Genomic DNA, 288,358 nt, shown 5'->3' on the forward strand with positions numbered 1-288,358 from the left:
AGTTTTTCCCCATTGATAATGATATTCGCTGTGGGGTTTTCATAGACGGCTTTATGATATTGAGGTATGTCCCCTCTATCCCCATACTTTGAAGAATTTTAATCAGGAAACGATGCTGTATTTTGTCAAATGCCTTTTCTGCATCAATGGAGAGGATCAGCTGGTTCTTGTCTTTTCTTTTATTAATATGATTTATCATGTTGATTGATTTCTGAATGTTGTACCACTCTTGCGTCCCTGGAATAAATCCCACCTGGTGGTGGTGGATAATTCTTCTAATGTACTATTGGATCCTATTGGCTAGGATCTTGTTGAGTATTTTGGTATCCATATTCATCAGGGATGTTAGTCTATAATTCTTATTGGTGGGGTCTTTCCTGGTTTTGGGATCAGGCTAATGCTTGTCTCATAAAACACATTTGGAAGTTTTCCTCCTATTTCTAGTTTTTTTAAAAATTTTTTTATTATGTTATGTTAGTCACCATACAGTACATCATTTGTTATTGATGTAGTCTTCCATGATTCATTGTTTATGTATAACACCCAGTGCTCCATGCAATACGTGCCCTCCTGAATACCCATCACTGGCCTATCACAATCCCCCACTTCCCTCCCCTCTGAAGCCCTCAGTTTGTTTCCCAGATTCCACAGTCTCTCATGGTTCATTCCCCCTTCTGTTTACCCTCCCTTCATTCTTCCCTTCCTTCTCCTACTGATCTCCCTGATACTCCTTATGTTCCATAAATGAGTGAAACCGTATGATAATTGTCTTTCTCTGTTTGACTTATTTCACTTAGCATTATCTCCTCCAGTACCATCCATGTGCTGCAAATGTTGGATAATTGTTCTTTCTGATGGCTGAGTAATATTCCATTGTATATATGGACCACATCTTCTTTATGCATTCATCTGTAGAAGGGCATCTCAGCTCCTTGCACAATTTAGCTATTGTGGACAATCCTGCTATGAACATTGGGGTGCATATGGCCTTTCTCTTCACTACATCTGTATCTTTGGGGTAATTACCCAGTAGTGCAATTGCTGGGTCATAGGGTAGCTCTATCTTTAACTTTTTGAGGGACCTCCACACTGTTTTCCAAAGTGGCTGTACCAACTTGCATTTCCAACAACAGTGTAAGAGGGTTCCCCTTTCTCCACATCCTCTCCAACATTCGTTGTTTCTTGCCTTATCAATTTTTGCCATTCTAACTGGCGTAAGGTGGTATCTCAATGTGGTTTTGATTTGAATTTCCCTGGTGGCTAATGATTTTGAACATTTTTTCATGTGTCCATTAGCCATTTGTATGTCTTCATTGGAAAAGTGTCTGTTCATATCTTCTGCCCATTTTTTGATTTGATTATTTGTTTCTTGTGTATTGAATTTGAGAAGTTCTTTATAGATTTTGGATACCAGCCTTTTATCTGTAGTGTCATTTGCAAATATCTTCTCCCATTTTGTGTGTTGCTCTTTGTTTTTATGACTGTGTCCTTTGCTGTGCAGAAACTTTTTATCTTGATGAAGTCCCACAAGTTCATTTTTTCTTTTGTTTCTCTTGCCTCTGGAGATGTGCATGAAAGAAGCTGCTGTGGCTGATGTCAAAGAGGTTACAGCCTATATTCTCCTCTATGATTTTCATGGATTCCTGTCTCACATCGAGATCTTTCATCCATTTGGAGTTTATCTTTGTGGATGGTGTGAGAGAGTGGTCAAGTTTCATTCTTTTGCAAATAGCTGTCCAATTTTCCCAGCACCATTTATTGAAGAGACTGTCTTTTTCCACTAGATGTTTTTTCCTGCTTTGTCAAAGATTAGTTGACCATAGAGCCAAGGGTCCATTTCTGGAGTCTATTCTATGTGTCTGTTTTTGTGCAAGTACCATGCTGTCTTGGTGATCACAGCTTTGTAGTATAGCTTGAAATCAGGCAACATGATTCCCTCCAGGTTTGTTTTTCCTTTTCAACATTTCCTTGGCGATTCGGGGTCTTTTCGGGTTCCACACAAATTTTAGGTTTGTTTGTTCCAGTTCTTTCAAAAATGTCACTGGTACTTTGATCGGGATGGCATTGAAAGTGTAGATTGCTCTGGGTAGCATAGACATTTTAACTATGTTTATTCTTCAGATCCATGAGCATGGAATGTTTTCCCATCTTTTTGTGTCTTCTTCAATGTCTTTCATCAGTGTTCTGTAGTTTCAAGAATATAGATCCTTTACCTCTCCAGTTAAATTAAATCTGAGATATCGTATGATTTTTGGTGCTATTGTAAATGGAATCAATTTCCTAATTTCTCTTTCTTCAGTCTCATTGTTCATGTATAGAAATGTAACTTATTTCTAAGTATTGATTTTGTATCCTACCACATTACTGTATTGTTCTATGAGTTCTACTAATTTGGGGGTGGAGTCTTTTGGGTTTTCCATATAAAGCATCATGTCATCTGCGAGGGGAGACTGACTTCTTCTTTGCCGATTTGAATACCTTTTATTCCTTTCTGTTGTCTGATTGCTGTTGCAAGGACTTCTAGTACTATGTTGAACGATAATGGCAAGATTGGGAGTCCTTGTCGTGTTCCTGATCTTAAGGGAAAGGCTTTCAGCTTTTCCCCATTGAAAATGATATTCACTGTAGGCTTTTCATAGATGGTTTTTATGAAATTGAGGAATGTACTGTCTATCCCTACACTCTGAAGGGTTTTAATCAGGAAAGGATGCTGCATTTTTTCAAATGCTTTTTCTGCACCAATTGAGAGAATCATATGGTTTTTGTCTCTTCTCTTATTAATGTGATCTATTACACTGATTGATTTGCAAATGTTGAACCACCCTTGCATCCCAGGGATGAATCCCACTTGGTTGTGATGGATAATCCTTTTAATATACTGTTGGATCCTATTAGCTAGGATCTTGTGGATAATTCAGGCATCCATATTCATCAGGGCTATCAGTCTATAATTCTCCTTTTTGATGGGGTCTTTGCCTCGTTTGGGGATCAAAGTAATACTGGCCTCATAGAATGAGTTTGGTAGTTTTCCTTCTGTTTCTATTTTTTGAAACAGCTTCAGGAGAATAGGTATTATTTCTTCTTTGAATGTTTGGTAGAATTCCCCGGGGAATCCATCAGGCCCTGGACTCTTGTTTTGGGGAAGGTTTTTAATCACTGCTTCAATCTCTTCATAGTTAATCGGTCTGTTTAAATAATCCATTTCTTCCTATTTCAGATTTGGTAGTTTATAGGTTTCCAGGAAGGCATCCATTTCTTCTAGGTTGTTTAGTTTATTGGCATATAATTGTTGATAATAGTTTCTAATGATTGTTTCTATTTCCTTGGTGTTAGTTGTGATCTCTCCCTTTCATTCATAATTTTATTATTTGGGTCCTTTCTCTATTCTTTTGAATAAGTCTGGCCAGTGGCTTATCAATCTTATTTATTCTTTCAAAGAACCAGCTTCTAGTTTCTTTGATCTGCTCTACTGTGCTCCTGGTTTCTAATTCATTGATCTCTGCTCTAATCTTGATCAGTTGCTTTCTCGTGCATGGGTTAGGCCTATTCTTCTGTTCCAGCTCCAGCTTCTTGAGGTGAGAATATAAAAACTGCATTTTAGATTTTTCTATTCTCTTGAGTGAGGCTTGGATGGCTATGTATTTTCCCCTTAGGACTGCCTTTGCAGTGTCCCATAGGTTTTGGACCGATGTGTTTTCATTTTCATTGGTCTCCAAAAATTGTTTAAACTGATCTTTAATTTCCTGGTTTACCCAATTATTGAGCAGGATGGTTCTTAGTTTCCAAGTGTTTGAGTTTCTTCCAAATTTTTCCTTGTGATTGAGTTCCAGTTTCAAAGCACTGTGGTCTGAGAATATGCAGGGAATAATCTCAGTCTTTTGGTATTGGTTGAGACCTGTTTTGTGACCCAGAATATGGTCTATTCTGGAGAAAGTTCCATGTGCATTCAAAAAGAATGAGTATTCTGTTGTTCTGGGGTGTAGTGTTCTATATATATCTATGAGGTCCATCTGGTCCAGTATGTCATTCAAAGCTCTTGTTTCTTTGTTGATTTTCTGCTTAGGTGATCCATCTATTGCTGAGAGTGGAGTGTTGAGGTCCCCTACTCATAAGGTATTATTATCTATATGTCTCTTTATTCTGGTTAAGAGTTGGCTTGTGTATCTAGCTGCTCCCCTGTTGGGGGCATAGATATTTATAATTGTCATATCCACTTGTTGGATACATCCTTTAAGAATAATATAGTGTCCTTCTGTATCTCTAACTATAGTCTTTAGCTTAAAATCTAATCTGTCTGATATGAGAATTGCTACCCGGCTTTCTTTGAGGTCCATTGGCTTGAAAAATGGTTCTGCATCCCTTCACTTTCAGTCTGGATGTATCTTTAGGTTCAAAATGAGTCTCTTGTAGACAGCACATGGGTGGGTCATGTCTTTTTATCCAACCTGATACCCTGTGGCATTTTATGGGAGCATTTAGGCCATTCACATTGAGAGTGATTATTGAGAGATATGATTTTAATGATGTCATGTTGCCTGTGAAGTCCTTGTTTCTATAGATTGTAACTTTCTGTTTTGTATCACTCTTGGGGCCTTTTTACTTTTATAGAACCCCCCCTTAATGTTTCTTGTAGGGCTGGCTTGGTGGTCACATATTCTTTCAGTTTCTGCCACTCTTGGAAGGTCCTTGTCTCTTCATCAATACTGAATGACAGCCTTGCTGGATAAAGGATCCTTGGCTGCATGTTCTTCTCACTCAGTGCTCTGAATATGCCTCGCCAGCTTTTTCTGGCTTGCCAGGTCTCTGACTTTATTCTGGGTTCCTCTCTCTGTAGGTTAGGATTTTCTTCTCCCTGGCCAATTTCAAGATTTTATCCTTGGATCTAAGATTTGAGAATTGTATTATGATATGATGTGGTGTTGGTCTGTTCTCATTGATCTTGGGAGGGGTCCTCTCTGCTTCTTGGACACGAATGCTTGTTTCCTTCACCAGATTAGGGAAGTTCTCAGCTACAATTTGTTCAAATATCTCTTCTAGACCTCTCTCTTTCTCCACCCCCTCGGGGATGCCAATGATTCTGACATTGTAATGTTTCATTGAGTCAGTAATCTCCATATTCTACATTCTTGATGATGAGGGAACAGAAGGCTGGCTGAAGACAAAGCAGAAGCTGACACCCTGCAACCCCCCCCCCCCAATGTATGCAACATTCCTAGGCACTCCTGGCTGCCCTAAAATTAAGGAAAGGAAAAAACAAATGGTTAACTGACAGTGATCACAGCCTTGGGTTGACGGTGGCAGGGCCTCCAATATCCTGCAAGTCTTCTTTGACATATGAAAGGGCTATCTCAGCCTCCCTTTTTCCTCACTTCCCCAACCCCATGGTATATAATCAGCCACCTCTCACAACCCCGGGGCAGCAGCTCTTTCTGCCCATGGGTCCTGTCCCTGTGCTTTAATAAACCACCAATTTTGCACCAAAGACACCTCAAGAATTCTTTCTTGGTTGTCAGCTCTAGACTCCACCCCACTGAACCTCACCTATATTCTGCAACCTCATCATTGAGATTGGATTTTTTTAAGCCAAGTTCCCATTTTTTCCTTCTTTCTATCATCCCATCTGCCAACTCACTAATTTGTTCTTCTGCCTCACTTACCCTGGCTGTCAGAGCATCTGATTTAGACTGCATTTGATTCATAGTATTGTTAATTTCTGCCAGATTCACTCTCATTTCCACCCTTAGAGATTCTATATTCTCATTAATATTTTTGTTAATATTTTTTCAAGCCTACACATCGTCTTGACCATTATTACTCTGAACTCCATTTCTGACAATTTGGTTATATCCGTATCCATCAGTTCTGTGGCAGAGGCCACAGACTCTGTTTCTTTCCTTTGTTGGGGGCTCCTCCTCTTTGTCATTCTGATGAGGAGTGGTTGCGGGGATGTACAGAGTCCAAATTATTGACCAGGACACAGGCAGTGTGCCCTTGTTTTATACGGACCTTAGGGATGTGGGCTTCTTGATTTTTCAGCCTGTCTTCTGGGGGAGGAGCTTGCCACACTGATACTCAGGCAACCCTGTTTGGGTAGAGTCCCCTGTTGGGGGGGGGGTATGGGCACAATGTGAACTGTTTTTTCCAGGCTTTTGTTCTCTGGCAGCTTTCCCTGGTGGTTTTCTGTGACTCTTCTGAGAGTCAGTGCAGCAGTGGCCAAATCCTAGCCTCTGTCTCAGAACAGAGAGATTGCAGTCTGCTCTCCACTAAGCTCTCCTGGCCACTTTAACTCTGTTTCTGTCGGTGCTGCTAAAAACCCTGCAGTGACCCAGGTTGTGCGCCCCACAGCCGCTCTCTCAGCCCTCACTCCCAGGCTCGGCACGTCTCTGTCCTTTGTACTTCTAACACCACCAGCCGCCGCCCCCTTCCCACGTGTGCTCCCGAGCTCCCTGTTTCAGTGTTGTGCATGTGCACTCCAGAGCGTTGGTTTTCAGTTTGGACGCGCATGCCCCCATTGGTTTTAGTCTGGTTCCAGTGAGCACTCCGGAGCTCCAGTTTTTAGTCTGGTTGTGCATGCGTTCTGGGCTCCTGGTGTCAGTCTTGTTTCTCAGCAGCTACCAGTTCATGAGTCCAGCCCGCTCCCCAGTGCAGGTGGGTACTGCTTCCTGGCACCTGAGCACGTTGGCTCCCTCCTCCTTCCATTTATCTTCTGATATCTGTGCGCAGATTCACAACTCCCCACTTCGTACCTCAATACTCAGTGCTGGAGATGTTCATTTGTAGAGATCCAGATGTATCTTCCTGCATCTCAGGCTGATTCCGTGGGTGTTCAGGATTATCTGGTAGATATCCAGCTCGATTCAGGGGACCAGCTGAAAAAAGGTCCCCTACTCCTCCGCCATCTTTTTCCAACCCTATTTCTAGTTTTTTGAAACAGCTTCAGTAGAATAGGTATGATTTCTTCTTGAAATGTTTGGTAGAATTCCCCTGGGAAGCCATTTGGCCCTGGATTCTTTTTTTTTGGCGGGGGGGAGGTTTCTGATTACTGATTCAATTTCCTTACTGGTTATTGGTCTATTCAGATTATTTCTTCCTGTTTCAGTCTTTGTAGTTTATAAGTTTTCAGAAATGCATCCATTTCTTCCAGAATGCCTAAGTTGTTGTCATATAGCTGCTGGTAATAATTTCTAATAATTGTGTCTATTTTCTTGGTGTTAGTTGTGATCTCTCCCCTTTCATTCATGATTTTATTGATTTGGGTCCTTTCCCTTTTCTTTTGGATAAGTCTGGCCAGAGGTTTATCGATCTTATTATTTCAAAGAACCAGCTACTAGTTTTGTTGATGTGTTCTACTGTTTCTGGTTTCTATTTCATTGATTTCTGCTCTAATCTTTATTATTTCTCTTCTCCTGCTTGGTTTAGTCTTTATTTCCTATTGTTTGTCCAGGTCCTTTAGGTGTAAGGTTAGCGTGTGCATTTGGGATTTTTCTAATTTTTGTAACTTTCCTAATATATAGCTTGGATGGCTATATATTTCTCTTTTAGGACTGCCTTTGTAGTATCCCATAGGCTTTAGACCGATGTGTTTTCATTCTCTTTAGTTTCAATGAATTGTTTAAGTTCTTCTTTAATTTCTTGGTTGATCCAGTCATTCTTTAGCAGGATGCTTTTTAACATCCAAGTGGTTGAGTTCCTTCCAAATTTCTTCTTGTGGTTGAGTTCCAGTTCCAAAGCATTGTTGTCTGAGAATATGCAGGGGATAATTTCAATCTTTTGGTATTGGTTGAGACCTGATATGTGATTCAGGATGTGGTCTATTCTGGAGAAAATTCTATATGCACTTGAGAGGAATGAGTATTCTTTTGTTTCAGGGTGGAATGTTCTGTATATATCTACAAAGTCTATCTGGTCCAATGTCTCATTCAAAGCTCTTGTTTCTTTTTTGATCTTCTGCTTAGATGTTCTGTCCATTGCTGTGAGTGGAGTGTTGAGGTCTCCTACTATTAATGTATTTTTATCAATATGTTTCTTTATTTTGGTTATTAATTGGTTTATATAATTGGCTGCTCCTGTGTTGGGGTCATAGATATTTACAATTGTTAGATCTTGTTGGATAGACCCTTTAAGTATGATATAGTGTCCCTCTTCATCCCTTATGACAGTCTTTGGTTTAATATCTAATTTTTCTGATCTGAGGATTGCTACCCCAGCTTTCTTTGGAGGTCCATTAGCATGGTAGATTGTTCTCCATCCCCTCACTCTCCATCTAGAGGTGTCTTTAGGCTCAAAATGAGTTTCTTGTAGATGGCATATGGATGGGTCTTGTTTTTTTTATCCAGTCTGAAACCCTGTGTCTTTTCATGGACGCATTCAGCACATTTACATTGAGTAACTATTAAAAGATATGAATTTAGTGCCATTGTATTGCCTGTAAAGTCCTTGTTTCTATAGATATTCTCTGTTTCTTTCTGGTCTATGTGACTGTTGGGGGTCTCTCTTTGCTTACAGAATCCCCCTTAATATTTCTTGCAGGGCTGGTTTGGTGGTCACATATTCTTTCAGTTTCTGCCTGTACTGAAAGCTCTTTATGTCTCCATTCATTCTGAATGACAGCCTTGCTGGGTAAAGTATTCTTGGCTGCATGTTCTTCTCATTTAGTACCATGAATATGTCTTGCCAGCCCTTTCTGGCTTGCCCGGTCTCTGTGGATAGGTCTGATGTTAATCCAATGTTCTTCTCTCCATATGTAAGGAACCTCCTCTCCCAAGCTATTCTCAGGATAGTTTATTTGGCTGTAAAATGTGCAAGCTTCACATTATATGTTGGGGTGTTGATCTATTTTTATTGATTTTAGGAGGGGTCCTCTCTGCCTCTTGGACATGAATGCTTGTTTCCTTCCCCAGATTAGGAAAGTTCTCAACTATGATCTACTCAAATATACATTCTAGCCCCCCACCTTGGGAATCTCAATAATTCTGATATTTGAACATTTCATAGTATCATTAATCTCTCCTATCCTTTTCTTATATGCTACTAGCAGCCTATTTCTGTTTTCCTCAACTTCCTTTCCATCCACTTATCTTCTAAATCCCTAGTTCACTCTTCTGCCTCATTTATCCTGGCTGTTAGAGTACCCAGTTTAGATTGCATCTCATTCATAGCATTTTTTAGTTCATCCTGATTAGATCTCATTTCTGCTCTTAGAGTTTCTATATTGTCACTAATGATTTTTTAAAGCCTTGTTATTGACTTTATGATTGCTATCCTGAATTCTATCTCTGACATCTTGCTTATATCCATATCCATTAGTTCTGTGGCAGAGGACATTTTGTCTGTTTCTTTTCTTTGTTGAGAGTTCCTCCTCCTAGTCATTCTACCAAGGGGTGGTTGAGCGAAGGAGCAGATTCCAAAATAACCATGATTCAAGCAAGATGCACCCTAGCAAAATCTGGAGTGGTCAGAAGCCACCACAGAAAAAACAAAGCCAAATCTCTCAGTGTGGACAAAGCAGGGTGTTTCAGTTGTTCCTGGGTGTATTTTGGTCTGTCTGTTAGATGATGCTACTTCCCAAAATTACAAGGAAAGTAAAACTTGCATTTAAATGCAAGTTTTACTTTCCTTGTAATTTTATATTTATATATATATATATATGCAAGTTTTACTTTCCTTGTAATTTTATATTTATATATATATATATATGCAAGTTTTACTTTCCTTGTAATTTTATATTTTTATATATATATATATGCAAGTTTTACTTTCCTTGTAATTTTATATATATATATATTATATATATAATAATATATATATATTATATATATATTATATATATAATATATATATATAATTAAACAGAGTGAAAACAGCACTACAATATAGCATATATCTATAAAAATATAGGTGTGAAAAAATACGAGTTAAAAAGTTACTATGAAATATAAGTTGATATAATAAACATCTAGTTGAAATGAGAAGGTAAAAAAAACAGGGTAAAAGCATAAGAAAAAGAAAAAAAAAGAGAAAAGGAGAATTTTATCTGAAAAAAAAAAAAAAACAACAGGTCATGAGGCCACACCTGGAGCTCAATATATAATTTTTCCCTGGTTTTGGGATTTTACAATCTTATGGGATCCATAGGATTGTCATCCACCTGTTTTTCCACCCTGTCTCTGGGGATGGGGTCTGCCTTGCTGTTTCTCAGGTAACCCTGCCTGGGCGGAGTTGCCCCACTGTGTCAGGGGGATGGGCTTGGTAGAAACTGGTCTTCGGTGTGGCTTTTGTTCTCTGGGGTGCTTTCCACACTTCTTCAGAGGATCAGAACAAAAATGACTGTAGCCAAACCTCTGACCCAGAGAAGAAAATTCAGTTTGCCTTTGATAAACTCTTCAGGACAAACAGTCTCCACTTCTGTATGTGCCAATGGAAACCGCAGCCTCCCATGTCACGTGCCCACAGCAACTCTCTTAGAGGTAGTCCCAGGGGCCTGGGAGAATCTCTTTGTGATTCTAAAACCCTGAGCAACTGTAGGCTTGCATGTGCACCTGAAGTTCCTGGATCATGTCTGGGCACCGCTCTAAAGCCTTTTCAGGGCTGCTACGTCTCCAAGAGCTTTTGCCCAGTCACAGGTCCTGGTTCCAGATTTTTTCCAGTTCCCCAAGAGAAGAGTGATTATTGACCTGCTTGGCTCATGGTTTATGGTGATCTGAGCTGAGAGTCCCTTCCTGGGATCCCTGACCATACCCTGCTCCCTGGCTCCACTGCTTGGGCACTGTACTGGTTCAAGAACCCCCCTTTTGCCCTGTTGTTCCTCATATCCTGAGACCACAATGCCCTACCTAAAATTCTATCTTTTCATTTCCAGAGCCCTTTTCAAAGAGGGATGTCTCTCCCTGGAGCAGATTTCTAAGGGTTCTGATTTTGCACTCTGGTGTTCTATCACTTTACAGGAGCCAACTTATGGAGGCTCCCTCCCTCTTCTGTTTATCTTCTGATACCTCCCCACAGATTCATGATGTGGCTTGTCCTACCTTGCAAAAAGCAGTCACTTTTTTGCTTTTAGAGATCCAGATACATATTCTTATGTCTCAGGCTGATTTCATGGGTGTTCAAAATGGTTTGGTAGATAACCAGCTAAATTCAGGGGACCAGATGAAATGGGGTCCCCTACTCCTCCACCATCTTGCCAGCTCCCTCATTTGTTTATTTTAGACTGTGTGTGTGTGTGTGTGTGTGTGTGTGTGCATGCACGTACAGGTGAGTGGGGAAAGGGACAGAAAGAGAGAGGAGAAAGACAATCTTAAGCAGGCTAGATACCCAGCACAGAGCCTGATGCAGGGCTCCATGTTGGGACCCTGATATCATGACCTGATCCAAAATCAAGAGTCAGACACTTAACCAACTAAGCCACCCAGGTGCCCCAAGAACTAACATTTTAATGTGAATTTCAAAGCTCTCTATGATCAGACCACAACCTAAAATTCCAACCTAATCTCCAGTACTCACACATTCTACAACCACTCTTTATTAGTACTAAATATTTCCTTCCCTTCCTCCTTCATTAATTTGTGAAATAAACATTTATTGAGTTCCTATTTTGTTTCTAATAATTTGGTAGGTGTTATAAATAAAAAATGTACACTTTCCGAAATATTCCAAATTTTCTCTGAACATGTGTCACTTTAATAATCATGAGAAAATAGTTAAAAACCTACACATAATAGTGAAAACAGGAAAGAAAACAGATGATTAGGATAAAGTATAGGTGTTAGGATACCTAAAAGTTAGGTGTTAGGACAGATTAAAGCATGGCACACTAGAGATGATTATAGGTAGGGAGCCAAATGCAGATTGATAATCAGGCAAATGGTGATAGGTCAATATAGACTTCCAGAAAGAAATGGTACCTGATCATACTCAAATGCAAATGGAAGGAATCATTATAGAGAGAAATGAAAAATGATGGAGAAAGAGCCCTAAGAATGGAAGAAGAGAGGGCTCAGCACATAGAGCAGGAGGAAGACTCTTCTTACACTGTAGGAAGCAGGAGGAAAGGATAAACATCATATCAGTTAGGAAAGCTCTCAGCTCAATTAAGATAAGCTTAACTAACAAGGTTTAAGCACTAATGACATTTAATTGTCTCATATATTGAAAGTTCTAAGGGTATGTTGTTCAGAGTTTGGGAAAAGAAATCTAACACACCTGTTTCTATACCGCCATCCTTATTGTGTGGGCTTCTCATCTTTAGCCTCATTGTTTGTGTATTCATCTTTTTAAGTTTATGCTACAGTTACCACCAATGTCCAAATTTTAGTGGCTTAAGACAATGAAGGTTTATTTCTTACTCACATTATGTTGTCTTCGTGTTTTCATTCCAGGTTATAAGTTTGAGGAACAGCCTTCATGTAGAACATACTATTCTCATGAGAGAATTAAAAAGAGTCAGAACTGAATCATAGAACTAGCTCTTTTTTAAAAAAAATTATTTATTTATTTTTGAGAGAGAGAGAGCAAAAGCGGGAGTAGGGGCAGAGGGAGAAGCAGACTCCCCACTGAGCAAGGAGCTGGATGTGGGACTTGATTCCAGGACCCTTGGATCATGACCTGAGCTGAAGGCAGACGCTTAACTGACTGAGCCATCCAGGTGCCCCAGAAATGACTCTTAAATCTTGCATTGGATATGGCATGTGACATGTTCCATTATCCAAAACAAGTCATGTGGCCATATCTGAGCATTAGGTGTGGATACATGTTCTTCTCTCACAGGGGCCACTGAAAGTTCCATGGCAATCAGCAGGAATATGTTGCCCTCTAATTGGAAAACACAAATAATTGGGTACATTAGTATGACCTATTATACCTTTTAGGACTGCAGAATTTCTGCATAATATTATCTTTCATGAGAAGGATGGGAATTGGAATAAGGGGCAAAATTTCTCCCTCTGCTTCTTCATGTCAAGGAGCAATACATTTTGTAATATAGGGATGAATAGTGTCATAGTTTGATGCTATTTCTCATTAGTATATCAGATTCTTACATACAGAGACAAACTGGTAGTTGCCAGAGGGGAGGTGGGAGAGGAGATGGGTGAAATAGATAAAGGGAGTTAAGAGGTACAAACTTCCAATTATAAAATAAGTTAGTCAAGGAGATAAAAAGTACAGCATAGGAAATATAGTCAATAATATTGTAATAATTTTGTATGGTGACAAATGGTGACTATACTTATGGTGAACATTCAGTAATGTATAGAATTATTGAATCAGTATGCTGTACAGCTGAAACTAATGTAACATTGTATATTATACTTCAATAAAAAACAAACAAACACAAACCAAATGTTTCTCAAAAAAGGTGTCAGGGAATACAATATGATTTCAATACAACAAATTTCTAAGAAAATACAAAAAACAAAGAAATAGTTATTATTTATTGCCTAAATTCCTTTAGAGTTTATTTATACCAGTTCCCAAAGCACAGCAATAATTGCATTCTTTCAGGGCTTGCTCAATTTCTAGGGTGACTTTTCCCTCTACAGTCAGTCATTGTTGAGTTTTCTGGAAAAATACAATTCATTATAGTGAATTCAGGCATTAAATGGCTCTCTTTAAAATCTTAGGCATTGACCAACTTTCAAATTTGTCATGTCAGTACATGTTAGGGAATATAAATGTCTAACATTCATCTCCATTGAGTATAATTCTTAAACATTAATCTTTAATAGTAAAATCTACTGAACAGGTTTAGTGTAAATTGGTAAAGGCTCTCTTTTGGTAGCCAAGAAATTCATCAATACCTCTGTGGCTTTAAAGTTTTAGAGTAAAGACAGGCCTAATTTGTAAATCTTTTCCTATTACAATCTGAAGATATCAGATTGTATTGTGTTGTGTCCCCCAAATATTCTGGAACTTCTTCAGTCAAATCATACTATCAACTTCCTGATGCTCTAAATAAGCCCAAATTCTCTTAATATGGGGGAAGCGTCCATTAGAGAAAACTTCATGAAGACTTTACACCATTCCACACAGGGATGTTTTGTTTGGAGTGATCTCATTGTTATTTTGGAAAACAGTCATCATGTTATTTTGATAATGACGTAGGCAGAATAGCTTAAAATTGTTCATATGAATGTTAAATATAAAACCATCTAGGAGTCTGTCATGGATTTTGAATCTGAAACTATGTGAAGGTGTATAATATGTATACTGGGGTATTGGACACGGCCTGCAAAGTACCCTTCATTCATGTTGACCTTTGAGAAAAGAAACACTTGTTTTACTCTATGGTTGGCACAAGAGCCTATGTTTGATCAGATGTTGATAAACAATATATGGGGCTAGGGTCAAGAGTCAAGCTCACTAATAGAGAAGGGTTTGAGATACCTACATGATGTGATGCATAAATCATGCACAAAACATCTGATTTTTAGAGGAGGAATTTCAAAACACCTATTAATGTGATCTGAAATAAACTACACTGAAACAACAGTTTGTATTGAAATCTTTCCCTTCTCTGAGAGTGTAGCAACTTAGACAAAATCTAGCATTGGAATGTAGAGAATTAAGATATTTCAGTTCATGCTTCTTCAGTTTCTTTAGGCTACATACTAAGAGTACTCTGCTACTTCTTAGTATATGAGCCAGAATAGTTTTTTTTTTCCTCCAGGAAATAATGCCAAGAGTTTCAAGCAAAACATATTAGTAATATTTTTAAAAAGATTGTTGTGAAGTGGTTCCAAATGGGAAAGATTTCAATTCTTATGACTAAATGCAGGTGTACATTTATACAACCAATTTATTTTATTACAATGAAGGGAAATAAGAACCACTGAAACTCATAGTTGTCCATAAAATCCCTAATTTTAGTTTTTATATAATTATCTTACTTTCCAGTATTTTGCAAGAACTATTAATTATCAATGAACCAGAATTTGATGGATTTTATATTTTTTCTTTGATCTTGTATACCTTCTATTTACACCCATGATGAAATGACCAAATTCAGGGGTCTGAAGGAGGAGGCTCCTTGATAATTCAGAAGCTCTACATTACTAAAATTTCTATCTATTGGTCTATCTATCAATCTATTCTTTACCTTTTTATCTCTCTTTATTTAGGGAGGCACTGAACTTCAGAGTAGACCTCAAAATTCCAACACAATCTGTCTTCGGCTTTAGCTCAAGTCTCAGCTTTTAGAAGACTAAATAGAAAATGCCCATTTAGTGTCATTTCTGACATTCCTGACTTGTGTGCTCAATGATATTGATACTGGTCATCATACTTAATGGGCTTGATAATGTTTATGTCACAAATGAGGCACTCATGTTTATTGTTAATATCTGAGTGTTTACTTTCTGATAAAGTGATATTCAAAGTTGTAAGTTGGAGTAAAACAATATCCTTATGTGCTTTATAAGTTGAGATTATAGTGGTCAGCTAAAGTATAAATGTATAGTTATAACTGTGCAAGTAAAATGCTTTAATCATTAATGATTATTGTACAGAGGCCATTGGCCCTCTGATGTAAGCAATATTCTTTGGTCCAGTTTTTATCAGTATGAAAATAGTCATTTTATGCTTTCATCTCTCTTTCGGTTGTTTCTGAACCTGCAGATGTGTTAAAATTTTTGATTGAGTAAAAACGTACAGAGCAGATGAGAGGTACTTGTTGAGCCCCTCAACCCCTAAACTCCATGAATTGTTTGAAGCTGAGATTTCTGGGAGTTTCTTGATCTGTTACTTCACTTTTTTCCACCTTATACCATGGGATTTGTATTCATGAAATAAACTGTTATTTACCTGAGCTCATTTAAGTAGGTTTCTGTTGCTTGCACTAAACTTGCACTGAACACTAGGCTAAGTACATTTTATTTCACAAAGCAACTATAGTTTTTTCAAGAACTCTATAAATATGTTTGACTCATTGGTGATGAGGACTGTGATTTCCAGTGAATTGAAAAGAACACTAAAAGCTGAAACAGTGAAGTAACTCTTCTAGGGTCACATAAAGGAGCTGAAAAGGGACTCTGAAAAGGAGGTGTATTTTGGCATCCATCACTGACTTTGTGTATGAGTTCACAGATGAATATTTTCCTCTTCCTTATGGGTGGAATCCAGTGTACTATGACTGCACTTGGACCAACTGCAGGGTGCTGTGTCCATGTACCTACCTTGAAACTGGTGGCCCTCAGTGTTTAAGGATTATAGGACAGGTTTTAGCAGGAGATTTCTAGGCATAATGACTTAATTTTTCACTTAGCTTAAAGATTTTTTTTATGTAGTTGTTTACAGTTTTATTATCTACTACCACATAACAAATTGCCCCAAAACTTTGTGGTTGAAAAGAATGTATGTGTATTGCCTCACACAGTTTCTGAGGGTCAAAAATTTAGGAGTGGCTTAGCTGGATGGTTCTGTCTTGGAATTTCTCATAAGGCTGCACTCAAGTTGTTGACTGATGCTGCAGTTCTCTGAATGCTTCAGTGGGACTACAGGATTCACTCCCAAGGTGGTTCATTCATATGCCTTGCAAGTTAGTGCTAGTTGTGGGAGGTGTCCTTAGTCCTTCCCCACATGGACCTCTCTCCACAGGGCTATTTGAGTGTCTTCATGACATGGGGGCAGGCTTCCTCCAGAGTGAGTGATCCAAGAGAGGGCAAGTTGGAAACTGCATGTTGTGACCTAACCTTGCATAAAAATCTTGATCTATTTTGTGTAATAACAATACTTGTAGGAATTTAAAAACTTAAATAGGGGCTTTAATGTTAACTTTGTCACTCCAGATGTCTTTACTTCAAATGGTGAAGAACTAGCAAGATCTAAAATTGACTTTTATTTATTTATATTGGACCAGTCTAGGATTTCTACTTCAAAGTATCATAAGATAATGTAGTTATTACTGTGCCATTCAGTCTTATAAAGGCAAATACTGGGAGTCAGGTAGTGACTGTTTTTCTTGATTTGGTTATAACTATTAACATTTTGGGGAGGGCCAGAAATAGAACCTCCCCCCCCCCCCTTCTGTGTTTGGAATCAAGAGAGAGATAAGGCACAGGAAACATTTGGGTGGAAATTAGAGTGCCAGATATGTTGCTGAAGGAGCAGACTGGAGACAGGGCTTTAGATCTGTGGCAAATGGGCTTGACTGTAAATGTGCCTACTCACTTCCAGGCACAGCTGGGCAGATGCAGGTCCCTTCAATTTACCACATGGCCAAGACTCCCCTCTTGCGCAAGCAGAGAAATCTGAAAGACATAAGGGAGAGCTGACCTGAGCTGGCTCAATTCTTTCTCCCAAGTTCACTAATATGATAATTCAGCTTCTGTCTCAAGGGCAGGAATGAGTGAGGGCTAGGGCAAAGAGCATCTATGTTGATCAGGTCCTACTTCTGGGGGAAAGCAAATGTATTTCAAAGAACCTATGCTAATGATAGTAGGTCATCAATAATCCTGCAATTAGTTAGTGAGTCATGATTGTAGGGTTAGCACAGACTAAATACTACAGATAACAAAGGTAACAGAAAGCATTCTAGTCCTGAAACAGTAGCTGGTGAGACAGATAATACACACACAAAAATTTAAATATCTCGGTCTGATCTTACTGTTGGAAAAGGATCAGGAATTAACAAGCTGTAAATTCTGCAGTGTAGAAATGATCACTGGATACCTCAGGAGGTCTTTTCATGCAAACATTTTTTCCTGCCTGATTAAGTGTGAAAGCCAGCTGTGAAAAGAGGTCTCTACTTCATAAGTGATGGTCAACAATGCTCTGTATTGTCTGTCTTTTTATTCAGATGATTTGATGCCTGGGGTCTCACTGGCCCCAGAGGGACTGCCCCTCCTAGGGTTAGCTAATGCTTAGGGGTAGTAAACAACTTTTCTGGGGATTGTGTCTTTCAAAAGAAAAACAACCAACCCAGAGCCTATCCTCTGCCCGCTGTGTCCTACAACTCACTGAAATCATTCACCCTAGCGAATTCCAAGCCTATGTACCCTGCCTCATACATTCCTTCCCTGTGGAAACCCAATAGAGTCTCTTGCCCATGTTTCCCCTTTGTGCCTTCTGTCTGCTGACGGATCCTGGTGCTTACCTGTGTGGCCCTGCGTGGCACCCTTAGGAACTGTGAGTAACAGTGGCCATCATCTCTTGAACTTTGGCCTCGCTATACCTGAATGATAATAGAACCTACATTTAAAAACACATCCTTCCCCCTCTGCCTTAGAACACAGTTTGTATGCATCAGGATTAGTGTTTAAACATATTTTTGTTACTAACAAGATTTCTGATGTATTGAAAGTGAAGGTTGGGATATCCTAAAGTATTTTAGATTGACTTGATATTTATACAGCACTTACCTTTCTTTCGTAGACTTTCTTCTTTAACATCTTCCTAAATATCCAGTGTGTTTTTTTCAGTTACTTTTTTATTTTGAGACAACTGTAAATTCACATGGAGTTGTAAGATACAATGCAGATGGATTCTATGCACTCATCACCCATTTTCCCCGGTGATAATATTTTGAATGTTATCACAACCAGGAAATTGACACTGGTATAGTCCACAGATCTTACTCAGATTTCACTGTTTTACCTGTACTCTTTTTGTGTGTGTGCGTTTTAGTTCCATCATGCATGTAGATTTCTGTGACCAGTACCACAATCAGGGTACAGAGCAGAGAACAGTTCTATCATAAGGATCCTTTGTGTTACTATTTTGGAGCCCCAGCCAACTAATACCCCACTCCCTTCCCTAACACTTGGCAACCACTAACCCATTCTTCATCTCTATAATTCTGCTATTTCAAGATATTGTACAAATGGAATCGTACAGTATTTGACCTTTTGAGTTCCTTTATTCAACATATTTCTCTTGAGATCCATCCAAACTGTTGTGTATATAAATATTTTGTTGCTTTTTATTGCTTAGTAGTATTTCATAGTGTGGATGTGCCAAAGTTTGGTTAATCATATAACCACTGAAGGACATCTGGGTTGTTTCCAGCTTTTAAAAAAAGACATTTGTCATCTATATTAGTCACCAGGACTCCACAATATTTCCTCAAACTTGTCACTATTACAGTTTTATTCTTATTCTTCCATGTCTCCTGTGACATTCCTCTGTTCCTACAAGTGTCTTTTGTCACTTTTTCTAAAATCAGAGTACAAATTCTTCTTTAACCTCAAAATAATTACTCATTTTCTCTTTGCTTCATTTCCCCTTCCCTATATGAAGCTATTAAGTGTCTCTATTTCTACTGTTGAAAAGGTTAATGTGATCACTTCTGTTTACACAGCCTGATAAGAAGGTTATATAAATTATTTAGACATATAGGTGTGAGTCAGCTCTGCCCCCAACTAGAGCTGAAGTTATAGAGAATCAAATATAGCTGCCTCAGCGGCCTGCTACATTTTCATGGCCAGGCCCTTTTCCTGGTGATATTTAATTCCCAGAATCCTGTCTTTCCAGGGGTCTGGTGCTGAGACTGTTCAGGCACAAACCACTTAGAGCTGGCAGACATACTAGATTATTCATTATCAAGTCCTCAAGAAAGTATTAGCTGGACTTGCATAGAATTGGACTTGTAACTCAATTAAGATATTAATTAGACTTGATGAAGTTCAGGCAGAAACCACACACATCCTCTCTTCAGGCTAAAAGTTTGCCTTTATTGTACACCAAGTGCTTAATATGTCTTATTTATATTCAGCCAAGTACCAAAAAAGAATGCTTATTGCATTCAAAGCTATCATGCTAGAAGTTTTTGAAATTCAGACTCATTGGAATTCCAACCAGGCCTACTTCTGAATGAGGACAGATTGCCCTAGGCTGAAATATCACCACCTGAACACCCTGGTTCCATTTAGCCATAGGTTGGAAGGAAATCGAAGGCCTTCTTCTGGGTTTGCAGTCTCTCTTGTGCAGCACGATCACTCTGGAGGTGTGCATTGTACCAGGAATCTGATTTATAAAATTTCCCCAGTGATTTGGATGATCAGACAGGTTTGGAGAACCTGTACTAGGTGACATTACCTCTTGAGGAAAGCCTCTTCCAAGTCTGTATCCTTCTTGGCACATATAGGGTCAGGAAACAACACAGAGACTTGAATATAATTGACTTGAGGAGCCTGGTGATGAAGCTGGAGATCTTGAAATTTCTGAAGTTGGATGTCACAGAAGGAAGTGGTGGTGACACTGCTGATGGACCCAGTGCTAGATCTCCTGGCTCTGAGGCAGAACAAGCACGAACTTGGTAACTGCTTAGCGTCCCTCGGCCTCTCTGGGGGAGGTTAGGATGGATGCTTTCTTAGGTTTCCTCTAGAGCTGTAGTCTGTTTGGGACCAAGCTTCCTTGTACAAATCAATAGAACCCAAAGTAAGGACAGAGTCTGACTCTGGGACCCTGGGGGACTGAGTAGACAGAAGCACAGGCTGATGTGAGAATAATTGAATACATGATAGATGGTTCATAAATGTGAGTGAAAGAAGGTATGGCTGAATTAATGAATAGATAGGAGGGGAGTTCTCCTTCCCTCAGAAGTCTGCAGTACTGTGATCACGAGTAGATTCCCTTTCCAAGTCTGTCTCTCGAAGATCCTAAGCTGGCTCTACCTAGGGCTGAAGTCCAGGGAGAGGCATAGGAAGTTTGCTTAAAGAGTTCTTTCTGTTATTTCTATGCTGTTGGAAGAGGCTTCCTTACAGATAAATACATCAGTAAATGAGTTTGTTTCCAAAACTGCAACACTACATACTGGCCTGCTGGTAGGGTTCATGAAAAGAAAAAACAACCTCTATATGCCTCTACAATGTCATCTAGCACACCGACTAAGATCATAAGGTTTCTGTTCCTTAAGCACTGATAATACTGTCAGAGGGGATGTATATCCTTTCTCAAATTCTCACTAAAGATATGCTCTGAAACTCTGAGGCACAGGGCATTTTTTAAAAAAGCAGCAAGTCATATACTGATTAAGAAAAAAGAGAGTTGTCACCTCTCTATCTTCATAATCCTCAACTACAACCGTATGACTCTCATCAGAGAAAGTGTGGCAACAGTTCTCCCGTGCTCTCTATAAAGATAATATGCTTGTAGAAGGGAGATATATTTAACTAAGGAAGAGAAAATCTTGCAAACTGGTTTTCTGAAGAGCTAATATTATGTTCTATACTAGGCTGGTACATAGCATCAAATATGAAAGAATGTACTGAAGCTTAGAGTAGTATTATGCGTTAAATAAAACAAAAATTCTGAGTAACTAGCTTGTTTGCCTTTTGGGTACCTAGTGTAAGGGAGACACCTTGCTGAAAATCAGGATAAGCTTTTACAATAATTGCCATAGAACATTATCACAGATTTGAATGACATTTGTAGAGCTCCGATTTCTAGAAAATTAAAAACAGGCAAAATATTATAAAAAAGGAAAAGTTGTATGAACATTGAGATAGAAGCAATGGTAATTTGTAAGACTTTGTATTTTCAAAATCAATTTATTACTTGCCATATATACCACACATCTTGGCTTGTTTCTCAAAATTCAAGACAGATAAATTTAAAAGTAAAATTGTTTTAGGTCATTATCAATCCGCTAATTTGATATGCTTTTGAAGTTTCCTTGCTTTTAACTAAATAAAGGTACAAGCCTTTGCATTTTCTGCAACATCTGAAAATCAGCCTTCCATCAGTATAAAGTCATAATGGGTGGCTTATTTTGTAATGCAGTCAAGCCTTGTGTGAGTATCACTTGCGTTTCCAGTTTTGAACTTCTTATTTATTTCCGAGTAGATATATAAATGAATAGGGTTGGCTGCCAGCAATAAACTGGTAATGTTTTGTATTTGTCTTGTTTTAGAGAGAATAGCAGTACCTAGTAAGAATAGAGATTACATTATGCATACAATGGCAGAAAGAAGTACTTAATAGCTCCAAGTATCTGACCATATTCTCTGGACAAGTGCAAGCTAATGTATGTTTGATCAGTGAAAGTACCAATATTTTCTAATCGTTCTTGACTCATTGTTTTGGGCTTTACTTTTCAAATTCCATAGCAATGATACATGGTAACTGTGATACAGTATCATAGTTGTCTTTGAAGTAAAGTTCTCCGGCATGCAGGAAATACAATGTTTTGTTTTTCTCAATTTTCATCATTCTTTTAATTCTTTTACCAGAACTCTTTTCCTCCATTCCTAGAATATTTCCTGGTGGGAAGCTGGACCCTTAGGATGATGCAGCAGAGCTATGTCCTGTGGGACATTAATAGCTGCTCCTCCTAACAAGTCATGTCCTCCCCAATAATGCCAGTTGACAGTTTTTCTTTCTTTCTTTCTTTCTTTCTTTCTTTCTTTCTTTCTTTCTTTCTTTCTTTCTTCTTTTCTCTCTTTTATCTCTCTCTCTTACTGTTGCTCCATCTCTATCTATCTATATTAGGAAAACAGTACACATTTACAGAATTATTGCTTACAAATAAGCCAGAAAGAATGCATGCTCTGCTTTCTTGCACTGCTGATAAGTAGCACTAATCAACTGGCTGTGGAAGTACTTCTGTGTTCCCTCTAAGAGTCCCTGGAATGCTAGAGGTATTTTATCTTTAATTTTGTAACTCAGATATCTTCTGAGGCTTGTAAGGTTTTAGCAACAATGCCCTGTGAATATAGCTTTTCCCTTGTACAAGTTTCTTCAGAAATTCACTCACACCAAGCATGAATGAGTTCTGGTATGACTGATAAAGGTCTAGATAGTCAGGAAAAAACCCATCTATCATGTCTTCTAGGAGTCCTTTCTCTTCTGCTTCCTCCTGTGTCTCCCTACAATACACTTAAACCCAAATTGCTAACCAACCTTCCTCTAAATTTCAGATCCTTATTTGTTCCTCTGACATGCTCAGCACTCCCTCCTTCCTGTGGAAACTCGTTGAGCAGCCAACCACAAGATCTAGCTTCTCAAAGCAGTCCTTATAAAACACACACACAAAAACAAAACAAACAAAACAAAATTCTCCCTGAGAGAGATTTTGATTATTTTTTTCCACTTTGATAAACCTCCAGGCAGAAAGAGGAAGGACCCAAATAAATAAAATCACAAATGAGAGAGGAGAAATAACATCCAACACCACAGAAATACAATTATAAGAGAATATTACAAAAAAAATGCCAACAAATTGCAAAACATGGAAGAAATGAATAAATTCCTAGAAACATAGAAACTACCAAAACTAAAACAAAAGAAATAGAAACGTTGAGCAGACTGATAACCAACAAAGAAATTAAGTCAGGAATAAAAATCCTCCAAACAAAAGTCCATGGCCAGATGATTCCACAAGAAAATTCTACCAAACATTTAAAGAAGAATTAATACCCATTCTTTTAAAACTATTCCAAAAAATAGAAAAGGAAGAAAAGCTTCCTAATTCATTCTATGAGGCCAATATTACTGATACCAAAACCAGATAAAGACTTCACTAAAAAAGAGAACTACAGGCCAATATTCCTGATGAACAGGGATGCAAAAATTCTCAGTACAATACTAACAAACTGAATCCAACAATACATTAAAAGACCCATTCCCCATGATCAAGTGGGATTTATTCCTGGTTTGCAGGGGTGGTTCAATATTCATAAATCAATCAACATGATACACTGCATTAATAAAAGAAAGGATAAGAACCATATGATCATTTCAATAGATGCAAAAAAATTTGAAAGTACAACATCCATTTATGATAAAAACTCTCAACAAAGTAGGTTTAGAGAGAATATACCTCAACATAATATAGGCCATATATGGAACACCCACAGGTACTATTTTCCTCAATTGGGAAAAACTGAGAGTTTTTCCTCTATGGTCATGAACAAGACAGGGATGTACACTTTGATTACTGTTATTTGACATAGTACTGGAAGTCCTAGCCATAGCAATCAGACAACAAAAAGAAATAAAATGCATCCAAATCAGCAATGAAGAAGTAAAGCTTTTACTATTTGCAGATGACATGATACTGTATATAGAAAACCCAAAAGACACCACCAAAAAACTGTTAAACTGATAAATGAATTCAGTAAATTTGCAATATACAAGATCAATGTACCGAAATCAATTGCATTTCTTTTCTTTTTTTTTTTTTTAAAGATTTTATTTATTATTTGAGAGAGAGCAGGGGAGAGAAAGAGAGAGAGAGAGAGAACAAGCAGAGGGGATGGGCAGAGGGAGAGGGAGAAGCAGACTCCCCGCTGAGTAGGGAGCCCAATGTGGGACTTGATTCCAGGACCCTGGGATCATGACCTAAGTAGAAGGCAGATGCTTAACAGGCTGAGCCACCCAGGCACTTTATTGCATTTCTATACGCTTCAAGCATCAGGAAGAGAAATTAAGGAATCATTCCCATTTACAGTTGTATCCAAACAATAAGATATGTAGGGATAAACCTAACCAAGGAGGTGAAAGACTAGTACTCTGAAAACTATAAAATATTTATGAAAGAAATTGAAGATGACACAAAGAAATGAAAAGACATTTTATTCTCATTGATTAGAAAAACATATATTGTTAAAATGTTTACGCTACCCAAAACAATCTACACATTTAATGCAATTCCTAACAAAATACCACCAGCATTTTTCACAGAGCTAGAACAAGCAATCCTAAAATTTGTATAGAACCACAGAAGACTCCAAATAGTCAAAGCAACCTTGAAAAAGAAAGTAAAGCTGGAAGCATTACAATTCCAGACTTCAAATTATATTACAAAGCTGTAGTGATCAAATCAGTAGGGTACTGGCACAAAAACAGACACATAGATCAATGGAACAGAGTAGAAAACCCAGAAATAAACACACACTATATGGTCAAGTAATCTTCAACAAAACAGGAAAGAATATCCAATGAAAAAGACAGTCTCTTCAAGAAACAGTGTTGGGAAAACTGGACAGCAACATGCAAAAAGAATGAAACTAGAGAACCTTCCTACACCAAACACAAAAATAAATTCAAAATGGATAAAAGACCTAAATATGAGACATGAAACCATAAAAATGCTGGTGGAGAACACAAGCATTAACCTCTTTGACATCAGCAGTAGCAACTTATTTCTAGATATGTGTCTTGAGGCAAGGGAAACAAAAGCAAAAATAAACTATTGGAACTTACCAAAATAAAAAGCTTCTGCACAGTGAAAAGAAACAATCAACAAAATTAAATGGCAACCTACAGAATGGGAGAAGATATTTGCAAATGCCATATCTGATAATGTTTTTTCCCCCCAAATATATAAAGAACTTCTCAAACTCAACACCCAAAGAGCAAATAATCCAATTAAAAATAGGAGACATGAATAGACATTTTTTCCAAAGTAGACATACAGATGGCTGACAGACACATGAAAAAATGCTCAATATCACCGATCATCAGGGAAATACAAATAAAAAATACAATGGGACATCATCTCACACCTGTCAGAATGGGTAAAAATCAACAACACAAGAAACCACAGGTATTGGTGGGAATGTGGAGAAAGGGGAACCATCTTGCAATGTTGGTAGGAATGTAAACTGGTGCAACCACTATGGAAAATAGTATGGTGATTCCTCAAAAGACATAGGAATGTCTACCCTATGAACCAGAATTGCACTGCTAGGTATTTACCAAAGAGTACAAAAACACTAATTTGAAGGATTACATACACCCCAATACTTATAGCAACATTATCTACAATAGCCAAAGTGTGGAAACAGTCACATGAATGGAGCTAGAGAGTACTATGATAAGTGAAATAAGTCAGAGGAAGACACATACCATATGATTTCACTCATATGTAGAACTTAAGAAGCAGAACAAATGAGCAAAGGGAGGGAAAGGGGAAAGAGATAAACAAGAAAGAGCCTCTTAACTACAGAGAATAAACTCATGGTTACCAGAGGGGAAGTGGGTTTGAGGATGGGATAAATAGGTGATGAGGATTAAGGCGTGCACTTGTCGTGATGAACACCAGGTGTTGTATGGAAGTGTTGATTCACTATATTGTACACCTGAAACTAATATTACACTGTATGTTAACTAACTGGAAATTAAATTAAAAATTTTAAAAAAGAAACCATCCTTGAGGAATCAGAGGCATTGAATTTACTAAACAGAGTATGTATATATGTATGTATGTATGTATATATGTATGTATGTATGTATTTATAATTGATGTATAACCTGATATTAGTTTCAGGTATACAACATAATGATTTGATATTTATATATATTGTGTAATGATTGCCACAATAAGTCTAGTTAACATCTATCACCACATATTGTTTCTTTTGTTTGTGTTTCTTACAATGAGAATTTTTAAGATCTACTCTTCCAGCAACTTTCAAATACACAGTACAGTATTATTAACTACAATCACCAGGCTGTACATTATATCCCATGACTTATTTATTTTATAACTGGAATTTAATATGTTTTGGCTACTTTAATCCATTTTGCTCCAAACACCAATCTGTTCTCTGTATCTATGAGTTCGGGTGTCTCTTTCTTTCTTTCTTTCTTTCTTTCTTTCTTTCTTTCTTTCTTTCTTGGGGGTTTCTAAGAAGACAGCCTTGGTCTTTCTTTTTTTTTTTCATTTAAATTTAATTAATTAACATAATGTATATTAGTTTCAGAGTGATTCATCAGTTGTATATAACTGCCAGTGCTCCTTACATCATGTGCCCTCCTTAATGCCAGTCATGGAGTAACCCATCCCTTCACCCTCTTCCCCTCCAGCAATCCTCAGATTGTTTCCTATGATTAAGAGTCTCATATGGTTTGTCTCCTTCTCTGACTTCATCTTGTTTTATTTTTCCCTCCCTTCCCCTATGATCCTCTGTTTTCTTTCTTAAATTCCACATATGAATGAGTTCCATCCACGTTGTTCCAAATGGTAAGATTTCATTTTTTAATGGCTGAGTAATACTCCATTGTATGTATAAATACCTCATCTTTATCCATTCATCTGTTGATGGACATCTGGACTCTTTCCATAGTTTGCCTATTTTGGACGTTGCTGCTATGAACTTTGGGGTGCTGTTGCTCCTTCAGATCACTACATTTGTATTTTTGGGGTAAATACTTAATAGTGTAATTGCTAGGTTGTAGGGTAGCTCTATTTTTAACATTTTGAGGAACCTCCATACTGTTTTCCAGAGTGGCTGCACCAGCTTACATTCCCACCAACAGTGTAAGAGGGGTCCCTTTTCTCTGCATCCTTGCCAACATTTCTTGTTTCCTGACTTGTTAATTTTTGCCATTCTAACTGGGGTAAGGTGGTATCTCATTGTGGTTTTGATTTGTATTTCCCTGATGCTGAGTGATGTAGGGGGATTTTTTCATGTGTCTGTTAGCCATTTGCGTGTCTTCTTTTGAGAAATGTCTGTTCATGTCTTCTGCCCACTTCCTGACTGGATTATTTGTTCTTTGTGCTAAGTTTGATAAATTCTTTATAGATTTCGGTTACTAGCCCTTTATGTGGTAAGACATTTGCAGATATCTTCACCCATTCTGTCGGCTGTCTATGGTTTTATTGACTATTTCCTTTGCTGTGCAAAAGCTTTTTATCCTGATGCAGTTCCAATAGTTAATTTTTGCCTTTGTTTCCCTTGCCTTTGGAAATGTGTCTAGCTAAAAGTTGCCATGACCAAGGTCAATGAGGTTCTTGCCTGTGTTCTTCTCTATGATTTTGATGGATTCCTGTTTCACATTTAGGTCTTTCATTCATTTTGAGTCTATTTTTGTGTATTGTGTAAGAAAGTGGTCCAGTTTCATTCTTCTGCATGTGGCTGTCCAATTTTCCCAACACCATTTGTTGAAGAGACTTTTTTTCCATTGGATATTCTTTCCTGCTTTGTTGATGATTAGTTGACCATAGAGTTGAGGGTCCATTTCTGGGTTCTCTACTGTGTTCCATTGACCTGTGTATCTGTTTTTGTGTCAGTACCATGTTGTCTTGGTGATCACAGCTTTGTAATAGAGCTTGAAGTCCAGAATTGTAATGCCACCAGCTTTGGTTTTCCTTTTCAACATTCTTTTGGCTATTCAGCATCTTTTCTGGTTCCATACAAATTTAGGATTATTTGTTCCAGGTCTGTGAAAAATGTTGATGGTATTTTGATAGGGATTGTGTTGAATGTATAGATTGCTCTAGGTAGCACAGACATTTTAACATTATTTGTTCTTCCAATCCATGAGCGTGGAGTATTTTTTCATTTCTTTATGTATCTTAAGGTTTTTGTTGCAATCATAAATAGTATCAATTCCTTAATTTCTCTTTCTTCTGTCTCACTGTTAGTGTGTGGAAATGCAACTGATTTCTGTGCATTGATTTCATATCCTGCCACTTTGCTGGATTCCTGTATGAGTTCTAGCAATTTGGGGGTGGAGTCTCTTGGGTTTTCCACATAAAGTATCATGTCATCTGCAAAGAGTGAGGATTTGACTTCTTCTTTGCTGATTCCGATGCCTTTTATTTCTTTTTGTCGTCTGATTGCTGAGTCTAGGACTTCTAGTACTATGTTGAACAATAATGGTGAGAGTGGACATTCCTGTCATATTCTTTTTTATGATATTGAGGCATGTTCCCTCTATTCCTGCACTGTGGAGATTTTTTATCAAGAAAGGATTCTGTATTTTGTCAAATGTGTTTTCCACATCAATTGAGAGGATCATCTGGTTCTTGTCCTTTCTTTTATTAATGTAGTGTATCACACTAATCGATTTGTGGATGTTGAACCACCCTTGCAGCCCAGGAATAAATCCCACTTGGTCATGGTGAATAATCCTTTTTATGTGCTATTGGATTCTATTGGCTAGTATCCTGGTGAGAATTTTTGCATCCATGTTCATCAGGGATATTGGTCTGTAATTCTCCTTTTTGGTAGGGTCTTTGCTGAGTTTTGGGATCAAGGTAATGCTGGCCTCATAGAAAGAGTTTGGAAGTTTTCCTTCTATTTCTATTTTTTGAAACAGCTTCAGAAGAATAGGTACTAATTCTTCTTTAAGTGTTTGGTAGAATTCCCCTGGTAAGCCATCCAGCCCTGGACTCTTGTTTGTTGGGAGATTTTGGATTACTGCTTCAATTTCCTTGCTGGTCATGGGTCTGTTCAGGTTTTCTATTTCTTCCTGGTTCAGTTTTGTTAGTTTATATGTTTCTAGGAATGCATCCATTTTTTCCAGATTGCCTAATTTGTTGGCAAATAGTTGCTCAAAATATGTTCTTATAATTGTTTGTATTTCTTCATTGTTGGTTGTGATCTCTCCTCTTTCATTCATGATTTTATTTATTTGGGTCTTTTTTCTTTTTGATAAGTCTGGCTAGGGGTTTACCAATCTTATTAATTCTTTCAGAGAACAAGTTCCTAGTTTCTTTGATCTGTTGTGTTCTTTTGGTTTCTATTTCACTGATTTCTGCTCTCATCTTTATTAATTTTCTTCTCCTGATGGGTTTAGGCTTTATTTTCTGTTCTTTCTCCAGCTTCTTTAGGTATAAGGTTAGGTTGTATATTTGAGACCTTTCCTGTTTCTTGAGAAAGACTTGTGTTGCTATATACTTCCCTCTTAGGACCACCTTTGTTGCATCACAAAGGTTTTGAACAATTGCATTTTCTTTTTCATTTGTTTCCATGAGTTTTTAAAATTCTTCTCTAATTTCCTTGTTGACCCATTCATTCTTTAGTAGGATGCTCTTTAACCTCCATGTGTTTGTGTTCCTTCCAAATTTCCTCTTGTGATTGAGTTCAAGTTTCAAAGCATTGTAGTCTGAAAATATGCAGGGAATAATCCCAATCTTTTGGTGCTGGTTGAGACCTGATTTGAGACCCAGTATGTGGTCTATTCTGGAGAATGCTCCATGTGCACTTGAGAAGAATGTGTATTCTGTTGTTTTAAGGTAGAATGCTCTGCATATATCTGTGAAGTCCATCTGGTCTATTGTGTCCTTCAAAGCCTTTGTTTCCTTGTTGCTCTTCTGCTTAGATGATCTGTCCATTGCAATGAGTGTGATGTTAACGTCCTCTGCTAATATTTTATTATTATCAATGTGTTTCTTTAATTTTGTTATTAATTGGTTTATATATTTGGCTATCCTCATGTTAAGGGCATAAATATTTATAATTGTTAGTTCTTCTTGTTGGATAGACCCGTTAATTACAATATAGTGTCCTTCTTCATCTCTTACTACAGTCTTTGGTTTAAATATAATTTATCTGATATAAGGATAGTTACCCCAGCTTTCTTTGATGTCCATTAGCATGATAAATGGTTCTCCACTCCCTCACTTTCAATCTGGTGGTGTCTTTGGGTCTAAAATGAATTCTTGTTGACAGAATATCAATGGGTCTTCTTTTTTTTATCCAATATGATACCCTATGTCTTTTAATTGGAGCATTTAGCCCATTTACATTCAGAATAACTATTGAAAGATATGAATTTAGTGCCATTGTATTGCCTGTAAAGTCATTGTTTCTGTATATTGTCTCTGTTCCTTTCTGGTCTATGTTACTTTTGGGTTCTCTCTTCATTTAAAGGATCCTCTTTAATATTTCTTGCAGGACTGGTTTAGTGAATACAAATTCTTTTAGTTTCTGTTTGTCCTGGAAGCTCTTTATCTCTCCTTCTACTCTGAATGACAGTCTTGGATAAAGTCTTGGGTGCATATTTTTCATGTTTAGCACCTTGAATATATCATGCCAATCCTTGCTGGTCTGCCAGGTCTCTGTTGATAGGTCTGCTGCCAGCCTTATATTTCTACCCATGTTGGTTAAGGGCCTCTTCTCCTGAGCTGCTTCAGGATTTTCTCTTTGTATCTAATGTTTGCAAGCTTCACTCTTATATGTCTAGGTGTTGACTTATTTTTATTGATTTTGAGGAGTGTTCTCTGTGCCTCCTGGACATGAATGCCTGTTTTCTTCCCCATGTTGGGAGGTTCTCAGGCATAATTTGCTCAAATATATCCTCTGCCACCCCCTCTTTCCTCTTTCTCTGGAACCCCAATGATGCTAATATTGTTTCACTTTATGGTATCAATTGTCTCTTGAATTCCTCCCTCATGATCCAGTAATTGTTTACCTCACTTTTTTTTGGGGGGGGGGTTCTTTATTCTCCATCATTTTGTCTTCATATCACTAATTCTCTCTTCTGCTTCATTTATCCTAGAAGTTACAACCTCCATTGTTATTGCATCTCGTTCAATCTGATTACATTTTAGTTCTTTTATTTCTTCGGAAAGGGATTCTCTGGGGATTTCTATGTTTTTTTCAAACCCAGCTAGTGTCTTTATAGTCATTATTCTGTGTAACACCCTCAAGGTCCATCCATGTTGCTGCAATGACAAGATTTCCTTCTTTGTATGGCTGGAAAATATTCTCTTATATACATACAAATAGCACATTTTCTTTATTCATTTATCAATGGACACTTTGATTGTTTTCATGTCTTAACTATTATAAATAATGTTGTGATAAACAGAAATGCATCTTTTTGCATTAGTGTTTTTGTTTCTTTCAGATAAATAGAAGTAGAATTGGTGGATCATATGATACCTTTATTTTTAATTTTTGAGCAATTTCCATACTGTTTTCCATAGTGGCTGCATCATTTATATTCCCAACAGTGCAGCAGAGTTCCCTTTTGTCCACATCCCCTCTAACATTGTTATCGCTTGTCTTTTTAATGATAGCCACTGTAACATATGTGAAGTGATATCTCATTGTGATTTTAATTGCCATTTCTTTAATGATTAATGATGTTGAGCACCTTTAGACAAAGATTTAAGACACCTTTAAGCTTACTGTCTTAAATATGCTCAAGGAGCTAAAGAAAACCATGGGCAAAGAACAAAGGAAACCAGGAGAACAGTGTCTCAAGTAGAGAATATAAACAAATAGAACTTATAAAAGGAATTAAATAGAAATCATAGGACTGAAAAGTACAGTCCCTTTGAAATGAAAAATTGACTAGAGGGGTTCAAAAGCAGAGTTGTGCAGGCAAAAGAATCAGTGAATTTGAAGATAGGTCAAATGAAATTAGTCTGAAAAGCAAAAAAGAAAAATAATGGAGAAAAATAAACAGAGACTAAGAAGTCTATAGGGCACATAAAAATACCAACATATGCATAATGGGAGTTCCAGAAATTGATAGAGAGATACAGAAGCAGAGAAAGTATTTGAAGAACTAATGGTTGAAAACTTCCCAATTTCATAAAATACATGGAGTTCCCAAGAAGCTTGAGAGCACCAAACTGATTAGACATCTGCACTGAGTACCATTGTAATCAGTCAAAAGCCAAGGATAAAGAGAAAATTTTATAAGCAAAAAGAGAATTGACTCATTATGTACAAGAGATCTTCAATTAGATTAACAGCTCAGTAGAAACCATGAAGATCAGAATGTAGTGAGACAACATATTTAATGTGCTAGAAGGGGCGGATAAAAAGAGTTCAGTCAGGAATTCTATATTCAGGGATGCCCAGGTGGGAGATTTCTAATATACTTGTTGTACAAGAAATGCTAAAGGAAATACTTCAGGTGGAAATGAAAGGACGCCAGGCAGTAGCTTGAAGCCATAGGAATAAACAAAAACAGTGGTAAAAATAGTTGCGTAGGTAAATATACGAGCCAGTATTATTGCATTTTTGGTTTTTAACTCTTTTTTTCTATAGGATCTATAGGACTTAAAAGAAAAATACATGAAATGATAATTATATATCTATTTAAATGGGCATACAATGTATAAAGATGTAATCTGTGATAATAGCAACGTAAAAGAAGAGGGGCTTCTGTATAGAAATAGAATTTTATATACTTTTGAGACAAGGTTGATATTAATTCAAACTAGGTTGTTACAAGTTTAAGATATTAATTGCAATTCCCAAGGTAACCACTAAAAAAGGAGATGTGGTTCATATGTACAATGGAATATTACTCAGCCATCAGAAGGGATGAATCCCTACCATTTGCACCGACATGGATGGAACTGGAGGGGATTATGGTAAGTGAAATAAGTCAAACAGAGAAAGACAATTATCACATGGTTTCACTCATATGTAGAATATAAGGAATAGCCCAGAGGAATATAGGGGTCCAAAGGGAAAACAGAATGGGAAGAAATCAGAGAGGGAGACAAACCATGAGAAACTCTAGACTCCAGGAAACAAATTGAGGGTTGCAGAAGGGAGGAGGGTCAGGGGCTAGGATAACTGGGTGATGGGCATTAAGGAGCACACGTGATCTGATGAGCACTGGGTGTTATATGCAACTAATGCATCATTAAACACTACATCAAAAACTAATAAGATGTTGGCTAATTGAACTTAATAAAAAAAGAAAATGATAAAAAATGTACTTTTTGCAAATAAAATTTTATGAGTAATACAAAATTAAAACACTATTGAAGAAAATGGAGCTGTCCTTTTTTAAGTGTGGAGAGAGTCATCCTACTCCCATAGCTCCTAATTTGGAATGCAGGTTAGAGATTATTTAAATGAAATTGCATATGAAACATATGTAAAAGCATTTTTACTAATTGTAAAGCATTATGAAGTATTTGTTAAAGTATTGTTAAAAGAAATCTATTTCTGGACAAAAAATTTTTGGTAAAATTGAATAATACTCATAAAAATGTATTAAAAAGGAAATAAGAAAGGAATCAAAATAATGCACTACAAAATTAATTAAGCATAAAAACGTAGTAATGGAATAACTGAATAACAAAAAAAACATGACATACAGAAAACAAATAGCAAAATGTAGACATGAAAGACGGGTCACTAAACCTTGTTCTGCTTATCATGAAGAAAGGTACAATGCTGAATGGGTATCTGAATTTTATAGGCAATATATATTACATTTGAGCATTCTGCTCTGTAAATCTGCTGAGTGGAGCTCATCATAAGAAAAAAATGTGTATGACTTTAGCTTCTATACAAGCTGTCCTGATTCTTAAGTCTTATAAACCAGCAAATACAAGTTACTCTGTGACAGATAGGGATGCTGAATGAAGGCCTGGAAAACAACAATAAGGAGAATCACAGAGTAGATGCCTAAGGTCCTAGGCATTGTCCTCTTCTGGCTAAAGTTATTTTCTATTTGAAAAGCAGCAATTGACTTGCTACTGGTTTTTGTGGACACCAAACACCTAACCATGAGAAACAGAGTGATAATGTGATAGACTCAAGATGCCCATTGTGAAGTGGGTATTATATTATTAATTGAATCATAAAGTTGGCTGCACAGTATTTCATTCAATTATTAAATAAATTGGTATGTATGAGACTGGATCTGAGCAGGTCCAAAAGGCATTGGTAACAGGTACAAATGGATAGGTGTACAGATACCTATGATACTTTTTCCTACTGCCTCACTATCTCTCCTGCAGGCTGAACCCATGGCCTCATTGGGAGTTTCCCATATGAAATTAATGAAGTAGGAAAAAGCAGAGACCTCTTTGAAATAGACACTCTCTGTAAGTAGTATGTGTTTACAAGTGGGTAAACAGAGTTAAGGAAAATAAGGACTAGTTAGTACCCCAGGACTAACAACAAGGGGAAGCTGATAACATTCCAGGCCTGAAAGGAAAAGAGAAGGGATGACTATGTGAATCTGAAGAGATCTGAAGTTGACAGAGAAGGCTGCATCCCAAAAAATCTGTGGATTTGGGTGTAATCCTGGAGAGAGAAGATTCAGAGAATAAAGGCCTGTCCTCTCTCATCTTCCAAACTCAAATTCCCTTCTGATATCTCTATAAGGAGCTCAAGGGATTTAGGGCGTATCTAGGGAGAAGATTTGATCATGAGAGGCTGTAACAAGCTTTATTGGGTGGCTTATGGACAGGGTCGTATGAAAGGGAAAGTCCCTTACAGCAGGAGTCTGTTCCAGAAACTCATTGAGAAGGGGTCACCATCCAGAAGTAGAGGAGGGCAAGGAAACTCCTGGGGAGAAGAAGCTCACATGTCTAGGAGATATTGCTCAGCAGTAGGATGGGGAGTCTGTTTTGAGAGCTCTGACAGGCCCTAGCAGCGTGGTGGTCTTATCTTATCAATGGTAAGCAGATGTGGGGTGAGGTTTCCTTACTGACTCAAAGCAGGCAGACTCCAAATAGATAAAGATGTGCTTGTTTAGGTTATTTTTTAAATAACTGGATTTGCAAAAATTGTAATTTGGCACCTGTGGTTTTTTGAGCTAATGGGTCTCAGTCTGCAGTGAAGAAATAAACAACCTAGGAGCAAATAGACAGAGACCATTTTTGACTATTTAGGTAATAGCCCTGAGTTGGCCAAATTTAATTGGAAGCCAGAGAGCCAGGGGGTCTATTCAATGCATTTTATGGAGGTCTGGCCCCTTGAACATGGAGCAAAGTGGACAGCAGATCTGAGAGATAAAGAAGAATGGATAGCAGGAGCCTTCAGGACCAGCACAGCACCAGCCAGAAGTAGTAACAGCAACTGTATCATAATCCTACTCAAGTGGTCCTGAAAATATGTTGTGAATTTAACTGGGTCAAATTTTTAATGATACATCTGATTTTCTATTTACTCAAAGATCAAATTTTTGTGTAGTGGATAATAAGTTGGCTGCTTGGTGAGAGATGTGAAAAGAACAAAGTGGTAAGATTAGGATAAGTAGGTCTGGGGAAGAGGCATGGGACACTCTTCTCAGATATTAGTGTCTTAAAGTGCTTTTATCTTGTGACTTCATTATTGTAGTATAAGACTTCCTCCCCAACTACTGAAGCAGAAGAAGAGATTCATGGGGGATTTTACACTAACAATTCAATGCGTACATCACTTCCACTCACAACTCATTGAACGGTACTAGTCACATGTACCTGCCTGTGAATAGGAACGTATAATTCAGGGGAACTGAATATAGGTGGACCCAATAATGTTCACATGCACCATTTTACTTCAGCACTGTGATGATAATTTCTCAAAAACGGTTGTGAAGTATTTAAGAATATGGGTTCTAGAATCATATTTATATGAGTTTAACTTGTTTCTTACTTGCTAGTTTGATGCCTTGGCTAAGTTACTTAACATCTTTTAGTTTCAGTTATTGCATTCATAAGTTGGGATAATAATAGAACTTGCCTCATAAAGTTGTTGTGAGGATTATGTTCATGAATGTATTCAGAGTAATCAGCACACCACCAACCACTTAGTAAATTTTCAGTAATTTGTATTATTATTTATTTAAACATTTTATTGATTTATTTGAGAGAGAGAGCATGAGCAGGGGGAGGGGCAGAGGGAGGTAGAGAAGCAGACTCCCCTGCTGAGCAGGGAGCTTGACCCAGGCCGATCCCAGAACCTGAGAGCAGATGCCAACTGACTGAGCCACCCAGGTGCCCCATCATATTATTTTTTGAACTGATTTTTCTGAATAGACACATATTGGAAGATAAATGGAGAGTTGGGATAGAATTTGAAAATTTATTGTCATTTGAATATGGGCTGTCTTCTTTATATACATACTTACTGAAAAATGATATAAGTGGTATCATTCCAATATATTTAATCATGCGGGATTTATGCCTGTGTTTTAGTTTGATGCATTCACCACAATTACAGTCATACCTCAACCATATTGCTGGTTTGGTTCCAAACCATCATAATGAAGAGTGAATATCACAATAAAGCAGGTCAAATTTGTTTGTTTCCCAGTGCATGCAAAAGTTATGTTTACACTGTACTGCAGTCTATTGTGATATAGCATTATGTCTAAAAAACAATGTACATACCTTATGAAAAAATACTTCATTGCTCAAAACTGCTAACCATCATCTGAGCTTTCAATGAGTCATAATCTTTTTGCTGGTCTAAGGTCTTGTCTCCATGTTGATGGCTGCTGACTGATCAGGGAGGTGGTTGCTGAAGGCTGGGGTGGCTGTGGTAATTTATTAAAATAAGACAACAGTGAAGTTTCCCACATCAAATGACTTCCTTTCATTAACGATTTCTCTGTAACATGCAATGTCATCTGATAACATTTTACCCACAGTAGAACTTCTTCCAAAATTAGTCAATCCTCTCAAATCCTGCCACTGCTATATCAACTAAGTTTATGTAGTATTCCAAATCCTTTGCTTTCATTTCATCCATCTTCATAGCATCTTCACCAAGAATAGGTGCCATCTCAAAAAAAAATCTTTGCTCATCCATAAGCAGCAATTCCTCATCCATTTTTTATCAGGAGATTACAGTAATTCCATCACATCTTCAGACTTAGTTTTAATTTTAGTTTTCTCACTCTTTACATCACATCTGCAGTTACTTTCCCTACCAAAGTCTTGAACCTCTCAGAGTCATCCATGAGAGTTGGAATCAACTTGTTCTAAACTCTTGCTAATGTTGACATTTTGACCTCTTCACATGAGTCATGAATGTTCTTCATGGCATCTGATGGCGAATCCTTTCCAGAAGGTTTTCAGTTTACTTTGCCCAGATCCATCCAAGCAATCACTATCTTTGGCAGCTACAGACTCACAGAATGTATTTCTTAAATAAGAAGACTTGAAAGTTGAAAGGACTCCTTGATCCATGGGCTGCAGAAGAGATGTTGTGTTAGCAGGCATGAAAACAATGTTACTCTCATTGTACATCTCCATCAGAGCTCTTGGGTGACCAGGTGCCTTGTCAATGAGCAATAACATTTTGAAAGAAGTCTTTTTTTTTTTTTTTCTGAGTAGTAGGTCTCAACAGTGAGTTTAAAATATTCAGTAAACCATGTTATAAATAGACATCCTGTCATCCAGGCTTTGTTGTTCCTTTTATAGAGCACAGGCTTAGTAGATTTAGCATAATCCTTAAGGGCCCTAGGATTTTAGGAATGACAAAGGAGCATTGGTTTCAACCTCAAGTCACCAGCTGCATTAGCTCCTAAGGAGAGAGCCAGCCAGTCCTCTGAAGCTTTGAAGCCAGGTATTGACTTCTCCTCTCTAGCTATGAAAGTCCTAGATGGCATCTTTTTCGAATGAAGGTTGTTTCATCTACAGTGAAAATCTGTTGTTCAGCATGAACAATGGAATTTCATGAATTATCGTAGCCAGATCTTCTGGATAGTTTTCTAAACCTTCTACATCAGTACTTGCTGCTTCACCTTGCGCTTAGATGTTACGGAGATGGCTTCTTGCCATATATCTTGAACAAATCTCATGAACAAAATCTGCTAAGTTCCACCTTTTCTTCTGCAGCTTCTTCACCTCTCGCAGCCTTCATAAATTGAAGAGGGTTAAGGCTTTGCTCTTTGCTCTGGCTTAAGGGAATGTGAGTGTTTTGATTTTCTATCAAAGGCACTAAAACTTTCTCTACAGTAGCAATAAAGCTGTTTCACATTCTTCCCATTCATGTGATTACTGGAGTAGTACTTTAAGTTTCCTTCAAGAGCATTTTATTTGTATTCATAACTTGGCTGTTTGGTGGAAGAGGCCCATCTTTCAGTTGATTCAGTTTTTGACATGTCTTCCTCACTAAACTTAATCATTTCTAGCTTTTGATTTAGAGTGAAAGACATGTGACTCTTCCTTTCACTTGAATACTTAGAAGCCATTGTATTGGCCTGATTTGAATACTGTTGTGTCTCAGGTAATAGGGAGGAATAAGGAGAAGGAGAGAGACAGGGCAACTCCTATTCAGTGGAGCAGTCAGAACACATACAACATTTAGCTATTAAGCTTGTTGTCATACAGGTATGATTCATGGTGTCCCCAAAGAATTACAATATTAACTTCCAAGATCACCATGCACAGATTACCATTACAAATATAACAATAATGAAAAAAATTGAAATATTGTGAAAATTATCAAAATGTGACACAGAGACACAAAGGGAGCAAATGCTGTTGGAAAAATCTTGCAGATAGATTTGCTAGACTCAGGGTTGCCATAAACTTTCAATTGGTAAAAAAATGCATATCCGCAAAGTACAATAAAGTGAAACAAATAAAATGAGATTTGCCAGTACTTCTCCACTAGACCTGGAAGCAATTTTTCTAGATGTTCATATTCCCTCAAAACAGGATAGGATTTTAATAGTCTGAGAAGACCATCTATATTCAGGAAATTTTAAATTCAAATTGGCCTCCTAATAAACTCTCTTTCTCCTTCCTTCCTTCCATTCTTTCTTTCTTTCTTTCTTTCTTTCTTTCTTTCTTTCTTTCTTTCTTTCTTTCTTTCTTTCTTTCTTTCTTTCTTTCTTTCCAGGGAAGACTGCAAGTGAGGCCTTAAGCAAAGTAACAACTATGATGCCCCTGTTCTGATATTTCTCAGAAGAAGCAGTGACACTGGACAGATTTGAGGGCCTTTGGCTCTCATGGAATTCCAGGAAGACTGGTCTCCATACTTCCCATTAATTTAGAATGAATTAGTTTAATGTTCATTTATTTGTCTTCAAAACAATGTTTTAATTGGGATTTACATGGAATTCATTCTATAGTTACACATCCCCCATCCCTCAGAAGACTGTATTATTGAAAGACATTTGGGTTCTGGGTGTCTGAATAAATAAGACACCTATCAAAAGGGTTAAACTTTATCCCTTATCACCACATAAAGGAGAAATAATCTCCATTTATTAATTGCTTTAAGATCTTTAGGTATAAGGTTTCATTTGAAGGATTTTACAGGGATATTATACACATAATGAATGTTCCAGTGGCTCTTCTTGCCTAATTCTAGGGTTTTGTAGCTGCTTTTGGTTACTCATGTTACTATATTTACAAAATCTTTTATCCATTGCAAAATCCCAGGATGATTCTCACCCAGAGGAAATCTTTAGACCAGTAAACATTTGAATGTGACTACTGCTAAATCAAGACTTCAAAAGAAAATAATTTGTTATACTAGACTTTTTTTTGGGGGGGGGGTCTAAATCCAACTGAGGACATCTATGTGTAGCTTGTGGGTTGGTTCTGTGTGCACATAGCCTGGATGTTTGAGGACTGCACCATCCCCTAAAGCTGTATTTATTCCAAATTTAAGAAAATTTGCACCATTACAGAAAATTGCAAGGGCAAAGAATTTGCATTAAATAACATTGTAAATATAAATAAAATCCACAAAAAGATGTGGATAGTGCAGATAGAAAGGTAAAAATAGAGCAAAGTAGGTAACTGACCAATATTTGCATCAAATTAAGACTCATAGTAATATTTAGAAAATTTACTAGACAGAAAAAGCAAGTCCAATTTTCACGGGAAGATTCTGGAGAAATGATGTGAAGGTAAAACAAATTATTATAGAAAAGAGGAGAGACACACATGAAGGAGATACCAAGGGAAGCCATGGTCATCACTCAGAAATTGTTAGACATAAGCAGAAGCAACGCAAGAGCTCTAATCTCTGAGCTTCTGTTGACTACATTTAGAAATCTGAGGTCAGTTATTATTTGAGCAGCTTATAAATCTGAAAATAGCAGTATTTTTATTTTCCTTTAAACATCAGACTTGACTACTTGACTACTGTAGCTTCATTTCAAAGATCCCTTGCAGTTGGGTGATACAAAACAAAATAAAACCAAAGCATAGATTTTTTAGCTGATTTAATGAACTAATCTTTCATACTCAGATGTTGGTTTTGCTTTAATTTTCCTAGTGTGGTAATGAAGACAAACAGGTTTGAGAGATTCTGACTTGTATCCTAGCACAGGCTGACCTGAACCACACTGACCAAAGACCCATTTGTTTTTGCTTTTCAAACATTAAGTTAGGTTGTGAAATCCATCTATGCCTAATGCCACTACCAGCTCTTTGTATACACCTTCATAATTTGGTTGTTAAAATATATGACCTGAATACTTGATGCTTTTTATGACATGGAAGAATTCTACAACTTTGATATATGTTTCTAGCTATACCTCCTCATGGACGAAGTGGTAGACAGTACCCATTTTGAAGGTAAACCAATTATAGAAAAGAGGAGAGACACCCATGCAGGAGATACCAAGAAGAGCCCATGGGCATTATGGACATTTCATGAAGAGGGAAGTATTTTTATTCTGGCAATGTGAGTTGACCAAAAATGGGTTGGTTGGGCTTGGTGGGGAAAGGCTAGGTTTTTATGTGGAGACATATCCCATCTTAACGTATTCATGAGGAAGTTTTGTGAACTTTTCCTGGACTGTCATGGTTGTTAATAATATTGCTAATTCATATTAACTTATCCAACATTTGCTTTCTTCCCTTCCCTTTGTTCTGTCCCTTCTTCCCTCCCTGCCTTCACATATTGGCTGTTTATTTGTGCCAGGTGGTCTCTGATAGGCTCTGGGAAGAAACAAAGAGGAAAAACTGTTCCTCACTTAGAGAGCGGTGGAAATAGAGAAATATGCGTCATAACCCACCACAAGCTATGGTGGAGCCTGCATAGGATGCGTTCCCCCTCCTTCCAGGGAGGGAAGAAGGGACAGAACAAAGGGAGGGGAAGAAAGCAAATGTTGGATAAGTTAATATGAATTAGCAATATTATTAACAACCATGACAGTCCAGGAAAAGTTCACAAAACTTCCTCATGAATACGTTAAAATGGGATATGTCTCCACATAAAAACCTAGCCTTTCCCCACCAAGCCCAACCAACCCATTTTTGGTCAACTCAAGGAGAGGAGGAGCAACTATAGTGGACTGCAAAACATTTAGGAAAATTTCATGTGTCTGTTGTCCGTTTGTGTGTATTCTTTGTGAAAAATGTCTATTCACATCTTCTGCCCATTTTTTAATGGGATTATTCATTTTGGGGTGTTGGGTTCTATAAGCTCTTTATATATTTTGGATACTAACCCTTTATCAGATATGTCATTTGCTAATATCTTCTCCCATTCCATAGGTTGCTTTTTACTTTTGTTGATTATTTCCTTCACTGTGCAGAAGCTTTGTATTTTGATGAAGTCCCAATAGCTTATTTTTGCTTTTTTCCCCTTGTCTCAGGATCAACACAAGAAACAACAGGTGTTGGCAAGGATGTGGAGAAAGGGGAACCCTTTTGCACTGTTGGTGGGAATGCAAACTTGGGCAGCCACTCTGAAAAGCAGCCTGGAGGTTCATCAAAAAGTTAAAAATAGAACTACCCTACAGTCCAGCAATTGCACTACTAGGTATTTACCCAGAGAATACGAAAACACTAATTCAAAGGGACACATGCACCTGATGCTTACAGTAGCATCATCTACAATAGCCAAATTATAGAAACAGCCCATGCTTATCGACTGATGAATGGATAAAGAAGATGTAGCATATACATATACAACAGAATATTATTCAGCCATTAAAAGAATGAAATCTTACAATATTAAGTCAGTTAGAGAAAGACAAATACCATACAATTTCACTCATATGTAGAATTTAAGAAACAAAACAAATGAGCAAAAGAAAAAAGAGAGAGAGAGAAGCAAACCAAGACACAGACTCTTAACTATAAAGAATAAACTGATAGTTACCAGAGGGGAGGTGGGTGGGGGAATGGGTTAAATGGCTGAGGGGGATTAAGGAGTGCACTTGTGATGAGCACCAGGTGTTGCATGGAAGTGTTGACTCACTATATTGTAAACTAATACTACACTGTATGTTAACTAACTGGAATTTGAATAGAAATTTAAAAAAAGAGGTTCAGGAAAATTTAATGGAGGAGGTGACATGTGAATTGCATTTTAAAGATCACAGTGGTTTGTCAAAATGAGGGTAAGAAACAGCATCTCTGGCCAAGGGAAGAGCCTGGAGTGTGAAACAGGAGGCTGAAGATGACAAGAAATTACAGGTAATCAAGAGCTGCCTGGGCTCTGTGGCAACTTGACTGAATGGGCATTCACCTACTGTTACTTGGGATTTGGGGTTCAATTGTTATGTGGTGATACATGCCACTTAGATAACAGAAAGTATTTCCAGAGTCTTTTTTCTGCCTTGTACCATCACTTTCTTATGTCCATAAGAATTTCTGGGGCAGAAATAACAGTATCTTCCTGCTGCAGGAATTTTCTACCCAGGCTCCTTGACTGTTGCATAGGGATTAGATCTGCTGGTTTTACTGCAATAGTTAAGTAAATATGAACGTTGGGAAATTAAAGCAATGTTATTTGTAACAACAAATTGGAATGACATTGACCTTTTCCTTATATAGACTTGGAATCTGATCTGTGAGATTCTATACATTTTTGTGTGCCCTTTTTGGTCAGTATTCACTCTTTGATAGGCTCATGATATATATAATATAATATAATATAATATAATATAATATAATATAATATAATATATAAACATATAATATATTTTATATGATTATAATTATATTTACATATATAGAAGCTATTTTGCTATTCTTTAGCATAGTTTCCCAAACTACTACCATAAGAATCAGTCAGGGTGCTTGTTTATTAAACAGATTATAAGGGCTCTTCCCTGGAAATTCTAATTCATTGAGTCTGTCTGAAGGAGGGCCATGAGTACTTTTTAAAAAATAAGTGCTCCAGGCATTTCTTCTGGTCAGGCTAATTTGGGAAACACAGAGTACTTAGCATACTACGGGATATGAGGCAGTAAACAAATACTTCCGTCTGTACCATGCAAGATAAGCATGATGATGAAGAAGAAGATGATGATGTACATTTTACAGATTAGTTAAAGCTCACATGGAATCACTTGCATAAGAGTACATCATTAACAATGGAATGACTTGGCCTTGAACCCAAAGTTTCTGTGTTCCATTACATTATAGATTGAAAGACAGATATTAAAATGATATAAGACCTGATTGTGATTTATGTTAGGACTTGGGAATTAACTTTTTTTTTTGAATTAGCTTTTCTTTATTGGACTTCATTTTTTGTAGGCTGCACTACTTCAGAGGTCCCTAGTTTTAAGGTAGTGACTGAAAAGCGTTGAGAGCAAATCAAGCCAAACTGAGTCTGTTGGAATCTGACTTTATGAATTCAGAGACAGCTGACTCAGTTAAAATAGTGTTCTTTCCAGAGAAGGCTATATGGTATTTAAAAAGATAAAAGATATGTTACATAAATGTGTTTGTCTTTTTTCAAAGTAAAGCAAACCAAACATAAATCAGTGAAATAAATCAATACACAAAGGTATACTAGAGAATTATTTGTGTCAATCAAACTAGTTCCTGTCATGAATGATTTCTTACAAACCAGCTTTTTTTTTTTAAAAGATTTTATTTATTTATTTGACAGAGATAGAGACAGCCAGCGAGAGAGGGAACACAAGCAGGGGGAGTGGGAGAGGAAGAAGCAGGCTCCTAGCGGAGGAGCCTGATGTGGGGCTCGATCCCATAACGCTGGGATCACGCCCTGAGCCGAAGGCAGATGCTTAACCACTGGGCCACCCAGGCGCCCCACAAACCAGCTCTTTCTAATATGTGCTAAGTAATACTAAACAATTTAGCTCACCTTAATTTGTGACAATTTTATCAGAACCAGATTGAAATTTGCCTCTGAATTACTTGAAAACTATTTGCTTAGCAGATTGGTAACATAAAGAGCTTTAATGAAAAAATACATTCCCCCCCAAGATCTTCTATAAAATTGAATTAATTACAAATCACTCATCATAGACTGTGCAGAACGTGTACATAGTAACTGATGCTATATACCCAAATTTATTAAAATGTTTCTTAAAAAGAAATTTTTTTTTTACATTTTACATTACATTCTATGATATATTCACTTTAATTCACTATTTCTCTCGGATAAATTCAACATAGAAGAGTTTTACTAAACTCTGATGAAAGACATCGCTTTAAATATTTCAGTCATATATGAGTCAGCATTGGATTTTCTGGATTAATTAAGAAATAATTATAATATTAATAGTGGAACTATATTTTTGTATTTAAACTGGTTCCTTGCTAGGTCATTGGAATACAAAGATGAACAAATCACTGATCTTGCCTTTCAGGAGTTCAGCCTATTACAGGGGAGGCAGACAAGATGCCCAACAGTCATTATATAGTATGGCAAACCTCCATTATGAATATGCCCAGGATGCTCCCAGATTAGAGAGGGAAATAACTACCTCAGCTTGGAAGAGCTGGGAAAGGCTATCCAGAGAAAGATGTTTTAAAGACATGCAATATGACCCTTCTGGAAAGTTTGAACCTAGGGGAGAGGGGAGAGGCTGGAATGGTGGGAAAGACTAAAGTCCAAGACTCGGAATGACAGCCTCTCCCCCTACCACATGACATGTTTTACTCTCCTTTCTTTTTATATTCATTATTATTGCTGTATAACCTAAACTTTCATTTTTCCTTGTGGTAACTGTTTACCTTATGGTAGCATGTTGGTTTCATAATACTTGAAAATTCCTAGGGTTATTTAAACATCACTCTCCTTGATTCTAATATTGATAAAATACAATGATATATTCTAATTAATTACTCTTAGGAGTTACCACTACTAACTGGCACTTTTCATTTACTGGACATCTCTCAAAGCTAGAACTCCAAGTTTGTTCTCCCAATGTTTTATACGCTTTAAATTAGGATACCTTCGGTAATTTTGGACTATTTTCTGTGGCAGTTTATTGTAGTACTATGGGAAATGAATTTTGGACCACTGATAATATTCCCTAACAAAGTAGTCATAAGAACAAGATTCTAGTTAAATAGTTCTGCTGCAAAACAGTTCAATTTTGAAAAATATGACCTAGTTGCATTGATTTGCAATAAGACTGAAACAAGGTATTCCATGTAGAGTGGTAGTTTGTTGGGCATCTCCCTTTACAAATGGAATTGAATGACAACTCCCCTCCCTTGCATCCTCCTTGCAATCTTTAGATGCAAAGGTGGGCTTCACATTCATGAACATATGTTGAATCATAGATTAAGCCCCTCAGCTAACTTTTTTTCACTGCCCCTGACCTCCAAACCATGCAGGAAATCCCTTTGTAAGCAAATTCCCATTTGCAGTCCCCTGGCTGTTTAGTCTATACCGGGTTAAGCATGGGCTTACTTATTCCTTTGATTGGCAAGCCTAGTACTAGTAAAAACAAATGTATGGAGCAACTCTCACCAAAAGTTCCCTGCCCTCCATCCTCCCAATCTGCAAACTCTTGCAGCTTTATTTGGACTGAAACTTGACGAGAGCTTCACTAAACAGGAAACATAGCCCTTCTCCTGCAAATGCCACTGACAGGAGGACATAGTTTCTCACAGATGTAGCTTCCATGCTGTCCCAGGGACCTGAGCTACTCCACAACTTGGGAGTTTTGACTACTGTCAAAGAAAGAAATGCCTTAAACTATTTAATTTCACTGAAGGTGAAGCTAATTGTTTGATTAAAAACTACAGTTCCAACAGCACATGGACTTGGTGAGTAAGATGGGCAGAAACAAGCAACTCACGACACCCATGATGTACAAGGTAGAAAAGAAGAAAAAGATCTGAAGATGAGGAAAATTAAGAAAAAAAATTAATTTCACTTTAAATAAAGCACAAGTGACAAAAGAAAAAAACAGATAAACTTCATCAAATTAAAAATGTGTGCTTGCAAAGGACACCATCAAGAAAGTGAACAGACAACACACAAAATGGGACAAAATATTTGAGAATCGTATATGTGAGTATCTAAAATATATAAAGTATCTAAAATATATAAAGACATCCTACAGGTCAATGTTCACAAGATAACCCAATTAAATCAGGAAAAGTATCTGAATATACAGTTCTTCAAGAATGATATAAAAACGACCAACAAGCCCATGAAAAGATAATGATGTTCAACATATCAGCCATTAGGAAATACAAATCAAAGCCACAACAAGATATTATGTCCCACCCACTGGGATGGTCATAATAACAAAGGTGAACAATAGAGCAGTTCCACTCTTACTTAGGTAGATAGATACATGAGATTTGAAAACATAGGCCCACACAAACACGTATACATGAATGATCATAGCACATTATTCATAATAGCTAAAAAGTGAAAATAACCTAAATGTCCATCAACTGATGAATAGATAAATAAAATGTGATATATCCATACAATAAAATATTATTCAGCCATAAGAAAGGGATAAAGTACTAATATACACTACAACATGGGTCTACCGTAAATACATATGCTACGCGAAAGAACTCAGTCACGAAAGGTCACATATGGTGTGATTCCACCTATAAGAACTGTCCAGAAAACAAATCCATAAAGTTCAAATGTAGGTGAGTAATTGTTAGAGGATTAGGGGAGAGAGAAATGAGGAGTGACTGCTAAGGCATATGGGGTTTGTTTTGGAGTGATGAAAATATGCTGGAATTAGTAGTGATGGTTGCATAACTTTGTGAATATTCTAAAGACCATTGAAATTGTGTATTTTAAAGGGTGACTTTTATGCTGTGTGCATTATATTTCAGTTAAAAAAACCTATGTGAAGGGAATAAAAAATTGTAAAATTACCCCCCCTTAAGCCCCAGATTCAGAGAAAATAGTTGCAAAAGACATCTGATGAAAGATTTTTTTTTTACAAAGAATTCTTAAAACTCAACAACAAAAACCCAAACAACTAGATTTTTAAAATGAGCAAGGGATTGGAATACACACCTCACCAAAGAAGATATACAGATGGCTAATAAACAAGTGAAAAGATGTTTAACATCATATGTCATTAAGGAGTTGCAAATTCAAACAACAATAAAATGCCACTATATATGTATTAAAATGGCAAAAATCCAAAACACTGACAATACCGGATGCTGGTGAAGATGTAGAACAGTGGAAACTTTCATTCACTGCTGGTAGGAATGAAAAATTGTACAGTAAAATAAGTAAATGGTATTCCACATGTATTACTTGTCTGCTGCCGTAACCAAATAGCACAGCTTAGATGGCTTAAACAACGGAGGTTTATTTTCTCAGTTCTGGAGCTTACAAGTCTGTGATTAAGGTGCCAGCGGGTTTTTCTTGTGAGATCTCTCTCTTTGGTTCACAGGCTTCTCAGCGTGTCCTCCTATGGTCTTTATTTCTGTGCACTACTTGTAGACAGAGGGAGAGCTCTGGTAGTCTCCTCCTCTTCTTAGAAGGACACCTGGACTATCGGATTAGGGCCTCACCCTTATGATCTCATTAAACCTTACTTAATTCGCTAAAGGCCATATAGCCAAGTACAGTTATATTGGGTGTTAGAGTTTCAAGATATGAATTTTAGGAACACAATTCAGTCCATAGCACTCTACGTTCTTTGGTATTTACCCCAATAAGATACAAACAGGTTTATAGCAGCATTATTCATAATTGCCCAAACTTGAAAGCAACCAAGATACCCTTCAACAGTTGGACAATAAAGATGGTAATTTGCTGAAGAACATAATGGTTTGATTATTTTTGTTCTTAAATGTCTAATTAAACAATCTGATATGTGATATCTCTCTTCATTAGCATTCTGCTGACTAAGAAATAAGAAGATTTAAATTCCTGGTGCAAATACATATAAATATAAATATAATATGGGACAGAGTTCAAAGTTCAGATGACTTTTATCTTCTGCCTCAGGCTCCATTCCGTCAAGCTTCAAGTCTCCGCACAATCTTGTCTGCGCTAGGAGTTACATCCATGGAGAATTGTGAAGTCCTGACAGATCACTCCATGCATAGCTCGGGTCCACAGTTCCTGTGAAAAGCACTTGTGGCGGTGCTTTAGCAACTCAGGATATCTTTTCAGGTCTTTCTTTCCTCAGACTCTCTATTTTAAGCTCCCTTTCCCCGGCCCTAGTCTGGACCCAAGTTGTTTCCTTTTGTCTTACATTTCTGGAGGGATGAAGCTACAAAACCATTGCAAATAGTGAAAATCTCATGAGCTCTAAGAATTGTTTCTAGGCTATAAATATAATTTTCCGGGGCACCTGGGTGGCTCAGTCGTTACGCGTCTGCCTTTGGCTCAGGGCGTGATCCCAAGGTCCTGGGATCGAGCCCCACATCAGGCTCATCCACTGGGAGCCTGCTTCTTCCTCTCCTGCTCCCCCTGCTTGTGTTCCCTCTCTCACTGGCTGTCTCTCTCTCTGTCAAATAAATAAATAAAATCTTTAAAAATATATATATAATTTTCCATTTGGATATATTAGTATTTTCCACTTGGGTAAACACACTGGTGTGATGAATAAAACATAAACAGCTTTAATACTGCTATATTTCTTAGTCATCAGTTAGTAACAGGACACTGTCATGTTGAACCCATAAAATTGCTCCAGGTTAAAAATGTTTAGAAAGATGTAGAATAATGTATTTCATGTAAGACAGCAGTATATGTATCATTAACATTTTAGGTGATGTATCAATTACGTTTATTTCAATATCAAGTTATAGAAAAACTCGATCAAAAACAGATTTTGTAGGGGCACCTGGGTGGCACAGTGGTTGGGCGTCTGCCTTCGGCTCAGGGCATGATCCCGGCATTATGGGATCAAGCCCCACATCAGGCTCTTCCGCTATGAGCCTGCTTCTTCCTCTCCCACTCCCCCTGCTTGTGTTCCCTCTCTCGCTGGCTGTCTCTATCTCTGTCGAATAAATAAATAAAATCTTTAAAAAAAAAACAGATTTTGTAGAGAGACAAGAGACAGAGACAGGGAGATAGAGAAATAGAGGGGAAGGCAGGAAAGAGGAAGGGGGAGAGAGAGAGACTTCACAGGCATAGGAACTAAAATGGGCAGAGTGTTGGCTCTAAGTTAGGTTTAATCTAGAAACTGTCATCATGTTTGCTCTTTGTTCTGTCTTCCTCCTCACACTATGGTTTTCAGCAGCCTTTAGCCTCAATGTCTTGCTTTCTGGGTCCAGAAGAAGGGAAAGGATTTTCATAAAAGGTCCCAAACAAGTCCTCTCTCTCACTAGCCTAAATTTACTTCAGTAAGTGAATCAAGTGCATGTCCCATTGTAGCAAGGGGGTGGTTAGGCTCAGGAGAAATGTCTGAGATGGGAAAAGAACAGCCTTGGCATGAGGAAAGGAAATGAAGTGAGGAGACACCATCAGATATCCACTACATGTGACCATATCATACTGGCTTATTAAGCATTCTGAATTTACACTATGGTTTTATATGTGATTTGGCAAAGCAACCAATGCACAAAGCATTCATGTTGTGTGGTATATCCATCTAAATTGTGCTTAAGCGATTGTGCTGCTCAGAAGATCAAAATGACCTGTTTGGACAGATAAGACATGAAACAATTTATTAATGATAACATTAAGTGAGGAGATGATATGGTGATAAATTGCCTGAAACAATTAGAAGACTGACATTAATTGTATTAGTAATCTTTTGCTGCGTAACAAATCATTGCTGTTTAATTTTTTATTTTTACTTTTCCTCCATTTTATTTATTTTATTGTTTTCCAGTTTTATTAAGATAAATTGACATAAAACATCGCATAAATTTAAGGTATAGAACATAATGATTTGATATATGTATATATCAGTTTCCACAATGAGTTTAGTTAACATCCATCAACTCATATAGTCACACAGTTTTTTCTTGTGATTAGAACTTTTTTAAGTATATATCTTTTATTTTTTTAAATAATTTTTTATTATGTTATGTTAGTCACCATACAGTATATCCTTAGTTTTTGATGTGATTAGAACTTTCAAGATTTACCCTCTGAGCAACTTTCAAATATGCAACACGGTATTACTAATTATAGCCATTATGCTGTATATTATATTCCCAGAATGTATTTATCTTATAACTGGGAGTTCTTAATTTTTGACCACCTTTACCCAACTCTCTGCTCCCCATCTCTGGCAGCCACAAATCTGTTCTGTTTCTGTGAGTTTGGGTTTTTTAAATTCCACATATAAGTGAGATCATGCAGTATTTGTCTTTCTCTGTCTGACTTATTTCACTTAGCGTGGTGCCCTCAAGGTAGGTCCGCATTGCCACAAATGGCAGAATTCCTTCTTTTTTATGGCTGAATTATATTCCATTGTATTTATATACCATACCTTCTATTTTTCTTTTAAAAATTTTTATTATATTTAAATTCAATTAATTAACATACAGCGTATCACTAGTTTCAGAGGTAGAGTTCAGCTATTCATCTGTTGCGTATAACACCCAGCGTTCATCACATTGCATGCCCTCCTAAATGCCGATCACCCAGTTACACCATGACCCTGCCCTCCTTCCCTCCAATAACCCTCAGTTTGTTTCCTATAGTTAAGAGTCTTATGGTTTTTCTCCCTCTCTGATTTTGTCTTATTTTATTTTTCCTTCCCTTCCCCTACAATCCTCTGTTTCATTTCTTAATTTCCACATATGAGTGAAATCATATGATAACTGTCTTTCTTTGATTGACTCACTTCGTTTAGCGTAATACCCTCTGGTTCCATCCACATTGTTGTAAATGGTAAGATTTCATGTTTTTTGATGGTCGGGTAATATTCCATTGTGCATATATAGCACATCTCTATCCATTCATCTGTTGATGGACACTTAGGTTGTTTCCATGTCTTGGCTGTTGTAAATAATGCTGCAATGAATATGGAGGTATAAATACTTCTTTGAGATAGTGATTTTGTTTCCATTGGATATACACACAGAAGTGGAGTTGCTGGATCATATTGCAGTTCTATTTTTAATTTTTTGAGAAATCTTCATACTATTTTCCATGGTGACTTCACCAATTTCATTCCCACCAACAGTGCACCAAAGTTCCCCTTTCTCCACATCCTTGACACATTTGTTATCTCTTGTCTTTTTAATAATAACCATTTTAACAGGTGTGAAGTGTCTCCCTGTGTTTTTGATTTGCATTTCCCTAATAATTAGTGATGTTGAACACCTTTTCATGTACCTGTTGGCCATTTGGATATCTTCTTTGGAAAAATATCTATTCAGGTACTTTGCCTACTTTTTAATTGGGTGATGATGATGATGATAATGATGATGATTTTACTATTGAGTTGTAGGAGTTCCTTATATATTTTGGATATTAATCACCCTGTTGTGTGGTTTGCAATTTTTCTCCCATTCCATGGGTTGCGTTTTCATTTTGTTGATCATTTGCTGTGCAGAACCTTTTTAATCTGATGTAGTACCACTTATTTTTTATTTTGTTGCTTGTGTTTTAGGTGTCACATCCAAAAAATCACTGCCAAGACCCTATTAAGAAGTTTTCCCTATATTTTCTTCTAGGCATTTTATGGTTTCAGTCTCACATTTAAGTTTTTAATTCATTTTGAGTAAATTTTATTAGTTGTATAAGATAGGAATCTAGTTTCATATTTTTGTGCTTGAACATCCAGTTTTCCTAGCAATATATATTTTTACTAGCAATATTTTCAGATATTATTTTTTCTCATTAGATATCCTTGGCTCTCTTGCCACATATTAGTTCATCAGCTTTATTTCTTGACTCTTGATTCTGTCCCATTGGTCTATGTATCTGTTTTATTGCCAGTGCTATACTGTTTTGATTACTATAATTTTGTGATATATTTTGAAATCAAAAGTGTGATGTCTCCTGCTTTGTTCTTCTTTCTCAGGATTACTTTGGCTATTCAGGGTCTATTGTGGTTCCATACGAATTTTAGGATTCTTTTTTCTTTTTAAACATCTTTATTTATTTAAATTCATTAATTAACATATAATACATTATTAGTTTCAGATGTAGAGTTCAGTGATTCATCAGTTTTATATAATACCCAGTGCTAATTAGCACTGCCCTCCTAATGTCCATTACCCAGTTACCCCATCCCCCCACCCCCTTGCTCTCCAACAACCCTAAGTTCGTTTCCTACAATTAAGAGTCTCTTGTGATTTGTCTCCCTCTCTGATTTCATCTTGTTTTATTTTTCCCTCTTTTCCCCCATGATCCTCTGTTTTGTTTCTTAAATTCCACATATGAGTGAGATCATATGATAATTGTCTTTCTCTGATTCACTTAATTCACTTAACATAATACCCTCTAGTTCCATCCATATCATTGCAAATGGCAAGATTTCATTTTTTTTATTATTATGAAATGTTAGTCACCATACTGTACATCATTAGTTTTTTGATGTAGTGTTCCATGATCCATTGTTTACATATTACACCCAGTGCTCCAAGCAATAGGTGCCCTCCTTAATACCCTTCACTGGGCTAGCCCATCCCCCCACATCCCTCCCCTCTAAAACCGTCAGTTGTTTCCCAGAGTCCATAGTCTCTCATGGTTCATCTCCCCCTCTACTATACCCCCCTTCATTTTTTTCCCTTCCTTCTCCTAATGATCTCCCTGCTATTCCTTATGTTCCACAAATAAGTGAAACCATATGATTGTCTTTCTCTGCTTGACTTATTTCACTTAGCATCATTTCCTCCAGTTCCATCCATGTTGATGCAAATGTTGTGTAATCATCCTTTATGATGGCTGAGTAATATTCCATTGTATATATGGACCACATCTTTATTCATCCATCTGTTGAAGGGCATCTCGGCTCCTTCCACAGTTTGGCTATTGTGGACACTGCTGCTATGAACATTGGGGTGGATGTGGCCCTTCTTTTCACCACATCTGTATCTTTGGGGTAAATACCCAGTAGTGTAATTGCTGGGTCATAGGGTAGCTCTATTTTTAACTTTTTGAGGAAACTCCACACTATTTTCCAGAGTGGCTGTACCAACTTGCATTCCTACCAGCAGTGTAAGAGGGTTCCCCTTTCTCCACATTCTCTCCAATATTTGTTGTTTCTTGCCTTGTCAATTTTTGCCATTCTAACTGATGTAAGGTGGTATCTCAATGTGGTTTTGATTTGAGTTTCCCTGATGGCTAATGATATTGAACATTTTTTCATGTGTCTCTTCAATAAATGGTGCTGGGAAAATTGGACAGCTATACATAGAAGAATGAAACTCGACCATTCTCTCACACCATACACAAAGATTAAATAGAAGAAAGACCTTGATGTGAGACAGGAACCCATCAAAATCATAGAGGAGGACATAAGCAGTAACCTCTTTGACATCAGCCATAGCAACCTCTTTCGTGACATGTTTCCAAAGGCATGGGAAACAAAAGCAAAAACAAACTTTTGGGACTTCATCAAGATAAAAAGCTTCTGCACAGCAAAGGAAACAGTCAACAAAACAAAGAGGCAATCCACAGAATGGGAGAAGATATTTGCAAATGACACTTCAGATAAAGGGCTGATATCCAAGATCTATAAAGAACTTCTCAAACTCAGCACCCAGAAAACAAATAATCAAATCAAAAAATGGGCAGAACATATGAACAGGATTGTTTTTTCTATTTCTGTAAAAAAAAAATGCTATTAGGATATTTATAGGTATTGCATTGAATCTATAGATGGCTTTGGATAGTATGGACATTTTTACAATATTAGTTTATCCAATCCATGAACATGGTATATTTTTCCATTTATTTGTGTCTTTTAAAATTTCTTTCATCAATATACTATAGTTTTAAGTGTAGTGATCTTTCATCTCCTTCATTGAATTTATCCCTCGGCATTTTATTGATTTTGATGATATTGCATATGGGATTTTTTTCTTTATTTCTTTTTCAGATAATTCACTGTCAGTGCTACTGATATCTGTATGTTGATTTTGTATCCTGCAACTTTACTGAATTTGATTATATCAAAGTTTTTTGGTGGAGTCTTTATGATTTTTTTCTATATAAAATCAGGTGACCTGCAAAAAGAGACAGTTTTGCTTGTTCCTTCCCAATTCTGATTCTTTTCATTTCTTTTTCTTGCCTGATTATTTTATCTAGGACTTCTAGTGCTATGTTGAATGGAAGTAGTGACTGAGAAGCCTTTTCTTGCTCCTGACTTCACATGAAAAACTTGCAGCCTTTTACCATTGAGGATGATGTTAGCTGTGTACTTGTCATATTTGGCCTTTATTATGTTGAGGAAAGTATTTTTAAAATAACAATATAAAACAACAAATATTTGTTATCTCCCATTTCTATGGGCCAGGAATTTGGGAGCATTTTAGTTGGATTGTTCTGGTTCAAGTCTCTCAGGAGGTCACAGTCATACTGTCAGCCAGGACTGCAGTCTTCTCTGAAGCCTGGGCTTCTGAGTTCAATTATGTGCTTGCTGACAGGCCTTTATTTCTTGATGGCTGTTGGATGGAGACTTAATTCCTCATCATGCAGGCCTCTCCATAGGCTTCTAGGAGTGTCTTCTCAACATGAGAGCTGGATTCCCCCAGATTGAGGGATGAGAGAGAGAGAGAGAGAAAAGAGACGAAGAATCTGATGACACAGAAACCACAGTCTACTTCTTATAATCTCAGAAGTAACATAGCATCACTTGAGCTATATATACAGATCAACCTAGTATAGCTTAGAGGGAAACCACACCAGGAGGCAAGGATCATGGGAGGCATCTTAGAGACTGCCTGCTATACTAGTGTTTGAGATCTTTAACACAAGAGACAAACCTTTAACATCTATTATTTTTACTATCTTAATCCATCTTCTCATCTAATAACTTGTGGCAACATACCATTCTTACGTAAAAGCTTGGACGAAGTGACCCCTATGGTTCCTCCCAACTCAGACTATGGTTCTATAGCACTTTTATGCATACCTTAAAATGACTGGGGGCTTTCCTGATATAGGAAGGAGAGGTCTGAAGAGCTGGAACCCTAAGCGGTGCTCATATTTATTCAAGAATCAAAGAGAGATAAACATGAAGCTAGGAGGGCAGCTGAGGTGAGATATTGAGAGACTTGATACTGTATTCAGTGGAATGTTGAAATGAAAATCTGCAGAGGTGACAGGCAACATACCTGCTAGCAAGGGGGGGGGGCAGGGAGAAGGGATCCAGGACTGCACTGTAGTGTGGGTGAGGCTGGGGGTCTTAAGAATAACCCCATGAGGCCAGGCATGTGAGGCATGTCTCACTGCATCTGGAAATGTGATTAAATATGTGTCCATTCTACTGCTGAAGGCCTTACATATTCCTAACTATGTAGGTAAGCTATTGCATATTGACATAGGACACATCATACTCCATACAAAATTTCTTTCCCTTTTTGTATGTGTGGTTGCTACTACTTCCTATCTGGTCAGACCTTTGCTGAGGAAGTCTTCTAGGGGAAGTGATTCTCCAAAGGCCTTAATATTCCGTATATATGGATATATGTTTTCAGTTGCCCATCTCAGATGTTCTCATTACTGGACAAATTAAACATTTATAATTTTAGAAAATAGAGTAAGGGATTAAAGAATATTAGTCATTATGCAGTTCCATTACATGAGGTCAAGAAAGAGTAAATAAATGCAAGCACCTTTTAGCATCGTGTCCTCCATTCAAAAATAGATAAAAATGGTTACCACAGGAACTTTTTCCCCGGGTCTAATTCCAGCCTTGTTCTGGTTTTGGGAAGTCATGTACAAAGCTGGGCAAGAACCTGGCTCACCAGTTGAAGTGACTGTGCCCCACCGAATCTAAATAATCAAACTTCCGTGCTTCCGTGTGTGGCGCTGTTCTGCAGCACGGTTTCACTTTGTGGCTTGATCATCAGTGCGAGTATGTGGCTTCCACTATAACTGCTTTTCCTAGAACACACAATAGTTTTGCTTCTCAATCTCTTCCTGTTGTGAGAACTGCCTCAAGTCTGTGCTGCCCACAGCACGGTGTCTCTGAGCATCAGCATTCCTTGGAGACCACGCTGCAGAGGCAGTGAGACCAGGCACATTTCAGAATGCCTTGCTGAGTGCCCCCTTCCTCCCAATCCACAAAAGGAAATCATGTTATAATAAGCCAATAAGATGTGTAGAAACCTTATGTCTGGGTTTGGATGCTGATGAAATACTCTCCATAGCCATTCCATTAGTATAAGTTTAGCAAAAGGTATTAATTTATAGGTCACATTAACCTCAAGTACTTTGAAATCCATTTTCATGCAAATATGGGAATCCTACTGAAAGTGGAAGATGAAATATCATATTCTTATGAAATGATGAAACTAACATCTGGCTCTTAATAATGGACAAAGAGTGACTGACACTGAGAACCGTTTTAGATTTATATTTAGTCCTTTTTCATAGCTTAAATGTGCATATAAAATTCATAAATAAGGAAACATCTTTAAAAAGTTAAGCATGAATGGAATTCAGCCATTAGAAGTATGCTCTATATATTTCTGAATTTTCTCAGCACTCAAGTTCGGAATGGATCTGTATTATATTCCAGGTTCCTGAGCTTTACTGATTATAAACAGATTCCCTCTGTTGTCATCCTGTTTAACTGGCTGGTGCCACTGTGCTTCCCTGAAAGACAAAGAGGAAAAGAAAAAAAACTCTTCAATGCATTTGCACATCTCTGGGCCTTTATTGAGTCATAGGTTGTAATTTAAACATAATTCTGCCAAGAGAAAAGAAGTATTCGTTTTACTCTAACATTTATTATTATATGACATACAGACTATACTTTTCTCCGTTGTTGGCACTCAGGTCCATAAGAGCAAGGCACTGACTTAAGACACTTCGCGGATTTCTCAGAGCGCTGTCCAAGCAGAGGTGAGAGACAGCTACGTACATAAGTCAGCAGCAGCTCCCCTACGCTGATCAAATGAGGTTGGCTTTGCTATAAAAATGGAAAAGCAGATTTTGGACAAACCTGGGCTCTCTTGTGCTCTTATTATATTTTGCTTTGGCAACTCACAGGCCTAGTTCTTAAAGAAGCAGATGGCTTTTTTAAGACTTAAAGGGAAAAAAGTATATCAGATTCCTTGCCTGTGCTTGTCACAAATGTGCTTGCCAAGAAGCGGTGCTCTGTACTGAACACCCAGAGGGGGTAAAGGTCACACTCAGAGGTGCTAAGAGGCACTTGCAGAATAACTTTTGAATAAAAAATGAATTAATTCTCAGAGCTGGTCAAAATTTCCTCACTCTTTGTTCATTTTGATCTTTAGCAATAAGGATGCAATTTTGTCATAAAAGAAGCCATTCCTGTGGTTTTCTACCTAGGAAGCCCTATGTACTAAGGACCCCATGACTTCTCAGCTATGCTGTATGTGCTTTGAGGGGTGGGAAGGTTTATCTCTCCACTGCTTGGATTCCCACATCGTTCTGTCACTGGCCTCAAGCACAGTGGACCCTTAAATGCCTGAGCTCCTCTGATTCCTCAAGGGGATGCCAGATCTAAAGCATTCCGATTCCCCAGTGTCCTTTGATTTAAACTCTGCTTTGGTGAGTGCTATTTTTTAGGGGAAGAGGTAGACTATATTAGCACAAAAAGGGTGAATTCAAATGGGTGCACATTGCAGCAGATGACAGACTAAAAGGTTGCAAAGGACTTAGGATGCAGGAAACCGGCAAACTGAAATTTCCTAAGCTGCAGGTGATAAAGGCAGGGCTAGAGTGGCTTCTGTCCTTTCGGTGTGAGATTTCATTTTCATCTCCCACCACCAATGTAACTATCTTTGATGGCTTGTTATTGCAGCAGTGGTATGGGATTAATTGTGTTCTAAAATTGATATAGTGAAGTCATAACCCTCGGTACCTCCAATGTGGTTGTATTTGGAAATAGGACCTTTAAAGAGGTGATTAGTTTTAAATGAGGCCATTAGGGTGGGCCCTGATCCAACCTGACTAGTGTCCTTTTAAGAAGAAATGATGAGGACATACAAAGAGACACCAGGGAAGTGTGTGCCCCGGGGAAAGATCATGTGAATACACAGGGAGAAGAGAGCCACCTACAAACCAAGGAAAGAGGCCTCAGAATTAATCACCTTTCCCAGCACCTTGATCTTGGACTGGTAGCCTTCCAAACTATAAAAAAATAAATTTCTGCTGTTTAAGTCACCCAGTCTGTGTTATCTTGTTATGACAGCCTGAACAGACTAATACAGATGGCTTTTTCCACTCTTGCGGTAATTGCAAAAATGGTCAGAAATTCTTTCCCTCCCTGCAGTTATACTCTTGTATTACAACTTTGCAGCTTGGGAGGTGAAGATTGTTGCCTATGGTTTGACTTTGTTGACTTGCTCTAGCCGATAAAATGTGCCAGAAATGACTTTGTGTCAGCCAAGGCTGGACTTAAAAGGTTCTGCATGCTTCCTCGGAGCCCACCTAGGGCCCGGTGGACGAGGGCAGACTACCTTGCCCGAGGCTATGCTTAATCACTCAAGCCTACACCTGCAGGTCCGGAAGACACAGAAGAATGAAAACAGAGTTGAAAAGTGAATTACTGAAGTTCTGTCTGCTTAATATTGAATTATTTTTCTAATCATTTGACCAACATGCATAAAAGAGGTTTTGATCTCTGCTTCCCTCCCCCCACCCCTGCTGTTCCTCAAAAAACAAGCACATCCAATGACATTCTGGAAACATTCTGTATTGGAGGCTGGGAACCACCATCCATCCCTGTCTTTGCGGGGCTGCACTGAAGATCCTATAGGAGGATCGCAGTCATTCTCTTTTTCTTAAGTTAACTTCATAATTTGTCCTTGTGACCTTCCTACTTTCAGAATGCTACAGTGGCTACTATCCAATGAGAAAGAGAGGGTTCCATTTTATTTTTTTAAAAGATTTTATTTATTTGACGGGGGAGTGGGTGAGAGAGTATACACAGGGAGAATGGTGGAGGGAGAGGGAGAAGCAGGCTCCCACTGAGCAGGGAGCCCGATGGAGGGCTTGATCCCAGGACCCTGGGATCATGACCTGAGCCGAAGGCAGACGCTTAACTGACTGAGCCACCCATGAGCACTTGAGAGTCCCATTTTAAATAGAAGATGGACTGTTTGACACATCTCGGTTCTCACCTTCTGATTGAGAGCGCTCTCTGATTTTGAGGCCAAATGGTACGCCTGTCTGGAAAGGAGATTTATAAAATGGGACAGTTAGGAAAGCCCAGCAGGTTCTGTATCTATCAGGAGAGCACGCGAAAGCTCGTTCTGAGAGGGAAGTTTGGACTTAAGGCTTGCTTTGGCTCTGCCGCTGTCAGCTGAGCTCCCTCCTAGAATGTGGAGCTCCACATGGCTTTGCTGTCCTCCATTGTCTGGGCGGGCATTTTCGTGTGTGTGCTCTTTGAAGGATAAGAAAGGTGAGCCACACGTAGATCATTTGTGGCAAATGTGGCCTACGGGCTCCTTGCCAGGTGCAATCACCGGCTTTAACTGCTGTAGATCTATCATCTGTAAGGCATCTTGTGCATTTTCTGAGACAGAGCAGTAAAGGAATCTGCCCCAGATCATTAAAGTCCTGTGTGTGGGAGGTCTGTGGGGGGGAGGGGCCGCAGCATGTTTCACATGACCGTTCCAGACCCCAAGCCCCTTGGAAAAAGCCTGTGGCACTAGATTGCGGGAGTTTTCCAAGTCTAAACAGTTCCTGATGATCTATATATTTTTTTAAACTAAAACTAAACTGTATCTACAAAAGAACACATTAGTGTACACACACACACACACACACACACACACACACACACACCATCGAACCACTCCGCTAACCCCCTGTCCAAATAAAAACATTTCAAACGTTTTGGATCTGATTTCTTATTTCCTGTGAGCAGTTGTTGGCATTATTTTATGTGGAGAGGTTTGGTTGTAAGATGAGCAAATGCCCGTGAGCTCTATCCGTTGTTGTAAATTAGGCCAACAGGCAGCGATACTCTTTAGGCTGATGCCAATTTTCTTTCTAAGAGCATAATCCTGTAATGCAGAACAGAAAGTTTTTGCTCCTTTGAATTAAAGCCTTAATACTTTGCTTGATTTTTGAGTATTTTTTTCCTTGAGTAGAGACAATTTAATCTCAAGATGTCGAGTAAACTCAAACTTTCCTACTCTATTTTAAAATATATTTCATTTTTAAATCATCCAGGAGAAAAGTGGGAAAGGTTATGTCCTTGGGCAGGTTAATGTCCTCCTTACGATGATAGAGACTCCTGGGCACAAAAGACTAAAAACTTGCATCTGTCAAGCTGTTTTCACATCAAAGAGTGAAGGTACTTGCATGACATTTTATCATTTGCATCTCACTGCCGCTTAAATTATCTCCCAATAGTCCCGTAAGATGTGTGTGTTGATCCACCAGCCACGTGCAGCGGGTATGACCACTACTCTCTGAATGAAATGGCCCACTCCATTTTCTTAAAACCAGTCCCTCTTCCATCATGTTTGTCTTTGTTCTGTTTTATTTCATACATTGTGGTGATTTGGTGATTTATCAACCAGAGTCACCACGTTTTACATTAGATCCTCAGACCTCAATCATCTTACACCTAAATGTTGGCACCTTTTTACCAAACGATTTCTATTTCTTCCAACCCATCAGCCTCCAGCAACCACTTTTCTGCTCTGTTTCTACGAATTTGACTTTATTTAAAAAACTTTTCTTCGATTCCACATAGGAATGGTACTGTGCAATATTTGTCTTTCTCTGTTTGTCTTCTTTCGCTTAGCATAATGCCCTCAAGTTCTGCCTATGCTGTCACACGTGCAGGATCACCTTCCTTCCCATAGCTGAATCGTATTTCACTGCGTGCATACCATTTCTTTATCCATTCATCTGTTGATGGGCACTTATGTTGTTTCCATATCTTGTCCATTGTGAATAATGATGCAATGAACATGGGAGTGCAGAGATCTCTTCAATATCCTCTTTTCATTTCCTTTGAATGCATACCCAGAAGTGAGATTGCTGAATCATAGTCTTATTTTTAATTTTTTGAGGCAACTCCCTGCTGTTTTCCATAGTGGTTGCACTAATTTACATTCTTACCAACAGTGTACAAGGGTTCCTTACTCCACATCCTTGCCAAAACTTGTTATTGCTTGTCTTTTTGATGACAGTCATTCTAACAGATGTGAAATGTTATCTCATTGTGGTTTTAATTTACATTTCCTTAATGATTAGTGATATTGACCACCTTTTCATGTATCTGTTGATCATTTATTTATATGTCATCTTTGGAATAATGTCTTTTTAGTTCCTCCATTCATTTATAAAATCTGATTGTTTTATGCTATTGGTTGTATGAGTTCTTTATATATTTGGATATTTGCAAATATTTTCTCCCATTCTGTAGTTGCCTTTTCATATTGTTGATGGTTTCCTTCGCTGTGCAGAAGCTTTTTAGTTTGATGTAGTCCCACTTGTTTATTTTTGCTTTTTTACCCTTAATCCAAAAAAATCGTCATCGAGATTGATGTCAAGGAGTTTACCACCTATGTTTTCTTCTAGTTTTATGATTTCAGGTCTTACATTTAAGTCTTAAATACCTTTTGGGTTTTATTTTTGTATGTAGTATGATAGTGGTCCACTTTCATTCTTTTGCATGTGGCTGTCCAGGTTTTCCAGCACCATTTGTTACAAAGACTGTCCTTTCCCTACTGTATATTCTTGGCTCCTTTGTTGTAAAACAATTGATCATATAGGCATGGGTTCATTGCTGGGCTCTCTGTTCTGTCACTGATCTATGTGTCTGTTTTTATGCCAGTGCCTTTGTGTTTCGATAACTACGGCATTTACAAAATGGTCCACACCATCATTTTCTTTAAGTCAGTTCCTTTTCCACCATATTCGATTTTACCCTATTTCCTATTCTATAGTGTGCGTGAACATTCTTTCTCAGTTATTACTTAATTATTCCTTCCCAGATGCAGGAGAAAGTCCTGAGATTCCCAGGGGACTCATATGGACCAAGTCTTTGGGGGAATTTTCTCTAGCCTTTGGCCTCCATAGTTGCTGCTGAAATGCTCACTGCCCCCATCTGCCTGGTCCCTTGCAAGCCCATGGTTCTTTTGCCTCTTTGTTATGTGTGAGCTCAGGAATTCTTGCTCAGTGTTCCTAATGTTGGGGGTTCTGCCTCCCTAAGTGCACCATCTGGCATGTTCCTTTTAGGTCTGGCCACCTCCCAGAGTGCACTGTTGCAGGACCTGCAGGTTCCTTGTCTTTCCCCATTGTCTGCCCATTGTGGACTCTATTTCTGCCTCTTTCCAACTCCATAACGTAATCTCCTCTAGAAGATTAGAACTTTGGGAGGTAAAGCACCAGGAAGGGAAGAGTTTATAGCTACAAAGAGTCTTTGCACACAAAACTTGCATCACATTAGCAAGCCACTTAACCTCTTTTTGGACGAAGAAAGTAAGGTGCAGAGCAGTTAACTGACACACAGAAAACCATGCAGCAAATTAATCACAGGTTTGGGTGTAAATGGAGCCTTTCGAATGCAGATCATTGCTCTTTACAAAGAAGAAAAATGAACCAGGGGCTTTTCAGTTTCTGAATCCAAAGAATTTTACAGGATGGAATTCAAGTTAAAGTCTACTCTGTGGGACAGAAACAGGAATTATTTCCTTTCCATGGTAGCTTGATTCATCTGTCAAGCATTTTCGTAATCTAGTCCCAAGGCCATAGCAGTCTGATTGCTGGTGTCAGCAGCCAGTGAGAGAACATCCCTATCTCGGTACTTACTCCTCACTGACACCAGCCAACCAGGCATCTAGGGTGTCTGTCAACAGCATGTGGCAGTCTTCAACCATAGCTTTGGCCTTTGAGTAGCAGATGCTTGTTTTTCTAATCTCTTTGGAAAACAGAAAATGTTGTAGTAAATATCAGTGCTCAAAGACTAAAAAACTGAAGATGTAGGTGGTCACTTTATTCGAAATTCCAAAAATCTTTCGGTTGCAGGAAAGCATGGGGTTGAAAACTGGAAGCTTGCTAGCCTTTTGGAAAAAGCAAATAAAGTTCTAGCTTTTTTTTTTTTTTAATTAAAAAAAAAAAGAGGGAGAGAGAGATTGCATAGTTCTACAAGTGAAAATGCCAACAGGAGTCTTATAGAAAAAATGATAATACTGCAAAAAAAATGATAATACTGCAAAAAAAAAATGCATAGATCCTGTTTAAGGCATTCTAGCCTTCTTAGATCAGTCACCTTAAAATGTGGCTGGAGATTTAGGCTTATTGCACCATTGCTGCAATTTTTCTTTAGGTTGGTCTCCTCAGATAAGAGAAATTAAAATATATGGTAATTTTGCTAGCAAAGCATTATATTGTAGCTACATTGCATTCCCAGTTAATTGCAATACAAATACTCTTTGGCCTAGAATAGATCTGCATTCTGGAAAAATTGTCAAAATATCAAGAGTGAAGGAAAAACATTCTTTGTGTGGCTTTGGTGGAAAAGTCTGGCTTGCAAACCCTGTATGTTGCTGAGGAGTAGGGTCAGTAAAATGCCCTTGGCAGGGCAGTTTTCAAGGGGTAACCACTCAGAGACTTGCTAGAGATGAACAAGACAGCTGAGTGCAGAAGATCCCTGTGCTGGAGAAGGCCTTGGGGCTTTAGTCCTAAATCTGTCGTCATTTCCCTCCTAAGGCTAAAATTTTTAATTTTTAAAGAGAGAGGATGGGGCTTCTCGGGCATCTCAACTGACATTTGCTGCTTGATTGCTTTATAGTTTGGTGATGATAACTCATCACCAAATGTGAAGAAGTTTGGGCCTTCTGTGGGCTCCAGTCCTTCAGAATAAAAGGCAAGCTGCAGGGTACAGTGTGGGAAGCCTCGTAACTTGGCCATGTCTTTCTCTCCCAGCTTCTTGTCCTCTCCATCTCTGTATGGTTCAAGCACAAAGCTTCTTGCTATTCCCTGTGTGCCTGTGATTTTTCACTCTCCTGTGCCTTGGCCCTTTGCTCATGTTGCATGTTTCCCCAGCTTACCTCCATATTTCTTTGTTTGGCTGACTCTTTTTTCATCCTTGCAAAGTGGTTTAGGCCTTCTGTGCTCCAAGGCTTTGCCCCGTGCATTTCTTTCCCTGTGTTCCCAGAGCTGGGTCTTTATGACTCTGTCATTATCTTTATTGCATTATATAGAAATAGCTGGTTTTGAGCAGACCATGAGCTTCTTGTGGGTAGGGGCTGTGTCATAGTCAGCGCTGTGGCTCCAGCACCTAGCGTAGGGTATATGATTAAAGACTATCAGTTGAATGGAGTTTAAGAGGACAAGAAAGGGAGACAGTTGCTCAGCTGCTCTTAGAGAGACACCCTAAAGTCTAATTGGTAAAACAGGATGGATGACTACTCTCTTCTGTAAAAGCTTGGATAAGATATGGAGGGCTGGCCTGGAAGTTTCCTAATCACTAGGGTCTTAGGCATCTATCTAACTATGTGTCCTTAACACACACAGTTTCCATGTGGGAATATAAAATGGTGCTATAGCTCCTGCCAGTACATCTCATAGGGCGGGAGAAAAGGAGAAGGGGAAATACCTCCCTTGTCTATGAGAGTATAGCTTGGCCCTTGAGTCACTTCCTCTCATATCCCACTGACCAGAATACATCATGTGGCTATATCTAGCAATACGGATGGGTTTGGATGAATAATCTTTTATGTCGGTGGCTGTGTGCCCAACCCAAAATTCTGTTACTTTGTAAGGAGGGGAGAGTGGATACAGAAGTAAAACCAGAAAGTCCTACTAAGTGCCATTGTGTACATGGTACCTCCTGGAGCCCTGGCAGAGGCCACTTCCAGATGCTGCTGCGATGGAGAAAATGTAATTAACCTTATGCCTCTTAGGGAGAGCTTTGTACTTGTTTGGAGGAAATATTTCAGCAAGTTGAGGGTAAGATTCTTAAGGGCATGCTCAAGGACAAAGGATAGTCTCTAAATAGTCCTCTAAGGGTAGGGATAAGTGATGAGAGGGAATCTTGATTTCTTGAGCAGTAGAAACTCGGCAGAGATGAACTGCTGTACATAAAGTGGAAAAGAGGTGCCTGGAGAGGTCAGTTCTGGGGCAGGAAGAGGGGGAGAGGAAGCACCTTGATGTTAGCATACGGAATTTGTAGGTCTTGGATTTTCAGTGGAGCACACAAACCTTCTTTCTCTGGCTTCTCTATGAAATCTTAGGCAAGTAGGCAAGTTATACATCACTCATTAACATTTCTGAGTAAGTGGGTCCTTTGGAAAGCCTCAAGGCCCCCTGGCTTATGTCCAGATCGGTTTGGGGGTGACAGCAGAGCTAGTTTATGGGGATGCAAGCGCTGGAGGATGGTTTTGGGGATGCAGCACAAATGTTATTCAGTTTGGGACATGGCATGGCAGGGCTTCTCTGATTTCCTGGAGTCTCTCTACTGGCCTGTCTTCACCCATTTTACTTGGTTTAAGACCTATACCATGCGATTGTTTTATGGTTTAGACAATAGATGAGGGACATTATTGTCACATCAGCAATCTCTAGAGTGTGTTTCATGAAACACAAATGGTCTAAGAGTAGGTATTCCACCGAAAAAAGGTTCTATGGGAAAACAAATTGGGGGAACATGGGATTGAATTAAATGAGGAAGCTCATTGCTGTGGGATTAGCGGAAGCCTTTAATAAGATTCTATAATAATGTGCCTGGTGACTCTCAGAATATGTGACATTTTACAAATATTTTAACCACAGAGTCTTGGATCTGTGTGTGTATGTGTGTGCACGTGTGAAAGAAAAATAGAGAGGAAGAAGAGAATCACATATTTATTTATTTATTTATTTATTTATTTATTTATTTATTTATTTATTTATAAAGATTTTATTTGTTTATTTGACAGAGAGAGAGAGACAGCCAGTGAGAGAGGGACCACAAGCAGGGGGAGTGGGAGAGGAAGAAGCAGGCTCCCAGTGGAGCACGGAGCCCGATGCAGGGCTTGATCTCAGGACTCTGGGATCACGCCCTGGGCCGAAGGCAGACGCTTAACGAATGAGCCACCCAGGCGCCCCAAGAGAATCACATATTTACATTTAAGGCTGGTGCTCTATGGCACACACTTAGAGGACACTGGGCAGTAGGACCAAAAAGACTCCAGGGAACACTAAGCTCGTTCTGCCACCCAGGGCCAAGCACGTTCTTTTCTTTCTCCCTCCCTTCCTCCCTCGCTCCCTCCCTTCCTTCCTTCCTTCCTTCCTTCCATTTATTTATTTATTTATTTATTTATTTATTTATTTATTTATATCTTAGCCAAGCACATTCTAATGCAGCCTTTGGGATCCCAGTGTCCAAAAGTTCTTGAGAAGGACATCATGAGGTTTGGAAAACATAGTAAAAGCAACTGAGAGTGTCTCTGGCTGGGGCACCCACAACAGAACCCCTGACACTCCCTTCCCTCGTAGGCCTCCCAGATTTGCACACCTTCCTTCAGCTACTTTCCACTGTCCTTGTGGGACACCTCTGTTCTGCCTGTTCTTGGCCGAAGTTTGGTCTGCATTTCTGTTGTTGCTCCTGTGTGAGTCTGGTCGCACTGCTCACCATGCAGACTGGTCCCACATCAGCCTCCTAATCCTCCCCCATTATGCTCGCCCCTCTTAGAATTGTCACAGTCTCTTTAGGTCCTCTGGCTTATAATCTAATGACGACCTCAGTGAGCAGCCACTTTCTGGGTGGTTGGGGCAGGCCTTGTTCTCCAAGGGACTGGATGGAAGGCAGACCGCTCAGGGCTGAAGAGAAGGAAGATAAAGGAACAGAGAAAGTCTTCAAGGGGAGCAGGAAGAGAACCCACATGTGGAACACATTGCTTCCTGTGTCATATTATTTCTGTATCTGGAGACAGAACTTTTGACAACGCAGTGTGTAGTTGGAGAGCAGTCACTTTATTAAAAGGGGGTGTTAACCGCAGGGAGACTAACATGCATGCTTCTTGGATGAAGGACAGCTGGCAACGGCTGTCAATTAACTGAGTCTGGTTGCAGGTTAAATCTCATTAGACTGAATAGCTCAGTATCACACTCTTCTATTATCACGAGTCTTTGCTTCTGGCACTTGTCTACTTATTCAAAGTAATATTTAAATGAATTGAAGTATTCTAGTACCATGAAATAATTTGGATGGTCCCTTGGATATGTTAAAATAGGATTTTGGCAGTAAGATCAGAACACAATGGTTGTGAAATCATATTAAAAACTGCAAATCCCTTTCAAAAGTGTCTTTTACAGGTAGTTTGTATAAAAGAGAGCACAGGAGAAAGGTCTCTTTTTACCTTGGACGGTTAATGCAGTCATCTCCAGGAAGAGAAATTATCGTCCAAAACTAGTCTTTCCCTCCTACTTTAGTACAGTTCCTGCATATCATTTCTATACCTAGTGGTAACTGAGTTATGTTATTATTTTGGAAGTATATCTTATCGTACACCTGAAATTAATATAACACTGTATGTTAACTAACTGGAATTAAAATAAAAACTTAAACAAAATCCAAGATCCAATTAAAGTTCTCTTATTAAAAACAAAATAAATAAATTAAATAAAATCTCAGATACAAAGAATATTAAATGCTAATTCGTTTTATTTAAATAATATAAAATGACATTTCATCTTACTATTTAAAAAATGATCCATGCGTATATTTTAGGACATACATAGATATTTCTAGCCAGAGAGAAGTGTGATCAAGTGGCAAGAGTAAATTAAATTGAGGGGTTATTTAAAAACTAATCAAAATTAGTAAAAGTGCATTTTTCCAGTGAAGCATTCATTATTTCCAGGTAAAATGTAGTGAGGCATTTACTTTTATGCCCAAAATTGGGTATCCTCTACAGCTGCATCTTTCCTTTCCCTACCCTCTCTTATGAATCTGTAGGATCCACTTGTTTAATTCCAGAAATAGAAATCGTATCTATAAAAACATTCACTGTACACGAGTTCACTAAAATGTTACTAGAGAGAGCATGTAAGTAAAGTTCAGAATCCTGTCAGAGTATTACAAGTAACCTGGAACCTTGCTGAGAGTTAGCATTTATAGTTCTAAGATATCGTTTATTTAACTACTATGTTTTCCTAAACTTTTTTTCAGGAAAAAAAATATCCTCCAGATAAGGTCTTGTCAAGAACATATGAGGCTGTCTGAGCTTTCAGTAACAGTTTCCATCTTGCATAGCACAACCTAGCTTCTATTTTATTTTCAAAGTCATTCCAGAGCCTAGAAACATTTATTTTTTGCTCTTTAAGGGAAAACACCTCTAATGGGAAAATAGCAGGGAAAGTGCTTGTGTATTTACTGAGTTTCTTTGTGGGAAAGCGTAAGTGAAATTTCTTATTTGCACACTACTTGTTGCTGTTTACAAGAATGCGTGTAGTAGCCAGATGCCAATGGAACATGTTTGGGGCCAGTTCTATATTTTCTCTGGGATTTTACTGCTAGTCGTTCCAACCTTGTTAAGTGGTCTTGTTCTAAAACCACATGTTTAGAAAGGAGTGTTAGCTACTTGCCTTGGTACATTAGTGTTTTGCTTCTCATTTACCAGGTTTTGATGAGAGCACTGCAGACAGTGAAGTGAGTGGGAACGTGTGCCTCCGTTTATTTAATCTTTACCGAGCATCTTCTGTATGCTGAGCACTCTGTATGACTCTAGATCTAGTCTGGCCCACAAAGAGAAAACCAGTCATGCCCTCCCTTTTCTCTAGAATTGAAATCTGCTGTCTGGGCAAAGACTGACATCCTGAGAAAGGGTTGGGACAGAAGGTATGAAAACAAAAGCTTGAGATAATTTCATCTTCAAACTTTGAGAAAGACTATCTATTTTTCCTCCTCTCCTCTGTTTCATTTCATCTTTCACAGAACCCGGGCTGTGAGACAGTGCTCGGGGGTTTGTGACTGCAGCAGGCTCCCCTCCACTCTGTGCTGACGTGGGGGCTTCACTTCTTCACTTCACTTCACACTTCTCTCTTTTGAAAAATCCTACTGTGGGATCAATAGAACTTGAACCAATAGGGTGTTTTTTTTTTCCTCGATATTTTTGGTTACTTCTACCCTTCCATTTTTAGGCACCTTGCTCACTCTGCCTTTACTCTCCCAGTAAAGGGAATACACAACAGAACACACATAATAAGCAAGTTAATTTTGGCTCTTGAATTTCAAATACCTGGACTCTGGCATAAGACTCATTGATAGGCCTCAGGCTGGACTTCTTGAGCTTGGGGAGATGGATGACCAGAGGAGAAGTGGATCCTTTCTCAGGGACTATATATTCTGCTCCTTACTCCCTGGGCAGCTGGTGGTGGAGTTAGTCAGGGTGGTTGTGGAGGGTTACAAAGAAAGCTGATAAAGGATCTCAGAATTCTCAGAGTGGAGTGGGAACAGAAGAGATGTCTGTTTGTTGTGTCCAGGAAGACCTGATGGAGATCCCTATAGATGTGTCTGTCCTTGAGTGAGGGAATATTTCCTGGGCACTTGAGGTTGATATGACTTAGAGGGCAGATGTGAGGGGGTCATAATCAAGGCAGAGTGAGGAGACAGTTATGACTTACCTGGATCAGTTATCAGAAAGGTGAGGAGAGTGTCTCAGAAGAACCCAGCATGGGAGTGCCTGGGTAGCTGCATCAGTTAAATATCTGCCTCCGTCTGCCTTTGGCTCAGGTCATGATCCCAGGGTCCCTCTCCCTCTGAAGCTCTCCCTGCTTGTGCTCTCTTGCATGCTCTCTCTCTCTGTCAAATAAATAAATAAAATCTTAAAAAAAAAAAAAAAAAAAGAAGGACCCAGCACGGATGGACCATGATGCCAAGCATCCCTTGGCAATCTCTCATCTCTCCTGAGATTATGGGGAGAACTTGAGTTGGTGCAGTGCTTTCCCATCTCTCTAGAATGTGGGCTTCCAATTGATGTCAGCTTACTTACAGAACATTGAAGTGGTTCCTTACATACTTGAGTTTATAAGTTGAGAATAATGCTCACTATGTATTTAGTGATAAATAACCTCTTGTTTTGAGTTAAAATGTCCATTATGGGTAGGAGCAAGGTGAAAAATATCACCATGCAACTAAACAACATGCAGTAAGCCCATTTTTCAAATGGCCATGTCCTATATTTCAGCATAAATGCTAACATAATGAAGAATTGAGAAAAAATACATAAGCTTTCATTTGTCCATTCATTCATTCAACAGATATTTATGGAACATTTATTATGCCAGGAAATACAGTGATTAATAAAATAGACAAGTTTGCTCACCAACAATTGCATTGAAATTTCATCTTTCCAACATATCACCACACCCTCAGGAGGAAAGTCCATGTAGATCTCATGGCCAGTGATGCCAAGGAGAATAGTCCTAAATGTTTCTCTTTGTATTTACCATTAACCTTTCCCTTTGGGTGTGCCCACATCCATCACTCTTAAGGAATGGGGTGGATCCCAAATCATACTTGATAGTCTAAGAGTTTTTCTTGTATGGTTCCTGCCATAGATTTTCTGAAGGTGTGTCATATTTCTAGTCGAATTAAAAAAAACATTAACAATCATGAGTAAGACTAAATTAATATCACCAACATATTTTTTTTAACTGTGGGAGTAGGCATAGTGGACCCCAGGAAACAAACTGAGGGTTTCAGAGGGGAGCTGGGTGGGGGGATAGGGTAACAAGATGATGGGTATTAAGGAGGGTACATGTTGTGATGAGCACTGGGTGTTATACCTGATGAATGAATCATGAATAGCACCCATACAAGATGGTAAATTTAATACCCTGGGTGTTCTGACTGCTTCAGTGAATGGCTGTTCTCCCATCTCTCTTCCTCTCCATTGGCCTCCTCATTCCCTGAGACAGAACAACATTGAAATTGGGCCAATGAATAACCCTACAATGACCTGTAAATATTCAAGTGTAAGGTAGAGTCAGGTCTCTCACTTTAAATTTAAAGCTAGAAATGACTAAGCTTAGTGACAAAGACATGGCAAAAGCTGAAGTAAGCTGAAAGGTCTCTTTCACCAAACAGTTAGCCAGGTTGGGATGCAAAGAAAAAAATCACGAAGGAAATTTAAAGTGCTACTCTAGTGAACACACAAATGATGAGAATGTGGCTTCAACAGCTTTATAGCTGATACGGAGAAAGTATTAGTGGTCTGGATAGAAGGTCAAATAAGCCACAACATTCTTTTAAGCCAAAGCCTATTCCAGACCAAGGCCCTAACTCGCTTCAACTCTATGAAGACTGACGGAGGTGACGAAGCTGCACAAGAAAAGCCTAAAGCTAGCAGAGTTTGGTTCGTGAGGTTTAAGGCAAGAAGCCATCTCCATAACATCAAAGTGCCAGGTGAAGCAGCAAGTGCTGATGTAGAAACTTCAGTAAGCTATCCAGAAAATCTGGCTAAGATAACTCAAAGCAGTGACTACACTGTAGATGAAACAACCTTCTGTTGGAAAAAGATGCCATCTAGGACTTTCATAGCTAGAGAGGAGAAGTCAATACCTGGCTTCAAAGCTTCAGAGGACTGGCTGGCTCTCTCCTTAGGAGCTAATGCAGCTGGTGACTTGAGGTTGAAACCAATGCTCCTTTGTCATTCCTAAAATCCTAGGGCCCTTAAGGATTATGCTAAATCTACTAAGCCTGTGCTCTATAAAAGGAACAACAAAGCCTGGATGACAGGATGTCTATTTATAACATGGTTTACTGAATATTTTAAGCTCACTGTTGAGACCTACTACCAGAAAGAAAAAAAAAAAAAGACTTCTTTCAAAATGTTATTGCTCATTGACAAGGCACCTGGTCACCCAAGAGCTCTGATGGAGATGTACAATGAGAGTAACATTGTTTTCATGCCTGCTAACACAACATCTCTTCTGCAGCCCATGGATCAAGGAGTCCTTTCAACTTTCAAGTCTTCTTATTTAAGAAATACATTCTGTGAGTCTGTAGCTGCCAAAGATAGTGATTGCTTGGATGGATCTGGGCAAAGTAAACTGAAAACCTTCTGGAAAGGATTCGCCATCAGATGCCATGAAGAACATTCATGACTCAGTGAAGAGGTCAAAATGTCAACATTAGCAAGAGTTTAGAACAAGTTGATTCCAACTCTCATGGATGACTCTGAGAGGTTCAAGACTTTGGCGGGGAAAGTAACTGCAGATGTTATGTAAAGAGCGAGAAAACTAGAATTAAAAGTAAGTCTGAAGATGTGATGGAATTACTGTAATCTCATGATAAAAAATGGATGAGGAATTGCTGCTTATGGTTGAGCAAAGATTTTTTTTTTTTTTTTTGAGATGGCACCTATTCCTGGTGAAGATACTATGAAGATGGATGAAATGAAAGCAAAGGATTTGGAATACTACATAAACTTGGTTGATAAAGCAGTGGCAGGATTTGAGAGGACTGGCTCTAATTTTGGCAGATGTTCTACTGTGGGTAAATGCTGTCAGAGGACATCTTGTGCTACAGAGAAATCATTCATGAACTGAGTCATCCTATGTGGCCAACTTCACTGTTGTCTTCCTTTAAGAAATTGCCACTGTCACCCCAACCTTCAGCAACAACGACTCTTATCAGTCAACAGCCCACAACATGGAGGCAAGATTACAATTTGCTGAAAACCGAAATGATGGTTAGCATTTTTAGCAATGAAGTATCTTAATTAAGGTACATACAATGTTTTTTTAAGGCATAATTTCATTGCACTTAATAGGCTATTGTATAATATAAACATAACTTTTCTATGCACTGGGAAACCAAAAAATTAATTTGACTGGCTTTATTATGTTATTTGCTTTATTGTGGTAGTCTGGAACAGAGCCCATAGTATCTGTAAGACATGCCTGTGTAGAGTTGTAAGTGTTTTTCATATATTCTAGATACAAGTCCTACAAGTCCCCTTGATTTGTAAATATATTCTTCCATTTTGTAGGTATCTTTTGAGACACAGAAGTATTAAATTTCCATCAAGTCTAATTTACATGTTTTTTCTTTCATGCCTTCAAGGCATAGCTTCTTTATCTTAAACCTTTGGAAGGCCAGTTATCTCTAGAGAGATGATAGTAAGATTTTTGAAATGTGGTATTGAATATGAAAGCACTTTTTAATTTTTTAGCTTAGCGGTAAATTGTTATGGTTATTTTGGAAATAGGATGTTTTACTACATTATAGACACAAAATGATAGCTCTCTTTCCACTAAATATTAGACCCAGCTTCATTGAAGGAATCTTTTATAAAAAATTTTTATGACAACATATGAACATTCATGTTAGAATATTTCTGCCAAATTACCATGCAGGAAAATAGTGGCTCTGGTATACGTTATTGGGCAGAGTTCCAGTCTATCTGTTAATTTTACCTGATCCTTGGGAAGTGGCACCAGGGCCCTGTGAATGGGGAAGAATGCTTTCTTGGGTTATTGGGAGACTATTTGTGAGAAGCATTCAGGAGAGCATTCAGAAGTCAGCTTTCCTTTTCTGAATTGACTGATGAGAGTAAGGTAAAACAAACTTTGAAAACCTTTGGAGGAAAAGAAAACCATAAAATCTTGTCAGCTCTGGACAACCAAGAACTCTCCTGGCAGAGAAATAGGCCTGCTCTTCGGCAGGGGAGGTGTGCCTGGGACCCTTTCTGGGGTGTGGTTTCTTTTCCCCTTCTGCAAAACCAAAGTTACCAACATTTGATAATTGCGGCCATAAATCAAACTGTTGAACAAATTAGGCCCCCCCCAAATTTTCTAGATCCACTAGTATCAGAAATCATTTCTTAGACTTGGTTACTGAAATTGAAAAGTGAAAAGAAGGAATGGGTTCAAATTCTGGAGTAAAGGTTCTGTCCTATCCATCTGTTATGGGCTGAGTTGTGACCCTCCAAAGTCACATGTGGAAGTCCTAATCTCCAGCACCTCAAAAAGTGACTATATTTAGAGATAGGGTCTTAAAGAGGTAAATAAAGTGAGAATGAAGTCATTGGGGTGGGTCCTAATCTAATATGACTTATTTTGTTCTTTTTTTTAAAGATTTTATTTATTTGACAGAGAGAGGGAACACAAGCAGAGGGGGAGGGAGAAGCAGGCTTCCTGCTGAGCAGGGAGCCCAACTCGGTGCTCGAACCCAGGACCCTGGAATCATGACGTGAGCCGAAGGCAGACGCTTAATGACTGAGCCACCCATGTGCCCCCAATATGATGTATGTTCTTACAAGAAAGGGACATTAGGACACAGACACACACAGAGGGAAGACCACATGAGGACACAGGGAGAAGGTCATCTGCAAGTCAATGAGAAAGGCTTCTTTTTTTTTTTTTTTAAAGATTTTATTTATTTATTCGACAGGATAGAGACAGCCAGCAAGAGAGGGAACACAAGCAGGGGGAGTGGGAGAGGAAGAAGCAGGCTCATAGCGGAGGAGCCTGATGTGGGGCTCGATCCCATCACGCCGGGATCACGCCCTGAGCCGAAGGCAGACGCTTAACCGCTGTGCCACCCAGGCGCCCCAATGAGAAAGGCTTCTGAAGAAGAAACCCTGCCAACACCACGATCTTAGACTTCCAGCCTCCAGAGCCATTAGAAAATAAATTTCTATGTTTAAGTCACCCAGTCATTGGTACTTGCTTTGGCAGTGGTAGAAAACTAATGCACCATTTATTTTCACCAACTTCTGTGAAAAGGATATTTTTTTCCTCTTAGAAATGAGGAAAATACACAGTATAGAGAATGAAAATTAGCTTGTATGGAGGGACAACTACTTACTGCTTCAAGCAAAGCTATTTATCTTTCTAGCTAACATTGGTGTAACATTTATAAAGTGCTTTTATTTTATCTTCACAGTTGATCATTAAAAGCAAGGGAGATAGCTATTATTATTAGCTATAATTTGCACAAGAGGAAGCTGAGCAACTTCCCTAAGAAATTCAGTCATTAGGTAGTAGAGAAAGGGCTTACAACCAGTTCTTTGGACTTGAACCCCCTTTTCCCTCAGGTCAAAACCGTATTCCTGGAAGTTATGGCTGGTTATGTTTCTGGGAAAGGCACTACAAGTTGAAATGATGTAAGTCTAATCTAATTTATATTATATGTATATATATTTTAATATTTATTTATATTATAATGGATGTTATAATATAGACCAAGTGCTTGATTTTCAAATTATTACAAAAAGAATAAAAATACCATACGTGATCAAGTCTAAGTTATGTGCCTAGACAGTATACAGTGAAAATAGGAGTATAATATCTCCTCTTATAAAATTTAATTTCATTTTTAATATAATCCCAGGGGAAGGCCTGTGCAGAATGGGATGAAGGGCTAGAGGTTTTGTGGATACAGCTGGAGATTCCTGGTTTCCAGAGGTTTTGCTGAGGCTGAGAGCTGCAATGACCCATGGGAGAGATGCTATAAGGGGTAGGTAAGGTCGCCTGAGTATGGCACTAGGACATTGTGTCTTCTCATCAGGGCTCTTCAGAGGGCAGGTATGATGGCTGGGATGTCTGTGTGGGCTGTTGTAACATCGTGGGCAGAATTCCATGTGGGAATTTATGGTTGAACTCTTGTTTGTAGAGGGAACCCTTATCTGTCCTTTGCTCTCAGAGTTAGCCAAAGGATCAGAAGCAGACCCAGGCTGCTTTGCTGTAGAAAGCTGTTTCTCCCTTTTAGAAAACTAGTGCTCTGCTAATTAGCAGCAAAATAAATGGCAGGGCTCAGGAAGGAGCTTGTGTATGCAGTAAGAACCCTCTGAATGAGGATGAAACATCCAACCTCAAACCAAAGCTTCCCTAAAAAACCTGTTCCTGCTCTTCAGAGAGGACAGGTAAAGAGACATAATCGGTGAACTGTTTTCCTGTACCCCAGAGTCCCACCCAAAGTTCCCATGGCTGCCTAGTTTCCTAATTATCTAATAACAGTGGGTAGTAGCTTGTTTTCCCTCTTTCAAGATGACTTGGATATGAAATTCAAGCATCTGTGTAGGGAGTCTTTGGCCATCTGTGTCTAGTGCTCAAAAAGCAGGAAGTATTGTTTTGTTTGGTTTGGTTTGGTTTTTGAGAAAGTCCCTGTCCTGAGCCTGCAGCTGGAAGGAAGGATGGATGTTATTTTTAGAGGGTCGATGAGTGTGTAGGTGTATATGTAGACCGTTACCCAAGTCTGGATCTGCAAATGGCCTCCCATTGTGGTGAGCAATTTTTCCATGGAGTTCCAGCATTCCTTTGGGCCCTGTAATGAGGAATATAAGCTTGATGCCCATTCAGAAAATGCAATCAGATGGAAAGGTGATTTGTCATGTCTTTCTCTGTCTTGCTGAGAAATCTTACAACAGTCAAGCTAGAAGAGACACATGGGGCTTGGTGACAAGGAGCTCATTCAGTCATAGTCTTCACTATTTTTTTTTTTTTTACTCCATCTTAAATAATAAATGAAACCAAAAAACAAAACAAAAAACTCTAAAAAGTGGTACAGACTACTTTAAAGCTACCTGGTAATTTTTCTAAGTTTTCCCCTCCTCTCCTCTTTTACATGTTCAATCTATCTCCCATCCTTCTCCTTTCCTTCCTCCCTCCCTCCTTCCTTCTTTCCTTCCTTCCTTTCTCTTTCTTTCTTACTCTTTCTTTCTTTCTTTCTTTCTTTCTTTCATCTATCTAATCTATCATCTATTTTTCCATCTGCTTAAATTTCAAAGGACACCAGAGAGACATGGATGTCCCACACCCCCACATTTTCAGTGGGAAAACTTGTCTCTTGCTTGCTGTGAAAATCTCACTGCATTGACCTTTTGACAGATCTTTGGGCTTGAGACAAGTAGCCCAGTTGGATCTTATTTTCTGTAGCCCTGATGGAAAAAGGAGGTGGATCCTAAAAATGAGGAAAGAATATGAGATTGTTCTGTGAGAGATGTCCTATGAGATTGTTCAATTCAACTCCAGCTTCTGTATGGAAAATGAGGTGAGTTCCCATTGTCTTATCCTCCAAATTTCCCAAACAAGGTGATCTTCTCCAGCGGTGTTGCGGCTTTTCCTTTTCTGAGGTTCAGATTTAGTATGTTTTGTCTGTTTGCTTTTTAATGCTGACAAGCCAGGAAGAGGTGTCATACTGAATTGAGCTTCTAATGTTAACAAACCAGATTGTCATTCCCATTTTACACTCTTTCTCTGGTCTAGATATGATGTTTCAGGAAATGAATATTTAGTTGGCATGAGAGTATAATTAAAGACGAATGTTTGGTCTTTCTGATTTACTAATTTGATTGTCAGTGCAATTGTCTTTTCCCTGCATCTTATTCTCAGTGGATAGCCTGGTACACTTGACTGTCAGAAACATTAATAAGCCCACAGTCTGAGACTGGATTCTCATGAGAAAAAGAGCAGGAGAGACAGGAAATGGGACCTTGGGAGTCTGTTCTCATGACATGGAATCAGTGGAAACAATGGGATGGGTCCACTCTTTTTCAAATTTTCAGTTAACTTTCTTCTTTGATGATCTTTCTTTCTCCTGACCCTTCTATTCACCCTGATTCTCTCCTATGGGTGGGAAGCAGGATATTTTCACAAAGCCTTTGTTCCTGTGAGGAGCCCATGATCTTTCTCTAGCCAAACCTTCACTTCCTAATCTATCTACTCAGGTGCCCTATGGACTTCCTGCAGGAGTCTCTCTGGATAGCTGAGGCTTACCATATTTTATTCAAAAGGGATGATGAAGGATCCTATAAAGTTCTAAATTGCTGTTAAAAATATCACAACATATTATTATTATATGCAATATAATTAATATTATAATGACATAATAATATTAATTATAATATAATAATACATAAAATAATATTATAATAACATAATAGCCAAATTAACATTTGAAATACCAATTAAATCAAATTATCAATATCAACTAATATGTCAGTGAGGACCTCGCCCAAACTGTTAGAGGAAGGTAACACTCTGGGGGCAGAAGCTATAGCGTGGGCTGACTGTGATCTGGTGGGCTTGGAGGAGATGCTCAGCAAACAGGGGATTCATGGTGTGAATGGGAGATGCACCCACCACAGAGAACTGGCTGATCAGGGAACTCAAGGATGTGACCATTGTTAACTTGCATGTTGAGAAGCATCTGTAGCTGATAGGGCAGCTTTGTATTGCTTTTCAATCTCCCAACATCACCTGGTTCCTGCAGAGTGAAGAGGGCTCTTCATTTGTGGTGGCTAACTAGTTAAGATGGACTCAAAGGGGATATCTTTCTTCATTCAGTGTCCAAACTTATAGGCAGTTGTTCTCAGATCCTAAGCTTTAATTCTTGACCTTCCAAGCACATTTTCTCAATGGTTAACACTTTTTAGCTTAAACAATTCCCTATTAAAGAAACCCCACTTTCCTCCACTTCCTTCATTGGGAGGCCTTCTTTGTAACATTGTTTCAACACCACCCTTGAAGAAACACATGACTCCTCAGCTTCCATTGCTGTCTGCAGGGATAGCCATATTTCTCTTTCTCTGGCATAGGCCATAGATTACAGTGGGTTTGAAAGACCACATGCAGGTGCTATCAGCATGCTTTGCTAAACTGATATTGCTCTGTAACAATGCTCTAAATAAAAAGCTTCTTTCAGCTTAATCTTAATTGGTTCATACACAGTAGTTCAGGAGGAAATCAATCTCCCTCAGTCTTAGATTTAGAATGCAATTTCTGATGCTTGAAATAAAGATGTTTGCCTTTCCCTACCCTGAGAATACCCTTCTTCTCCAAGTAAGTGTCTTTGTAATCAGTATCTGATAAGCAGCAGGAATGTTAGAATGTTCAGAATACAGTTGAAAATTTAAGAACCTGGAAAGATAAGTTTGCAAACAACATTTAACTTGGACTCAGACAAGATGAAGAGAATTATCTATATTGTTTATCTTCTCTCTCCTACCTGCTCCTTCCCTATAATTTAATTTCACAAACCAGTTTTAGAGGTGAGGCTGCAGGTTAGCCAGAGGCCCCACACTTGGACATTGTGGGCTTTGTATATTTATGGTCTTAACAAGACACACGAGAACATGAAACTTGAGAAATTTAGGCAGCTCAGTAGCACATTTTCAGTTTCCTAACTCTTTTGAGGAGGAAGTTATTATCACTCCGGTTGATGGAAAAACTAAAGCAAATAGAGGTAAACTTCCCTGCAGCCAAACAAGATGATTCTTCTGCTCAAATGCTGCATGCACACTGTAAAATTGGAAAAGAGCCATAGGAAAACCAGTGCACATCTTAGCACCGCCTGCTAATTGCAACTCAGATCTAATCACACTGTAAGAATGTGCTTGCTGATATTCATAGTACTTGTTGAACTGTATGTTCAAGGTAAAGTTTGCTCAACTAGATAAACTGGTTGGCCATAGAACAGGATACCTACTCTTGCTAATTGGTTTTAGGTTTATAACTGAATTTATAACTCCCAGATTATTGCTGTGGGAATATCACTAATGGTTATGAGTGGCTTTATTGCTTGTAAAACCATATCAATGGAACTACAGGTGCAGAGCAAAAAAACCTGAGTGCCATTGTCACAGGCAAGAGATAAGCTTCGAAGAAACACTTGCTGAAAGAATGTTCTCTGAAGCAAATTCCATTTCTCCTCTTCTGCTTTTCTTTTTGCCTTTTTCTACCCCAAGCTTAGAAAGAGAGAGAAAAGAAAGGAAATATCCCCAAATATACCAACTCTGCAATTCTACAAAAGCGAATATATTTTACGTTCCACTAGGGAAAAAATACAAATTAAGAAGCTCTCAGGATAATAGAAATTTCATATAGACATTGATTTAAATTTTTTCCCCTAAACTGCAGAGAATCTAAAGAAAAGATTTCTCACTTTCCCCAGTGGATCTACTCTACTCGCCAAGGCAGTTGCTGACCCAAAACTATTCTAGAAGGAATGATGTCATGATGGCAGGAATGGCAAAACTGACAATGGGAGTGTGTCATGTTGCAGAAATGTCTAGGAGAGTCCTGAAGTGTCCTTCAGATGCTTACTTCAGCCCTTGGCAAGTGTGGAAGAAGTTGTCAAAGCTGGGTCTGTTTTGATGACCTAATGAAGTAGGGTTGGAAAAAGTACTGTACTCAAAGGTTCACTCTAGGTGATCATGGGATCTGAAACATAGAGCCAAATTCAAGTCATGAATTCTTAAAACATTTTGTCCTAAGGAAGTCATCTAGACGTAGGACGACCCAACTGTCCCAGTTTGCCCTGGCCTGAGGGATTTCCAAGGGATGAGGGACTTCCAGTGCTAAAACAGAAATAGTTCCAGGCAAATTGGGGTGAGTTGGTTATTCTAAAAGGTCATTCACACTGCTTACAATAAACTTTTCAGATTATAAAAGGGAGCAGTGAGTTAAAAATTCTCACGGAGGGCTCACAGAAGATAAGAATATATTTGTGAGAAACACTAAGCGAGAACTTGATCATGTCTACATATTTTCAGCAAGCACACTTACTTTTTCTGTCCCTAACTCACTCACTCATTCATCCACTCATTCACTCACTCCAGCACTGTCTATTTAGGTCCCACTGTAGGGCAGGTGTTTTGCTCAATTCTGGAGTTACAGTGGTACACAGAGGAGTTAGGGCCTTGCCGTCACTGAGCTCTGGATAGCTGCTGAGCCTCTTGTGGAAAGGGTCATCTTTCTGAGCCTTGTTTTTATTTATTTTCACACATACAATTTTCTTAAACAACTGGACTTAGCGAAATTATTTACTCATTTTTATTTCCTTTTTTTTTTGGACTGTCTTCATATAGAGGAGAAAGTGATTTATTTTGCCAAAGAAAATGAAGAAAAGCATTATCTATCCTGGACAGACAAGGGATTAATGGCTGGAAGATGTGGATTTTAGCTCCTTCTGTGGATGTCATATCTCTGACTCATTGTCCTATCATTAATATGAGAGAAATAATACACGGTCGTTTTCTCTTAACAATATAGCAGATTTTTAAAAAAGAAGCATTCATGAAAGTGTATATTATGCTATATAAGTACTGCACATGTGCAACCATTAAGATTTCATGGACGTATTTCATGAAGTACTGGGTGTTATATGCAAACAATGAATCATGGAACACTACATCAAAAACTAATGATGTACTGTATGGGGGCTAATGTAACATAATAAAATTTAAAAAAAAGATTTCATGGAGAGGATAGTATATAAACTAGATGTTAAAGAATAAGATTTTGATAAAGATTATTTCTTCTTAGAATAAGAATTTTGGAATGCTTACTTCAGGTATTACAGCAATATAAAAATGAAATAGTCTTGCCACCAAACACAACTGGTGTGAGTGCACTTGTCACTGGTCTTGCTGTTACTCAGACAGAAAGCCTTGGCCAGGATTTGTGGTTATCAGCTCCACAGTGGAGCTGGTAGCCATCCCAGAGTGGATACACTTGGGTTGTGACTTCTGCCCTCTGCTACCCTAAGATGCTTTGCCTCCATTATGCCCTGATGGTCATCCAGTTAACTAATCTGGAGCCTCTAATTCTGGGCTGCCAAGGACAGGACAGAGAGATCCAAGACAAGATGGAACATTCAAACCAACTCATGGGGTCACTGAGTGAAGTGTATGGCAGCATCTGGGCTTGGGCAAGAGCTGCCTCCCCCCCAGCCTCTGTAAGATGAATGGGAACAGTGGGCATCAAGCAAGGGTTAAAGAGTGCCTCCAACTCAGAAGGCTCTGCTCCAGCACCATTAATCTTTTCCTTTATGAACATTTGTGGATGTAAGTTGCAAATTAAAAAAACTCATAATGAGGTAGTCATGTTTTTTTTTAATGTTTTTTTTTATTATATTATGTTAGTCACCATACAGTACATCCCTGGTTTCTGATGTAAAGTTCGATGATTCATTAGTTGCGTATAACACCCAGTGCACCATGCAATACGTGCCCTCCTTACTACCCATCACCAGTCTATCCCATTCCCCCACCCCCTCCCCTCTGAAGCCCTCAGTTTGTTTCTCAAACTTGACCACTCTCTCACACCATACACAAAGATAAACTCCAAATGGATGAAAGACCTCAATGTGAGACAGGAATCCATCAAAATCCTAGAGGAGAACATAGGCAGCAACCTCTACGACATCGGCCAAAGCAAACTTTTTCATGACACATCTCCAAAGGCAAGAGAAACAAAAGATAAAATGAACTTTTTATCTTCATCAAGATAAAAAGCTTCTGCACAGCCAAGGAAACAGTCCAAAAAACTAAGAGGTAGCCCACGGAATGGGACAATATATTTGCAAATGACACTACAGATAAAGGACTGGTATCCAAGATCTACAAAGAACTTCTCAAACTCAATATGCGAGAAACAAACAAATCATAAAATGGGCAGAAGGTAGTCATCTTTTATTATGGTCTAAACAACTGGTACCCCAAGTTCCAACAGAAGAAGGGCTTCCTTCCATTTCACCAGAGAGTGATTCAGTAATAAAAGGTGGGGATTTGATTAAAGTAATTGCTAATAAGAGAACCAGAAACAAACAACTACAAAGTTCTGAAGCTAAGAATGTCGTGTGCTACCTCAAAGAGGCCCAGCAGAGGTGGGCTCACCAATCACTGCCCACCCTTGGAAGATAGTAATGTTTACCCCCACTCACCATGGCTTGTGGGGGAGAGAGGAACTCTGAGGTGAAAAAGTCTAAGTTAGACAGTAAGAGAGCAATCAAGTATTGGGTTTCCTTTTTCCTTCCACAGTCCATATTCATAATTATTTCCATTGAATGCCCTGAATCTCTGAGATTCTGCAAGGACTTTAAAGTCCATAAATCGTTAAGTCACACACCACAGTGAATAAAACATGAGGATGTAGGTATATATTCATGCATTACTATATGCAACACTTTTTAGAGATGAGATTCTTCATCAGGTAGAAAATGTAACTTATTTTTCATGACTTTTATGTCTTTGTTTAAAAAAAAGTAAAATGTGGGGCTCCTGAGTGGCACAGTGGTTAAGCGTCTGCCTTCGGCTCAGGGCGTGATCTCAGCGTTATGGGATCGAGCCCCACATCAGGCTCCTCCGCTGGGAGCCTGCTTCTTCCTCTCCCACTCCCCCTGCTTGTGTTCCCTCTCTCGCTGGCTGTATCTCTCTCTGTCAAATAAATAAATAAAATCTTTAAAAAATAAAAAAAAAGTAAGATGTACAGCTGAGTTTCAAGAACGAAACGAAGATACCCGTGCGCCCTCTACTCTATGCACCGTTCACATTTTGTTCTGTATATTCTGTAGTTTGCTTTCTCTCGCAATATAATTATATGTTACTTTTCTTTTTCTGAATAATTTGTGACTTAGTTGAAGACATCATGTCCTTTCATTCTTCTTTTTTTAACTTTTGACTTATTGCAGTTTTCTTTTTATTGATTTTTTTGATTTAAATTCAATTAATTAACGTGTAATGTATTATTTTGGGGGTACAGGTCTGTGATTCCTCAGTCTTACATAACACCCAGCGCTCAGCACAACACATACCCTCCCCAATGGCTGTCACACAGCCTCTCCATCCCCTCACCCTCTCCCCTCTAATCACACGTTCTACCTTAGCAAAGGGAACCTTTTATCTAAATCTTTTTTTCTTTTGTACTTTAATTTCTACATTGAGACTGTTCTTTCATCTAAAGCTTGCTTATGGTTTTGGCTTTCTCAACTTAAAAAACTCTGCCTTTGTTTTCCGTGTAAATTGCTGTATAGTTTTCAAGCATTTTGTTTTAGTTTTACGATGATCTGAGAAATGAATACAAATTATGATGAATCCTATTTTTGAGGAAGCAGTTTCAGAGATATTGGAAGGTTTGCCAAAGTTTGAATCTCAAAGCTAGAAAGTGGTGGAGTGGGTTTGGAGCATAGTTCTTATTCCAAATTCTGTCGTTATCTTCTCACTTGTGCTAAATACAACCCACTCAGCATCTCTTTTCCTCCTTTCAATTATAACATTATTCTTGAGGTTCTTCAAAACACCAATACAGATCATCCCAGTTTTGTGGTTATTTAAAGATGAACAACTGACTTGGGCATTTTCCTCAATATCCCCAGTTGTCACTGAGTGAACAACACATATTATGCATGGAGCACTTGCCATTTGCAGGGTATATGGCTAAGCCCTTTGTTTATGTGATCTCACATCACTGCACAAGAGCCCTGTGATATAGGTGACTACTCTACAGAAGATGAAAACGAGATTAGAGGGGTTAAGTAGCCGGAATTTGAACCTACTTGTGTCTGACTCAGAGCCACTGATAGGTAGCCTTTCAGGGACCATCAGATCATCAGGATTAGACCCAGGCCTCATTTCTAGTCCAATGCTTGTTCGATGAGGCTGTAACCAGGATTTTAGCCCTTTCTGGCAAGTCTAAGATTACAGTCCAGAAGATCTTTCCCACTTGGCTGCTCTAGAGCTTCCTTATCCTGTATGCAGGCTTTCTAGTCTCCTCCTATAGTACGGGGTTGCTACAAAAAAAGCACTTGTGGTGCTTGGGATGAAATGACATTAATGCATGCCTTCACACTTCACTGTGTCACTTGTGGCTTTGCCTTATATCTTTGCCTAATGGCTGTCACTCCTCTCTGGGGTCATTATTTATTTCTGGAAGGTAGGAAGCCAACTGGAAGCTTTTATGCTGCATGTAACTTGGGAGGAGCTTTGCCTCTGAGCAGTGGCCCACTAGCAACGTCAGCAGGCTGTGCTGCTGTAAGGTGAGGCCGAGCTTCTGTAGTCCAGTTTGATAAAAATGTGCAGAGGTGTTAAAGGGACTTGAGATTGGAATGTTTGTGGAGGCCTGGTCAGGCTCCATCAGTCATTCAGACCTTATCTTGTAGGAGAGAGGGGTATTGAAGCTTCCAACCAGCAGAGAAACATAATTAAAGCTACTCCTGATTATGGTCACCCTGGAGCAGCTTGGAGGGTAATTACATGGGGAAACTGGAGGCAGTTCAACTGAGTCGGTAATTCTGGTATTCAGAGAATTAGGGAGACACAGCCCAAACTCAGAGAGCAGCAATAGGAATGGAAATACCAGACAGAATAAAACTCAAACACCACCACCGTGATGAGCCATAGTAGATGGGAAAGATGGACATTTCTATCCTGGATAACTTAAAAGAAGGAGACACCATAAACAGAAAGGGCCAGGACCACATATGGTGACAGGCTTTGGCCACCTAAGTTTGCAGCACAAGCAAGGAACCCGATGAAGATGTTCAAAAGAATTTTGAAACTGGCGAGCTGGTGAAAGAAGGGCTTGAGGTTCAGGTTGGGTAGAAATCTGCGCAGGGATAGTAGCTAAATTTCTAGTGGTGAATATAATTCTTTGAGGATGGGATATAGGAGAAAATAATTCTAGATTCCTTTAAAAACCCTAGCAGTTTCTTTGAGGTATGGCTCTTCTTTCATGGTGAGGTTTATTTCAGTGCAATGACTTTGTTACAAATAAGTTAGAAATCATCACTGTCTTTATACTAGCATTTGGGGCACACTTAATATGCACATGGCTCCTGATTAAAGCACATTCTGTGTCTGTGAAAGGATAAGAACCCTGCAACACGGTTTCCTTCCTACTTAGTTTTCATTAAGGAAGGTTTAGCCTTGGGGCGCCTGGGTGGTGCAGTCCTTAAGCGGCTGCCTTCGGCTCAGGGCATGATCCTGGCATTCTGGGACGAGCCCTACATCAGGCTCCTCCACTAGGAGCCTGCTTCTTCCTCTCCCACTCCCCCTGCTTGTGTTCCCTCTCTCGCTGGCTGTCTCTGTCAAATAAATAAATAAAACCTTTAAAAAAAAAAAAGGTTTAGCCTTTAACAGTAAAGCAAATAACTATCCCATGCTTTTGAATGTCTGCATGGTCATTTGTACCTCCCCATATTGTTGATCGTAAACCTCACAGAATGGCTTCCCCAAATAAGCAAAAAACACCCAGCTGCTTAACCCTAAATCAAAGCCAAATTCATCTGAAAATGAGAGAAAAAAACTAACCTAGAAACGAAGTTGACAGCCCCTCCCTTCTCGAGATCAAACAAGGTAATGTGACTTTTAGTATTGTTGAACTCCGCGCCTTAATCGCCCTGAGAATAGAGGCAGCTGATGTTAGTCATGTCTAATTAAAATTGTTCTGTGTCATTTAGTTTCCAATGACTGACATTGCAGCATTTCCCACATAGTGGTTGGTCAATTTGCCTCAATCTATCATCAAGCTTTCTCGATTAGTAGTAGTAATTATAACTCCAAAGTCAATAGCAGTATCAAAGCAAGGTTAAGTAAACACCATAAAGTTATTAGGGAAGAAAAGAGCTACAAGAACTACAAGCCTAGCAATATCCATAGACATACAGTAGAATCTGGTTGGAACATAAACCTTTTAAAAGGGTAGGAATTAAAAATTTGGGGGAAATGGAGACAGGTGTGACAAGGAGGCTTTGCATAAGACCATGAAGCTGCGCTGCCGACAGGCTCCCTGCCTTTTGTCTCAAGGACATAGGTTCAAAGCTAGCCCCAAGGGATGGAGGTGGAATATTTTCAGAAGGTTCTAAGTGATGGACCAAGGGAATGACTCTCAGCATCATTTTCACTGAGCTCTCCTGAAAGCAAGACTGGCTAGAGAACAGAAACAGAAAGAAATAGAAGTCCAGATTGTGAGCAAAAACTCTAATCAATGTTTTCGTTAATGAGTTTATGTAAGGAGAGGAAATGAGATCGTGTTGACTTAACCAACTCCTGCCATTTACTTGTGGGTGTTTCTTAACCAACTCAAACTTTAGCCCATGCCCTAGAAGGGCAAAGAAAAGGTATAATTTCAGGCCACTCCTTGTTCTATTCTTTCCTGAACTGAGAGAATTTCCTGCTTTGAAGTTCTAAATCTCTTACTCATGAGAATGTTTAAAATTACTTAAATAAAGTTTAGTATCAATAAAAAGGCCTTGGACATGAGCTCCTTCACTCTTTCCATCCCTGCACATGCGCATAGACTGATTCAGTGCCATTTTGTGACATGTATATGAGTGTTTGTGCTTGTGTGTACACATACACACATATATGATGACTATATCTGTCACACACACACACACACACACACACACACACACCCACCATGGACTGACTGAGCAAATTCACCGAGTGTTGTAGACTAACATCACATAGTTATCTGAACCTTATTCAGTTTTCTATTGCATTAGTTCCTTGGGAAATATTTCTAGGCAGTGAAAATTAACAATTAGCTTTATGAGTTTAAACAGGCTTGGCATGGACTATTCTTGAAAATGAAACAATAACCCCCTCTTCCACAAAAATAGTCTCTTTCTCTTTTTTCTTCTCTGAACTCCTTGAAAATGTTTTAATGAATGTATTTCTCATGTCCCCAGCGATGCGGGAGAGACGGCATATTTCACTCCCCGTCTGAAAACTCTATTACCCAGAGGACTGGTGCTAAAGAAACACGAGGACTATTTACTGAATGAAAAATTGGACACTTCTCTATACACCAGGTGCATTATTTTTCAGGAGTATAGAGAAGGGTCAATCCATCACCTGTTCATTATATATAAAATATATACAATACATATATATACATAGACTTATAAAACCCACACATGTATGATACACATAACAAAAAATTAACTATTTTGACCATTTTTAAGCATGCAGATCAATAGCATTAATTGATTCCCAATGCTGTGCAACCATCACTACCATCCACTTCCAGAATTTTTTTAAAATTTGTATTTAAATTCAATTTAGTTAACATATAGTGTATTATTCATTCTAGGGGTACAATTTAGTGATTCATCAGTTGCGTACAACACCCATTGCTCATTACATCAAGTACCCTCTTTAATGTCCATATCCCCATTACCCCATCCCTCTACCCACTTTCTCTCCAGCAACCCTCAGTTTGTTTCCTAAAGTTAAGAGTCCTTTATGGTTTGTCTCCCTCTACATTTTTATCTTATTTTATTTTTCCTTCCCTTCCCCAATGTTCACCTGTTTTGTTTCTTAAATTCCATATATGAGTGAAATCATATGTTATTTGTCTTTCTCTGACTGGCTTATTTTGCTTAGCATAATACCCTCCAATTCCATCCATGTTGTTGCAAATGGTAAGATTTCATTCTTTTTGATGGCTGAGTAATATTCCATGGTGTATATATACCACATCGTTCTTTATCCGTTCATCTGTCAATGGACATCTGGACTCTTTCCATAGTTTGGCTATTGTGGACTTTGCTGCTATAAACATTGGGGTGCATGTGTCCCTTTGAATGGCTATGTTTGTATCCTTTCAATAAATACCTAGTAGTACAATTCCTGGGTTGTAGGGTAGCTCTATTTTTAACTTTTTGAGGAACCTCCATACTGTTTTCCAGAGTGGCTGCACCAGTTTTCATTCCCACCAATAGCATAAGAGGGTTCCCCTTTCTCCACATCCTCACCAACATCTGTTGTTTCCTGAGCTGTTAATTTTAGCCATACTGACTGGTGTGAGGTGGTATCTCATTGTAGTTTTGATTTGTATTTCCCTGATGCTGAGTGATGTTGAGCATTTTTTCATGTGTCTGTTGGTCATCTGTATGTCTTCTTTGGAGAAATATTTGTTAGTGTCTTCTGCCCATTTCTTAACTGGATTATTTGTTTTCTGGGTGTTGACTTTGATAAGTTCTTCATAGATTTTGGATACTAGCCCTTTACCCGATAAGACATTTGCGAATATCCCATTCTGTAGGTTGTCTTTTAGTTTTAGTTTAGTCTTTAGTTTTGTTGATTATTTCCATTGCTGTGCAAAAGCTTTTTATCCTGATGCAGTCCCAAAAGATCATTTTTGCTTTTGTTTCCCTTGCCTTTGGAGACGTGTCTGGCAAGAACTTGCTGTGACCAAGATCAGAGCTGTTGTTGCCTGTGTTCTCCTCTAGGATTTTGATGTTTTCCTGTCTCACATTTAGGTCTTTCATCCATTTTAAGTTTATTTTTGTGTATGGTGTAAGAAAGTGGTCCAGTTTCACCCCTCTGCATGTGACTGTCCAATTTTCCCAACACCATTTGTTGAAGAGAATATATTTTTTTCCACCGGATATTCTTTCCTGCTTTGTTGAAGACTAGTTGACCATAGAGTTGAGGATCCAGACTCTTTTTATGTTGCAAAACTGAAACTGTACCCATTAAATAATAACTCCCTGTTCCTCTCCCTGCATCCCCTGGCAACCCCCATTCTACTTTCTGTGTCTGAATTTGACTACTCTAGGGACCTCATATAAATGGAATTATATAGTATCTGTCCTTTGTGCATGGCTTATTTCACTCAGAATAATGTCTTCAAGGGTCATTCATGTTGTAGCATGTGTCAGAATTTCCTTCATTTTTAAGGCTGAGTAATATTCCATTGTATGTGTATGCCACATTTTGTTTATACATTCATCTGTCCACTGCCTGTTTTTGTAAATAAAGTTCTCTGGGCAAACAGCCATGCCCATTGGTTTATACATTGTCTGTAACGATAGCCATTACTCTGGCTAGGCAGAGTTGAGTAAATGTGACAGAACTTTATGAACCACAAAGCCAAAACTATTTATTCTCTTGTTTTTTATAGGTAAAAAAATGAAGATCTCTGTTATAGAGAACTCTAGAATAAGAAATTGTTTGGGCTGACATAGAGAAAGAACATTTTAAAGACCTCACACAGCCAAAATCTATCCCCTTCAGCACTGCTTTCTGCATCCACAAGCTCGGCCCAGTGGCTTTTCTTTTCTTTTCTTTTCTTTTCTTTTCTTTTCTTTTCTTTTCTTTTCTTTTCTCTGCTTTTCTTTTCTTTTCTCTGCTTTTCTTTTCTTTTTTCTTTTCTTTCTTTTCTTCTTCTCTCTCTTCTCTTCCTTTTCTCTTCTTTTCTTTTTTCTTCTTCTCTTTTTTATTTTCTTTCTTTCTTCTGAGAGAGAGAGAGCGAGCGAGCATGTGCATGCATGGTGAGGAGGGGCAGAGGGAGAGAGAGAGAGAGAGAATCTTAAGCAGGCTCCATGCTCAGTGCAAGCCCATCACGGGGCTTGATCTCACAACCCACCCTGAGGTCATGACCTGAGCTGAAATCAAGATTCAAAGGCTTAACTGACTGAGCCACCTAGGTGCCCCTGCCATTCTTTACATTTGACCTGGAGTCCGTCCCTCTCACAGTGGAATCCAGAGTGACTTCCGAGTTGGGGTACGGGCAGCAGCTGCCTGTTTGTAGTAGCTTGAGGCGTTCTTTGCAGGTTCTCTCTGACCCCGATTTGTCTCCTCTTACTTTTTTTTCTTAGTTACACGAGAGTGTCTGTGTGGCTTGCTGTACAACCATGCAGGAAACACAGTAACTGGAGTAGAAGGAGCCGAAGTGGGTGGAGTCTGCTTTGCTTCCCCTCCAGCTATCTTTGCTCTATGCCTGCCACACTGATGTCCCTGCCACAATGCTCTGAGGCCCTGGATGCAGAACCAAGGGCAGCTGTAAGGTGCATGGGAGATGAACGCCCTTCGTCCTCACTGTGCACAGAACTTCCTGTGTGACAAGGTTGGCCCTCCTTGGCTGGGAGTGCGCAGGGAGTCTGTTGACTCTGGGAGGCAGTGACTTGAAAACCAGCTTGCGCTCACATAATTTTAGAGGGTGTCTGCCTGAGAAATGGGATCAGTAGTTCTAGGCCATTTGCGACAGATATTCCTAAGCCCATTTATGCTGCTGAATGAACCCTGAAAAAGAAATTTCAGTGCAGACCGACTTAAGGAAAATTTACAAAAAAAGTGCATTTTTGAGATACAGTTCATGGGTCAGGAAGTTTGGTGGAATTTCTTTCCAATTCAGCCTATAGGACATTTCCTAAATTAGAGAAAAACTTGAACTAAAATTTGAAGGCAAGGTGAACGTTCTTGCATGGTCCTTCTTAATGTAATAGTAATCTTTGCTTGAGGAGAAAATGCCCTTATGCTGGGATTGGTTGTTGGAAACATGCGAAATTTCCTGTGAATGGCTTTGCTTTTATCATTAATCATTTCTGTGAATAGCTGTTTCCTTAATGACAAATGAGTAATCTATAAAATGGCATCAGTTTTATGTCCCTGAGTAAGAAAACACACTTATATACATTGACCGCTCCACTCCCCAACCTCAGTCACTGAACATTTGAGGACCTGAAATAGAAGATCCTTCATTTATAGTCTGCATTTAGTTTTAAAATGTTTGTTCTCGGGGTACCTGGGTGGCTGGGTTGGTTAAGCATCTGTCTTCGGCTCAGGTCGTGATCCCAGGGTCCTGGGAGGGAGCCCCGCGTCTGGCTCCCTGCTCAGTGGGGAGCCTGCCTCTCCCTCTCTCCCCTGCTCATGCTCTCTCTCTGTCAAATAAATAAAATATTTTAAAAATAAAATAAAACATGTGTTCTCATTGTAGTTCTGCTATGTATGAACTCTGTATAAAGCATATGAAAGCCAAAGCACCAGGCCCCCTGACTCAGGCATCATGCTTCACTGGGGCTCCTGATAAGCTATGAGGGGTCATCCAAGGTAAGCTCAACAGGCAGCCACAGCTTGTTGCAGTAGCTACGAACGGGCAGTAGCTGAGCAAAAGGGACAGTCAACTCTCATAAGAAGAGCCCTCCTTCTTCTCTTTTCCAACTTCAAAAACAAACACTTCCCGTTTCCAGCCAGCCAGCTTCCACAACTGGCCTCGCCTGCGTGCGGGGCACATGCCTTTTAAACTACTCTCCCTGGAAGTCCGGGGTGATGTGTGAGTCGTGCATGCTCTCTGGGCTCCAGGTGCCATGCCCAGTGGTGTGATTGGAAAGAAAACGTAGGACTTTGTTATACGTCTTCATACCCGTGACTACAGCCAGTGTCTCAGAAACTCCAGCGTTTTATCAAATGCATGAGTTAGACTAGGGTTGGCAAACTGCATCTCAGGCCAAATCCATTTGCTGCTTGTTTTGTAAATAAAGTTATATTGGAACACGGCCAAGCTCACGTGTTTACATATAGCCTATGGCTGCTTTGACTGCCGCTTTCCCTCTACATGGCTCGCTTAGGTAGCTGCCACAGACACCTTATGACTTGCAACGCCCAGGACATTTACTATTGGGCCTTTTACAGAAAAAGTTTGTCAGTCCTTGACCTAGGCTAATGCTGAAGCGTAACTCAAGTTCATCAGGTGCTATCGTGAAAGGTCAGAGATCCCATGTACAGATATCTCCGGTTCATACTCAGCAGTTACTCCTACCAGAGCACGACTGGATAAGAAAATTATCTGATGAAATGAACATAATACGTTTTCTTGTATTATGTACAATGTTTTCTAATCCTTATCTGTTTTACTTCTGCAAATGCAATTATCAGTATTCCTTCCAACTGGGTATGACATCTGTTACAATGATCCTCAGGTTGTTTTAAGGACTCAGGGACTTTTCCAATTCAACCAAACCTTTCTTCTCTTCTCTTTGGGTCCTTTGCCTTTGTTGAAGCTTGTTTCATCACTTCCCTTTAATTTTTTCCCCCACCATTCTATGCTCCCACCTTCATTGCTTCCCAGGCCCCACTAGCTTATTCCAGTGCTCACATAAGAGACTTTAGCACTCGGGAAGAGGAGAGAATGTTCACAGAAATGGGTGCCTGATTTACAGGAGACCTAGATGCAGGTTTCACCACCGTCACTAACTAGCAGTGGGACCCAGTCTGGTCTCATTAGGAAGAGTTGTAATGATTTTCAAACCAATTATTCTAGGTTCCGAAGCATGAGACAAAGTGAAACCTAGTGCATTTGTGTCGTTCTGGTTTGAAAAAAAAAGAGTAAATTCCTGAATTGTGAATTATGTATGTACGTATGTATGTATTTATGTGTGATTCTATTTCTATAAATATTGATTTTAAAAATTTTAAATTCCAGTGTAGTTAACGTACACACATTAATTATATTATATACCTATTTTCATTTCAGGTGTACAATATTATGATTCAACAATTCCATACATCACCTGGTGCTCAACACGACAAGCTTCCTCCTTAACCCCCATCACCTATTTCACCCTTCCCCCTCCTACCTCTCCTCTGATAACCAGCAGTTTGTTCTCTAAAGTTAAGAGGCTCTTACAGGACGCCTGGGTGACTCAGTTGGTTAAGCTTCTGCCTTCAGCTCAGTTCATGATCCCGGGGTGCTGGAATCTGGAGTTCCTTGTGGAGCCATGTGTTGAGCCACGTATTGGGCTCCCTGCTCAGAGAGGGGTCTGCTTCTGCTTTTCCCTCTCCCTCTGCCCCGCCCCTTCTCCTATTTTCTCTCTCTCTCTCCCTCTCTCAAATAAATAAATAAATAAATAATCTTCAAAAAAAGAGGCTTTTTCTTGGTTTGCCTATTTCTTTTCCTTTGCTCCATTATTTTGTTTCTTAAATTCCACATATGAGTGAAATCATATGGTATTTGTCTTTCTCTGCCTGACTTATTTTGCTTAGCATTGTACTCTCTAGATCCACCCATGTTGTTGCAAATGGCAAGATTTCATTTTTTTTCTTGATGGCTGAGCAATGCTCTATTATATTTTATATATATATATCATATATTTTATATATATATCTCATATATTCATTTTTTTGATGGCTGAGCAATGTTCTATTATATATCTATTATATATCTATTATATATAATATATATTATATATCTATTATATATAATATATATATTATATATCTATTATATATAATAGATATATCTATTTTATATATATATATATTATATATATATATATAATAGATATATCTCACATCTTCTTTATCCATTCATCTGTCAATGGACATTTGGGTTGTTTCCATAATTTGGATATTATAAACAATGCTGCAATAAACATAGGGGTGCATGTATCCCTTTGAATTAGTGTTTTTGTATTTTTTGGGTAAATACCCATTAGCATGATTACTGGATTGTAGGGTAGTTCCATTTTTTGGGGGGCGGGGAATAGTTCCATTTTCTAATTTTTTGAGGAATCTCCATACCGTTCTCCACAGTGGCTATACCAGTTTGCATTCCCACCAACAGTGCACAAGGGTTCCTTTTTCTCCACATCCTCACCAACACTTGTTGTTTCCTGTGTTTTTTATTTTAGCCAACCTGACAGGTGTGAGGTGATATCTCATTGTGGTTTTGATCTGCATTTCTCTGATGATCAGTGATGTTGAGCGTCTTTTCATGTGTCTGTTGGTCATCCGCAGGTCTTCTTTGGAGACATGTCTGTTCATATCTTCTGCTCATTTCTTACTTAGAGTATTTGTTTCATGGGTGTTGAGTTTGACAAGTTCTTTATATATTTTGTACATAAACTCTTTCTCAGATATGTCATTCACAAATATTTTCTCCCATTCGGTAGGTTATCTTTTAGTTTTCTTGATTGTTTCTTTCACTGTGCAGAAGCTTTTTATTTTGATGTAGTCCCAGTAGTTTATTTTTGCTTTTGTTTCCCTTGCCTTGGGAGACATATCTAGAAAAGTGTTAGGGCCCATGTCAGAGACATTACTGCTTATGCTCTCTTCTAGGATTTTTACGGTTTCAGTTCTCACATTTAAGTCTTTTAATCCATTTCTTTTTTTTTATAATAATTTTTTATTATGTTATGTTAGTCAGTTCTCACATTTAGGTCTTTTAATCCATTTCGAGTTTATTTTTGTGTGTAGTTGAGAAAGTAATCTAGTTCCATTCTTTTGCATGTAGTTGATCAGTCTTCCCAACACTATCTGTTGAAGAGATTGTCTTTTTCCCATTGCATATTCTTTCCAGCTTTGTTGAAGATTAATTGACCATATAGTTGTGCGTTTATTTCTGGGTTTTCTATTTTGTTCCATTGATCTATGTGTCTATTTTTGTACCAGTACCACACTGTTTTGATAACAGCTTTGTAGTATAACTTGAAATCTGGAATTCTGATATCTCTGACTTTGTTTCTTTTTTTCAAGATTGGTTTGGCTATTTGGTTTTTTGGTTTTGTTTTGTTTTGTTTTGTTTTTTTGGTTTTTTGTGGTTCCATACAAATTTTAGGATTGTTTGTTCTAGGTGTGTGAAAAGTGCTGTTGGTATTTTGATAGGGATTGCATTAAATATGTAGATTGCTTTGGGTATTATTTTAACACTATTTGTTCTCCCATGAGTATGGAATGTCTCCATTTCTTTGTGTCATCTTCAATTTCTTTCAACAGTGCTTTATTGTTTTCAGAATACAAGTCTTTCACCTCCTTGGTTAGGTTTATTCCTAGGTATCTTGTTGGTTTTGGTGCAATTATGAATTGGATTAATTCTTTAATTTCTCTTTCTGCTGCTTCATTATTTGTGTATAGATATGCAATAGATTTCTGTACTTCGATTTTGTATCTTGTGACTTTACTGAAATCGTGTATCAGTTCTAGCAATTTTTTGTTGGAGTCTTTCGGGTGTTCTATATATAGTATCGTGTCATCTACAACTAGTGTAAGTCTTATTTCTTTCTTACTGATTTGGATACCTTTTATTTCTTTTTGTTGTTTGATTGCTGTGGCTAAGACTTCTAGTACTATGTTGAATAAAAGTGGTGAGAGTGGACATCCTTGTCTTGTTCCTGACCTTAGGGGAAAAGATCTCAAGTGTTCCCCCATCAAGGGTGATGCTAGCTGTGGATTTTTCATGTATGGACTTTATTATGTTGAGGTATGTTCCCTCTAAATCTACTCTTTTGAGGGCTTTTATCATGAATGGATGTGGTACTTGGTCAAATGCTTTTTCTGTGTCTATTGAAATGATCATGTGGCTCTTATCCTTTCTCTTATTGATGTGATGTATCACGTCAATTGATTTCTGAATATTGAACCACTCTTGCATCCTAGGGATAAAACCCACTTGATCATGGGGTATGATTTTTGTAACGTATTGTTGGATTTGATTTGCTAGTATTTTTTTTATTTTATCTTATTTTATTATTTTATTTTTTATAATAATTTTTTATTATGTTATGTTAGTCACCATACAGTATATCCTTAGTTTTTGATGTAGTGTTCCATGATTCATTATTTGTGTATAACACCCAGTGCACCATGCAATACGTGCCCTCCTTAATACCCATCACCGGCCTATCCCAGTCCCCCACCTCCCTCCCCTCTGAAGCTCTTGGTTTGTTTCCCAGAGTCCATAGTCTCTCATGGTTCATTCCCCTTTTCTTTTACCCCCCTTCGTTCTTCCCTTCCTTCTCCTACCGATCTTCCTGCTATTTCTTATGTTCCACAAATGAGTGAAACCATATGATAATTGTCTTTCTCTGCTTGACTTATTTCACTTAGCATAATCTCCTCCAGTCCCGTCCATGTTGCTGCAAATGTTGGGTAATCGTTCTTTCTGATGGCTGAGTAATAGTCCATTCTATATATGGACCACATCTTGATTTGCTCGTATTTTTGTTGAGGATTTTTGTATTGATGTTCATCAGAGATATAGGCCTGTAGTTCTGGTTGTTTTTGTTTTTGTTTTTGTGGTGCATTTATCTGATTTTGTATCAGTGTAACGCTAGCCTCATAGAATGAATTTAAAAGTTTTTCCTCCTCTCCTATTTTTTGAAATAGTTTGAGAAGAATTAACTCTTTAAATGTTTGGTAAAATTCCCCTGGGAAGCCATCAGGTCCTGAACTTTTGTTCATTGGGTGTTTTTTTGATTCCTGATTCAATTTCCTTGCTGCTTGTCAGTCTGTTCAAGTTTTCTATTTCTTCCTGTTTCAGGTTTGGTAGTTTATATGTTTCTAGGAATTTATCCATTTGTTCTGGGTTGTCTAATTTTTTGGCATATAATTTTTCATAATATTTCTTATTTCTGCAGCATTGATTGCTATTTCTCCTCTTTCATTTGTGATCTTATTTGAGTCCTTTATCTCTCTCTCTCTCTCTCTCTCTCTGGTGAATCTGCCTAGAGGTTTATCAATTTTGTTGATTTTTCAAAGAATCAGCTCCTGGTTTCATTGATCTGTTCTATTGTTTTTTTTAGTTTTTATATCACTCGTTTCTTCTCTAATCTTTATTATTTCATTCTTTCTGCTGGTTTTGGGTTTTCTTTGTTCTTCTCTTTCTAGCTGCCCTAGGTGTAAGGTTAGATTGTTTATTTGAGATTTTTCTTGCTTCTTGAAGTAGGCCTGTATTCCTATCAATGTTCCTCTTAGGACAGCTTTTGCTGCATCCCAAAGGTTTTCAGATTCTTGTGTGTTTGTTTTCATTTGTTTCCGTCTTCTGTTTTATTTCTTCTTTGATTTCTTGGTTGACCCATTAGTTGTTTTGTAGCATGTTATTTAATATCCACATATTGGTGGTCATTCCAGACTTTTTCTTGTGGCCAATTTCTAGTTTCATAGCTTTATGATCAGAAAAGATGCATAGAATGATTTCTAATCTTATTGAATTTGTTGAGACTTGTTTTACTGGTGAATATGTGATCTATTCTGGAGGATGTTCCATGTGCACTTGAAAAGAATGTGTATTCTGTTTTTTGGGGGGTGGAATGTTCTGAATATATCAGTTAAACCCATCTGGTCCAGTATGTCATTCAAAATCATTGTTTCCTTGTTGATTTTCTTTTTAATCTGTCCATTGATGTAAGTGGGGTGCTAAAGGTCCCTACTATTATTGTATTACCATAAATTAGTTCCTTTATGTTTGTTATTAACTGTTTCATGTATTTGGGTGCTCCTATGTTTGGTGCATAAATATTTACAATTGTTACATCTTCTTATTGGATTATCCCCTTTATAAGTATATGTGCCCTTTGTCTCTTTTAACAGGCTTGTTTTAAAGTCTAGTTTGCCAGATATAAGTATTGCTCCTTTGACTTTCTTTTGACATCCATTCACATGATAAATGTTTCTCTGTCCCTCACTTTCAATCTGCAGGTGTCTTTAGGTCTGAAACGAGTCTCTTGTAGGTAGCATATACATGGGCCTTATTTTTTTTTATTCACTCTGTTACCCTATCTCTTTTGATTAGAACATTTAGTTCATTCACATTCAAAGTAATTATTGATAGATATGTATTTATTGCCATTTTGTTACTTGTTTTGTGGTTGTTTTTCTAGTTTTTCTCTGATCCTTTCTTTTCTTGCCTTCTTTCATGGTTTGCTGGTTTTCTTTAGTGATACACTTGAATTCATTTCTCGTTATTCTTTGCATTATCTATTAGTGGCTTTTGATTTGTGGTTACTGTTAGGTTTGTATATGACATCTTCTGTGATAGCCGTCTATATTAAGTTGATGATCATTTAAGTTCAAACTCATTCTTTATTCCTCTTCCTCCCCGTGTTTTAGATGCATGGTGTCATATATTACGTGCTTTTATTTTGTGAATCTTTATACTGATTTTTTACAGAAATACTTATTTTTATTGCTTTGGTATTTCCTATTTTTTATACTCTCACTTATAGTCTTTCCACTCAAAAAGTCTCCTTTAATATTTCTTGTAGGGCTGGTTATTGGTCATGGAATCCTTTAGTTTTTGTTTGTTTGAGAAGCTCTTTATTTCTCCTTCTATTCCAAATGATAGCCTTTGTGGATAGAATATCCTTGTCTGCAGATTTTTCCTATTCAGCATGTCTAATATATCATGCCATTCCCTTCTGGCCTGCAAAGTTTTTGCTGAAAAATCTGCTTATAGCTTTATGGGGTTTCCCTTGTATGTAACTGTCTTTTTTCTTTTGCTCCTGCTAAATTTCTCTCTTTATCATGAATTTTTGTCATTTTGAAGACTATGTGTCTTCATGTGGACCTCCTTTAGTTGATTATGTTGGGGAATTTCTGTGCCTCCTTGATCTAGATATCTGTTTCCTTCTCCAGCTTAGGGAAGATTTCAGCTGTCATTTCTTCAGATAAATGCTCTGCCCCCTTTTTCTCTCTTGTCTCCTTCTGGGACCCCTATAATGTGAATGGTATTACACTTTATGGAGTCACTGAGTTTCTTAAGTCTATTCTCACTTTGCATACTTCCTTTTTCTCTTATTATTCATCTTGATTACTTTCCATTATTCTGTCTTCTAATTCATTAATTCATTTTTCTATTTCTTCCAGCCTATTTATTCCATCACATGTAATTTTAATTTCATGTATTATATTCATCATCTGTTATCTTTCTTAAGGCTCTCATTGATGTCCTCCACTTTTTTCTCAGGTCCAGTGAATATTTTTATGATCATTACTTTAAATTCTTTATCAGAAGTGTTATATATATCCTTTTCACTTAGGTCTCTTGCTATGGTTTTTTTTCCCGTTCTTTCATTTGTGACATATTCCTCTGTCTCCTCATTTTACCTAACTGTCTGTGTCTGTTTCTGTGTGTTAGGAAAGTCAGCTATGTCTCTTGCTGTTGAAAGTAGTAGGCAGGATGTACACTTTTAATGAGGTGGCACTGGTCCCCCTCCCCCCTGGGTCATCACCGAGGAGAATGGGGTCTTTTGGGAAGCTCTGTAAAGCTTGAGCAAAAGGGATGTGTAGTTTTAACAAGGTGCACATGTCCTCTGTGGTGGGTCAGAGACGCAGTGTTGGCAAGGTTTGTGTGGGTCTTCTAAGAGGAGGGATCCATAGCACTGGGACTGAGGCAGATCTGTCTGGGGGGGGGGGGCATGGTATAAGCAAATTAGATAGTGAGTGCCAGTGCCATGCTAGTTCCCACAGGTGGCTGCATATTTATGATGAGGGGTAGGGAAAGGAAATGCCAGCTCCTTTGTTCCTGGAGTAGTCCCTTAGCAAACCCTGAGAATAGTAACTAACTCTCCCTCCTATAAGCCCTAGGTACCTTTCAAACTGCTGCTTCCAAGCTGTATCTCCAGGGGCTGTTTGCTGTGCTATCTCTTTTAAAGACAAGGGCTCATCTTCCTATTGTCATTTGGGCTCTCTTGGAATTGAGCCCACTGATTTTTAAAGTTCCAGGCTTTAAATCTTGGTGGTTGTAAGCACTCAAGAACTTCAGCCCCTCTGATTTTCAAAACCAAATGCTATGGGTTGTGGAATTTGTTAGACCAGTCTTTGGGTCCTCTTCTGGGTTATTTGCTCTGATGGGAATGTTATCTAGTTGTATCTATGGGATGAGGTGAGTTTAGGATCCTCCCATCCACCATCTACTCTTGAAGTCTTCTGTGAATATTTATGAGTAAAAGTACACCTGCACTTCACAATTAAAAATTCCATATTATTTAGTGAGCATCTATTAAATACCCAATGTATTACTTGGTTTGGACTATGCTGCATAAATAAATCCCAATGTTTCTGCACCTGCTGGTACTTGGTGGGGAAGAGGAAGGTGTGGCTTCCTCATTTGGCCCCTCCTACCTTGTGACATCACCACCATCACCTGTGAAAGAAGAAGAGAATTGCACATGGGAGATTTTATGGCCAAGTCCAGAAACGGTGTACATCATATCCTTCTATAGATGCTCTCGACTCATGTCACATATCCCCAAACAAAGTACAGAGGGCTGGGCATAAAAGCTTAGCTGTGAGCCCACAATAAGAGGAGAAAGTTGGGCAGGATCTGCCATACCTGTTATGTGCCCAACTGATACCAGATGTTGAAGGGTTTATGGACATGAACCAGATGGGATTCTTATGAAGATTCATCTAGAATCAGGAGCCTCCAGCTGAAAACAGGAGTCAAGTTCTGTTTCTTGCCATAATTTGTTTCTGACTCTGAAGCAAATTTTCTGTAAATAATTTTGAAGTTCATTTTTGGGAAGTTTGCAACCCATGTTGCAATGAATTGATAATGATTCTCTTATTTCTCCGCAAATCTTAATTGGTATTTCATCTTAAGCCATTGTGCCCCTTACTAAGCTCATGTCTTTCAACCTCAAATCTACTTTTCTTCCCTGCTCTGTTAGTGCTAGGGCTAGTACTACATTTCCCATTTGCCTTGTGGCTTCTTGTTAGGTCCTAACAACAAGGGGACTTAAAAGAAACTGCAAGATTAGAGGAGGCCAATGGGACTTTTTCTTTTCTGTGGTTAATTGTTCTTTTTGTTACCATCCCCACCTGCCCTAATGGTGGTGGCCAGTTGCATCCTTTGGCTTTTCTGTTGCATTCCCAGACCAGCTTCGTTGTGTCTCTCAGATGTACCAGCCCCATCCAGGTAGTACTCCCTCCTTGGTCTGAGTCCCAACTCAGCAGAGCTCCTTCCTTTCAGCCTCTAAAGTACTGAGAACTCCAATCTCTTTTCTCTGTGTTCACAGAGCTGTTCCCTACAGTTACTACTTCTGAGTTACCAAAGTGCTCCATTTTTGCCTCTTGAGCCCCAATACCTATGGAACAACGTTCCTGTATTAAATTCCCTCTGTCAAATTCACTAGCATGATTTCAGTTTTCCTGACTGGACCCGGGCTAATACAACCGTATTACAACTAAAAGTATGCATTAAATGATGACTCTTGCATTTTATTAGCTTTTTCAAGACCATTTGAGTAATCCAGGTTGTTACTCATCCTGCAAAATGCTGATCACCTCTGAAACTGTTTCTAAGCAAATGCATTTCCCCTTAATTTAGCATATGAAACTGATTTATTAGAATAAGAAAATCAGCAACTGATTAGGAAGAATTCACTGGAATGCATATACTCGTAAACTTAAGGTTAACTCCTTATTGCAGAAAATATCTTCTGCATCGTTTAGAAATATCAAATATAAATTTGCCTATTCTCTCTCCCCTTTTTTGGTTTGAAAACTAAAATTAGACTCAGTGCAAGTAATCTTATATTAATGGCCTTTGTAAACTAATAAGATCTTAATGTAGGCATGGAACTTTTATTCTAAAATATAACAGATCACAATTAATGCATTTTGCATGTAATTTTTTTACTTTGCATATGGTATCAACATTTGATGTAGAAACACCTCCCCTCCCCTATCTATTCATATATCTGTAGTTTGTCCCACTTGCGTGTTTCCTTTCCCTCAGTTCCTGTTGGCAGCTGCTGTGCCTTTTATCTGCACATCCTCCTCTCCTCTTCCTGGGCCAATTGCCCCTCTCATTCCCATCAGCATGCCACCCACACACCTGTTAGGATCCTTACCAGGTTGCACTGGGATAACCCGTTAAGAAATGTTTATCCTAATAGACCATGAACTTCTTTGGGTCTGGATTAGCCTCAGTAATCCTTGTAAATTGTAGCACATGGCCTGGCCCCTCAGAGGCTCAGAGAAGGTTTGTTGAGTGGAGCACTGCAGGGTTTTCAGTCCAGGTTCCTCACTTAGAGAGGAGTAAGGCCTCCCACGTAGTGCTCACAAGCCAGGTGGTGGCATGTGCACCTCCCACAATAGAGATCTGACAGGTTCTAAGTCACCATCACCTTCCATGCCCAAACCTGCACCACAGCAGCCAGGCAGGAGGCTGAGGCAGAGATAAAAGCATGTCCAGCACCTAGTGTGTGAACACAAACACACCGGGACCTTCCTGTGCCCTTGTGTTGGGATTGAACGTGGGTGAATGCCAATGTGTGGTGTTTGTACAGCCAGAATGTGTGGGATAAGCCCTCTTTTTCCATCAAATTGTAAAGATCCAGAGGGCTACTTTATCTGCCTCCACCAATTGTAGGACTCCCCTATCTGCTTCCCTGAGAGCCCACCAGGAGTCTGTGTGATAGACAGAAACTGGGGAAAAGGATGTTTTTCTCTTTCTTTCCATGTAAATGACCTGTGATGGAAAGTCCAGTCCTGCCCAGCCTCTGTTTTTGAGCCTAAGACATTTGCCCCTTCTCTGAGTCCCTCAAACAACTCGTTTTATTGCCTGAAGTTTCATTAGTAATAGAAACTGTTTTGCAGATAGCTGCTTTGAGGGTTGCACATACTGTTTTAAGGTTGGTTGAGATTTAGACTGGCATGACTGATACTTTTACTAATGTTGGAATTTAATTGAAATACTTAGTTTATTGGCACTAGTTAATCCAAGTTATTTTTTCCTAGTTAAGGAACATGCCAAAAGCTGTAATTTGATCATTTTTATATGAACCAAAATAGATTTTGGCTTCAGGATGGGAGCAGGGACAAAGATTTTATTCCCTTTCAAAATTGGCCTGACAGTTTAACTAGCGAAGTTAACAGAAATGAGAAGAAAGAAATTTCACAGGAGAAAGAAAAGAAAAGAAAAAAGCTATGAAAATCCAGAGATGTTTTCATAGAAACCTGCCTGAGGAAGCAGTTTGAGGCAGTTTGAAGCAATCTGCAGCTCCCTGCATGGGATGCTCTCAAGCATGTCTCTCCCTGACTGCACAACCGCCCAGCCCTTGAGTTGGGTTACAGCAGACGTGGGAAAGCTCAGTGGTAACTGAACCAACCTGAAGAGACAGTGACAGAGCCCCTTCTCATTGTGTCCCACAGGGAGCGTACCAAGACTAGTTAGACCTGGCAATATCCCTTGCTCCCAGCATGTTCCAGACAGGGCAAGTGTTCCATGCCAGGGCTACCAGCTTATTAGCCCAGCTCTGCCTTCTCCCGTGTGCCCTCTGGGAACTGCAACCAGAATCTGTTCTCAGTCACGGGAGTGGACTGTGCTCCTCTAACCAATAGGCTTCCATTAGGCCTGTCTTTCGTGACCACATGCAAGGCCAGTTACCGACTGGGGCAAGAAATGGTTAATGGTGAGAAAAATAGACACAATCCCTGTCCTCAAAATATTTATTGCTTAGTTGGACATAGAGTACATGCACACATTAAAATTTAGATTATGATAGAAGTTAAATAGCAATCCAAGACTTCCAGACAAAAGATATCACTAGGTGATAGCTGATTAGCTGCCAGAAATATGTCTCAGTTACACACATGACTTTAAGGAGGGAAAGGCAAGGGACTGCCAGGGTTACTACAAAGATCCATCATGTATCGATCTCTTCTTTATACCATTCCCTCAAGTCCTGGAAGCCAATGAAAGTGCCTCAATACCAAACAGTTCTGCAGGGCTAACTTGAGATTGTTTCAGGGCTAGGTGACATCAGCCCGTCGTTACCATCAGCACCATCTCCATCATCATCATCACCCTGAACATAATCATTGTCACCACCATCACCTCCTCTATTAATCAACATTTATGCTTGCTGCCCCTATGCAGGCCTGTGCAAGGTGTGAGCAGATTCCTTTGATGCTGAGGGCATCCAACAAGCCCAGGGGTCCCCAGCTTTCTGCTCTTGCTTTCACATGCTGGCATAAGTTTTGCTGACACTGTTTTAAGAAAAGACTTGAACATATGAAGTATTGTTGCCTGGGTTCAAATTCTGGCTCATTCTCCAATTCATCACATGTGCTTCTTGTACTTTTGCAGTGACAAAAATATTTTCTCCTTCCCTACTTACAGGGATATGGCAGATATTCATTATTAATAAAACAAAGTTTCTGAAGGGCTTGGAAAGCACTTTATAAACACAAAGCATCATTATCCTTCTGGATCCTGGGACTTCATAATTTTTTACATAAGATTCAACAAATGCTTTATTTTTTAAAAAATTTTTTAATAATTTTTATTTTGTTATATTAGTCACCATACAGTACATCCCCAGTTTTTGATGCAATGTTCCATGATTCATTATTTGCATATAACACCCAGTGCACCATCAACAAATGCTTTAATCAAAATGCCTTCTTCTTCTTCTAATGAAAATCACTCAAAAGTGTTCAGTTTACCCAACCAAAAAAATGCTATATTTTCCAATGAACATGCCTTCCTTAGTGACGGGGGTGGGGCAGTTCTGAGCAGGTAGTCTACATGCTGGTCAAGGGACTGGAGTCAGCTCTGGCTCTCTATCTGACTAGTTTTAGGTGGGAAGTTTGGAGGATACAGATAAACTGCTTTGTGACAGCCAGGACGGTCTTCCACTTTATGAATAGTCTGTGAAGCATCAGCTTCCTGCTTGGCGTTTAGGGACGTGGCAGGTAGCTCTGCGCTCATAGGTCTGGGGCCAATGGTAGTCTCTGCAGGGCCATGAGAATCTTGAGTGTTCTCATTTTACTCCTCATATAGTTGCTTGATGGGTAAGAAGTCGAGCAGCAAGTGTTTCTTGAAGGCAGATTTTAAAATTTTCTGCAAAGATATTTAGAGGTGTTTATACTGAATTGTCTGAAGAAAGTATTTGAGAATCTGGCACTGCTTAAGTCCGGTCTTATTTTGCTCTAATGTAGGTCCTGGCAAAGAACATGCTGATGTGATCTGGCCTCAGTCTACCTTATTTTGTCTCTAAACCAATGATTTTTTTCTTTCAAATTTCTTTCTTTCTTTCTTTCTTTTTTTAATTTGAGTTTAGTTGACACACAATGTTACATTAGTTTCAGGTATACATCTTTGTGATTTGACCAGTTTATACACTATGCTATGTTCACCACAAGTGTAGCTACCATCTGTCCGGTGACATCACTGCCACAACATCATTGACTCTATTCCTTATCCTGTGCCTTTTATTCCCGTGGCTTCTTCATTCCATAACTGGTGATTTTTAGCTTTCACCTCATCCCCCTTCCTAGACATCCTGAGTTCCAGTTGTTCTAGAGTACTTAGGTCCCAAGAATGGATACCACTTTTCCTGCCTCTAGGTTTGCTCCAGATTCTTCCCTCATTCCTTCCCCCTTCCACTGTGTACAGGGAAATGCCTGTCGTGTCCTCTGGCTTCTAGGTAGGAAGCCACTGACTGGAGACTAGTGGGTCTCCCACTCACTGCATAGGGGAGAAGGCAGCATATTTTTCTCCCCCACCCCCTGCTTGGGGAATCTGTACCTGTGTCTTTGTCATGGCTCCAGCTCCTCTCCTGCCTTGGACAGCCTTACTCTGGCTGTAGTTCTGATTGGTCTCCGTTTCCGGTTTTCTGGAAATGTCACTTCCTGCCACCTCTTGCAGTTGTTCGTCTAGCCCTACAGCTGTTAGCAACTTCCTGTTTTTGCTAATGTTTTGATTGCTCTCTCCTCTCCAGTGTGGCTTCCCAGCATTTTCATTACTCCTGTATCCAGTTTCCTACTCTACTATAAGGTAAGGTTCAAGCGGGCCAGGGTTTGTATCCATTTTCTTTGCTGCAGTATCTCCTGCACTTAGCAATTCACTCCACGGGAGAGCTGTAACATCTTCTTCCTGCTTGGCGTTTAGGGAAACATACCTAGGCTGTTAGGTAGCTCCATGCCCACATGTCTGGGGCCAGTTGCCATGTCTTGTAGGTCATGAAGAATATTGATGTGTACACTCAGTAAGTATCAAAAGGCTGAAAACACCTGTGATTGCATCTGTGCCCCAGTTCTTGGACCTTCTCCCACACCATTCCCCAAGAACTGGATAGATGTTAAGCCCCAGGGGGAGAAAAATACAGAGAGGAAAATACGGCAGATTAGGCCAATCATCAAAATGTGCAGTTGTGAGACTTTCACATTTCCTTTATCCACTTTGAGCTGCACAAGGCTGGGCTCTGTCCATTAGCTGCTGCTCGGAGCTGGGCACAGGACTAGTGGGCACAAGGTGGCTAGTGGGCATCTGGATAATGAGGAGAGCCCAAGGAGAATTGGTAAGGTCTTTATTGTACTGAAGATGCAGTTTCTCCTCCGTTTCTCTCTCTCTCTCCTTCTCCATTTTAATCTCTCTGTAATTGAACTTATTTTTTAATTAATGTATACAACGTAGTATTTTTTTTCTAAAAAGCTATCATTAGATCAATGATGCGTTCCTCACTTGTTGTTATTTAGAATCAAGGAAATCTTTTCTCCTGTCATCTTCAGAGCAGACAGCCAATGCCTCGGGAAGATAACAGTAGTCTCACCTGGGGTCCCTCTGATGTTGTCCTCTCCCATGAGGATGAATGCCGAGTAGCCAGAGTCAGCACATTTTATTGTGTTAGGCTATGGAATATCTGGAAAAACAGTCTTGCTGTGTTCACAGGAAGCAAAGTCACATACCTCTAGAAGGTGCCATAGAGTCCCTCGGGCAGGATCCTTTAGGTCTGCTCCAGGACAAGGTGTATTAGGGGTAATCCTAGCTGGGGTTTGAATGTTTGGGTCTTGAGAATCTGATCACAGCCATGCATGTAAGCAAATACACAGGACCTGTGTGAGTGTGATTTCATGGATGTCACCAACATTAACCTTTCTTTTTTTCTGCTAGGGATTCTGGAAAGACAGTGTTACTCACTTTAAAGATATTAGACTACAGCTACAGAAATGGAGGAATGACCGATGATTGAAACTCCTTTGTATTATGCAGGAAACCAGATGGATGAATTGATTCAATATTAGTGTGGAATGGAAAGTAGAAAGCGGGTATGTACAGGCATTTATGAAGCAGGGATAATAGTTCTTTCCAGGTTCTGTCAGTAAGTGTCATCGCCTTAGTTCAACGTATCTGAATTCCAGGGTCATTAATGATCCTCAAAGTCCTTTTGGTAATTGGAATTCAGAAAATATTTACTGTGTAACTTCTTTTTTTTTTTTTTTTTAAAGATTTTATTTATTTATTCGACAGAGATAGAGACAGCCAGCGAGAGGGGGAACACAAGCAGGGAGAGTGGGAGAGGAAGAAGCAGGCTCATAGCAGAGGAGCCTGATGTGGGGCTCGATCCCATAACGCTGGGATCACGCCCTGAGCTGAAGGCAGACGCTTAACCGCTGTGCCACCCAGGCGCCCCTACTGTGTAACTTCTATCACCAGGCCCTCTCCCAGGTGCTGGGGTACATCTGGAAAAAAAGATGAGACCCCTGCCTTCATGGGTTTACCTTTTAGGACTGGGGGAGTGGGGAGAGAGAGAGAATAAACTATGTCTGTAACATATAAGTTAATTATATATTAATATTAGATCAAGGATCTAATATTATCTAAACTCCTCCTATAAAAGGCCAACGAGTAAATATTTCAGGCTTTACGGGCCTTGCGGTCTGTGCACCTCTGCCTTGTGGCCAAAGCAGCTGTAGATGATACGTAAACGAATGGGATGGCTGTGCTGCCTGCCCCCTGGCTGTAGCTTGCCAAGCTCCACCTTTGACGAAGGACGTGTGCTTAGAGCTCTACCTGTGGTGACGGACTTATATATTTTTTTCCTCCTCAAATCTTTGCAGACCAATACTTTTGTAAAATATAATAAAGTGAGTTACTAGAAAATAGGATGAAAGGAAGACACGCAAAATACAAGCCCACTGCTTTATCATTGGTTTCAACAGGCAGGAACTGCTCTGTCAAATTACTATACAAAAGCAGGTCCTTGCTCCCTCCTCCCGACTCCTGTGTTCTCTCCCACATTTGTCTTTTTCTTTCTCCTTCACTCTTCCCTTTGTTCTTCCTTTTCCTTTCTCTTAACCTTTAGTATATAGATATATATTTAATGTTATAGTTAGTATGTGTATGCATGATAACATGGATACATGTAGATTTAAAACATATGTATGTATGAGTATATATATTTCCTAACTCTATCTATGCTGGAAGGGCCTGGAAACAGTGGTACTCCGGAAACGATAAGCGCATCTCATGTCCAGAGCTTGAATTCTAAATTCTACACTCTACTTTTTGGAGAAATGTCTGACTCCAGGTTTGGGTAGAGAAAATACAAGATAAGCCTGGAGCTTTTATTTTGTGCCATAAAGTGGAGAAGCGATAGACAAATGGTGTGGACGTGTGGAGCCAACATAGGAACCAGTTCAAAGGCACTTCCACTGGCCAAATGGAACATTTAAGCATCAAAATGAATAATGATAGTTTGTAACCCTTTGGGCAAAGTAAGAATTCATGAATGTATAGTGATATAAATAAATAAATAAATGGGAGAGAAAGGAAAGTTCTAACCTTCTAGTAGGAGGCTCAAAATTTCTCCCCACAAAATACCCATTAATTACATATCAATTAATGAGTATAAGAAACTTACTAACTTTACAGTGAAGAAATCCGGCAGATAGCATCCTAACTAGTGATAAAATTAACATCACTAGAAATAGGACAAACCAAAGTTGGGTGCCCCCAGACATGGTACACAGAGAACACAGCAAGATTCCATGGGATCTTGTCCCAAATGCACAAAAATGAGGAAACATCAGACACACCCAAATCAAGGAACATTTTATCAAGATCTGTACTTTTCAAAAAAGTTAAGATCATAAAAAACGACAGAAGGCTGAGGACAGGCCTAGAGATGTGAAACTAGATACAGGGAATGATCTGGACTGGGTCCTCGTCCTGTAAAGAACATTGTTGGTGCAATCAGGGAAATGTCAAAGGGATTGGAGACTTGATGGTACTGTGAGATCAGTGTGACTTTCTTGATGGTTGGACTGTGGTTTTACAGAAAAATGTCATTGTGGGAAGCACACATTGAAGTAGTAAGTAATGAAGCATCTTGTCTGGGACTCATATCAGGTGATTCAGGATCACACACACACACACTGAATGTTAAGGCAATGTGACAAAATGTGACAGTTGGGAAGTCTGGGTGAAGAGTGTCTGGAAGCTTTTTGTATTCTTTTTGCAGCTTTTCTGTAAATTTGCAATTATTTCAAAATAAAAGTTAAGAATTGCCCAGGAAAGTTTCGAAAGGTTTGCTCTGAGTTTCTGTTCTGGTTTTGCTAGGGTGGGCAGCTTATGGTTTGTGAAGAGGAATTTTGAACAACACTGATCCAACACAATCGATGAATTGAACCGACCTGTTTCTAACACACTGGCTCATATCTAGCAAGGATTACCATATGGTAAGGCTACGTACGCCGGATGTATCAATGCTTGGTACTTCAGTGAAAGTAGGAACTGCCTTTCTCTATAATTCAAATGCTGTAGCTGGAGAAATTCCCATAAAATACTTTTATCAAGACAAATGGCATTAAAGTCATCTCTGCATGAGGAGTTGCTTTATCTAGCTCTTAACTAATTCTGCATCATCCCCTAAACACCAACTGGAGAGGTTTTCTTCGGGGAGGACCTGAAGCCAGGCCTCAGGTACTCCCGGTGTAAAAATCTTTTGGCAAACAAGTAACGTCTTCTTTGAGTTGCCTGCCTCTCCTTTTGTTTCATTACCTGAAATCAATTTAAAATATTTTATGGTGGTAAATGCGTGATCCTTATTACATTCTTTAGAAGGCAGCTTTGCTTTTTGCAGGGACACCTGTCTATATGAAAGTCTGTAAATGCTTTTTAACAGGTCTTCAAGCAACTCGGCACACAGCTGGCCAAAGAGCCCCCGGTGGAAAGGGACAGCTGTTTGGCTGACAGAATTGGAACCAGTGCAGGACATGTGCAGAGACTGTAAACAGGAATGAATTTTCCTTAACCTTTATGAGTCAAATATTTATTTTTGGAATATTAACAAAATCAAAAGAATTATGGTGTTCTTTTAATTTGAAGTCAAACACACTGACGTGCAGCTTTTAAGAAATTTTATTTAATGGATAATCTTAAATTGAAGCAGAAACAAATTCAGAATTACTGGAATTTCTTGCCCAGTATATACAGCAGCATTTAAAAAATCTTTAATGCTCTATAAAAGAGGTAACAAAATCCCTCTTTCCATAAACTGTCCATCAGATATTGAGGATCACGTTAAAAACTCCTAAGCATGTTGTGCCTAGAAAGCTCTTGGTGTGGTGTGTGTGTGTGTGTGTGTGTGTGTGTGTGTGTGGCTCTGTGTGTAAGCTCCCTAGCTCACCTGTCCTCCCCTCTCCCTTTCCCTCTCATAAGCACATGCACTTGGGTAGGAGGGTAGGAGGACGCAGGAATTCCTGTTCTAAAGGAGCTAGGAGCAGACGCATGGGCAAAGAACTCTTTCTCTGGGGTGGAGATGAGTAGAAAAGCAAAACGTCCTTTCCCAAACTGCAAAAAACTACTTCTGCATCTGGATTGCAATTAAACAAAGGGTAAAAAGAAAAAAAAAAAAAAGAAAGAAGAACAGACATATTTCTCACATTGTCTTAGAACTATTTACCTATCTTTTGGTTTTGTTGTGATTTTGTATTGTGCAGAATTTTGTAGCTGAATTCACACACAAAATGCCCAGAACCAGCTACATAATTTGCAGGCCCAGGGCAAAATGAAAATTCAGGGTCCTTGTTAAAAAGGATCAAAAATTTCAAACAGGGATAGCACCATTAACACAAGCCTGGGGCACCTGCCGCTGCCCAGGTCTTAGACCCATGAAGCTGTACTCTAAACACCTAATTATTCTAACTGTAAGCCTCAAACTCAGAGAGTAAGTTAAAAAGCTGAATGTTTCCAGAGTAAATAATAGTCAATGACTGAGTCACCACTGTACAAATTTTAATTTCAGCCTGTAGCCAAGTTCAAGTAAAAGTTAATATTATTTTTAAACCAGTAGTTAGAAGTAAGACTTCACAGTTTGAACCAAAGGATTATGTGGTAAGAGGTTTTCAGAATCTTAATAAGTTTCACAGCTTGTCAAATATAAACTTCTCTCCTCCTTTATAAAGTAGAATTACGGTCTTTCAAAATTTCAGAGCTGGTAGGGTCCTTAGAAGCCATCTGAGGTCTGACATCCTCTTGTGCAGGTTAAGATCATCAGACCCATGAAGAGAAAGTGACCAGGAATTTGAATCTGCCACTTGTGACCACTCTTGCCACTTGGCTCTTTCTACTGTATTAAATTTGTATCCATATTTTTCTGTCATTAGATGGGTACAAGCTTCATAGGAAAAAATAAATCTGTTGAATGGTTGACAAATTAAGTTGACAGGTGGCCTGACTGGGTGTATAAATCAAATTAGTCTGGAAGCATTATGAGGTTGAGTCCCTAGCTTTTCCAGGCTATATTTCCCCATGGTACGTTGTATATGGCAAAGGGAAATAAGTATTGGTGAGCATGTGGAACAATAGAAAGTCTTACACATTGCTGGTGAGAAGATAAATAATTTTCCAGAGACTAGTTACAACTCAGCAATTTAGCAATTCCATTTGTAAATATTTACCCCAGTAAAATTGTGTATATGCACTCCAGGAGACATTTTTAAAATGGTCATAGTAATATTCCTTGTAAAAATCCCAAACTGGAAATAACAGTGCAAATAGGTATAGAGAATGGATAAATGTATTTGGTAAATTCACACCCTCGAACGCCACATGGCAGTAGAAAGAATGAATTATAGCTATCTCCACTGATGTGGATGAGTTTCAGGAACATGTTGGGTAAACAAGAAGTTACCAAAAAATGCAAACAGCATGATATCATCTGTATAAAATATCTGCAAAACTAAACAGTATTGCTGTGGATATGTATGTATAAAGAATACCATGGAAATGAAAAACATAAAGCCCATGATAGTGGCTATTTGAGGAAGAGAGCATGAGAGGTGGTAGAGGGGGTGGTAAGGTTCTTTGTCTTAATTCTGCATCTACTATATGTTGGCTAATTGAACTTACAAAAAATAAAAAATAAAGTTGCATCCTAATAAAAAGATTCTGGTACTATGATAATTCATTATTAAGCCACTGGTTGGATTATTCTTCATTCTTTATGATTTATCAGCCATCTCTCCATCCATCATCTATTTAATCATATAATTTTTTCTCTGTGATATGCATTTCATGAAAGTGTAAAAAAAGGTAAATGTGAAGGACATTGGCTCAGGATGGCATCTACAATTTTATTTTGAGCCACATCTCCCAACAGTTTATGTATGTGCTTTTCAGGATATATTTAATAATCATGAATAAGAAAGGTACTGTAAGAACACAATATTAATATCCTTATTGTCTTAGTGGTTTATTCCTTATCTTATGTAACTGTATTGTTTAGAAATTTTGTTTGGTTGTATTTAACTGAAAATTCTACAAGTGGTTTATACAGGTAGATGTTTATGTTTATCTCATCTAACAAGAAGGTAGCGATTGATTACACTGGGGACCCAAGCTCATTCTAAATGTCCATTCTGTCACCCACAGGATGTGAGATTTTTGTCATGCTCACAAGATGGTTGCTGACAAGACATTACATCCACGTTCCTGACTCAAAGAGCAACAGAGACGAGCTAGCCAAATCTGTTCACTTTCAAAGAGTTTTTCTGGAAGTTTCACACAGGGACTTTTGCTTACACCTCATTGTCCAGAACTATGCCCTGTGGCCACTATGAGCTGCAAAGAAGGCTGGGAAATGAGGCTGCGTAGACAGTTGCCTACTTACTTACAAGACCTCAGTTAGTAAGAAAAAGAACAATGGATAATGGGTAGGCAATTAGCTGTCTCTGCCAGGCTAATTTATTGTTTCTGAATAAGAAAGCTGAAATACAGTTATAATTCTAAAATTGTAAAAGAAAATATTTAGGCTCTTACTGATAAATACAGGTTCATTATGCTGGTAGTCGTTGAGTCTGCTCAACAAATACGGTGGAAAAATAATTCTTTTTGCTTTAAGTCTCTGAGATTTGTTTTTATTTTAATTTCTCTGTTATCAGAGCATTAATTTGACTCATTTAATTTGACTTATTTTTGGATATATTTGAATGTATTTGAGTTATATTAATTTGATTATATTTGTTGGCATATATTACTGATACATTAAACACCTATTTATGCAGAATCAAAAGGATCAGAAAGGTTAAATGCTCATTCAACGTATATGATATTATTACCATTTCTCATTTCTCCACTTGGTATGTATATTTTGCTGAAGTCTGTTTTTAAAATCTCATTAACTTATATATAGTTAGTGCATAGTTTTAGCAAATAGCGTAATTCTTCAACTTGAATAAATTATAACATCATTTTTAGCACAGTGCTCATCTTTTTATGTAATATTTTTGATATGAGAAATACCATTTATTTCTTTCAATTGTTGAAGACACTAAAGCTCATCCTCTCTCAGATATATTTGAAAATATGAAAGAAAACATTCAGAGAGCAAATTACTTTTCTGTTTTGTGAATAAAAACCTGACTCTTTGTATCAGGAAGAAAAAAAAGAAATTTCTTTAATCCTCAGGATTATTTTACAAAATTTGTTGATATGTAAAGTTCTATGAACATGGCTAAGAATTCAACTGCAAGATAAACAAAGATCTAACACATACCCCCCACTGCTGAAAATGAATTCCTTGAGACAGGAGTAGACCAATGCCCGTCACAATGACATCAGCTTATTGTAACCTCTCCACAGTGTAGACAAAATAACTGATCGGTCTCTCAGATCTGCCCAAGCCAAAGCCATGAGTCACCCCTCCCTGTGCCCCCGTGACTTCCTTTGAGACACCACACAAGGGGACCGCCTTTGAATAGCATCTTTCAAACAGACTGCCATCGCCCCAAATGCAGGTTAATAGTGAATGCAAGCCCTGATATGCAAAAAACAGGTGGATACAAAAACACCTGCAGAGAGTTTCCCATCGTGTCCATGCCAAGCACCTCATACTGCTTCACAACGCTACCCGGACACCGGCCTGAGGGAGGATGCGAGGGCCCAAGGCATCCCACAGGGCTCCCCAGCAGCCCACATCAATGGTGACAATAGTTGTGACCATGACCGTGTTTATGGCATCCTTCTCTTATTAAATCCATTTAATCATTTCTTCAGGTTTGCTATTCATTACATACTTTCAAAGAGTTCTGAAAACGAAGGATCAAGTTATGGTTTCCTTGCATCTTAAATATCTCTTAAAGAAGCCAGAAACAAACAAACAAACAAAAAACAAAATAAATATCTTCCCGCCCACCAACATACACACATATATTGTTGTTTGGGGCAGCCAAAAGTATTTCCCTGAGTTTACCAATTTATTCGAAACAACGAACAATAAAATCCTTATTATTTACATGATGCTTTCTACCATAACAATCTGTTTCACACAGCTCTTGCACCTTGGAGAGACAAGCAGTGCAGTGGTTTTGACTGCTTCCCCTATGCACTCATTACCTCCATGGACTTGGACGGATAACTCTGCAAATGGGAAATAATATCTGCACCACTTCTTTACCTTACCATGTTGCGGGGATCAATATTGAAGTAAGAAAAAAAGAAGAGTCTCTAATATGTTTTTATATTAGCACCATAGGTAACACGAACACTCACAGCATGTAAGCTTTCTCCCTTTTGTGGGTGATTTTGAGGACAGATTTAAGGATGATGTGACTTCCACATCATTACTTAGATAGGGCTGGAGCTCACGCGATTTATCTGACCTCTAGTCCCCGTAGCGGCCAATAAGAGCTGCATCCTTGGTTGCTCAGGATCCTGGTGTTGCAGCTTTAAGAACGCCTCTGTTAAGCTAAGCACAAATTTAATCAGAGTGTGACTCCACAAGCCCAAATCCCGGGAAGGTGTTGTGTCTTCCCAAGAGACAGAGTCCACTTTGGATCAGCGAGTGGCAGGTTGTGAGGTAAGGCCTCCCTTTGGCTATTCATTCATAGTCTTTTTAATAAAACTTAGATGATCTTCAGGAATAGGGCAACCTAAGTCAAGGATGATTGATTGAAGCCACTTTTGTCTAACTATAAATCGCTCCTGGGAGCCAATTGAGCTACGGAGACAGTAGTTGTCTGCAGGTCTGTTTTCCACGCCTGGATCGATGATCTCACAGTGGTCAAGAGACCAGTGCAACTGAAGGAAGATGAATATTCTTGTACCTTGAGAAAGTCTTTGGTGGGGATACAACCACAAATACCTCTCCTGCAAATAATCTGCATTTAAATAGTAAATTATAAAGAGAAAGGATAGAAGTGGGCATTTTCCAGATGACTTTTTGTAAATGTTGATCGATTACAAGGAAGTAGACTGTTGTGATAGCTAAGTGATAGGCGGAACACACACTTTTCATGTACAGGTGCTCCTCCCAGGCTGAACTCAACATGTCACCGTGACGTAGTCCACCTCTCCGCAAAGCCCCAGTATATGCCTACGCAGGTAGTGGACCGCTTTCTCCATTATGACACAAGAAAAGATTAGGTTGTGTGAATTCTTTTTCTTCCCTCTTGCAAAGACAATTTTTGATGTGTTCACAAATTCAAGTATTTCTTTCTTTATCCAAGCTGGTACATTGAGTGTGTGGAAGAAGTCGTGCCTATTGGACGTCACTGATCTTTTACGGAAACTTATTGAACTCTACTCTGCACATTTTAGTGGACGGTCTGACTTTATACTCAGATGCCACTTCTTTTTTTGTGTGTGTGTGAATATAAGGATGGTATTCTCCTTTCCTCTCTGTTGGCCATAAAGAAGACCCCAAAGGCACCTATTTCATGGACAAAAATGCAATGTATACAACTATGGCTGTTTACCAAGTAGTTACTATGCACCAGCACTGTTCTGGACACTTTATGAAAGTTAACTTAAGTATTATGACCATCCTGAGGTTTATATTATATTTACATTATTATACTCATTTTATGATACAGGCTCACACAGCTAAATGATACAATTTGGACCAGGGTCAGTTTGGCTTTTCCTTTAGAGGAGATAAACTGCTTCCTCTGATTGAGGACAAGTGCTCACGGAAGGCAGTTCATATATTCTGTCCAACAATGTCACTGGTTATCCCCATTTTGCATACACATCTTTTCCCTGGGACCCTGGCCAAACACTTCCTGGGATCATTGTCCTCTATGTTGAACGGTTATTAAATGAATGCCCAGAGTAGCCCTGAAGGAGAAAATAAGTAATCCAACATGAAGAGCCCTGGAAAAGCCAACAGTCTTTGGTCTCTGCACGCTGAGCACTTCTATCGGTTCTGTCCTCATCATGTTAGCAGCCCTCTGGGCAGTGACCTTCCTCCTGGGTCTCAGGGTCACCTGTGCCACAGCCACATGGTCCCAGTAGAGCTACGGTGGGCAAGCCCGGTGCTAAATGTTTTAGAAAACTCACAGCACATTCTAGGTGCTCTATATCTAGCAGGTATTATTTTGCTAATCAGAAAATTAAAGCAAAGAATACATTTTGAAAGAACAGAAGGTTCCAGAACCGAGCTTCTCCTTCCTTCATCAGGGTTGATCCACATAACACAGCCAGGAGAATAGATGACTGCCCACCTGCCACCCTTCATCCCCCAGGAAGAGATGAGCCAGTGCTTATAGGGACCTTCTGAGCTGCAACTGCTCTCCTTCACTTCCGGGGAAACTGAGGCTCCCGCACAGTGTCCAGCAGTGTCTGAGGGCTTCTTCCCTCTGGCTTAAGACGACTTCTTCCTTCTTTCCTCCAAACTGGAGAACCTTTGAGACTTACCTAAGAAGGCTTCCACATAAAAGTCATTTACCCCTGGTATGTGCTGGAATTTCAATCTGCCCCAGAGAGAAATGAGCTCGTGGCATCTCTGTGGAGAACTGCCAACAGTGGACTCAAGTAGTAACTAAAAAAGAACTACACTGTGATTCTTACACAAGAGCTCAGATAGGCAGAGAGAGAGAGAGAGAGAGAGAGAGAGAGAGATCTGATATTCACAATGCAAGCTCCAAAAGGATAGGGGTGTATCTGTCTGTCTAGCCCTTCAGTCACTTGGAAAGTGAGTGGCACATGGTAGGTAGCAGGTGCTCAAAACATATTTGTTAATTAAAGAATTAATGACAACAGTGTGTTTTGATGCACCCCAAAATAAGGGAGACTCAGTTAACAAAAATTGTGATTTCTGATGAACTAGCATAATCTGCTTACTGTTCTGAGTTCTGGAATTTTAGAAGAGGGCAAAATTGAGATCTAAGATGCTCAGCTCCTTGCTCCTATCCAGTGGTGCTAGGGGACAAGACACACTGTGTTGCCACCAGCCTGGGTGTTCGCACATCATACCAGTGCTATTTACTCCAAGTGTCCGTGTGTCAGTCAAAGAACATTGCTTTATGGGGACCCCTGGTCTGGGTAAATTCTACTCCAAAATGCAGTTGTCTTTCTTTATCCATACAGCCATTTTCTTCTCACAACCCAGTCTCAGTAACACTTAACCCTAGGCCATGCATTAAGCAAAGATTTCCTCCTTATTACCAGTTCCTTGGAAAAATAAGCTCGATTTCTGTTGTAGGTTTTCGAGAATTAGCAGGGTGGACCTGGAAACTTTCGTCTCTGCCTAAGCTGATTTGAAAAGCAAAAGCAGATCACCTGCCAGGCCACAAGAGGACAGCAGTGGTTTGAGATCCAGGTTGCTGCTTCCTTCGCTGGACCCTCATTACTGTGCTACCTGCGTGAGTTAGAGACTGGTTTTGTCATTCTGTTCCAGCTTTCTGATATGAAGAGATGCTTCTTGGTTAAAATGGGCAGGAAAAATCTCAGAATGATTTCAGTGTTGCCAAGCTAAAATTATGCTGTGTTTTCTGTTCTTCTAGAATATTACCGTTAATCTCTAATATCACAGAGTCTCACTGAGAAAATATGTGAAGTGATGTACTTAATTAAAAGGCAAACGGAAGCCATTCCTGTGGTGTCTTCTGGTCTACCTGATCTGAAGAGGGGTGACACCTTTAGTGGCATGTGCTCAATGTCACAGAATTATTTCCTGATCTCATATTGCAGTGTTTCCTTTGCAGTAATCCAACAAAATTTTAGGACTCTTACAAATTTTTTTCGCTAAATAAATATTTCACTCAAAGAGCATTTACTGAATACTTACTGTGCATATATATATATATATATATATATATATATATATATGGCAGGGATACAAACATGTACGCACCACAGTTCTGGGTTGGAGCTGTTCTTGGGGCGGTGCAGGCAAGGGACAGACATTTAAACTAAAATTAAATGCTGACATGAGGAGTGTCATGCAAAAGTCTGGGGGTGGGATGGGGGGCCCTAGTGCAGAAGACTCTGCAGGGACTAAGAGGGTTAACAGATGAATGGGTCCTTTGGGGAAAAGTATTTAACGCCTTGTCCTCACCTCAAAAACCTGCTCTCCATGAATAACAACTAATGCTTAGTGAGATTTTATCATGGGCCAGGTACTGTGCTACCTGCTTTTAATGGATGGTGTTTATTAACATCGTAAATTTGGGAGGGAGGTATTAGGACATACTGTTTCTCAGATGGAAGAGCAAAGGTTTGGAAAAGCAAAGTAAACGGCCCAAAGTCTCACAACTAGTGAGCAGTATGCTGAGGCCTGGAGAGTTGAGTGCCTGGAGCTAACCATTATTCCGTACCATCTTCCAGTTCTGCCTGCTGGGTTCCTGCTCTGGATTCCCTGCTCCCTGTAATCACCTCTGGCCCTCTTCCAGGCCCAGTGGTCACTCCATATGGGTTTTTCCCAGGCCAAGCAACAGGACCTTCCTGCTGATTCACTGAGCTAAACAGACAGTCCCTTCTGCAGTGATGAATGCTGGCACCCTGGTTTCGGGGGCTTGAACTAGGTGGCCATTCCACTGGCTCAACCATGGCTGGTGACTGCTTTGGTCTTACCTGCCACAACAGTTTTGTCACAGCAGTTCTAAACTGAGGCAAAGGTGATATGTCATCCATTGTAACATTTCTTGCACCGGGCATAGGGCCTGACGCGTTCACTAATAATTCATCCGTTCAAAACACATGAATGACTATAAAACATAAATTCTGCACATTTAAGAGCAAAAATTTCTGGTCCTACTTATAACCTCCTAAATATCTCTCTGTAGGTAACTCGTTGCAGGTGAGCAATCTGTAATCTCTTCATTGCCATTCCACCAGACTGAACATTTTAGGTTTACATAATTTAAAGCTTCTTGGTTACCCATCTTTTATACATCCATGACAATGTTGCGTATTTCTCGGTCAGCATTTGTTCTTTATTTTTTATGCTTTGTTATCTCCCTGAACAAGATTTTAATGAAATTCCACACAATCAAGTGTATAGGACATGGTAACTGTTTTATGGAAAGCTCTTTGGAACTGATCTTCTTCATGTTCACTCTTGAAATGAAAAAAAAACAAAAAAAAAAAAACCAAAAAAACCCCAAACAACAGTTCTATGTTCAAATGTCCAGTATTTAAAAATGTCCAGTAGTCTCTGAATACAAGTGAATAGAAAGAGACCACATCTGGACACCTCTGGGCCAGCACCACCTCACACTCATGCAATACACCTGAGACATCTGTGTATTTAACGCCGTTTTTAAAATTTACCTTCTGTCCCTGCGATACACTAAAATGTACTGCAGTTATACACACATCTCTGGCTCCGAGACATCTGGACGAGGTTTTGATGATGCCGAAGCTCTGACTGTTGCATTATGTCAATTTCCCTTGACAGAAAAGTAATTCTGTGAAGCCAGAAGGTTGAGGAGTGGCTCGGATAGTCTGGGCACGCAATGCTCTGGTAGGACCGAATAACTTGACCTCACAGGATCTTTCTCTGTGAGCTCCCCCTCCAGGAGATAACAACACAGCCAGGTGAAGGAGGGACAGTTAAGTTAGGAGCAACCTCTGATTTAATGTAACTTGCCCTCCCCATTCCCTGACCCTATCCAGCCACGTCCCCTCTGTGTCCTCTGTTTTACTACCTGAGCCCCCGGACTTTGATCAGGTGTGAGTACCTCAGACCCAGCCGCCACTTTTCTAGCTTAAGGTTGCGGTTGGGATAATATCATGAATAATTTGTGAAACAAAGACGTTCTTAAAACACCTAATGAAGTTTCTGTTCGGCCTTGCTTTTTCTGTGGTATAAAGATGGACATTTCCAGTAGGAAACATATCAGGTTACCACGCGTTAACGAGTAAAAATTTACCACTTCTGGTATATTTTTTTTTCTCCTTTCCCTTCAAATTACCTAGGAAAAAAAGTTGCCTCTAGGGTATTTCGGAAAAAGACCCGGGTCACAGTTAAGAACCTGTTTCCTTATCTACCTCTAAGCTGTGCGTATCCTATAACCTCCTGTCACAGAGATTAGAATTTAAGGAAGAACCTAGTAGAAGGGGGCGCCTGAATGGCTCAGTCGTTAAGCGTCTGCCTTCGGCTCAGGGAGTGATCCCGGCGTTATGGGATCGAGCCCCACGTCAGGCTCCTCCGCTGGGAGCCTGCTTCTTCCTCTCCCACTCCCCCTGCTTGTGTTCCCTCTCTCGCTGGCTGTCTCTATCTCTGTCGAATAAATAAAATCTTAAAAAAAAAAAAAAAAGAATCCAGTAGAAGTTTAGGGTAAAATATTTTGGAATATGGTAAATTATGATCAACGATATACTTTGGTAAGTTTTTTAGATGGGCTTGTGAGAAAGCCAGGAGACAGACTCAGGAAAGTGAGGTGGCAGAAAGACACGCAATCAGATTTACCAGACTCAGAGTAAGACTGCAGGGCTGTCCGCTCCCAGGGCTCTATAGGTCTGTGGGTATATACGAAGAGTAATCACAGGCCTGATGCTGTAAGTTAAAAATAAGTATGTTATGTAGTTTTAAAAGTTTCTTAGTCATGAAATTTTACACTGTCTTTTAAACCTTAAGGCTAAACAAAATTAACTGCCTGTCCAATTTCTAATTAAATACTTCACTTGTTATTCACGTTACTCAGGCTATATTTTACATTGTTTCTAGATGGTGTTGCTGTGAGATTCATTATTGTGGTTAAGGCAGGTGTGAGAGGAAATATCTTTTGTGGCTATATATGTACCAATTTTTATTGTATGCATGTTATTTTTATTATATGGTTAAGATATTATTAAATTGTGCACCTGGAATGGGTAGAATTTGCAACTCTTTCTTTCTCTGTCTGTCTCTCTCTCTCCCGTGTGTGCGTGTGTGTGTGTGTGTGTGTGTGTGTGGCTTACCTTAATAAGTCATCCAAGACAGAGTCGATCACCCCAGGAAGAGCTACATCGCTCATCAGGGATTCTCACAAAAGGAAAGTAGGCACATTGAAAGTTTGTTCATTTTTCCTTTTTTTTTTTGCTTTATTTTTTTTATTGTTATGATATATTACTCACCATACAGTACAGCTGTAGCTTTTGATGTGGTGTTCCATGATTCATTGTTTGCATATAACACCCAGTGCTCCATGCAAAATGTGCCCTCCTTAATACCCTACACTGGGCTAGCCCAACCCCCCCCAGCCCCGTCCCCTCTAAAACCTTCAGTTTGTGTCCCGGAGTCTATAGTCTCTCATGATTCGTCTCCCCCTCTGAATTCCCCCTTCATTTTTCCCTTCCTTCTCCTAACGTCCTCCGCGCTATTCCTTATGTTCCACATATAAGTGAAACCACATCATAATTGTCTTTTTCTGCTTGACTTATTTCACTCAGCATAATCTCCTCCAGTTCCATCCATGTTGATGCAAATGTATAATCATCCTTTCTGATGGCTGAGTAATATTCCATTGTATAAATGGATAAAGAAGATGTGGTCCACATATACAATATTTGTTTTTCCATAAGAGAAATTGGAACGAGTGTGAAGTTGAATTCCTATCTCAGACACAGCAAAAGGTCCTGTTTTTGGAAAATCAGAATATTTCCTTGAATAAAGTAAGAAATGCAGGTAAACCAGTTCCCTGGTGCCTGGGAAACGAGACAGTACTCCAAATGCTGGGAGAAAGGAAATTGAGCAAGGGGGGAGGGGGCATTCAAGTTGATATTTTAAGCATAACAAGAATAAAAGTGTGGAGTGTGTGGAGTTCTAAGACCCTTTTTCTGAAAGAATTATTGATTTACTTAAAATCGGAAAATGTGAACACTTTTTGTGTTTTTTTCTTCCATTTTTTAAATTACATTTCACTTATGAAATGCCAGACTAATTCAGACTAAAGGAAAATATTTAGTTCCATGAGTGGACTTAGGGTCCAGGTGGAGGTAGGGTCTTGCAGTAAGCTGAAAAATCAGCAGAGAAAGTTGGGTTTGCTGATTAATCACCAGTTCTACTGGTGGGTTTCTTTCAAGAGCTTTCTTTTCTTACATGGAAAGACATTTGTTCCTCTATAATGGGTTTGCAACACAAAATGGTGGGTTTCTTTTCTTAAGAGCATTTTCTTACATGGAAAGACATTTGTTCCTCTATAATGGGTTTGCAACACAAAATGAAACAAACTTCTCTATGTTGCGGTACTTCTTGCAGGGCATTTGGGTGGCATTTATTACCCTGAAATGGTTCATTTACATAATGAGATCCAGAAGACCAAAAACTTCGGCAGATAAGCAGCTTTCCTACTTCTGGGAACCGCTCCCAGGGCTCTGTAGGGAAAGGAAGTCATAGGACCAGAGTCCTTCAGAGATCGCAGTGTGCTTTTCTGCTACTTTTTATGCCTAATGAAATAGTGGAAACCGTTGACAAGATAGAAAATGGGTTTCTGTTCGCCCAGGGCTTTCACCAACCCGCCACATGCCTTGTACAGATCTCCTCTGTTTTCAAGGGGATGATCATGTTGGGTTATTTTGCAAGGACGAGAACAGAAATTATCATGAGTAGGTCACAAGTAGGAACAATCTTTAAGTTTTTGTTAAACGGAAGAATGCTAGAAATAGTTTGCAATGATAATAAAAGAACAAAAAAGGGATTAAAATACTGAACATACAGGGGCGCCTGGGGGGCGCAGGCGTTAGGCGTCTGCCTTCGGCTCAGGGCGTGATCCCAGGGTCCTGGGATCGAGCCCCGCATCAGGCTTCTCCGCTGGGAGCCTGCTTCTTCCTCTCCCACTCCCCCTGCTTGTGTTCCCTCTCTCGCTGGCTGTCTCTCTCTGTCAAATAAATAAATTAAATCTTTTTTAAAAAAATACTGAACATATAAACTAATTTGTAGATAAAAATAAACATGGAGCAACTTCTCTTGAACATTTTCCGTAACCCATTTTTGTAACTTAATGGGCAGAGGACCATTATGGGTTATAGAATTACTTTCAGGGCCTCTGGCTGGACTTTTTAAAATGCATGATCATGAAGCAAAATTTCACTATGATGAAGCTATTTAAATGTGATCAGTTGCTTTAAGGGTACAAAGCCCAATGGAAATTTTCCAGGTATTTAATAATTGTTTCTAGTTCTAATTTCCCTCATAGAAGGGTCAAGGAGAAGCAGATATTTTAAGCTATTTAGAGAGTCCATTAAAGATGATGATTAGTTGGAAAAAAACAGCAAATAGAGGGTTATTTTCAAGATGGAATTACAAAAATTTCAAATATTTGCCAGCGATATTCTAGTAACATTCTATGACCCAGTATGATGTGGCAGCTCTTATTAATTTTCACCTTTGCTTCTTTTTCTTATATCCAACAGCAACTGCCTGGAATTGGCATCAGGTTAAATTCCGAGTTGGAAATAGTCACTGACGGATGTCATCTCGAACTTGGAGAGTAAGAAAGGACAGCTTCGTAAATTCTCACTCAGTAGCCATCAGACAGAGGGAGTACCGTCTTTGACAGCAGTTCACTATGAGACACATGTCAATGACAGCCTATCTCCTCCTCCTTTATAGAATGGAGTTGCCCCACTGTATTCTTATTCATTAGCATAAAAGGTATTTACTGAATGTGCATAGCACTATGCTAGTCATGAGAAAGTCATAAAGAATTAGTACATTCTCAACTTTTAAGACGTTTCTCCTTTTGTTGGTGGGAGGAGAGCCCAGGGCAAGACGCATTTAAAAAGTCAAATAAAACCAAGAAATTCTACCTCAGGCAGGTGATCAAGGTCAACATTAACAGGGTAAGTCATGTTAATAGTATGTAATTTTGATATAAGAATGACACTTTACCTCTGGAGTTCCTTCCCCAAACCCCACTACCCCAGCCTGATCATGAGGAAAACATCCGACAAACTCAGCTGAAGGACATTCCCCACAATATCTGACCAGTACTCCTCAAACTGAGAAGGTCATCGAAAGCCAGGAAAGTCTGAGAAACAGTCACAGCCAAGAGGAGCCTAAGGAGACATGACTAAACGCAATGCAACATCTTGGATAGGATCCTGGAACAGAAAAAGGACATTCAGCAAGAACTACGGAGGAAATCTGACTAAAGTATGGACTTAATAATAGAGTATTGATATTGGCTAATTATAACAAAGGAACTACACTAATGTAAGAGCTCTGCAGAGAATTCCCTGTACGATTTTAAGTTTCTTGGTAAGTCTAAAACAATTCTAAAATATATATTTTTTTAAAAAAACAAAAACAGGTATTTGGACAAGAGTGTAAGACAGCTAACATTAATTAACAGGGTTCTCTGTACCTGACACTGTGCTAAGTATTTTACAAAAATTAATCTGCTTAATATGCACAATAATCTTGTGAGTTCAATGTTATGATTATCCTCATTTCAGAACCCAAGAAACGGAGACACAAAACAATGCAAAAATCAACCAGGACCTCAAAGGCATTCCAGGCAGGCTTAGAACCCAGGCACACGCGCTCACCACGCTACTCTGTTTCTCAGCATGTGATCAAGAGCTAGCAGAGTTCCTGGACAAGAATGGTTGGGGTGAGAGGATGAGCAGTGCTGCAGCCTTGGATAATGAGTGAACAATGTGTAAAAAAAAAAAATGGATTACTGAATCAGTAGAGTTTGGGACTGGCTTCCCACAAAGAAATAAAGTAATAAAATCAGATTCTGATCTCATATCATCCATAAAAACACGTGTCACATATACTCAGAACCTGAATTTGAAAAGCAAAAGGTAAAACTCTCAGAACTTTGCAACTTATTTGTTGATACCGTGTTAGGAAAGGTTTATTAAATAAGATACAAATGACATAAACCATAAAGGAAATATTGGTAAATTGGTTATTAAAAATAACACCTCTACACAAGAGACTCTATAAGCAAAGTGAGAACACAAGCCACAAGTGGCCAAAGTTATTTGTAATAAACAAAACTGACAAATACCCAGAATATAAAAAAATTCTCCAAAAGATAAGAAAAGGCAAAATAAACATAGAAAAATGAACAAAAGATATAAAAAGAGAATTCACGAAGAACAAGGTTCAAATAGGCACTGAATGTATGAGAAGACGTGTAAGCAAATACAGAGTAAAACGAGGCCCCGTTCCAGCAAGACGGCTAGACAGTGTCGATGGGAGGCGGAGAGCAGATGTTGGCGGGGGGAGCGAGAGGCGCACGTGGGGAAACAGGTGCTCTTCCCCATTTTCTAGCCATAGTGTACAGTGTGCCAACTTTGACATCACTTAGGCAATTCTGGAAGCTTGGGGTCCCACGTCATCCACAACTTGGAAATTCGACTTCCAGGTATGTGCCTTGGAGAGACCCTTGCCCCGTGTTCCAGGAGATGAGTACGAGAATGTGCATGACCTTCACGTTTGAATGGAGTGAGCGCATGAACTGTAGTTTTGAAATAACATAGCAGCTAAAATGAATGGGTTGCATCTACATGTATCAGCATAGATAAATTTGAAGTGTTAAACTTTTATTTTTTTTTTTTTAAAGATTTTATTTATTTATTCGACAGGATAGAGACAGCCAGCGAGAGAGGGAACACAAGCAGGGGGAGTGGGAGAGGAAGAAGCAGGCTCATAGAGGAAGAGCCTGATGTGGGGCTCGATCCCAGATCGCCGGGATCACGCCCTGAGCCGAAGGCAGATGCTCAACCACTGTGCCACCCAGACGCCCCTGAAGTGTTAAACTTTTAAAAGCTAGTTATAAAATGTTATAGGCCATGTAATCCAATTTATGTGATAATTAAATATACAGAAGAAGAGAACGTGTCGTTTTTAAACACATTCATATATAAAACATATGTGGAATAATACATACCAACTTAAAAATTTATCTCAGGGATAAGAGAAGGTGGAGATAGAGTGGTTGTTTGTATTTACCTGCATTTGTAATGCTTTATTTTAAAAAAATTGTCTACAATAATATAGTAAAATGGTAGCTTCTGCTTGGACTCCAGGGAAGGCAAGGGTTGCCTGTTACATTATTCTGCTTTTCTGTGTTTGAAATGTTTCACAGTTGAAAATAAAGAAAAATGTAAAGCACGTACTTTTATTATTATTATTATTAATTAGGGAAGTGAAATATCCTCAAAAGCAAAAGCTTAGGGACTGTTATTTATTCACTGACAACACATTTCTGTGCAGTCCAAGTGGTACTTGGGCATTGAGATGATAAAATCAGGGTGGCATCATCCCTATCCTTGGGGTCCGGCCAGAACACAAATGGGACCCACAGGGTGGCAGCCATCAGGGGGTGCGGGCCAGACATCAGAGCACTTCGTCCAGGGTGTGCGGGGAAGGTGTCATCAAGGAAGCTGGTGAGGAACCAAATCCTCCAGGATGAGTACATGCTGACCCAACAGACTAGTAGGAATGGGGAAGAGTGGGTGCACGGAGCCCTGTTCAGGCTCCCGGACATCTGAGCTATTCAATTAGCATCGATGGAGCGCTTTCTAGGTGTTAAGGGTTGGGCTCAGTGGGTGGGGAACTCCGAGCGCCTACAGTTTACCCTCCACATTAAGCATTCAGCGTTGTCTATGACTTATCAGGCTGTCTAGAGAAAAAGCGCCAGAAATACAGGCCTCAGCTCTGTGCCCCGAATTTGTCCATTAGGGGACTGGTAGTGGAAAGTTTGTGACCTATGACAGGGACCCCCTAGAGGAGATGGGAAGAGAAACAGGAGAGAGGGTTGAGGCAGGGAGCTAGAGCGAGCGGGCCTATTAGCCTACAAGGGAGGTCTGAGCAAATTAGAAAAACACAAGTTAGAGAAGTGCTCCCTTTGCCAGAGCGCATAGTTCGGCGAGTGGAGTGTAGACAGACTTCAACCTGGCCCTGTTATTTAATGTGCAAAGTGTGTAAACTACGTGACAACCTCAAGCACGCGCTCCTTAAACCACGTTCAGGCAAGACAGTGAATGTGGCCTACATCTTTGTTGTCTCGCTGTGTGCCCATGTCCCCCTGGGATCTGGAAGGGACTGCTCCCCTGACTCCTGATCTGGAGATAGCCTGGATGCCCTTGAATCTTGTCCTCATGGGGGCTCCAGCCCACTCCTCTCAGGAAATCTGACAGGGGTTCTGTTTCACCTTCCTGGGCTGGGTGTCTGCTTCCTTCTGACTTAGCTCTGGCTGCTATGACAAAAATACCAGACACTGAGTGACTTAAACAAGACGTTTATTTCTCATAGTTCTAGAAGCTGGAAGCCTGGATCCAGGTGCTGCCCATTTGGCTCCTGGTGAGGACTCTCTTCCAACTTGTAGACTGCCACCTACTCACTGTCTCCTGACAGGACTGTGAGCAAGAGAACTCCGGTCTCTCCATCTTTCTGTAAGGGTGTTAGTTCCATCATGGAGGTGCTGCCCTCGTGACCTCATCTAACCCTGATCGCCCCCTCTAAAACCATCCCATTGGGGTTGGTGCATCCACATATGGATTTGTGGGGACGCATTCAGTTCATATCATCTTCTTCTTGCCACCTCCGACAAAGCTCCACAAATCTGACAATGAGGAGTGCGGGTTTGCTGTGGCGTCAAAAAAGTCGTGCAGTGAGGAGGGGCATGAGGAGAAATGACCAAGGGGATGGGCCAATCAGCTTGGGACAGAATTCCCTTGGAGCCAGAGAAGGGCCTGGGGAGAAAGGGCAACAGATGTGAGTGTAGCTAGACCTCAGGGGCTCTCCGGTTCAGACCTCAGAGGAGCAGCACGCTTGGGGAGGCTACAGTGACAGGAAGCAGTGGCCAGGCAGTTTTGGAGAGCACGTGAGTAACGGGATCGGAGGAGACGGCCATGTCTAGGAGAAGGGCTCAGTCGTTCACTCCCTTGCAGGAAATGTTTACCCATTGAATACTTGCTGAGTTTCAGACTTCACTCCCCCAAATCCTGAGATGGGAACTGCCCTGAAACACACCAGAGTGGAAACCGCTGAAAGCCTTTGAGCCGCTGGGAGCTCAAGGCAACGTGTCATGCCAACGTCTCGGCTGGGAGCCGGTGGAGACCAGAATGGGGCTCTCCTTTCAGAATGTGACTCCAGTGCTGTGTCGCCCTTGCTGAGAGCCACAGCTGTGGTCTTTCAACCAAAAATGACCCAGTGGCAGGGGGGACTCATTGCCCAGGTCTTTGGAGCTTGCGTGGGTGGCTGGGCCCAGCAGTGTGTTCATTGCAGACCCCACAACTCCTGTAAGCAGGTCCCACCTTGTCCCATGTGGTGTGGCAAATCACTGCCTGCAGTTCAGCTGTGCGGCCTTGGAACATACTGTTCTATTTAACCTACACTAGGCTACTGATACTTCTAGCCCCAGTTTTGGGTCTTGGGAGAGAAAGAATAGAAAGGATGTTTTCCTCTGGGTCTGACAGCCAGTTCGCAGCAATGCCCATCTGCTGGCACCGTCCTGCTGCCCTGTCTCCTGTCAGGGGTCTGATGCCACCTGCTCTCCCCGAGCCATCCGAAACTCCCCAAGAGCTACACATTCTCAAGTTGCTAATCATCTCCTTAGCACCAAGAGAAACTCTTCATATCTGTTAGTCTTGGTGAATTCAAATTAAGATATGGATTATCCAGTAGTAGAAGAGGTCTTTATTAGGAAATTAAAATTTTAAAATACTATTACCAGTTAAATGATTTTTAATTGATTTTTTTTTTTAAGAGCAGTTTTAGATTCACAGCAAAATCGAGGAGAGAGTACCGACTTCTCATACAGCCGCTGTCCCTACCCACGCATGGTCTTCCCCACTATTAACATGTCTTGCCAGAGTGGTGCATTTGTTACAATTGATGAATCCGCACAGACACATCACTATCAGCCGAAGCCCATGGTTTACCTTAGGTCTCTCTCTTGGTATCGTGTCTCCTATGACAAACGTATGATGACACGTATCTATCATTGGAGTATCGTGCAGAGCAGTGTCACTGACCTAAAAATCCTCTGTGCTCTGCTTATTCATCTCTCCCTTCCCCCAACCTCTGGCAGCCACCGATTTTTTTTTTTTTACTGTCTTCATAGTTTTGCCTTTTCTATTTTAATGGTAAAATAATAATTAAACAATTCAAGAAACAAGATATACAGTTTTTCTGGGTCTGAAGACAAGAGAATGGAATTGGCATATGGGCAGATAGGTCCCCAACCCTTCTCTCCTGCTTTTTCTAGCTTCTTGTTTCTGGATTCACATGTTCTCTATGAGGTTTCAAGATGTTTTCATTCTGCCTCCTGGCACTGGACGTGCAGGGAGGTTGCGTGGCGTGGTCTTGCGTAGGCCAGTTGGGCATGTGATGTTTTAAAGCCCAGAGTCACTTGCTCCAGAAACTCTTTTGAAGAGCTTTTAAAGTCCACCAGGATTCTGAAGTAGAGAACCCCAATTCATAGTTCTCCGGTGGATATAGTCCAGCCCCTTCCTAGTTAGCACAAGTCTATTCAAAATTCTCTTTATTTTGAAACTACTTTGGAAAAGGTGCCACGTGGAGACTTGTGGATGAGGAGTTCAAATACCTGTCTCATCCTGAGCTTACTCACCGCCTGTGCAGGAGACGTAGACCCGCTGGTCAACCTCCGCACCTATGCAGCGAGCTAGTGTCCGGCCAGAGTATTTACTGAATGTAAATTAGAAGGAAAAAGCCACAACTCTTTTTCTGCACACCAAATGTCAGGAGTCTTCAATGACTAGATTAGCGATAAAAATCTGAAAACCAACCAACCAACCAACCATCGTGACCCTGAAGCAGAAGGAAGACGAGATTGCTGCTCGGGATGGCTGGAAAGCTGCTGAGGCTGGAGCCCCTTTCTGGTGGAGAAAAGGCCCTTTCAAGGCATATCATCCTTGGATATTTTTTTAAAAACCTTCTCCTTAACTTGATCCTGTGCTCAGATCCTATCATATTAATAAGTAACCATGACATGTTTGCCCATATGTATACAACATGATGCATTTATACTAGGAAAGATCACATTAAAGGACTAATATTTAAATGTGAAAGACTTTGAACTCTCATTTGAAGAAACAAAATTTTATAAAAGCAGCAGGCAATAAGCCTCCAGTTAGAATCAGCTCTATTTAGATGCTGGTACATTTTGTTTCCCAAGTACGCAAGGAGATTTGAAACGACTTTTGTGTGTTTCTAAATACCATTTGCACAAGAAATACTCTGCATTTGTGCAAACAGAAGACTCAAAGTGTAGTGTGAGACTGTCTTTTAAGACCCTCATTTTACAGATGAAACAGATCGAAAGAGCTAACTCTTTCCTGAGGTTGTAGGTCTAACATTACTACAGCCTTGATGCTGGAGCCAGGTCTCCTCGGTCCAGGCTCGTGCTCTACTACAACGTTTCCCTGTTTTTTAAGGAGAAATTGTTAATGATTGTTAATGTTCGTTCTCAAAGCAGCCATGACCAGTGTGTTTGTGGTCCACAGCACAGGCTTCCAGCTTGCTGGCTTCCTTTATCTTTAGCAAAGGAAATGGAAAGTGGGTGGAATAGCAAACATTATATGAACTGCCCTTCTAGAGAAGATATATGCAGCATGTTAAGCATGTTCTGGCTATTCCCATGCACAGTGCATCCATGTAACATGGAACTGGACAAGTGGACCCTTCCGGAGTGAACATTCTGGGATCTGTGATGCCTTCCCGCACATACAAGACGCCAGGTACCCATAGGAAATGTGCCTCACCCAGGCTTTGCCTTTTCCTGAAGAAGCTGTCTACTTTCAACAGACTACAACTTCATGATTTCCCCCCAAGCAGCATTTACCTCGACCATGGACACCCCATTCTAATGCCAAAGTGTATTAACTATATCTTTCATCATCTGTTATTTGATGCTTTGCTATCTGGGGCCTTGTTGACCCTGGAGGTCCCTGTCCCTCTCAGAGCTAGTCAAGTCCTAGAGATAGTAAACCCACCAATGGACTGTGCAAAGCGAACAATCCAGAGCCCACACTCTCAATCACCCCCTTTGTCAGGCTCTCAGACTCTAGGTCACTCTATGCTTGCTCTACTAACTCCAGGACCAGGAAGTGGACAACCAGGGCTGTCCCCTGTCTCACAGCCTGCGGAGATGACTCAAACCAGCTAGTCATAAATCTGCTTACCCTGCCTTACCTGTTCCTTCCCTCAGAAGCTACAATAAAACATGTTTCCTCCTTGCTTCCTGTACCTCCTGACCAAGCCTGGTGCCTCCCCGTGTGGCCCTGCATGAAGGGGCGTGCCCCTGCTCTTGGGATCTGTGAGTAACAAACTATCTTTTCAATGGCAATCATGTCTTTATCTGTTGGCTTTACTATACCAAATTTTCTGTTAATACACTATATTTAAGAACACAGAGATGCCAGCACCCAGATTGGCAAATATTTTGCCCCCACACTTATGCAGTTTATGTGCCAGACCCGGCTCCACCTGGGGCATTTTGTGGCTTCCAGGCAGGCTTCTCCTCTGGCACATTCAATGGGGACCTGATCAGCCACACTTCGGATCATCCACCCAGAGCTGCTTTCTCTGAAGGAGGGCATTTACACGTCAGCCACATTCTGGTGCAAGGGTAAAAAAAAAATCACTTCAAAATCTACTCTAGCCGGCTTTTTCCACCTTTAATCTCCTGGGCTCTTAATTTAAATTCCTTTCTATTAATGTGAGCTGGGTGGGGGCTGAAATCCTGAACCTGAGTCATCCAGTCTCCACCCTGGACTCAGGCGCCTGACATGAATAACATCTTCCCTCTCCATTACCTTGAAAAGGTTGCTGCCGAGCTATGAGCCCGGGCAGGCTGTACTATAGAACTGACCTGGGTTCAAATGAAAGTGAAGTTGCTGCTTGTTCTTTGCAAGGGAACAAAGGAGGGGATACAGAGAAGGCATGGGTTACATGGAGTGAGCAAGTTCATGGGGACCACCAGCAATGGGCCAGACAAGCCTGGCCTCAAATACTCACTCTTGCTCTTAGCTGTAATCTCAGGCAAATTACTTAACCTCTCTGAGCCTCCGCTTCTGTGTAAGATGAGAAGGAAAAAAAGAAGAAGTAACATTTACTGAGCAATTTCAATGTACCATTGTTTTCAATGTTCTCTATTATTCACCAATTTAATGGTAGTTAAATGTGATGTAGGACCTATTGTATGGCTGAAGAAACTAAGTGAAGAGGTTAGAATATATCCAGGCACCCTGCTGTGTTCCGGGGGTCCAGGCGTACCTCATGACCATGACAGCATGTATGTAGAATAATGCTAGACCATGCCCAACACCCATTGCTATGGTGGACTGGTAGGGAGTGGGAGCTTGCTATTCTTATTCATAAGCAACGGCTGCTAGTGCTTTTTGGGAGCAAAGCTGCTCTCATTGAGTGGTAACACTCAATGTGCCAATTCCTCCTCCTCAGTTTCTTTCCAGTCTTCCTCCCCAGCAGGAGGAGGGGAAGGAGACTGGTTCAGGTCACTGCTTCTACTGTGAGCTCCCAGAGGGAGAGACGTGCAGGCCTGGCTGGGAGTGGGACTGGGGTCCTCATACCCTGACCCCAGGAGAGGTCTGGAAATCCACAAGTGTTACTATTGGCCATCACCTGTCCCAAAGCTGCTCAAGGGTCCCACAGCCATGGTCTCAACACAGAAATTGTCTCAATGGTTCTCAAACTCTTCCTTGCCGTCATTCAACCTTGAGTCCATCCTGGCCCACTCAGTCAGGTCTCCTTTGAGAAGCTATTCTCATGAGGAGGGATGGGGCGAGGATAGTCTAATCTCCGAAGAGGGAGGTAGAGGAGAGTGATGTGTGATCAGCCCCATCCCCAGCCCAGGGGGAGTGGTGGGGGTACTCAAGGCTCCTAAGTTCCTCGGCCCCAGCAGGCACTCAGCAGTGTTGTCACAACAGAGGCTAGGCTGGTGCTGACCAGAAAGATGGGGCTACGTGGAAGATGTGGGGAGATCACCCCATATGAGCACAGCAGAAATGGAATGGAAAACAAAAGTCCTGTTACTTGTAGCATGAACTCATTCTTTCAAAGTGGTGGATAGTGTGGGGATGTGGTGACAACACATAAAATTAAGATTCTCTACAGGCTGGATTGGGTTGAGGTGGTGGGGGAGGTTCAGTGCAAAGGAGGCGGAGCTTAGATTTGACTTCAGCCCCACCACTTCATCTGCACTTGGTGGGATTCCCCCAAATGGTCCCCTTGGGGCTTGTGGCTGTGACTAGGCTAAATTCATGATAGAAGGTGAGCTGAATGCTCAAGGGCACTGGACCTTCACCCGTTGCTTCAGAAGGAGGTGGTTAGATTGCAGTGCCTGGGCACAAACACCAATGCCTGTGTTTTTCTAGCTGCATGCTGGCCTGCCACTATGCCCACAGAGCCTGTTTCTCACCTTGAAAATCAAGAGACACAATTGCCACTGGTAGGTATGGATTCCTCATCAGAGGAGTTAGGAGAATTAGGAGATAACCCTGGAGAGGTACGTGAGGAAATCAGATTTTTGGAAGTTGAATCATATTTCAAATGCATTGGATAAGGTGGCCTTCTAGAAAATTCTCCAGTAAGGCAAGGAGTCATTTCACAGCACAAGTAGGAGTTCACTCCTAAAGACAAAACGTACTGCCATCAGCTAGATTTCCCCAAATCTTTAAGAGTTTCCAGATGTGACAGTATATAAGCTTCTCAAAAACCATTCATGGAGTAAAAAAATAAAAATAAATAAAATTTAAAAATTGCAAAACATGGAAAAATTTCTTGTTGCTCCTTTTCTTATTAACAGGATGAATCATAAACTTACTTCGCTTGAATGAGTGAGAGATGGTGCCCTGATACCTCTGAAATTCTCCTGGGTGGAACGGCAGGCTGTGTTAAGGGAAAATACGACATCTCTTTGTAAATGATGACGCCGTGGCGGACAAAATGTTTGGAGTCAGCAAAGATGACTTTATTGAGTTTGGCTCCCAACTCTACCCCACATAGCAAGCCTGTACTGGACAAGTTTTGTGACCTAGTCGGCCTCCGTTTGTTCATCTGTAAAATGAAACTAGAATTTCTCTTACAGGCTTACTTTGAAGACTTTGATCGATAACCAACAAGAAGTGCTCAATTAATATTAGTTTTCTCCTCCTCCTTACTGAACACATTTTAGATGAAACACCAGGAAGGGGCACCAGGGTCATCTAAACACACCTCATCTTCTTTCTGGTGAGGAAGGGCATAGGCAGTCAGTACGGGATGCTCTCTCTGGCACCTCTAGCATATTTTTATTCTCTTCTCCCCTATATCTTGCAGACCAGATTAAGTGAATATCCTACCTAGTAAATGCTTCTAAAGTACACGAAATAGAGTGAAAGAAAAACCCCAGCTAGAAAAGGATCAAAAGTTCCTGGTGTTTCTTTTTTCTTTGTGAGGTGAGCCCTGGGCTTTTTTATTCCCTGGACCTCTGCATCCCCTCAGGTGCCTTTCAGTTGGAGCTTTCTATTGTCTCTTCTCACTTGCTCTCCTGCCTAGGCGCCTTTCTAAGTCCTTTAGCTCTTTAACTCGTTTATCCCGCTAACAACCCACCAGGTAGTCACCATTGTTCTCCCTTTCACAGGTCAGGAAGCTGAGGTGGAGTAATGTGCTCAAGATAACAGAGGGAGCAAGTTGCAGAGTGAGATCCAGGCCATGCAATCCAGATCCAGGGTTTACGCTCATGCCGCTGTGTGCCTCTCCACATTAACCACTTAACCAAACTTAAAATGCGAAAACTGAAGTCAGAAAGGACTGGCTTCGTGATCTTGCCCTAAGCAGGGTATTTTAACCACAGTTTCTCTTGGAGAACACATGTGGCCATGGGCTCCTTTAGAAATCACTCCTTTCCTTGTTTTTCTTCCTCCAGAGGTGGATTTGGAGCGGAAATTCTATCCCTCATCCCTTGGTCTCGGGGCTGTGCCTGTGGCTTGAGACCTTGCAACACAAATCTTGTGGGAGCAGAACAAAGTTGGGAAGGGCCTACATCCACACCTTGTGGCTTTGTATGGGCAGAGCCCAGGGACAACACAGGTGGGTTCTCTGAGCCACAGTGCACAAAGGGATTAGTCAGGCGAGGCCACAACTCAAAGTGGTCAGATGGAGGGGAACATGGCTGCTCGGGGCCCTAGGAAGCAGTCTGCCCCAGGAGGTCTGTATTCTGACCGGCAGCTGGCTACCATGAGTGAAACCACTGCAGGAGGGTCTTGTTCTTTACTCCACTGTCAATGCAGCACAATACCTGAAACGTACTGAGCACCAACAAACCGGAGGGCTGGCAGGACTTAACCGGGCTCCTAGCTACTCTTTGGGACTCCAGACTAGACCCAAGGTTTAAAGAATAAAGGATAGAGGGAGGTAGTGAGGCAGGATTCTGTGGACATTTGCAACAAATGGCTATTTGGGCACAGAGGACATGGGAGGGATGAGACTGGGCCTCTTAATCTGGGGTCTAAGGTTGGTGATTCAGTCTCCAATTCTACAGAATGGTGGGGCTAAAGTTTCTTCATTTTCTTCTTCAGAATTGGCCCAAGGATCTGCAGCAAGCAAGTACAAGGGACTAAAAGAGGTAACTGCAGAGGACAGACGAGAGTGAACAATGCAGGGCCTGACACTGCCAAGCGTTCTTAATTGGGCAATAGGTTGGTAGGAAGTTGATGGAATATTCACAGTAATAATTCTTACCTTCCAGCAGTAACCATAACAGATTCCAGGGAAACCAATATTTGAAAGACTATTTTTGTATTATACCAATCCTAAATAAGCCAATTTACTGATTGTTAGCAACTGGGTAACTTCTATAATTTAAAAATAAGTTTGAAATCAATTTAATGGTCTTGACTTATATTTATAAAAAATGAAACAAAGTACACTAGGAAATATCTATGCATGGTGCATAGCAAGATTAACTATTTTTTTTCACAAAACTTTTGTTCCAATTTATATAGAGTCATCTCTACGTGTCTACTGTGTTGTACTCCAAATGTATTTGTGACTGGCTTTCAGTCAAAAAAGTTGATAGTCACTTCTCCAAGCATTTGCTGAGAACCTATGATGAGTCAGGTCTGTGCAAAGATCTAGGGCTTTACATGCCCAGCTCTGCTCTAGGGCCAGCTTGGCGGGCAGAAGGAACCGATGTGTCCAGTGTCCTCTCAGGGGAAAGAGGAAAGCATCACGGAGGCACAAGGAACAGAATATGGGCCCTTTAGGATGGATAAGAGTGCAGGGGCAGCCTTAGCAAAATGTCGACACTGTATATTGAACACGTAATTTAAATGTTTACTACCTTCCAAACATGCTGATTACATTTGAACTTTCTTTAGGGCATCAGATCTTGTTCCATTCTCTTTGAGTGGACTTCTAATATGATCCCATGAATGCCCAAGAGCTGGAACTGTCTGGGAACTAAATTGATGACTATGATATCGCAAAGACATATTTTGGGGCTGCATTAAATTTTTCTTACAAAAGAACATCAGATATCTGCATGTGCTTGAAGAAATTTAAACAAATGTAATAACGCAGTGTTCTCTTTTGCCATTTTAAGTTTTGCAATGGTGTTGAGAGTCTTTCTCTGAGTCAGGTAATATAGGAATGTCATATCTTTGTTCCCAAATAAATACGCTACCAAAAAATGACTTCTGTTTCACAACTAATGTTACTCAATTTCTCAACCTGCCATACACAGTGTCGGTAGTCTTTCATACTGTATAAGTCTTGCTTTTCATGTCATCCTAATAACCCTCCCAAAGAAGCCCTCGGGACATTTAAGACTAGCTCATCAGTTATGTTTTCCGGAAGTAGGTGTGATTGTGAAAATTGGAGCTGTCAATCAAACTGAGAAAGATTACCATGATGGGAATGTAGGCCACAGGTGTGTTTCAAAAGATGTACATGTGATACCAAAGGCATGGACTAAGGGTCACCATCCACAGAAGGTGAAAACAACCCATCTATTCTCCAAGGGACAGATAACCATTTCTAAATGGTAAAATGTTATCTTGGGTTTAGAATATTCCTTAATGGCTTGCTCCTTCAAAGCAAAGAAAGCAGCTTAAGGACTTTAAGGGAGTTTTTATTAGAGAGTTATTAGAGATAAATTTATTAGAGATAAATTTCTTTGTAAGCTTTCATAAATGTATACATTATTTTATAATAGTCATTTATAGTCTGACTCTCTGAACTGTGACTTTTTTTACAGACTCTCTTCCAAGTGGTTGTTGCTGTGGTATAATTTTGTCATTTGGTTTTAGTCAAAAGATTTTTTTCAAGGGGGGAGTCATAAACTCTTCATCAACTTTTTATTATAAAAATTCTAACTTACTAGAATGGCTGTTGAAAGAATTGTATAATAAAAACCAATTTAATTTCTGTCTAGATTCAACAATTGTTACTATTTTGCTATTTTTGTATACATACAGAAATGTATATACATATAACTAGAGGCAAATATGTAAATATAAATAGAATATATACAAATATAATACTTATGATTTAAACAAATATATCATTTAATATAATATAAATAAAATATTTAAATAAGATATATATTACAATAAAATATTGAATTATAAATATATATATCACTAAATATTTGAAAATCAATTAGCTACCCAAATACTTTAAGATGTTTGTCCTAAAAGTAAAAAAAAAATCTCCTGTATAACTATAATACCAGTATCACAACTAAAAATTCAACAATTTTATATCCAGTAACCAGTCCATATTCAAATTTCTCCAGTTGTTTAAAAAATGTTTTTATAGTTGTTTGTTATTTTTTAAACAAGAATCCAATCTAGGATCATCACAGTTTGTTGTTATGTCTCTTTAATCTTTTAAAATCTAAACCAGCACTGTCTCCATACGTGATTTTAAGTTTCTAGTAGCTGCGTTAAAAAGTAAAAAGAAATAGTTGAAATTAATTTTAATCACGTATTTATTTAATCTATTCTAATCATGATGATGTCAACATGTAATAGATATCAACATATTAATAAATTTTACCTTTTTTATGCTAAGTCTTCAAACCTTGGTGTGTATTTAACATTTGCTGTAGATCTCAATTACTATCGGCTGTATGTTGCAAAAAGCAGCTGATATGGGCAGTGTAAGTCTTCCCACCATAATAGGTCCGTGGATTTTTAAATAGTGTTGATTTTATGCATTTTACCTTTGAAAGCAAAGTCAACATCCCCTTTAGTCAGAAAACTGAAAATCATACTTGAATTTTAAGATTTGAGAAAGCTTCTGCTGGATCTAGGCTATTAATAATAGAACATTCCTGTGTGCGGGGTTTTCTATTTTAGTACCACCAGACTCTTCACTACACATTTACTGTCTTAGATTGCTGTAAGACATCGAGGCAAACAAATGGAAAATGGTCCTGCTGCTTTTCAAAATCTGAGCCCTAAATAGGCACAGTAAACAAATAGCCATTTTATTAAGTAACTGACAGTTTTTAAAGAAATACAAATTAGGAAACTAGAGATATCTTTAAAAATTTACTAAGTGAACAGTTTTTTTAAAAATGGGAGCACTCTGACTTGGTAATGTTATAATGAAACTGGCACATTTATACATTGCTCTTAGCATCCATTCATTCATTCATTCAACATATATTTATTGAGAACACACTATAATAGAAAATATTCAAGGCACTGGAGAGAAATCAGTGAACACACAAAAATCCCTGTTCTCATTTAGCTTACATGGCAGTGGAGTCAGGTAAGGGATAGAATATAAACTAAATACAAATCTGTGTGATAAGGAATACGGCCAAAATTAAAGCAGGAAGGGAGGGTAGGGAGTGCCAAGATGTGGGATGGAGTGGGGTTATAATTCTAAATAGGGCATTCAGGAAGAACTCATTGGGAGGTGGCACTTGAAAGACATAAACTTGTTTTTAAAGCCATGAGATTATATGAGAGCACCAAAAGAGTGAGTATAGATGAAGAAGTGAAGAAGTCCAAAGACGGAGCCCCTCAGATCTCCAGTATCAGGGAAATGGGAAGATAAAGACCCAGTAAAAGAGACTAAGAAAGAATGTCCAGGGGTAGGAAGACCCCAGGAAGCTGTGGTGTTCCAGAATCCACATAAAGAAAGTGTTTCAGAAAAAAAAGAACGGTTAACTAGTTTAAGCACTATTAATAGGCGAGTAACACTAAGATGTGAATTGACCATCCGACTGGCATGGTGAGACTTTTAGACCCGCTTTTATTGAAGGCAAAAGCCTGATGGATGAGAGTTAAAGTTCATGGGAGGAGAGGAATTTGAGACTGAGTATAGGAAAGTATGGAGAAGTTGTGCTGCGAAGGAGAAAAGTAGGGAGATGGTAATGAGAGGGAATTGAGGTTTTCAACAAAAATTAATGGAAGAAATACTTGCACACTTGTGTATGGAGGGGAATCTTTAATAGAGATATCTTTAGTAGAGTTAGGGAAACCATTGGTGTAGGTAGAAAAGGGGAGACCTACTGAAACAATATCCTTGAGTATGTAAGAAAGTCTGGGATTGGGCATATTATGGACAGTTGGCCCTGGACAGGAGAATAGACAGTCCATCCATTCTATAGCACTGCAAGGGAAGGCAGAATATACCACAGGCACCGACGCTGGTCAGGGTGTAGATGAGGGAGTGGGTGCTTTAAAAAGTCTCTTCTGAGGTCTTCTATTTTCTCAGTGAAATTACTAAGTCATAATTTCAGCCCCAGGAAGGGATAGGGCGGCACAAATTACAAAGCAGATGGTGAATTGTATTTAAATGAATTGTGGTTTTTCTAAGGAAGATGAAGAGAATTCCTATAACGTGAGAAACAGGGCATTTATACTGGGCAAAAAAAGAGGATGGAAGGCAGGGATGATAAGGAGTAGAGAAAGAAGGAAGGCTCTTTTTGTTTCTGTGAGGTTGAAAATCACTGGAATCATGGGTTCTGGAGGGAGTCAGGGAGATAGTCCAGTTTGAAGAGCGGGATGCTTGAACTTGAAATTATGGATGGATAATAACTATTGATATGACAAGATCTAGAGCGTAATTAGGAGATAAAGTTGAGGACATAATCATTAGGTGAGAAAATTGAGAGAGCAAGGCCTTAGAGGGATCTTCTATGTGGATGTAGGCATCACAAAGAGTAAGGACAGAAGCAGTGTTGAAGAAAGTGATGATGACTTCTTTTTGCTTGTTGGTTTGCTTTGTTTTGTTTTTAGGAAAGAGGGAGAAAGGACTAGAATGGAGTGAGAAGCAAAGAGGACATATATCTGCAGTCCCAGTGGTGTTAGAGGTAATGGAAGGAAAAAAAACCCCACCTCTGAGAGGGTCATGAAGGGACATTGTGGAAGGGATAACCTTCCATGGGAAAAAGGTGAAAAGAGTGTTCAGCATAGCTTTGGAAATCACTTTTGGAAAACAATATAGTTTTTTGTTTTCTTTTACAATTCAATGGTTTTAGTATAGTCACAGAATTGTACAATCATCTCCCCAACAAGAAACCCTATACTCATCAGTAGCCTTTTCTCCCCCAGCCTCCAGCCCCAGGCAATCTACTTCTATAACTATGGATTTGCCCACTGTGGACATTTCACAGAAATGGAGTCATACAATATATTGTCTTTGTGACTGGTTTCTTTCTCTTAAGCAATATGTTTTGAACACATTTAAGATCATCTATTAAATTTAAATATTTTCATACCTTTTAATACGGCATCTGCGAATTCCCCTCAAACACTCACATAAGTAATACGTGTGGACACACACATTTATTATAACGTTTCTAGCGGCAAAGAATTACTAACAGTTAACCATAAAGGGGGGGAATGGATAAATAAATTATGACAGAGACATCCTATGCCTCTGTTAAGGAAAATAAAGGATTGATTAGGATCAAAATTTCATATAAATTAATAATATATATTAGTATATGTATAGAGAAGAAAAAGTAGTTTGGAAGACAAGTACAAGTTTTTGGTAGTGATTACTTTTGGGAGACAAGGTAATAAAGAATATGTTTTTCTCCCTTGTATAGTGCTAGAAAGTTTATTTCAATAAAGTACATGTAACTATTTCATGAAGAGAAAAAAAATTAAAAAGCAACATGGAAATCAAGAATTACAGGTTTTTGGGGTGCCTGGGTGGCTCAGTCATTGAGCCTTTGGCTCAGGGTGTGATCCTGGCGTTCTGGGATCGAGCCCCACATGGGGCTCCTCAGCTGGGAGCCTGCTTCTTCCTCTCCCATTCCCCCTGCTTGTGTTCCCTCTCTCACTGGCTGTCTCTATCTCTGTCAAACAATTAAAAAATCTTTAAAAAAAAAAAGAATTACAGGTTGTTTATATCATTTGATTTGATATGCAGGCAACTGATTATAAATGTTGATTCAATAGAAAAATTGATATATGTATGAATTTTTGTTTAATGTTGTATTATCCTTTATGATGGAGAAAAACTAGACATAGACCAGGTAAGTGAAATATTATTTATGAGATGCAACAACTTGATGGAATATCATGCAGCTATTAATTTTTTTTTGTGAAGGCTACAGACTTATGGGGAATTGCTTGAGAGAGCATAAAGGAAAAGATTCAGAAGACTAAATTCTACACAATATTCCATGCAATAATTATTGCAACCATAAACACATAAATAGATATAATCAAGGAGTAAAGTGAAATATGAAAAAATATATGTATTTTTTGCATGGTGAAGTTATCATCTCTGAAAATAAAGTGTCTATCCATTTTACATTCTCAGCCCTGCTGGATCTAATTGAATATTTATGTTCTCATCTCAACTCATTATAACTCGGACCCAGTTAACTTACGCCATACATGCTCCTCTGGGGATTTATAACATCTTTTAAAACTGAAAAGAATTAGTGATCCCTTCCTCCCCACCTATCATATGCAATTCAAAACAATTTAAATACTAAAGCATAAAGTAAGCATAAGAAAGTCTAAGTTCTAACATTTCCCAGCCTAGCACCTTGGATATTTTCTTCTAAACTGTCAAGTTATTTTGTAAAATACGGTTGCTTTCACTTTGCTGGTCCCCTTGACTCATGATTAGGCTGTGATAGCCTCTATGCAACGTCTTCACTCAGTAAATCATAATTGTTCTAGGAAACCACACTTGAAACTTGGAAGCATTTTCTCTATTGTCTTTTCTTTATTCCATATATCCAAATAAATAAATCAGCTCATTCTTCTCCTAAAACATCTCCTGGTGTTTGCCTTTTCTTTATTCACATGGACACCACCCTCGCCTGTGCTTCCCTCATCTCTGCCTTAGGTGGGGGAGGTAAGCCTTCTCACTCTCTTCTCTATCTTCCACCTCTTTTTGGCTCCAATTCAACCTGCCTTCTCCAAATGATGCCTTTAGAGTCTTATTTGTTGTTCAAGAGCTTCCAGTGGCTTTCCAATAGCCTATTTCCCAACTCCAAAGTCCTAGCCTCCCAGTTTAGGTTACCGTTAAAGAAGAACCAGTTCATTTATTCAAGTTCACCTTTCCTGCTCTTCATCATAAGTCCCTGTCCCAGGGAGTCTCCTTATGACCTGCCTCTGAGCTTTGCTCAACACTGCTTCATTACCTAGCATGACTTCTTGCTTTTGCATGTCCTGCCCTTGCCCTCCATTACTCCTTTAGCCTCTATTTCTACCTCTCTTCTCTAACTTAGTACACAGAATACCTATTTTCAGGTCACATATTATGGTAGTACATTCATTCATTTCTTCAGCAAATGTTTATAAAGCATGTCTTCTGTAGAAGAAAGATTTTTCTAAGGACTTGGATAGTTTTGTTTTATGTGGTCCTCCAATTGTTTAGTATCTACATCTCGCTCTTTAACTGGTCTATATATTCTTATAATACATGCAAATTAGTATTACTTGTTGAATAAGAAGAAGAGAATAAAATCCAAGAGGAAAGCCATTGCATATGAAAGATCAAAAAAGAGATACAAATCAAAAGTATTCTTGGGCATAAGACTGTCAACAAAAATAAATCACTTTCTTCAGTGTATTTTCTCAGTTGCTTCTAACGTAGCCTGGCGCCACTGATAATAAAAGTAATCAGATTTTTTTTTAAGGTGGGGAGGGGAAAACTTTATCCAAATCTTAATGTTAAATTTCCACAGATCATTTCATTTTATGATATTTCGGCACTGGGATATTCTCAATTGACTAAGCAAATAGTGAATGGGAACTTGCCAATATATAGTCAGCAAATATTCAGCAAATATTCTGCAATCAATGCTGATTAACTACCATGAAAGGATATCACATTTAGTCAGGAATCTGAGGGTGGTGGCTTTAATTGTCTTGGCTTTACCCTCTTTCTTTCCCCCCCTTTTTTAAATTTCAAAATGCCAACTGTAATTATATAATATAAAATAATTACCTCAGGTGTTGTAGGGAGAATCGACACGTTCTTTTCCTGTGGTAAGCCACGTTGGAACAGCTGTCTTTATGCAACAACAAAATGTGCATTTTTTTTAAAATATGAGAAGTCTCAGGGAAAAAAATTAGTCCCCTATCTGGTTGTTGACCCAGTTTCATTTTGTTGCTTTTTTTGGTGTCTCTTTGCATTTACTTCATTTTTCCTAATCCTCATATTGCATAACTACATATATACTTGTGTTTATTTCTTTAAAAATTGTTTTCCTATTCATGAAAGGAATTGTGGTTTTAGTATAAGATGTAGTCAATGTATAAAATGTAAAGAAAGAAATGAAAATTACCCATAACTCTATTACCTTATAACAATTTTTCTAGACTTGAATAATATTACATAATATCAACTATATCATGTCACACATTTATCGTAATAAGGATTTTCCATGGTCTTAAATATTACTTAAAAAGCATTATTTTTAGCTATGGTATAGTGTTTTATAGTATATAAAGTTTAGCCATTCTTTTTGTTGGCCATCTACATGGTTTCTGATATTTAGCTATTGAAATGTTTATGATGGTCTTTTTTGAAAATAAAGTCTTGGTCATATTTTTTGGTTATTCTTTAGGAAAAATTCTTAGAAGTGAAATTCCTAGAAGATTCTAGATACATCTTGAAAATTTGCTTTCCAGAAATTCATACTTAAGTATTCCCTGTAGGTATTTCTGTAAGAGTTCTAGGATGATGTATTTTTCACTATGCTATATTCCTTCCCAGTATAAGGTAAATAATTATGAAATTCCATAGTTATTTCTTTCATATGCTCTCATTTGCTCCTATGGCTACAGCTACTTCTTCTGGCAGATATACCCAGGTCCACACCTTCTGCTACCAACTAAATCTTTTCTCTGTTTCTTCCTTTTGCCTTCCCTACTCCAGCCATTGGAGCTTCCATCCACCTGGTTTTCCTAAGCAGGAACTTCAGAATCATCCTTGAGAACTATCCTTCCTTCATCTACATTGGGTTACTCTACCCCCAAAGTGTCTTTGGCATCACAGTCTTTCCACTGCCATTTCCATAGTCTAGCTTGTCTGGACTCCCACGTTCCTAACTTGCTTTTCCACCACCAATCTGCCTGCCTCCGAACTTTCCTTTTTAGACTCCCCCAAATTTATTTGAAAAAATAGATACAATTATGAAATTCTCCCGCTTTATATTCATTGTAAATATAAATTTTCCTAGAGAATTATGATGGGGTTCTTTACTATGGCACAGAAGTCGTATCACACTTCCCATGAAGTGATGTCCCAGTTTACCAATGTACAGTTATTTCCACCCATTCCTCATGCCCATGTCACAAAAACCACAGACTGTATCTCTTCCATGACCTCTCCCTTTGTTCATTCCTTTTCCCTTGACTGAATTCCCTTTCCTTAGAAACTCATTTTCAATTCTCAGTTCATATGTCACTACTTTCTACAGCTGATCTCTTTAGAGCACAAAAATTCTTAACTAAATTTCCATTTTGCTGTAGTAGCCGCCATATTATATTATATCTACTTGTTGATGTGGTATTGAGCTCTTTGAAGTCAATATTTGTGAATAGATCATCTTTATGTCCCTTGTACCAATCAAAAGATAGTGACACCCAGTTTTTCAGCATGCAATACGAGCTTCAACATATTGTTGTGTTGTTCTATATACTTGTGTGTTGCTTTCGGTCTACACAGTGTTTTCTTTGCTGGTTCAGTACGTGACAATTTGTATTGGGTTTTCTGTGCATTCACTGGTCATATTTTAAAGCTATCCATAAAATTTAATCTGTAGCAGAATGTTTACGTTGCCTTAAGAATCATATCAATCCCATTTCTGATCCATTGCTTAGATGTAAAACATTTGAACATTCTGTTCAAAGGATCCAAGAATTGAAAAAAACTAAGGTGGGTTATTTTTCATAGTCAATTGGTTGCTTATTTTGCTTCATCCTTAAAAATGGTCAACACCTACAAACCAGCAATTAAGCCATGGGTCCTTTGGAGGAACTGGAACTATCAAGAGGTAGCAAAAGATAGTGACTTCTTGGGTAGTAATAAAGATTACAAATAGACCCATTGAATGGTTTTCATTATAGTGGTAGGGTATGATGTGGTCTTTGGAGTAAGATCATTCCATGGTAAATTTTAAACTGTCATCCATACATTGTTTGGTTGTGGTTGTTGCAATTGAACTTGTTTTTCAAATGCTGACTATAACAGTTTTTCTTTTCTTCTCTTTTTGATCATAACCATAAATGTTCTAGAATGGATATGCTAATATGAAAGCTTTAATGGGTTCTGCAACCAGAAAACCAATTTAAAATATTTCCTTTGGTCAGAATTTTCTTCCCCTTTACTTGCAATGAGGTTTCAGATTTCAGCATGGGGCTTAATGTGCAGACAGGAAAGGGTTTTTTATCAGCTCTAATTCTGATGAACAAATCAATGACTTCCTGGATACTAGTATCGCTTTTTAGATTAATACTCTAAATGTACGAACCTGTCTTATCAGATAACTTACACAAACATTGAGTCTGTGCATTAATTGCTATTGAGGGTTAATGTTATTTATAAAATGAAATCAATATGAACTCTATTGCTCATTAACTGAGATGTTCTGGGCTCAATTCTGTTTTATTTTTCAATTAAGTTCTATTACTTTTCCTTATTGGCCCTTGAAAAATAGCTGTGGAAACAAACTTAATCGTTCTGAAAATGTCAGAGTCAACAAAATGCATTAATGGAAAGCCCTATATATTTGAACATAAAAAAGAATCCAGTGTTCAATCATTGGAAATTACAGATAATTTATATAACTATCCTTTATTCTGCATTCTTTTTTAAAGTGAGTGACTTTCTCTCAGTTGTTCATTTCATTTTTTGAATAAAATCAAAAGCCTCATGGTGCTTTTGTTATTGCTGGTAAATGTGGGACCACCAGAAAGGCAAACACTATAAGGCGGGGTAAGGTACACTTCCAGAAAGACCTCACTACCTGCAATCTGCTGTTTAGTGGGTCTACTCTAGGTCCAGCCTTGGTCCCTCTCCTTCAGGCTCTGTAGTTAGCTGAGTAATGGTCTCCAAAGATGTTCACATTCTAATCCCTAGAACCTGGATGGATCTTGTCACTTTTCCTTGCAAATCATCTTACACCACAGGCAGGTGTGATTAAGTTAAGGATTTTTGAGATGGGAAGATTATCCTGGATTATCCAAGTGGCCTTTCAATGTAATCACGGGTGTCCTTATAAGAGAGAAGCAGGAGGGTCAGATAGAGAAGATGTGACAGCGAAACAGACCAAAATAGAGGTTGGGGCATCCAAGGAATGTGGGAAGCTTCTAAGTGCTGGAAAAGGCAAGTAAATGAATTCTCCCCAAGAGCCTTCAGAAGGAGCCGGCAAGGGCAATGCTGATTTTGACCCAGTGAAACCCATTTTGGATTTTGGACTTCCAGAACTATTAGATAATAAATGTGGACTGTTTTTAAGCCATCAAGCTTGTAATACTTACAGCAGCAACAGAAAACCAATACAGAGCCAGGAGGGCTCCAGACGTACTGTGTCTCTGAGTTGACACTAGAGCTGGTCAATGAAGGAGCCCTTCCTGGACATTACGGTGCTGCCCATCCGGTGTCTTTAAAGAAATAATTTACCTGAGAAGGGTGAGAAATTTACCTCTAAGGGCACTTTTAATAACCTTACAGCTTCTGAAACACATGGGTGAAAGCACTATTCCAGGTCTGCACCAGCTGAACATGGCAAAAATTGCCTTTTCTTAGGGTCTTCCTCAAAAGCCGTCCACTGATAGTAGGTAAGTGATAATTTTAGAATTAGGTTTACCTGGTCTCTAACTAGGTTTGCTTGGTCTCTTCCAGAAAAATGTTTGATCTTTAGGATTCTAGGTAAGTGGAAATGATGAGATGTGTATTTTCTATTTTTTTTTTTTACTCACCATTTTAGTTTTTCTTAGGCTAGTAAGTTTTGTTTTCTCTAGAAACGAATAAAGCTTGCTTCTTTGAGGGAGAGGAACGCCTATTCCCCATACAGCAATCATACTGTGAAGCAGAGAAATCACATCTATTGCAATGCTTCTATTTATACATTAAAGCCCCTTGACTGAAAAGTCCTCAGGGAGAGAACTTTCTGGACCACTTTATCAAAAAGACAATCAAAATATAGCAAGATTTAGCCCTCACAATATGGATAAAATGGTGGCCAATGCCATTTTCAATTCATGTCCCTTTGAGCCACATCTTTTGGTTTTCTTTAGGAGAAAGATAAATGTCATTAAGAGGAACTGTGTCACAAACAACAACAACAACAACAACAACAACAACAACCCAAAATGTGGGTTTTGGAATCAACCTCCAATCTCAGCCAAACCATCTACCTTTAACACTACCATATACTGAGCCTCAGTTTCCTCAGCTGCAAGGGGATAATATTCCCAACAGTGGTCATGTTAACATATTAAATAGATGTAACTGCTTGATCCCTGAGTTCCAACCTTGGCTGTGTCATGACCTAGGAGTCTAAGTTTGGAGTAATTTCTAAGTTCCTTTTTATGGAACTCAAGTAATAGGAACGAAAAAATGGCCGTGATTATTACTATTTTGGTAAGCTATAGATTCATTCAAAGATCTGAAAAAAAATTTAAAGCTTAATCCCTCGATCTCCAGAAAATAGCTCACAGCAGTGTTTGTTGGTTGTGTGGCAGGTATTGTAATAAACCTTTTCTAATTTTCTACAACGGTGATAGGTTGGTTCTTTTATTTACCCATTCTGTAGATCTAAAAGGGAATGTTAAGGGATTTGTCCAAAGTTGTATGCCTAGTTGGTGGTACAGCCAAGGATCCAATATGGCAGACAGCCTCTTGCATGCAAGCTCCTAACCACCTCTCTAAACATATGCAACAGTGGCTGGTGTTAGTTTTACAAACATGAAATGAATTGGCACAAGTAAAGCACTACTTAATGATGTATGCCTCCCTAACCAAACCTTCCCGGCAGCCTGGCTTCACCTCCTCACCTGAGAGTACACATAACCATAATCATCAATAAATTGTGCGCCATTTCTAAAACGAACCCTTGCTATTTTTTTTTTCAAGTCAATCTAAGAAAGAAAATGGAAGGAGAGGGTGGCACAGTTCTTCAGTTACTGCTGCATTCAAACTGCCCCCCACCACTACCTTTTTTATAAAACAAGACAATTTGATGACTTTTGCTTCTGTGGTTATTTGGGGTGAAGGAATTGTATAAAAGGTGTATAATTCTGAAAAGGGCAAGGTCACAGCACCAAAATCTCTTAACATGCCATCTTCTGTTTGAACGTGGCTGGCTTAGTGGAGAGCATATCTGATGCCTACCAGTGCACCTGTCCTTAGTAGATGTCAATTTGCTTTTTGTGTAATAGCCCCTAGAAACAAGCATCCACTTTCCAAATATCTAAAGCGTCGGGAAATATCTGTATACATCCTTTCCAGGCACTAACATTCGGTTACCTGAAATTCCCACAGACTAAATGTGGGAACGGCAGCATGCTGCTCAGAGTGTAGATTCTTGGTAAATTTAAACACTAACACTAGGTGAGCAATAACAATATATTGAATATAGATACTTGCAAAATCAGTTGTTCTGACTGGCTTTTTCAGGACTGGATTTTGTATTTTCGTATATAGTTTTACTGTGTTTTTTTTTTTTAGTATGAAAATAACTTTATAAGCTTCATTGAGTTCATTAATGTATGATTAATAGTTGTTGCCATTTATTGGTTGCTTACTGCGTCCCAAGCGGTATATTGGATGCTTTATCCATGTCATCTCATTTAATCTTCTAAATGTTCCATGACATCAATGTTATTTCTGTTATATGGATTGGAAAACTGAGGGTCAGATCACATTAAAATTAAAAATTACACAATTTGTGAATAACAGATGTAGGATGTGAACCTATGTCTGTTTAAATTACAAAGCTATGCTAGTCCCACTCTTACAGTGCCTCTTATAAATGAGTCATTTTGTTCTTTGAAATACTGAGGGTTGGAATTTTTGTGGAGCCTAAAGCAATAGTTTCCTTAGCTTGCTCTTTCTTTGGAATGTCAATGTGGTCACATAATTGATTGGATTTTTCTTCTAGATCTACTGATCTCCAGAAACATAAGAATTTAAAATGTATACAAGTATCCGGAGAGATCTGATCACTCTTTCTTCCTACTACAAGGAGCATAAGACCTGACCTTTAACAACATGTGCAGTGGACTCAGGACCAGTTTTCAGAGTCTCATCTGGAAGATTTTCTATAGGAAACAGATGGGAGGGATGAATGAGAACTGAGTCAGCCTTCTAGGGGCTGAATCTTTGGTTATAACTCATTAAGCCATCCGCTTAAATGAAGAGGTTATAGCCCAGATAGAGTAAAAGTGTCCCGCTCTGATCCAGTGGCTGATGTGTTCTCCATTAGACAACTGCTGTGTTTAGTAGAGCCCTAGGAATAAAACCCTTCCAATTTACCATTTAATATGGTAAAATAGAAGTGAGGGACCATCTTGCACAGACCCTATTCCTAAGATTATGTTTCATTCATTTATTATCTAGATTTTTGTCATAGTCTAATTTTTTTTCATGCAGATATGATGGTATCTAGCACTTATCAAGGTTGTATCTTAAGGCATGAATGAGAAGCAGACGTCTTGCTGATATTTACAATTCTAGAAATTATTTTCCACGAAATTGTAGCTACCCTAAAAATTGATTAAACTGAAACTTTAAAAGAATATTGCATACAAATCATTCTGATCAGATGCTTCCTTGTATAGTTCATCTATTTTTATATAAAAACCAAGTGACAACAAACATTATCTTCGAGTTACTTCTATTATTAGAAATTTAACACAATGTTGTGTTTCCAGATATGGCCTTTCTCTAATATAATAATTAAATAAAATATTTAAACTGTATTTAAGAGCTACCCTATGACCCAGCAATTGCACTACTGGGTATTTACCCTAAAGACACAGACATAGTGAAAAGAAGGGCCACATGCACCCTATTATTCATAGCAGCAATGTCCACAACAGCCAGACTGTGGAAAGAGACGAGCTGCCCTTCAACAGACAAATGGATAAGTTGTGGTTCATATATACAATGGAATATTACTCAGCCATCAGAAAGGATGAATACCCACCATTTGCATCAACATGGATGGAACTGGAGGGGATTATGCTAACTGAAATAAGTCAAGCAGAGAAAGACAATTATATGGTTTATTTATGTGTGGAACATAAGGAATCACATGGAGAACATTAGGAGAAGGAATGGAAAAATGAAGGGTGGGAAATCAGAGGGGGAGATGAACCATGAGAGACTACGGACTCCGGGAAACAAACTGAGAGTTTTGGAGGGGAGGAGAATGGGGGGATGAGTTAGCCTGATGATGGGTATTAAGGAGGGCACATATTGCATGGAGCACTGGGTGTTATACACAAACAATGAATCCTGGAACACCACATCAAAAACTAATGATGTACTGTATGCTGACTAACATAACATTTTAAACTAAAATAAAACTATATTTAATCTTATCACTCTATTTTTTGTTTTCCCAGAATAAATTTAAAAAAATGATCAATAGTTTGAACAATTGATGTAATTTTATTTTATGTCTATTCTTGAGAGCAGATTGGTTGATCTAGAGCTAATTTGTCCATTATGGTAGTCACCTAGCTACATGGAGCTATTGAGCCCCTTAAATGTGGCTAGTCCAAATTGAGATATATTTAAGTATAAAATACATACCAGATTTTGAATGTAAAGCATACCAATAATTTTTAAATTGATTGTATGCTGAAATGATAGTATTTTGGATATAGTGGGTTAAATAAAACATACTATTTAAGCTAATTTTACTTTTTTCCCATTACTTTTTAAAAATGTGGCAAGTAGCAAATTTGAAATTACACATGTAACTTGCATTTTTGCTCTCGTTCAATTTCTATTAAACAGTACTGATCTAGAATCTCTCAGTAAATAGAAAGACCCTTTCTGTTTTTTCAGACATCCGAAAAAAATCAGAATGATTCCTTCAAACCTGTTTGACTCTCAAGAATTCAGTGTAACCATCACTTAGTAAATTGTACCACTTACTTATAAATTGTACCTTAGTGGCAAAAAGCATTTAATTCACCTTCCAAATGGGCTCTCTTTACAAGCAGGGAGTGACTTTCTTTGGAAAAGTTTGGTTTAACAAATGTTAATTGATAGTAATACTAATAAACTAAAGAGGGGATTAATTTACAATTATGGTTTATAAGGAACAAGTAATAGAAAACTCTGAAAATGTATCATAATATATACTACATATAACTTAATACTATACTATTATAATATAAAGCTACATGATTATATATCTGTCTTCATGCTTGCCTTCTTAGCTACTTGTAAATTGGCAGAGGCTTAAAATACAAAATTAGCTTCTTAACTGGCATAATTAGTTATAAAATTCTTCTCCTATCAAATCACTAAAACATGCTTACATGCGATGACTTGTAAAAATAATCCACTGTTTGCCTGTGTGCTGGTGGGTATCTCCTTTCTTCATCAGTGTCCCAGTGTAGAACAGCAAGAGTTCTTTGAGCTGAAGTGAGACTGGAGTTTTCATTCTGACAACTACCCGTGACAGAGGGATGCAGATAGTTAAAGACCATGTTCTTGAGCCTTTAAAGATGCCTGGAGGGCCAAGTTTGTGTGTTTTTGTGGCTTTGCCATTTACATATGATGCTATTTTTGTTACAACACTAATGGTTTGTTTTCGCGCTTATACACACCAACCAGTCATCTCAGGGGGTTGCTTTGTTCTTTGTGATTGTGTTGACATCATTCATCTCTGTCCTCTACAGAATGTGCCTCCTTAACTTCTTTTCCTCTATTAAAGACAAACTTTGAAGGGTGTTCTAAGTCCTTCCAGACAACATTAAGTTGAAACAGAAGAGGAGGGAAAAGTTAGATTAGTTTAGTAAACACGATTAGTTAAAAAAACGAATATCAAGTGTAAAATAGCCAGTGGTGGGTTGTTAAAAAGCAGTTTCATGAAATGACATGCTTTAATGATGAAAACCACCATAAATGCTCCATTAAACAGTAGCTATTCTCATTATAGACCAGACACATTATGGCAACACATTAGTTTTATTTACAAACTTAGATATTTTTCTCTGGTTCATTAAAAAATTAATGTTTGAAGTAACTGGAATATTGTCCGTGTGGTTTACATGCCAGGGTGGTTGCATGAGAGGACGTCGTGGTTTAGGGCAGCACGATTTAGCTGACCAAGTGGTATTTCACTGTTTCCACTGGAAAGAGACAGCCATAGTCACGTAGCTTTTCCAGAGGTGGAATCAAAGTGACAGCATTCTAAGAAGGCCATTGACCTGGGTTCAAGTCCCTTTGAAGCATTCCACAGGACTGTAGCCCCACAAGCTTCACCAAAGTACTACAGCTCAGGAAAGCCTCTGGGCTCATTTCAGTGAGGAAAAATCAACAATTTTGAACATAAGTCATCCTATTAGGGATTTATCCCTTCCTCCTCCTACAAAGTTTGATACGTAAGGCTTGGAGCTCTGGGCCACAACACTTCATCCTGTCAGGTGATCTCCCCTTTCTCTCCTTGCCCTTTTTGGCTTACTCTGCTTGCAGAGCCCACAGTATATTCATGGGCAGAAGCTTCCCATGTAGCCTGGCTGGGAAGTTCAGGCACCTGGACTTCAGCAGCTCCCACAGGACGCCAGATGGCAGAGACCACAAGGCATCTCTACCACACCCTGACCTAGAATCAGAGCTGCAAGCCATGGGCCATGTGGATTTTCCAAGGAGCCTCTTTCTTAGACTGGTATGGGCATTCCAGACACAAATGGAGCTTCTAGCAGAAAATCTTCAGATGGTTCATTCGGGAAGGGAGGGTCTATGAAGACATGCTATGATCTTTGGCCCTGACATATTCTTCTGATTTTCTTCCTGGCTTTTCTTTCCTACTTTTCAAACTTTGCTGTGTGTATTTGGTATACAAGCAGTGCCTCATTCATCAACTTTCTTTACCAACTCCATCCCTCTCCTATACTTCTATTTCTAATTATGATGCTGTCACTTTTCATCACCCAGGATGATCTTTGACACTTTCTTTACTTTTTATCTCGCCAACTTCACAACTAACCAATTGCCAAATCTCACAAATTTTCCTTTTATATTTTCTGTTTCCGCTGCCATCACTCACTTGGACCCAGGCCTTCCTCATCTCATGCTTGGAGCATTATAACTGCCTCCATCTCCCCGCCTTCCGAAAGGTCCGTGCTTGTATTCATTCTGCACCCCTCTCTCAGGCTAACTTTCCTAAGGCCTTACTGGGTCATTTTGATATCCCACTGTGGGGACTTTGAGCTTCCTGCAGGATAAGCTCCAGCTTGACATTCAAGATTTTCCAGTGCAGAACTTTAACCTTAGCTCTCGTATATCCCTAGGTGAAGCCTATACCTAAAATTCTCTGCTCACACTTTCTTTTTTTTTTAATTAATTTATTAATTTATTTTTTAATTTTAATTTTTTAATTTTTTACTTTTTAAATAAAAATTTTTATTATGTTATGTTAGTCACCATACAGTACATCCCTAGTTTTTGATGTAATGTTCCATGTTTCATTACTTGAGTATAACACCCAGTGCACCATGCAATACATGCCTCCTTACTACCCATCACCAGCCTATCCCAATCCCCCACCCCACTCCCCTCTAAAGCCCTCAGTTTGTTTCCTAGAGTCCATAGTCTCTCATGGTTCATTCCCCCTTCTGTTTACCCCCCCTTCCTTCTTCCCTTTCTTCTCCTACCGATCTTCCTACTTCTTATGTTCCATAAATGAGTGAAACCATATAATAATTGCTCACACTTTCTTAGTCCCAGGCTTTCCTTGTGTCTGTGATTTCTCTCACATCATGCTTCCTAACAGAATTGCTTCTCCCTGGTTCTCATTCACTGCTTACTCATAAACTGTTTACACCTACCTCTTCCATGAAGCTTCCTACATGACCCCCGCTCAAAATGATCTCCTCGTACTCTTAACTCATGGCTTTTAGGCAAAGAGTTGGGTAGCACTTTTTGATACCTCTTACATTTCTGCCGTGAAAAATCTCATTATTTCATACATGTTTTGTTCATTTCTTTTCACCTATGTACATCTTTCTTCCCCACAAAAATATACATTCATAAGCAAAATTCCTTGAGATTCTTAGATTCTGGGATCTTAGCTTCAAATAGTCAAGGTTCATCTTGTGATCCCCGATGAGTCTTTCCTCTAATGCCTTTGTTTCTGTTATTTGATTATTTTATTCTTCCTTTGGACATCAGTAAGAGTTTGTTTAATAAATAGATTATTTGTGTAATGTTCTGATAAAGTAGTAAAATTTCCAGGGTTTTTTTTTTATGTAAAAGGTTTTCTTTTCATTTATTTTTTTATTAGCTATTAGTTTTTGCTTCATTATCACAATTGCTTTCTAAAGAGAGTTCATCCCCTTAGTGGGAATGTGTGGTACCCCAGAGCATCTTGAAGGGGTTCGGTATTTAATCCTGGGGGCAGCAACTGAGAAAGATGACTTGCTCTAGGTGACACGGGGAGAGGAGAAGGGGAAAGAAGCCAGAGAAAGACCCAGTAGGACAGGCAATGAGGGAAAAAGAGGGAAGGACCAAACTGTGAGCAGTGAGATAAAACTCCATGACAGAAGTACCGCATTGGGGTTTGTTAGACTGATGTGGGGTGGATGGCTCACCTTCCTCTTCACATCAAGGATCTTCAGTAAAAGCGACATGGTTTACTGATAGTCTTGTAATAACGGGTTAGTCAGGGGAATTCAAAGGGATGTTGAATTTCATGTCTGGGCCAACAAAGTGCGAAGACTGAAAAAGCTAACTCTGTTCTCTGGGTCACATCTAAAGCTTCTTAGTGTTGGTAACTCCCAAGATTTCCCTGGTCTTCAGATGGGAGACATGAAACAGTTTCTACTGATGTGACATTAAAATCCTTACAAAATCTTTTCATCCTGACAGAAACCTTGCGAGGCAAGTGGGGTAGATTTTAGTGATTCCACGTTACAATCTTCAAGATGGAGATTCAGAAAAGTTATGTGTCAAAAAGTATTCAAGGCTGTGATCTTGTTCTTTTTATTTAAAATCTAGTGCTATCTCCACAGAGTCCATTCTTTCTCCTTCCTCTTTGCTCTTATGTAGCTGGAACCTGTAGGCAGACTCGCACTTCTATAACTCACGTTACCCTTTGTGTTTGTCAGTTTGTTTTCAGAAAATCCGTTGCCCTGCTTTTCTCTTGTGTATGAACCCTTGTCCTGAATTTTCAACCATTAACATTTTGGCTACCTTATTACCCTCTAGGTTTCAGGATATATGTCATTAAATCTGAATTTTACCCCCCAAATTATTTACATATCATAGTTCATATTCTGATTTTTATTAAGCCCTCTTCTATAGTCTTTTTTTGCTTTGTAATTTTCTATCATTATTTTCTTAATTTTTTTGTCAAATATACAGTTTATGAACAGCTATGACATTATTATTTTTAAAGATTTTATTTATTTATTCGACAGAGATAGAGACAGCCAGCGAGAGAGGGAACACAAGTGGGAGAGTGGGAGAGGAAGAAACAGGCTCATAGTGGAGGAGCCTGACGTGGGGCTCGATCCCATAACGCCGTGATCACGCCCTGAGCCGAAGGCAGACGCTTAACCGCTGTGCCACCCAGGCGCCCCTAGCAGTAGTATTTTTAAAACTGCATTCTACTATCTTGGTTTATGGATTCTTTTCTTCTATGTCATTTGCCTCCATGTAATTGTAAACTTTTCTATCTCTCACAAGCTTTTCTGAATCTTAAGTCTATGATTCTGAGCATCCTGTTTCTAGGTCCATATTAAAATATATTATTAGATAAAGACATTAAAAAAAATTTTTCCTGGAATGATTTAATTTTTGTGGCCTAATCACAGGGCTAATTTCTTCATTGGAGATCATCAGTTATCTTTTTAAATGCAAATAATTATTTCTCTTTAATTTTTCCCTTAATATGCAGAGAGAATCAGAAATAGACATTATTTTATGCCGATCACTGATTGAAATAAATGTATTTTAAAATCGGTTCTTGTTATTTGTAGTAGGATAAATTCACAAGAACTTAAATGTCTAATTTCTACAGAAATTGTTAAGTAAATTATTGTAAAAGCTTTAACCAGATAATAAGCCTTACAAAAAAAAATTTGATAATATTTAAACTCTTTATCCCAGGAATCCCAGTTCTAAGAATCTATTCCCTGGAAATTATCAGAAATATGGTTAATGATTCATATACATGGATGCCTCCAGAGTATGGTTTATAAAGATTAAAAGTTGGAAACAGTCAAAGGGATAATTGTGTAATTAAATACCATAGAGTTATAAGATCTGATTTTTGAAGATCAGGTTTAATAAAAGTGTTCATGATAAAATGTTAATAAAGAAAATTCAGGCTATGAAAATATACATATTTTGACCCCAAGTTCCTTCTATACTTAATAGATGATATTAACTTAGTAGGAAACAAAGTACTTCCCATTATATGTTTGTGTTTGTTTTGCTTAAAATGAGAATTGCACTATCATTATATTCTGCTTCTCATTTTTAACATAATCATGATAAATGACATCTATTTTTGTAGCATTTATTCAAACACAGAAAAGTACGTAGGAAAGAAATGCTGTCTGTGCTACCCTGAAATAAATCCTCAAAGCAACACAGAGCACGTTAAGCATGGAAAAAGAAGTAGGTAATCTGGGCCCAGTGATTCATTGATTCTAAAAGGACTCTGGCCCTCCTGGACTCATCTACCAATTAGCATTTCACTGGTGAGCAGGTGGGTGATGTGAGTAGAAATGAGGAAGACATTTTGCCAAAATGAGGTTCAAAAAAGAACTTGATTCTGCAAACCCTTTTATTATGAAGTGCTTCAGAGAAGGGCGTGGAAGGCTTAAGCCGAGATTTAAAAGACTTCTTGCACTTAGTTCTTACCAAAGAGAATTCTGAACAGTGAAGCCAATGAAACAGAAACAGATGGCTCAAATTTTCTTTGAAATGTAGACAGATTGAAGAGGAAGAAGTTTGGCAAAAATACATTTGGGGTTTGGCCAAACTGAAAACATTTGAGAAATGGTATGAAACACTGGAAAAACATTAAAGCACTCTAACACTCACACTAAGTGTGATGTGATGGATACACAAAGAGAAACGGAGCTTAAAGATCAGGCCACGGTTTCTGGTCAACCATTACAGCAACTGTTTCATTCTGGGGCAGGATGGACACTGATGGTTGACAGTTCTACTTGTGCAATGGACGTTACTTGCGAAATTGAGGGAACTCATGCATCTGAAAGGTGCGCGTAACTGAAACTGCTTGAGCAACTGAAACACCACAAGCAACCGCATCTACCGAGACATTCTTCTGAAGGACACGTGACATTCTCCAGGATAGATCATAACAGGCCACAAATTAAGTTTGCATAGTTTTAAAAGACAGATATCATACAAAGTATCTTCTCTGGTCACATCAGGCTGAACTTAGAAAATAATAGAAGGAAAAATCATAGATTTGTGGAAATTCATCAGTACACTCTTAAACAGTGGATCAAAGAAAAAAATCACAAGGGAAATTAGATAATACTTAAGGATGGTTGAAAATGGAATCACAACATATCAAAACTTATGGGACGCTGTGAAAGCAGTGCTGAGGGGGAAATTGATAGCAATAAATGCTGATATTTAAAAAAGAAGAAAGATCTTAAATTAATAAGCTAACTTGACAATTTAAGGAACTAGAATCGCCACTATCAAAAAAATCAGAAAATAACAAAGACTGATGAGGATGTAGAGAAATGAGTATCCTCACACACTGTTGTGAGAATAGTTTCGGCACTGTTGAAACCATGGAGTTTCCTCAAAAAAATTAAAAATATAACTACCATATGATTAAGCAATTCTGCTTTTGGATATATACCCAAAAGAATTGAAAGCAGAGTATTGAAGAGATATTTGTATATCTGTGTCCATAGCAAGAATATTGAAGAGATATTTGTATACCTGTGTCCATAGCGGCATTATTTACAATAGTCAAAATGTGGAAGCAACCCAAGTGTTCATTGATAGATGATGAAGAAACAAAATGTGGCATAGACATACAATAGAATATTATTCAGCCTTAAAGGGGAAGGAAATTCTGACACATGCTATAACAGATGAGCCTTGAGGACAGTATGTTCAGTGAAATAAGCCAGTCACGAAAAGAGAAATACTGTATGACTCCACTTATATGAAGTACGTAGAGTAGTCAAATTCATAGAGATAAAAAGTAGAACGGGGGCTAGAAGGAAGATGAAATATTGAGTTCATGTTCAATAAATATAGAATTTCTGTTTTTCATGACAGAAAGAGCTCTGGAGATGGATGGTGGTGATAGTTGCAAAACAGTATGCACAGACTAAAACCACTGAACTACACACTTAAAAATACGTATGATGACAAAATTTATATTCCATGTATTTTATAATTTAAAAAACTATAATAAAATAATGAAATTTAAAAAGGAATACAAAGCTTAAAAAAATAAAGTTATGCAGAGCCAAATATACCAAAAGTAGAGCAAAGTGACGAAGAGCTATAAAATGATAAAAGTCATGAAAATGATATGTCCAACATTCAAGCAACAGAATTTGCAAAAAGCAGAGAGAAGATAGAGGTGAGGAAACATCAGTGAAGGAAGGTTGATAGTTCTCTAGAAGAGAAGTAGACAAGTTTCTAGATGAAGACACAAGGGCCAAAACAATTCATGCAAATTGACCCACAAGCCAAAGCCCTTTGAAATTTCAAAACAATGAGGACAAAAGATCTTGAAGCCCTTTCAGAAAGGAAACCAAAACAGCAGCAGCAGCACCACCAGCAGGTCACAAGAAAGGAATAGGAATTAGAATTCGGCTTAATTTTTTACCCAACAGCAATGTCAGGTGATAGATTACAAAGAAACAACACTTTTAAAATTCTGAGGGAAAATGATTTTCGGTCTAAAATTTTATTCCCAAACTATCAATTTAGTGGGAGAGGAAAGATATCTTTTCAGACCTTTTTTTAAAAAAGGTGATGGAAATATGCCTCTCCCCAAATAAGGCCAATAAACAAATACACAAAAAGAAATACATGGGACTCAAAAACTGGAGCTCTAGTTGCAGAGTGTGGTGAAAGGAATCTTGAGGAGGATGGTGAATGTATATCTAATGATGACAGCTGTGCACCAGGAATGGAGAGCCATCAATCCATAGGAGGGTCGTTCTAATATCTGTGGCCAAGGAACATGCAGGAATCTATATCCTTGGCCACCCTGCAGAATGAAATTGAGGCATGAAGAAACTCAATGGAACCATCTGTTTTATCGATAAGGTTCACAAGACTGATGGTGTATGCCTGAGACCAAATGATAAGACAAAAACTGTGTTCCTATTACGAACAGTCACACTGTCACCTCATGCCTCATGTTGCCAAGAGCTTTCTGATTCCTGTAGACAACAATGAAGATGAAAATTCCAATTATATCAAAATAATGTCTCTGGAAGAATACACGAAAAGCCAGGTGTTCTAGGAGCAGAACAACAGTGTTGTTCTGGAAAGTTGTGCATGGGAGACATATCGTTCACATATTTGTTCCTTGGAAAGTTGTACGAGGTAATGTATTGTAGCATCAAAAAAAGGAATAAAATAAAATTCACTTTCTACAATGATAAAGACAAAGAATAAGAAGAGAGAGAGAAACCTGGAACATCCAGAGCAAAGGACCAAATTGGTCAGAATCTTTCTCTGGAGAGGCTGACTTAATTCACACATCCTGCAAAAGAAAGAGGGTCAGGCTGGGAAGCTGAGTCTGAGACTCCAGAGTCCCAGGGGAGGGGGTGGGAGGAGAGAAGGGCAAACTGTGGGGAGTTGTGGAGAAATGACGTAGTGTTTTAAACTATGACGAACAAAGAAAGTAATCGGAAACTGCGCCCCTGATCACCTCAGACAAATGTAGTTTGTGTTCTGAGGCTCTCTTCTTTATAAAACTGAATATCCTTGATCCAGCTGAGCACATCCTCTAAAACAATAGAAAGTATTGGAAAAGAAACAGGGCAACAAGAAAGGACAGAATCCTTTTATCAGAATGAGGAGTAAGCAGAGGTCTTTATGATTTTCCGTTTTGTTCTGTTTGTGATGTGGTGGCAGCAAGCAGTCTCAGAGACAATAACGAAGAGGTTCAAGTGGGAATTTATTTCAGAGTGGGCCTTTATATATGCCTATTTCGTTACATGGATCACTTCATTCTCAACTCACCCTCTGTGAAAACAACCAAAACTACAGAAAATGGAGTTAGACTAGTGGAAAAATATTTTCAGATCTGTTTACTATCTTGCTTTGCAACGTAGGGCTGTGGGCCCCTTTCAGGTCACTGGATTGCAGTTCAGGGTCCCTTTCACTCCCCAGGCTGGTGCTAGGATGACAGGACTCTATAAGAAGGTAGGAATAGTTGGGGTGCCTAGGTGCCTCGGTAGTTTGACTGTCTGACTCTTGATCTTGGCTCAGGTCATGATCTTGGGATCCTGGGATCAAGGCCCATGTCAGGCCCCCTGCTCAGCGGGGAGTATGTTTGTTTCCTTCCTATGTCCCTCCCCCCACTTATCTTTTTTCTTTCTTTAAAATAAATAAATCTTAAAAAAAAAAAAAAGAAAAAAAGAAGAAAGAAAGAAAGAAAGAAAGAAAGAAAGAAAGAAAGAAAGAAAGAAAAAGAAAGAAAGAAATCTAGAAGAAAAGAATGCTCATAGTGGTCAATCAGTACAGGGCCAAAAAAAGAAAGAAAGAGAAGGAAAGATTGGGGAAACAGGGCTCCAGGTGGTCCTCAAGATGAAGCTGGGTGCTGTCCTCAGTTCCAGGAAGGGAAGGGGAAAAGCCTTCACACCCTGCAGAGCAAACGTTTGGCTTGGTGTTTGCTGGGTTTAGTGTCTCTTTTCTCAAAATGGTTCCAAACACAGCAAAGAGTAGATCTACAGGGGATATGGGAAGAACTGCCAGGATGATAAGAAAATGTCAAAACAGAAAAGAAAATGCTAACACTTCTTGTGCATTGCTGATTAAAAATATGTCTCTAAGTATAAAGCTATCTATAACTGGAAATAATATACCCAAGCCGGAGGCTTAATTGTAAGAGATATGAGACAGAATAAGGCCAAGCTGGTACTGTATAGGAAGAATACCTGAGAGCCAAGAGTTTAAAAACAACTGAAATTTATCGAATGTCTAATTGAAGAAAATTGCTAAGGACTATATGTATTCATAACCAGAAAATATTCTCACATGGCACCATTACACATGCAGAATTATTTCATATTTCAAAGTTAAAAAAAAAGATATACTTCCATTGTGGAAGAATTTTAAGATACAGAGGAATACAATAAATTTTAAAATATTTTAGAGATAAATATTTTAGCATATTAGTGCTTTATCAGTTTGGGTGATTTGTTGAATAAACAGATCTATTTGTTATAATAATACAAACTCAACCTAGGATGCCCGGATAAAATTACTTGAGATAGTTCTTCAGGTGAAATTTGACCTAGTAGCAAAATGAAATATGATTTCTATTTAGGAAATCACGTTCCAGAAATTATGTCCTCCAGAGTAACGAGAAATTATGTGCTTATGAGTACAAATTGTGCTAATTTAATAGGTGGTTGTTTAGCAATTTTTTTAAGGAACGTGTATTAGTTTGCTAGGGCTGCCATAACAAGCACCACAGACTGGGTAGCATAAACAACAGAAATTCATTTTCTTACAGTTCTGGAGGCTAGAAGTCCAAGATCAGTGATGATTTCTTCTGAGGTTTCTCTCCTTGCGTTGTTGATGGCTGTCTTATGTCTCTACCTTCACACGGTCTTTCCTTTGTGCATATTAGCACCCTTATTCCCTCTTCCCATAACGAGACCTGTCATATCGGAGTAGGACCCACTTTAATGACCTCATTCTAACTGAACCACCTCTTCAAAAACCTTATCTCCAGATGTGATTACACTCTGAGGGGGCTGAGGGCTTCAACATACGTATTTGAGAATGGGGCACAATTCAGCCCAGAATGAAACCACTGGAAAAGAGATGAGGAAGAAAGTGCTAGGAAGATATTAACAAATCTAGCATTTTCTGTAAGAGCGATTTGACTTCCATGGTTTGATGAGAATAGGGCAAATAAACTCAGAATGTGTGGCTGGAATCACCTGGGTTTTCCTGAACAAAACAAGCCTGGGGAAAAGTCTTTGTGACATTACTTACCCCTCAGGTATGTGTGTGAAAGGCCCACCTGGCCACATGGACCACAGAACTGTGACTCCCAGCCTCCATTCAGTTGGTGACATTATGCCCAGGCCAAGCAAAATCAATAGCCTTATATGTCCTGCCCCTGCAAAATATCTTTCTTGTCATGTAGCCATTGTGTCACATGAAAAAAAAGTACTTATATGGATTTTATCAATTTTGTTACTATCACCTAATAGGGGCAGGTCTTCTCTGACTCAACACCACTCTTCTTAAACTTGGCTATGCCTTGGAATTACCTGAGTGTTTAAAAATTCCTGCCATCTGGAACCCACCCCCAGACATCCTTTTCAATTAGCCTCGGGCTGTGACCTGGACACTAGTTTTTTTGTTTTTTGTTTTTTTTAAAGATCCTTGAATGATTCTAATGAGTTTGAAAACCACTGTCCTTAACTACCCTACATAAAATTCTCTGCTACCTATCCTAGAGCACTTAACTTTATACAACCACTACCTTTGTAGACCGGCTTTGTGATTTTCTTCCCCACTATATTATAAACTCTTTCACAGCAGGGATTGAGCTTATGCTCTCCATTTTTGGGTGTCTCTTGTCTAACATAGCACCTTTCATATACTAGAGACGAAGTTGATCAAGATAAAGACTTTGTGCCCAGTGTTATTGTTTAGAGGTGGTAGAGATGGGCTGAATTCCAGGTGATGTGCCTGACTCCAAGCCCAAAATCTTCATGCTGTTTCACCATACTTAAAAAAAGTTTAACCAGTAGCTCCTGGGTGGCTCAGTCAGTTAAGAGTCTGCTTTTGCCTTAGGTCCTGATCAGGTTCCTGGGATTGAGACCTGCATTGGGCTCCCTGCTCGGCGGGGAGTCTGCTTCTCCCTCTCCCTTTCCCTGACCCTGTCCCCTCTCATGTCCTCTCTCTCTCTCTCAAATAAATAAATAAAATCATTAGAAATAAATAAATGAATAAATAAATAAAAATTTAAAAAGTTTAACCATTTAAAGTTGGATCATTGGTATTTTGGTATGCTTAGTGGGAAGGAAATGATGTGAAATTGGGGGATTTTTAGATGGTTGGGTATTTGGTGAAAATCTTAATCATTCGAGTGTGGAACTCAATCCTAATGTGTATTTTTAGAAGGATATCTGCATTCTACTTCAAAACTATGATGAAAATGTATTCAAAATTAAGATCTTCCTCACTAGAATATTCATCTGGGTTTCCTTCATGCAATAAACTTATTTTAGAAAGTATTTTCCTCTTAAAAATCTCTGTCCTCACAATTTTGAAAATGAAGTATTACTGTTTCCCTGTGAATGAATATTTTCATTCATCCCATGACCAGGCCATGATCAACTTGGGAACAGACTTGTTTCTTCAATAAGCCTGCTAGAACTTTAAGGTTTGTGATATTTCCCCCTCTTTATTTACTTTATAATACAAGGCTATTGTTTACTTTTACACAAACAATATTAAGTAAACTGAAACATATGAACTTCATGTACAAGAAAAGAGTAAGCATATGTTGTAGGATGTTGAGTAAAGAATGCAGACTATTTTAGAAAGAGAGGTGCTTCTGCTCTCACCGGGCTTCAGGGTAAATGTGACTCTATCTAGAGAAGTTTTTCAAAATCTAAGAGTAGACGGGGGGAACTGGAATCAGGGTATTAGTAAGAGCATAATGGAAGAGTTTTTTCCTAGCAAGTAAGAGAAGACAAGTAAAGTAGGAAAAGAACCTATCACAGCCTGTTATAAGTGAGCTTAGATGGGGGGAACTGGAATCAGGGTAATAGTAAGACCATAATGGAAGAGTTTTTTCCTAGCAAGTAAGAGAAGACAAGTAAAGTAGGAAAAGAACCTATCACAGCCTGTTAGAAGTGAGCTTACCTCAGACATCTCTGCAGGGTGAAAACAGGTAATAAAACAATTGTTCCTTGATACTGTCTGAGCCCCCAAATACGTCATACTTGGGAACGGATGACACACTGACCCCTAAGTGGTAGCTATAAGACAGATGGCAATGTTCCAAACTTCCAATAATCTTTCTTATTTATATGCCTGAAGAAAGGTTGATGAGAACTTTCTATTCTTCAGTTATTGTTTACCATAAGCTAGTACATTATTATTAACTAAGAAACTATTAATTAATGCCATAAACTTTTCCAGAGATTTGTACTATATGCGCATTAATTTTTGTTTAATGTTTTGAGGGAATAAAACAGTAGCAAATAACTTTCAGATTTTAATTAGAAAATCGGGTGGAACCATATAGGTCATTAGATTGTAGGTTTTCTTTTTCTTTTTCTTTTTAAAGGACTTTATTTATTTGACAGAGAGAGAGAGCACAAGCAGGGGGAGAGGCAGAGGGAGAAGCAGACCCCCCACTGAGCAGGAAGCCTGATGCGGGGCTCCATCCCAGGACCCTGGGATCATGATCTGAGCCAAAGGCAGATGCTTAACCAACTGAGCCACCCAAAGTGCCCCAGATTGTAGGTTTTCTGAAGGCAAGTATTATATTTTATTCATCTCTTAATTTCCCCCCACACACTGACATGATGACTGACACATAGCGTAATAGTGTGAGTCAAATTGAATTGATTTTATTAAATAGAGTGTTACATTTTCCTTAAATAAAAAAAAGACCTCATACCTCATTATCATACATATTCACAATGTGTGTTAAGTTGCTTAACATAATAAAATTTGATTAAAATACCAGGTCTACCTAGAATCCCTGCCTTAGGCTTCTAATTACATAAGATGGGATGAAATTGTGCTCATTTCACACTTTAAGCCTAAGGGACCAATACTTAAAATTGATGTGAAATGTTGGGGTTCAAGAGTGAATGATCAAGAAAGAATTCTTGAGACATCTTCAGTACAAGAAGGTCATTTTATTAAAGCACAGGGACAGGACCCATGGGCAGAAAGAGCTGCACTGGGATTGTGAGGAATGATTGCTCATACATATATTTTTTTCAAGTTGGAAGGGGGTTAGAGATGGTGTAAGTCTGTAAGGAATTCAGAAGTCTCTAAGGTTTCCAGGACCTTGAGGGGTCATTTACTACTGTCTAGTAAACCCTTAGTCATAAATGAGATCCTTCAAATGTCTATCAGTGGGCTTATCTGTTTGGAAGATGACTGCTAACATATATCTTGGGGAGTAGAGATAAAGGAAATTTCCAAAGATTTTCATGTTAAAGATGAATAACAGGGTTCTGGAGGTCAGGCTAATGTCAAGCTAAGGTTGCCTTTTGCCTCTAGCAAAATATTAATGTCAAGGGAGTTGAGTTTCTGGAGGAAGGTCACTCTACCTGTCTCAAGTTCTTGTTAATGGGCTGTAAGTTGCAAGGAAACTTGATTTTTTTCTATATTTCTTTTACTTTTGTTCTCCACATCAAAAATGGCAGACTTTTTTTGAGGAGTTACTTTGTTTTAAAATCTTTATTTGTTTCCTTAATTCTGTTTCCTTAATTACTCAAAGAGAATATACATTTTTTTTCTTAAAGATTTTGTTTATTTGTTTTTTTAGAGAGAGAGACAGAGAATGAGCAGGGGGAGGAGTAGAGGGAAAGAGAAATAATCTCCAGCAGACTCTGTGCTGAGTGCAGAGTCCCATGTGGGGCCCAATTCAGGACCTGAGCCCAAACCAAGAGTTGGATACCTAACCAACTGAGCAACCCAGGTACCCCTACATTTGTTGTTTTTTAAAAGTATTTTCTCTTTAACAATCTCTGTCCCTACAATTTTGAGGACAATGTATAATTGTCTCCTTGTGAATAGATATTTTCATTTATCCTATTTCATGATCAGCAACAGGCAAAAACTAAAATTTAAATGAATTCTTAAAACTAGGTTAGCTACCCACTTTAAGACTTACTGTAAAGCTACAGTAATCAAGACAGTGTTATATTGGTGAAAGAGTAGAGACATAGATCAATGGAACAGAATAGAGAGCCTCGAAATAAACTCGTACAAATATAGTCGACTGATCTTTGACAAAAAAGCAAAGGTAATATAATGGAGAAAAAGATAGTCTTTCAACAAACAGTGCTAGAACAACTGGATATCTACAGGCAAAAAAAAAAAAAAAAGAATCTAAATATCAGCCTCATTCCTTTTACAAAAATTAAAAATAAATTATAGACCTGAAGTTAAATGCGAAAGTACAAAAATTTTAAAAGATGACAGAGGAGAAAATCTAGCTAACACTGGGTTGCAATGATATCTAAAAAGATATGACGTCAAAAGCTTGATCCATGAAAGAAAAAACTGATTAGTGAAACTTCATTAAAACAAAGAATTTCTGCTCTAAAAGAGACTGGTAGAAACATAGAAATTCATAATATGCAAAGAATTCTTAAAGCTCAGCAATAAGAAAACAATCTGTTTAAAAAGTGGGCGAAAGGTCTGAACAGACAACTCCACTAAAGAAGATGTACAGATGGCAAACAATTATTTGAAAAGATGCTCAACATCACAGTCGCTGGGGAAATGCAGATTAAAACAATGAGATACAGCGATGCAGTCATTAGAATGACTAAAATCAAAATGCTGGGAAAGATGTGCGGCAAAAGGAACTTTCATTCATTGCTGGTGGAAATACAAAATGGTACAGTAAAGTAGCTAAATGATTTCACCGTGCAGTCCAGCAATCTCATTCTGTAGTGTAAATGCCTAGCATTGAGTTTTTTATTGGAATGCTAGTGTCTGAGATTAAGTTTCTGATTCTGAGGCATTCATCTCAAAGACAACCTTCTCAAACAAATGCACTGCCAGCTGTAAACACAGCTACTAGCAAAACAACTAGGTAATTTATATGGGCCCCTCCACCCATGAAGTTTCCTTCTTAGAAAGCCAGCCTAGATAACCGACCACTTGAATGACCCCATTTTTCCCTTTCTATACTCCAATTCCCACTTTTATGTTTTAAATTCACCAATAGTAAGCCTGAGAAACTCTAGGCACCTTATCCCTTAGACCCTAATAAAGGCAAAGTCCGAGGTCTGTGCTCCATCCCTCTTTCTTTACCAGAGACCTCTCTGTGTGGCCCTAGGGTGTGCCATGTATTCTCTATGACTTGTGAGTGATAAATCTTATTCCTCAAAGTTCCTTGAAGGTTGTTGTTAAAGTTCATCCTGCCATCTTATTAAGAACCACAGGGACTGTCTAGCCACAACCTTGGCTCTGGCGGAGGAAACGTCTGTGGGGCATTCCTAGTCAATAGCATCACTATCAATAGGCTGAGACTGATACAACACACTCCTTGGTATCTATCCAAATAAGTTGGAACATGTCCACACAAAAACCTGCACACAGATGTTTATAGCAGCTTTATTCATAATTGCCAAAATCCGGAAGCAATCAAGATGTCCTTCAGTAGGTGAATGGATGAACAAATTGAGGTACATGCAGACAATGAACTACAATTCAAGAATAAAAAGAAACAAGCTACCAAGCTATGCAAAGATAGGGAGAAATTTAAATGCATATTACTAAGTGAAAGAAGACAGTCTTAAAGGGCCACATATTGTATATTCCAACTCTGTGACTTCTGGAAAAGGCAGAACTATGGGCAAAAGGATCAGTGATTATCAGAGGTTTGGGAAGAGGAGAAGGATGTCGAGGTGGGATAGAAGAGATTTTTCGGGCAATGAAATCTTCTTTCTGTATGATACTGTAATGGTGACTACATGATATTATAATTTGTCAAATCCGTGGAGTGTATAATACAGAGTGAACCTTCATGTGATAATGTATCAATATCGATTCATCAATTATGACAAGCATACCACACCGATGCAAGATGTTGATAATAAGAGAAGCTATGAGTGCAGGGCTTATATGAGAACTATCTGTATTTTCTTCTCAATTTTCTTTAATCCTAAAACTCCTCTAAAAGCAAGTCTGCTAATTTAAAACAAAAATGAAAATAAAGCCCGAAGCCTAGTTTACTTTATTTTCTAAAGCATCAAGATAAATTTAAATAAAATTTATTGCTGTGAAATTAGAGTAAGTTTTAACTCAAGATCTCCAGCATGAGTAGTTTGCTTCGCACTGTTTCAACTTCAAGTCCAAGAAATGTATCTACTTTTTTCAACCCTCAGTTTATTTTTGGCAGATAGATTGACTTTCCAGTAGAAATGTAAACCCACATCATAATACTTCTATGATAAATGTCTACCAGAAAGTAAACAGTTGACAGATGGCAGCTGAGATTACAATAGTCCTTCTCTCTTAAATGTCTTGTGTGGATTAAGAGATAATGCATATGATCTCCTTAGCGCAGTGCCTTGTTATATGGGAGGAGTAAAAAGAAAAGGACCTGACTCTGGCTAAATTATACGTGCAAAAGAAATTCTTTAGTTCTGAAGAGGTTTTTGTGAAAATTCTTCCTCCGTTCTCTGTCCACAACGACCAGATTCCCCTCCTCACAGGGGTTAGCAGTCCCTTCTGGGTTAGTCAGGGACATATGTCTCTTTTTGTTAACAAAGTATACACAGTTTTCTGCATTCCATTGTAAATGGGCTTACTGCTCTTATGAGGATTAATTTTCTGTTTTGTGGTCTATTTAGAATTTCTACTCTTCTGAGGTCAGTTTTGGTATTTTATATATTTCCAAAAAATCCATATCCATTTCATTTTCTTAAGTTTCTCAACTTTATTAGCATAAAGTTGAACAAAGTCATATGCTATAATTTTTTGAAAAATATTTCATCTATTTTTAAGAAGATCATTACTGGACACTGTAGAAGGTAAGTCTCCCTTTTATCTCTGTCTCAACCACTTAGGAGCTTTTCCTGGGGGTCACCACTATAAGCGATTTATTTCATAACCTTACAAAAATATTCTACATAATTGGCTTGCAATGTCCCCATAAGCATAGTTGTGATGTCAAATCTCATGTCACGGGTTTCAGTTCAGAAAATGTATTCTTCACTGTTACTCTTAGAGAAGCTGTTATCTACAAAGCAATTGCATGTCTACTTTGCCCTGTAGTATATTAAGGGTTACAGTAATTCCTTGATATTTCCTCAGTTCTTTCCCCAAAGGCAATCAGCTCCTCAGAGGGATCCTGATTTAAATACTGAATCCCAGGTGACAACTCAGAGAAATCAAGAAAGTGGAGACCTCGAGTTCCTAAACTAACGCAGTCATATTTCATCGTTGGAATTCATCTGTATGAAAGTTCAGGGAACCTGAAGCACTTCCATATTAAGTAACATTTTGGGGGTGCAATCTAAATCTCTTGAATGCTTTTGTTCAATTAGGTCGATGGCTGACATAGGTATGAATGGGTACCCTGAAGGAACACACGATTGGGAGACAGCACTGATTAAGAGTAAGGTAAATATAGTAATAGTCAATAGGAGCTGGCTTTTTTGTCTTTTAGTATCCATAAAAAATACACAAATGGTACTGAATGTATATAACACAGACGAAAAGATTTTTTTTAGAAAAAGATCTATAACTAACAACATGGTGGAATTATTTGTGTTTGTTAATTTTTTGCTCAAATATTTAATAAAAGATTTAATATTGACAAAAGAAGAAGAGAAAAAGCAAGTAGAAAAGAATGACGTGTTAAAAGGATGTTCCCCAGCATTAGCGAAAATTAGAATGTAATAATTTCCACCTAAGGATACTTAGCATATACTGAACTACCAATCTCCAGATAGGAGATTTGAAAGTCAAAGAGTCAAATAATTTGTTACAATTTAACACAAACTGAAGTAAAGAAATAGGAAAACTGAAGAATAAAATCTGCCCAAAGGACTAGAAAAAATCCTCATTGTTTATTTTTTAAAAAGATTTTATTTATTTGAGAGCGAGAGAGAGAGAGAGAGAGAGAGAGAGAGAGTGACCAGGAGCAGGTGGGGAGAGCAGGGGGAGGAAGAGGGAGAAGCAGACTCCCTGCAGAGCAGGGAGCCTGATGCAGGGCTCAGTCCCAGGGCCCTGAGGTCATGACCTGAGCCGAAGGTAATCGCTTAACTGACTGAGGCACCCAGGGCCCCCAAAACCTAGTTGTGTCTGACCAGTTACAGGAGACTATGGGTTCTTCTATTTTGGCAATGTATAAATGCTGATAGTCGGTATTTTCAAACAATTACAGAAGTGCCTTTCAAATTCTTACAGGTTTTTTCAGTCTTTAGTTGATTGTTTTATAACTTGCTTGATTTTTACTGAATATATGCTGTGACAATTTGGGAAATATATCACATTGGTTTTTCTCTGTGCTTCCTAGAAAAGTCTTTGAAGGGGCACATTTTTAGAGATAACCAGGGAGAGCAAATATTTCCAATTTATCTTCTTTGAGATGCAATTTGCCTTATTGGCAAGCTCCTGGTCAGCACTGTTCCACATGACACTATAAATGGCCACCCGTGAACACACTGAGAGTTCCACTCTGGTGGAAGGCTTGATACATCAAATGAAATGCATGGTCTGTACCATTTTAGCGTCTGTATTTCCAGGATATTCGACACTATCATGCAATGTTTTTCAACCTTACCTCTGTATGATATATGCCAGTCCTGTTTCAACCTATGCAGTGGGGCCTGGGTATCTGCATTTTTAAAGCTGTACAGGTGTTTCTGATGCAATCTGAGCAAAAATCATGGCTGTAAGGATAACTGGGTTTCCACACTACCCAGGATCTTACTCCATCTTCTAAAGCCATGCTGGGTGACTTCACAGGATCGAAGTGGCAATGGTAGATCTCATACATAGAAGGGACCCAGCTGAAGGGGAAGAAGTAGGAAGTAGATTTTTCCATTGCACACCCTTCTGCAATGGAAATTTTAAAATTTTATTTTATTTTATTTATTTTTTTAAAGATTGTATCTATTTATTTGACAGAGAGAGAGACAGCCAGTGAGAGAGGTAACACAAGTAGGGGGAGTGGGAGAGGAAGAAGCAGGCTCCCAGAGGAGCAGTGAGCCCCATGTGGGGCTCGATCCCAGGACCCTGGGATCACGCCCAGAGCTGAAGGCAGACGCTTAACGACTGAGCCACCAAGGCGCCCCCCCCTTCTGCAACATTTTAAATTATATAATGAATTCAAAAAATAGATGATTAAAATTTAAAAATAAGAATTTTAAACATGGGGCTTTGGAGAATTTTGTTAGGGGACAAAGAGCTATAGGGAACACCAAAAATTATGAGATTTGTCATATGTGGAGCTGGCCTCCAGGAAACTTTCTGAATTTGAGGTGTTCAAGAGTTTCTGAAGCATTTTGCAGAGTTACGTTCATATGGGACTTAAACATACGGAAAATCCTTTATTAGACCTTTTGCATAAGAAACAGAACACTTTGCTCCTTCAGGGGACAGAAGACTATTTAACTTCTTTTTCCATTGGTAGAGTATTCAAAGCAGTTCTTGGCACTAAAAATGCTTATAGCGAAGGACTGTAAAGAGCTTTCAAGAAAAGAGAAAGTGCATCAAGAGGCTGATTGCTGAAATTGGCACATAATGGCAAAGTATCCTCCCTGTTATCTCTAAAAATGTACCTTCTTAAAAAAAAATTACAGGCTAAGAGAGATAAAGTCACTTGGTCAATTTCAGAGAGCCTAAAAATGGTAGACCTTAGGTCTAAACCCAAACCTCTCTGTTCAAAGCCTGTCTTTTACATTTCATCAGGCTGCTTCACCTTTTATACAAAGGCCCACGCTTGAAAGAGTTACAGTGAAGAAAAATGAAGAGCTTCAAGGCTCAAGAAGTCTAAGTCTGATAAAGATGGCAGAATTTTGGAATTTTTAGTCAAGGTCATAAAATAAAAGATCTTAAGTAAATAAGATGTTTTATATCAGAGATGGTGATAGCCAGCCTCAATCCTTCTGAGGGTAGAGAAGGAGAAAAAGAAAACCACTTGCTAGAGAGTTTATATTAGCTATGAGAACTTCCTGTGGGTAAATTCTGGATACTCTTCCCTTTGTGACCATGGAGGACCTATTTAAGTCTAACCGTGGATAGAAACTGTGTTATACAGGGGAGATGGTGGACTTGACAGCACAGTTCATTTTTTACCTTCCTGAAAGTATGACTTTGGGTATGGTTTGTCTGGTCTCAATTTTCTTATCTGGAAAATGGAAAAGAATATCTAAAGTGGGAAAGTGTATCATTTTGAGGATAGAAGGAAATCACAAAAAGTATGTGCCTGGCATGTGATAGGTGTCCAATAAATGTGAGCTCCCCATTTTGCAGGACACCTGCAGAGGCTCCATTTTTTGTTTGTTTTTAAAGTACGTTCCAAAATTATGTGGAGAGAGGACAAATTTTTTGCAAAAAATCACTTTTTAAAAAGAGATACAGTTAGGGCTATGGGTGATGATGAGGTGTCAATGTAGGATTATCGATCGTTACAAATGTATCACTCTGGTGAGGACCGTTGATGGGGGGGGAGTCGGTGTGTGCAGGGGCAGGGGTTTATGGGAAACTATACTCAGCTCGATTTTACTGTGAACCTAAAAGTGCTTAAAAAAAGAGTTCTATTTCTAAAAAGAGAAAATATAAAGAAAAACGGATGTAAAAGTTTTTAAGAAGTAATTTGTAAAAAGAAGGTCTAATGCATGAAGACTGATGGAAACACAAACCCACAGGCCACAGGCCACAGAGGGCAGACCCTCTGCTCCCACCAGTAGGTTAGGGGACAGAATCGCATGAGTTATCGATAGAAAAGCCTACAGCTTCGTGTTTTACCACCTCTCACCCGTGAGTTTTCGCCTGTGTGCACGGGGGTACCTACCTGCATGCGCTGTAACTTGTAATCTAAGCAGGGGATTTTAGCGGCTTCTTCCATATGTTGGTCTCCCTGTGTGAGAGTTTACCTGGCTTTTAATGAGCTAGAGTCGCCCTAGTAACTTTACTTAATTCAATATTTTGATGTGTTTTAAACACACAGAACACGTTCTAACACTAAAGAATGATGATTCAGTGGCTGCCACAAAGCCTCGGGCTAGCCTTCACGGGTAACAAAAGCTTACGAAGATGCAGCTTGGGAGTCGGGGGGGGCGGGCAGTAAAATCTAACTGGGTACGCTTTATTCGATCGCTTCATTTCGTTTTAAGGGAGAATTTGGGGCCAGAGAATCATGGCAGTAATCTAGTCAATGTATGTAGAAAAGTGTTTCAGATGATATTAACAGACAAGAAATGTTTACATTTTAGTTGGAGACAAGGTCTTAAGCTGAGATTTCATGCTGCTCTTCTTTTTCCACCTGGATCAAAAATACAATAATTCAGTGCTTCAGATATACTTTGGCAGCAGATTTTCTGAGCATTATGAGTGTTTATATTCCGCAGCAGCAGTTTCAGGGTTTCCTGGGGTTTTAATTGTTTCACTTTGCGGACTGTTGAGTAAACGTAAGCCCTCCTCATTATAGTACAAAGTTACACACTGCTGAAATATACCTCAGTATCACATTTCCACCTGCCCCAGAACGGTGGTAGAAGCTGTGGAAGTGATCTGCAGACAGACGTTCTAAGCTTCTTGGTGAAAATATTAAAAACACTGACTGCCTGGCACTAAGTAGAGGCTCAGTGCCTGCGTGTTGAATGAATAGAACTCAAACCAGCTGCCAGCCTCCCAGTCTCCTGCTAATCTCCTGCTGCATTCACTTCCAAGATTCTATTTATTTATTTGTTTTAGAGAGAGCGAGCGAGAGCGCAAGTGGAGGGAGAAGCAGGGAGGGAGGGAAGAGGAGGGGGAAAGAATCTCAAGCAGACCCCGTGCTGAGTGCAGAGCTGAACGTGGGGTTGAATCCCAGGATCCTGAGATCATGACCTGAGCCGAAACCAAGAGTCAGATGCTTAGCTGACTGAACCCTCAGGCGCCCCTGCAGCATTCACTTTTTCAAGGAGGTGACTCACTTACACAATTTTAATTGGCTTCCCAATTCTTCCTCCTTCTCTTCTAAAATTTCCTGTGTAGGAATCCATGGCAGGTTGGGTTTCTCATAAGCAGACTGGCTCAGGAGCGTCAGGGCCTCAGGTGCGGAGGTTGCCTAGAAGCTGAGGCAGACCCTGATGGAACTGACAGCTGGGGGGATCTGTGTCCTTATTCCCCATACTGGGCATCGAATCCTTTAAGGGAGGTCTGGACAATGAATCTCTGCCTCTGCCACAGTATCTTACTTCCTTTACACCTAGTTCCAAGGAGGAGCTGCAACTTTCTCTCACAGAGGCTCATCACTTCCCATCTGTTCTGAAGCATCACCACCACTCTCTTGAGTATTCTTAACACCTGCAATGTCTTCTTTCCCCAGACCGTGCTCTCTGGCTAGAGACATTCTCAAGCCTCTTCCATTGGAAGAATTTTTTTAAAACCATCTCTCTTAAGATACTGCCCGACTGCTCTCCTTCCTTCCACTGTCAAGGTTCCAGAAGGAATAATACATACTATCTCAAATCTCAGTGACCCTTATTTTGCTGTTGATAAACAACTCTATTGAGCTATAATTTATATATCACACAATTCACCCATTCAGAATGTGCAATTCAATGGCTTTCAGTATATTCTCAGACATATGCAAATCTCACCCCAGTCAGTTTTAGAGTATTTTCATCACCTCAAAAAAGAAACCCTTTAGCTATACTCCTTTATCCTCCCATTCCTCCTCTGCGGCCCTAAGGAACATTTTTTTTTCTTTCTTTAATGGATTTTTAAAAAAAATTTTTTATTATATTATGTTAGTCATCATAGTACATTTCTATTTATGTAAATTTCTGAGGCTGTAATTCCTTGTTCTGGACATTCGTATGAATGGGACATATAATATGTGGTCTTTTGGGACTGGCTTCTTTCACTCAGCATCATGTTCTTGAGGTGTAAATTGGTCTTTTGTTATGGTTTTGTTTCCATTTTCCTGATGACTAATAAGCTCAAGAATCTTTCATGGGTTTATTGACTATTTGTACATTTTCCTTGGAGAAATGTCTATTCAGATCCTTTGCTTATGTTTAATTGGATTACTTATTTTTATTAATGAATTTTAAGTGCTCTTTATTTAATCTGGATATTAATTTCTTGTCAGACATATGACTTACACATATTTTCTCCCACTCTGTGAGTTGTTTTTCCATTCTGTGGTTAATCAATGCATAAAAGTTTTTAATTTTTCTGAAGTCCAATCTATCTATTTGCTGTTGTTGTTGTAGCTGCTGCTTGTGCTTTTGGTGTCATTTCTAAGAATCCTTCGTCAAATACAAAATTATGAAGATTTAGTCATATATTTTCTCCTAAGATTTGTGTAGTTTTAGTTCTTACATTTAGATTGTATCTCCATTGTGAGTTAATTTTTGCATATGGTGTGAGATAAAAATCTAACTTTACTCTTTTGCTTTAACTGTTCAGTTGTGCCATATTATTTGTTGAAAAGTCTATTCTTTTTCTCCTTGAATGGTCTTGAGACATTGTCAAAAATTTGTTGACCATAGATGTGTAAGTTTATTTGTGCATTCTCGATTTTATCACATTGATGTATGTGTTTCTCCTCCTATCACTACCATGTTGTTTGGACTGCTGCTGCTTTGTATCAGGTTTTGAAATCAGGGAGTGCTTGAGTCCTCCCACTTCACTTTTCCATTTCAGGATTTCTGAGCTATTCTAGGTCCCCTGAAATTCAATATAAACTTTATAATCAACTTGTCAGTTTCTACAAAGAAGTCAGTTGGAATTAGGATAAAAATTGCATTGAATCTGTAGATCAGCATGGGGAGTATTGCCATCTTAAAAATGTTAAATCTTCTGGGGGCACCTGGGTGGCACAGCGGTTAAGCATCTGCCTTCGGCTCAGGGCGTGATCCCGGCGTTCTGGGATCGAGCCCCACATCAGGCTCCTCCGCTGTGAGCCTGCTTCTTCCTCTCCCACTCCCCCTACTTGTGTTCCCTCTCTCGCTGGCTGTCTCTATCTCTGTCAAATAAATAAATAAAATCTTTAAAAAAAAAATGTTAAATCTTCCAATCCATAAACATGATTTTTTTTTCATTTTTTTAGATCTTTAATTTCTTTGAGCAACATTTTGTAAATCTCGGTGTATTTCTTTTGTTAAATTTATTTTTTATTTAATAAACGTATTTTATAATATGATTGCTGTTTTAGCAATATTTAGCACCTCTACCACATTGCATAATTTGCCTTTCTTTTTAGTGGTTGGCTTAATTTTGAGTTTCTTAGGAAGTTTGATGATCATAGTACAATATCGTCTATAGTCATTATACTGTACATTAGATCTCTACAGCTTATTTACATTGTGAATTTGTACCCTTGAACAACATCAGTTTTGTCACCCCACCTCCATCTCCTTATAGCCACCCTTTTATTCTCTGCTTTTTTTTAAATAAGTTTGACTTTTTAAGACTTCACATATAAACTATATCATACAATACTTGTCTTTCTCTGTCCGACTCGTTTTATTTGGCATAATGTGCTTGAATTCCATCCATGTTGTTGCAAATGGCAGAATATCCTTCTTTTTTATGGCTGAATATTCTTGTGTGTGTGTATATAACATCATTTGTATCCTTTCATCCACTGATGGGTATTTAGGTTGTTTCTATATCTTGGCTATTGTGAATAATGCTACAATAAACAGGGGAGTGCATATATAAATTCAGGACCCTGTTTCCTTTTCTTTTAGGTATATACCCAGGAGTGGAATTGCTGGATTGTATGGCAGATATATTTCTAATTTTTTGAGGACCCTCCATATTGTTTTCCATAGTGGTTCGATCAATTTACATTCCCACCAAGAGTGTATAAGAGTTCCCTTTACACCACATCCTTGCTTGTACCTGTTGTCCCTTGTCTTTTTGATAATAGCCTTTCTCACCAGTGTGAGGCGATTATCTCATTGTGATTTTGATTTGTATGTTAAAGTTATTCTTAGGTATTTTATTCTTTTTGATACTATTTGAATACTATTTTATCTCCCTAATTTCACTTTCAGATTGTTCATTAAATTGTACAGAAATATAGTGGATTTTTGTATGCTGATCTTGTATGCAATATTGCTGAATTCATTCATCACTTTAATAGTTTTTTACTGTGTATAATGAATTAAATACTGAAAAATTAAGCAAAACTGCCTGAATCAACTTTGTCAAAACTCTAGAAAATCATCAAAATTTCTAGCAACCGAATGAACACTGAATCAAGAAAAGGGCAACTTAGAAAACAACTCAGCATAGGCAGGAAGTGAAGGCTAAAGCAGTGTTACAAACAGCCTGACTGAGCGTTACAGGAGTCCCCCAACACAGTGATAATTTGCAAATGGTAGGAGAGGTTTCCTTTCTTTCTTTCTTTCTTTCTTTCTTTCTTTCTTTCTTCTTTCTTTCTTTCTTTCTTTCTTTCTTCCTCTTTTTCCTCCTTTCTATTGTTTTGGGATGGCTTTAGATGTTTAAGGAAGTATCTGTCAAAATATGAGCTGACCACAAGCTAAAGGGACAGAGACTTCAAAGACCACACATGTTAGAGAATACAGACTTTACAAAAATAATTTAGAAGAGTTGAGTTTAGAAGAGTCAATAAACAAACACCTACAACCCATGGAAAACAACAAAAACAAATCCTGAAAAGGGAAAAAGAATCTGATATCTAGAATTAACACATTATAATATTCAAACTGTCAAGTTTTTAGGGGCACCTGGGTGGCACAGTTGGTTGACCAATAGTCTCTTGGTTTTGGGTGAGGTCATGGTATAGGGTCGTGAGATCGAGCCCCGCATCAGGCTTCGCTCTCAGTGCAGAGTCTGCTTGAGATTCTTTCTCCCTCTGCCCCTCCCCCCACATGCTCTCTTTCTCCCTCTAAAATAAATAAATAAATCTTTTTTAAAAACCCAAAATGTCAAGTATTCAACCAAAAATTATGAATATGCAAAGAAACAATAAAATATAAGGTCCATTCACAGGAGAAATTTATAGAAGTATTCCCTGAGGAAGCATAGGAAAGAGTAGACAAAGACATGAAATCAACTGTTAAATAAAATAAAAGGGGGCAGTCTGAAGGATTCTGGGAATATGGCAGAGTAGGAAGCACCAGGAATTTGTCTCCCCACCTACACAAATATTTCACTGGCATAATCCATTTGATCTAATGATTTTGGAACTACAGAGACTGTTGAGGCTTACAACTACTAGGGGACGGTTTGTAAGTTAATTTTGGTCAATTTCAGATCGTAGCACAGTAGCAGTTACCCACCCCCACCCCAGCAATACAGCAGGTAGCTATGTTCCTGGAGTAGCTGGTACAAAGCTAGTGTAGCCAGGGTAGGCAAAAAGATCCTGTCCTCCAAGTATCAGGAGTCTGTGCTCTAATTGCTGTTCAGTGTTTCCAATCACAGAGGTGCAGACAGAGGCAGCCATTCTTGCTGCGCTTCTCCTCATTGTTGTAAGACCTTCCCCTCCAGCTGGAGTAACTTCTACACGGATTTAAAAGGATGGCAACTGCCTTTCTCCATTTTTCTATTTTCCCCCCTTTTGGGAGCCATGCATTACAGACTAGGACATTTAAAATCACAGCATATACAGGGAAAATTATAAAGTGACCACACATGCCTAGAGAAAGGCTCAGGAAAGACTTGAGCAGGCCTTAATCTTACACCTCAGGCCGATCCTCTGCATAGAAATAGCCTACAAATTTAAATAAATAAATAAACAAACAAATAATAACAAAAAACAGCAAACATCGAGGAAGGGAGGGAATCTGATCTCCAGAGTTACCACATTATGAAATTCAAATAGCCAATGTTCAGCAAAAAGATCACAAGTCAAACCAAGAAACAGGAACTATGGCCCATATAAAGGGAAAAATAAATCAATGGAAACTGTTCTTAAGAGAGGCAGATATACCAGAGGAAGGATTTAAAACAGCTCCTTCAAAGATGCTCAAAGAGCTAAAGAAAATGTGGAGTAAGTCAAGAAAATCATGAATGAACAAAATGGAAATATTAATAAAAAATAGAAAACCTAAAAATAAACCAAAAGAAATTCTGAACGTGAAAGCTACAATAACTGGAATAAAAATGTACTTTAGGGTTTCAAAAGCAGATTTGAGAAGACAGAAGAAGAAAGAATCAACCAACTTGAGAATAGGACAATGAAAGTCAAACTACAATGAGATATCATCTCACACCTGTCGGAATGGATAAAATTAACAACACAGGAACAACAGATGTTGTCAAGAGAAAGGGAAACCCTCTTGCCCTGTGTGTGGAAGTGCAAACTGTTGCAGCCACTCTGGAAAACAGTATGGAGGGTCTTAAAAAAGTTAAAAATAGAAAGAGCCCAAATATCCATTGACAGATATATGGATAAAGAATATGTGGAATACACACACACACACACACACACACACACACACACACACACATACACAGTAGACTATTACTCAGCCATCAAAGAGAATAAAATCTTGTCATTTGCAACAATGTGGTTGGAACTAGAGGGTATTATGCTAAGTGAAATAAATCAGACAGAGAAAGACAAATACCGTATGATCTCACTCATATGTGGAATTTAAGAAAACATACAGATGAACATATGCGAGGGGGAGAAAAGAGAGGGAAACATACCATAAGAGACTCTTAAAGATAGAGAACAAACTGAGTGTTGTTGGAGGGAGGTGGGTGGGGGATGGGCTAGCGGTGATGGGTATGAAGGAGGGCACTTGTGTTGAGCACTGTGTATTGTATGTAAGTGATGAATCACTGAGTTCTACTCCTAAAACCAATATTGCACTATATGTGAACTAACTAGAATTTAAATAAAAATTTGAAGAAAAAAATTAGTCAAAAAGCCAGTATTACCGTAATTTGGGTTTCTAACTCCATATGTTGTTTTTTACATAATTTAATAGACCAGTATATTTAAAAGAATTATTAGTTTATGATGTGAGGCAAACAATATATAAAGAGGCAATTTTGGTGACATCAACGACCCAAAGTGTGAGAACAGAGATGTACAGGAGCAGAGTGGCCACTCCCTTCTGCACACAGCATATATTCTCCGTCAACCCACCCTTCAAATCACCCTAAAGAAACATAGGTTCAGAAGTGGCATAGGTATAGTAACCAAGCTATAAGAAGATTCTTGATACGAAGATGTAACTTCAAGACAACTCCCTAGTCCCCCATTGTAAGCGGGCATGCCCCTAAACCCATTTTATTGGGACTCCTTGGAGCTGCTTTGCTTTCATTGTGTCTTATACTTCGTTATTTTGCATGGTTGGATCGCATTACTTTCCCAGCACACCCTCCTGATACCATCCAGTCCTGTCTGAAATGACATGATGGGTCACTTTGCCATGCCCATGTTGTTCTCTGATTCCCCATCCTCGCTAAAACACCGGCCCCAAGACACTGCAGGCCCTACAACACTGCTTAGCACAGGATGGGGGCTCCATAAATACCTGCTGAGAGGCTGAACAAATCCTGTCCCTGGAGAGCCACGTTCACCACCTACGTCCATGGATGGTGCAGAGACACCAGGGTAACTCGAAGTGGCCTGCAGTTCGATAATGCCTATACAGAAGTACCGAAGACCTTATTGATAACCCATGCCAGGTGCTTTCTGTGAACGGCGATTGATTATCCATACCATTTATGAAATTCTACTCTACCAAGGGTGATGTAAGATAGGAACCTTATAGATTGAATAATGAGGGTATAGAGGTCTTAGTCTGCATTTACTAAGTATTTACTACGTGCCAGATGTTCATTAACTCTTTTAATCTTCACAGCATACTGTAAGAAAGAGATTATGTATATATATTTATACATTATATCATATTGGTTCTATCTATCTATCTATGATGAGAAAACTGAAACTTCAGGTAAGTAGAAGGCCCCCGTGCTTCATAGCCAGTAAGTTCCAGGGACCGTGGAAATCCAGGTCTTTCCATAGCTTGGAAGGAAGAACACACTTTTCACTTTGCAACTTGCCACACCCATGTGCCTTTGACTTTCAGGCGTCTTAGTGGTTGCCCCAGCAGCTTCGACAGCCCTTGGCGTCTCACCACTACTGTAGCGCCGGTGTGCCTCACTATGCTCTGTGCTCAGCACCCCACTCTGGGTCCCACTTGCCCACAGCTCACCTTCGGCCTTGTGTCAGGGCACATGTTTTCTCTGTCAAGCACTGCAAAGGGGCCCACCTGGTGGCCTTTTTCTTCTCTTTCCCTTCTTTATGCAGCAGAAACTTCACTATTTCTTAGAGTTAAGCTGCGTTGGCCCAGGCTGCAAGTCAGACCACAACACGTGCTTGGCTAGAGGAAGAAAACTCCCGTCACCTTGCTCCCCCAACAACAGTCAGGCCCCAACAAACTGCTTTCTGTCTATCCCATTGTATACGAGAAACTCATTTTTTTTTCTCTTAACTTTTCACCAACCACCTTCCCCAGAATTTAGTCAATGAATTTGCGCTGTCTAGTTCCCTGTGAAGCTTTCTGTATGAACACATACTAAAGAACAAAAAGGGAAAATTCAGAAACAGATGTCAATACGCAAGTAGTAAAACATTGGCTTAACTGGCAAGACATTTTCTTTTTCTTTTTTTTTTTTTTTAAAGACTTTACTTATTTATTTGACAGAGAGAGAGACAGCCAGGGAGAGAGGAAACACAAGCAGGGGGAGTGGGAGAGGAAGAAGCAGGCTTCCAGCTGAGCAGGGAGCCTGATGCGGGGCTCGATCCCAGGACCCCAGGACCACGCCCTGGGCCGAAGGCAGATGCTTAAGGACGGAGCCACCCAGGCGCCCCTGGCAAGACATTTTCATTACTGATGAATTAAGTAGTGCATTAGTCTGTTACAGCGGCCATAACAAAGCACCAAACTGAGTGGCTTAGTAACAGAAATGTACCGTCTCACAGTTCCGGGGGCTAGAAATATAAAATCCGGGTGCTGGTGGGGCTGGCTCCTGCCGTGGTTGTGAAGGCGAGTCTGTTCCAAGCGTCTCTCCTGAGCTTGTAGCTTGGCCGTCTAGTCTTCGTGTCTTTTCATATTGTCTTCCCTGTATCTCTGTGTCCAAATCCCCCCCTTTATAAGGGTATCAGACATATTGGGCTATGAATATGAATGGATTTGAATTGAATAACTTGATTATTTCTGTAAACGTTTATTTCCTCCAAATAAGGTCACATTCTGAGGTACTAAGGGTCAGGACTCCAACATACCTTTTGGAAGGGATAAACAAACAACCCCCCCCCCAAAATCATTAACTGCGACACCCAGGTGCCCCACTTTTACATTTTTAAAATTTTACTTAGTTAACAGTATTGGTTTCTGGAGTAGAATTCGTGATTCACCTCTTACATACAAAAAAAATCCAAAGACTGCTACTAATTTTTAAAAAGAGCTGTATGATATTTTAACCTACTCCCCCCACCCCCACCCTTCATTTAGAAAATGAATTACCATAACAAGCATCAATAATGGGTTTCCCTGGGTGTGGCTGTGTCATCCTTCATTTAGAACTGGCTTTGGGATACAGTTAAAAGAGATGCACTCATGGTCCCCTACATACATAGAATGTCCAGTCCTGCCACAGCCTCTTGCAGGCTTGTCCTTATGGCCATAAATCAGTAGGGGGAGACCTCTAGATCATTAGGGGCCACCTACACAGGTGACATTCCATACAGAGGAGTAAAAAGTGGTTCCTTTGGTGCTTCCTGGGACAAATCTGAAATGTGAAGAAGATACTAAGGACTCTCTCTACTTCTAGTCAACAGGTATTTGCAAATACGTTGAAAGCATCAAGGAGACTGGGGGCGGGAGTGAAGAATTTAGTAGATCTATTAAGTAGGGCATGTATGGCACGGAGCACTGGGTGTTGTACGCAAGTAATGAATCATGGAACTTTACATCAAAAACCAGGGATGTACTGTATGGTGACTAACATAATGAAAAAATATAATTTAAAAAAAATGCTTTAAACATTAAAAAAAAAAGAATTTAGTAATCTTGAACAATCCATATGTAACACTCGTGACTTTTTTCAACCAAGAGATTTTCTCCGTCTTATATAGTTACTATTTTTCCTAAAGGGGAAATGTGAGAGAAGCTTTTGGTGTGCCCCTTAGTGAAGCCCTAACCCTAAGCTGGGAAACAGAGAAACATGAGCCCCTAGGCGAGGACACCGCCTAGGCCTGACTATCCATTTCTATGCCCAGCTGAGTCAGAAACATTTGTTAGCACGACTTTTTGAAGTCTGTTCAGCGTAAAGTTGCACTGAATGTCCTTTTGCACACTGTTTTCTGGGCTGGCTTACGCTGTTTTCTGGGAAGCTATCCACTGACAATGGAATCGCTTTACAGAAATGATCAAAGAAACCATCTTTAATTGTATGGTCTTCGTTTCTGAGCAGCAATACCAGGCCTTCCAACCCCTGCTATTGTGCAAAACTATAAATAGTGGTGTATCCCTTTGCTCACCCAGTTCTTAATTCTGATCTTATTTACTTTTTAGAAATAAGCACTTGACAATAATGGCCAGAATTCTATGCTGCTTATATTAACAGAAAATCCTTTTATTTTAGTATGTGTGGGTCTCTAGGTTTGCCTCTGAACTGAACTGTTAAATGTTTTTCAAGAACATTTAATGTTTTTAGAGCTCAAGAGGGGAAAAGCTGAGAGTAAAATGCCCCTGGAAAGAACTGTGTGTCAGGTACAATGATTACCAGGGTCCGTAACATGGTTTTACCTTTTATCTTCGTTTTATACGTAAGGTGTACACAAGATGCATGCCCACATGCCCTCATCATTGGTCTTGTAAGTTTCTGTGACACTGCCTTTCTGCCTGACAATATTGTTTTTATCAATCACTGCTCCAAAAAAGTCTTTGTAACAGTTGGGCAAGTTTGTCTTTATCTTACATGAGACATAGGGCACACATGTTAAACTCATTCATTATTCATTCACCCTCTGCTAATATTGGTAGAAAATCCTTTTATTTTAGTATATATGGGTTTCTAGGTTTGCCCCTGCTAATCTTGCTCCCATCCTTTAAAAAGGAAAAAAAACAAACAAGCAAACCAAAAAAAAAAAACCTGCTACTAATTTTTTAAAAGAGCTGTAATATATTTTAACCGACTCCCCTACCCCCACCTTTCATTTAGAAAATGTACTATTTATTTTACTTTTTTAAAAAAAGATTATTTATTTTAGAGAGAGGGGGAGAGAACATGAGCAGGAGAGACAGATGGAGAGAGAATCTCAAGCAGATTCCGTGCTGAGTGCGGAGCCTGACGCAGGGCTTGATCCCAGGACCCTGAGATCACCACCTGAGCAAAAAACAAAAGTGGAAGGCTTAACTGACTGTGCCACCCATAAGCACCCATTTTTAGCTTTTTTAAAATTTTAACTTTACTTAGTTAACATATGGTGCAATGTTGTTTTCTGGAGTAGAATTCAGTGATTCATCACTTACACACAACACCCAGTGCTCATCACAAGTGCCCTCCTTAATACCCTTTACTCATCTAGCCCATCTCCCCACCTACTCCCTCCATCAACCTTCAGTTTGTTCTTTAAGAGTCTCTTCTGGTTCTTTCCCTCTCTCCTTTCTAACCCCTCTTCCCATATGTTTATCTGTTTTCTAGAAAATGTATTATTTTTATTGCAAGTCTTTCTCAGTAGCATTATATCTGTGCTGTTCCAAGGTACAATGACATTGGATTAGACACAAGGTTATAATGACTAAGCTTCCACTCTGTGAGTTCAGTGTGGTTAGATCATTTGTGGGACCAATCTACATAAACAGCTGACCCCCTACAGAGGACATGCCCTGGACAGTCAAGCTCCTTTTTCTGAATCATGGTGAGGTCCTTTTCTGGGTCTGCACCTCTCATCTTATCAGGAACAATGTGAAGGGAGGAAGGCCCAAATCTGTGTTTTCATAGCCTCCCATCCACCTCTGGCCATTTGCTCTCTCCATTCCAGCCGGATGTGTATCTGTGAGCCTCTCTCTCCACAAAGCAATCCGTAGGTTCTTTCAAGTCTTATCTGATTCTGGGCCCATTCTATCAAGTTCTATCAAGAGAGAAATTCCAAAATAATTCTTCAAAAAAAAACAACAACAACAACAACAACAACCTTCTTAAACAAAAGAAAAATATATGCCATTGCATTAGTGTTGGGGAGAGAAAAGGTGAAATACAAGGAAGAGGTCAAGGTCCCTAGATAATCACTCTGCAGAGTTGGGGGCCTATGTCTTACTGAACGTCAAATGGGACCCACATTAAATAAGCACTTAAGAATTACTTATTTACTCTTCTTAAGTAATAGGCTAATGTTACTTAAGAATACCTCACATGGCCATTCAGATTCTTTGTTGCCCTACAATTCGGTTGTGCAAAAAAGTGATTAAAAGAACTAGGCTAGGGGCGCCTGGGTGGCTCAGTCGTTAAGCGTCTGCCTTCGGCTCAGGGCGTGATCCCAGAGTCCTGGGATCGAGCCCCACATCAGGCTCCTCTGCTGGGAGCCTGCTTCTTCCTCTCCCACTCCCCCTGCCTGTGTTCCCTCTCTCGCTGGCTGTCTCACTGTTAAATAAATAATCTTTAAAAAAAAAAAAAAAAGAACTAGGCTATTGGAGGTTAAGATGCCTTTTGTCAAAAAGCAGACATTATTTCATTTACTGTACTGGATAGGACGCTGCTCTGTGTTCATGGTGGGGAGGAAGCTTTGGGAAGGACCACCATGGCTTCCCTAAGATTCTGGTGTCCAGGGATCAACTGAAGCTTGGAAAACACAGATTTCTTCTGTGGTCAAAATTAGCAGCATCGAAACCCTCTGAGGTGATCTCTATTGCTGTTTTCAAAAGATCGGAAAGGAAAGATTTTGTCTTTATATAAGGTTTCCAGTCATTTTTTTCCAGACCAGTGATGCTTGCATAAGCATCTGAGATTTAGCCGGCTCCCACCTCACTCAGAATCTTTTGATGTTTACCGTGACCCCCACTAACCATGGCATGGAATGCACTAGCCTAAACTCCACAATGAAACCCAAACAATCAGTGATTGGGTCTAGAGACCAGAATGTTGGGCCAAGATTCTAAAGAGCGAGCTGTGTTCTCAATAATCCATGAGTCACTAAATAAGCTTCATCTATAAAGGAGGACAGTGAAACTTGAAACCCAGCTGCTCAGACTCATGTTTGCAACTGTGGCCACTAGGCTCAAATCATTTTCAGGACAGTATGGATTTGCCCTTTTGTTGATAGTTATTTAAGTTCAACTCCTGAGAATTACATAAGATAATTGTTCTGTAGACCACAAATTATCGTTACTTCCAAGTTTACAGCAAGTTATGTCTCACATCATCCACATTAGCGAACTCTCTCTAAAATATGGAAAAAATATAATATACATCTCCCCTTTGATCCAGGCATGATTTTCAGCCACGGAAGTAAATACATGCTCTGAGTCAAAATCAAATCACGCATAGGATATAAAAGAAGTCTGACCATCACACTTTTTTTCCTATGTAACAATCTCATTAAAAATGTATGTTGCTTGAGAAAAATGCATTCTAGTTACATATTCTTGAGTTGCATATTCTTTTGGCTGAGGGAAGTGACATATAGGTTATGAGATGACCTGGAAGAATGGGGCTTTTGAGCAAAACTCAAGCAATACCACCTGAGGTCATATATTAAACCCAGTATAAGATGCTTCATGTTGAAAAATATTGAAAGAAAACCAAGACTTTTACCTGCCCCTCTGCATATAAGGTTAAAACATGGACAAGGGAAGACCCCAAGGACGGGGAAGGACAAATTAAGAAGAAAAATATTGGGACTAGAAGAGTGACCAAGTGTCTGCTCCAAAACTTCAGTTACCCCTTCTGCTAGCCAGTGGGCACCCCCTAAATCTCCCTTTCCCTCTTCATCTTAAGCTTTTGCTTAGAAGGTAAAATTTTCTTTAAAACAATACCTCCCTGCCAAAAGGAGCAACTGGGAAATTAGAAATACTGTAAGCACATATTTATTTGTTCTGATCATACTATATCTTGGATATTTTTCTCTGCTACTGACCAAGACTAATGTGCAAAGCACCTTATAATCTGTAAGAGAAAAATAGTTATTTTAAAAAATTTACTAGGCACCAAAAGCATTATATTATCATATTATATCAAAAGCATTATTTAAGGTTCTATTATTTTTGTCTAGATTTAATTTTTTATTTTTTAACATTTCATTTTGGAAGTATTTCAGATTTCCAAAAATTTGCAAAAATAAGATGAGGAAGTTTCACTTATTCTTCATCCAGCTTCCCCAACATTAACACCTTATATAACCAGCACAATGATCAAAGTCAGCGAATTAACAATGATACAACCCCATTATCCAATCTATAAACTGCATTTCCATTTTGCCGTTTTTCTGGTCCAGGATCCAGTCCAGGATAACACATTGCCTTTAGATGTTATGTTTGCTCAGTCTCACCCAGTCTAGGACAGTTTCTCAGTTTCTCTTTGTCTTTCATGACAAGGACACTTCTGAAGTTATGTTGTAGAATGTTCCCTGGGTTAGATTTACCTTCCATTTTGTAGGTTGTCTCAGGAGAAGTTGTGGTTCTAAGAATTCACATTTCCAGATGACACACACCTAGGGAGTAAGCCCAGTACCCCTAGGACATGTCCTTGAAATGCAATTGCCCGTGGCCAGCTGCCTCCTGTTTTGGGCTTGGGGAACCTAAGAGCGGGATGAGATACTACAGACCACCTGCCCCAGCTCTTCCACCCAGGTCTTCCATCCCATTGGCGCCCTCTCTTTCAGTGTGTAAACTTGTTTCAAACTCCCTCTCATGGTTGGCCCTTGCCTGGCCCTTCAACCGCAAAGCCCCTTCTTTTCCCTTTCTTTCAAGGTTAAAGTTATTAAAGAAAAGCACTGTATATTTGCAGCCCTCAGCTCTGCACCTTCCATTCATACTTTGACCACTAGTCACCTGACCTCCTCTTTAGTTGTCCAATCAGGAGTCACCTCAATTCATTCCCTTGTTCATATCATTTCTTAGTGCTGCCTCCCTCTGCTCTATCTTGGTGACAAAGCCTTCTCTGGGCTTTCCTGAGGTTTCCTCACATCTTCCTTAGGCTCCTTTCCTCTGTCTCTTCTTAAAATATGAATCCCTGGGGAAGGTGCTCCTTCTGTGTTCTATATATGTTCCTCTAGAGGTGGAAATTAGTTCTGCCTTCCCCACAAAGAGGAATTCTTGTAGGAACACTGGCAGATCCCCTCTACCTAACTTACTCTTCCTCATAGAAGGGAAGCATCTCTAATAATGAGGTCTCTTCATATGAGTAACACAGCCCTACTGGACCCACCTCTGCTCCTCTTCCTTCTTCCACCCATAGAGTGAGGGTGGGGACCCCCACCCATGAATTCCTGAGTGATGGAGGCTAAGAGTATGCTACAGAAAAGATTTTTGCCACCGGCATGCCATCATGGTACCCAAAAAGGGGACCCTTGCATTCCAACCCAGCTTCACTGGAGAGGTTGGTCGTGGTGGGACATTGAGTATCTGGCTGGCCATTCATAACACTGACTCATGTACCCTCTTGAGACTATTGATCCTTGGCTTGATGCTCACTGGTTAGAGTTCAGAATGCAACACAGCCCCAAATACCCAGAGTTCCATCCTCCCTAACACCCTTTTCTCATTCTATAACAGAACTCTCCACCAGGGATCTCAACCAGGCTCCTGACTTGACTTAATGGAGTATCTGAGTGCTGAGACAGAACCAGGTGCTCCCTGAGCTCCAGATTTTTAATTTCAACTTCAGGGCAGATAGATCTACAGGAATATCTCACAGGGCTCTCACACTCAACTTGTAGAAAGCCAGATTTATTGTGTTGAGTTCTTCTATTCACAAGTGAGAAAAACACAAGTCTATCAACTAGGGAGAGAAGAAGAATATTTTGCAAGGGCATCTGGGCATCTCCTTAACTGTAGGAGAGGTTGGGGTCAGGCATCTTAAGCACAGTCAAGAATCTCTGTCTCCCACCCACCCCACCCCCCACTGCCTCCCTTCTACTTTTTCCTAGGTGTTGGCTTCATGTTCTTTTGTTCCATACCACTTTCCTCAAGAAAGTGAGGGGAACATGCATATCTGAGGTTGAATTGACTCTCCTCCCTAGTTCTAGCTTCAAAAAATCCAGGAGGGACTCTACTCTAGTGAACATAAACAATGACCGAAGCCAGGGCAATCAGCTATAACCAAAGGAACAGAGTACTGGGCACCGAAGTCACTGAGACCAGCTCTGCACATCAGAGGAGTTGCTGTGGTGCAGAAGACCAGCTTGTGGGTGTCAACTACACAAGTCATCATCTTTCCCTTCAAACCTGATTCCAAATTGTGCTGGGTTTAATACTGTCTATAGGCTAATAAATTCAAAATTCATAGCTTCAACTCTATCTGCCAAAATTACCTCTCTTCAGATCTTTTATAGACAATCCAGCACTCACAGGTCGAAAACTGACCCACCGATTCCTCCCTTCTCCATATCTAACTGTCATCAAGTTTTGCCAATTTTACTCCCTAAGTACACCCAGAGCCCGCCCACTTCTCTCCAAGTCCACCCTCACCCATCACATAGTTTAAGTCATCACCACCCCTTATCTGGACGAATTCAGTGATCTCTTCACTTGTCTTGCTGGGTTCACTCTTGTTTTACTACAATCCATCCCCCCACAGCTGGTGAGGTTACTTTTGAAGTATATAAATCAAATGACTTCTCACTGTGCTTAAAGGAAAATCTGACTCCTTACCAAGGACTACAGACCTGCAGGGTGATGAAGATTCTGCCTGCTTCTCAGACTCCCTCACTTGCCTGCATACTGCAAGACCCTCACATGCCCCCACCCACCAAACCCACTATGTTCCAGCCACACTGGCTTTCTGCCTGTTCTTGCCAAGCTAGTTTCCAATCTTTGCATCTTTCTTTCTGCTGCCATGCTTTCCTTAGGTCTTTTTCACCTCCATGATGCAGCATTAGTTACTCTTTATACATGACCTTCTGTTTTTGCTTATAGCAGTTCTCTCTAACAAGAATTACCTTTTTTGCCATTTGTTTACATGTTTTCTGTTTCACCATCATTTTGAGATTTGGAATGAAAATACAGATAAAAGAAAAAAGAGAAAGGAATAGCCAAGGAAGAGAAAGTAAAGTGAAGGAGGCTCCAGAGAGGTTTTTTTTTTTTTTTTTTTTTTTTTTTACTGCTTTTTGAGGGCTGTTTTAAGTGTATAACAAAAGGAATTTTATTTCAGAAGTTCATTTTAGAAATTGAGAATAAGACATGTGTAACAGTATTTGCAATTCTTTTATGTGCTCAAAATAAATGTAAATTAATCAGAAGAAAGATTTGTTCCTTCAAGAAATATTACAGATATAACTACATTCTGCAATCCTTATTTGTGTTTAACATCAGTTTGAGTTAATTCTTTCACATTGATTAGTCATAGAAAGGAAAAAAGGAATTGAAAAGAGAGCTTTAAAACTTGGTCTTCAAATTTGGGAAACAGGAATGAGTTTATTTTTGTTTGTTTCTTTTTTTTTTTTTTTTAAGATTTTATTTATTTATTTGACAGAAAGAGAGACAGCCAGGAAGAGAGGGAACACAGGCAGGGGGAGTGGGAGAGGAAGAAGCAGGCTCCCAGCAGAGGAGCCTGATGTGGGGCTCGATCCCAGAATGCCAGAATCACGCCCTGAGCCGAAGGCAGACGCTTAATGACTGAGCTACCCAGGCGCCCCAAGGAGTGAGTTTCTGATATCATAGCCTTGTCCTGGTGGGGATTAGGGAGAATCACGGCATAGGTGAAGACAGCCTTTTGTGCTTTTGGACCAGTTTTCAGTTACTGTGTAGGGAGAACCATCTGGTGAAGAGCAGGCAAAAGAAACCTGGAGAAAGTGATGGCTAAGGAAACCATCCTTAAAGACACTCGATGCCTCCAGGGATCGATTTGTAGTAACCATTCCAAGTTAATAACCATTTTACTGTGCCAGCTCAGAGCCAGGCTCTGTCCTAAATGCTACGTATATATAAGCCCATTATTCCTCACCCGAACCTTGTTCTCCCTCTGTTCAGATGGAGAATGCGAGGTCCAGGAGACTCGCTACCCCTGCGAGGGTCGCCTGCCAGTAAATGGAGAAACTGGGATTTAAATCAAGGCATTGTTGCCACAGAGGCTGTCCCACAACTCCCCTGCATAAAATGAGCAACTTTATTTTAATTCTAGCAATTGCTAGAAATCAGCAATTTGTATATCACATTCTCACAGCCATGGATGATTGTGACGCATTATAGGTGAAAACAAGTTGCTGTTTTTCTTGGAACATGATGAGTTAGACTTATGATTATTTAATTAGGCTTTAATACAGACAATTCTAGAGGAAGTACCATGTTTTCTTAGGCTCATTTATACTCTTAAATATTACTTCATTTAGTATTTATACATTGTTTATCTTCTAGAATAGGGACTCTCAATCTGAGATAGCCACTCCCCAAGGTCCACTTTGTAGTAAAGAAAGTACAAGATTTTTTTTCATACTTAAAAAGCTAACGGATTTGGTAAAGGTACCCATTAACAGGCCAAATACAAACTTTTCTTCCTTCTTTTGCAAGAAATGTTGGAAGCAATTATTCTACAGCACAGTTGATCTCCCCACGCCATATGAATATTTATTTGCTGTTGAATAAGTACAAAGCTCAGTTGGATTATGGAAACATCATCGATACACGTGTAAAACACATCCTCCCATTGTATCTCTTACTGGCCAAATCTAACTGCTGGCAGCCGCCAGAAACCTTGGCAGATAGAGGAGGAAAGAATCAGGCACTGGGAGAGCTAGCCTTGATCTCGGGAGGACTGTTGAAAAGTTCTGACAACCATGTATCCCGACCCTCACCCAGAAAAAGAATCCCAAATTTTGTGGACAGTTTAAGGGGACTCATGACTTTCTTTTTTGTTTGTTTTAATTTTTTTTATTATATTATGTTAGTCACCATACAGTACATCTCTGGTTTCTAATGTCAAGTTCGATGATTCATTAGTTGTGTATAACACCCAGTGCACCATGCAATACGTGCCCTCCTTAATACCCATCACCAGCCTATCCCATTCCCCCACCCCCCTCCCCTCTGAAGCCCTCAGTTTGTTTCTCAGAGTCCATAGTCTCTCATGCTTCATTCCCCCTTCTGATTACTTTCTAAAACTGGTTTAATAAACCATTTTTGAATTTAGAGAATACATTTCAGTCTTTTAAGCATTTTATTCCAATTAAAATCCAAACTTCTAAGCCATGGAACCAGATGCATGAAGAAGTGAAATGATTTAACTGATGTGATGATATGAAGCAACAGTATTAACATGAAAATGAAAATTCATGGACTTCCTGCTTACCTTTCTTGGATAAGAGAAACTCTAATTCAGTTATCCTCTCCATTCCCTTCCCCCAGTGTCCTAGGCAGGACATTCTTGTGAGAAGACAGACTGAAGGGAGGTATAGGACAGCAGCTGGGTGAGAAGAGGGTGTTGGCTTTGTGGGAGGATCAGGTGGAGGCGCTTAAGTAACTGTGCTGGGTAAGAAAGGTGAGTAGGAGAAAATCTGAAGTAAATACACTGTAGACTAATTATAGATCTCTCAAAGATACAATTTCTTTTTCAGTTCTTTATGGCTGTCGACAAGTGCTTTGAATGCAACACAACTGTAACATCCAATTAGATGAAAACCAAGGTGTTGGAGGACTGCAGTGGTACATGAAAAGTAGAGATCCAGTTTCTTTCTTTCTTTTTTTAAGATTTTATTTATTTATTTGAGAGAGAGCACACGAGAGAGAGTGGGAGAGAAAGAGCATGAACAGGGGGAGGGGCAGAGGGAGAGGGAGAAGACTCCCCACTGAGCAGGGAGCTGCAAGTGGGGCTCTGCAGGGCTCTAACCCAGGACCCTGGGGTCATGACCTGAACCGAAGGCAGACGCTTAACCTACTGAGCCATCCAGGTGCCCCAGAGGTCCAGTTTCAAACAGCTTCCACTTTCTCCTCAGGCTTGAATGGGGCCCTTTCTGAATGTTTTCCTTTCTCTTTCTCTGTCCCTATCCAACTAAACAAGCAAACCAACACTAAGTTATGAACTTCTGCCCCAGGGGATATTAGTTTTAAACCTAAAAATGTCCATGATAACAAATGTCTCACCTATTTGATAGTCCCTCACCTTCTCAATTCCATCTGCCTCGATATTTTCACACACACACACACACACACACACACACACACACTCACTCCAGGCACAGATGTGTGTTTTAACCAAATGCCAGTGTCTCAGAGAAGGGAGAGAATGGGAATATGGAGAAGTCCCAAGCACAGGTCCCCGTTCTTGAGGAAGTTATTAACAAGGTGCAGTGCTTTTCACTTTTCCGGAACAGAGGACGTCACAAATGCTCTCTCTTATCTGGTGATGCATGAACATGAAATTTTTTTTTTCATGAGGGTAAAAGCAAGTCATATATTCACAGACTTGATTTTGAGATGAGTCATGTGAGCTCAAATTCTTGTGGTTTTATTGCATTCATACTGGAGAAGGGCTTGGTTGATCTGCCTCGGAGCGAACTGTGTAACTTTTACAGAGAAAAACATCCAGGGTTTACTTACAATGTAGATGATTTAAAGTTAAAATCCATCGGATATCAGGAAGTTTACCTGTTCTCAGATCATTTCAAGACTCTCATAAATGAAGGGTTTGGGTGGTGGTGAAGTTCTCTTCCTTCTTCTCTTCCTCCCTCCATTTCTTCCTTTTTTGTCAAAAATTTGGCAGACCCACTAAAAGGAATCAGAGCTCCTTAGCCTAACTCTAGGGCTGGAGCAAAAAAAGGATAAGATGAGTCCCAAAGTAAGAAATTGTTTTAAAAAAATGATGAGGACATGAAAAAAGTACACAGGAACTATTTTGAAGGGGCTGCCATTAGTCAAACCTGAGGCAAATTGAGCATCAGAATAAATAGTGACTGGGGGCGCCTGGGCGGCTCAGTCAGTTAAGCGTCTGCCTTCAGCTCAGGTCATGATCCCAGGGTCCTGGGATGGAGCCCTGCGGTTGGGCTCCCTGCTCAGCGGGAAGTCTGCTTCTCCCTCTGCCTCTGCCTCTTCCCCCGCTTGTGTGCTCTCTCTTGCTCTCTCTCAAATAAATAAATAAAAAATCTTCAAAACAAATAATTACTACAATGGATTATAACTCATTGAATAAATAAGTGAAAAAGAAACCTGTGAGTACATACCAATAGAAGAAAACAAACAATGAAATAAATAAAGGAATAAGGTAGAAGGGAAAGCTCTTCCTTAGAGTAGCATGCCGGAAATAAATGAAAAAGGAATAATAGAGTTAGAAAATTGCTACTTTGCAGCCATCATCATAATAATTCTCAGGCAAGAATTTTCACTAAATACTGAAACCACTAAGTGAAATTCGGAGAGGGGCAAGTTATTTACACAGTCTCCTAGTACCTGTCCATAGATTACTTACTAATCCAAGAGTAAAAGGTAGCTTTCCAGTGGAGAAATTGAGATGGCACCCCCATTGCTAAGGGACCACACCCAAACCGAGAGATGGTCTACAAACCAGCAGCCCTGAGTTCTTCAGAAATGTCAATGTCACACACACACAACCCCCCCCCAAAAAACAGAAAACCCAGAAATGTCAATGTCATAGAAAACAATGAAAACTTGAAGATTGTTGTAGATTAAAGGGCTCTAAGTGGACAGGACATCTAAATGCACATACAATCCTAAATTGGATTGGATTTTTGGGAAAAGAAAATTGCTTTTAGAATAGTTTTGGGACAATCATCAAAGATTGGAAATTCACTGTATTATCTAATGATGATAGTAATCTATCCATGTTAAATTTTCTAAATTTGATAATTGCACTGCGATGATATAAAAGATTGTTCTGGTTATTAGGAGATGCATACTAAACATTTATAGGTGAAGAGTCATGACTTCTTCAACTTATAGTAAATAATTTTTTTAAAACATAAGGATTGAATTAAGGGATAGACAAAGACAGACAGACAGATACAGAGAAAGCCAATGTGGCAAAGTGTTCATGGTGGGAGAATAGAGGTAAAGGGCATATGGACATTGGTAATATTCTTGCAACTTTTTTGTTGTCTTTAACTTCTCTTTCTTTTTCTTTCTTTTTTTTTCTACTTTTTTTGTTTTATTGAGGTATAATTAACAAAACTTCATATATTTAAGGTGTACAATGTAATGGTTTGATATAAGTACACATTGTGAAATAATTACCACAATCAAACTAATTAACATTCACTACCTCACATAGTTACCATTTTTTGTGATGAGAACACTCACAATCTACTCTCAACAAATTTAAAGTATTTAACACAGTAATGTTAATTATAGCCACCATGCTGTGCATTAGATTCTCCAGAACTTATTCATCTTTAGAAAAATTTTTATCTTAATTCCAATATAGTTAACATACAGTGTTATGTTAGTTTCAGATGTACGATATTATAAATCAACAATTCTATGCATCACCCCGTGCTCACCCTGACAAGTGCACTCTTAATCCCCATCACCTATTTTGCCCATCCCCCTACTCACCTCTCCTCTGGTACCATCAGTTTGTTCTCTACAAACTGTTTTTTGGGGTGCCTGGATGGCTCAACCTGGGTTGCTCAGTCAGTTAAGCATCTGCCTTTGGCTCAGGTTTTGAGGTGCTGGGACGGATTTAGCCCCTCATTGGGCTCCCGGATCAGCGGGGAGTCTGCTTCTCCCTCTGCCACTCTTCCCCACTCCCCCCGCTTGTGCTCTCTGCTCTCTCTCTGCTCTCTCATGCTCTCTCTCTCAAATAAATAAATAAAATCTTAAAAAAAGAGAGAGAGTCTGCTGTATGGTGACTAATATAACAAAATAAAAATTATTTTTAAAAAAAGAGTCTGCTTCTTGGTTTGCCTCTCTTTTTTTTTTCCTTTGTTCGTCTTTATTTCTTTCAAAATAAAAAGTTTAATAAAAATAATTCCCTGAAAGAAGTTGAAGGGAGAATAATTTCTTTCTAAAATTATTACTCTTTAACAGTAATGTGTGTTTTTGTAAAAATGTTTGAAAACATGAGTCAAAACACTAAAGTTATCTGTCCTTCTACCACCCAATTTTAACAATGTCAACATTTAGAATGAATATTGTAAATGTACTTCTTTCTTTCGCTGTTTTCACTTATTATTTACAAGCACAGTTTCTCAGGATTTAATTTTTCTTGAAGATTTGAAATTGTTTATTGTTTTACTTTATTAAATATAATTTTGTCCATTTTTTGTGTTCTTGTTATAGAGGTTTAATATTAAAGAAAGTGTTATACAGTTCTTGTAACTAATATTTCTTTTGTCATTTTAAAAAATGTGTCAGATACATGATAAGCACTGGAGGTATTTAACAGAAGGTGGATCCCTGCCTCACTGACACCATGAGATAAATTGAATTAGTAGGTCATATTTGATGAGTATTGACAGCCAGGTTTCATTTTTTGAAATATACTTACATATGTTTTCTATTTTGGATATTTTAAAATGCAGATGTATTTTCTGTCTTTCTAAAAAAAGTGAGAATTATATATGGTTTTAAATCTATATGTACTCTATTTTCACATCTGTTAAAAACAAAAATAAAAACAAAACCAAAGGCTCAGCTCTTTAGTATTAGAACATTTCTTTATTTTCCATATTATCAAAAATTATGAATTGATGCAGCCTTTAAGTCTCTCAGCTCCCTAGCAGGTTTTCGTCCTGTTTCTCCAATGTATTATTGGTTCTGTTGTCCCAACACCAAAGTTCATTGTCTCTATGGCTCTATATGTGGCCCCAGTGGGGCCATGGGTGTACTTCACAGAGAGATGCCAACATTCATAGTTAGAAGGCAATCAAGTTTCTTTAATGTCAAAGTTGGTGGACACTTAGTAAGAGAGGTACATAAAATGGCAGATAGTACAGTGTCCTCCCAGATAGCAGTGTCTCTTTCCAGGTGACCCAAATCTCCTCAGGTTGGCAAACAGCTGTGGGTGACCCCACCTATGAGGAGTGAGGGTTCCTAGGTGCAGATGGCCCTTTTGTACTTGTCCAAAAGATATTTTACACTCCTTTGGCTTTCTTCTGCCTGACCATTCTGGGATATTGCAGCCACGCATTCCTGCACATTAGGGGTAAATAACCAGTGTGCCACCTCCCTTGCACATTTCTGAGTGTTTTCTTGGAAACAGAAAAGGAGTTCAAGTTTGCTTCACAAGCAAAGGCTCAGTGTGGCTGAGGTGCTCTTCAATGCACTCATGAGACAGGTAGGATGTTTTAGAGTCAAGTAGTGAAGTAGGTATTAGAACAGTCATAAAGCCACCCCCTATTACCTGTTTGAAAATGATGAATCAAGATATGGTAGCACAGTATTTGGAGCTTGACGTGCTCACCCAACAGGAGACATTGCTCATGAGAGACAGGGCCTCAGAATCCTCATGAGCATGCCCTGGGCTCCTAGCAAAGCAATGAAAAGAAACTTGAGAACCATTGTGAACAATGATGAGCCAAAATGATGCTTCCCTGACAAGAAGGGACAGAAACATTACCCCAACCTTCAGTGAGACAGAAACTGTCAAAGAGTAACTCAAAGACATCTAGTTAATTGTCATCAGTTGTTTACTTTTATACAAGCGGGAGACAATAATCAGTTTCATCAAGGTTTTCTAACAAAGGTAAGAAAGAGATGCTCATGAGAACAGAAGCAGAGAGGGAAGACAAGGATGCAGAGAGTTTGCATGTTTTGGGATAAACTGATTTATGGTAAGCTAGCAAAGAGGTCAGTGCAGAGCAGGTAGACCAGGAGTACTAGTGTAAACATTTCCATTTGTTATGGACTCTCTGGAAAGATTAACTTTGGTGCACATGTGACAAGCGTCCCTATGTCCGCTAGTGTCCTGTCGGCAACTGCACTTTAGTAAGGCCAATTCTGCCCCATTTTCCTTATTGGGACTTCTCACTACAAACCTGAGTGCCAAGTGGCAAGCCTCCATCTTATTAACAGTGTCGTTGTTGTCCTTCTTAGGAGGGTAGGCCTCTATGCACAGGAGTATGTCACACTGAGGGGTGTGATTCAAATGTAATCTGGCCCCTTGCTGAACTGTCAATGGACTAAAGTGTTCTTTGTGGATCTCAAAAAAACAGCATTTGCTGTAAGCCCAGGCTACCCAAAGTCAGAGAGCGTGCTTTCTAGGCTCACAGGCAAGGAGAGGGTTTCCCTAATTCTAGGCGGGCAGAATACGGCCTCACACAGAAGAGCAAACAGTGTGGAGGCCGGGACACCAGCACTAGCAGCCAGGTTCTGTGGGGCAACAGAAGCATCAGCCACCAGAAGAAGCTGCCAGGGGGTAGACTTCTCAGGCTAAAGGCACCAGTGGTCCAAGAGTTTCCTTGGCCACTGAGGAAGGCTCAAGGACTGCCAAGGTACTGAGGATGAGAAAGACTAGACTCTTTGCAGCTCTCCCAGGTAGGGACTGGGGTCAAAAGAAGTGCCTCTGCTACCCATATCCTTAATTAGCCCTCAAGTCAGGAAGAGTCTGCAGGAGACAGGACTGTTAGCTGATTTGACCTAAGGAGAACTTCATTATTCTAGAGAGGCATTTTTTTCACTACTAGACAGTGAGCTACCAGATTGCACTATCTTAAGCATATTCTGATATAATTTGGTACTTCTGGACAACAAGGAAACGTACTCATGTTGTAATCGCATCAGTCTGAATTAGAAATATACCAGATTTGTCAGCCTGACCCCGAACTATCTCAGAAACGCAGAGCGTTAGGACCAGAATCTTAAGGATTATTTAGTCCAAACACATGCTTTTACAGATAAGGAAACTGAGGTTTAGAGAGTTGCAAAGGGTGCTGTTTCCCAAGTTCTACAGGAATTTAGAGGTGAAACCAGTGCTAGATTTGAGATCTGCTTATTGTCAGCTGAGTCATGTGTTGGCAACATGTGCTAAAAGTCCCCATGTGTTGCTAAATAATTGTGTCCACAGCAAATGAGTGTGCTTGTGATAGTCATACACTTTAGTCTTTTTCTTACTGTGATAAAATACACACAACATGAAATCTGCTATTTTAACCATTTGTACCTTTAACGCCACAGCTCAGTAGCATTAAGCACACTCACTGTGACTGCAGCCATCACAACTCCCCATCTCTGGGACTGTTTCCACCTTGCGAAACGGAAACTGCAGCCAACAAGCGCTGATCCCCCTCCCAACCCCAGCCCCCTTCTACTTTCTGTTTTTGTGAATTTGACTACTCCAGGGACCTCATAGAAGTGAAATCAGAGAGTATTTGTCCTTTTGTGTCTGTCTTATTTCAGCGAACATACTATCTTCTGATTCATGCTTACTATAGCATATATCAGAATTGCCTTCCTTTCTGGGGCTGAATAATATTCTACTATACGGGTAGACCACCTTTGGTCTCCTTTCTAAGTCCTACTCATCTTACGTAACCCTTAACTTCTCTCTTTCATTTATACAATTGTCAACTCAAGGCACTTTCTGTGAACTGATATTTTCAAAAACCCTGCACCCAAAAAAAAAAAAAAAAAGTTACTTTCCTCCACTATTTTATGTTTTGGTCAATTTAGACGGTTTTTATCTCTTAAAACTTCAACTCCACCCATTGTCTTCTGAGAACCCCTTATGGGCTTGACATGAAAAATGTACTTTAGCTAAAACGTATGAAATCATCCTGTAGGATTTTTTCCCTTTGGTGCAGCTAACCATCAGGCCAAGTGAAGCTATATCAGCTCACGACTGGTCCTATAAAAGCATTTCACTTGCAACTTTATGTTTGTTTGAGATTATTTTCTTGCCTCTACAAGACAGATTTTTCATGAGCCTTCACATTTTGTAAAAAATATTCTCCACTCAGGGGAGAAACACTTTCCACTTGTAGTACCGACTCAAGGGGATGTTTTCCAACTGAAATGTGTTCTTTATTTGTAATAATGTTTCCCCTTAGCACAGGGTATTTTCTCCTAGCGCCTCAGCCTGCATATTTTTAATAAGTGGAGCATTGGTAGAACTCTATCAGTGAAGCAAAAACTACCCAGAGATTTATTCATTTCCCTCCTTCTACCTAGCGGTACAAATCGAAACCAAAGGAAACACCAATTTCAGATTTCTGTGGACACATTTTAAGGGTATTTGTGGTATTTTTCTCTCCAATGCAGATCTTCAGTGACTGTGTACCTCAATGAAAGTTTCACCTGGAGGCCTTCCGGGAGGTGTACGATCACAAAAACATTTCATGAGGGGCCCAGTCAAGCTTTGGGGGTCTGCTTGGAACTTTCAGTTCTTAAAATGATCCTATGAGTTAAATAAGGAGAAAACGGAGATATAACAAGGCCCAAAAATATAAGAAATTAATGCGTGTGAGGGCTAGATAGATCTCCCAGAAATGACTTCAGTCCCCTTCTCCATATAAAGTGTGGCTCCTGGGTTTTCCAGGTAATGAAACCTGCTGCCTTGAAGTTGCTGAGGAACTGAGCCCAACCAGGCTTTCCTTGATTTCCCCCTGACCAGACACCTCCAATGAGAAGTTGAATGGGCAGCATGGACTTCACAGTGTGAAAGGCCCACATGGCACAAAACTAGACTTTTGTTGAGACTGTTACACTCAATATGGAACACGGAGCTGCTTTGTCCATGTTCATCTGAGCTTCTTCATGAGAAACTGAGTGAAGACTGGGGAGAGAATAAATCAGTCTGACCTCAGCGAGCTGGACCCTCCCACTTGAGGATCTGTAACTGTAGCATAGATGTTGTAGACAGCCCAAGGGACACGTTGAAATATGGGGTATCGGCGACTGTTAATGCATTTCAAACCATGGGAAATCTTGTTAATTGTTTATGTGATTAAATTTTTGCTCTTCAGTTCAACATCAGGGAATGTGCACACATGCATACACACACACACACACACACACACACACACACACACTCACTCACTCATACTTAATTAAAGACCAGCACAACAACTGCCTCCAAAGCTTCTGATATAGAAATTAATCTAAAGACAGAAGACAGAACATAAATAAAGGAAATAAACATATCCACGGTTGTCACATTTGTTTTCCTTGTTCTTGTTTACTCCTGTAAAATCTCTTATAACAAACCCTCCTATCCAAAGGCTATAGAGGCAAACCCTTGTTACAGTGACTGAGTTTTTAAGTTTCCTTTGAATAAGGGTCCTAGAGCACCCAATGTATGGGCTTAGCCTCCAGTTTCCATATCTACAAAATTATTTAGGAAGAAAAGACACAATCTTGGGACTTAGATCTTCAAGATCACATGTTTATTCAACCATCTATTCGTTCCCTCATTTATTTATTCAACAAAAATATACATGTGTCAGGCACTGGGCTAGTGCAGAGGGAAGTACAGAAGATTAAGTCCTAGTTACCTGGTGGTTTCTGGTCTAGTAGAACTCATAAGACAATTCACAGATAATCATAACAGAGCAGAATAAGAAAATTACTACAATGAAAGTATAAGAAACATGCTCTGAGAAGACAGAAAGAAAGAGTAATACATTATGCTTAGTTGAAGGGAAAGAACAAAGACTTTATGGAGGGGGCGCCTGGGTGGCACAGCGGTTAGGCGTGTGCCTTCGGCTCAGGGCGTGATCCCGGCGTTATGGGATCGAGCCCCACATCGGGCTCCTCTGCTATGAGCCTGCTTCTTCCTCTCCCACTCCCCCTGCTTGTGTTCCCTCTCTCGCTGGCTGTCTCTATCTCTGTCAAATAAATAAATAAAATCTTTAAAAAAAAAAAGACTTTAGGGAGAAAATGGTCCTTGAACTGGGCATTGATTAGTATTTTCTGATAGATAAAACCTGGGAGGAAGAAGAACAGAGGGAAATGAAAAGGACTCTGTGGATTGGAAAAGAAAGTGAAGAAAGATAACGGAGCAGAAAAAAGACCTAAAATTACCACCCACCTAAGAGTACATAGAGACTAGGTTACAGACAATGCTTTAGGAGTATTGGGGTGATACACACATGAGTAATCCATTCGATTCTCAGCATTCACTCACTCAAGGGAGCTTCGCACATTTAAATTATCCTGATCTGTAATCTATTCTACAAATGGTAGTTGCTATTAAGTCATAGCCTGCCTACCACAGACTCTAATGTTCTACTGACAGTTTCAGACATTAAAACTGAAGACAGAAAAATGGGAATAAATTGGATTCAACCAAAACAGCACTCATTCTGAAAGGCCAGATATGAGAGAATAAATAGATTGGAATTGACATAGAATAGAAATGAGAGGCACTTGGGAGTTACAATACCAAAGGGAGGTGATGAGCTAAGTTTTACGGGTAGAAGAGGGGTAATAAGTATTTTCAAAGTACTTAATATTCAGCATTGACACTGGCAAAAATCTTTCTATTGAAGACTCAGAAGAAGGCATTCTTAAATAGAAAAATCAAGAGGTGCCACAAGAATTCCTATATATTCCTATATATTCCTCTATATTGCCCTCAAAGAAGTATTTTTGTCAACAAGTTAAAGGTCAATAATTTAAATCCTTATAAATAACATGCAGGTCATGATTTTCGTTTCTTAAAAAAAACCATAAATATTATGTGTTTATATATACATAAAAAGTAAAATCTACAAGGATATTTACAAAAATATTAACAGCAGGTAGAATGATGTGATTAAGAATATTTTTCTTATTGTTTACGTCACTTTCTAATTTTCTAACAGGTATAGAAACATTTGGCACTCTCCTTCCCTCAGTAGAGTGTCTGGTTATTACCATGGACTTTGGGGCCAGATGGCCTATTTTGAATCCCAGCTCCATTAGTCATACTTGCTGTGTGCACACGTGCATCTCAGCTGTAAAATGGGGATATTAATAGCATAGAGTTGTTGTGAAGATTATGAATTAACACATACAGGGACAGAGTACCAAGAATAGGGCCTGGCACCCAGCAAGTTCTATCCCTGCTCTTTCCTCTGTCTCAAAATAACAGAAGATAGGACCTATGGAAAATTTGCCATTGTGATGGGTTGACTACTAAATGATTTCATCTGTGCATGTCAGTGAGGGTGTGCTGACAGAACCCCAGTTGGCTTCTATTCCTGTATCACCCAGCCAGGTTGTCAGGGCCCCAAGAGCAAGGCCTGTAATATACTTAGAACCCTCCAAATGCCAGGAACTATTCATGTTATGGAGTTTCATACATATTGACAAAGTAGAAGTGAAAATTTTAGTTTATATTCAGAAAAGGAGAATATGTTAACCAGTAATTCGGGTGTGAGATGCCTGAGAAACAGATCAGTTGGGTTGTTGGTCTCTGAATAACAAAGTCCGGGGGCAGGGGAGAGGGGGTCTGTACTAGACTTAGGTCAATGTCCACACCTTAATGGGAACCAGCATGTACGTAGGCTGCTCTATGCAAGGTGCCTCCCACACCACGCAGAGATGTGTGCCCACCAGTGTGAGGTGGCACAGGGCTAGGGATTTTGTTTAAAGTTCCCTGGGCAAATCTGTGCAGGTAGGGAGGAGAATGAGAGGTGCTATGAAAGAACACAGGCTTGTGGAAATTCGAATCCCAGGATGATTCATCGCTAACTATGCAAACTTGAGCAACTCATTTTACTTCTCTGAGATTTAATTTCTCATTTGAAAAAGAGAACAAATATAGAGAAGGTATTTACTGAAAGGTTCCTTTGAAAATTAAGTGCAATACTAATGGAAGATGCCTAGTACACTTTTTGCGTATACTTAGTGCTCGATAAATGCTATGTACTATCATCAATATTACATTTTTATTCTTAACATCAAAGTCAATGTGTTGTGGGAAGAACAGGTTCCTAAATTATATCTTTTGTCCTCTACTTAAAAAAAATAAACATCGATTGAACAGAATAGAACAAGAAAAGACATCTCAGAATGAAACGAAAATCCTACCATATCCTAGGAAGAATTAAAATTGTAAGAAGGTCACATATCTATTTGATTTTATGGAAAGTATATATTAATTAAACTTTGAAAAGTTTAGATTATAAACATTGAACATTGTGGCCAAAAATGGATTCCAAGTTTCTTAGTCTTTAGACAGCTTCATTGGTTATAGCCTCGTTGGGATAGGTGTTTAAAATCTGCTTTTAGGTCAAATGGGTAAGAGAGTCCCCCTCCCCCCCAATTTTGCAGTCCTATTGTGACTAACAGCAGGAACCGTTGTGCTAAAAGTTCATAAAACTACTTTTGGGTAGCCCTAGGACTACCTACACCCCACCTCCAGCACTTACCCCTTAGTAATAAGAGAGTCCCCAGTTAAAGATTGTCTGGCTTTACTTTGCAGGTAAAAATCTAAAGGGCTCTTTATTCTTTGGTGAGTGTTCTGGTCTTTTCCCTCAGGATGCTTGTGTGTGACACAGCATACAGTTCCCACTGAGTGCTTCCACCTGTACAACCCAGAACTACACTCTAACCTATTTCAGTTACAGGCTCAAATAATATACATAAACATGTGAAACATCAGACTAATTTATGTGCTCTGCTTCTCTGGATTTCCTCAAAAAATTCCACTCAAAAGTCTTCCACATTTAGAATGGGAAAAATAAATCTGTTCTTTGGGTTGCAATGAAAAGTATGCAATTAATTTAAGAAATTCATATTCTCTAAAACCATGGTGATTCATGTCTCTGTTTACATCACACTACCATCCACATTTATTAAAATAATTGGAATGTTCATTAGTAAGGACTACATTGACTTTTTATAGCTAGCTGTAATCCTTTGTGTGAGTAATGCTTCTTAGACTTTATAAGAAAATTTTGTGCCTGTCTGTAAATAGCGTACGCGAATTTCTACAAAACATGTCCATTTTTCAGTTCATAGCTAACATAGATTGCATCCTGATATTTATAATCAAAGCATTATATTTAGTAACATTATTACCTCAAACTGCTGAATCCAGAAAAGATTAATTTCTTATCATTCTTCCTTATTGTGCACACAAGTACCCGATTTTAAGCTTTTATAACATGTACATATTATTCACTATTATAGGTCTTTATAGCTGGAAAGGAACTCAGAGATCACTTAGCTAAAGCAAATAGTATTCACATTACAAATGAAGAAATGGAATTGGGGCACAAACATCTTCAATAACATCTTCAATAATTTACTCAAGACTACCTTTTGTGGTATAAACTAATTTTTACTATCATCCATTAGTTTACTAAATTATTTGTTACACAGCTTCCACATACTAAATATCATGCTATGCTCCGGGAATACAATGTGTAAGGCCCAACTTCTGCCTTCCAAGAAAGAAAATAAGTAAGAAAATAAGTAAGCAGTTGCAAGGTACTGTGATAAATGCCAAGCCAGGGAGCCCATCTGTGCTCTGGAAGCCTCAAAGAAAAGAAATGATTCCAGCATTGAGGGTTCAAGGACGCCTTATTTGATTTTTCAATTCTTCATTATTAAAATGATGGCACTGGAAACATGCCTTGACTCAGGGAAATCCAAAAAACTACATTTGAATTTAATTTTGCTACATACTTGCTCTATGGACCTTGGGCGACTTACTTAACCTTTCTGAGTACCCACATCTTTAAGTGGAGATAATAGTATGAATTCCAGGTTATTTGGAAGACTCTATAACAAATATAAAATTCTAAGTATTCACTAAAAAGACATTGTTATCCAATACACTAATTTAAAACTTAGCCTCTTTGGGAGGATACAGTAAAATTCAGGGTTCTTTTACCTCCTTAGGCTCTCTTTCAGAGTAGAAGGGAAAATGCCAGTGATATTCAAACACATGAGTATGAGCCTCCCTGTATAGTGCTCTTTCTACCCCAACACACTGAATCAAGCTACCATAAGGGCAGAAGCTCGGGGAGAAAAGGAAACAAAAATACCGAGATCATTGGGTTCATAAGTGATCCCAGGAGTTGCGGCAATCTGGAGAGATGTGTAGTCGAATGAGGTAGGTGATGCATGTTATGCATAGCTCGCTGTCAGAGAAGATACTGGAAGGATACCTGTCTTCCTGATTCATACATCCCATATCCCGACGGTCAGCCTGGGATGTGCCTGTAATCATGTTTTTGATGAAGTCTCTGTATCCTGGGACATCAATGATGGTCACATACTTGCTGGTCTCAAATTTCCACAGGGAGATATCAATGTTGATATTCATGGTCAGCTTTCAGTTTATCCAGGACTCAGGCGTACTCGAAGGAGTTCTTTCCCATCTCAGTAGCCTCCTTCTAAGATTTTTCAATTTTTCTTTTGTTGAGCCTACTACGTTGGTAGATCAGATGACAAGTAGTGATAGATTTGCCTGAATCCACATGTCCAATGATGATGACGTTAATTGAATCTTTTCGCTTCTCATTTTGGTTTAGGTTTAGCAATAGTTTTCAAGACACCTGTGTTCTGGCAGCAGACCTACTACAAAAAAGAGCGGTTTACCAATTTTATTGTTTTTTTCAAAGAACTAGCCCCTGGTTTCATTGATATGTTCTGTTGTTTTTTTAGCTTTTTTTTTTTTTTTTAAAGATTTTATTTATTCGACAGAGATAGAGACAGCCAGCGAGAGAGGGAACACAAGCAGGGGGAGTGGGAGAGGAAGAAGCAGGCTCATAGCGGAGGAGCCTGATGTGGGCTCGATCCCATAACGCCGGGATCACGCCCTGAGCCGAAGGCAGACGCTTAACCGCTGTGCCACCCAGGCGCCCCTGTTTTTTTAGCTTCTGTATCATTCATTTCTGTTCTAATCTTTGTTATTTCCTTCCTTCTCCTGGTTTTAGGCTTTGTTTGTTGTTCTTTTTCTAGCTTCTTTAGGTGTAAGGTTAGGTTGTTTATTTGAGATTTCTCTTGTTTCTCAGGTAGGCCTGTATTGCATATACTTCCCTCTTAGGACTGCTTTTGCTTCCCTCTTATCCCAAAGCTTTTGGACTATCGTGTTTTCATTTTAATTTGTTTCCGTGTATTCTTAAAAATTTCTTCTTTGATTTCCTGCTTGACCCAATCATTGTTTAGTAGCATGTTGTTTAACCTCCATGTATTTGTGGTCTTTCCCAATTTTTTCTTATGGATGACTTCTAGTTTCATAGCATTATGGTCAGAAGAGTCCATGGTATGATTTCTATCTTTTTGTATTTGTTGAGGACTGACTCGTGACCTAATATGTGATCTATTCTGGAGAATTTCCCACGTGCACTTGAAAAGAATGTGTACTATGCTGTTTTAGGGTGTGATGTTCTGAATATATCTGTTTCATATCCATTCTGTCCAATGTTTCATTCAAAGCCATTGTTTCCTTGTTTATTTTCTGTTTAGATGATCTGTCCATTGATGTAAGTGAGATGTTAAAGTCCCGTACTATAATGGTATTATTATCAATCCATTCCTTTCTGCTTGTTATTGTTTTATATATTTGAGTGCTCCCATGTTGGGAGCATAAATATTTACAATTGTTCTATCTTCTTACTGGATTGTCCCCTTTATTATGATAAAGTGCCCTTCTTTGTCTCCTGTTACAGTCTTTGTTTTAGAGTCTATTTTGTGCATTCTATGTATTGCTACTCCAGCTTTCTTTTGACATCCATTTGCATGATAGATTTTTCTCCATCCCCTTACTTAGAATTTGCAGGTGTCCTTAGGTCTAAAATGAGTCTCTTGTAGGAAGCATATAGATGAGTCTTTAATTTTTTTTTAATCCATTCTGCTACCCTGTCTTTTGATCAGAGTTTAGTCCATTTACATTCAAAGTAATTATTGATGGATATGTATTTACTGTCATTTTATTATTTGTCTTGCAGTTGTTTCTAAAGATTTTCTCTGATCCTTTCTTGTCTTTCTCTCTTTCATGGTTTGCTTAATCTCTTTACATCTTTGGATTCTTTTCTTTTATTCTTTACATATTTATTAGTGGCTTGGATATATGGTTACCATTAAGTTTGTATATACCCTCTTCTGCATATAACAGTCTATTAAGTTGATAGTCATTTAAGTTTGAACTCATTCTTTATTCCTCTCTTCTCCACATTTTTTTTTTAAAGATTTTATTTATTTATTTATTTATTTGACAGAGAGATAGCCAGCGAGAGAGGGAACACAGCAGGGGAGTGGGAGAGGAAGAGGTAGGCTCCCAGCGGAGGAGCCCGATGTGGGACTCGATCCCAGAACGCCGGGATCACGCCCTGAGCCTAAGGCAGAGGCTTAACGACTACGCTACCCAGGCGCCCCATCTTCTCCACATTTTAAGAATATGTTGTCATATTTTACATTTTGTAAGTTCCTTGACTGATTTTTTTTTGCATAAATATTCATTTTTACTGCTTTTGTGTTTTCTACCTTTATACTGTCACTTTTTGTCTTTCCTTTCCACTCAGAGTCCCCTTTAATATTTCTTGCAGGTTTAGTGATCATGAACTCCTTTAGTTTTTGTTTGTCTGAAAAACTCTTTATTTCTCCTTCTGTTCTGAATGATAGCCTTGCTGGATAGAGTATTTTTGCCTACAGATTTTTCTCATTCTGCACTTTGAATATATCATGCCACTGTCTTCTGGCTTGGAAAGTTTCTGCTGGAAACTCCCCGGCTTGCCTTATGGGTTTTCCCTTTTCATGTTACTGTCTTCTTTTGTCTTGCTGCTTTAAAATTTTTTTCTTATCACTATATTTTACCAATTTAATTACAATATGTCTTTGTGTGGATCTGCTTTTTGATGATTTTGATGGGACTTCTCTGTAAGTCCTGAATTTGGATATCTGTTTCCTTCCCCAGATTAGGAAACTATTATTTCTTCAAGTAAAATTTCTGTCCCCTTTTCTCTCTCTTCTGGGATTCCTATAATATAAATATTATTATGCTTCATGGAGTCACTGAATTCCCTAAGTCTATTCTCATGTTGCATAATTCTTTTTGCTCTCTTTTCTGCAGGTTGATTACTTTCCATTTCTCTGTCTTCTAGGTTATTAATTCATTGTCCTGCTTCTTCCAGCCTGTTGTTCATTCCATCAAACATGTTTCTTAGTTTACTTGCTGAGGCTTATCTCTGCTAAGTTATTCCTTATCTCTGCATTAAGGGCTTCACTCATGTCTTCCACTCTTTCCTCAAGTCCAGTGAGTATCCTTGTGATCATTACTTTAAATTCTCTATCAGGCATGTTATTTATAACTATTTTGCTTGGATCTCTAGTTGTGGCCTTGTCCTGTTCTTTCATTTGGGATAAATGTGTCTTCTCATTTTTGTCTAAAGTCTCTGTGCCTCTTTCTGTGTGTTAGAAAATCAGCTACATCTCCATTCTTGAGGGTAATGGTCTTATGAAGAAGAGGTCTTACAGTGTCCTTCTGTGTAGTGTCCCCTGTTGCCTGGGGCCTGCCACTTCTGGGTGTCTCCAACGTGTGCTGTGTGTTCTCTGTTGCTTTGTCCTGACTGTTTTATCTACTTCAGGCCAGTTGCCTGCAGAGGTTCTCTTTGCCTGTTGTGGGTGCCTGGCCTGAACATGTTTGGTCCCTGGCCTGAGCGTGGTACATTTTAACTAGGTGGCCTCTGGTCTACTTGTGAACTGATACCTGTCACCACCCTGGCAGACAAAGAGGCTCAGTAAAACTCCTGCATTGAGAGACATGGTGTGAGCAGGGGTTTGGGCTGGTCTTCTGGGGGAGGGTGCCTACCATGCTGGGACTGAGGCAAGGGTAACTGGAAGGGCAGTTCTAGAGTCCGGGGGCCAGGGCTTGATGTAAGCAAGTTAAGTAACAAGCATTTGTATTGTGCTGGTTCCCACAGGTGGCTCTGTGTTTATGCTGGCAGACGGGGAGGGAAACGCCATAGGCAGTTCCTTTGTTCCTGGAGGGGGCCTCTCTGTGAGGCTGCCTCTCCAGGATGGGCTAGGAGTTGAGTGAATAACCTCCCCACTGTGTGCTTCAGTCACTCTTTAGATCATTGTTTTCTTACTGTAGTCAGGGTTGTTGGTCTGCCTCAGCTCCGAAAGCAGCACAGTGAGCTCTGGGCCCTATCTCAGCCACACCCACTGACCTTTTCAACTCCAGACTTTATGCCCTGCTCGTTGCAAAAACTCGTGGCACTACCGGCTTTCCAAAACAATTGCTATGAGGATTTGTTTTCCCGGTGTGTTCCCTTCTGTGTTAATGTGTCTCTCATCCTTCTCTGCGGCCACAGCTACCCCCTCCCCCACCCCGCAGCAGTTACTATCCATTTCTCTCCCAAACCACATCGGAACATGGCCTTTTCCCTACCTTTAACTGTGGAGTCTGTCCTGCCGGTCTTCGAGTCAATTTCTGGGGTCTCTAGGATGATTCGACAGTGACCTGGTTTGTTCATGGGATGAGATGAGCCTCAGGTCCTCCTTGTCTTCAGCCATCTTCCAATTGCTGGTTTTCATTTCGTTTTGTTTTAGCACTTAGAACACATCAGGCCACTCCATTCTGTCCCGCACAGTTACTGCTGGAAAAAAAACTGCTTATGAGCAGGTTTTCTTGTATCTAACAAATTGCATTTCTCTTTTTGCCTTCTTGCCTTTAAGATTCTCTCCTTGTCTTTAACCTTTGATAATTACGATTTGTCTGTGTGTGTGTCTCTTTGGCTTCCGCTTATTTGGAGCTGTTTGGGCCTCCTGGATCTGGATGTCTGTTTCTTTTCCCAGGTTAAAGAAGTTTCCTTTAAAATTTTCTGTTCATTTATCTCTCCATTCTTCTGGGGTCCGTATAATGCAAATGCTAATCTGCTTGACGTTGTTCCATAAGTCCTTTAATCTATGCTCACTTATTTTCATTCTTTTTTCTTTTTGTTGCTCTGATTGGGTGGGTGAGTCCCTCTGTCTGTTTATAAGTTCATTGATCCTTACTTCTGCTTCATCTAGTCTGTTGTTGAACCCCCTTTAGAATATTTTTCACTTCGGTTATTATAGTTTTCTGTTCTGTGGCTTCTGTTTATAACTTCCTAATATTTTCTGTCTCTTTGTTGAAGTTCTCAGTGTGTTCATCCATTCTTCTCTCCCGTTTAGTAGGCATTTATATCACCATTACTTTGAACTCTATCAGGTAAACGGATTATCTCAATGGCATCAAGGCTTTTATCTAAGATTTTATCATGTTCTTTCATTTAGAACTACTCTCCTCTTTCTTCATTTTGACGGACACTTGTGTTTGTTTCTACATATCAGATGAAACAGCCACCTCTCTCAGTCTGAAAGTGTTGGCCTTCTGCAAGAGATGAAACTTATCATTCAGCCATGCCCCAGCTCTTGGTTGTCTCTCAAACTTTTGTGACTGTCCAAGCAGCTTACGTCATTTTTAATAGCTCCTTGTAATTGACGGTATGCCAAGATCTGTCAGTGTCCCAAAAAGAGGAACTCAGTCTGCACTTGGATTCAAGATGATTGGAAGTGAGACCCTTAGGCAATAGCTTTCAAGAAATGCAATATATACAGTCCTGTGGGATCTTGGGTTTTAACCCCACTGACCTCCAAGGCCAGGTGACCTGGAGTTGTCCCCTGGGCACCAGTCACAAAAATTGGGACTTCAGACAAGTTTATAAGCTCCTTTCTGGGAGATACCAGTAAGGCAGAAAGAGAGCACAAAGACGGCATTCCTCCGCCTATATTCACTAAAAACACTTCTGTAGCCTCTACCTGTGTGCCCAACCTGAAGACTGCCCCGAAGACCGAAGCTCCAGGACTAGCAAGTAGGCTTATGCCAGGGGTGGGCGGGAAATGCTGAAAGGCTGGGAGTGTGTTTTAAGATGCTGTTCGTACAGTGCCAAGTGGGTGGCAGCCTGTCAAGAGCTGTCTCTTTGGTTATTATAATTCAGAGGACCCAAGAATGCTAACCCCTCTGGCCACCAGCTCCAGGGCAATAAGGAGTATCCCTTGGGTGGCAGCTGCAAAAACCAGGGCACCAAACATAAAAACTAGAACAAGCATGAAGATAGCGCTCACCCTCTGGAGTGCCAGGGAAGGTATACAGTCGGCCCTTAGATGTGTGTTAAATTAGAAACCTGCCCTTCAGGCTGCAGCTGGAAGGATAAACTAATAGACCTCTTTCCAGAAATATTGAGCTCCTAGGTCTGTGCTTTTCGCTGTGCCCTGGGGACAGCTGTTTAAGAACTCTTTCTCCATTGGTTATAGTTTTGTGGGATCCACAAGCCTAATCCTGACTGGCCAGCAGAGCCAGATGATGTAGAGGGATCCGCTGGTAGCAGATGCAAACATCGGAGCAAGAAAAAAGGATATAAGCTCCTTTCTGAATGATACTCGTGAACTGGGTGGAGTAAGGCTGAGGGAAAGCACCAAATTGAATTCACCAGTCTCCATTCCCTGACAGCCCCTCTGTAGGCCTCTGTACGTGTGTCAAACCGGAAGACTGCCCCTGAAGCCAAAGCTCCTGGATGAGTAAACAGACCTCTCTCAGGAAGACTGGAGGTGTGTTTCAGTCAGCTTTCTGTGCAGTGCCCTGGGGGTAGTAGTCGACCCAAAACTGCCTCATTGTTACAGTTTTATGAGGCTCAGAAACAACCCCCCCCCCAACCCCGGCCTTCAGAGGCAGACAATCAAGGAGCACCCCTGGATGGCAGTTGCCAAATCCTGATCACCAGACATAAAAATCAGTCACCAGACATGTGTAGAGGCTCTCCTCGGGGAGTGCCCCTCTCCCACTTTTTTTATCCTAAGAACATTTTGCTCTTTTAACAGTCTCTCAAACTCCCTGTAGGTCAGGTCTCCATGGCTACCTCTCCATTTCTCATGGTAATTATGGCCTCCTGGTTTCTAGTCTCTATTACTTTGGGGCCCTATCCTTCCCATGATGTTATTGAGTCCAGTTTGGTGGCCCAGTGTGCAGAGGAGGGATATCACCAAGCTTTTTAGTGCTTCATGCTCTTCTCACCAGTGCCTTCCCATGCCCTTGGTGCACGGTGTGTCCTCTGGGCCCTCTCATGGAAGATAGTCATTTTGTAGCCTATTTGTCTTTCACCATGTGCCTATTCCCAAATGTTCAATTTTCTTAGTCTCTGTCCCTTCCTCTACATGTACCTACTTTGCTGAGATTTGGCCACCATTTTTCTCTAGTCTTCTAACAGCCGCCTCAGTAGTGAGTTGGCTCTATTCGAAGATACCTAACTAGGGTGTTAAAACCCTTATCCTAAACAAGGTCCTTAATTATTGCTTATCTGACTTTATATTCTGAGCCCTTTGATGACACACTCCAAGTATATACTCCCTTGGCTCCTGTTTGGGCGCATGCCAGCTGATCCTTTCAGTTCTTTGGGTGAATAGTTTTTTTCCTCCCCTATCAGGCCCAGCATGTCCCCGACTGCCTTGTGCTAAGATTGAATCCTTGTTGTTGTCCTGACAGCTAGAAGAGGGTGCCTACTGCCTTGTGCGCATGGGGCGGCGGGGTGGGGGGGAGATTCTGGTCTCTTACTAGGAAAGGGCAATGGCACCTCTGTAATCCCAGAAAGCCAATCGAATCTGTACAGTCAGCATCCACAAGGATCTCCACCCCGATATCCCTGTCATAATTTTCAGGATTCCGGGTTTTCCCCACCAAGATCCCGACCTGCATATCTCAGACCTGCCTTGACTGGACGTAAGCCTCTTCAGAGCTCTGAAAGTCTTCAAGAACCCACTGTGCTACTGTATCTGCCTGATTACCACGGCTGATGAGGATCTCTTTGGAACCCCCTACGGAAGCTGTCTGGCTCTCATGCTTAGTCGTTAACTACAGGTAAATAAATCTCACTCACTCTCTTTTTTTTTCCTTCAGGACATAAGTTCAACTTTGCAATAACCAACTACTCCACTGCCTTTGTGAGCCCTGTTCCCTCGTGTTTTTCGAATGTTCTTATCCTTGCACCTAGCTCAGCAATATTCCCCGTTGGGTTGTATTCCAAGGCCGCCCCCAGTGACATCTTTAGCAATTGAGTTTCCATCTTGCATCAGGGCCTATATGTGACTGAACCAAAGAGGATTGTGTCCTCTTTACCTCCTAGCCAGTGTGAGATCCAACCCCAAGCCCTCATTTTACTGCCTTTTTTTCTTAAACCACACTTGTGATCCCTTGTGCTAGTCTGAGTCTAAACTGTAAAGATGTCGTCAGGAGAAATGTCTGTGTGAAAGAAAATGGCCAAGAGAACAGTCATCCCACCATGCATGTGCGATAACCTGCGAAGGGGAGAGGGAGCAAAGGTTGAGTAGAAGCATTATAGACTAGTGTGCCATGTAAGGAGGGCTCCATAAGGCTACTGACGAAAGCCAGCACTCAGTAGAGCAGGATCCTGTCTCTTCAGGATTACTCAGCCGCTAGCTGGGAGCCACCTGTGGGGAGCATGGCCTTGGACCAAATGAAGGGACAAGTGTCTGTGCCCAGAAGTTAGGGTGCCTGGTCAATTGTGCTCTGTAGTTAGAGGTCTAGGGGTGCAGCCCCCTCTCCTGCAGCAGTCCCAGCCGTGGGAACCATGCCTCGTCCTTCCATCTCTCTTGCCATGCACCCTAGAGCCCACTGCAGGTGACAGCTTTGCTATTGTGACTGTAATGAGGAAGTCGCTACGAGTACAAGGACATGAGAACTAATTAATGCCCTGTTTAGAGATTTTAAACATTCTTTCAGTGGCCAAAGGGAGAAGCCAGTTGTCACGGTTCAAGAGTGTGTGCAACCGGGATTCCACAGCAAGCCCATCCGTCCCCTGGGACTCCCCACGCTACCCGGAACAGACTATCCTGAGAGTTGCCTTCTGACATCCAACAACTGTGGGGGTTTAGAACTTTAAGGAATAACCCTTCTCTATGATGACACAACTGTGAATAAGTTACACTGCCAAGTTAGCTAAATTAAACTCAGGAACCTCACTATGGAAGGGTGTTTATTCAATTTGCTTTCTGCAGGGGCTAAAGACAAAGCTGATGCCTTTATGAGACATTGCGGTTTTATTCTGGGGTTAAAAAACACCAATGAAAAAAGCAGGAAGTTTTTACTCTAAGATGTTCTAAATGAACTATTTAATATACTAAATATAATCAATTGATCCCCTGCTGACTTCCATTTGAGAATATAAATGCATAATAAACTAAACTAAACTACTTGTAACTATTTGAAAGTGCACACTCCCACAAGCAACCTTGAATTTGCATGTTTTATTGTCTTTTTTAACACAAATGCATACTGTGGCTCTTCCCTGACAAAAGACATTTCTGAGGATGCTTTTGATGAGCTATGAAATCAGCTCCATTATCATTTAAATTACCATTTTATTTGAGTTGATTTTGCCTCTCCTGGTTTTAGATGCTTTAAAAATTCAATTCTTTTCTTTCTGGATTTTATTTTTAATAATAAGTTCATTGCGTTTTCCCAAAACTAACCATGCTACATAGAAAACATGCTTTAGACTAAGAAATAAATAAAAATATTTTTCAATCCTAAAAAAGGAAAAGCTTATAATTGTAACAGAATGCCTTCTGATCATTGATTATGAATATTAAGCATATATTAAGAATCTTCAGGTAACACCGATGCTTTCATACTATACTGATAATTAAACGTCATCTGCGTCATTCCATTCCATTTATGGTTTAAACAATAACTAAGACATCACCTGGAAACCTTTCTTTTATAACCTACCAACCCGTGGTTTGCTAGTGAACTGTCCCTCCAATCAAAAAAGTCCTAATTGGTAGCATTTCTGTGCTGATTTCTGTGATGTGGCTGCTTTCAAGCTCCCAGGGTGATGCCGGGATGTGGACTGGGAGGAGGTGAGCAGCCTCTGTCTCTTGAATAATTACAGGCCAGCTCTAGGACAACACTTGTGCCAAACCTGTTTTTACCCAGCCCTCTGCTTTGATGGAGTCTGTCTAGCATCCGTGTACTGCATTCTCTACCTTTTAGATGAACAAAAACCACAAGCCCACTACGAGCACAGACACAATGCAATGCACTACCCCCTGTAAGTACTCAGATACTAACACTGATGTTTGCATAGGGTTATTGTTACCAAGTATCTCCACATGTATTCCCCCATTCGGTCATTACTACTGCCTATGAAGTCAGTATCGTTTTTTCCTTTTTCGGTTTGGAAGCTGATGCTCAGAAGCGTTCAGTGACTCACCTCGTGCCGAACTGGGGCAGCGCAGTCTCATCTCACTCCATTCTGTCCACTTCTCTACCCACTGGGCCTTTCCTGATTTTCCTGGTAACAGGCTGGGTATCATGACCAGGGTGGGATTGGAACATTGACTTCGATCTTTTTTAGGGATAATTTGGTAAACTTCCTAGAATACATTGTTTTTATTTTTTTTCCTTTTTTTTTTTAATATAATACATTGTTTTTAAAGCTCCATTTTGTGGATGATAAAGAGATGCAGTGGCTCTTTGTGAGAAAGGGCAAGCACAAAACACACCTGAGTAGGGAAGGTAGTCAGCGGGAAAGCACGATAAGGCTTCACGGCTGGAGCTGAGCCCCTACCATCTCCTCCCCACAGGGCCCAGCACCACCAGATGGGGCAAGGATAGGACACTTCCTCTTTAGAACACCTGTCCAAGTGTGGACAAAACACCAAGGCCCCTTTCTTTGTTCCTCTTTGCACAGCTGAGAAAGCTTGAGATTGTCAAAAGAAATTTACTAAAACATCACCGGAAAACAAACAATGAATGAACAAAGGCAAAAAACCATAAGGGCAAAAATAGCCTTCGAAGTTCTGACATGAAGACCCACAAAAGCTCATCCTCTCGCCAAGCATGCAAGCCTGTTTAGCAACACACCCTGTCTGACAGGCAGAGCCCCTTCCTTGTGATCCTTGTACCTCTTTCCCTGCTGCTTTGTCACAGGAGTGTCCTGCTACCTCCTGAGAGAGAAAGGGTACCAGATGAATGGGTTAGTGCCACAGCGGTCAAATGCAGCCCTTCTCTCCAGAGGTTACCAGATGCAAAGGGAGGAAGTGCAGGGGGGTGGGTGCCTGAGCTTGGGAGCTAGGTGAACATAGGAGAATGCCCAGGCAACGTGAGGGACTTGGATGAGCCCCTCGGTCCTTGGCCAGTAAGATGGAAATAACTATTTCTTAACTCTAACTGGGGATGTGAGGACAGAAGGAAATGACACCGTTAGTGGACTGAGCATAACACTGGACTCATAATAAACCCTCAGGATGGACCTTTAATATCACCAACAGCAGCTGATTTGAACCCGACATTTCCCGGGGAACCCTACCCTAGTTCTTTATAGGGGAAAATGACAGCAGCATATCCATGTATGTGAATAGGTCCTTGCATGGGCACAAGTTCATGAATTCTATGTCTGTAGGCTAAAGATACTGGCCACAGGTTCTGTTCTGTCCGTAGTCAGCCAACCCTCCCACAAGCACATGTGAGTGCTCATAGGGAGTCCTAGGTCCTGGCTTTCACGACTGCCTAAGGGAGCATGAGGAAGGAAAAAGGAGAGAAGGTGGGCAAAGAAACAAGAGAAAGGAAGAGCAAACCATTCAAGACAACAGTACTGAGTTCCAGGCTTTGGGAATGTGCTACCTAATGCTAAAAGCTTGAAGAAATAGAGAAATTGTGCAAGTGGAATTTGCTTTGGGAATCTTAAGAATCGAAACCCAAGAAAGCCCAGAAATGTGTAGCATCTTTTGGAGACGGCCTATATCCCCTAGGACTTCCTTTACTATTACTGAAACTTTCCATTTTTTGATTCGGCTTTGTCCCTTATGCCTTGCCTGTAAATAAGGAAAAGGGAGTGTTAGATGGAATAGAACAATGGTTTTTATACTTTTTTTTTGAAAAATAGAAACCATTTTTTCCCCAAATTATGTTTTATACCCTGGACTATAAATACCAAGAGGGCAGAAGCAGTGTCTGCCTTTATTATTGTTGAAATTGCAGGCTTAGAACAAAGCCTAGCAAATATTCAAAAAGTGTTGGCTTAATGAATAAAGGAGAATCTAAATCATAAAGCTGAAAAAAATTGCTAATTTAGAACTTCCAACTGAAGATTAGAAATAAAGAGGTTAACTCTCTTCTCATTTCTGGAAGTCACAAAAGTGAACAGTGAACAACAACAACAATGATAATGAAGTAGAAAAGTCCATCTCTTCATCTTTAAGTTGGGAAGGAATCCAAGAATATGAAGAATTCCATCCAGATAAAGTGACATTTTGATCAGTTGAGAATATTATGGTTGCCTCCACACCTTACATCCGTTCTCTCTTCCTAACTGGACTATGTTCTCCTGGTCATGTGGTTTTAGTGGAATGAACTTTCTCCAGCCTAAGCCGTGGACTCTGATTAGCTTGAGACAGTCTTAACCCCCTGGACTGAGATTATTTGTTCAAGTCTGGAGACAAGACCCCAGTGAGGTCCATAAGGGCCTATTAGACTCATCTGTAGTAGTTTGGTTGACTGGAGAAGCAGTTCCTTTCTTTTTCTGCCTGGAAGTAAATGAGAATTATATTGGCCCATTTATTCAGCCAGCCTCTTTAGACCACAAAAAAGGCTTACTTGAGAACTCCAAGGATGTGAAGCCAAGAAACAGAGAGATAATAGTTCATGGTCACATTGTTTAAGGCCTGGATAAATCTCACTTGAAGCCAGATATGCCCTTGGAATCATCAGCTGTGGGGCACAATTTGCTTTGTTTTTTGTTTGTTTGTTTGTTTGTTTTATTTTATTTTATTTTATTTTATTTTTATTATTATTATTTTTTAAAGATTTTATTTATTTATTCGACAGAGATAGAGACAGCCAGCGAGAGAGGGAACACAAGCAGGGGGAGTGGGAGAGGAAGAAGCAGGCTCATAGCGGAGGAGCCTGATGTGGGGCTCGATCCCAGAACGCCGGGATCACGCCCTGAGCCGAAGGCAGACGCTCAACCGCTGTGCCACCCAGGCGCCCCACAATTTGCTTTGCTTTTATTTAGGGCTCTTTTAATTGGGTTTTCTACAGCTTGCAAATGCATCTGAAGTGGAGCTATCTCAAAGCTGATACACACCTCTCAGGATTTTTGGGTTGCTTGGAAAGTAAGTGGACCTCGAGGAATCCGGTGAACCTGTATTTGAAAATCAAAGGGTGACAGTGTGGCTATGTGAGAGGAGTAGAAGGAAACATACACTTTCCATCCTGAAGCGTAGTAGGAGGGGGAGATCAACACTGGAAATTCTTATTTATTTTCTACGAACTGGGCTTCCTTCTTCACCTGGAGAAATAGGTAGAAGTAAGAAATTGTTCATCCAAGTCATGTGAGCAGAGAAAAATCAATGTTAAATTATTATTAAACCTAATTATTAAATTATTATTAAACCTAATAACTTTTGAGTTATGAGGCATCTCTGGGAATCACTGTCCAGCTGCCATTTAGGAGATCACTTCACTTCAGTAAAGTGAAGCCTCCACATGTAAGAAGAGAACTATATCCCCTGACTGGCAGAGTTTGTGGAAAAAGTATTTAGTGATAATAGAACTGATTGGAAGCTACTGACTGTTCCAGCTAACACTTTCTGCCCTCTCCATCTTGTTTTTGAACAAATGGTAGGTACAGGTAAAACCATCCCAGTAAAAATATGAGTAATAAACAGAAAGGATATGAAATGGACTATGTGCATCAACATCACAAACTTTTAAGTAGAAGTAAAGAAACATTACAAGCAAAGAGCAAAGAAGAATATACTTAAAAAGAAAATTCAGTGAAGGTAATAAAAGAAACTTTTAGGAAAATATTTCTCTATATGCTCAAATCGAAAAATGAATAGATTCTTTTGGGAGTTAGTTGGGAAATACCTTATTTTTTTTTAAAGTAATACCTTATTATTTTCAAGCCCCAACATGGGGCTCAAATTCACAACCCCTTCACAACCCCAAGATCAAGAGTCTCAGGCTTTACTGACTGAGCCAGCCAGGTGCTCCCCGTTGGGAAATACTTTAGAAAAGAAATTCAGGAGATATAAAATGAGATTGCAGAACTCAGAAAGGCAATCAATGATAACAATATACTCTTACAGGGAAAAAATCAGTAGTTAAAAAAATATTAGAATATATATCACCTTAAACAGAGTCAGTAATATGAGAAAGTAACAGCAAAGTTAAATAAAAAGAGATCACAAATAAACAAAGTGAAAAATATCTAAAACAAGATAGAAAATAACTAAATTAAATATAGTTGGTGGTTCCTGAAGAAGAGAAGAGAATAAACAAAAAAGTAAAAGTGCTCAAATATAATAGAAACATTTCTAAAATAAAAACAAGACCTGAAACTGCAGGCATACTTTGTACCAGGAAAAAATAGATACAGAATTGTTAACACTGAGTCATACCTTGATAAAGTTGTTGAGCTTTAAGGATAATGAGCAAATGCTGCAGACATCAAGACAAAAAGCGTGTCACTTGTAAAGGTACGCCTCAACCTTCTCTAGAGGAACACACGGTTCCTTAAGATAAAGTAAAAAACGCGCTAGAATTCTGAGGGAGCTAAAGTATGACCTAAACGTTTCCTACCCAGTCAAATTGTTAATTCACTATCTAAAAACTTAGGCATATAATAGCCATGAAGGATTTTTGGAAAATTACTTGACAATTGTATTTATTCTACTAAGAGATGAATCAAAAAACTGAAGGGCAAGAAATAAGTAAGGGAGATGAACCGAATGAGACTCTTGACTCTGGGAAACAAACGGAGGGTTGCGGAAAGGGAGGTGGGTGGGAGGATGGGGTAACTTGGTGATGGGCATTAAGGAGGGCACGTGATGTGATGGGCACTGGATGTTATACGCAACTAATGAATCATCGAACATTATATCAAAAACTAATGATGTACTATACATTGGCTAATTGAATTTAAATTAAAAAAATAAAGAACGAAGGAACGCAGCAGGATAAAGTGAAGGAACACATTGTGGACATTACATGTAAGTATAGGGATAATTATATCTATTTAGTAGGATCAAATAAACTCTGACAAATTTTTTAAAACTTTAATTTTTTAGAGTAGTTTTAGGTTTACAATAAAATTAAGAGGAAAGATATAGAGACTTGACATATATCCCCTGCCCCTACACGTTCACAGCCTCCCCCATTATCAGCATCACTAACCAAAACAGTACAATTTACAAAGGATGAGCCTACGTTATCACCCCAGATCCATAGTTTACCTAAAGGTTTACCCTTGATGCTGTACATTCAATGTATTTAGACATGTATCTACCATTATAATATCATACAGAGTATTTTCACTGCCCTGAAAATCCTTCATGCTCTGCCTTTTCTTCCCCACCCTCCCAGCCCTGAGAACCACTGTTCTTTTTGCTGTCTCCATAGTTTTGCCTTTTCCAGAATATCATACAGTTGGTGGAATCTTATAGTGTGTAGCATTCTCAGATCGTCTCCTGTCACTTAGTAATATGCATTTAAGTTTCCTTTATGTCTTTTCATGGCTTGGTAACTCATTTCATTTCAGTGCTGAATAATATTCCACTGTCTGCATGTGCCAGTTTAATTGTCCATTCACCTCCTGACGTCCATCTTGGTTGTTACTAAGTTGGCGATTATGAATAAAGCTGATACAAATATCTGTGTGCAGGTTTTTGTGTAGGCATAAATTTTCAACTCCTTTGGGTAAATACCAAAGAGCATGATTGTTGGCTTGTAAGGAAGAGTAGATTTATAAGACACCACTAAACTGTTGTCCAAAGTGGCTGTACCATTTCACATTCCCATCAGCAAAGAATGAGTTCTTGCTCCATGTCCTCACTGGCATTTGGTTTTGTCAAGTGTCCCATATTTTGGACATTCCAATAAGTGTGTAGTGATATTTCATTGTTTTAATTAACTCTGTCGATGTTTAAAATGTAACAGCAATTTTGGTGATAAGTATCAAGAAATGAGAAATAATAAGGTCAAAAACTGACTGAGAGAATTACAGCTACATAAGAGAATATAAATATTATGATGCTTCATAAGTAATTATAATGTAACTTAAATACCTGGAAATACAGAGTGAAAAGAAAGCCAGGAGAAAATTTAAGTGCTCTCATGTCCTCATATATTATATCAGAGAACCAACGAAAATTATATTTAATTAATACAACTTTATTATAAAATCCAAAGTTAAAAAACACTTAAAAGGCAAATGAATGATAATGAGGATTCTTTTGGTGACCATAGAATTTGAAATGAGGACATATGAATTTTTTATAGTTCCAGGTTTTATCTTATTTCTGTATTTATTTTGTTTGCACAGACTTGAAAACCTTGTGATACATACAGATAATTAGCTGTAATGGATTTTTTTAACTTCACAGCCAGTCTTGGAATCTCAGGGTACTCTTCGATCAACGTTATCTATAAATCAAAGTAATAACTGTGTCCGTTTGAGTAACTAGAAGCAGATCACAATTGCTTGCATTTCTAAATATACGAATGTTCAGGTGAGAAGGAATCAATTAGCAGATTCCTCAGGTAATTAACATCTGTATTATTGGACAGAAAAAGTATTCTGTACGTACAGCCAATACCTGTAAGGTATTAGACGGCTTGGGCTGCCGTCACAAAATGCCACAGACTTGGTAGCTTAAACACAGACATCTATTTTCTCACAGTTCCGTAGATGAGAAACTTAAGATCAAAGTGCCAGCATGGTTGGTGTCTGGCGAGATTTCTCTTTTTGGCTTGCAGATGGCCACCTTCTTGCTGTGTGCTCATGAGGTCTTTTCTCTGTACAGTGGGAAGATAGTGAGTTCTCTGGTCTCTCTCATTTTCTTATAAGAACACTGGTTCTATAGGATTAGGGCCCACCCTTGTGACCTCATTTAACCTCAATTTTTTCCCTATCTCTAAAGACAGTCACATTGTGGGTTAGGACATATGAATTTCAACATGTGAATTCTGAGGCAACACAATTTAGTCCATAGTTACTAGTAATAGTTTAATATATTCCATAATATCTTTTTCAGAAATCTCAAATACTTCAGATTTACCTCCGTCAAATTTACTGAGTTCAAACTTTATTTTACATTGTACATTAGCTCAAAATAGAAGAATTCACACAACAGATAATTAATTATAAATGTATACTGAATTATGTCAGTGTATTAATTAGATGAGCAAAATACAAAGGTCTTATAGGCAAGTTACGATACTATTTTAGCTAATGGAGATTCCTTATCATTTAAAAGTGGTGATTTATTGTGTATTGAAATACTAGGTTTAGAATCTTGCCTTTTGACAATCAACAAACCTGGTTAATTTCTCATGAAATTAAATCCTGAAGATAACTATCTATCTCACGTTATATAGCTGAAAATTTTATAATAGAAAACTGTACCTAATTGGTATTAGAAAAAGAAAGATATTAGATGCATAAAAATTAGATGAGAACAGGTAAAGTTATCATTATTTGCAGATCATATTATTATATACATGGGGGAAAAAAAGAACTGAGTGTACTGCTGGTGGGACTATGAAATAGTAGAGCTTTTATAACAAATGGTATGGTGATTCCTTAAAAAATTAAAATATCATTACTATATTATCTTGCAATTTTGCTTCTGGGCAGATATCAAAAGATTTGAAAGTGGGAACTCACACAGATATTTGTACACTCATGTTCATAGCATTATTCACAATAGCCAAAAGGTGGAAGCAACCCGTGTCAATTGATGAATAAACAAACTGTGGTAATTCCACATGATAAGATATTACTTGGCCTTAAAAAGGAATAAATTCTGGTACATGCTACAACACGGATGAACGTTAAGGACTTGATGCTCCGTGAAATAAACCAGGCACAAAAGGACGCATACTGCATGATTCTGTTTATAGAAGGTTCCTAGAGTGGTCAAATTCTTAGAGTCAGAGAGTAGAATCATGCTTTCCAGGGCCTGGGAGAAGACAGTAATGGAAAGTTATTGATCGGTAAGTTGATTGGTACAGATTTTCAGTTTGGGAAGATGAAGAATTCTAGAGATGGGCCATGATGACAGTCGCACAACTCCGTGAATGTCATTAAACTGTACACTTAAAAATGGTTAAAATGGTAAATTTTACGTGATGTATATTTTATTACGATTGAAAAAAAAAGAAGAAAAGTAAGAAACTGTTACCAACACCCCTTCCCGCTCCCTAAAATTCAGAATGACGGTTGAGTATACACTTAATATGCAAAAGTCAATAGCCTTCATATACAAAAGAACACACAAACAAACAAAAACCCAAAAAAACAAAATAAAACACCCAAAACCAAAAACAACAGTGAGAAATGATAATCAAAGACCCAATTTTTAAAAATTTGTTTTGCTGTGCTTAATATGAATAACATAAAATTTACCATTTTAATCATTTTTAAGTGTGTAATTCAGTGGCATAAAGTATATTCACAATGTGTGCAAACATCACCATTATCCTTCTACAGAAATTTTTCATCATCCCAAGCAGAAAATCTGTACCCATTCAACAATAATTACCCCATTCTACCCTTGTCCTATTCCGTGGTAACCTCCACCTTATGTCTCTGTGAATTTGCCTCGCCTGGGTACCTCATATAAGTGGAACCATGGGAAAACTTGTCTTTTTTGCCTGGTTTATTTCACTGAGCATTTTCAAAGTTCATCCATTTTGTAGCGTGCATCAGATTTTTCTTCCTTTTTAAACTGAATAATATTCTATTCTATATATGCATATTTTGTTTATCCATTAATCTACTGAAGATATTTGGGGTTTTTCCACTTTTTGGATGTTGTGAATAAACTGCTAGGAACATCACTGTGTACAATTGTCTCAGTCCCTATTTTCAATTCTTTCGGGAGTTGAATTGCTGGATCATATGGTAATTCTATTTTTAATCTTTTTGAGGAGCCATCAAACTTTTTTCTACAGCAGCTATACCATTTTACATCCCCATCAACAATGTACAAAGGTTGCAATTTCTTCATAACTTTGCCAACTTGTAAATTTGGTGGGTTTTTTGTTTTGTTTTGTTTTGATAATAAACGTCCTAGTGAGTGTGAAAAAGTATCCCATTGCTGTTTTGATTTATATTCCCCTAATGATTAGTGATATCGAGCATCATTTCATGCACTTATCAGCCATTTGTGCATCTTTAGAGAAATGTCTACTTACGTCCTTGCCTGTTTTCTAATTGGGTTTTTTGGGTTTTTTGGTTTTGTTTTGTTTTCATTGAGTTTTAGGAGACCTTCACATATTCTGGATAGTAATCCCTTACCAGATACTTTACTTACAAATGTTATACGTTACTTACAAATATTTTCTTCCATTCCCTTTATTGTCTTTTCACTTTCTTGATAATAAATATCCTGTGATGTGTACATTTTGATTTGATTGAAAAGTGCAATTTATCTATTTTTTTTCTTTGTTGATTGTTGTTTTGGTGTCACGTCCGAAAAATCATTGTCAAATCCAGTATCATAAAGATTTCCCCTATGTTTTACTCCATGATTTTTATAGTTTTAGCTTTAGTTCAAATTTGGTCTTTAATCCATTATGGCTTAATTTTTATATATGGCACAAGGCAAGAGTCAATTTCATTCTTTTGCATGTGAACATCCAGTTTTTCCACACTATCTGTTGAACAAAAACATCCTTTCCCTCAGTGAATGGTCTTGGTATGTTTGCTGAAAATCAATTGATCACATATTATTTCTGGGCTCTCTTTTTTAATCCATTGGTGTATGTGTATATTTTTGTGCCAGTACAATACTGTTTGGATTATGGTCACTTTTTAGTAAGGTTTGAAATCAGGGAGTGTGAGTTTTCCAACTTCATTCTTTTTCAGGATTGTTTTGGCTATTCAGGAGCCACTGAAATTTTCCATTTGAATTTTAGAAGGGAATGAATTCTAATTCTGCAAAAATGTCATTGGGATTTTGTTAAGGATTGCATTGAATCCACAGAGTGCTTGAGTGTACTATTTATCTTAACAATATTAAATGAACACAGGATATCTTTCTATTTATAGATCTTCCTTAATTTTTTTTCAGCAAAAATTTTGTAGTTTTCAGTGTGCAAGTCTTTCATCTTCCTGGTTACATTTATTCCTAAGTATTAAAATTGATGCTACTATAAATAGAATTTTTCAAATTTTCTTTTTGGGTTTTTAATTGTTAGTGTATAGAGATGAAACTGATTTGTGTGTGTGTGTTGGTTTTGTATCCTGCAACTTCGGTGAATTTATTAGCTCTAACAGTTTTGTGTGTGTGTTTTGGGGGTTGTTTAAACATAAGTTCATGTCATCAGCAAACAGATAATTTTACTTTTTCCTTTCCAATTTGGATGCTTTGCATTTCTTTTTCTTGACTAATTGTTCTGGCTAGAACTTCATGTTGAATAGAAATAGCCAAATCAGGCATTCCTTCTTTGTTCCTGATCTTTGTGGAAAAGCTTTGTCTTTTATCATTGAGTATGATGCTAGCTGTGGGTTTTTCCTACATTGACTTTTACTATGTTGAGAAAATTTCCTCCTATTCCTAGTTTATTGAGTTGCTTTATAATGCAATGGAGTTGAATTTTGTCACTTTTTTTTGCATCAATTGAAATGATCATATGCTTTTCTCTTTTTCTCCTCCTCCTCTATTCCCTCCTCTTCTTCCTCCCTTCCCTCATCCTCCTTCTCCTCTTCTTCTTCTTCCTCTTCTTCTTCTCCTCCATTCTGTTATTATAGTGCATTACATTAATTTTTCTTCATATGTTAAACCATCCTTGCATTCCAAGAATAAATTTTACTTTGTTATGGTGTGTAATTTTCTTAATGTGCTGCTGAATTTAGTTTGCAGGTATTTTATTGAGAATTTTGCATCAATATTACTCAGAGATATTGGTCTGTAGTTTTCTTGCAGTATTTTTTACTCACTTTGGTATCAAGGGAAATTCTGGCCTCATAGAATGAATGAAGAAGTGCTCCATGCTCTCCAATCTTTTGGGAGAGTTTGAGAAAGAATTGGTATTAACCCCTCTTTAAATGTTTGGTAGAATTCACCAGTGAGGCCATCAGATCAGGTCTCTTCTTTCTTGAAAAATTTTTTATTACTGATTCAATCTCCTTAATAATCATAAAGAAGACCCTATTTTTAAAGGACAAAAAATGTATGAATTGCCTCAAATAAACTTTACAAGAACTGCATGAGAACTATATAAATATAATTGTAAAACCTACTGGGGTCTATCTCTGAGATTTGAAAAACATTGTCAGACTATGTTCTTGAATAAGAGGACTCAGTGTTATTTTTTAAAATTGACAATATTTCTAAATTAATCTATAAATGGAATGCAATCCCAATAAAATAGAAAACTACTTTTGAGTGAAAGTATAGAGAAATCATGATAGGGGATTTAAAAATTCATGCAGAAAATTATATATGCTATTCCCAGAGAAATTCTGACCAAAAGAGTAATGAGATGAGATTACCCTATAAGCTTGAAAAAATCTTATCTATAAGCTATGGAAACATAAACATAATTAAAACAGTGAGGTACTTATATACTAATAGGCTGATTAATTAATGCCCAGGATGACATAACATCAAGGAATATGTTCATGTAACCTCTGGAACAATGTAGTACTCAGCAAGTATATATTGTATTTAAAATGGTATCGCCAACTAGAAAATCATATGAACTTGGATTTAAACCAGGTCTCAGGACAAATTCCAGATGGATCAAATATTTGAAATGGAAAATAAGAAACTTTTAAAAATAGAAGAAACCATAGAATTTGTTTTATTCTTATAACTTTTAGAAGCTCTTTCTAACATAAATAAAATCCTGAAGCCAGAAAAATAAGATTGCTAAATTCAAGTACATAAAAATAAGCAATTTCTGTATGGCAAAAATCCATCAGAATAAAAGCTAAAAGGTAAACAATAAAATGATAAAATACATTTGCAACTCTTAACATAAGCAAAAGTTTAATTCCCCTGATTTTTATGTATATAAACCAAATAAGTAAGAAAAAAGATCAATAACCCAATTGAAAAATAAGCCAAGTATATAAGAAGCAAGCAATGGAAATAGAACTACAAAACTACAAATTATTTTTAATATATTGAAGATGCTCAATCTCATTTATTATTAGAAAAATGCAAATTAAAATTACACCGAGATGCCATTTTTCACCTATCAGATTGGCAAATGCCTAAAAGCTTGATAAATTTCCCTGTCAGTGTGGGTGTAGGAAACATGTCTGCTAACACACTGCAAGTGGGAGTGTAGACTGGTACTTCTCAATGGTGAGTACTTGGCGACATCTATCAAAAGTCTAAATGCACCTACCCTTTTGACCTAGCAATTCCATCTCTGGAAATTTACCTTACAGAAATACCTGTGCTACTTGATGTTTGTACAAGGTTATTACTCATTGCATCATTGTTCTTGTAGCAAACACTTGGAGACAACCTAAATATACAATGTAAGGTTGATTAAATAAATGATGGTACAGTCATACAGTGGAATGCTATGTAGCTGAAATAAACAGTGAGAAAGCCTTGTATGTACAGATAGGGAACAATGCCCCAGATCTATTGTGAAGTTTTCTTTAAAAGAAAATGACTTAAAAGTATGAGTATTTTTTTTTAAAGGGAAGACAATATGCATAAAACATCTCTGAAGAGAGAGGCAAGAGCGTGATAACATTGATTTCTTTCACAGAAGGGAACCTGGATGATTGCAACAAGGAGAGTTTTTTCACTGAATTCACTTTTGTATCAATTATTTTGTCACAATTTTTATTTATTTTTTAAAACAATTTTTAAGAATATTTTTTATTATGTTAGTCACCATACAGTACATCCCTAGTTTTTGATGTAAAGTTCCATGATTCATTACTTGCATATAACGCCCAGTGCACCATGCAATATGTGCCCTCCTTAATACCCATCACCAGCCTATCCCATTCCCCCAACCCTCTCCCCTCTGAAGCCCTCAGTTTGTTTCCCAGAGTCCATAGTCTCTCATGGTTCATTCCCCCTTCTGTTTACCCCCCCTTTCTTCTTCCCTTTCTTCTCCTACCGATCTTCCTACTTCTTATGTTCCATAAATGAGTGAAACCATATGATAATTGTCTTTCTCTGCTTGACTTATTTCGCTTAGCATGATCTCCTCCAGTCCCGTCCATGTTGCAGCAAATGTTGAGAAATCGTTCTTTCTGATAGCTGAGTAATATTCCATTGTATATATGGACCACATCTTCTTAATCCAATCATCTGTTGAAGGGCATCTCGGCTCCTTCCACGATTTAGCTATTGTGGACATTAAAACAATTTTGATTTCCTATTTCAAAGTTAGTAAATAAAATGTATGAAATAAAGCAAATTAAGATTCCTTCATTAAATTGGCAGATTTGGGGAAACTGTGGCTATCCCTAAGCTTGGATTTGCTCATAAACATACTGTGACAATGTTCTTATATTTCTTTCGCATCATTGATTTAGCTGTCATGCCATGTTATGAATGTATGTGATTTAGTGGTTGCATGAAAAATTCTAACTAATACATGAAACATTATAATACATGAAAACTCGGACGTGAAAGCTAATACATGAAAAATTATTCCCCTTTGGTGTTTTCTTTTTACAAAATAATTAAAATTCCTTTTATTCATTATATGGGAGTATTATATGAAAATTAGAAGTTTTTTTTCTGAGTCCTCACTATTTTGAAGACTAATTGAAAGTTTGCCAAATCTGTAGTCTTATCCAATTAAACCAAAAAAATTTCACATAATTTCATCATCCAAATGAGTCAAGAATATTGAACTTTTTTCTATAGCTTGCATTATCATAATATTTTCAAATGACCCATTGGGACCCTTTAGGGAGTTATGGAGTTTGTTGGGTCATAGGTAGCTTTTTAAGAACATGAAACACAATAAAACATAATAGAATGGAAAATAGCAGAGTGAATCACATGTAATAAAAATATATGTTCTGGTTGTGATGAAAATTGTATTTCTTACATACCAGGTACTAAAGGTTCTGGTGCTAGGGACACAATGACTAACAAGGTTGTTCCAGCCCTTATAAACTTTACAGTCTATTGGAAAAATTCAGGCAAGAAAGAAGCAAGCAAACAAGCCAGTGCAGATTGTAAACAGTGCCAAGAAGGAATTAACAATATGCTGGAAGGAAGAACACCAGGGATGGTAAATAGAGTATCCATGGAAGGTCTCCGAGGAGGTTGATGTTCAGGTTGTTGCTGAAGGATGAAAGGAAGCCAGTCATCTTATGGTCCAGAGAAGAGCTCCAGGCACAGGGAATGGCAAGCATGGACCCCAAGCAGAGAAAGCATGAGGTGTGTTCTGGGGATGGAAGCATGAGATAAGACTAGGCAGAGAAATAAGAGTCAGACCATGCTAGGTCTCCCAGGCCAGGAGAAAGCAAATATGGATTTTATTCCAAGTACAGTGTGAGGCCACTAAAGGACTTTTATCAGGGCAGTTACATGTTAGTGCTTGAGTTTTTAAATAACATCCTGGTGTCTCAGTGTAGAATGAATTGAAAATAAGGCAAGGGTGACTTTGTCTAGGGTGAGGAGTGAATGAATTTGCCCTTGAATTGGAGGCAGAACTGATATGTCATCAATGTAGAGTTACACAGAAAGGAAATATCAACAAAATGACCAGACTCGTGGCTTTACTATACCATTAGTTGCATTTGTATGGCCATCCGCTCATCTAACAGGTAAAGCAACGTCAGTGGCATGACATCTGATTAGCTTCCGCCTCATGGATTATGCTTTCCTTCTTATGTAATATGGAAACAACTTTGAATGACATTCTAAATGTATTTTCACTGTTGGATCGAAATTTCATGTATATATACATATATTTTTTATAACTTTGAGCTATTCAGTTTATGTTGAATAAAAACTTAAAAAACTTAGAGCCTTATATCTATACTCCATAGAGTTTTCTTTTGACCTGATAGTTACAAATGATGTTTCGTATTGGTAGAACTCATAAAGCTATTTGCCAAAATTTCATAAAAAGGACTTGGGCAATTTGATTATCTTGCAAGGTGAACCCTCGTGAAAAATAAGTTGTAACACTTCCTTATTTTTCATCACATTGCTTTTATGTCCTGCTGCTGGAGGGAGACACAACTGAAACATCAGTGAGTGCTGTGTAATATGATTCGTTATTGATCTTGAGTCTGGTCAATCTTTCACATTCAATTAAAAAATATTTTTGGTTTTTAACTAATAATCTATTTCTAATTTTAAGGAAAAATTAAAAAATAATTAAAGGATAGAAAATGATGGAAAATTACTACTTATAAATATCGAATTGGAAATATCCCCATCTCCAAATTTGTAATAATTCCATCCTATATATCATGGACCAAAAAAAATCCAACCTATGCTTAAAAGAACCTATAACAAGATAGTAGGAATATGAGCTTTGTTGGGTTCAGTTATTATTCAGAAATGACTATGCATTGATGTATGCCTGCCCTAGCAGATGTTCTGGGCTATCCCTGGCCTTTAACTGAGAGGAAGCCCTTGGGCCATGCATATGAGCTGCCTGTGTGACCTTATGGAACCTGGGCATCTGAAGGCCTCTGCTTAAAGCAAGATCAATGCAGGATTATACTTATTAATCACTGACTTATGAATAACGAGTTAAAATTTAAATAGAGGTATGGGGAGAAAGAAATTTTTAAAAGTCTTTTAAGAGAAAAGTCACACTTGTAGCCCAAACCATTGCATTATTAAATGGACGATGCATTTGAGGACAAGTGCTCTCTTCTATGGCTTTCAAACAGTTAAAAAAATGTATTTTTCCAAAATTAAATTGGAAAAGAATGTTTGTAGAACCACTGAAGCATATCTCTGCAGCCCAAATGTTCCAGGGGCATGGTTCAAAAACCACACACACAGACGGGACTGGTAACTTACGAGGACACAGAGAAGGTGGACTCTGCTCTGCAGGTTCTGCTCTGATGATCCTCTCCCAGCCATCCCATACCTTCTCGGGAGTGCTCAAGGCCATGGTTTTAGAAAAAAAGCCGAATATTTTTTTGCCATTTCTGTACAGTATCAGAAGGGCAACGAAAAATAATGGGAAGAAAAACGCCCAGACTTTGCTACCATCTAGCTCTAAGGCCCTTGAGCAAATAAACCCACTCACGTTTGGTTTCCTCATCTGCTAACATCCGGCTCATAGGGCAGCTCTGAATAACAAGTGAGGAAATATGTACAATTGATCCAGCACGTTGCCTGATATATATTAAGAATTAATTAATCAACAAGGGCATATTAGTGTCTACTATATGCAAATTTCAATTATAAGAGCTGTGAGAAAAAAAAAAAAGTTAGACCACAGAACCCTGCCCTTCAGGAATTTATGTCAACAATGGGTGGAAGAAGGCAAATGAAAGGTTGTGCTAGGTTCAGAGTGATGGGCTCTGTCTAAAACACAAAGTGATTGAAACTCACAAAGAAGTCACCGTTAGTCTGCTGTTTCATTTCCGAGCTGTCAGTTTCTTTGCGCAGTGCTGAGCTGTTGCTGTTTCCAATAATTAATTAGCAGTCAGAATGCTGGACTTAAGGTGTACCATCTATAAACTGGGGAGAAATACCTGATTTCTTTTTTTTTTTTTATAATGATTTTTTATTATATTATGTTGGTCACCATACAGTACATCCCCGGTTTCCGATGTAAGGCTCGATGATTCATTAGTTGCATATAACACCCAGTGCACTATGCAATACGTGCCCTCCTTACTACCCATCACCGGCCTATCCCATTCCCCCACCCCCTCCCCTCTGTGGCCCTCAGTTTGTTTCTCATAGTCCATAGTCTCTCATGTTTCATTCCCCCTTCTGATTACCCCCCCTTTCTTTATCCCTTTCTTCCCCTACTGATCATTCTAGTTCTTATGTTCCATAGATGAGAGAAATCATATGATAATTGTCTTTCTCTGCTTGACTTATTTCACTTAGCATTATCTCCTCCAGTGCCGTCCATGTTGTAGCAAATGTTGAGAACTCGTTCTTTCTGATAGCTGAGTAATATTCCATTGTATATATGGACCACAACTTCTTAATCCAGTCATCTGTTGAAGGGCATCTCGGCTCCTTCCACGATTTAGCTATTGTGGACATTGCTGCTATGAACATTGGGGTGCATATGGCCCTTCTCTTCACTACGTCTGTATCTTTGGGGTAAACACCCAGTAGTGCAATGTAATACCTGATTTCTTTGTATGTAAAACCATTCTGGACAATGAGGATATGAAACTCACGTCAAACAGCAGCTGAGATTTTGAAAGAAGAGACCCCGTTCAGTGACACAGCAAGAGAAGGGGATGGCATTCTCAGCCAGGAGATGCACGCATACATACCAGATACTCAGCAGGAGACGGACGTGTCTGGAACTAAGAACAGATGGATCTGACTAGACCCCAGGATTCTCTAGCTTTACAATGTTCCTGGTTCAGTTAAATCATAAGTGTATTTTGCTTAAATGATTTTCACCCCTGATTTTCAGACATAAGCTTTTTCCAATGATATTTAACCAAATGACACTAAAAATTATTTTCCTGAACCCAAACTTAATTTTTAAGAAATATAAACAACTCGTAGTATCTCTTCCTTCTCTCTCTCTATACATCTATCTATATCTATCTATCTATCTATCTATCTATCTACCTATCATCTATCTATATCTATATTTGTATATATAAAGCCTTTCAGCCTTGGGAAAATAAGTGGTTTTAATTTTACACAATGTAAGAAAACTCCATGTCCATGAATTCTGAACTTGCTGTTCAAATTGTCAGCACACCCATCAGCACCTTGCTCCCTTCTTGGGAGGCTTGACATTTGTGGAAGAGGTTAAAATGCTTTCATACATATGTGAAATGGGTAAAACAGACATCATTTTCTTACAGTTTTCAGTCAAGAAACAGAAGCTAAATGCGGAAGGTCACATGGCCAGGAAATGGTCAAGCCTGGTTTAGTACTCAGGGCGATGAATTCCATGTTCTGTACCATCCATGACAGGGACACATAACCTGAAGCCAACTTGTTGGCATTTGACCTACTGTACGTGTGTGTACATAACCCAAGCTCCAGGAAGAAAAAAAAAAAATCCCCAAGGAAACCATGCCAACGGGTGGGGACAAGGAACAAAGGAACAGAAGAGATTCTGCAAGTAGAACTCACTGACTGCCTTGATTAATGGCCGCCCCCACAACTAGGTGTTGCTGCTGTTGACTTAGAATTCTGCCAGCAATGAGGGTTCTGGATTCCTGAGGATTGCTCCATTCCTAGGCCTAACTGAAAGTCATTATCAATTCTATCTGATGCATGACCACCACCCCGGCCTTCGATTCTCACCGTGTTGGAGCCAGGCAGCCAGCTGTGTGCACACACACCATTAAAGCGGCCCCTCCATGCTCTTCTCCATGAGAGCACCCTCAGTCCCCCTCAGGAACTTCACCCCTCCACCTCACCATACGTAGTTTCTGCTTGTGGCTTTATTTGGTGTTTCTCAAAGCTTAGGGGAACCCTATGGAATTTGCCTTGCAGGTACAGGCAGTGATTAAAAGGACTGGAAAATAAAAGAAGAAAAAAGAAAGGAGTAGAATTCGCCTCTGAAATGTGGAGAAGCTTCTCTTTCCAATCTCTCTGCTGCTCTGGTTTTCATCAGACTTCCAGAGTTCAGGGAGGAATTGAGTAAAAGTCTGAGGGAACCCATCGAAGAGTCTGAGGCCCTAGGCAGGCACTGGGCAGGGAGAGCTGGGTTCAGAGTTACACTTAATTCATCCTCCAAGCTTTGGTGTGCTTACTGGGAAATTACTGGTCCCTTGCCAAACTGAGCCAGAAGACTTCATCCTCTCCTCTTGAGCCTCACCCAGACAAAACAGTAGTTTTCCAGAGCTGCCTCTCATGCCGCCCCAAGGTCCTGCCTCCATCACACACACGGTGGCATGTTCATGGGGTGTAGGCTGGATGACAGGGATGTCTGTAAACAGCATTCCTTTCCCTACCATGTAAACGGTAATTCTCTCTCACTGGCCTATACTTTTACGCCTGGTCTTCCATCTCTATTCATTGAGTGATTGAGTTTCCTTGTTCCTATGGCCTCTCTCTGTCTCTCTGTATGTTCTAAAAATTGTGATAAAAACTACATAACATAAAATTTGCTATCTTAACCAGTTTTAAGTGTACAGTTTAGTGATGTTAAGTATAATCACACCTGTGTGCAAAAAGACCCATGGCCCCTCTTTTAAAACACAATGTCCCTGAAATGGATAGCATACTGTGGGTGTCTGAGCTTTCTGAAGCCATGAGATCATGTCCTTTCAGTAACAGGACAGACACAGTGCTCACAGCCAGGGAACGTGGGAGAGTTGGGACAAAGAGGGGCCCAGTAGAAGGGAGGGAGAAAGGGGACAGAACTGTCACAGCCCGCGCCCTGTGAACTGTCCCTACCCTAATGCCACATCACTCCCTCTCAACCAAAGACAAGGGGAGATGCTTGAAGAGAAATAAACCTCATTTCTTTAATTAATTGTAGCTGGCTAATGTTTAAGATACATGGGCAAAAACTATAAAGAATTTTGTTAAACAAGGACAAAATAAAAAACAATGTTTTTTAAAATTCTTAACCTTTCAATTTTAACCTAAATATTTACCAGAATAAAATTATTTTAAAATTCATTGGTAGTTCCTAAGAATAGAATTCTTCAATTTGCATAGTCCAAGATATAGAGCAATCAGGGCTAAGTCTAGGACAAAATGAAGGTTGGTCTTTCCCATACCAAAAACAGTTCTTCCATTGTACATTCCAGACACTGTGGTCAGAAACAAATGATGTAACCAACCCCTTCAGTGAAGTGAGAAGTGAGAAGTGAAGAAGAAGTGTTTCTTTTTTTTTTTTTTTTTCAGTTGCGGTAAAAATACATATAACATAGAATTTACCGTCTTATGTTTAAGGGTACAGTTCAGTGGCATTCAGTATATTTCCATTTTGGGGCAGCCATCACTGCCGTCTATCTACAGAGCTCTTTTCATCTTGCAAAACTGAAATTCTATATCGTTTAATTCCATTAAACAATAACTCCCCCGACCCCTAACAACCGCCATTCCACTTTCTGTCTCTATGAATTTGACCACTCTAGGAACCTCATGTAAGTGAAATCATACAACACCGGTTCTTTTGTGACTGGCTTATTTCACTTAGAATACTGTCTTCAAGATTAATCTGCACTGTTACATATGTCAGAATTTCCTCCTTTTTACAGCCAAGTAATATTCTATTCCATTGCATGGATATACCATCTTTTATTCATTCATGCACCCATTAATGGATACTTGAGTTGTTTCCACCTTCTGGCTACTGAGAATAATGCTGCTATGAACATGGATATACAAATATCTTGCTTTCTAAATTCCATTGTCATTGGACAAATCATGAACCATCTCACTGCTGTCTCATCAGGGACCTCAGAGCCCTGGTTAGGTTTTGGGTCTATTAATACCTCTTACAATAACTTTAGGTCTCATAGTAGGCAATCCTCAGTCAAAATGGTTTGGATTATTCCTTCCACCTCTTTGGAAGTTGGGATGGGTCATTAAGCTTTCTTGAGAACTGTAACTTCCGATCCTGCCCCCTTTAAGGTTTGAATCAAAATTCCAACTCATGTCAGGGATGAAAATCTTGGTTAAAAATGAGTTAAAGTGGTGTGTAAAAAGGAAAAAAAAAAGGCTGAATCTGGTGCAAGACAATGATACTTTTCTTGGGTTGACAAATCTGAACATGGATCTGAAAACCTAAATAATCAAAGAGCAGGGCAAACAAGTGTAGGAAGGAGGGCTTATGTCAGGAGGTCATCACCAGCACGGGAGCACTAAATGTACAGGGACTTACAACCTACCAGAGAAAAATTAACAGGATATTTATGTAATTTTTAAAAAGCACAATTTGTTTTTTAAAAAACATGAAATACATATTAAAGTATCAAAGTATAAGTAAACCATAACGATATTTGACTTGGCATAGTTTTTCCTTATGGTGATAAATAAAAGCTTTATTGACCCAAAATTAACTCGATAATAGTAAAGCAGGTAATCATTGAATCCTGGGTAGAGCATGGTCGGATTTGGATGTCAGGGGTTCGGGCTTTAAATCGTGCTCTGCTACTTGGGTAAGATAGTTACCCTCCCTGATTCTGTTTCCTTTACTGTATAATGGAAAATGATCTAAAAAAAATACCTCACAAGAATATTATCAGAATTAAATGGCACATGTGTTAAAGTGTGTGGCACAGGCCAGGCTTTGAATGCTTGCTCATGCTTATTTCCCTTCCCTTCCAACGCCTTGATAGATAGATTTCACAGGTCAGGCAATGGTGTTTTTTCAAAAACAACGATGGTGTTGTCGTTGTTGGAAAAGAGTAACTTTATCTGAGCCAAACTAGTTCAGTTGCTAAGTTAGGAATAAAGATCTCTTTACAAGAAGAAAGAGATCTGGCCCAAATGGAGAGCTGAATACTCTGTCCCCTAAGTTCTTTTCTAGTCTCTGCCCATCGCACTTGCTAAGATGTTGGAGGACCCAAACCAGCAGGATGTCAGAGGACTCCTATGGGGAAACGTTATGTCTCAGAAGATGTGTCTTTGGTTTTACATCGAAGGCCTCATTCTCCACGGACAAGTCAACATGTCAAGGTCAACTGCACAAAGGGAATGACACATGATGATTTGGTTTTTTCTCTGGGTTCTTGGCATTTTTCTTTACCAAAAAATTTATGTCTGTGGAGTGTGTTTTTGGTGCCAGCTGCATTTAAATGTACCTCTTACATATTGCTTTGTTCTTTTAGTGACATAACTGCCCTCCAATTACTGCTGTAATCAGCATTTTGCTTTCTTCTCCTTGTAGCTCTTTGTATAGTGTATACAGTGAGGGAAATGATGCAGGCTGTTTAGAAATACTCTGGTCAATTCGCTTCTCTCCCTTTCTTCATGTGATTATCTGGAGACATGCTGTGTTTACCAGTGGTAAGCCATGAAACGGGCGCCTCCCTTGAAAGAGTACTGGAGGAGAATGGCATGTGGTGGGAATTAGCACAGAAAACCAGAGACAGGAATCCCAGAACCTAGATCCTAAACTCATCTCTGCACCCAGCCACTTGCTAAATGACTGACAGCATTGTGAATATGCTGTTCCCTGAGCATTGCAGTACTATTTTTCAGTGTTGTTTATTCAGTATTGAGTATGACTAAGCAGCAGAGACAGGGGATGCCATGTATTGACCAAGAAAGGATGCCCTTCCTCTAAAATCTTTCTGGAAGGTAGATATTAAGTAACCAATTCCAGGTGTGTTCAGGGTCCTAACAGGATAAAGCGAAGATCCCATCGGAACATAGTTTAAGCCTCAATGCCTCAAAGAAGGCTTGAGTTGGTTGGTCTCATAGAGGATCAGGAGAAAATGGAGTTGGCCTATGGCTCTGAACAGATCTTGTCAAAATAGAGAATGCCGTCAGATGCAAGTCATTGGAAACCCCAGCCCTGCCTTGACTGAGAACTCCAGTTAGCACAAACCCTGAACAGTTGCAGTCATGGATCCTGGGTGGGGACAGGGCAGTGTTCTTTCCAACACTTGTTTGAGGGGCAGCCAGTGTACTTCCATTCCACAGTCCCCAGGCTGGTAAGACTGAAAGTTTCCTGTGAGTGGAGTGATGAAGTGAAACTCAGCTCCCTGGTCCATTGAACACCCATGCTTCCTCCTCAACAGGTGGGTTTATAGAAGAAAGTAGTTATCAGGGGCACCATTAGCATATTTTTCAGAACAATTGCCTGCAACCAACGCTTTTATCAGCTTGGCTTTCTTGTCCCAGAATGCGGTCCTTGGCAGGAAGTCAGCTCTCTATTGACTTTACTAGTAGGATAAACAAACCTCCTTTGACACACAGAATGGCAGAAACTGTGACTTCCTTCCCACCTCCCATGGAGGCAAAGCAGTTCAAGTTGGAGGAAACAGAGGGTTGGGCTTAACATGGATTCAGAGCAAAAGTCATGGTTAAAGAACTGGCAAAATGCTCCCTGTGTAGGCAAGAAGGAGTGAAAGGCATCAGATTCACCCAGGAAGCCTCAAATACGAAAAGGAAGGGAAGAAAGTCCAGGAAGAAAGGGATAGAGCCACTTCCCAAGAGATATTTGTTTTGCAAACAGTGAAGTCGAAATGAGCCTTTTTAGCTGTAGGTTGGCACTCTAAATCTGCTCCATCTTATTTAGTGAAGAGATTGTAAGTGAACTTGAAAGACAAAGAAATATTTTAGTAACTGTGGGACTAGTACATTAAAAAGCAAAACTTAGGAATGTAATCACAAAAGCAACTTTTATTTTTGTTCTCCTGCTACCCATTTACACTTGCTCGATGCAGTTTAAAGGTAGTCTTCTCCTGCTTCTGGATGAAAAATCAAGCCATCTCCATGACTTTCTGCTCACTATTTTGCAACAGAAAATCCTAAACGTAATTAGGCAATTACAAGGTTCAGTCCAAATGACTAACAGAACTCTAAATGCTACTGTACGAAATCTTCAATTCCCTGTACTAAGCTTGGGAGGGCTGGAGGCTGCCTTAGAGTGGTGACATCAGAGAGGGGGAAGATGGGCTTGGTTCTTCCCCACGTCTCCACTTTGTTTACTAAGTTTCCAACCTGGGCATGGTCAAGAGGTAGTGAGGAGGGAACAGATGTAAGAAAGTTTTTACTTGAGTGATGTCACAGAATGGCTTCAGGGTCACTGAACTAGTATATGTTTATGGTTGGCTTTCCTATGGGCATTTTTATGGGTCCATTGGGGTTGGGGGCACTAAAAAATTTGCTTATACTTCCCAAAACCTACACAGTTTATTTTCTTCTGGATAATTCCAGAAAAAATGCTCAATAATTAGGATATTTTTATTTGGTGGCAAAACTGATGCCATGCATGTCAACAAAGAGCAAAGAATATGTTGTTCCACATTATAATGGAGACAAATCGGGGCAGAGTTGATTTTATCCTTCCTGTCATTTGTAGCCAGTCCAGCTTTTGTACATGGGGCTGATCAATGTCTGGGTCCCACCCCTTCCTGATCCTGGACATCCAATCCTCTGAGGTCCTATTCCATGGAGAGAATATGCTCCTGGTCCTGCCTCTAGGTCACTGAGGAATAGGGAGATTCTTTAGTCCTGCTAGAGGAAGGCGAGGCGCTCTTGGCATTGCATCTTGGAGCTCAGATCTCATTTTACTCTAGAAATATTAGGTCTCCCAATCTGAGAAATGGGAAAATATTATTACCACACAGGATTTGGGGGATTTATCATATTAATGAGTGAAAGTACCCTTCCTATAGCCAAACTGCAATAAATATGAGTTCCTTCCCTGTTTCTTTAAAAGAGTTTACTGTGAATGAGTGGGGAAAAGAAAGATTGAAAGTACAAATAATTGAAGGTGTCTATTATGTGGCAAGCACTGGTTAGGATAAATAGTACTATCCATGCTCAAAATCAATTGCTTTGTACATTAATCAGGATTTTAGGGATTAATCTGAAATTTTATAATCATTTTGGAAGGTATTTTTGAGAAAAATGTGTTAAAGATTCTGAACAAGTGTTTCTGCATGAAATTTTGGACTAAAAACTGGCAAGTATTATATATAGATGTATATATATACATATGGAAATGTTATCATCAAACATATATTGTGAAATATTCTCTATTAGAGATTAAATGAATTTTAAACTGTTTTGCTAGAAAATTATAATTTTTAATTCTGTTACCAAAATTCCCAAGCTTTTCTGCTCAAGGCTCAAGGAAATATATTATATTGATTAGAAAATAGATTGCATCACTCAGCTGTCTTTTGGGTCTTCTGATAAACAAATACCCAAAGAATATTTGAGAGGAGTAAATGTCTCCAAAGCAGGCTAAACAAATATGTGATACTCTGCTTCCAGGATTAATCTCGGCTGGGAAATAGAAAGACTGTGGCTCTCCCAGCTGAAAGCAGGTGTCTGTTGTTCTCCCTCCTGGTAAATTGCCACAGAGCTGTCAGGTAGGCTCATTCATATGTTGCTGTGTCACAGAATTTAGATGATACAGAGGCACTTCACCACTCTGCCAAACCCCAAGATACAAGGCCCAGGTATGTCACTGCCAAGTGGGGACCATTTTGGTTCATGCAGGAGGGACATACTAGCAAGAGAAAGCTTCTGAGGAAGCAAGGTGTCTGCAGACAAGACACACTTGGCTTTTCCAGTGGTGTTAGCCTATGCACTCTGGGAATATTCTTTGCATTAATCCTAATTATAGAGACCAAATGATTGAAGACCTAGGATGTTGAGCAATTTTCTGAGGCCTACTAGTGTACTATTTACTGCGCTTCTTTTCCACTCTCTTCATTAATTAAGTCACTCATCTGTCAACATCAGAACTGTTACCTACAACAGTATTTCATGTGCCATGCAGATCCCTCTCACCTGTATCTTGAACCTTCATTTTCCTTCTTTCTGCTGTTCAAACTCTTCCTAACTTTCTAGTCTGGCTCAAGTTCTACATTTTCTCTCAGTGGTTCTCTTAAGATTCACCTGGAAGGCTTTCGTCAACTATGTATGCCCACCAGAACCTTGTAACCAGTGGAATGTTGGCTCTTAATAGATATTGGCTTTAATTATTTGAAGATGGAGTCCATTTCTTCCACACTTAAGTTGGAAGACTGTGTCACCTCGTACTCACGTTGCACCTTTCTTCTACCTTGAAAAACCCTTATGGAATTGGAAGTATTTTATTATTTTCTAATATATTTTCTTGTAACTAAATTAAAGTGGTATCTGCACAGGATTGAAGGAATTGAAAGATTGAAAGAACATAAGCTAGAAAGTAGAGTGCTAGCATGCTCTGTTTTTCAGTTTTCCCATCTGTTCCGTGGGAAGCATGATGCCTGAAGTAGGCCTCTCGTACCAAGATAAAACCCACTAAATCTTTGATAAAGGTGAAGCTTCATGAACAGTTCTGGATGGGTTGTGAATATTCAGACATCACTCAAGTCATTCAATTTTCTTTCCAAATTTTCAACCTTTTCTCTTGGCAGAGTTTCTACTTCTTTGTAACAATTTTAATCATGTTGTTACAAACGATAGTTGCTTTTATGAGCAAACCATTACAATATTTCTTAAATTTCTGCCTTCTATTGCTAAACACACACACACACACACACACACACACACACACACACACACTATCATATGAAGAACCACAGGTCATTTTTTGGTTACACTAATGCTTTCATATACAGATCTCTTATTCGTCTTCGAGCTTCTTTACCCTTCTCCCCCCCAACCCATCTTCCACAGGGAAGAAGACCAAAGAAAGCATCAGTGTGCCCTCCCTCTGGCACCATCACCTCAAGACTTTCTTCCCAAGCAAAGCCCACTTTAAGCCACTCCCCATGGCCTCTGGCATGCCCCCTGACCAGCAGCTTTGAGGAAGGTCAGGATCCTTTGCGTGTCTACGTTGCCTGCTGTCAGGCACCAAAATAGTAACTCCCCTTCTTCCCTTCTCCAAACACACATACTTTTTCCCCTTGCTTGCTTGCCTTGTACAAAAGAAAGAAAACATCCTCAAGTCCTGGACTTCTGCCAGATTTCAAAAATAATTGCACTTCCCTTACTTTCAAAGAGATTATGTCTCTGAGACTTCTAAGTTCAGATGTTCAACTCTGTGGGTGCTGCTTAAGCTTTGACTGACCTTTCCTCAGGACCCTCTGATGACATAACAGGCGACCCTATAGGCTGAGAAACAAGTGTCTTGTTATCTGTTTCCTGTTATCTCAGCCGCTGAGACTGATGGGGACCATGGCTCCAGGGAGGGGGGGAGAGGCTGCTGCTGAGGACAGGAGCGTGTCCATGGTCCCCAGCATCTCTAGAATAAAAGGCTCAGTGCATTTTTGTGGACAGCCTCTTCGTTCTGTTCTGTCAAGTGCATTTTTAGTTCTGATAGAAAATATGAGCTTCCTGTTTCAGTTTCCTCTCCTCCAGTTTTCTCATCCTGAAGCCTCAAGCCTGTTGACAAACACCACCGAACAGCATGCACCGTGACTGGGGCTATGGGAGCAGTTCCTTCTCATTCACAGCTGGTGATTTGGAAAGCAGCGGGGTGTAGTGGGAAGAACAGTCTCTGCAGCTACACTTACCCGGGCCAGTCCAAATTCAGCGTATATCGCAGTTCGACTTTGAGCAGGAAACTGGCCTTTCTGAACCTCAGTTTCTCTATCTTTAAAATTGAGGGACACCTTACAGGTTTTCTTTTTTTTTTCAAATGTAAGATCACGTATGCAAAATTCCTTGTGCTTGCTTGCGGCAAAATAAGTGATCGATACTTTATCATGTTATTATTGTTAAAGTCTGTTTTCCAGGCTCTTTGAAACTTTGCTTGAGCTAGATCACAAAAGGAACTTAGGCCAGCTACAAAATAATAGACAAGAATAAATCTTTTTCTCCCAAAACTTACACTTCATTTTTTCAGTTAAAACCTTGAGAGACTTAAAAATGAATATTGTGGCAAAAATGTAAAAAAAAAAAAAAAAAAGAATATTGTGAAAGAAAATGAATGTTGACTTCTGTTGGTACTTGGAAACATCCCACAGTTCCACGTATATTATGCTTGCTCTTGAATCTCTCCTGAAAAATACTAAGTTATTTTGGTAGGTTCAGAGTCTTGTCTCGGGGGTACTTACAAAGAGTCTTGTAATGCTCTTCTAACCTTCTTATCAGGATCTGTCTTAGTCTGCTTAGGCTGCCGTAAGAAAATTCCACAGACTGGGGGCTTAGTTATTTTCTTACAGCTCTGGAGGCTGGAGGTCTGAGATCAAGGTGCTGGCTGGGTTGGTTTCTTCTGAGGCCCCTCTTCTTGGCTTGCAGATGACTACCTCCATATTGTATCCTCACATGTTCAACTTTTGGTCAGTGTATATGTCTATGCCCACTTCCTCTTACAAGAAGATTAGTGCTATCAGATTGGGGCCCAGCCATGTGACTTCATTTTCCCTTAAATACCCCTATAAAGACCCCATCTCCAAATATGTCACATTCAAAAGTACTGGGGGGTTAGATCTTCAACACATGAATTTTGTAGGTGAGTGCAGGGGGGAGACACAATTCAGCCCATAATAAGGTCTCTGAAAGAAGTACATTTGAAGGTGACACTTCACCAAGATCTGCTCCCCAGGATGACACTGATGTTTGAGCCAGGAGTGTCATCTCCCAGTGTTACGTTAGCTGCCAGACCTCAAGATGCAAAATCTCCTTTTGCACTCTTTCATCTTTTTTACCAAAGACAACCTATGCTCCCCACCCCTCTGTATACTTGATGACTAAGGTGGACTTCACTGTATCTTCATGAAGACAATGTCTTCATCTTCAGTCTCAGTTTCTCTTTTCACAAGGTTCAGAGATGAGTACCATGGCTTGAGTAACGCTGGACCTCTGTGGGCTGCCCACCTGAAGGGTTATTCAGAGCCACTTCCTTCCCAAGAAGGAGGCTGGCATGCAGCTAAAATGCCAAGCTCTGTCCCCCTCAAGGATGAGTTCATTCTCAGATGATTCCACAGCTCCACTCCTTCTATTTCACTTGCCATGCCCACAAGGGTGTGAACCGGAACAGTGTGCTCTGCTTCAGCTCAGGCTACCGTTCACGTTTCCACACTTTGCTGTGGAATGTATCTTTTCATAGGTTTTTAAGCTGAAAGAGTTTTAAGCCAGTGATAGACATCCCATATGTTTTTTATGGTGTCCTTTTGCAATATCTTTGCTCTTTATGTTTCATAGCCTTCTGTCATAAACGAGGATGGAATTTTCATGGAAGTTTTGAAAGAAGAGAGAGATATAGAAAGTAAGAAGCCAAATAACTACTTACTCTATGAGGATTAGGATAGGACAGTGTCTGTTTCATCCACCCATGTATACGCAGTGGTTATCAAGGTGACCAACACATAGTGAGAACTCAGAAATATTTGTGGATTACTGAAAGGCATATGTGGCTATAGTAAGCACTAGTAGAAGACAGCGATACAATAACTAACTAGTATTTTGTAGCTCAGGCCAGGTTTTCTGGGTATTTTTTTAGACCAAGACATATGGGATGTCTTAGCCCTCTAGAGTTGAGCCTAACTTAGGCCTAGTCATAACCACACACACAGACACAGGCATAAACATGCACATACTCATATCAGTGGTCCTTTGTCCTCTATGGATCACATGCAAGCAAAAAAAAAAAATGCAAATGGCGTTCCATTCACTGAGAACATCTTTGTCACATTTGCTGCATCTTCATGCTGCCATCACAAAGCGTGTGGGTACAACATGACTTCATGACACCCTGGATGCTATCTGGAAAATGGCAGCTATGTTCCTTCAGCATATGGATGGTCCACTACACATTATCCTGGATTCTATAAGCCATTTTTTATATTGTTACCACTTCGTTGGCCCCAAGTTTGAAAATAAGTAAGATATTCATGGAATTGTACTAAAGAATGATTCAGACATTCTCCATATATAGGATGTTGGGTTGAGTTTAAGAACATGTTCTCAGTAATGTATTATTTTGTATCTGAACATGGTCACCAATGTACAAATCTATCCTTTTGCATACATATATCTCAAACCTTTTCCAATTCTGTAAGTCTCTCCACATTGTCCAGTCTTGGGCTAATACCCAGATGTTCAGCTTTTTAGAACTCATCACTGGCTGGAACACTACCAAGAGTCCTTCATGATAACTTTATTGATAGCATTAATAAAATAAGGAATTCTCTAACCTCACACAAATTTCTATGATACATTTCTTAGTATTTAATGCATTATGTTTTCATTACCAATTTAAATAGCTACCTCTGATGCATGATCCTGAGAAGCCTGTCACCCACTCTTCCCTTCCCTCTCAAGGAATTAAGTTTCAACTGTAGCACATCATCCCTCTGTCCATGGTAGCCTTCTATACAAAGTGATTTCCTTGCTGACTTAACAGCAGTAACCAGAAAAGAAAAACATGTCTCCTATTATAGTGAGACATCCACTGTGATCGTGTGTTGGGTGATTTTAAATATGATTCTTAAGTTTCCTACTCCAGCCAGAACATTCCCCTCAATCCAGGTTCAGAAGCTTGGGATATTTTGATATTTTATCATGATATTTTATTGTGAATTTGGATTTGACTTCGGATCATAAGGAGCTGATGAAAGAAGTAAAAATAAATGATAGAATTTACAGAGGGGGAAAATAAGATAAGATGGAAGAGAAACACAGAGATCATGAAGGTAATAAAGGAAGAATAATAATATAGGAAATGTGCAGGCCCATAAGAAGGCTGTAGATGAGACGTGTGATGTAATTCTAAGGTTTTGGAAGACCCTAAGGCAGACTCCCTCAGTCTGACAACTGGGTAAGTGTGGGGGTGATGAATGCGAGGGTGAAATATCCCAGAAACAGCAACAACAGAACACTTCTCAGAAGCTGCATCAAAGGGCATAAATATTGCTTTTCTAATTTCACTCGTGCCAAGAATAGATGCCTATTCAAGAAATTCTCAACCTTGGCACTTCTATTATTTGGGGCCAGATAATCCTTTGTTGGGGGAATTATCCTGTGCATTGTAGGGTGTTTAGCAGGGCCCATTAGATGCAGTAACCCCCTCCTCTCTGTCATGACAACCACAAGTATCTCTAGACATTGCCAAATGTTGCCAACATTGTCCCCACCAGTTAACAACCACTAGGTAGAGAGGGGAGAAAGGAATAAATATGACAAGGAAATTCATATTATTCTCCTTGGATTCACCACTGCCCAAGGATGTCGGGCAGCAGAGGTAAACAAATACGTAGAGAGTTTATCTTGATAAAACTTAATTTTAACTTGGCTTTGAACAACCCTCCTTCCCCATCTTCTTGCCTTCCCACAACTATGCACATTCTTTCCTCTTTCACTGGACCTGTTCCAATAGCTGTGTGAGTCCTCCAAATCAAATTTATATGCCTATGACAATCACCTCTTTGATTCTACTATAAGGGGTGGAGGAAGCCGTTCTGTCCTGTTGTGAAAGACTCCTTCGGTTTTCTGTGATCTCCCTAGGTGTATAGATTGCAAAACTCAGGTGTAGACAAGGAGCTCAGACAATAGGAAGACTCATTAGTAAATCCTTTGAAGTGTGCAAACAAGGCAATGGCAGACGCCTCTTCTTTTTCTTTCTTCCCTTCCTCTTTCTTCTCATCCTCCGTTCCAGATGCCAATGGTGGGAACTGGCAAAACAATGAAAGTAAACTGAAGAATGAGATCAGCAAAGAATGTAGTTTTCAGAAGTGACGTGGAGAAGGCTGCCAGTTCTTCCTTTCCTCACCAGCAGAAAAACTCATGAGGCAGCAGTCAGTACCCTAATCAGAGGCCTGGGTCCTAAGGGTGAGGGACGTACTTCTGAGAACAGGCCTCATGGGATCATGCACGACTGTTATGGCTTGGTGTAGGGGTTGGGAAGCCATACAAGCTTGACTGATCAGCTTTGGAGGCAATAAGCTATGGCCCGAAATGTGCTGGAGGGGCACAACTCATCTCTGTTGCAACCTCCTTTTTAACACTTGGTTTAAAAAGTCATTTTAAAGTCTTCGGCCCCTACCATTCCTCTCTGCCCTTGGGAAGCTATCCCTACTCTTGGCCAGCTGTGCCAGCCTACCAGGAGAAGATGGCATGCTTAGTCACCTCTGGGACTCCTGACTTCACGTCATTGCTCTGGGAAGGAGAAATGTCTAAAGGTACGTTTTGATACTATAGGGAAGGAAAACTTTACCTTTCTTCCTTTCTAGGTTCTTTGGCTGATCGAATGACTAAATTAACATAAGACAGATTAAGAAAAGAAAATTTTAGTTCAAATGTATAAGAGCTCATGAAAACAGGAGACCCAGAAGTGACCAACGCAGGCAGATTTTATGTCTTTTAGACAAAGAAACAATACATTTGTGAAGAATTCAGAAGACAGAGGGTTAGGGCTTGGGGTAGCAAGTTAGGAAAGAAAACAATGTGCGTTCATGTAATTTTCTTGGCCTTGGATTTCCTATCTCTGGTGATAAGAATGCCTTTTACCTCCAGGTGCAACAAAGGCACCCTTCACATGGGGAATTTATTTCCTGCTTTCAGGGGGATGGAGGAGGGTCAGAGTATCATTCTTGCACTGGCCGTTTCTTAAATAACTTTAATTAAAAATAATCAATATGCCGAAGTGGCCTATTTGGGGGCAGCCTTCCCTGAGCCCCATAAATTTCCTCTTCTGAAATTTCCCTGAAAGTTTTACATGCTAGAAACTGAGCTGATTGCTGTGAAGAGCAGAATTAGGTTAGTGTCTGAGGAGTCGATTGAGACTCATTTTAGAAGGCAGTGATGCAGGTGGGCTTCCAAAGTTAGGCTATTGTATAAACAGTCAGGTATTCAATAAGAGGCCTTTCTATGGAAATAAAAGAAAAACAATGGTTAATGATTAGAGAAAATTACAAACCAGTTTCTGAGTTCTGAGTCTACCCAACTGAGAAGATTATTTTAAATTTTGTATTTAAAATTCAATTTAGGAGCACCTGGGTGGCTCAGTCATTAAGCGTCTGCCTTTGGCTCAGGGCGTGATCCTGGCATTCTGGGATGGAGCCCCGCATCAGGCTCCTTCTCTAGGAGCTTGCTTCTTCCTCTCCCACTCCCCCTGCTTGTGTTCCCTCTCTCGCTGGCTGTCTTTCTCTCTCTATGTGTCAAATAAATAAAATCTTTTAAAAAAATAAAAATAAAAATAAAATTCAATTTAATTAACATATTGCATTAGTAGTTTCAGAGGTAGAGTTCAGTGATTCATCAGTTGCATATAACACCCAGTGCTCATTACATCACGTGCCCTCCTTAATGCCCATCACCCAGTTACCTCATCCCCCACCCACCTCCCCTCCAGCAACCCTCGTTTGTTTCCTATGTTTAAGAGTCTCTTATGGTTTATCTCCCTCTCTGATTTTGTCTTATTTTTTTTCCTTCCCTTCCCCTATGTTCATCCATTTTGTGTCTTAAATTCCACATATAAGTGAAATAATATGATATTTATCTTTCTGACTAATTTCACTCCACACAATACCCTCTAGTTCCATCCACATCATTGCAAATGGTAAGATTTCATTCTTTTTGATGGCTGAGTAATATTTCATCGTGTATATATGCACCACATCTTCTTTATCCATTCATTTGCTGATGGACATCTGGGCTCTTTCCATAGTTTGGCTGTTGTGGACATTGCTGCTGTAAGCATTGGGGTGTAGGTGCCCCTTCAGATCAATACATTTGTATCTTTGGGATAAATACCTAGTAGTGCAATTGCTGGGTCCTAGGGTAGCTCTATTTTCAACTTTTTGAGGAACCTCCACACTGTTTTCCAGAGTGGCTGCACCAGTTTGCATTCCCACCAACAGTGTAAGAGGGTTCCCCCTTCTCCACATCCTCACCAACATCTTTGTTTCCTGACTTGTTAATTTTAGCCATTCTGACTGGTGTGAGGTAGTATCTTATTGTGGTTTTGATTTGCATTTCCCTGATGCTGAGTGATGTTGAGCATTTTTTTCATGTGTCTGTTGGCCAATTACGTCTTCTTTGGAGAACTGAGAAGATTTTAGATGTCAAGCTTGAAGCATCTTCAGATAGACTGAGAGAGGCAATGGCCATCTGACAAATTTTCCTGGTGTGCAGTTTGAATGTCTTTGGTGATCTTCCCAAGTGTCTTACACAGCAACACGTGGGAAGATTCCATATAGGCGCTGTTGTGGTGATTTACCTAAGGCTTATATAGAATTGTCCAACTAGTTTTTTAATAAGTATAAGACAGAAGAGGGGAGAAAAATTAAAGAGGGGAGAAATGTTAGTTTGGAGAGTTGTAGTCAAATATTGGAGTAAACAAGAAAAATTCAGGACTTGACCAATTTACAAGTAGAAAACAAAACCTCAAAGACAATTAACAGAACTAGAATCTAATCCCCCCAAGTGTATTCTATGGTTGCCACTAACATTTATTTTTCTTATAATCACCTGCATTATTAAAAATAACCATAGTGAGCTAATTTGTTGGTAAATTAGGTCCAGTTTCAATAAACTTAGCCAGATTATTTATGCAAGTACAGCAAGAATAGTGATTGACTATATAGGCTCTTTTAAGTCTGCTGTGTTTGAACTTTTCATAAGAAATCTGAGATTGAATAATAAAAAGTTCTCCAGGCTAAGAAGCCAGGCTAAGAACTTGCCATGAGATTTTGCCAGTAATGCCTGCAAATTTGGGTGAATTCCTCTCTACTTGAAGTCCCCAAATTATCCTGAGGTTTCTGGGCCTTCCAGGAAATTACTTTCCTTACCCTGGTAAGGTTGCTTGGAACCCTATAAGCAAGATACCAGACCAATATTTCCAGGAGGCTTTACTGGCACCATAGAGTCAAACTTAGTTCCTTCGCTGTCTGGTCATATCTCTCAATGTCTCTCTCAAACATGATATTCCAATCATATAACCAATATTTCCAACTGTGTCCTGTTATAAGGAGAACAGATTCTTATTGAAATTATGCAAATAACTATATTGCCATGAAAATAAGAGTATCCTCTGAGAGTTTCTGAATTCTAGAGGGAGAAAGAGGGGCCCCTGGGTGGTGCAGTCAGTTGGGTATCTGACTCTTGGTTTCAGCTCAGGTCATGATCTCAAGGTCTTGGGATCAAGCCCTGTGTCGGTTCTGAGCTCAGCAAGGAGTCTGCTAAAGTTTCTCTTTCCCTCTCTTTTTGCCCACCCCCACCTCACATTCACTCTCTCTCTCTCTCTCTTTCTCTCAATTAAATAAATAAATCTTAAAAAAAAAAAGTAGGGAGAAAAAGATAAATGTTTCATCTTTATTCACAAAAGTATATTTTGCCAAATTGCTTTAAGTCGTGGGTAGCTTAAGAGAAAAGATAAAAAGGTTTCCTTAAATCTGGAAAAAGAAAGCATTTTTTAAAAAAAATCAACAATGTTTCTAGCAAAAAGTCATAAAAAATAATTATCCTCCTCAGTTCATTGAGTCCCATGTAATTACCATTTGTTCTGCTGGAATCCAGTTTTGTTTTGGTTTTTTGTTGTTGTTGTTGTTAGTTCTGGAAATTTTTACCCAGTTCAGTTGTTTTATATCTTAAAGTTATCAGAAACCTGTATTCTAGAGTATTTTCCATGAGTGTCCTTGAAGATGAAGCACTTTTACACTTTTGTGAAAGAATCAGAGTGAAACAGTAACCATCTGTAAATGATAAGACTTAAAAATGGTCGTGATTAAAGATTTGATGGGAGCTCACTACAATGTAATTGACAAAGAATATTTTTTATTTCTATGACATGACATTTTAAGTTAATAACTAAAATAACCACTGATAACATTACACCAGGACATATTAGATTTCTAGGAATTTCATACAATTTGTAGAAAACTTACACTTTTTATTTGACAATGTTTCCCATGTAATATACCATATCAAATAAGCCTAATTAGTGTAACATCTCTTTTTTAACAAGGAAGAAAAAACCGATTTTTTGTTTGTGTGATTTTCCAGAGACTTTTGAAAACCCTGCGACTTTTAAGTCAAAAGATTTCATTTACACTTTGATTTGGGGAAGTTTGTCAAAAATATCAAAAAGGTTTTAAAACACTTGGTCAAATAGGATCATAGGTCATTGTGAACTAGTACTCCATTATCAATTTAACCAGAGTGACAATTAAAGACTTCACAGCCAAATATAGAATATTATATAGTTATAGAAAACAAAACAAAACTGACTTGCCTCTTTTAGTAGAGAAACCTTGACTTTAAGTAATCAAGGACCTGATGAAAGCAGTGTGAAGAATAGTTGGTAAGACACAAAATCTTTGTTTTCTTTTCTTTTTTTTTTTTAAGATTATTTATTTATTTATTTGACAGAGATAGAGACAGCCAGTGAGAGAGGGAACACAAGCAGGGGGAGTGGGAGAGGAAGAAGCAGGCTCATAGAAGAAGAGCCTGATGTGGGGCTTGATCCCAGAACGCTGGGATCACGCCCTGAGCCGAAGGCAGACGCTCAACTGCTGTGCCACCCAGGCGCCCCAAAATCTTTGTTTTCTAAGTAGATTACTTAAAGGGTAAAGAAAAACCTTTGTTTAGATTTCTTATTAAGAACAGACCAACAATCGAAGAAAACGTCATCCTCTTAAAAGAGAGAGAAAACCAAATTTTAATTCTGTACCAGATTATTTTTGATATTAAAAAATTCATTTAACTTAAAAGTTATTTTAATCCTAACCAGCTTGACTACACATTAAAATTCCTTTCCAAAGATTCTTTTTCCACAGACTTTCTATAACTTTCTTTGTTACATTCGGATTTTGTCTTAGGTTCTCCTCCTCCCCATTTTGAAATAATTAGCCTCTCTTCAGGACAAAATTACTTTCTTTTCCCTCAACAAAAATGTAGTTCCATTCCTCATACCTTCTCTTACTGAAAACACACATGCCACTTTCCTTCACTTGGAGATATTTCCCTCATTATTTCTAGGGTTTTTAATTACATACATTAGAATTTTAACCCTTAAAAACCTTAATTTTTAGTGAAAACAAAGAAGTAAACAATTATATACTGCCTTTTATATTAACATTCTGTGGTTTGGCAAATTGATAAATACTTCTTATAATTTCTAGAAACATGTTTTTCCACAGTAAATTTCTTAGTGTGACACAAAACCTGTGTACTAATAGAAAATAAAAAAATGCCCTGAGTTCCTCTATAAAAGGAAGCAAAAGTGAATAAACCTGTGCTCAGTAATTGATGTTTTAATATTTTATCTTATTTGGAAATGATTTAAATATTTAATGACTATCCATCATTTAATTTAATTTAGCAAAACTCTTAACAGTGAAGTCACCAAAGAGATTTGGGTAACTATTTTTAATTAGACATACCATCAAAAATCATTACTGAAAAGTTCACATAAAAAGAATCCCACTTACAACTATTTAATTTACTTGTTCTTTACAATCATACATAGATTACTCATGGAAATTTCATGAGACATTGAAGTGGCTAGACATCATCTTAAGTTATTTTTCTCACTGACAAATTTTGTAACAGAAATAATATGAGCTTATTTGACTTTCAGGAAACCTAGCCAGAATAAAAGTTGCATGTTTGCACTACATTTAATCCTGGTAATTCTGAAGACATTTCTATTTAAATAAAGCAACAAACTTAAAGTAGCTTTTACTTATCAAAAATTTACTTGTCAAAAATCCTAGAGGGGCGCCTGGGTAGTGCAGTCGTTAAGCGTCTGCCTTCGGCTCAGGGCGTGATCCCGGCGTTATGGGATCGAGCCCCACATCAGGCTCCTCTGCTGGGAGCCTGCTTCTTCCTCTCCCACTCCCCCTGCTTGTGTTCCCTCTCTCGCTGGCTGTCTCTCTCTGTCAAATAAGTAAAATCTTTAAAAAAAAAAAATTATCCTAGATAACATGAACTTGAAAAACATTTGTTAGTTTTTATATTTTTGACAGTTTTAAAATACTTAATTCATAAAAGCTTATTTTTAAGCCAATTAAAAAGTGGGTTTTTTTACAAATTAATTTTTGCAATACCATCCAGAGATAGAAAAATACCATATCTATAACACACATATACATATAGAGAGAGACATAAATAAACACACAGACACAAACAGAGGCCTCATAGCTTTCATTATGAAACATGAGCAATGAATCGGGTGCAAAACAAATTCACTAGTTTATAAATAATTGTGTCCCTGGCAGATGGAACAAGTTAAGGTTACCCACTTAAAAGTTTTTTTGCTAACACTTGTGGAGACTTTGAAGATCTGTATTTATTCTAGCCAAGTAATCTTAAGGAGACTATGGTCTAGAATTTAGGCAAGAGAGCCTTTCTAGCATTTTGTATTTTTAAAAGGTCCCCCCACCTTTTTTAGCTTCAAGAGTTTTAGTTACCTCCTAAAGTGTTTATATTTTAATTGTAAGATCTGCATCTTCAAGGGACAGAGAAAGAATGTAAGCTGATTTCTCTCCCTCTCTCTCTGTCTCTCTCTTTCTCTGTTTCAGATGTTTTGTTTTGTTTTGGTTTGGTTTTGGTTTTTGTGGGGGTTTTTTGTTTGTTTGTTTTTGTTTTTTTTGGTGGGCTTTTCTTTTCTTTTTTTTTTTTTTGTAGGCTCTTCTGAAAGTGGAGGTATAATTTATAATTTAAATTTATAATTTAAAAGACTTGCTACTCTGAATTCTTTAGATGGGGTCCTAGGATATATCTGCAAAGAACATTGCATAGGAAGGCCTGAAGCTGGCATAGCTTGATTATAGAGCCCAGCAAAACAAGCTTTATTGTTCATTTCAGGTGCTCCTGCTAAATTTACTTCTTGGCTTTTAGCATTTACATGAGTAACTGTATATACTGTACCCAGGGTTTAGGCTGGGGTGCTTATAGGAAAAAGGATGCTAACACAGGCAACTGGGTATTTAAGGAATTTTCTGGGGAAGGTGGAGGAGTTTTAGGAGTTAAGGTAAGTTGCTGAGAGGATGGGGCTGGATTTTAAGAAGAGGAATTTATGTTGGATGCGGACTTTAAAGTTTAATTGCCATTCTCTCATCTTGTTAAAGCAGTCCCTAAGGCTAACTGTTATACTTCCTAGTATCCACTTTTAATTTGGTCTTTTTATAGGTACCAAAAAGACAATTGTTTAGGATGAGCGATCTCTAAAAAAAATTTTTTTTTTAAAGATTTTATTTATTTATTTGACAGAGACAACCAGCGAGAGAGGGAACACAAGCAGGGGGAGTGGGAGAGGAAGAAGCAGGCTCCCGGCAGAGGAGCCTGATGTGGGGCTCGATCCCAGAACGCCGGGATTATGCCCTGAGCCGAAAGCAGACGCTTAACAACTGCGCTACCCAGGCACCCTTAAAAAAATTTTTTTAATAGAGCAATTCAAAGGATCTATCATCCAGCCGTTGACAAGTAGGATCATATATAAATCTCAGTAGGGACTCAAGCCAGTAAGTTTTTTATGGCTTAAGCAAGGATGCAAGGGGCATCCTACAAGAGTGGGCAAAAGAGGCAGCTCTCAGAAGATCCAGACACCGAAGCCTAAGAAAACACAGATGGTAATTATGAGGGGCTCTCTTTTTAAATAGCTGTTCCAAAGCACAGGGGATCCTGTGTTCCCACCCACTTTGGAGCAGAATAGGGTGACTTAAGCCAAAGGTCACTTTTGTGTTTTGTGTGTGTGTGTGTTGTTGTTGCTGTTGTTGTCGTTGTTTGATTCTCTAAGCTCGGATCCATAGCCTATTCAGCTACCTCCCAGAGGCATACGCGCCCTCCTACTGGCCGAGACCGGAGAGATACTGTCACTGGTCACAGTAGACGAAAGAGAACAGTGACCTTCTCTGGGAGGAAAAAGCATCAATAGCAAACAAATTTTTACCAAAATCGATACATCCGAAGAACTAGTTTATGCAAGTATTTTCTCCAGTTAATTTAAATTTAGAAAAAAAGAAAAGGACTCTCATCACTCTCAGTTTTAACAACCCCTGCAGGCAGAGACCCGACAGATGTGGTAGGAATTCTTACCTTCTGTGGGCATGTGTCAGAGACCCTAGGATCTCTCCGTCACAGCAGCCCTGGAGCGAGCAGGGTCCAGCCAGAGAAGTCTCCTGGCTGGCTAGCCAAAACTATAGAGAAGGAAACCTTTCCTTTCGTCCCTCTAGTTTCTTTGGCTGGGCTAATAATGCAATCAATGGAAGACAGATTTCTTTTGGACAAAAACAAACAAACAAACAAAAACCAAGACATTTGTGAAGAACTGACAAGACAAATGGGTTTGGGCTTGGTGTCGTGAATTAGTAGAGAAGTAACAAGTTTTCTTTGTATGGTCTTCTCGGCCCTGAATTTCCTATCTTTGGTGATTAGGATGGGTTTTACCTTCCAGTTGCAAAGACAGTACCCTTACTTGGGGAATTTATTTCCTGCTTTCAGGGGGACAGGGGAGGGTCAGAATGTCCTTGCACTGGCTGTTTCTTCAGTAACTTTAATTAAAAATAATCAATATGCCAAAGTGGCCTACTTGGGGGCAGCCTTCCCTGAACCCCATCAATATTTAATAAACATGAGCAGGCTTCTTTGACCTCCCTTTATTCAATGTGGGAAGAAGGGCGGTTACATGAAAAGAAGTAAGACCAAGAATTCTAGTTTGAGCTGGAGAGAATCAGTGCAGAGCAGTACGTCTGCATCACACCATCACAGCCTTTAAAATCTGGGCAGATCCTTCTTCATGATCCTCTCCAGGGTTCCACATCTGAAGTATTTTCAAATCTTTATATCCAATCCTTCACACAGAGGGGTTTTTGCTGGGGAGAAACTGGACCCTTCAAGAGTACTGTTATGAATGTCATCACAGCAAATGCACTCCAGAGGATGGCCTGGTAATGAGGCTGCGGACTAGTAACCGTACTGGGGGCATCTGGAAAGTCAATGCCAAATGTGGAGGCAGAAGTCTCCATGGTGTGAGGTGGCCTCACCCAGTGTCTGGGAGGTAGTGAGTGCTGCACAGGGCTTTAGCCTTGGTAGTGACAGGAAATGCAACCCACACAGGATCAACACAAGGAGTCAGTCTGCTCTCCATGTTCCCCTCCCTGAGCCATTCTACAGGCTCTTCCTGAGTATACACAAGACCTCTTTAGATCCCAGAAAAGCGTCCTCCATCTTTAAATTATGTGGTTGTTCTTTCTATGAGCTACTCTGAAGTTATTTACCAGTTATTCCTTTCTTAAAATTTGTATTATGTTATTAAAAATGATTACAGACTTGCTGTCAGGAAATTTTTGAAAATATAGAGAAGCAAAACAAAAGAAAAGAAAATCAACCATGAGTCTAAGGAAGATGGCGGAAGAATAGGGGACCCTAGTTTCATCTGGTCCCTGGAATTCAGCTAGATAGCAATCAAATCATTCTGAACACCTGCGGACTCAACCAGAGATCTAAGAAAACAATTGCTGCAATTGTACAAAGAGAAAAGAGACCACTTTTTGCAAGAATGACAAGACAGAAGAACTCACCACAAGAAAGAGAACAAAAACGGTACTGACTGCCAGAGACCTAATCAGTATGGATATAAATAAGATGTCTAAACTAGAGTTCAGAATAAAGATTGTAAAGATACTACCTGGGCTTGAAAAAAGCATAGAAGACACTAGATAATCCCTTTCTGGATAAATAAAAGAACTAAAATCTAATCAGGTCTAAATCAAAAAGGCTATTAATGAGATGCAATAAAAAATGGAGGCTCTAACTGCTAGGATGAATGAGGCAGAAGAGGGAATCAGTGATATAGAAGACAAAATGATGGAGAATGAAGAAACTGAGAAAAAGAGAAATAAACAGATAAAGAAACTGAGAGGGGCGCCTAGGTGGCTCAGTGGGTTAAGCAGCTGTTTTGGCTCAGGTCATGATCCCAGGGTCCTGGGCTTGAGGCCTCCATCAGGCTCTCTGTTCATCAGGGAGCCTGCTTCTCTCGCTCTTCTGCCCCTCCTCCCCACTTGTACCCTCTTTTTCAAATAAATGAATAAAATCTTAAAAAAAAAAAAAAAGAAAAAAGAAACTGAGAAAAGGAGAGATCACGAGGAGAGAATTTGAGAGATAAGTGATACCATAAAGTGAAACAAAATTAAAATAGAGTCCCATAAGAAGAGGAAAGAGAGAGAGATACAGGACAGAAGGTATATTTGAGCAAATCATAGCTGAGAATTTCCCTAATCTAGGGAATGCAAGCCGGTACAGCCACTCTAGAAAACAGTATGGAGTTTCCTCAAAAGTTAAAAATGAGTTACTCTATGATCCAGCAATTGCGATACTAGGTATTTATCCCAAAGATACAAATGTATTGATCTGAAGGGGCATCTGCACCCCAATGTTTACAGCAGCAATGTCCACAATAGCCAAACTATGGAAAGAGCCAGGATGTCCATCAACAAATGAGTGGAAAATTAAGATATGGGAGATATAGATGATAGATAGATAGATAGATAGATAGATGATAGATCGATCCAATGGAATATTACTCAGCCATCAAAAAATGAAATCTTGCCTTTTGCAATGACATGTATGGAAATAGAGGGTATTATGCTAAGTGAAATAAGTCAATCAGAAAAAGGCAAATATCATATTATTTCACTCATATGTGGAATTTAAGAAACAAAACAGAGGAGCATAGGGGAAGGGAGAGGAAAAAATAAAACAAGATGGAAATCAGAGAGGGAGACAAACCTTTCTGTTTGTCTGAGATCTTTAAGGAGCCCACACATCACTGCTTTGGAATATTTTTAAAATATACCTTAAATATGCTTCACAGGGACACCTAGGTGGTTCAGTCTGTTAAGCGTTTGCCTTTGGCTCAGGTCATGATCCCGGATCCTGGGATCGAGCCCTGCATCGAGCTCCCTTCTCAGCGGGGAGCCTTCTTCTCCCTCTCCCTCCCGCTCCCGCTGCTTGCGGCTCTCTCTTTCTCTCGTTTTCTCTCTCTGTCAAATAAATAAATAAAATCTTTAAAAATAAATAAATAAATAAATAAATAAATAAATAAATACACTTTGCAATATTTTTATACCTTTTCACATACCCTGCAAGCCCTTTCCATACAGGTCTGAATAATATAACCAGAAGAGGTTTGAAAAAGAGGCCTATTTGTCTATCATAACTTATACTGTGTTTCCTTCCAACGTTCGTACTCTATGATTCCAAGTCCAAGGAAGATGGCACAGTAGGGGTGAGCTCCCAAGCACACAAGGCATAATTATATGGTCACACATGGCAGAGCTGGTCAGGGGGCAGAAAGCGCAGTGTGATGATAATCTCATACGAAGCCCCTTGGTTTAAATACCATGATGTCAAAGTGGTTACCAGTATGAGCCTATTGTTCAGGGCACACGAAGGAGGCCAAAACTAAAACCCTTTGGAACCTTCGTGCACTGTTGGTGGGAACGTAAAATGGTGCAACCACTGTGGAAAATTATATTGCGATTCCTCAAAAAGTTAAACATAGAATTGCCATATGCCCAGCAATTCCATGGCTGGGCATATACCCCAAAGAATTAAAAACAGGGTCTCAAAAAGATATTTGTACACCCATAGTCATAGCAGCGTTAGTCCCAATAGCCAAAAGGTAGAAACAACCCAAGTGTTCATCATTAGATGAGTGGATGAGCATAACGCGGTGTATACATACAGTAACATATGATTCAGCCTTAAAATCAAAGGAAATTCCAACACATGATACAACATGGATAAACCTAGGAGATTACACTAAGTGAAATAAGCCAGTCACAACAGGACAAAGATCCACTTATATGAGGCTGCAGGAGTAGTGAAATTCATAGCGACAGAAAGGAGAACGGTGGTTGCCAGGGGCAGAGGGAAGAGGAATGGGGAGTTAGTGAGTAGAGAGTTTCAGTTTGGGACAAAGAAAAGAGCCCGGGTGGTGGTGATGGGTGCACAGCAATGTGAGTGTATTCAATGCCACTGAACTGTACACATAAAAATGATTAAAATGGTGTATTTCATGTTATGTGGATTCTACCACAATTGAAAAAGAAAAAACTAAATTAAAACCTTGCTTTTGTGAACCTGCATGAAAACAACACAAAATGTCCTCGACACAATCAAGAATCACTTTTGTTGCTGTAAGACTCAAAGAAGGAAAGGCCAGGCTGGGTGGGGGAAGGCTGGAAGAGGAGAGCGTTCAGAGCAGAAGCCGCGAGGCCTGAGAGGCTGAGGGAAACCTGGGACGCACTAATAATAGACAATTTGATTTTCTTCATGAATATTAGGTACGCTCGTTTCTTCCTGTTTTCTGTTCATTTTTCCATTTTACCTTTCAGCAGTTTTTTTCAGAGACTCAGACTCACAAAGGGTGAAGAGGGAGTTTCCCTACACACGTGGGTTCCAGGAAGGCTGGTGCATAGGAGGGTAGCTGAGGAAGAGCCCTGTACACTCTTTACCTAGAGTCTCCAATCATTACTTCACCACACTTGCTTTATCATTTTCCCTGTGTGTATACACATTTTTATACTTATAGTTTAAATGTAAATGTATACTATATGTAGGGTAAATTTACACTGTGTATATACACATTTTTACCCCAAAAATACATGTTTCCTAAAGGCAAAGAGGAGAATTTCCCACCACCACCAACAACCATCCAAATCAAGAGATTAACATGAACAACAATGTGAATATCCTGAACACGACTGAACTGGGCACTTAGAATGGTTAAGATGCTAAATTCTATGTGACACATTTTTTACCATAATTAGAAAAAGGAAACAAAATTAACATTAATGCATTACTACCCTCTAGCCCATGGAGGTCACTGAAATCTCACCATTCATTCCAATTATGTTCTTAATGGAAAGGAAAGGAAAGGAAAGGAAAGGAAAGGAAAGGAAAGGAAAGGAAAGGAAAGGAAAGGAAAGGAAAGGGGAGAGGGGAGAGGGGAGAGGGGAGAGGGGAGAGGGGAGAGGGGAGAGGGGAGAGGGGAGAGGGGAGAGGGGAGGGGAGGGGAGGGGAAGGGACGGGAGAGGAGGGGAAGATGTGGTTCAGGATCTAACTGAACAACATGCATTTCACGTAGCTACTACCATGCATGGTCCTACTTTTCTTGACGTGGAGAGAGCTCTTAGTTTGTCCTTGTTTTTCAGGATCTCAACATCTTTGAAGAGAACAGCCAGTTACTCTGTAAAGTTTCCCACAATTTGGGTTTATCTGGCACTTTCTCATGATTGGGTTGGAGTCATGAGTTCTTGTCAGGAACCCCGGGAAGTGATTGGTGTCCATCTTAGTGACTCATCTCAGAAGACGCAGGACTTCGCTGAGTTTAATCACCACTGATGTCAACTCTGGTCACTTGGTTTGGGGTCTTCCAGGCTTCTCCACCGCAAAGATTCTATTTTCTCTTGTATAATTTGTGAGCATTCTGTAGTAAAACACTTTGAGAATAAACAAATATCTTGTGTTTTGTCAAATTTCCATCCACTAGTTTCAGCATCCGTTGATGATTCTTGCTTAATTCAATTATTACTATTATGGTTGCTAAATGGGGATTTTCTAACTTCATATTTCCTCTACATTTCATAGTTGCATACTACTGTGAAGAACTTTTACCTCACCACCTCCCGCATATTTATTTATTTGTATCACAATGAACTCACAGATTCCAATTTTATTATATAATCTGTTACTAACATTATTTATTTTGTTGCTCATATTATCCAAGTTTCAGCCAGTGGGAGCCCTTCTGCCTGGCTCCTGAGTCTTCTTCGCATATCCCGTTTTGGAGTACTTCTTTACTTTCTGGTAGGAGAAGATATTCCAGGCCCGCCTTGTCCTTACCATGTCTAAGGCTGAAATCATCAGTTTCTCCAAGAAGCCCTCGATCCTTTTAGTGGAGAACGTTGTTTAGCAGTTAGGGTCTGGGTACAAGATGCATCAATGCCATTGTGGTATGATTGCTTGTAGGTCCTTTCAGCAGAGAGAGCTAGGAAACATATGCGTGTATCCGTATTTTCTACATAAAATACACATCTCTATCCCTGATTATATATTAAAAACCATGAGTTCACAAAGGTTCTCCACCTCCAGCCCAACAGTGGAGGGCTTATTCTGGCTTTCCCACTTTCCGTTTTGATAATTACCTTCTTCAGTACTGAGAAACCTGACTCTTATCATCCTTAGTATATTTATTTACTTATTTTGCTCAATGCCTTGTATGTAACCATGTCCACATTGGTCACCTCCTCTGTGTTCCCCATCCTGATCCCCTTCTCATTACCTCCTGTCCTTTGACCTGGCTGGTTGCCCCCTCAGCTCTTTCTGTTGTCTTGACCGTACCCTACCATCTGCCTCCTTGGCCTCCCCCATACATATTTTTTACATAAAATTAAAAAATGGAAGCAAAGGAAAGAGCAGAAATTTTCATTGAAACACCGTTCCTATGTTTACAGAATATTTTCTTTCTCTAATTTGTGGTTCTTAAAAGCATATAGAGGGGCGCCTGGGTGGCTCAGTCGTTAAGCATCTGCCTTTGGCTCAGGGCATGATCCCAGGTCCCTGGAATCGAGCCCCACATCAGGCTCTTCTGCTAGGAGCCTGCTTCTTTTCTCCCACTCGCCCTGCTTGTGTTCCCTCTCTCACTGGCTGTCTCTGTCAAATAAATAAATAAATAAAATCTTAAAAAAAATTTAAAAACATATAGAAAACAGAGTTAATCTAAATCTGGAGGGTAAGAGGATTAGGACAGAGTGGGAATGGGTGTTTGAAAGTGTTCTCCTGGAGATTCCCTTTAAGCCATACCCCTGCCTCCAACTGACAACCACTTCCCTAGATATAAAGTCTGTTTTCAAAAGTTTCCCATCTACTGCTGGAACTAAAATAAATAACATCTGTATTTTTTGGATTCTATGACAATGATTATAAAATTTGTCATAGATTAGCTTTTTCAGGGGAAAAATTCCCTTTACCTTAAACATATGTATTAGACAAGATGGACGAGGCTATGGGACACTAACAAATAAACCCCATGTATCTTACTTAATAATAGTTTATTCTTCTTTAACATCTCAGTTGAATGCAGATTGGGCAGCCATCCTTCCTCCTAGGGCTATGCGATCTGGAGAACATGGCCTCTGAGGTCAGGGGACCAGAAATCTGAAGGTAGTTCACAAGGTTTTAACCACCTCAACCTGAAAGTGACACATAATATTTTAGCTCCTCTTTGCAGGCCCAGAACAATTCCAAAGAGGCCAGGGAATGTAGCGAATCCCATGGGTGTTTAGTGAATACCAACAATCCTTCCAGATTGTATGGTTCCTTAATTTCAAAAGTCTTAAGATGAGGGGTCTAAATATGGCTTGGAACTGAGGAAATATGTTATTGCTAAAACACTTTAACTCAAAGGGAGATTATAAACATCAGTTTCGATTAGAAATTCAGCAAAATTTTGTTGTAGTTGTAACCTTAGAAACTTTTAAAAAATTATGCATATTTTACATTATTTTCTTCAAACAACATTTGGCTCATAAATTGATAAACTCATGCTCAGCATAAATCAAGCTAGATTTTTTTTTCTCGAAGACTGTGTGCTTTTGGTGAAATATCTCCCTTCTTGCAAGCAAAATTTTCCTCTTTGCAGATATTCAGAGCTATGGAGAGACTGTTTCTCAGGCCATGTGTCTTTGTGTCAGGCATGCTATCATAATGACTCCCTTTTAAAGAGCTTGCCTTGTAAAGTGGACATAAAATGACCTAATTCTAGTGGAATTTTAGTTGATTGGGAAGCAAATGTTGAGCCTTAGCTAGAAATGTTCATGAGGTTGCTCCCACAGAAATCGCTGAATAGATCAAGCCCAAATGTGGTGACCAATAAGAAGTCACAAATTGCTCCCCTCCATGTGTGACCTTTCAATGCACTGCTCTCTGAACGCCTGAGTCACTGCCTGGGCAGCTCTTAGAGAACTCCATGTAGACACTGAGAACAGATAACACATTTTTATAAGTCAGTGAATCAATGTCATTTGTAGCTTAGGGCATGTCAGGGCTGTAGAAACAGTATAAAATTATACAGGGTGTGAACCAGGCACAGCACAATAGAAAGAGAGGGCATGTGTTTTTATATTGGTGATTAATAAGAAAAAATGTATGCTTTATTTGTCCTGGGGTCCTGCCAGCTTGTGGGCAGTGTGTGGGTGTGTGAGGCTCTTTGTAGTGAAAACCAGCATGGAGGGTAAGTGTGTAGGAACTACCTTCTTCCTCTGACCAAGTAAGGTAGCCAGTTTGCAAGGAAGTCAGCCATTACCTCCTCCTTTCAGGGAGTCCTAAACATGGAAAAAGAATGACTTGCCTACATTGATAGTGTCATGGCCTCTAAGACCGATGAGCAAAAATTCTTACACTCGGAAAGTCAAGGGCAGAGGGAACACTTTGGCACAAACTCTTGTGTAAGCGATACCAGGGTCCCTGGGGAAAGTGCAGGAGATAAACAGGGGAGGCCCCTTCATCTGAGGCAACATCTGCATTGTCTTTCACAAAGAACTTTCATGCCCATTGTCTCCTGAATTCTTCTCAATATCCCTGTAAAGGAAAGAGGTCAGGTGTCCTTACCCCTACCAGATAAAGAAACAACAACATTAAGGGACCGGCTTACAATCAGACAGCTCGTAGAGGCCAGGCCTTGTAGCCAGGCCGTCACACTTCAAAGCTTCTCTATGCACAGATTTTCACGCTCTGTCACAAAATTGAGTATCTTCAAAATCTGGGTAGGGATGGCAGGTGTAGGAGGGCAGCTGGAAGCTGGCCTGGACCTCCCTGGGGGCGGAGGTTACTGGAGAGAGTCTCTAACAGCTCCAGGTGCCCACGATCCCTCACCATCCCATGATTCTTACCCTGTAAAATATAGACCCAGCACCGGCTGCTGGCTTTCAGGAGAGCCAGGCCGTCAAAATCTTGAAAGTTTTCTATTTTTAAGTGTGTTGGCAACTAATTTGATTTTTTATTTTATTTTATTATTTTTTTAAAAGATTTTATTTATTTATTGACAGAGATAGAGACAGCCAGCGAGAGAGGGAACACAAGCAGGGCGAGTGGGAGAGGAAGAAGCAGGCTCATAGCGGAGGAGCCTGATGTGGGGCTCGATCCCATAACGCCAGGATCACTCCCTGAGCTGAAGGCAGACGCTTAACCGCTGTGCCACCCAGGCGCCCCTGATTTGTTTTTTAAATCGCACACCTGTGAACTGAGTTCGGTTTAGAGATGGTAACCACTGCTACGGCCACTGCTCTGGGCACAGTCAGCCCAAGTACGGACGGAAGACAAGAGAGGGGGCAGGGATCCTAAAGGAAATAACGAAGCTTGGATATCTCCTTGGAAAGGGAGGGGTCTAAAATAAGGTCGAAACAAAGGAAAGGATCAAAATGGGAGTAGTTCCCATTTTTTTGTCTCTGAAGAAGAGGAATCCCGGGGAAGACTTGGGGTGCATAGCCTCATAAGAAGAGCCTGCTTTTCAGCTCAGCTCATGGAAACAAGCTGCTGAAGAGGAAAAAAAGGTAAACTGAGAAAAAATTGCCAGGTAAGACTGTGTAAATAGACTTCAGAATTTTCTACTTTCAGGTTGCCAAAGAAGTGGTAAAATGACTGTAAATATCTCAAGCATCCATTAAACACTTGCTACATTTTTGAGGACTGCTGAGGTCCTTACAATGATTAGGCCCATATTAGAATGGGGAAACAGAGTCATTAGTTGGTTAAATAACTTGCCTGAGGTCACCCATGGAGGTTGTGGTACCCAGTAGAGTCTGGCTCTATACTCATACTTAGAGCTGCTTTGCTGTTCTATGCCCTGATCTGAGGGAACAGAATGTTCCCAAAACTGGATATGAATGGATCAGAAGGACTGACACAGATGGAGTGATGGCTTCCTTCTCCGGGAATCCCGGCATTCCTGGCGGGGTTCTTGTCAACATGATTCTCTAACCTAATCTGTTGTAGACAGTCTTGATATGTCTACACATCAAAGAAACAATGATATGGATTTTATCAATGTCTGATCACCTACCAATTCACCACTGAGTATTTCAGAGGACTTTTAAATAATCAGCAAGTATAAATCATGACTCTTACCCGCAGGGAAATTGGGGAGACGAGATTTACTCTACAGAAAAAAAGAGCAAACAATACAATCTCCACTTTCATCTCCATCCAAATGGATCAAGAGGTAGCATCTAGGCCAGGAGACATCAGCCTGATCTTATAAAACCAGAGTTTAGGGAGCAACTATTCCTTCGGGGTTCTTTTTTTTTTTAAGATTTTATTTATTTATTTGACAGAGATAGAGACAGCCAGCGAGAGAGGGAACACAAGCAGGGGGAGTGGGAGAGGAAGAAGCAGGCTCACAGCAGAGGAGCCTGATGTGGGGCTCGATCCCATAACGCCGGGATCACGCCCTGAGCCGAAGGCAGACGCTTAACCGCTGTGCCACCCAGGCGCCCCTCCTTCGGGGTTCTTCAAGAAATAACAAATTCTGGGAAATAAGTTCCGGGTGAGCAACTTTTTCACTATCAGTTGGATGAACAGAAACATGCCGGTGAGCAGAGGGAGCAAGTGAAAATTCTCGGTCTCCTCCATCCTTGATGCCTTTGTCAAACTTCAGACGAGGCCTCTGGTTCTTACAGTTTTCTGGCCTGCCTGTGTAGCTGGAAATGGAAATGGAAACGAGATGTGTTTTAGCTCTCTTCAGCAACACGCGTGGGCCTCATTTCAGATGAAACAGATTAAACTAGAGGCCAAGAAGCAGTTTTGAAGAAAGTATAATATTCCCAAAAGGCAAGTTTTCAAGTTTCATAGTCACAAACTAAGAGGAACACATGTGTAAGACTTGTGTGATGTTTCACCAGCCAGGCAGTCAGTTCAAAACAGAACAAGTCTGAGCATACTGTCCCAAGTACATGCTCTTTATCAAATCCAGAGCTATAAATTAATAATTTACAATGATTTATCTAACTTAATTTACACAACTGCCCTCAGAAATCTTTCTAAACGTGTGTTAAGCCTATTATCTCAACGGTGGCTTAGTTGGTAAAAGGCATAATGAAAGAGCTTAAAGTAATAAATTAAAAGAACAAAGTTTTTCCTGCATGTAAAGAAGAAAGCAGGACAGCTCGAGTCTTGTCCTGGTAAGTGCCGAAGACTGATCATGTGACCATGAACAAATCAATTCATCTTTCACAGCTTCTGTTTCCTTGATGTGAATTCAGCAAGAATAACAAATACTTCACTCTGTTGTTGAAACAGTGGGTCATAAGACAGAGTATATAAGTCTTTTGAAGTTTTTAAGTGCCATAAAAAATAAAGATATTAGAACCTCAGAGATTGCACCTCACATTCATAATTTAAATAAAAAGTTTTCTTTACCATTTACTGGAATATTCTAAGGTACTGCTTTCCATTGACTGAAAGCCTGGAACAGGAACTGCGGATTCCAGGGCTCCTATCGAGTGAGAGGCACTCTGCTTCCACACGAGGACATGCATGCCCTCTCAGCTACAGACGGACACAACAGTGACCTCCTCCAGCAGGAAGCACCAAACTGGTCTGGGGCAACATCGAGCCTGAGGAACTTTCCTCATTAAAGCCAAAAGCACATGGTGATCAACCTGGTTATTTATAGCAGGAAGAACAGACAAGTATGAATTTCTAGAAAATGGAGTACTTATTAAGCAGTCAACTCTGGAGAAAAATCTCCACAATATCAATTGTGTGTGTGTCTGGTGCGTGTGTGTGTGTAGTGTGTGGCGTGTTATGTGTGTATGTGGTCTGTGTGTGGCATATAGTGTGTTCGCGTGGTATGTATGCATGTAGTGCATATTTTATGTGTGCGTGTGGTATGTAGTGTGTATGATATATGGTGTGAGTGTGTGGTAAGTGTGTGGTGTGTGGTATGTATAGTGTGCGTATTGTGTGTAGTGTATAGTGTGAGTATATGGAAATGAATGAAGATGGTCTTATTGCATTTCCCAACATCCAGCAGATTAACTAAATCATTAATTTCCAAATATCTACACTTGAGTTCTCAGGATAAAAGGGGATTTATGCTGAGGCCGTACATGCACTAGAACTGGGTGGGTGCGTGGAACAGACACAGGAACCAAAGCAAAGCCTTGAAACCTTGAATGTGTGGTGTGTGGTATGTGTGGGGGGTGTAGTATGTGTGTTATACGGTGTGAGTATGTTGTGTGTGTGTGTGATATGTGTGCGAGGTGTGGTATGTACGTGTGGTGAGTGAGTGTGTGGTGTGTGGTATGTGTGTGGGGGGTGTGGTATATGGTATGAGTGTGTGGTGTGTTTGTGTGTGAAATGTGTATGGGGTATGGTATGTGTGGGGGGGTTGTATGTGTGTTATACGGTGTGAGTATGTTGTGTGTGTGTGTGTGTGTGTGTGTGTGATATGTGGGGGTGTGTGGTATGTGTGTGTGGTGAGTGAGTGTGTGGTGTGTGGTATATGGTCTGAGTGTGTGGTGTGTGATTACATGCATGGTGTGTGGCATATGGTCTGAGTGTGTGGTGTGTGGTATGTGTGTGGGGGTGTGTGTGGTACATGTGTGGGTGACTTATCAAGTTGTCAGCATACCCATGAATGGACATCCTTCTTCAGCCAGGGCTCAAAAAAGGGTGGAGGCTGAAAGAGCAGTGAGGAAAAATGATAGAAGGTGAAACCAATATAAGCAAACAAAGGTTGACTCACTGATAAAAATTCTCTCTAAACATAACATTCTTGAAAAAATAAATAACCCAAGCTGACAGTGAAATCAGCAGAAATACCAAAGTCAACTGTCTTTGATAGAGTGTAATTTCCTGAATTCTTTTTATTTTAGTGCTGATTTGTATACATATAATTTTGAAAAGTGCCTTACCGGGGTCTGAGAGGGTACAGCTAGTCATGCAATCTGCCCACTTTTTCTAAATTCAGAGTTATCCTTATGGGAGATTTTTTTTTCCTTTTCCATTAAAAAAAGTCGATTAAAAATGGTCGATATTCTGTGTTAGTGCATAGATATGGTTTGTAACGATGTTCATTGTCATCACTATGGGAAATGAAACACACTTGAGTTTTCGAGGTGTCAAGGGGATTTATGCCGAAGCTGTACGTACCCTAGAGCGGGGTGAACGGTTGGAACCAAAGCAAGCAGCTCCTCTGTCTCACGTTCCTTGATGGCCGGGCAGGTCACAATTTCTCTTACTCTCTCTGGGTCATCCTCTGTCACGCTCAGTCTTTTTTTTTTTAATTTTTATTTTATGTATTTATGATAAACAAAACCTCATGATTTAGGGTGTCATTGTTTTTGTGTTCAGTTAGCCAGCATTAGTTTTTGATATAGTGACACTCTCAGTCTTGTTCTGTGTACGTGTGTGCATGGGGGGGGTGTGTGTGTGTTCAATAAATGCCCATCTGTTAGACAACAGACTACTTTTTGCCTGGCCTGGGCACAAAACCTCTTCGAAAATGAATGAAGATGGTCTTATTGCATTTCCCAACATCCAGCAGATTAACTAAATCATTAATTTCCAAATATCTATTTAGCACTATGCAGGGAATTTTTTAAATGTTTATGCTAATTGGATGCTGAAGAAGGAGCTTCTTTATCTTTATTGGCTAATGTTTTTGGACAATAATATTGACCCATTCTTGTTCTCCCTGAAAGATCAAAATAACATGACGCTTCCCAGATAATTGATCAACTCAGACTGTTATCACAGTAAGCTTAATACTGACTTTGATGCATATTATCCGTGGCCCTCTCTATAATAAGTAAACCAGAGTTAAATGTTATGAGCTACATTATCCCTACACTTTACAGTGGCTGTAGTTTTCCTCTTTTGCATCTTTCAGAAGATAAATCACCCACAATCCTTTGGCTCAAGCCCTGGACTGCAGCTCCTCAGTTGTATAGAGTAGACATCCGGACAGTAATGTGGACCTCAGTGCTGGGACCTCTCCTTAGAACAGAGCTGAGCTTCCAAATGCCTGTTTCAACCTGGGCCAGATTGGAAATCCTTGAAATTTAATATCACCTTATCTCAGACCTAAGTGATGTTTCACATTTTCTAGATGCCTACTGAGAAGGGTCTGAGGATGGCTTGTCATGATTCCCTCCATTTGCACGTATCTGATGTGGGGTAGCTGTGCCTTGCGGGGCTTTGCTCATACATCTTCCATGTGGTAATCTGGGCATCAGTAGGTGTTTAGGACTTGTCTTCACAGTGTTGGATGGCTCTCTGCTGTCGTTTCCAAAGGGCACCGCTTATTGCTAAACTACTTCGCTCAGGTCCTCTTGCCTCCACACTGTCCTCACTGCTATCCTTGCCATACCTGCTGCCAGAGACTACATGACCAGATCAAACAAGTCCGCATGCCCTCTCTACCCCCTTTCCTGTATTCATCCCTCAGATGCTTGAAGCTACGCAGATGTGCTTCAGGGTGACCCACTGAGGCTGCACCAGTTTTAGCACTGGATTGCCACATCCTGGGAACCCTTCACCCTGAGGCTGCTTCCCTGTGCAGCTAGGGACCATGCCCCATGAAATCAGAGCACTCCAAACAGCCATGGAGGGCAGGAGGCAGTAGCCTGACCTCCAGAGAGCATCAAGCTCAGAAGCAGAAAACCAGAACTAGAACCAGAAAAACAAAAATCAGAAACCAAAGAAAATAGTTTTTCCCCTTCTCCATAATGAAACAAGAGGTCTCAGACTCTGCTGAGTTGGAAGTCTAATTCCTGAGGACTTTTTGGATTCTAACCCAGTGCCTTTGAAGAGCTGAGGAAGTCCATCTTACTGTGCCAGTTCCATTTCTTCCTCTAACAAAAGCAGATGAATCCCAAATCACACAATATTTACTTAATGTTTCACTTGAACATTCAGAGCCATTGATCCAACCTGCCAGATGCCAACGTGAAAAGGGTTAAGACCCAAAGCCCGCCTTCCCGGAATCTGCAGGCTAGCGAAGTCTTCGAGCAGGTCTTCGGACAGCACAGAAGGGCAGACAACGGGGCCATACCAATGTGACAGACAGTAAGCATCACAACAGTTCAGAAGGGGCCAAGCTCTCTTTCCCAGTCATGAAAAAGTGATGTTTGAGCTGAGCCTTGATAAGTTAAGATGTTGACGGGCTCAGGGAGATGAACAGCATTTCAGGTGAAAGAAATACGTGCAAATAGCAGGATGTGCACAGTCAAGCAAGCTTCAGCCCGGTACACGGTAGGTGCTCGGTAACCGCTGTGTTGTTGAGTGGGGAAGTAAATATCTGCAAATTAGCAGTTGCTGTGTCATCATCCAAGCTTGCAGTTTCGGTTACTCTAGCCAGAGAAGGTGGAAGGCACGAAAAAGAGTGAAATGGGATTTTATTCAGGGAAGCCATTTTTAAACCTTAGCCACGTTGGAGCAGAGACTCAACAGCAACTCAGCAGAGATTTTTGGTGTGAAACCACACTTTGTGCTTTCAGAGCACTGTTCCCTTGTACATTTCCCAGTAGACTTTTGGGCATTTTCTGTAAGGAAGCTACTCCTGTCGTCCTATTGGCAGAAGAATGTTCGGGAGTTATAGTCGGTCATGTGGCAATAAGGGTTGCAACACTGAGCCATTTGTTTTAAGCACTAAGAGCCCTGCAGATATGGCCTCACCATCCAATTACCAGCATGACTGGGAAAGGCAATTACCATTGACTCGGCCCTCATTAAGTTAAATCCACAACTGCCACATGGCACAGCCCCGTCCATGTGTAACCCAAACTCTTCAACAGCCAAAAAAGGTGTGGCCTGGAAGAAGAGTGGGGGTGGAAAGGAGCCAGGAGGTAGGTTACTATGGTTATTTTCCTCACCAGGTTCATTATTAAAATGTTTCTAGGAGCCAACACATACCTCTCAGCCACTACAAAGCCAGATGCGGCTAGCACTGGTGGCTTGGGTATTCCCCAACTCAAGAGGTTTTAGCAATAACAGGCTAGAAACCATGGAATGGGAAAAATTAGAAAATATTAGAAGTAGAAGGGACCATAAACATGACATAAGGGAAAGTTTCCCAACATATACGCTCTGGATCTTGGGGATGGGAGGGCAAAATTCTGAATTCTTAAAAGAAGCCCCTAGTGGGGCAGCTGATTGGCTCAGTCAGTTGGGTGTCTGACTCTTGATTTCACCTCAGGTCATGATCTTGGGATGGTAGGATCGAGCCCCACATTGTGCTTTGTGTTCAGCAGGAAGTCTGCTTAAGATCCTCTCCCTGTGCCCCACCCCCTGCTCTCTCTCTTTCTCTCTCTAAAAATAAACAAATAAATCTTAAAAAAAAAAGAAGGCCCCAGATCCCTAGGTGTAACAAGAAAAGATATCTATTGGGAACCACCTATGTGATCTAATCTCACATTTTAGCTAAAGAGGCTGGAGTCAGGGAAGTAGGTTGTTCATGTGGGTAAAGCTGATTTGTAGGGAAATTTGTGCTGGAATCTATGCTTCCTGATTTCTACTCTTTCCTCTTCACCCCACTTGCTTATGTCCCTCCCCCACACACATGTGGACAGACGGACTTTTCCCACTGGGTTTGAAAATTGAAAATGAAGCCCATGATCTGTAAGCACAGGGAACTTGGACCTGAATTGAGACCCTCGTGTTCACCCACATGAGGCAGTGGCTTTAATGTCACGGAATCATCTTTACGTGGAGGTCACAGACTTTGTCTCGCTGAGGTAGGTTCTTCAGGGCAAATGTGATGGAGCCCTGCCTGTCTTGTGCTTTGCAGACCGTTTACACGGTGCTCAGTACCAAAGGATGTTGCAGAGATTTTAAGAAAATGTGGCTGAGGACAGAGCCTTCCCCTCCACCACCCACCCCTCACACTGATATAGAAAGAGAAGAGAAAGTTACTGTAGAAATAGTGCAAGAAAAATGACTTCATCTTGAATAAAGGAACCAGACTAAAGCAAAGAGTGAGGGAAAAATGTCTACATTTGGGCTACAAGTTCCCATGCAGCCAGATCAACTGGGAAATTGATATGCCCCTGCTGTCCCAGGACATCTGTCCTGGGAATGTAAGGCTTAAGAAAACCATCCCAGTATCCTGTAGACTGTTTCAACAACTCCTTTTACATGTGCTGAAATGTACAACATGTGCTGAAATGGCAACATCTGTTGCCAAAAGAGAGCATATAGCCTTAGAGAAGATGTGGTCAGGGGGTCCCAGCATTTCTTTTAGTCACCTAAGACTCCGTGTGACAGTAAGTCACTGCTTACTAGTACGGCGTCTTGAACATCCTCACCCCACCATCTGCTGTTAGCGTCCAGCTGCCTTGAGATGCTAACTTCAGGTGGAACCTGGAAATTACCTGAGGAGCCTTTGAAAAGCGGCTTGTCTGGACCTCAGTAGACCTCACAGAGATTCTGGTCTCACCTGGGATAGGACCTGATCATTAGTATACTTTAAATTTGGATTTTAATGTGTAGCCAGGTGTAGGAACCACTGAGTTAGATGGAGACATGAAGGGAGGGTGGCAAGTCACCTAAAGATACTGTCGGTGGCCTTGGTTGGCTTCTCTCCTGGCTGCATGAGAACGATCTCCTGGTGTTTCCTTCCCAGTGAAATATCTGAGTTTACCTAATAATAATGAAAATATATTCCTATTACCTCAATAGCAGTTACCATTTCTCGAATGCTTACATGTGCCAGATAATAAACTAATTATATTTTACACATTTTTTGCAGTCAGCCCTTGCAGCTACCCAGTGAGACAGGTGTCATTGTCTCCGTGCCATAAAATGAGCAGATTGAGGCTCCCAGTTAGTGCCAGCGGGGCAGGTGTTGGCTCAAGCTTCTCGCAAAGGCTGCGTGCAACCCCTGCACCCAAGAGGCAGGGCGGCCTCAACCTGACCTTCTGCATCTCTTATTTTAAAGCTTCTTTCCTCAAGGGGATTCTAAGAGAGAACCAGAGGAAAGAAAGAAATACCAGCCAACCAAGATGTCTTGGGGTTGAAACAACAGCCTTTGGACGGGGTAGCAGAGGGAAAGTCTAACGAGGCAGAGTGTGAATAATAGAATCTGTATAAAAAGCTGTTACATCTTTTTCAAATTATGGTAACTCCTGTGAGGTGCTCAAGTATTTTCGTGGAGAAGTTCTACCCATCCTGACTTAAGGCTCTTACACCAGCGCCTCTGAGAGTAAGTTCACTTGGGAACACCTGACCACAGCGGAGAGCCTCCAGCTTGCCCCCTCCTTGCTCCCACTAAGCCTCCATCTCGTCCCTGTTTGGTGTGCCTGACCACCCTCCCACCAGGCACACAGCTCTCCCTCTCACTGAGGATTTTGCCAGCCCCTAGAATTCCTGTTCCCAGCCGATGAGCTGCTATAGCACCCTGCCCTGGGGAGTTCCTGATGTCTATCTTTCCTGAGACCTGTGAGATCCCAAGTTTAGCGCTCTCCGATTGATGAGGGGCTCAGGCCCTCAGCAGTTCTCTCCATCCTCCCAGTTCAGGGAGCGCTTGCCCCATTCCTCTTCCTCCTTCCCACACTTCTTTGCTCCTTTATCTACTTCTCTATCCACTTTCCGGCTCCTCTGGGTCTTATTTGAAGCCACCACCTCTACCACCAAATGAAAAACATCTTCCTCTCCTCCTGGTCCTTCCTTCTGCTAGAAAGATGCCTGGCTGTGCCCATCTTCAACCTTCCACCAGACAACTTTCCAGCTTAACTGGGTCCTGGAACTTTGGTGTTCAAAATACCACTGACGGCGCCTGGGTGGCTCCGTCCATTAAGGGTCCACCTTCGGCTCAGGTGGTGGTCCCAGGGTCCTGGGATCGAGCCCCGCATCGGGCTCCCTGCTCAGAGGGGAGCCTGCTTCTCCCTCTCCTCCCTCCTCTCTCTTGTGCGTGCTCTCTCTCTCTCTCTCAAATACATAAATAAAATCTTAAAAAAAAAAAGGACTCTCATCACCCTGTGGTGTCTGACTCAATACATACGGGGTGGGCCGGAGAATCTTAAGGAATATCCCAGACAATTCTGATGTGGTAGATTCAAGGACCGCCTTTTGAGAAATAATTTCCCAAAGCCACCATCCCAAGTCCACAATCTTTTTGTAAAAGGAAACCTGTCCTTGTGGTCTCTGCGTCCCAACTCACTTCTTTCCTATCATCTGTCATCCCTGTCCCCCTTGCACGTCCCTGAAACTGATCTCAGATTGATGATGCAATGACCTCATGCTTAGCAAATCAATGGCCCGGTGTTCAGATCTCATTTTCCTTGCTCTGTCTCTAGTGTTTGGGGGGGCCTCATACTCGTTTACACACTTGTTGGACTTTCTTTATCTGTGTGTGTGTGTGTGTGTGTGTGTGTGTAAAATATACACAACATAAAATTTACCCTTTTGACACTTCTACTTGTTCACTTCGGTGGCATTAAGTATAGTCATAATATTCAGTTCTCTTACCTTTAATAACTACATTCTGCTCTTGCCTCTCAAATTCTTTTTTTTTTTTCCTTCTTTTTTTAGGAAGGCGTTTTTATTGGAAATTACATTGGTTTGGGCTCAGGGTTACATTAACATTATGTCTCAGACACACAATTTATGAACGTAGGCTTAGGCTTATAACTTAGTTATTTGGTATCTGTAAAGCAAAAATATAGTTTGAATTCTTATGTTTTTGATTGGTTGTCCTATTGAGTATAAGAGCAGGTTACTATTATCAGACTTTAGTCACCTAATTTTTTTTCTTTTTATTTAAATTCAATTAGCCCACATATAGTACATCATTAGTTTCAGATGTAGTGTTCCATAATTTATTAATTGCACATAATACCCAGTGCTCATCACATCATGTGCCCTCCTTAATGCCCATCACCCAGTTACCCCATTCCCCCACCCACCTCCCCTCCAGCAACCCTCCGTTTGTTTCTTATAGTTAAGAGTCTCTCATGGTTTGTCTCCCTCTCTGATTTCTTCCCAGTCTTCCCTCCCTTCCCCTATGGTCCTCTGTGCTATTCCTTATATTCCACATATGAGTGAAACCATATGAGAATTGTCTTTATCTGATTGCGCTATTTCACTTAGCATAATCAAATTCTTATCTGTAAAAATTCTGTGCTATAGCCTCTTCTTCCTCCTGGTCCCTAAATTCCTGCCCTTACTCCTGACCCCCAAAACTTTCTACACTGGCTCCCTCAATTCTCTCTCTTCTACGCCTGTTATTTCTAATTGATAAACACCCAAACATTTCTCTCTAGATTTATTCTCCCTCCTGAGCCCTAAATGCACATTTTGCACTGCCTGCTGAACTCCTTTAGTTCAGTACCCAGCAGGCATCTCAGATTCAGTGTTGCCAAACCGATGTAATCACGTCCTCTAGCATACTTCCTCCTCCACACTTCCTGCTTTATGCAACAGTGTCACCATTTTTTCAATTACTCACTTCAACACAAGCCTGGGAATAAACTGTAAGCCTTTCCAGTACCTTAGCCTATACAATTAATTTAAAAATCCTACTGATTAGACCTTAATCAATATTTATGCACATGTACTTATCAGGGATTTTCTTTATTTGGGACACTGTGGTGAATAGGGCTCTGTTCTGCCCTCAGAAGCTTACAAGCCCTTACAATACAGTGTCATGGGAATCATGGGCAAGCACGCCCCCAAATCACATCTATGACACCAGATGCCATGAGAACACAGAAGCGGAACCACAAGCTGTATGGGTGTCAACCTCAGCTGCACATTAGCACCAGAAGACTTTCAGAAACTGTCGGTGTTTTCATCTTAGGTTCATTACATCTCTTGTCTGTTTCACCCACCTTACATTGGGCTAATACATACCCATAATTTTTAACAATAGTAGGAAGTTATTTGAAAAGAAAATATCAGGGGGTCCTGGGTGGCTCAATCAGTTAAGCTTCTGACTCTTGATTTCAGCTCAGGTCATGATCTCAGGGTCAGGGGATCGAGCCCCTATTCAGGCTCCATGCCCAGTGGGGAGTCTGCTTCAGATCTCTCTCTCCCTCTGCCCCTCTGCCTGCTCACACACATACTCTTTCTCTCAAGTAAATAAATAAATTAAATATTTAAAAAAATAAAATATCATACCAATGAAATCACATGATTTCTGGGACATTTTTTTCCCTAACAATCCAGGAGAGAGGAGACATAGATTGGGTATAGATGAAACAAGATTGCTCAAAAGTTCATCACTGTGGAAGGAAGTTCATTAATGCTATTTTGTATTTTAGACAAGTTTGAGATTCTCCATTATGAAAAATTTTTTTGAAGATTGTGTGTGTGTGTGTGTGTATAATGAGTAGAAGTTACAGAAAAAAAGCAATTGAAAATATTTCAAATACAGAAAATATATAATGTGCACTGTTCAGGCAGAGAGCAGTAGTATCTTTTCAGTTCCTTCTCCTAACAACCAGCTTCATTTAGGCCTTTATTGTCTCTCTCCTGGACTGTTAAATTATCCTTCGATTATAAACTGAATGCTGTGTACCCCCCAAATTCATATGTTGAAATCCCACCCCCCAGTGTGATGATACTAGGAGGTGAGACTTTGGGAAATGGTCAGGGTTAGATGAGGTCATGAGAGTGAGGCCTCCTGAATGGGATTAGTGCCCTTTGAAGAGTCAAGCGAGACTCTTCTTGCTTGCTTCCCCTTTTTGCTCTCTGCCACGTTAAGGCTACAAGAAAGTGGCAGCGTGCAGTCTGGAAAAGGACTCTCAACTTGACCATGCTGGCTCCCTGATCTTGGCTTTCCAGCCTCCTGAGCTATGAGAAACAAATTTGTTAGATACAAGCCACCCAATCTATGCTTCTTTGTTATACCAGCCAAAACTAACACCTTCTAACTTTTCTATCTCCAGTTCATTCATTTGTTCTCACTCATTCAATAAATATTTAAGAGTCCTTTGTGTGCTACTCATTATTCTTGGCATGGGGAATACAGCCATTTAAAAGGAAAAAAACAGACAATTCTTCTATCTCAGGTTACATACATTCCATGGGAAGGGGGAAATAAGTTAACTTGTTTTAAACTAGGGTATGATTGACATATAACACCCTGTTAGTTTCAGGTGTACATCTTAGGTAAATATTCTAATAATGTGAGATCTTAGTATTCTGATATGATGGTGTCAGTGATAGAAGCTATGTGTTTGCACGTGTGACTTTTTATCCCCTCTAGGCCTGAAGGTGTCTTTGAGGATGGGCTTGTTATTCCCCCTGCATGTCCTCCTAGAAGGAATGGTGAGCACTAGCTCCCTATCAGTTGGGCTAAGTGCTGTAACTTCAGGCATGGTTCCCAGAATCAAAGTCCTTGAAGAGCACAGCCTCTGGGAAGTACAGAAGGCTCCCCACTGAGGAAATATGTAGTGAGGCAGCCCACTGACTCAACAAGGCACTCTTAGCTCAGAGGTTGCTTCCAGAATCAGATTTGGGGGGATGAAAAGAGGACTGGCTACTCACAGCCACACTTCTATGGTTCAGGCTGGTTGTTGTGAGGGTGACCAACTATCCCAGCTTGCCCCAGACTGGGGGATTTCCTAGGATGTGGGGCTTTTAGTGATAATACGAGGATGGTCCTGGGCAAACCAGGACAGATGGGCACCCTAAAGCAGAGTTGTGCCATTAGAGCTGAAGCATTTCTTGTCAGAGGAGCATTCCAGCAGAGAACATGATATATGGCAATGTTTAGACCTCATGACACAAATAGGCAAATTATCTTTAATCACTTGATGCCCTCCTTGGATGTGGCCTTTGTGAATCAATGGCAGACAGAGCAGTGTGGGTTGATTTGGACATGGGCAGAGTCCCCACTGTGTATGGTCCGAGGAGCCCTTCTCTGTGGTAGACATAACTTAGGAATCCTCTAAGTTATTTAAGCTTTGACACGACTAAAGTAACTTGTTAAATTGATATCTCACTGTTTCAGGAACCAGGTTTTTAGACTAAATGAAAACACTAATGTAAGTACTTTTCTTGGTGCCAGACGACTTCCGAAAACTGCCTCACCGAGGGCAGGTAAAGTCTGGAATCACAGCCTCACAGCTGACGGGACAAATAATGGATGCTGGCTCAGGCTGGCCAATTGATTTCTCCCTCCCCAAAATGTGAAGTTTGGCCAAGGAATATCTACTTAGCTATACACACCATAGTTATTTAATTCTGATCATTCTGTCAAGGAACTAGTTAATAAAGACTTATTAAGGGTCTTTTTTGCATTTGACCCTCTTTGTGGTATGGGGATTCCAGGAGTGAGATGCCCATTTGGAACCAGCACCCCAGTAAGCAAGCAGAGAAGGCTGTTCTGCAAGGAAGTGCTGGAAACTGTAGAAGTCTCCATGTCAAACCAAATGTGAGACACCCAGGCACAGGAGGGAGGGAAAAAAGAATGAGCCTGACCACTTCCAGGCCTCATTCCTGGTCCTACATGTGCCCTTGGTCCCCAGAGTTTCCTTGTGTATTTCTAGCACATGCTTCCTTTTAGTATGCACAGGTGGGATTTTACCCCTTTAACCGGACAAACTCTAACCAAGGCAAGCACTGGATTTAGTTTGCCAATACCCTACAGATGAGAATGAGCTGGTGAATTTGTTTAAATTCATTCTTCTGTTCCAAGATCATATTCAGAATGCTTCGTCTTAAATAGATTTCCCAAGATTGCTATGTAATGGTGGTGATTTTCCTGCTGTCCTCCTAGAAACGGGAAGCAAGGAAAAGCAGATTAGGAAAAACGCACGTAAAAGTCAGCATTTGTGTTTTTTTAGCTTCCTGGTCTCGTAGAGTCTTGAACATTTGATACTGCAAAGGTGATATGAGTACCATGTGAACTTCTGAACACTTATTTACCGAAACTAACAACCTTTATACAACCATTCAGAGTTGAACTTTAAAATCATTTAGTAACTATTTTTCCCATTAGTCTCTACTTCAGATCATTTTAGTCTATTAGCTAATTTGTTTAAGATTCAAATACATTCATGTGAGCTGGAATGATTCTCCATGGGCTTAATGATCCTAATTTTTCTCCTGGTCTTTTATAATTGGGAGACCTGAAGGTTTGGTTCATAAAAGGCGTGCTTCTTGTTTCCAAAGTTCATAAAGTCAGATTTAGGTTTAGTGACAAATAGGAAGGGATTTCAATAAATAATTCAGTCATACGGGTAATTAGAAAGACTAGGCACTTTTGCTGGACACAGGATCCCAGCCTCATGTCCACACCTGTGCTCTGAGAACCTCTGGGGAAAGACCAGAAATGGATTCAGTGTGGAGAGTTGAGACGTGGGCAGAAGCCAGGCCTAGGGTGGCATGCCCCTCCCCCCACCCCATCCAGCCTCCTTTCCCTTCTGGCCCCGGAAGCCCCCAGGTAGCTCAGGAAGCCGATGAGGGAATAAATCCCACATCAAAGAGTTAAAGCGACATTGTACCCTTGATGTTTCAGACCAGGGGTCAGAAAACTACAGCCCACAGACCAAATCCAGCCCCCCGGGGTGCTCACTGTTTTTGTAAATTCCCTTGAAAACAGCCACACTATTTGTTTATGTATTGTCTGTGTCTGCTTTGCTGCAACAGCAGAGCTGAGCAGCTGTGACGGCGACAAAACCTACAATATTTACTATCAGGTCCTTTATAGAAGACGTTCGCCAGCCCCTGCTCTACGCGGAGTAAAAAGCATCAGAACTTTTGCAAGCGTTCTAGTACTTTCTTCCTCATGACTAAGCTGATTTCAGACTACAAGTTTATGGGAGTGGCAACATAGGTCAATCTGTTTGGAGTTTAAGTGAAATGTTATCAGAAGCCATTCCCTTGATCAACATGGACGGTTTTCTTAGATAAGCTGTGAATTTGTTCTCAGGCTCCCCTCGAGATTTCATAGTTTTCTGAGGTGGGTGCAGCCAATGCTCAACTCTGCCACGGTTGCTGATGTCAGGATGTCAGGGAAGAGATGTCATGCAGAGGTGCCAGGGGGCCACACCGGTAATTTTGCCTGGTCCTCCTTGCACCCTCCCTTCCTTGCACATTTCTCTGTTCTGCATTGTGCTCAGTTCTGTGTGGATTATAAAACAAAAATGTTACCAAGGGTCGCCACCCTCAAGAAACTTACAATCTTGCTAATTTCCTAACAACCCTGCAAACAGCAAGTAATTACAATTTCCCTCCAAAAGGGCAGAAACAAAATAGAAAATTAGGTTCTAAGCATATCTGAAACAGGGATGAAAATGGAGTCGTTAGAAAACTGTGAGGAGAAAGCTTTATCTTTGAGCATACATGCTATCAGGAAGGTATTTCCCCAATGGATCAGGACATATTTTACCCAGAATTAAAAATGTTCCAACATCAATGAAATAGAACCACTTAATTAAACATGTTCTGGGGTGACATGGGGAAAATTGCTGGCAGCTGACAGAATGCAGGTGTTTGATAGATAAACAAGAATTATTCCAAGGTCTATAACTTCTGTATAATTGAGGAGCCTTTTTCAATTTGGAATTTGCTATCCCCACCTGAGCTATCAGCATGGGCTCCTGTTGCGCTAAGGCACTCAAGACGAGAGAACATAAAAAGCTACAGTTTCATGAAAATAGAAATACATTTCTGGGGCAGGCCAGGCAGCAGTCTTTTGAAAAGTGTTTTGAAGACAGAGAATGACCCTTTAGGTCTGGGAAAAACAGCTAATGCGATAGATAAATAGGGAGAAAGCCTCATCACTTACAGTCTGAACAAGCAGTTGGAGACAGAAGAACTTACGATTCGCAGCAGTAAGTATGAATGCCCTGATAGGAGACGCAGCGACATTGGCACATGAACCCTAACTTCAGCATACAGAGACCGGGGACAGGCAAGAGACCCTTTGCAGCTACGAGTTTATTGCCACTGCTTGAGAGGAAGCCTGGAAAAAAATATAAGGATCCAACTGTGTGATTTACTGCCCACGATGTACCTAATTCTAACTAAACAAGGTATAACGTTCCTTTTTGGGTAATAAGAATGTAGTTATTTTCTTGTTTCTTAAACCCCAAGTAGAAGAATCTCTTTATCCCACAGAGAGTAGCACTCAGGCTCTTTCCAGGCTGGGGCTGGTGAGTTGTGAAGCAATCCTGCGGAAACCTCTCTCTGGCTCAGGCCCATCTGGGTGCCGCTGTTACACAATTACGGTGCGCAAGGCGCCGTCCTGCCTCTAGGGTGTTCACTTTTCCCTCCGACAGTAGTCGATTCTTCATTCTTTTAATGCCTGAGGGTCACAGAACGGTACAAATTTCCCATAGACCCTGTTTCTCTTCCTCCATTTTGTTACTTTGAAAGCACCTCGTCCAAAATAAAGCCAGGCCAGCAGACCTGAGTGAAACTGCAGCCAGTGAGTCCTGGTGGGGTTAACAGCTTTGGGGAAGGATTGGTTAAACAGATTAGGTCTACTGGTTATTAGTCAAAACCATTTAATTAGGTTCAATAATACTGCGTGTGACAAGGCAGGAAATGTGTGCTGATAGTTTTAGAACAAAATTATGCAAGGACTTGAAGAAAACATGGACGTTTTGCATAGTACCCAGGAAGACATCAAGAAAAATCAGACTTATAAACACATTTCCTAAAGCAATCACTGCATTCCAATTTTTCTAGAAAAGGTATTGTGATTTATATTAATTTTGTCTTCTGATGTAGGCTAATGTCCTTTCAGTCTATTTCTTACAGTTACAGACTCTTACAAATGTATACGATTGTAGTGCATTGTTCCCCCACAAAATTTACTTAATACAGTGACTTAAGAAGAATTTTCACCTCTAACACCTGAAGCTTCTGTTTTTAGATACGTGGGTCTGTTCTATACCATCTAGAATTCATTCTATCCCTCATTTGTAAACATCAAGCACTCTGGGAGCAAGAAGCCTGACTACTGTCAGAAAGCCAGGCCTGCTGATGAGACCTCAGGAAATCCTCAGCTCAGCACACCGCACAGGCCCAGAGCGAAGGAGCCCAAACCACTCCTTGGAAAAGGTCCAGCAAGTTATCGAAGTTCAGCTCCCTATGTTATTTCCATGACACATATATACACCAGAAATGTTTATCCAGCAGGGAATGCAAACCCAATCAAGGGTGTCTTATCTTATATCAAAGCCACGCTAAATTAAAAAAACAGAAAATATTTCCCCTGTGTCCCGATTTAGATAATGCTGATGAAATATAATCAAGAAAAAAGATAAGCAGTACATGTCACGCAACTCTGAAAGAGGAGACACAGACAGACAATGTATGCAAAGGAACAACATTACAGAATAAAGGAAAAGTAAGAAGGGACCAAGGTTTTTATGAGCATAATTTCCTTTAGTAAAATTTTTTTCAAAAAACGAAACCTGTATGTCTGTATGTCTCTCCCTAATAATTTCCTGACATCATTGCCCAGGAAACCCACGTAGCTCTTAGGCTAGATGAGCAAAGAAAGGACCAAATTACTAAAGGGGGTCTCCTATAAGCCAATAGGCTTTAGGATTCCTAATTATTTCTAAACCCACTGCCTGATGTAAGACGACAGGCCACCAATGCTGGGAAGCACAAATTTCTCCACACCATCGAACCATACTGCCATTGCACTCAGTGCCCTTGCCCTGACCTCTGCCTGACCACACCTGTGGGAGGTTTACCTGGGGCAGGGGGAGGGAAAGGAGGGAGTAGGCAGGCCTTTGGGGGTCAGTCAACGGGAGCCGGGCAGCTTGCCCGGTGTGTGATCTGACCCTGAGTCAGCCTGAAGTCTACTGACCAGCACTGGCTGCCCCTCACCTCGCTGCTGCACCAGCCCTTCTCACAGACTTCCAGGAAGCACCATAAAGCAAACATCAACTCTGCTACATGCAATCCCAAGCTCTTGTTTTAAATCAGATGTTTGAAAGTACTTTGAGTGTCTCTCCAGAGTAAGCCTGTTTGAGACCTCCAGTGTTCTCCACCTGGAGGGGCACAGGTAATCAACTCAGGTGTCTGTTCCTGTACTTGTTAAAACCGTGTCTGTAGCAACAGTGAGCCGCCAGCTCAGATGCCCACGCCAAACCGTCCAGACCAGTCTGCATGAAGCATCTCAGCCAGGGTCTGCGGAACAAAGTTCTTGAGTTGTGAAAGGTCATTACCTCGAGTTTCTGTTTCAAACTTTTCAGACTGTGCAGCTCTAACAGATACTGAGATAGAGGAGACTAGGGGAGAGGGAACCAAGCAAAAAGGGGAAAAGGAGCTAATATTTACCTCCACTATCAAGAACAGATTACTCTGCCTATACACTTGGATATGGTGATTGCTCAAGTGTTCAACTCTTTTTTTTTTTAAATTGCAAATACCAGTGTGAACTGGTTTTGAGAAGGAGTTTGCATAAAAACTGCTCTGCCGTTTGCAAAATCTGACCAAGAGATCTCAGCTCCTCAGCTGGTGAAAAGAACCCTGAGTTCATGAAATTATTAGAGTAAATCTAAATGAAGCTTAATAGCACTTAGCACTTCAAAGCACACTGAACACATTAACTAATTAATCACCACCTTGCCCCTTCCAGGTATATAAACAGCTATTATCCTCACTTACAGTTGGGATAAATGAGCACAGTTGCCCTGGGCCCCAGACGAAGTTTGTATCTAACAATGAAAGCAAAATCAGGCGTTTCTGAGTACCTTGTCTTTTAGCATATCCACTCTTCTCAAATTTTCTTTCCTTCTAGATCTCCGTGAAAACATTTCACATTTGGACTTGGAGAGATTTCAAATCTTTTCCTAAATGTGACTGTGTCTGACATAGATACTTTAAAACCGAGGGGGTCCAAACTGATTAAAGTTGTAACAAATTGGAACACTGGAGAGTTCATGTCATCAGCCAAGGAAGAGGTTAATCTGATTGAATAATGAGTTTCATCTGGATTTGCCTATGCCATCTGTTACAAAATGTTTTCCAAATTGTGTAGTGTGAATGCAGGATTTCACAGAATAGGAGTATCAACTGTTAAAACAAAAGTAACATGTTCTTACCCTTCCTAAAAAAAAAAAAAAAAAAAAAAAAAAGGTAAATCTCTCCCCAGGGTCCATACTATATAAAGTAAACACATGGACACATGACAGACAAGATTTAGGAAGCTGTAGGTGCCTCTGAGCAGTAAATTCCCCAAATTCCCCCAAATTAATCTGTAAACTTTTTTAAGGCACTGATACTTCTTGTGCTAACACCTCATTGTCTCTATAACCTTCAAGACATATACCATCTGAGACAGGGAATCATTTTTCTGATAAAGGGAATATTAGAGCAGAAAGTGACCCTCGAGATTGCTGGCTTCGATCCATGAAGGTAACAGGTAAAAAATCTGGTCAGAGAAATGAAGCAACAAGAATGCAGGTTCAGGTCTCCTAATTCTCGAGCCGCTGCTGACATAGAAGGGAAACTATTTATTATGTGCATTAGTCCTTAATTTTACAGACGACAGAGACAGACCAGGAATAGAACCCAGGGACGCTGATTCTGAGTTCTACATTCTTTCTACTGTACCACCCTGGCTCTGCAGTTTCTTTCACTTTCTTTTGTTTTGTTTTATTTAGTGAATTTTTAATTTAATTTTAGTTTTTGTTTTGCTTTAGTGCATTCCTGGGTGCCACCATAAGTAAATCATTGCAAGGTGGATAACATTTTCTCATGGGAATAATGATAAAATCAACGGTGGTATTTCTAATCAAGAATGTAACAGCAAACAGACCGTATATATGAACAACGACATTCGTACGGCCAAAGATTAAACAACCATAAACACTGAAAATAATTTTCAGGTCTCTAAGCCTCAATTACCTCATCTGTAAAATAGGTGTAATGGCAGGATCTATCTCATACTATTGAAGGATTAATAGAGATAATGTTAGTAAAACACTCAGCAGAGTATTTCCCTAGCTTTTAGCAAGTGCTCTTAAAGTATTAGGCTTTTATTAACTGTGACCCTTCATATTTTGTTGCTTGTAATCCTCACAACAGTGTTAAAAGGTAGGTGCCATTATAGTTGCCATTTTTAAAATGAAAAACAAAGGTCCAGAGATGCAAAGTAACTTGTTCAACGCACGTAGCTGGTAAGCGATGCAGCTGTCATTTCAACCCAGAGGATTTGACTTCCAAGTCTATAATCTTAACTTCTTTTCTACAAATATCGTTGACATGTAATAAGAAATGTTAATGTTATCATTTCAGTTAAACAGAGGAATTGGTATCTGTACTATACAGGGGATACATGTGTTGTGAGCATTATTTTATAAAAGGCCTTCTTTTACCCTATAGTGAAATATGTCAAAATACAAACGCACTGAGCCTGACAGTGACCCCAAACAAATACTCAGGAGATAAATGTACAGTAATTTAGAGGTGCTTTATACTAACATATGGCTCATATTATTATAAAATATAGTCCAAGAAAGTTTGAGTTCAAGTTTCTTTTTTTTTTTTTTCTGAATTAATTTCTTACTCAATATAAATTATCTAAAACTATTGTGTGAGGTTGGAGTTCCATGCTGGGCACTGTTGTTAAGGACATCCAAGCTCTTGTTTTATTGCTGGAAAGCATGGAGTCGTTGTTGTTGTTGTTGCTTTTTGAATTGTGAAAGATTTAAAGGAGACTGTAA

Source organism: Ursus arctos, unplaced genomic scaffold (genome assembly GCF_023065955.2).
Source record: "Ursus arctos isolate Adak ecotype North America unplaced genomic scaffold, UrsArc2.0 scaffold_31, whole genome shotgun sequence".
NCBI classification, from domain to species: domain Eukaryota; kingdom Metazoa; phylum Chordata; class Mammalia; order Carnivora; family Ursidae; genus Ursus; species Ursus arctos.